The sequence below is a fragment of the Crotalus tigris genome, unplaced genomic scaffold, assembly GCF_016545835.1.
Source record: "Crotalus tigris isolate CLP2741 ecotype Arizona unplaced genomic scaffold, ASM1654583v1 scf7180000024460.1087499, whole genome shotgun sequence".
NCBI lineage: Eukaryota > Metazoa > Chordata > Lepidosauria > Squamata > Viperidae > Crotalus > Crotalus tigris.
In genome coordinates, this window is record NW_024100630.1 from 834439 (window position 1) to 1087499 (window position 253061).

The 253061-nt window shown below is 44.9% G+C and overlaps 8 protein-coding genes and 2 pseudogenes across 14 annotated transcripts; 9 read left to right on the plus strand and 1 right to left on the minus strand.

Annotated features, from left to right (window-relative positions):
• Positions 1–2728: 2728 nt before the first annotated feature.
• LOC120303087 lies at positions 2729–16389 on the minus strand (annotated as a pseudogene).
• Positions 16390–21795: 5406 nt separating this feature from the next.
• LOC120303101 (zinc finger protein 845-like) lies at positions 21796–66436 on the plus strand. The gene is made up of 11 exons (XM_039332271.1): positions 21796–21824; positions 34532–34994; positions 39439–39556; positions 39642–39697; positions 41038–41140; positions 43269–43352; positions 43959–45053; positions 53958–54406; positions 57327–57453; positions 59176–59283; positions 61621–66436. The coding sequence occupies exons 2-11, from the start codon at positions 34593–34595 to the stop codon at positions 64263–64265; spliced, it is 5187 nt and encodes a 1728-aa protein (XP_039188205.1). The 5' UTR covers positions 21796–21824; positions 34532–34592; the 3' UTR covers positions 64266–66436.
• Positions 66437–70063: 3627 nt separating this feature from the next.
• LOC120303109 (zinc finger protein 271-like) lies at positions 70064–78195 on the plus strand. 3 transcript variants are annotated; one of them, XM_039332285.1, is made up of 6 exons: positions 70064–71154; positions 71589–72164; positions 72331–72451; positions 73122–73204; positions 73670–73796; positions 75860–78195. In XM_039332285.1, the coding sequence occupies exons 2-6, from the start codon at positions 71748–71750 to the stop codon at positions 77821–77823; spliced, it is 2712 nt and encodes a 903-aa protein (XP_039188219.1). In that variant the 5' UTR covers positions 70064–71154; positions 71589–71747; the 3' UTR covers positions 77824–78195. The 3 variants fall into 3 exon arrangements, with proteins under 3 accessions (XP_039188219.1, XP_039188220.1, XP_039188221.1); XM_039332286.1 differs by having other exon boundaries at positions 70064–70766; XM_039332287.1 differs by having other exon boundaries at positions 70064–70673.
• Positions 78196–87257: 9062 nt separating this feature from the next.
• LOC120303104 (zinc finger protein 345-like) lies at positions 87258–105560 on the plus strand. The gene is made up of 3 exons (XM_039332280.1): positions 87258–87269; positions 91618–91737; positions 103252–105560. Exons 2-3 carry the CDS (start codon positions 91650–91652, stop codon positions 105210–105212), a joined length of 2049 nt encoding a protein of 682 aa, XP_039188214.1. The 5' UTR covers positions 87258–87269; positions 91618–91649; the 3' UTR covers positions 105213–105560.
• Positions 105561–113851: 8291 nt separating this feature from the next.
• LOC120303105 lies at positions 113852–116391 on the plus strand (annotated as a pseudogene).
• A 5786-nt stretch (positions 116392–122177) lies between these two features.
• LOC120303108 (zinc finger protein 721-like) lies at positions 122178–157923 on the plus strand. Its single transcript, XM_039332283.1, has 4 exons — positions 122178–122289; positions 128924–129043; positions 135359–137284; positions 156521–157923. Exons 2-4 carry the CDS (start codon positions 128956–128958, stop codon positions 157816–157818), a joined length of 3312 nt encoding a protein of 1103 aa, XP_039188217.1. The 5' UTR covers positions 122178–122289; positions 128924–128955; the 3' UTR covers positions 157819–157923.
• On the plus strand, positions 142639–165776 carry LOC120303107 (gastrula zinc finger protein XlCGF57.1-like). Its single transcript, XM_039332282.1, has 2 exons — positions 142639–143095; positions 163697–165776. Exon 2 carries the CDS (start codon positions 163732–163734, stop codon positions 165658–165660), a length of 1929 nt encoding a protein of 642 aa, XP_039188216.1. The 5' UTR covers positions 142639–143095; positions 163697–163731; the 3' UTR covers positions 165661–165776.
• A 5812-nt stretch (positions 165777–171588) lies between these two features.
• LOC120303106 (zinc finger protein 345-like) lies at positions 171589–179303 on the plus strand. Its single transcript, XM_039332281.1, has 2 exons — positions 171589–172269; positions 176953–179303. Exon 2 carries the CDS (start codon positions 176988–176990, stop codon positions 178914–178916), a length of 1929 nt encoding a protein of 642 aa, XP_039188215.1. The 5' UTR covers positions 171589–172269; positions 176953–176987; the 3' UTR covers positions 178917–179303.
• A 6471-nt stretch (positions 179304–185774) lies between these two features.
• LOC120303103 (zinc finger protein 420-like) lies at positions 185775–213677 on the plus strand. 2 transcript variants are annotated; one of them, XM_039332279.1, is made up of 6 exons: positions 185775–186588; positions 190306–190426; positions 192399–192481; positions 193322–193449; positions 195811–197592; positions 210813–213602. In XM_039332279.1, the coding sequence occupies exons 4-6, from the start codon at positions 193416–193418 to the stop codon at positions 212642–212644; spliced, it is 3648 nt and encodes a 1215-aa protein (XP_039188213.1). In that variant the 5' UTR covers positions 185775–186588; positions 190306–190426; positions 192399–192481; positions 193322–193415; the 3' UTR covers positions 212645–213602. The 2 variants fall into 2 exon arrangements, with proteins under 2 accessions (XP_039188213.1, XP_039188212.1); XM_039332278.1 differs by lacking the exons at positions 185775–186588; positions 190306–190426; positions 192399–192481; positions 193322–193449; positions 195811–197592 and adding exons at positions 203422–204138; positions 204828–204910; positions 205651–205777 and having other exon boundaries at positions 210474–213677.
• Positions 213678–213690: 13 nt separating this feature from the next.
• LOC120303102 (zinc finger protein 678-like) lies at positions 213691–243374 on the plus strand. 4 transcript variants are annotated; one of them, XM_039332272.1, is made up of 6 exons: positions 213691–214087; positions 215004–215173; positions 217635–217765; positions 221658–221740; positions 238996–239122; positions 240974–243374. In XM_039332272.1, exons 1-6 carry the CDS (start codon positions 213986–213988, stop codon positions 243103–243105), a joined length of 2745 nt encoding a protein of 914 aa, XP_039188206.1. In that variant the 5' UTR covers positions 213691–213985; the 3' UTR covers positions 243106–243374. The 4 variants fall into 4 exon arrangements, with proteins under 4 accessions (XP_039188206.1, XP_039188207.1, XP_039188209.1 ...); XM_039332273.1 differs by having other exon boundaries at positions 217644–217765; XM_039332275.1 differs by lacking the exons at positions 238996–239122; positions 240974–243374 and adding exons at positions 223927–224053; positions 225167–227640.
• Positions 243375–253061: the final 9687 nt, after the last annotated feature.

Consider the following 253061-nt stretch of genomic DNA (forward strand, 5'->3'; position numbering starts at 1 on the left):
ATGTTGTGGTGACCCCCAAGTGGGTGTGGCCACCAATAAGAGGGAGTAGGACAGCTAGGGAAAAGGGAAAAAAATGGCAGACAGCGTGGTTTGGTGACCCCCGTGAAATGGTCGTTTGACCCCAAATGGGGTCCCGACCCACAGGTTGAGAACCACTGAGCTAAACTATCCATCTCTTGATATGTTTTTTAGCATTCTAATTATGAATTTTTTTACCATTGGACCTTTGCCTGGACTTTTTTTTTTCTTTTTTCTCTTTTCTTTCACTTTTTCTCTTATTTTTTTCTTTCATTCCTTTTCTTTCTTTCCTTCCTCCTTTCTTTCCTGTTTGCTTGCTTTCTTGCTTGCTTCATCTCTTCCTCCTTTTCTCCCTCCCACCCTAACTTTGAGCAGGCAGGGGAAATGGGAGACCAGCCAGGGACCTCTGCAGACACAAGCCTTAGGTCAAATAAAGGGAATAAGCAAATGATCCTTATCGGAGAAATTAGATGAAAAAAAAATTGACATTGCCTGGTTGATCAGCGTCTCCCAACCAGGATGGAGTTTTCTCCATTACTGGAGAATGGCGAGGAAAAAAACTTAACTGCAAGAGAACCGGTAGTGCTGGCGACCCTCAATATTTGTTTAATAAACAGGAAGTGGTATAGCATATATATATATATATATATATATATATATATATATATATATATATATATATATTGTCCAAATAATAACGATCACCAAGAGAATATCTATAAAAATAGAAATTTAATCCACCAAGCTTTCGTCAAATACACTTGACATCGTCAGGGTTAAAAGGCAAACTACGGTGGAGTCTTATATACCGTTGTTTAATGCCTGTTTCCGGCTCCTGGAGCGCGTCATAGGCCCCAGCTGATCGGGCTGAGTCCTAAGCATACGCCCCACGTCAGCATCTATCTCCGTTCCATGGTTAGTTTGAGTTCGATCATATGTTGCTTCGTTAGTTGTTAACGGGTTGGAAGCCCAAGTCCTTTTTCCTTCCCTATTCGTAACCCCTCCACCATCCCAGACATCACTTCCCTTTGTGAGCGGGGGTAGGCAATTATCCACACTGCCTCCAATATCACTACATGCCCCAAGGCTGCTTTGATCCTGTTTTCCTATCTCCCGGGATTGTAACACAAGCTCATAGTCCCCCCCCATGCTATTCCTCCTCCCCTCCTTTTTCCCATAGGTTCTCCTGAGCGGTTTGCTGTTCATTTCCACGCTCTCTCTCTTGCGCGCAGTCGCGATGTTTCTTGCCGTTGTTCCGTTATCAGTGCTTCGTTGTTCCGTCCATTGTTGGAGAGCACTACTGCCGTTCATCCCCAATTCTCCGTTCCCACTCCATATAGTGCTCCTCCCCTTTAACTGCAATCGCTGTTTTGTCTCGCAACTTGGTGTTGGGAGTATCCGAGGGGGATGCATTCTTCTACTCGACTGTGACCGGGGTGTCATGGTGTGTGTGGTGCGTGTGGTAATATCCTCAACGGGGGGTTCGTCCTCGGTCTCGTCATCTTGATTGAGCTTGGTTATATTCCGTTTTTCTTTCAGTTCATCGGGCTCTACTCCATCTCCATTCCGTCCCACCAATGGTCCGTTCTCTATGGGTCGTGGCGCACTCAGCCGCAGTTGCTTGCTGGAATCAGTCTGTTGTTGATCCGTGAGAGGGGAGCTGTCAGTGGAAACTCCATTGCTGTAATTACGTAGGGAGGAGGTCAGGGCGGCTTTTTGATTGGGTCCCCTCCCCATATATATATATTTGCAACCGGAGGTTGTAAGTAAATTATAAACAGGAGACCCAATACATGGATAAATGCAAAATTAAGTAATCCTCTTACTGGACAGAGACAAGGTGACCCAGAAAGAATCAATGAAGGAGAAAGAATTGAGAATTGGAAGTCTCCCGTTTGAGCAGGAGGTTGGACTTCAGACCTCTAAGATCCCTTCCAACTCGTGTTACTCTGTAAGTCAAGTCAGAATTAAGAAAATCAGACCTGGTATGTGGCCATGCACATTGAGTATTCCCATGCAAGGAGAGATTGAAGTGCCAGTCCTTCTACTAATTGTCCCCACTGCCTCTACTGATCAACAGGTTTATAGGTATTTTTCTCCAATACTAAGCTGTAGCTCTTCGAAGAGCTTTTGGTAATTTTAATCCTGCCCATCATGTTATTCCCTGTATCTACTTCCTGTACTGATTAGCAGGTTTATAGGTATTTGTCTACAATAATGAGTGAGAATGCAAAAGGATAGGACGGGGGGATAGGCATGGGATGGGATGGAAATAGAAATAATAGTACTAGTACTAGTACTAGTAGTAGTACTGGACTGGACTAGACTAGACTAGACTAGACTAGAACAGAACATTAAAACAGAAAATTAGAACAGAATAGAAAATCAGAATAGAGAAGAATAGAAAATAAGAATAGAATAGAAAATTAGAATAAAACATTGGAATGGAATGGAATGGAATGGAACAGAATAGAACATTAAAATAGAAAATTAGAATAGAAAATCAGAATAGAGTAGAATAGAAAATAAGAATAGAGCATTGGAATGGAATGGAATAGAATAGAATAGAACATTAAAATAGAAAATTAGAATAGAAAATCAGAATAGAGTAGAATAGAAAATAAGAATAGAATAGAAAATTAGAATAGAACATTGGAATGGAATGGAATGGAATAGAATAGAATAGAATAGAATAGAATAGAATAGAATAGAATAGAATAGAATAGAATAGAATTAGGAATAGGAATAGGAATAGGAATAGGAATAGAATTAGATTCTTTATTGGCCAAGTGTGATCAGACACACAAGGAATTTGTCTCTGGTGCATAAGCTCACAGTATTCCTACAAACAGCAATTAATAAGTCATAAGAGTATAAATCATAGTTGCAATCATTAATCATCAGTTATAAACAACAATTGATAAATCTTAAGGAACCAATAGGAGAAAACAGTAGGAGATGAGAAAAGATAAGAAATGAGACGATGCTCTGGGAATTGTCTAGCAGAGTGATGGCATGGGAGGGGGGGAAATCTGTCATGTCTGATTGTTTTGGTGTGCAGTGCCCTGTAGTGTCATCTTGAAGGAAGGAGTTGAAATAACATCATGTCCAGGATGTGAGCAGTCTGTAGGTATTTTCTCAGTCCTTCTGGTTCATGCAGTATACAGATCCTCAATGGAAGGCAGGCTGGTTGTAATTGTTTTTTTCTGCAGTCCTAACTATCCGTGGAAGTTTGTGTCTGTCTTGTCTGGTTGCAGTGCCAAACCAGACAGTTATAGAGGTGCAAATGACAGACTCAAATCGTTGTAGCTGTTCCAAGAGCTTTCAGTAATGTTGATCCTGTCCACCATCTTATCATCTTAAATCTTATCTGATACCTTTTCATTTCATTTCATTTTATATCTGTCTGTCTATCATATAACAAATTTTGTAACCTCCCATCTGGGCGATGATTCGTTTTCCTTCCTTCAGCTTTGCCAGTTCATTTCCATCCATGATCCACTTCCATCGACATTTCTGCACAAGGATCATAACCTCTGATACGGTTTCTTTCCATAGTCAGCGCACTCATATGGTGTCTCCCGTGTGGATCCTTCTGTGGGAAGTAACAGAACTGCTCTTTCTAAAGCTCTTTCCACATTCCGTGCATTTGTACGGTTTCTCCCCTGTGTGGATCCTTTTATGAGAACTAAGGGAACTGCTTGCAGTGAAGCTCTTTCCACATTCCGTACATTTGTACGGCTTCTCCCCTGTGTGGGTCCTTTTATGGGATGCAAGGGAACTGCTTACACTAAAACTCTTCCCACACTCCATACATTGGTACGGTTTCTCTCCCGTGTGGGTCCTTTTATGGGAAGTGAGATGACTTGCATCACTGAAGCGCTTTCCGCACTCCGGGCACTGATACGGTTTCTCCCCGGTGTGGATCCTCTTATGGGAGGTAAGGCGGCTTTTCTGACAGAAGCGCTTCCCACAATCCGCACACTGATAGGGTTTCTCCCCTCTGTGGATTCTCGTGTGGGAAGTCAGGTAACTTCTCTTAATGAAGCTCTTTCCACACTCCGTGCATGGATAGGGTTTTTCTCCTCGGTGGATCCTCATATGGGATGTAAGGGAGCAGTTCACGCTAAAACTCCTCCCACACTCCATACATTTATATGGCTTCTCTCCGGTGTGGATCCTTTTATGGGAAGTGAGGTGACTTGCATCACTGAAACGCTTCCCGCACTCCAGACACTGATACGGTTTCTCCCCGGTGTGGATCCTCTTATGGGAAGCAAGGTGGCTTCTCTGAGTGAAGCACTTCCCACACTCCACACATTGATAGGGTTTCTCCCCTCTGTGGATTCTCGTGTGGGAAGTTAGGTAACTTCTCTTAATGAAGCTCTTTCCACACTCCGTGCATGGATAGGGTTTTTCTCCTCGGTGGATCCTTTCATGAGTCACACGTTGACTTTTCTGTGGGAAGCTCTTCCCGCAGTCCATGCATTGATACGGCTTCTCCCGGACATGACACTTTTGATGATTATTGAGATGGCTACTCTGGCGGAAGCTCTCTCCGCATTCCACACATTTAAATAATTTTCCTCCAAGCGATATATTTTGGTTTAACGTAAGAGGAAAGGCCCAAGAAGAATGTTCCCTACTTTCACGTTGTGCCTCCGCAAGGTGCTTTCTGCAATATCGACACAATCCTGATTCCTCTTTCAATACTTTTCCACACCCTGGACACATTCTGCTTTCTTGGTGATATCTTTTGGCCAGGAACACACTGTTATCTGCACAATGGAAAGCGGGAGCTTTCTCTGGCTCTCTGTTTAGCTGGTTTTCCTCAGGTCTTCGCACTTCCTGTTTATCTCTGAACATCCTTTCTCTGATTTCATTTTTGACTGTTGGTGAGTGCTTTGTCATCTCCTTCGCAGAGTCCTCGTTCTCCCACTTTTTGCCTGATTGCAACAAAAAGAAAAAACAAAGAGGTGAGTTTCACGAGATGTTCAAGGCACAAGCTGAAGCACCATCAGGGATCAAGCTCTATTGCTACATCCTGTATTTGAACATTACAGGTAGTTCTTGACTTATGAGCCGTTGGTGGCGCAGTGGTTAGAATACATTATTGCAGATGGACTCTGCTGACTGCCAGTAGTTCGATCCTGACTGGCTCAAGATTGACTCAGCCTTCCATCCTTCTGAGGTCAGCAAAATGAGCACCCAGATAGTTGGAGGCAATATTTTATTTATTTATTTATGAGACTTATATACCGCTTTAAGTGCAAGGACTCTCTAAGCGGTGTATACCAGTAAGCAATGTATATATGTATTTACATTGCCCCCAACAATCTGGGTCCTCATTTTACCTACCTCAGAAGGATGGAAGGCTGAGTCAACCTTGAGCAGGTGAGATTTGAACTGCTGACCTGCTGAACACAGTCAGCTAAAGTGGCCTCCAGTACTGCACTCTAACTGCTGCGCCACTGACTCTGTGAAAAAAGAGTAGAGAAGAGGAAAGAGAAATCTTACCCACGCAAGCCATGTTCCTTGCATTTTCCAACATGACCTCTCTGTACAGCAATTTTTCGTCAGGATTCAGCAGGGGCCACTCCTCTTCAGAAAAAAACACAGCTACATCTTCAAATGAGATACGATTCTGAAACTTAAAAAAAAAAAGAAATCCCTCTTAATATACAATCGAGGACATAAATCAAGGACTACCTGTACTATATGAAAATTGCTCAGGGGTCACTCTGAGATTGAGATGGGTGGTATCTAAGCTTTATCAATAATCAAAGCACTACATGGCCAATACATGAAAAAAATAGCTGGGAAAGCAGATAATAATAAAACCTGGCAATGGCTAAGAGCAGGAAAATTGAAGAAAGAGACCGAGGGACTAATTCTGGCTGCACAAGACAAAGCCTTAAGGACAAACGCATACAAAGTCAAAATTGAGAAGACAGCAACAGACAGTAAGTGCCGCCTATGCAAAGAAGCTGAAGAAACAGTGGACCACCTGGTAAGCTGTTGCAAGAAGATTGCACAGACTGACTACAAGCAGCGGCATGACAAACTAGCAACAATGGTGCATTGGAAGATCTGCAAAAAATATCATTTGCCTGTAAGCAAAAACTGGTGGGATCATAAAATAGAGAAAGTCATAGAAAATGATAAAATTAAACTGCTCTGGGACTCCAGAATTCAAACAGACAAGCACTTGCAACATAACACCCCAGACTTAACAATTGTCGATAAGAAAGACAAAAAAGTCTGGATAGTGGACGTGGCAGTGCCTGGAGATAGCAGAATAGAAGAGAAAGAACTGGAGAAGATAACAAAATACCAAGACCTACAAATAGAAATAGAAAGACTGTGGCAAAAGCAAGCAAGGGTAGTATCAATAGTCATAGGCTCCTTGGGTGCAATCCCAAAACAACTGGAGCACCACTTAAACACCATTGGCATTGACAAATTCGCTATTAGTCAATTGCAAAAGGCGGCCTTATTAGGAACTGCTTTCATCCTGCGACGATATCTGTAATACCATCAAACATCCACATCTGCCTATCCCAGGTCCTGGGTAGGGACTCGATAGGTAGACAAAATGCCAAATCCAGTCTGAACATCTGGCTGACTGTGCGATGATCAATAATAATAAAGTTGGAAGGGACCTTGGAGGTCATCTAGTCCAACCCCCTGCTCAGGCAGGAAACCCTATACCATTTCGGACAAATGGCTGCCCAGTTTCTTCTTAAAAGCCTCCAGTGATAGAACACTCACAACTTCTGGAGGCAAGCCGTGCCACTAGTTTACTGTTCTCACTGTCACGAAATTTCTCCTCAGTTCTAGGTTGCTTCTCTCCTTGATTAGTTTCCATCCATTGCTTCCTGTCCTACCTTCAGGTGCTTTGGAGAACAGGTTGACTTCCTCTTCTTTGTGGCAGCCCCTGAGATATTGGAAGACTGCTATCATGTCACTCCTAGTTCTTCTTTTCACTAGGCTAGACATACCCAATTCCTCCAACAGTTCTTTGTATGTTTTAGCCTCCAGTCCCCTGATCATCTTTCTTGCCCTTCTCTACGCTGTTTCCAGAGTCTCAACATCTTTTTTTATATTGTGGTGATCAAAACTGGATGCAATATTCCAAGTGAGGTCTTAAACCAAGGCATTGTAAAGTGGTACTAACACTTTACGCGAGCTTGATCCCTCCTACCTGAGTTGGAATGATAATTGCAGTTTCAGTTCCACCACAAAGGAAAGGCATTTCTGCATGAAATCTCAGGATTGCTCCATTCCCTGATAAAGACAAAAATGGAGGAAGACACTTTGAAAACATTCCTACGGCACTCTGGAGCAAAATTATGGAAAACAAGGGCCATTCTTTCACCCAAGTGAGACTGCAAGTAAACAGTAGCAATAGCACTCAGACTTATGTACCACTTCAAAGGCCTTTACAGCATTCTCTAAATCAGTGGAACTACATTAACTCTTTTTCAGTCCTCTGATAGTTTGCCAGTTCTCCGGGATCTTTGAAAGATAAAGTTCAGTGGTTCAGAGATGATGTCTGCCAGTTCCTTCAGAACTTTGGGGTGTAATCCATCTGGTCCTGGTGATTTGATCTCCATCTGGTCCTGGTGATTTGAATTATAGAGGATAGGATACTAGCTTCATCTAGAACAGTGGTTCTCAACCTGTGGGTCGGGACCCCATTTGGGGTCAAACGACCATTTCATGGGGGTCGCCAAACAAGGCTGTCCGCCATTTTTTCCCCCTTTTCTTTGGCCACGCCCCTGGCACCCGGTGATATATAAGTGGTTGGGGGTCACCACAACATGGGGAACTGTATTATGGGGTCGCGGCATTAGAAAGGTTGAGAATCACTGCTCTAAATGGTTTATGAGGTCAGTGTTTTACCCCCAACAATCTGAGTCCTCATTTTACCGATCACGGAAAGATGGAAGAGCTGAAGACACTTCTTGGATGAGAAGCGAAACGTCTTCAAAGAAAAACAAGAAAGTCCAGTTGCCTCTTGAAAAAGCACCTGTGGGACAACCATGACCAGGGTGTCAGAGAATCTCCATAGACAGATGGAAGGCTGAGTCAACCTTGAGCCGATCAGGATCAAACTACTGGCAGTCAGCAGAATTAACCTGCAATGCTACATTCTAACCCAGCGGTTCTCAACCTTTTTAATGCCGCGACCCCCAACCGGTCGTACATCGAGGACTACTCAACCGGTCGTAAGTCGAGGACTACTCAACTGGTGCAGCACCGTTTGCAGAATGGGACTTTTGGCGGGCTCAGCAGGGCAGAGACAGCCTGGACAATTCCTATTGGCTTTTGAAAGCCAATAGAATTAGTCTCTATTCAAGAGAGTCTATCTATTGGCTTTCAAAAGCCAATAGAATAAAAGGGAGTAGCACAGCTAAGGAAAAGGGGGAAAAAAATGGCGGACTGCGTTGTTTGGCGACCCCTGTGAAATGATCGTTCGACCCCAAATGGGGTCCCGACCCACAGGTTGAGAACCACTGTTCTAACCCCTGCGCCACCATCACAATGAGAAGGAAGGACTCACTGGAGAAGAGCCTAATGCTGGGAAAGATTGAGGGCAATAGAAGCAGGGGATGACGGAGAATGAGATGGCTGGATGGAGTCACTGAAGCAGGAGGTGTGAACTGAAATGGACTCCAGAAGATGGCAGAGGACAGGAAGGCCTGGAGGAACGTTGTCCATGGGATCGCAATGGGTCGGACACGACTTTGCATCTAACAACAACAACACTTATCTGGGGAAGAGACTGTGGCCAGCAGTCCAACCTCTTTGATTAACTGAGCAGGTGGCGAGGAATGAAATAAAGAAGTCTAAAGGGTTAGGCTTGGAGGCAGCTCTATTGCTCATGAGAGAAAAGGTCTCTTGTCAATCATGGAAAGGCCGAGTGGAAGTATGAAAAAAGGCCTTTGTTGGTTAAACATTTGCTTATCGGGACATTGGAGAAACACTGGAGTAAGCGTCCAAGCTGAACCAACATGTTTAATGAATGAATTACATTCTGCAATATGTTTCTTTTCAACTTCAGACAGGAAGGCGGTGCAGAGAGTGGTGAGAATGGCAGAAAAAAATTACTGGCAGTTCACTTCCTTTTAATCAAGGACATAGCACATAAGTGATGCTTGAGCAGGGTCCACAGGATTGTCTGGGACAATCCTGTGGACACTTCACGGCTTGTTTTCCATGTTACCTTCTGGGAGGGTGGTATCCAAAGTAGAACATCCAGATTCGGCCACAGTTTTGTTCCATACAGCATCAACCTTGTGAACTCTCAAGTTTCCCCTTTCTGCTATGTGTTCAAAATGAACAGTGATTTTGTGTGTATGTGTGTGTGTGTGCGCGCACACACACACATATATACATGTGTATACATACAAATATATACATGTACACACACACACATATACATATGTATATTGTTGTGGTTCCGGCTAATGAAACATTCCAAAGAACTTCCAGGCATTTATTTTCCTAAAAGTCTTTTATTGTTACAAAATGTCGGCACAGGCACGGAGGGATGCTAGGATCTAAGTTCTCTTCCTCTGAGCAGTTAAATTATCAGCATGTTCCCTCCCTAAATTAGCTGTCATATCTCACATTATCCAATTAGCGTGAAGGTCAAATGTTTTCTTTCTTTCCCAGGCTTTACCCCCAACCTCCCTTCTGCTCTGTATTAACCCCATAATTACCAGACAATTCTAAATATTGTCAAAAGCAAGAATATACAATATTTGCAGCGTTGAGATATATAGCATGAGTATATGTGTGTGATGCATGGCTATGGGTAGATATATACTTTCTTTTGAGAGCAGGCAACAGAATTTAACTTTTAATGTGGGCCAGTAAAAAAAATGACAATATCCATCTTAACTGCACCCTGCTATGATTCCTCGTGGAGTGCAATAATATGAAGAACCATTTTTTTTTTTTTACCTGCTGATGTGATCTGAGCTGGATCCTGTTGGGTGATCCCCCCAAAGGCTGGTTCCTGAGAGAGAGATGACACATCTTGGGGTTCTTGAGCACCCTGTTCCATGAAAGGATCCTGAACCTGTCGGAAAAAAAAAAAGGGAAAGATGATTTTATGGACCACAGCGACCAAGTTCATTCTAAAAAGAGAAAGCTACATAACAGGTAGTCCTTGACGTACGACCAACAATTAAGCCCAAAATTTCCATTACCAAGCAAGACAGCTGCTAAGTGAGTTTTGTTCCATTTTACAACTATCCTTGCCACAGTTGTTAAGTCAATTGCTGCCGTTGATAAGTTAGTAATACGGTTGTTAAGTGACTCTGGCTTCCCCATTGACTTTGCTTGTCAGAAGATCGCAAAAGGGGATCACATGATCCCGGGACACTACAACGGTCATAAATATGAGCCAGTTGCCCAGCATCAGAGTTTTGATCACGTGACCAGGGGGCTGCTGCAACCATGAAAGAAAAATGGTCATAGGTCACTTCTTAAAATACTGTTGTAACTTTGAATGGTCACTAAATGAACTGTTGTTAAGTCAAGGATTACCTATCTGACTAGCAAGATTCTCAGTCATCCAGGTCATGGTTGCCTCAAAGGTGCTTTTGTGGGTGACCCTGAGGACACAGATAAACCCCCAAGTGGCCTTAATGACTCTCTAAAAGAATGCAAATGACCAGCTGTCTGCAAGGAATATAAATTCTTCCATTCCCTACCATCCAGTCCAGTGGTTCTCCACCTGTGGGTCGGGACCCCATTTGGGGTCGAACGACCATTTCACGGGGGTCGCCAAACAACGCAGTCTGCCATTTTTTTTCCCCTTTTCCTTCGCTGTGCTACTCCCTTTTATTCTATTGGCTTTTGAAAGCCAATAGAATAGACTGTCAGAGGTTCCGACTAATGAAGCACTTCAAAGAACTTTTAGGCATGTTTCCTAAAGTCTTTATTACAGAGCTACAAATTGCCGGTCACCACCATGGACGTTTTGATGCCAGAATCTGACTTCCTCTTGCTGGCATCAAACTTTTCTTGCTAAACCCCTCCCTTATCTTGCAGTCACAAGTCACATTATCCAATTAGTGTGAAGGTCAAAAGTTTACTTCCTCTTTCTTTCCCGGGGTTCCCCCCCCCCACTCTAAGCTATGTATTAACCCAGTAAATACCAGACACTTTTGCATATTGTCAAAGCAAGAATATACAGTATTTGCAGCATTGACATAGATTCTCTTGAATAGAGTCTAATTCTATTGGCTTTCAAAAGCCAATAGGAATTGTCCAGGCTGTCTCTGCCCTGCTGAGCCCGCCAAAAGTCCCATTCTGCAAACGGTGCTGCACCAGTTGAGTAGTCCTCGACTTACGACTGGTTGGGGGGTCACGGCATTAAAAAGGTTGAGAAACACTGATCCAGTCAGATTTGAAGAAGCTTCTTGGATGAGAAGCAAAACGTCTTCAAAGAAAGAAAACAAAAAAATACCTTTGGGTCAAGGATTACCTGTACAATGATTTTTGTCTCACCTGCCTTTCTGCCAGCTTCTTCTCTTCTACCTGGCTCAGGAGAAAACCTTCTGCGAGGGCTACCGCCTGGGAGCTGGTCTCCGCTCCACACTCCCTCACCCAGCGCTCCATCTCTGGAGGCAGGATGGCCAGGAACTGCTCCAGGACCACCAGGTCCAACATCTGAGCTTTTGTGTGCTTCTCTGGCTTCAACCATTGACGGTAAAGACAGTGTAGATGACTGCAAAGCTCTCGAGGTGTCTCTGCTTCTTTCTGGCCGAACGTCTGGCCAGGGTGATGTTCTCCAGGCCGTCTGGTGGTTTCTCCTTCCAGGTTGTTCTTCCTAGTTCGTTTCCGGAACTTCTCAGTAGACCCAACCAAGCCAATCTGAGGCTCTTCGCCTTCTGGATCTTGTGAGCCGACTTTTCTGGTGTACTGAAGTGCTGGGCCACACCCACCCAAAGTCTGCCCTGGGTTTGCAAAAGGACTTTCGGTCCTAGGAGCAGAACGGCAAGAGGTGACCCCCTGAGCCATCTCAGGGGGAAGTGGGACTTCGATCCTCAACCAATAAAAATCTTCCCACGGAGCAAAAGATGCTTCACATTTTTAAGCTAAGGAAAAGGAAGAAAAAGAAAGATAGGTGAGAAAAAGAGAGTTGCGTTCCTAGACATTGATAGGATGTTCTTGTCCAAAATTATTTAAGGGAAGAGAGAGAAGACACTGCTCTGGTGCTCTTTCAGGAGGCAACTGAACTTTCTTGTTTTTCTTTGAAGAGGTTTTGCTTCTCAGCCAGATGGTCATTTGCATTCTTTTAGAGCAGTGGTTCTCAACCTTTCTAATGCCGCGACCCCATAATACAGTTCCCCATGTTGTGGTGACCCCCAACCACTTATACATCACCGGGTGCCAGGGGTGTGGCCAAAGAAAAGGGGGAAAAAATGGCGGACAGCCTTGTTTGGCGACCCCCGTGAAATGGTTGTTGTTTGACCCCAAATGGGGTCCTGACCCACAGGTTGAGAACCACTGTTTTAGAGAGTCGTTGAGGCCACTTGGAGGTTTATCTGTGTTGTCAGGGTCACCTGAGTGGTGCCAATGGGTGTGGAGCCCTCTTGGAACTGCTGAAAGGACTGTACTGTAGACTGGAGATAGATGATGCCGTATCCCTACCACTTTGTTTAAGGAGCGCTGTTCAGTTTTGACCTAGATGGCCTCTTTGACTCCTCTTTCAAACCAGCAGTCCTCTCTGTCCAAAATGTGGACTTTGCTGTCTTGAAAAGTGTGGCCTTTGTCTTTTAAATGCAGATGAATTGCTGAATCTTGTCCTGATGGGTTTGTTCTCCTATGTTGTGCCATGCATTTATGAAGTGGTTGTTTTGTTTTCCCAATGCAAATGCAAATGACCGGCTGTCTGCAAGGAATATAAATCCTTCCACCCGCTCCCCCACCATCCAGTCAGAGCTGAAGAAACTTCTTGGATGAGAAGCGAAACGTCTTCAAAGGAAAATAAGAAAGTCCAGTTGCCTCACAAAAAAGCATCCTTGGGATAACTATGACCTGGATGACTGAGAATCTCCATAGACCAGGGGTAGGCCACCTTGGCTCTTTTATGACTTGTGGACTTCAACTCCCATAATTCATGAGCCAGCATGAATTATGGGAGTTGAAGTCCACAAGTCATAAAAGAGCCAAGGTTGCCTACCCCTGCCATAGATTCTGTAATGTATTGAGTTAAAGTACTTGGAATTGTTGAGAAAAAAAAAAAAAACCGGTCATAAGACTCTGTCAATTAAGAGCCAGACTTGCTGTCTACATGCTAATTATCTTGTGTTTAAGCGGGAACTAATACTTGAATCTTATTGGCTGCCACCTACTTGTTGAGTGTATAAATAAGGGTGGAGCTGCAGTTATCCAGACTTCTGTTTAAACCTTTAATAAAGAGTTGTTTGTTTACCTGCTGCCTCGTAGATGCCTCACTGAGCACCAAACATAACAGACACTGCTATGAAATGCACGCCCACACACAGACACAATCACTTTTCCAAAAAGGAAGTACAGGTATATCTACAATCACGATTGAGCCCAAAACTTCAGCTGCTAAGCAAGGCAGTTAAAGAAAGTTTTGCCCCACATTTTTGCCATGGTGGTTAAGTGAAAGAGCTTGCGCAGAGTGGATGTCTGGCCTTTCTTCCACACACACACACACACACACACACACACACAAAATGCTCTGGCCTTTCCTCCACTGCTCCCCACTCCTAAAATGCTCTGGGCTCTCCTCCAGCCCCCCCACCCCAAAAATCCTGTGGCCTTTTCTTCAGCCTCCCGGACCCCCACAAGGCTCCAGCCTCTCCTCCAGCACCCCCAACCCCCCCCCCCAGAAGCTCCGGACTTTCCTCCAGCACCCTCACCCCCCCCAAAAAATGCCAGCTCCTCACCCTAAAGTGCTCTGGCCTTGCCTCTAGCACCCACACCCCCAAAATGCCAACCACCCCACCCCAAAAATCCTCTCGCCTTCTCTCCAGCCTCCCCCACCCCCACAAGGCTCCAGCCTCTCCTGCAGCACCCCCACCCCCCAAGAAGCTCTGGCCTTTCCTCCACGCCCTCACCCCCCAAAAATGCCAGCCCCTCACCCTAAAGTGCTCTGGCCTTCCCTCTAGCACCCGCACCCCCAAAATGCCAACCACCCCACCCCAAAAATCCTCTGGCCTTTTCTCCAGCATCCCTCACCCCCACAAGGCTCCAGACTCTCCTGCAGCATCCCCCCCCCCCAGAAGCTCCGGACTTTCCTCCAGCACCCTCACCCCCCCCCCCAAAAAAATGCCAGCTCCTCACCCTAAAGTGCTCTGGCCTTCCCTCTAGCACCCGCACCCCCAAAATGCCAGCCACCTCACCCCCAAAATCCTCTAGCCTTTTCTCCAGCCTCCCCCACCCCCACAAGGCTCCAGCCTCTCCTGCAGCACCCCCATCCCCCCGGCCTTTCCTCCAGCACCCTCCCCCCCAAAAAAATGCCAGCCCCTCACCCTAAAGTGCTCTGGCCTTCCTCTAGCACCCGCACCCCCAAAATGCCAGCCATCTCACCCCCAAACTCCTCTAGCCTTTCCTCCAGCCTCCCCCACCCCCACCAGGCTCCAGCCTCTCCTGCAGCACCCCCACCCCCCCAGAAGCTCCGGCCTTTCCTCCAGCACCCTCACACCCTCCCAAAATGCCAGCCCCTCACCCTAAAGTGCTCTGGCCTTCCCTCTAGCACCCGCACCCCCAAAATGCCAGCCACCTCACCCCCAAAATCCTCTAGCCTTTTCTCCAGCCTCCCCCACCCCCACAAGGCTCCAGCCTCTCCTGCAGCACCCCCATCCCCCTGCCTTTCCTCCAGCACCCTCCCCCCCAAAAAAATGCCAGCCCCTCACCCTAAAGTGCTCTGGCCTTCCCTCTAGCACCTGCACCCCCAAAATGCCAACCACCCCACCCCAAAAATCCTCTGGCCTTTTCTCCAGCCTCCCCCACCCCCACAAGGCTCCAGCCTCTCCTGCAGCACCCCCATCCCCCCGCCTTTCCTCCAGTACCCTCACCCCCCCAAAAAATGCCAGCCCCTCACCCTAAAGTGCTCTGGCCTTGCCTCTAGCACCCGCATCCCCAAAATGCCAACCATCCACCCCAAAAATCCTCTGGCCTTCTCTCCAGCCTCCCCCACCCCCACAAGGCTCCAGCCTCTCCTGCAGCACCCCCACCCCCCCAGAAGCTCCGGCCTTTCCTCCAGCACCCTCACACCCTCCCAAAATGCCAGCCCCTCACCCTAAAGTGCTCTGGCCTTCCCTCTAGCACCCGCACCCCCAAAATGCCAACCACCCCACCCCAAAAATCCTCTGGCCTTTTCTCCAGCCCTCCCACCCCCAAAAATGCTCCGGCCTTTCCTCCAGCACCACCATTCCCCCCAATTTTTGCTTTGGATAGGAAAAACCATCGCCGGACAGGGTCCCCACCAGGACCCCCCACCCCGTGTGGGAAAGGTGGGGGAAATAGGGCTGGAGCAGTCCCAGGCTGGCACGGCGGGGGGGGGGGTTGAATGCTTCCCTCTAGCTAGCACCTGCACCCCCAAAATGCCAACCACCTCACCCCAAAAATCCTCTGGCCTTTTCTCCAGCCTCCCCCACCCCCACAAGGCTCCAGCCTCTCCTGCAGCACCCCATCCCATCCTTCCAGAGAGGCCAGGGCTTTGCAAGCCTGGCGGGGCTGTCTGCCTGGGAATTGCAAGGAAAGAGCGACGCTGAGCTGAACCGGACGGAGTTCTGCCTGTCTCTCTTCGCTCGCTCGCTCGCTCACACACACACACACACACACACACACCTCTCACAACTGCTTTTAGGAGGGGCATAAAAGCATTCCAACCTAAGACTGCAAGGGACGCCCCAAGCTTGAAAAGAGCAAGATCCAAAGAAAGCGGAGAGTACCGTCATCCGGATCCGTCGATGGTTCGAGTCCGGGCTCCAGGCTCCTCCCACCCACGCCCGGACTCCAAGCTCCACCCACCGACCTGGAGAAGGACCTCCCTTCCTCGCCGCTCCGCCCTCCCTATTAGGAGTGGAGAGCAGGTTCGCGCCTGCGCACTCTTCTACGGGCAATCCGAAGGGTTCGAGTCCCAGAAATTCCGAGCTCCACCCCATCGACGTGGAGAAGGACGCGCGTTCCGCCCCCCTGGCAAGCTCCTCAGCGCCGCCTTCCTCGCAGCTCCGCCCTCGCCACGAGGGTTGGAGAGCAGGTTCGCGCCTGCGCACTCTTCTGCAGGCAATCTTAAAGGTTAACCGTAAAGCATCCCAGCTCCAAGCTCCTCCCATCCATCCGGAATTCCGAGTTCCACCCAGCGACCTGGGAAAGGACGCCGGCTCCGCCTTCCGCGCAGCTCCGCCCTCCCTTGGAGGGCAGGTTTGCGCCTGCGCATTCTTCTGCGGGAAATCTAAGGGTTAAAGAGGAAAAGGCGTTGCTCCTAGAGAGGCCTCTCTACTGATGGCCCCTTCTCTCTCCTGCGAAGACTCGGTGCTCTTCCTTCCCCCGCTCGCCAGGGACGGGAAGCCCAAGCGCTGGCTCCCCGGGCAGCGCCCCCTGGTGGATCCCGCCCGCTAGCAGTGCGAAAACGAGCGACTCCCCGCCCGGTTTTGCACTCCATTCGCGATCCGCTGAGTTTAATAATAATAATACGGTTGTTAAGTGAATCTGGCTTCCCTATTGACTTTGCCTGTCCGAAGGTCCCCAAAGGAGATCACATGACCTTGGGACACAGCAACCGTCAAAAGTACATGACAGTTGCCAAGCCTGTGAATTTTGATCATGTGACCAAACCTGTGACTTTTGATCATGTGACTATGGGGATGCTGCAAAGATCGTAAGGGTGAAAAATGGCCACGAGTCACTTTTTTCCCAGTGCTGTTGTTAACTCTGAATGGTCACTAAATGAACTGCTGTAAGTCTGTTCCTAAAACTCAGTGCTCTCCCGCATAGCGTGATATTTTTTTTGATCGGTTTTTCTTTTCTTTGAATGTTTTGCATTGTTTTTGGTTGTGGGTTTGGGCTGCGGGTCCTGTTTTTCAAGGTTGACAAAAGTGCCAAGTCCTAATTGAGTTTAGACAGGCAGGTAATCCTTATGACCGCAACAGAGCCTAAAATTTCTGTTGCTATTCTATTCTATTCTATTCCTATTCCATTCTATTCCATTCCATTCGTTTTGGTTTCTGTTTGTTCCTATTCTATTCTATTCCATTCCATTCCATTCGTTTTGGTTTCTGTTTGTTCCTATTCTATTCTATTCTATTCCATTCCATTCGTTTTGGTTTCTGTTTGTTCCTATTCTATTCTATTCTATTCCATTCCATTCGTTTTGGTTTCTGTTTGTTCCTATTCTATTCTATTCTATTCCATTCCATTCCATTCGTTTTGGTTTCTGTTTGTTTCTATTCTATTCTATTCTATTCTATTCTATTCTTATTCCTATTCCATTCTATTCCATTCCATTCGTTTTGGTTTCTGTTTGTTTCTATTCTATTCTATTCTATTCTATTCATTCTTCCATCTTCTATTCCAGTGGTTCTCAACCTGTGGGTCGGGACCCCATTTGGGGTCGAACGACCATTTCACGGGGGTCGCCAAACAACGCAGTCCGCCATTTTCCCCCCCCTTTTCCTTAGCTGTGCTACTCCCTTTTATTCTATTGGCTTTTGAAAGCCAATAGAATAGACTCTCTTGAATAGAGTCTAATTCTATTGGCTTTCAAAAGCCAATAGGAATTGTCCAGGCTGTCTCTGCCCTGCTGAGCCCGCCAAAAGTCCCATTCTGCAAACGGTGCTGCACCAGTTGAGTAGTCCTCGACTTACGACCGGTTGAGTAGTCCTCGACTTACCACCGGTTGGGGGTCGCAGCATTAAAAAGGTTGAGAACCACTGTTCTATTCCATCTTTTATTCCAGGGGTGTCAAACTGCCGGCCCACAGGCCGGATGTGCCACACAGAAGCTGCGCACACCAGCAAGGGGGGAAAAGTTGTGATACGGCACATGTCACATAACATGGCAAGTTTGACACCCTTGTTTTATTCCATATTCTATTCTGTTCTGCATTCCATTCTATTCTATTCCATCTTCTATTCTATTCCATCTTCCATCTTCTACTCCAACTTTTATTCCAGGGGTGTCAAACTGCCAGCCCGCAGGCCAGATGCACCACGCAGAAGCTGCACACACCAGCAAGGGGAAAAAAGTTGTGGTACGTCACAACACATCATATGACACAGCGAGTTTGACACCCCGGTTTTATTCCATATTCTATTCTATTCTATTCTATTCTAGTCCATTCCAGCATGCCTGGCTGAGGAATTCTGGGAAATGAAGTCCACAAGTCATAAAAGGGCCAAGTTTGAAGACCCCTGATATACATAAACATAAAGCTTGGGATGCAGGGAGGGTGAACGAAGGCTTTGCATACCCGGCGTCCACCAGGGGGCAGCCAAGCCACCCATTTCATTCTTGCCCCTGGGTTTCACGGCTGGGATTCCCTGCGGAGAGGCAATTGCAGCCAGCCCTCCAAAGCCTCGCTTGCGATGCCCTCTGGTGGCCATCCGGCATAGAATCAAAAATCACGTGAAGTATCAGTACCGCTTTATAAAGCCTTAGTAAGGCCACATCTGGAATACTGCATCCAGTTTTGGTCACAGTATTACAAAAAAAGATCTTGAAACTTGGGGGAAAAGTGCAAAGAGCAATTAAGATGATTAAGGGCCCAGAGACTAAAACATATGAAGAACAGTTGCAGGATTTGGGTTTAGCCAGTCTAGAGAAAAGAAGAACCACAGAGGACATGATAGCAGTATTCCAGTATTTGAGAGGCTGCCACAAGAAGAGGGGGGTCAACTTGTTTTCCAAAGCACCAGAGGGCAGGACAAGAAACAGTGGATGGAAACTAATCAAGGAGAAACTTCCTAACAGCAAGGACAATTAACCAGGGGAACAGCTTGCCTTCAAACATTGTGGGTGCTTCATCACTTGAGATTTTTAAGAAGAGACTGGACAGTCACTTGTTTGAAATTGTATAGGATCTCCAGTTTGAGCAGAGGGCTGGACTAGAAGCCCTCAAGGTCCCTTCCAGCTTTATTCTATTCTATTCTGTTCTATTTCTATTTCTATTCTATTCTATTCTATTCTATTCTATTTCTATTCTCATGCTGACCACTTCATCAGGCAAAGGAGGAGCAGAAGAGAAGAACCAATGTCTCGTTTCCTTCCAAAATCCTGCTCTGCGCAGGACGTCAAGAAAAGCGGAGGCTTCTAAAGTTTAAGATATTTTTTAGATATTTTTTTTTTCCTTTTTCTAATTTCTTTTTTTCCTTCTTCTTGTTTCTTTTCTTTTTCTCTTTCTGTTTTTTCAAATATTGGTGTTAAAGTATTTTATAATTTGTTTAATTATTGTAACCAAATTTGTATATGGTTTATCTGTGTTTAAAAATTTTTTCTTTTAAATCTTAATTAAGCCTGTATTCAGCTCTGGGAAGGTTGGGGGAGGGTTGGGGTGGGTTTGGGGAAGGGAACTTTTTTGTAAAATTTTAAAAATTTTCAATTAAAAAAAAAAAAAAGAAAAGTGGAGGCTTCTTCTTCGTAATCAAGAAAAACAGAAGATCACTACTGATGAGAAATTCAAATCAAGCTCATCAGCCACAGGGTGGAAAAATGGATCCTCAAGGACAAAATAATTTCCAAAGCCCCAGAAGGCAAGACAAGAACCAATGAATGGAAATGAATCAAGGAGAGAAGCAATTTTAGAAGTAAGAAGAAATGTCTTAACAGTGAGAACAATTAACAGCTTGTCTTCAGAAGTTGGAGGTGCTCCATCACCGGAGGTTGTTAAGAAGAGACTGGACAGCCACTTGTCTGAAATGGTATAAGGTCTCCTGCTTGAGCAGGGAGGGGGCTGGACTAGAAGACCTCCAAGCTCCCTTCCAGCTCTGCTTTTCTAATCCTATCCTACCCTACCCTACCCTATCCCATTCTATTGTCATTCTTCTTCTTGTGCCATATCTGTTATCAGATGTTGGTGATCATGTTGACGATCCTGTTTTTATCAGCAGCCGCACGAAAAAGTGCTGCTGGATTTTGTCCAAACCAGTCCCTTAGATTTTGAAGCCACAATGTTCTTCTTCTGCCTGGACCTCATTTGCCTTCAATCTTTCCCTGGAGGGTTAAAGGAGTAGGCCGTATTTTTCTGGGTGTATCATCACCTGTCTGAAATATTCTAATTTTCATTTTTTTAATTGTTTTGACGATGTCCCTTGGCTTTCCCAGGCAGCTTATCACCTCCTAATTTCTGATTATCAACTCAGTTTATACGTAACAGCCGCCTGCAAATCCACATTTCAAATGCTTCTAGTATCTAGTCCAGGGGTAGGCAACCTTGGCTCTTTTATGACCCGTGGACTTCAACACCCAGAATTCCTGAGCCAGCTGATGGCTCAGGAATTCTGGGAGCTAAAGTCCACGAGTCATAAAAGAGCCAAGGTTGCCTATCCCTGATCTAGTCTCTTCAGGTGGCCTTCTGTCAGAGACCAACTCTACTCTGTAGAGCAGAATAGAAAAAATATAGCATCAGACATGCCTGATTTTCAGTCTTAGGCTACTATTATGTTAGTTCTATTATTAATAATAATAATTAATTAGTTAACTATTATATTATTATTAGTTCTGTTATCATGTTGACCACTTTAGAGATGAGACTGGACAGTGACTTATCTAGAATGGTAGAGGGTCTCCTGCTTGAGCAGGGAGCTGGACTAGACGACCTCTAAGGTCCCTTTCCAGCTCTGTGCTGATTCTGATGTTGCTCCCAGACTCGCATCCTTGCACGGCCCCACCCGCTCAACCATTACCAACCACCCGTCAAGGTCAGGGGTAGGCAACCTTGGCTCTCTTATGACTCGTGGACTTCAACTCCCAGAATTCCTGAGCCAGCATGGCTCAGCTTGGAAACCTCTCCCTTTCCCCTCAGCATGGCTGGCTGAGGAATTCTGGGAGTTGAAGTCCACAAATCATAAAAGACCCAAGTTTGCCTACCTCTGGCCTAGGCCTAGGCCGCTTTATGACTCGTGGACTTCAACTCCCAGAATTCCTGAGCCAACATGGCTCAGCTTGGAAATCTCTCCCTTTCCCCTGAGCGTGGCTGGCTCAGGAATTCTGGGAGTTGAAGTCCACCAGTCATAAAAGACCCAAGTTTGCCTACCTCTGGCCTAGGCCTAGGCCGCTTTATGACTCGTGGACTTCAACTCCCAGAATTCCTGAGCCAACATGGCTCAGCTTGGAAATCTCTCCCTTTCCCTTCAGCATGGCTGGCTCAGGAATTCTGGGAGTTGAAGTCCACCAGTCATAAAAGAGCCAAGGTTGCCTACCTCTGGCCTAGGCCTAGGCCGCTTTATGACTGGTGAACTTCAACTCCCAGAATTCCTGAGCCAGCCTGGCTCAGCTTGGAAACCTCTCCCTTTCCCCCTCAGCGTGGCTGGCGCAGGAATTCTGGGAGTTGAAGTCCACCAGTCATAAAAGAGCCAGGGTTGCCTACCCCTGGCCTAGGTAGTTCTCTCATTGGCCGAGCCACTCCCCTTCCCTTTTTGTCGCCCCGCCCCCCTGGATGGCTCCTCCTCCTTTTCCTGGGAAAGGCAGGCGGGGAGGTAAGCACAAAGGGAAGCCTCCGTCGCTCTTTGCCTCGCCTCCCCCACCCACTCCATATTTCCCCCTCCCTCCCTCCGCCCGCCCGCCCGCCCGCGAGGAGATCCGTGGCTCCGGTGAGTCTTTTGCACGCTCAGCTCCTTCCTCGCCTTTGCAAGATTTAAAAAAAAAAAAAAACGGGGTGCAATGATCAGCCCGATCCGACATTTCCCCTCCCGCCCCCCCCCCCGTTGTGGCCACCCACTCCTTCCTTGGGGCCCTCCCCATGCATTGCACTACAACTCCCATTGTCCCCAGAGCGCTTGCCGCAGCTTCCCACCTGTAGCTGGCTTCTCTTGCCCTCGCCCCCCCCCCACACACGCTTTTCCTTCTCTGCTGCCATTGATCTCAGCCCCACCCCACCGCCCCCCACCCCACTTTCCAGTGGGGCTCGTGTCCTTTGCTTTCGGCCGCCTCCATTTCAAAGCGCCTCCCGTTTTTTTATTTTTTCTTCCCTTCCCCCCCCCCCTCCGCCTCATTCCTCAAACCTCCCCCCACCCCGCCAGGCAAATCCTAGCCAGAGGCTTAAGTGGCTTCTTGATTTCTAATTTATTTTTTTATTTTTGGGGGAAAGGAGGAGGCGAGAGATGGGGCAGAGAGAGAGAAGCCCTTTTTAATATATATATATATGTGTGTGTGTGTGTATATATATATATATATATACACACATACATACATACATACACACTCATATATATATATATATATATATATACACACACACACACATATATACACACACACACATATATATACACACACACATATATATATACACACACATATATATATACACACACACACATATATACACACATATATATACACACACAGATATACACACACACGCATATATATATACACATATATATATATACACACACATATATATATACACACACATACACACACACACACACACACACACATATATATAGGGGGGCATCCAGCTTTGGATTCGTGGAGCTTTTGAAGGAAGATCCCTCCGTCCTTGCAAAATGATTTCCCCCCCCCTTTTTTTTTTTTTTTAGAAGGAAGGATTGAGACAATGGCATCGAATTTAGGACTGGGAGGTTTTGCAATGCAAAAATCTGCCATGTTTTTTTTTTTTAAAAAATCCCTTTCTTGCTGGGGGGGTGGGGGCGCTCAGAAAAAAAAAAAAACCAAGCACAGGCAGAGAGAATTGTGCTTCCTCCCAAAAAAAAAAAAAAAAGGCAAAACTGGGCCCCGAGCTGAAATGGTATATATAAGCAGGGGGCTGGCCTAGGACCTCCAATTGGGCAGAGGGGGAGAGAAATCCTTCCCGTTTGTCCTTCTCTCTTTCCCCCCTCTCCCCACCATTTCCAGGGTTTTCATTTTTCTTGTTCCCCCGCCCTGGATGTGGAAGAAGGGCTTAAAAAAAAAAAAAGGGTGAAACTCTTTGGGAAGAAAGCAAATGGCAAAAATTTGCAGCGGAAGATGGATGGGGAAAACCTGAAAGGCTGGGCCACCAGGGTGGGTGGGTGGGGGTATGGGTATGTGGGTATATGCATATTTTATTTATTTATTTTTACCATGTTTATGCAGTGTATATTGGAGGCGGTTACCCTCCTGAGAGCTGTATGCAACGGAATCTCATTTTCATGGGTGCCGATTGGCCTACGTCATTACGTTCAAAGTGACAATAAAGTTATTATTCTATTCCAGTGATGGCGAACCTTTTAGGGACCCGAGTGCCCAAAAACTGACCCCACTCGCTCTGCCCCACCCTGCCTGCCTGCAGGGCCACTCACCACCTCCAGGGCCCGCCGCAGATCGCCCAGACAGCCCATTGAGGCCACGTCCTCTGCCCGCACCCCGCAGCATCAACTGTGCATGATGGGGCGTGAGGGCAGAGTCTTGTCTACACTGCCTGGCTGCCATGTTCTTGGCTGCAATGCTCCGTGTGGGCCACGCTCGGGGGGGTGACTCTCCTCCAGGGGGGTTGCTGGTGAGGGGGTCACAGGAAGAGGCAAGGCTGGGGCAACGGCACGTGTGCCCACAGAGAGGGCTCCGAGTGCCGCCTCTGGCACGCGTGCCGTAGGTCCGCCGCCGCTGTTCTATTCTATTTGGCTGGAACTCTGGGTGGAAGAACGTGGAAAAGAAAGGCCATAGGGGGGAGGGAGTTGGAGACCCCGAGAGGATGCTCCTTTGGTTGCCTGCCCCGTGGTCGAAAGACTGGAACGCACCCCGGTTTGCAGGGTCTCCTGCTTGGGTGGTGGGGGGGGTTGGACTAGTTCAATGGTTCTCAACCTGTGGGTCAGGACCCCATTTGGGGTCGAACGACCATTTCACGGGGGTCGCCAAACAACACAGTCCGCCATTTTTTTCTCCTTTTCCTTAGCTGTGCTACTCCCTTTTATTCTATTGGCTTTTGAAAGCCAATAGAATAGACTTTCTTGAATAGAGTCTAATTCTATTGGCTTTCAAAAGCCAATAGGAATTGTCCAGGCTGTCTCTGCCCTGCTGAGCCCGCCAAAAGTCCCATTCTGCAAACGGCGCTGCACCAGTTGAGTAGTCCTCGACTTACGACCGGTGGAGTAGTCCTCGACTTACGACTGGTTGGGGGTCGCAGCATTAAAAAGGTTGAGAGCCACTGGACTAGATGATCTGCAAGGTCCCTTCCAGCTCTTGTTATTCTATTCTACCGGTAACATGTCCTCGCTGCTGGCCTTCTTCACTTATTCTTCCATAGTTGGTGGCAAGTTTCCAAGCTAAATAGCTGGATGTAAGCTGGCCATGTGGTCCAGGAATAATGGGAACAAGGGAAACCTGCACAGGTAGTCCTTGATTTACAGCCATCCGTTTAGTGACTTTTGAATAGATTGGAAATAGAATAGAATAGAGCTGGAAGGGACCTTGGAGGTCATCTAGTCCAGCCCCCTGCCCAAGCAGAAGAACATATACCATTTTAGACAAGCGACTGTCTAATCTCTTCTTTAAAGTCTCCAGTGATGGAGCGCCCACGGTTTCTGGTGACCAGCTCTTCCACTGGTTAATTGTCCTCACTGTCAGAAAGTTCCTCCTTAATTCCAGGTTGCTTCTCTCTTTGATCAGTTTCCAACCATCGTTTCTCGTCCTGCCCTCTTCTGCTTTGGAGAATAGTTTGACCTCCTCTTCTTTGTGGCAGCCCCTCCCATACTGGAATACTGCTATCGTGTCACCCAAGTTACAGTGGCACTGGAAAAATGTGACTTAACGCCTGTTTTTTATGCTTACGAGCGTAGGCGGCATCCGCATAATCACGTGATCAAAATTCAGACGCTTGGCAACTGACTCGTACTGATGACGGTTTAAGTGTCCCTGGCGATTCACGTGATCCCCTTCTGCGACCTTGTGACAAGCAAAGTCAATGGGGAAGCCAGATTCACTTAACCAGGATGCTAACTTAATAATAATATTATAATAATAATAATAAAGTTGGAAGGGACCTTGGAGGTCATCTAGTCCAACGCCCTGCTCAGGCAGGAAACCCTATACCATTTCAGACAAATGGCTGTCCAGTCTCTTCTTAAAAACTTCCAGTGTTGGAGCATTCACCGCTTCTGGAGGCAGGTTGTTCCACTGGTTAATTGTTCTCACTGTCAGGAAGTTTCTCCTTAGTTCTAGGTTGCTTCTCTCCTTGATTAGTTTCCATCCGTTGCTTTTTGTCCTGCCTTCAGGCACTTTGGAGAATAGCTGGGGTGATTCAGTTGACAACTGTGTCAAGCATGGTTGTAAAATGGGGGGCAAAACCGCTGTGTCGCTTAGAAATTTTGGGCTCAATTGTGGTCTTAGCAGTAGCACTTAGATTTATATATCGCTTTGCAGTGCTTTACAGCCCTCTCTAAGCAGTTTACAGAGTCGGCATCTTGCCCCCAACAATCTGGGTCTTCATTTTACTGACCCCAGAAGGATGGAATAGGTTGAAAAAAAAAAAAGGAGTGGAAGGGAGATCTGACTTGGCTAGCTATAAGTAGTCTGAGGGGATTGCACTTTTGCTATCCCCCCATACGTGGGGCAGATCCCACGAACTGACACTAAAGAAGACTCCTGACACAGAGGCTTTCTTGGGGTGGGACTGCCCCGAACCGAAGTCCGGGAACTACTTTATTGATTACAGTATGCAAATAAGCATTGATTACATGTGATACATTTGTGCCATACATATAATTTCTTGCTGCGCCATAAGCTTAAAACCACTCCCATTACTTAGTCTCAGAGCATGTCAAGAGTACATGTCATGTTTGACCTATATTGCCCACCTGGCTACACAAAACAAAACCATGTGGTTAGTGCCTTCTCGAGCTTAGTTCTGCATAACATCCTGTTTAACTGTCATGCGGTTTGCCATTTGTGTTACGAGCTAGCGAGCTTTGCCGCAGACGTTTCCTCTAGAAAGGGCAAAGAAAGGACAAGGAGGGGGCGAAGAGGGGGCTACAACTCCAACATCTCCCCTGTCTTTTTCTAATTAAAGGAAAAATCATCTTCTTCACTGCTAAGGGTTATGGCTAAAGGGTCCGGTATGTCCATGGTTGGCAGTTTCTTGTACCTAACCAGGTGTATGGTCCTTTTGAGGAAAATATATTTTTCTGCTCCTTTTTAATATTTCCTTCTGGGGGGGCTAACTTCCATCAATATCCCCACTTTGTGCCTTAAGTGTGTAAATGTATAACATTAAAATTGATCTGGTCAGAGAGACTTGGTAGGCAAGCTTTTAAACTGTTAAGCAAAAAAAGGAAAAGAAAATTAAAACATTAATGGAGGCAGCAGAAAAAGATCCCTTTAGTGGCACCCATAAAGTTCTAAAAGTCAGGACAAAATTTTGTTAGGTGGAAAAGAAATTTATAGTATCCAATATTCTGTGCCAATCATTTTCAAATGTTGGATGTCACCTTTAGCTTCCAGTCAGGTTTGCATACCTCCCAAAATTCTCCACAGCCATGGTTTTCCTTAATACATGACCACTGGCTGCCCAATTTCAAGGGTTGTTTCCTGCCTTAGCTCTTAATTCAGTGCATCCAGGTTTGTAATGTCCAATATGCCAGTCTATTAAATTTTCTTTAAATTGCACATAATGAGTTCTAGGAATCCCAATCTGAGCTCACCAGTGTAAAATATTCAGGGCTGAAGTTTGGGATTTTTCCTGTTGCCTCCTTAGTCAGGGCATATGAATTGCAAATCACCTGAGGGGGCCTAGTTCCCTCCCCCTTGTTATCTGTTGAAAGTTGGTCCCACAAAGCTTTGGTGCAATAGAGCAAAAATCAGCCTGAGGAACTTTACTAAAGGTAGGTGGAGGAGATAAACTCAAGTGTAATTCTGAATGGTGTGTGTGTGTGCATGTATGTGCAGCTACTTTTACAAAATAGTCAATACAAACATTCTGGATCAATTTTCCCTCCCACCAGATAGAAGTTCAAGGTGTTCAGTACTTGTTCTGCCACATATTCCCAAGTGCCATCTCTCTATTAATACATTCAACTGGCTTGTTACAATACAAATGGGGCAAGAAAAAAAAGTTTACAATGAGTTTCCACCCTCCCCCCACAGTCTTAATTTTCTCTTTTGAGGCTTTACATGGCACCACCTTCCTTCTGCAGCTCTCACAGGCATCTGGGGAAATGGTAGGACTTGGGAAAATGTTCCACTCAGATTGCATGGTGGCTTTTTAGTGGATGGCTGGATTCAAAATTCAATTCCATGGCTCAAATGGATGGAGGCAGCATCTGGGTCTGTGTGTTCTGCTTCCAAAGGCTTGGGAGAGGGTTTCAGGGCTGAAAGATACAAGAACAGGGTCTCCCCCCCCCTTTCTGGGTGGACTCTACCAGGAGAGGCAGACAAAAGGTATGGAGAACAGAGATTAGAAAATGCTTATTTGTTTCAGAAAAGTTTCATAGTAGTTTCACCAGTAAGTTTTAGGATATGAAAAGTAACTTAGGAAAATTATTTCCCCACACAAGCAGACTTGAGCTTCAAAAGGCTCTTGTAGATAGACACACATTTTTCAGAAAAAGGATAGATGAAATACATACAGTAAATGCAAGTGAAACTTTTCCAACAGATAAACTTAAAACAATCCCTCCTGATAACTTAAGGCTGTTCTTGAGCGTACACAGAGAGAAAAAAAAACAAACAAACAAACAAACACAATTCTTTTTCTTCACTCTGTTTGTTGGCTAGACAAACAGAATGAGGTATTTCCTTTTTGTGGCTTATTTTAAGCAGAATTTCTAGCAAACTTTAAAATTCTTTTTCCTTTAGATTTGAAACAATTAACAGTCACAGTTTTACACATCCTGATCATTCATGAAAATACTTTCCTAATTTAACCCACACAGATTGTTTGAGTGACCCCTCTTCAGGGTAGGTTGGGCATTGTTGATAAATATATTTTAGCAGACTGATCAGGTCTGACTTGGTGGGACCGGCCAGATTTTTCCATTATTAAGTCGGGTCTTGGTCAATTCCCTAAGTTCGTGGAGGTGCGCAACCTGAGGCTTAGAGAATTCTGCCCCCATACTCACAAATTAGGAGGGTACTTCGTTCCACGACGACCGGCCCTGAATTGCAGTAGGCGTCCTGCCGAGTGAAGTATGAGGGTACCCAGAGATGTCTAGGAGGGTACTTCGTTCTGCGACGACCGGCCCTGAGAGTTGCAACAGGACATACACGTCTAGGAGGGTGCTTCGTTCTGCGACGACCGGCCCTGAGAGTTGCAACAGGACATACACTCGACTTGCGGGTCGAATCACGTCGGGGTCACCACCTGAGGGGATTGCACTTTTGCTATCCCCCCATACGTGGGGCAGATCCCACGAACTGACACTAAAGAAGACTCCTGACACAGAGGCTTTCTTGGGGTGGGACTGCCCCGAACCGAAGTCCGGGAACTACTTTATTGATTACAGTATGCAAATAAGCATTGATTACATGTGATACATTTGTGCCATACATATAATTTCTTGCTGCGCCATAAGCTTAAAACCACTCCCATTACTTAGTCTCAGAGCATGTCAAGAGTACATGTCATGTTTGACCTATATTGCCCACCTGGCTACACAAAACAAAACCCTGTGGTTAGTGCCTTCTCGAGCTTAGTTCTGCATAACATCCTGTTTAACTGTCATGCGGTTTGCCATTTGTGTTACGAGCTAGCGAGCTTTGCCGCAGACGTTTCCTCTAGAAAGGGCAAAGAAAGGACAAGGAGGGGGCGAAGAGGGGGCTACAACTCCAACAGTAGTCCTTGAGTTACAGCCATTCAGTGATTAAATTTACCACGGCCCTGAAAAAGGGCCGTTATAAGGATCGTTTTTCAGACTTCACGACCGTTGCAGCCTCCCCGTGGTCGCGTGATCAAAATTCGGACGCTTGGCAACTGGTTCACATTTGTGATGGTTGTGGCAGAGTCCCTGGGGCCGTGTGATCCACTTTACATGACCACCTGACAAGCAACGTCAGTGGGGAAGCCAGGTTCACTGACACTGTCGTATTACCGACTGAAGAACCGCAGCAGTTCGCGGAACAACGGTGTCACGAAAAGTCGTAAAACGGGGCGACATTTATTTAACAACTGGCTCGCTTTGCAACAGCAATTGTGGGCTCAGTTGTGGTTATAGGTTTGAGGACTACCTACGCTGTGGGGAAATAGAGTCTCGGAGAGGAGGGTGGCTAAACCAAGAGACTCTTTGAAGCTGAATTTTTGGATTCATTCTCTTTTACGCTGAAGGATTTGTTTTCCTCTGCCATTTTTCATCCAAAGGAAGATGTCGAGCTGTGCTCCTGATATTTTGGTTGATTGATTGATCAGGGTTTTTTTATTTATTTATAACTTTCATAGACTACCTCAGTTTCCAGTCCATGTAGCCAGGGTTTGTGGAAACTGTACAGGTGTCCCAAAGCTGCTTTAGTATCCATAAAGGAACTGGATTTTCTTTTCTTTTCTTTTTTTTTTTTCTTGAAAACATTTTGCTTCTTGTCCAAGAAGAGCTGAAGAAGCTTCTTGGAGAAGCAAAATGTTTTCAAAGAAAAAAATAAGAATGTCCAGTTGCCTTTTTTTGGGGGGGGGAGGAAACTCCTTTGGGATAACCATGACTTGGATGATTGAGAACTTCCATAGAAATTGTAACACAAGGGTCCCCAACCTATGGGCCGTGGCCTGGTACCGGGCTCTTGGCCAGCAGCCGTAGAAATAGCTAGCTGGTGCACGCACACGTGGACGCACATTCCCCCCACTTGCACTAGTGCCTGCAGCCCCATTTGCGCACGCATGTGGGTGCAAACAGGAACGCTAGTGCAAGGCAGGTGTCCGTGGCCCGTTTGCTAATGTGCAAATGGGGCCACTAGCCACCGCGTGGGTGTGCAGCCATTCACACATGCGCAAACGGGGCTGCGACTTAAAACCACTCATTTAGCAACCATTCGACGTGACAACAGCACTGAAAAAAGTGACTTATGACTGGTTTTCTCGCATTTACAACCCTCACGGCATCCGCACGACCCCATGTTTGAAATTTGAATGCTTGGGGTATATTCATGACAGTTGCCGTGTTCTGGGGTCATGTGATCGCCGCTGTAATCTTCCTAGCCCGCTTCCAGCAGAGTCCGTGGGGAAAACCAGATTCACTTAATGCAGTGGTTCTCAACCTTTTTAATGCTGCGACCCCCCAACCGGTCGTAAGTCGAGGACTACTCAACCGGTCGTAAGTCGAGGACTACTCAACCGGTCGTAAGTCGAGGACTACTCAACCGGTCGTAAGTCGAGGACTACTCAACTGGTGCAGCACCGTTTGCAGAATGGGAATTTTGGCGGGCTCAGCAGGGCAGAGACAGCCTGGACAATTCCTATTGGCTTTCCAAAAGCCAATAGAATAAAAGGGAGTAGCACAGCTAAGGAAAAGGGGGGAAAAATGGTGGACTGCGTTGTTTGGCGACCCCCGTGAAATGGTCGTTCGACCCCAAATGGGGTCCTGACCCACAGGTTGAGAACCACTGACTTAATGCCTGCTTGGTTCATTTAACAGCTGGAATGATGCCCTTAACAGCTGCAGCAAAAATGAGGTGGTTAAAATTGGGCCCAGCTCACTTGATGACCTCTTTGCTTAGCAGTGGAAATTTTGGTCCCAGGTGTGATCGTAAGTTGAGGACTACCTGTAATTTCAAGCAGTTCCAAACCTAAAGCTGACTTCATCCGTGGCATTCCTCCATAGAAAGCTGGGTTTGCATCATGTGGTTAAGATTTGAGCTGTCCTCTAACATGAGGGGTCCTTGGTGCTCTCTGAGCTTGCTTGTTTTCTTGCAGATATTTCATTGCCCAAACTAGGTAACATCATCAGTGCAAGTAAGGAGTGCTGTTTGCTGCCAGTTTATATTCCTGTGTCTTTCCTGCCTGGGTGGGTGGGAGCAGTCTTAGGGATTCTTTGGTTGGGCTGTTTACTCATGTCTCTGGCAGTTTCTTGATTGGGCTGTTGCTTACTTGATTGTTGGTGTGATGTTAACTTTGGAGTTAATCTATGCTGATCTGGGTGCTGATTCCTGGTGGAGAGGTGCTGGAGTCTTTTTGGGGCTGGTTGTCCCAAAGGTGCTTTTACAGGAGGCAACTGGACTTTCTTATTTTTCTTTCAAGACATTTCGCTTCTCATCCAAGAAGCTTCTTCAGCTCTGACTGAATAGTGGGGAATGGAGGGATTTATACTCCTTGCAGACAGCTGGTCATTTGCATCACTTTAAAACAGTGGTTCCCAACCTTCCTAATGCCTCGACCCTTTAATACAGTTCCTCATGTTGTGGTGACCCCCAACCCCCCATCCAGCTGGCCGGGGAGTGGGGCAGGAAGGTCGTTCCACCAGCTCCACCCAGCCTGGTTGGAGAAGCACCATTCCTCTCCCATTCCTCTCTTTCTTTCCCCTCTCTTTCTCTCTTTCTTTCCTCTCTTTCTCTTTTCTCTCTCTCTTTTCCTGTGTTTCTCTTTCCTCTTTCTCTTTCCTCTCTCTCTTCTCTCTCTCCCTCTTTCCTCTCTTTCCCTCTTTCCTCTTTTTCTTTCCTCTCCCCGTTGCTTTCTCTCTCTTTCCTCTCTTTTTCTCTCTTTCCTCTCTTTCTCTTTCTTTCTCTCTCTCTTTCTCTGTTTCCTCCCTTTCTCTCTTTTCCTCTGTTTCTCTCTTTCTTCTCTCTCTCTTACGGCAGCATCGTCGGGGGTCCCCGCTGCCCCCGGCCTGGCCTCCACAGCATCCTCAGCTGAACGGGCAGGGAGGGGGAGCAGGACAGGAGGCAGCAGCCGCTGCTGCATCATCAGGGGTCCCTGCCGTGCCGCACTGCCCGGCCTCATCCTCCATTGATGGAGCCGCGGTGGGGGCTGGTGCCGCGCGGCTCGCCAGCCCCTCCACCAGCCCGGCTGCTCCCCCCAGGCACCCCTCTTCCTCCCGGCGCCCACCCGAGCCGCTTTGGGGGCAGCAGGAGGAAGAGGAGGAGAAGGGCGAGAAAACCGCTGCCACTGTCCTAGCCGGGACTCTGTGCTGCCCAGCCTTGCCCTCCGCCCATCCAATGGAGGCTGGTGCCACATGGCCCGCCAGCCCCTCCGCCAGCCTGGCTGCTGCCCCCCAGGCACCCCTCTTCCTCCCGACACCCGCCCGAGCCACTTTGGGGGCAGTAAGAGGAAGAAGGAGGAAGAGGATGGCAAGAAAGCTGCCGCCAGCACTGGGCCCCAGGAGGCGACTCTCCTCTCCTATCTTTGCTGAATCTCCTTCTTCCTTCCCGGCAGCCTGGACTCCAGCGCTCCTTCCTGGCCAGCGGGTCCAATGGTCGGGCTGGCTAGGGATTGCAGCAGCTGGTCTCCCTTGGGCCGCGGCTTGCGGGAGGGCTGGCCCATTCAGCGGAGCCTCCAGTGGGCTGCTCCCAAGAGGGATCCTGGGGCTTCCCCAGGAGGCTCCAAGGCCCTGGCCACGCTTCTCCCAGGGGTGGGGCACCCGGGCGCAGGGCCAATCAAGAGCCCTGCAGGAGATAAGTCCGCCTGAGAGAGAGAGAGAGAGAGAGAGAAGGGAAGCGAAAGTGCCTCTCTGTCTCTCTCTCTGCAAATGGCGGAGGAGGCTGTGAGGAAACGGATGTGGAGCGGTGTCTCGGTTCCTAAGACCATTGGAAATATGTGTTTTCCGATGGTCTCAGGCGACCCCTGTGAAAGGGTCATTCGACCCCGAAAAGGGCTGCGACCCACAGGTTGAGAACCGCTGCTTTAGAGAGTCCTTAAGGCCACTTGGGGTGATCCTGAGGACACAGATAAACCTCCAAGTGCATCAGTAACTCTCCAAAAGAATGCAAATGACCAGCGATCTGCAAGGAGTATAAATCCTTCCATTTCCCCACCATCCAGTCAGAGCTGAAGAAGCTTCGTGGATGAGAAGTGAAACATCTTCAAAGAAAAAATAAGAAAAATCCAGTTGCCTCCTGAAAAAGCATCTTTGAGACAACCATAACCTGGATGACTGAGAATCTCCATAGATATTTTGGGCTGGTTGATTGTCTCTTTTGCATAGTCTATAGATGTTGTTAACATCTATGTGTCTCTTGATGGCTGATTTGTCAAGAGTGCCAGGCTTCTAAAAGTTCCCTAGCATTTTTCGATTTGGCCTGCTCTAGGATTGTCACATTTTCTAAATTGAAACTATGGTTAAATTTGTCTATACGTTGTGAAATTAAAGAATTTTCATCATGCCTTTTGACTGCCAGTTGCCATTCGTGGATGCGTTCTGCCAGTCTCTTTTGCCCGTTTGTCCTACATAGTGGCTGTTGCAGTTCTTACATTGTATGTGGTAGATGACTCCTGTTTTTTTTCTTCTGGGGTTGCTGGGTCTTTGGCTTTGCTTTGTTTGGAAGAGCTTTCGTTGGCTTGTGTGCTACATTGATTCCATGTGGTTGTAGCAGTCTATTTACTGTTTCTGAGATATTCTTGATGTATGGCAGTGTAATTCTTTTTAGGGTGTGTGTTGCGTGTCCTGTATTGGGTTGACTGGTCAAGGACTTTTTGCCTTAAGATAGTTTACAAAATAAATTGCAGCTGGCTAGGTTCACACGACACGCATTATTTATAACAGACATGTCAAACACAAGGCCCAGGGGCCGGATATGGCCCACAAAGTGGTTTCATGTGGCCCGCGAAGCCATCCTGGAAACAGTGAGGAAATGGCCCCCACTGCCATGGCCCTGGCCCAGGCCGGCTGGGAGCCAATCTACAATTTTGTGGTGTCCAAATGCATTCAGTCTTAGCTCCACAAGGCCGTCTGGAAACAGCAAGGAACCGGCCACTGCTGTGTCGGCCCCGCCCCCTGGGTGCATGCTGGGGAGGTGTCACCCTTTGTGAGGAATGAAGAAATGCACCATCACCTGGAAGTGGCCAGCAAATGGCCCTCACCTACCTCACATATCCAGCTTGATAGGCTCCAGGGGAGGGGTTTCAGCAGGCAGTGAGGCTCCTCTAGTGGACCATGCCTTGGCACTTGCCACGGTCCCCTCCCCTTCTGCCAGAGACCCTCAGATTTGTCCCACTCCTGCCCAAGCCCCCACAGGCACCCTTGACACGAAGGATGTAGAACTGGCCATGCCCACCCAATAGACCACACCCACCATGCCCCCCCCCCGAGGGCAGCCGCAATGCTGATGCGGCCCTCAATGAAATTGAGTTTGACACCCCTGGTTTATAACATTACGGTCTTCAGATCCCCAGGGAAAAAACTAATCTGGCTGCCTAATATGCAAAATACCACTTTAATTTCAGCAGTGTAATTTGTCTTGCAAATCCCAGAGCTGAAGAGTTTCCACCATCTGAGCCTCTGGAAGATCTCAGCAGCGTGGATCTTCTGACCATGATGGAAGAGCAAGATTTGGCTAGCCTTGAAGCTGGAAGAAGCCTCGACGTCCTGGAGGTTGGAAATGGGGCAGAATTCTGGGGGAAGAAGGTGCAGAAGATCCTGCGTGGGGTGCACGGCTGCTGGGCCGAGCAGCACAAACGGTTCAGAGAGTTTTGCTACCAAGAAGCGGAAGGTCCTCGGGAGGTCTGGAGCCGAATTCATGACCTTTGCCACAAGTGGCTGAAGCCCAAAAGGCACACGAAAGCTCAGATCTTAGACCTGGTGATCCTGGAGCAGTTCCTGAAAATCCTGCCCCCAGAGATGGGGAACTGGGTTCGAGAGTGTGGGCCAGAGACCAGCTCCGAGGCTGTGGCCTTGGCGGAAGGGTTCCTTCTAAGCGAGATCGAGGGAGCACAAGTAAGTGCATTTTCATTGGCTCTGTTGTGGAGTGGAGTGTGGGGAATGGTATGGTATGGTAAGGAAAGGAAATGAATGGAATGGAATGGAATGGACCTTGGAGATCTTCTAGTCCAACCCCCTGCTCAGGTAGGAAACCCTATACCATTTCAAACAAATGGTTGTCCAGTCTCTTTTTAAAAACTTCCAGTGTTCGAGCATTCACCACTTCTGGAGGCAGGTTGTTCCACTGTTAATTGTTCTAACTGTTAGGAAGTTTCTCCTTAGTTCTAGGTTGCTTCTCTTCTTGATTAGCTTCCGTCCGTTGCTTCTGGTCCTGCCTTCAGGCGCTTTGGAGAATAAGTTGACCCCTTCTTCTTTGTGGCAGCCCCTGAGATATTGAAACACTGCCATTATGTCACTCCTAGTCCCTTTCTTCATTAAACTGGACATATCCAATTCCAGCAACTGTTGGAAAGCAATCTGAAAAATCATCCTTTTCTGGATTTTAGCCAAGTCTAGTACAGCAGAGGTCTTGGGCAAGGGGACACTCTCTATTCACACATTATTAAACTAAATCAGGGTTTGCTTAACCAAAGTTTATCGAATAAAGTGAGATTGTGCTTGGATCAGAGTTCCCCAACCTTTCGGGGTTGGGTGCCCGGAGCAGAGGGAGGGGGGCAAAGAAGGGATGGTTTCGTGGGAGGGGTAAATGCATGGGCTTGCATGAACACTCATTGCTCACACAAGTGGGGCTGTGAGCGCACAAGTGGGGCTTGCGTGAGTAAGGCCACAAATGCCCGCAATGCTTATGTGAGAGTGGCAACAGCAAAACCCGCTATGACACTCACGCAAATGGGGGTGTGCACACCAGCCTGCCACTTACGCGGTCTGGTGACCAATAGGCAGTGGACCGCAGCCACAGGTTGGGGACCTCTGGCTTCAATCATCTCACCCGCTGAGCTATCAAGCGTACAGTTCATAAAAATCATTATTAGAAGGTCTTCCCAGTCTCTAAAAGAGTCCAGGCAGTTGCCAGCGAGAAGAGAAATACAGCTACAACTGGTCATTTAGAGCAGTGATTCTCAACCTTTCTAATGCCGTGACCCCATAATACAGTTCCCCATATTGTGGTGACCCCCAAGTGGGTGTGGCCACCAATAAGAGGGAGTAGGACAGCTAGGGAAAAGGGGAAAAAATGGCGGACAGCATAGTTTGGTGACCCCCGTGAAATGGTCATTTGACCCCAAATGGGGTCCCGACCCACAGGTTGAGAACCACTGATTTAGAGACTGTTCAAAGTCACAATGGCACTGAAATAAGTAACCTATGATCATTTTTGCACACTTAAACGACCATTGCAGCATCCCCCTGGTCCCCGTGATCCAAATTCAGACTCTTGGTAACCGACTCTTATTTATGATGGCTGCAGTGTACTGGGGCCATAAGATGTGATTCGCCTTTTGCCGTGCTTCTGACAAGCAAAGTCAGTGGGGAAGCCAGATTCACTTATCAACCTCGTTATTAATTTAACAACTGCACTGATTCTCTTAACGGGCAGGAAAGGTTGCAAAATGGAGCCAAACTCACTTAATGTCTTGCTTAGCAACAGAAACGTTGGGCTCACGTTGTAAGTTGAGGACTACCTGTCATTTATAGGTGGCCTCCCTCCCACTGACTTTGGGTAGCTTACGATTCGAAGTAAAAAAAAAATCAAAACCTACAAAAGAATCATGGATGACCTCCAAAATGCCATATAGCCAAAAATATCCACCATCCAATATGGGTACAACATTCACTTTTGCCCAGAACCTTGCAGAACAGCCAGGTCATTACTAGATTCGTGAGTAGCATCAAGATGGGAGCTTCGGAATCTCCTGAGAATGGCCAGCTTCCTAGATCCCACTAAAGCAGACATGTCAAACACAAGGCCCGGGGGCTGGATGTGGCCCGCAAAGTGGTTTTATGTGGCCCGCAAAGCCATCCTGGAAATAGTGAGGGAACGGCCCCCTCTGCCTTGGCCCTGGTCCAGGCCAGCCGGGAGCCAATGTACAATTTTGTGGTGGCCATCTATGCTGAAACGTATTCAGTCTTAGTTCCATAATCTCTCCCCCCCCCCCCCCCGCATGGCCTGAGAGGAATGGTGAGGCTCCTCCAGTGGACCATGCCTGGGCACTTGCCCTGGTCCCATTCCCTTCTGCCAGAGACCCTCAGATCTATCCCACTACTGCCCAGGCCCCCAAAGGCACCCTTGACGTGAACGATGTAGAGCTGGCCATGCCCACCCAGTAGGCCACACCCACTCCATGCTCACCAAGTACGCCGCACCCATCCTGGCCACACCCACCCGGCCCCCTGAGGGCAAATGCAATGCTGATGTGGCCTTCAATGAAATTGAGTTTGACACCCCTGCACTAAAGCAAGGGTCTCCCAACTTGGCAACTTTAAGAATTGTGGGCTTAACTCCCAGAATTCCTCAGCCAGCCACAAGTCTTTAAATTTACCAAGTTGGGAGACCCTTGAACTAGAGCAGAGTTCCCTCAACTTTTCGGGGTTGGCGGTCCATAACAGGGAAGAGGGGGAAAGAAGGGATGGTTTTATGAGAGAGGTAAATGTGTGCACGTGCACAAACACCAATTGCTCACACGAGTAGAGCCACGAATGCCCGTGACACTCACAAGTGGGGCCGCAAGCACCCACAACGTCCGTGGTGATGCAAGCGCTTGCATGCCGGGCCACTAGCACTCGCATGAGTAGGGTTGCACAAACACCTGCGACAACACTCGCGCTGTTGAGGCCACGAATGCCTGCAATGCAGTGATGCTCACAGCAGGGGGGCTGTGCACGCATATGCAGATGTACACATCGGCCAGCCACTCACACGGCCACAGGTTGGGGACTCTTGTACTAGAGAGCACTACTTGATCAGCAGGACTCAAGAGCTTGTCCACTCTGCCTGATCATCCTGGAGATATAACCATACATGGTTGTTGTTAGCTGTGAAGTCGTGTCCAACCCATCGCGACCCCATGGACAACATTCTTCCAGGCCTTCCTGTCCTCTACTATCTTCTGGAGTCCATTTAAGCTCATGCCTATTGCTTTAGTGAGTCCATCCAGCCACCTCATTCTCTGTCGCCCCCTTCTTCTACTGCCCTCCATCTTTCTCAGCATCAGGCTCTTCTCCAGTGAGTCCTTCCTTCTCATTAGGTGGCCAAAGTATTTGAGTTTCAACTTAAGGATCTGGCCTTCTAAAGAGCAGTCGGGGTTGATCTCTTCTAGGACTGACCGGTTTGATCGCCTTGCAGTCCAGGGGACTCGCAGGAGTCTTCTCCAGCGCCAGAGTTCAAAGGCCTTAATTCTTTGGCGCTCAGCCTTTCTTATGGTCCAACTTTCACAGCCATACATTGCAACTGGGAAAACCATAGCCTTGACTATACACACTATAAATGGAAGCTAATCATAAAAATTGCCTGGCTGCAAGTTAATAAAGAATTAACTTTATTAATTTACGAGAAAAGGATGCACGCCATTTTGAAAGGAATAAAACAATCCTTGAATAAATCATATTTTGGACAATGGAGATCTGGGGTGGAATCCCCCATCCCTAGTTCTCTAGGAACTAGCTAGAACATCCTGCACAATTCTTTTCTTTTATCTAGAGGCAGAAGGTGGTCGTAGTGGATAAGGGATGAGTAGTAAGAGGCAAGCCACTAATCTGGACATTCTACCCCCTTTCTCTCTTCAAACTAGCAGCTGAAGGTCCCTTCATAATTGTTCTTATTAGTTGCGAAGTCATGTCCAACCCATCGCGACCCCATGGACAACGTTCCTCCAGGCCCTCCTGTCTTCTGCCATCTTCTGGAGTCCATTTAAGCTCACGCCTGCTGCTTCAGTGACTCCATCCAACCACTTCATTCTCCATCGTCCCTTTCTTCTCTTGCCCTCCATCTTTCCCAGCATCAGGTCCTTCTCCAGTGAGTCCTTCCTTCTCATTAGGTGACCAAAATAACCAGCCCCTATGTCACAAAGGGCTTCATAATGATAACCAGCATCTTGAAGTGCCAACTGATAACCAGTGTTCAACTCAGGCCCAACTCTTACTTTGCTTACCTTTCATTTTAATGGAAACAAGTGAATCCCAAGAGATTTATGGGCAGGTAATAGAAAAGCTAAAATTCTCCCGCAAAGAAGATAGTTTTCCTCTTTTTTTTTTTTTTTTTTTTTTTTTTGCAGGATGTAACCAAATTGGAACGTGAACATTAAGTACATGGTTAAATTAGGTTTGAAAGGGGACAAGTCACAATCATAGCGATTTTGAAATCAAGACTCCTCATCTTGAGGATTTTTTCATCCCTGTTGGTTCTTTGAGCAGACTTCCATACAGCCGATAATTTTCTGGCAACGTGAAGGATTGAACCCACATTTGCGAAAATGGTGACTAATTTTCTTTGTGTGGGTTCCAGGCACAAGGGATGCTGGCCAGACCTGCCTCTGAGTTTCCCGACACGGAGAATTTATCAGCCGACATAAATCCGAGGCCACGGTTTGAGAAAATTGTGGATGATAAGGCCGCCTCTCTGGGTAAAGTAATTTCATTGAGTCACCTTCTCTCACAGTCCTGTGTGAAAGATACAAAGTGTGAAATATGCCTTTGCTTTACCTACAGAAAATGAAATGGCCGTGGATGGTGGGATGGGAACTGCTTCTCTGCAGTCAGATCAGGTAAGGATTATGTAGGGAAGCTTAGGAGTAAAAGCGTCTGCAGAATGGGTGGCTTTCATCACAATAACAGAAACAAGGCTGTCCCTTGGGAGTTGGAAGTCCACGAGTCATAAAAGAACCAAGGTTTCCCAGCCCTGATCTAGACCTACAAGGTCCCTTCCAACTCTGTTATTCTATTTTATTAGTGATTTTGCTCCTTTGACTTGAGTTGCAGGTTCAACCACTGTTTCAGCTGCAGCATACAGAGCAGACAACTCCACTGTAGTCTTCCCTGTGAGGAAAAACACAAATTTAAAAAGCATAATTAATAACACAGGAAGAGAGATTTTACAGAAGAGGAGAGAGTTTGGGACTTTCTGGAGAATTGAGGACCTTTGTTTACCTCCCAAGGTGTCCAGACTTGGATCTTCCAGAGAAATGCTCCTCAAAAACAACTCCTGAGGAGAATTTGATGGATTCCTGCTTCCCTCAGAAACTCTGATGTCCTTTGTGAAGAACTTGAAATAGGAGACAGGAGAAAAGAAGAATTAGTGGACATTACACAATACAAATTGGATTCTTGAAAGCCTCCAATGTTCATCAGTGAGGCTGGAAAATAAGAAAGGGATGTCTGTCATCATTTTTTTTTATAACAGATAATGAAACAATATCCTACAAAAATTAGTGAAACATCTCCACATATTACGAATTCCAGAAACCTGGTAGGGAGATGTCTATGGAGATTCTCAGTTATCCACGTAATGGTTGTCCCAAAGATGCTTTTTCAGGAGGCAACTGGACTTTCTTGTTTCTTCTTTGAAGACGTTTCGCTTCTCATCCAAGAAGCTTCTTCAGCTCTGACTGAATGGTGGGGAATGGAAGGATTTATACTCCTTGCAGACAGCTGGTCATTTGCATTCTTTTAGAGAGTCGTTGAGGCCACCTGGAAGTTTATCTGTGTCATCAGGATCACCTGAGTAGTGCAAATGGGTGTGGAGCCTTCTTGGAACTGCTGAAAGGACTGTGTTACAGACTGGAGATAGATGATTCCATATCCCCTTCCCCCCCATATTGAGAGAGGTTTGTTCAAAATAGAGGGGGAGGGATATGACATCATCTATCTCCAGTCTACAACACAGCCCTTTCAGCAGTCCCAAGAAGGCTCCATACCTATTTGCACCACTCAGGTGACCCTGACGACACACATTAACCTCCAGGTGGCTTTGCGATACATTAAACCAAAGAATCATGTTTTGGCTTTGCATGATGTATCGGTCCTGTCACTTTCTCTCTGTTAAGAAGTTTGAAGACAACTGCAAAAATGTTCGGTTGTAGAATAACATGTTTTCATCTTTTTTCAGGGCTTGGGGCCCGTTAACAAAGTGGCTACAGAGGAAAGGACTCCATTAGATCCAAACCAGATGGACACAACAGAAGAGAATTATGGGACCTTGCCATCTCTGGGTAAGTTTCCTTCTTGGCTACAAGAGCCAAAAATCAGAAATGACTGCCATCAATTGTGCTAAACCGTGCTCTGTGGGTGAGTTCTAGAGCAGGGGTCCCCAACCTGTGGGCTGTGGCCCACTACAGGGCCGTGGCCTCCTGGCCACAGGGCCACGGGACAGGCTGGCCAGTGCGCGCACATGTGCATGCCCACACCCCCCACTGAGGCTAAAACATACAAGGAACGGTTGCTGGAATTTGGTATGTCTAGTTTAATGAAGAGAAGGACGAGGGGGGACATGATAGCAGTGTTCCAATATCTCAGGGGCTGCCCCAAAGAAAAGAGGAAGTCAAGCTATTCGCCAAAGTGCCAAAGGTAGGACAAGAAGCGACAGATGGAAACTAATCAAGGAGAGAAGCAATCTAGAACTAAAGAGAAATTTCCTGACAGTTAGAACAAATAACCAGTGGAACAACCTGCCTCCAGAAATGGCGTAGGGTTTCCTGCCTGAGCAGAGGGGTTGGACTAGAAGACCTCCAAGGTCCCTTCCAACTTTATTACTATTGTTATTATGGATCATCGCACAGTCAGCCAGATGTTCAGACTGGATTTGGCATCTTGTCTACCTGTCGAGTCCTTACCCAGGACCTGGGATAGGCAGATATCGTCGCAGGATGGAAGCAGTTCCTAGTAAGGCCGCCTTTTTCAATTGACTAATAGCGAATTTGTCAATGCCAATGGTGTTCAAGTGGTGCTCCAGTTGTTTTGGGATTATTATTATTATTATTATTATTATTATTATATGAGGGGATAGAAGGGGAACTCATCAAATTTGCAAATGATACTAAACTTGCAGGAATAGCCAACACCCCAGAAGACAAGAACGGGGCAGTGCTAATATCACGGCACTAGCGCCGCCCCATTTGCGCCACACACATACTTGCAGCCCCGTTTCGTACGTGTGCCCATGCGCACTCATAAAATGCTGCCCCCTCCCTTTCCCTCCGGTCCGCCAACTGAGAAAGGTTGGTGACCTCTGTCCTAGAGAAGAGCAGTAGCTGATCCATGTGCATTGTGGAAGGCAGTGAGAATAGAGAGCCAGTTTGGTCTAGTGCAGGGATCCCCAAACTGTAGGCCGCAGTTCACTATCGGGCCATGGCCAATTGGCCACCGGGCTGAATGAGTAGCTGGCTGTTGCACTAGTGTGCGTGCATGCACTTACAGCCCCACTCGCACAAGTGCTGCCGCATGTGTCCTGGCGTTCATGGCCCTGCTTGCTTAAGTGTTGTCATGGGTGTTCACAGCCCCACTCACGTGAGCGTCGCCAGCATTCATGGTGCCACTTGCATGAACATCGCCGGCACTTGCGGTCCCACTTGTGTGAGCATCACAGGCATTCGCAGCCCCACTCACACAAGCAAAGGCTATTCATGCACATGCCTATGTTCACACACACACACACACACACACACATCTCTTCTTTCTCCCCTCCTGCCACTCTGGGCCACCAACCCCAAAAGGTTGGGAAATTCTGGTTTAATGGCTAAGGTATCAGGCTAGAAACCAGGAAACCGTGAGTTCTAGTCCTGCCAAAGGCATGAAAACCAGCTGGGTGACCTTGGGCCAGTAATTCCCTCTCAGCCCAAATGACCTCACATGATTGTTGTTATGGGGAAAATAGGAGGAGGAAAGAGTATGGTGTATGTTTTATTATTTATAAAAATAATAAAGGCAGCAAATAAATCAATTAAAAAAATTAAATTGGCCTGTGCTACAGTAACACCATAAGATCTAGTGAGTGTGAGGCTTGTTCCCTGTTTGTTTACTGTAGCACCCCCCATCCTACACCAAATAGGAAAAGTGGGGTATGTTGGATATGTTTGTCACACTGAGTTATTTGCAAAAATACAAATAAATAAACACCAATACTGGCTTAATTCATGCGATTGTGTGTTATCCATAGGAACCTTCAAACTGTCTAGCTAACCTTATTGCTCTCAATGTGTGTAAGAACTACAAATACTTGCCATTAGTGTCTAAGCTTTAATTAAGCAATGGGCCAAATTTAAATCAATAATGGTTTGATATCATAAAATGCACCAGACGTATATTTCATTTTTTTTCCCTTTTCTTGCTACTTGGTTTCAGTGCCCCAAACTAAATTCACCTCATGGCAGGAAGTAACTGAGGACCCATCTGTCAAGGATTCTCAAGGAGAAGAAAGACCAGCAGGTAAGCATTCGGTTCACACACTGCATTAAGCCATGGCTTGCTTAGCGGTGTTTACTGAATAAATTATAACCATCAAATTCACCAAGCAGAATGGAATAGGGTAGGATAAGGGATGGGGTTAGAGAATAGAATTAGAATTGGAATTAGGAATAGAATCGAATAGAATCGAACCTTTATTAGCCAAGTGTGATTGGACTCACAAGGAATTTGTCTCCGGTCCATAGGTTCTCTATGTACATAGAAACAACAAAGTGATAAGTCATAGTGCCCACGTGATAAGTCATTATGTCCAAACTAAACAAATTAACTTTTCGATTTGCATATGTAGCATCATCTCAGTGATTGTGCTGTGTCGTGCTTTGCATTTCTTTAATAATGATTTAAGGAATAAGCCCCAGTTGGCCTGGATCTTGCAAAGTGCGTCAGCATAAATAATGATTTATAAGCCACACTTTCTGAGCAAATATAAAATGCAGTCGTAATGTGATTAGTATCATTTTGGTGGAAGGTATTGTCCAGACACCGCCTCTTCTTTGAATCTAGGAGCTCTTCCAGAATTGGAGGTAAGGTTTTGTTTGATCAGGTTCCTCTTATTGATTCACTCAGATGACGACAAAAGCAGTAAACAGGATAAACAGAAATTTGAAGAAAAGCAGATATGGGGAGAGAAACCTGTCCATTTTGAAGAGGCTGACTTCTCTCAGATTCCAAAATTAGAAGAATATAATGCAGAAATGAAAAATACGAGTAATAGTAGAGAAAAGCCACTGAAATCCCTTGAGTCTGGAGGTGGCTTAAGTGAGCAGGTAAGACTTACTAAGCCGCAGAGAACAGGAGATAAAACCTATAAATGCTTAGAGTGCGGAAAGAACTTCACAAACCTTAAGTCACATCAAAAGATGCACACGGATGAGAAGCCATACAACTGTTCAGAGTGTGGGAAGAATTTCCGGTACAGCATGAATCTGAAAACACATCAGCGAATTCACACGGGGGAGAAACCGTATAAATGTTCTGAATGTGGAATGACTTTCAGCTACAGCATGAATCTGAAAACACATCAGCGAATTCACACGGGGGAGAAACCATATAAATGTTCTGAATGTGGAATGACTTTCAGCTACAGCATGAATCTTAAATCGCATCAAAAAAGCCACACTGGGGAGAAGCTGTACAAATGTTTGGAATGCGGGAAGAGTTTCACTCACAGCATGAACCTGAAGACGCATCAGAAAATCCACACGGGAGAGAAACCCTATAAGTGTTCAGAGTGTGGGAAGAATTTTACTCACAGCATGAATCTGAAGACCCATCAAAGAATTCATACCGGGGAGAAACCATATAAATGTTCTGTCTGTGGAAGGACGTTCAGCTACAGCATGAATCTGAAAACACATCAGCGAATTCACACGGGAGAGAAACCATATAAATGTTCTGAATGTGGAATGACTTTCAGCTACAGCATGAATCTCAAATCACATCAAAAAAGCCACGCTGAGGAGAAATCATACCACTGTTCGGACTGCGGCAAGAATTTCAGTGACAGTGCAAACCTGAAGTCGCATCAAAAAATCCACATGGGAGAGAAACCGTATAAATGTTCCGAGTGTGCAAAACAGTTCAGTAGCAGTTCAGACCTTAAACTGCATCAGAGAGTTCATGTAGGGAAAGAACTCTCTAATGCTCCCAAGGAACGAGTTTAAAATCACTGTGCAATCTGCAAGAAGATTGTACTGAAAGGATATTGTTGGATGCGGGATCCTACTTTTCACATCTTCTATCCTATCCAGGGAGGTCTACAAGGTGGGGTTAGAAAAAAGTCAAAGTTGAGGGCCCTGTGGCCCTGTGATTGAATCCCTGTCCCTTTTAATCTGTGTTGAACAGGAATCGCATAAAAAAAGAGCAGAGCTTAGATCACGTGGCCATGATTACCATCTAGATATTTTCAATACTCCGTAGAGTTATTCCTGCTTGCCTCAAAATATGGAATGAACTGAGCCTTCTAAAATGCTTAGTGTTTGAGGTTAATTTCATTGATAGTCTTACAAACGCTGAATTCCAGCAGAGGACAACTGCGTGTTTTATGTGCAGAAGTATCCCACCTTAAAATTGCATCAAGCAATTTCTCATGGAAGTAGAGAAGTGATAGTCCCATGTATCAAACAATCTTCAGTCCTAGCAAAAGTCTTGCATCCGGTCAGGGAATGTAGAGAGGGGAGAATCGTATTAAATTGTAGAAGATAGAAAGGGAAGAATCATATTAAATTGTAATATGGACTAAAGGGGGGGGGATTTCCCATGATCGCATAATGCTTCGTTTTAAAAGAGATTCCATGAACTCAGTGGAAAGATATGTAAATAATTAAGGATCAGTTTTTATCTGGCCGATCTGTAGCCAAGAAGGATTCAGCATGGTAGACCAAGATTCCTTTGCTCAAAATGTGGCAGAAAATTCCTTCTAGTCCATGTATGTGTGTTTTTAATTGGGCTCCTAACTAGTGACCTCAATTAACTTTGACAAAAAAAAAAAAACCCTATCATTATAGTTAATACTATAGTTGACTTGTTGGGTGGTGGTGTTTTGTTTTTTTTTAATATCTCCATACTGTCACTTTATGCCAACGGTCCCCAACCCTTTCTGGCTTGGCGACCCAGTGCTGGGAAGAGTGGACGGTTCCATGCAAGTGGCAGGCAAGTGCGCAAAGCTCCATTATGTGAGTGGAGCTTCACGCAGAAGCACAAGTGCCTGCCCTTCACAAGCTTTGCATGTGAGTGCAAACATCCGCAACTCACATAAGTGGAGCTCCACACGCATGTTCACCCGCCGCTTGTGCAGCTCAGTTCCAAATGGGTCACAGCCCAGGGGTTCGGGACCTCTGCTTTACACAGTCATTTTTAACCAATCCAGTGTTGTACTTCCTGCTTACCTTTGTCCAGGACTTGCCTTTAATTCAAGGTTCCCAAAGCTCTGGATGAGAAGTACGGGAGTATCTTCTTTTTTTTTTTTTTTTTAAGAAAACCTGAATTCTCCTTGTGGGGCAAGTTTTTCAAATGCAGCTTTCCCCATATAAGTCTTTGTAAATTTTACTACTATTGATAAGGAACTCTGGGTAGTGTACATAATTTAAATGCTGTGGAGGATGGGAGAGTTGATCAGGAAAAATTAAAATTGTCAAACTGCAATGCTCTTATTCTTTCTGTTGCAATGACTGAGGCAAATGGAACGTCATAGGTGCTTTCAAGTGAAATTTGAAGGAGGAATTCCTTTGCACCTCAACATTTGGCTTATAGGCTTTAAAAAGTCACTGAATTAAGGAAAATCTTACTGACAAACTGATCACATACTCCAGCTTAAAATTTAATCTGCATTCCTTTTTCTCTGTTTTTTTCTTGCTTGCATCATGTCACTTTCAGTTTTCTTGAGTCAATTTGTCCTCGTTCTCCACCCCATTGCACAATCTTCTGTAAAATAAGATCTGGAGTACCGAATCATCTTTATTTCCAAGAATGTGTTTGGTTTCCACATAGGCCCAGGAAAATGATCAAAGTTTTTAAAACAACATGGCTGTAGCACAGTCCGATGTATCATTCTACTTTTCCAGAAAAAAAATGTCATTTCAGCTAGATATTGATGGTAAATATTGTGGTGAGCCAGAAAATGTTTTGGTGAATAATGTAAGCACCTGTTTCATGATTATTATTTTTTCTTTGAATTTGATTATACCTGCATTGCCATCATTTTGTGAAAGGGCAACTCCCATCAACCATTTTCTTTGGGTATCAATGATCTTGTGCACTCTGAATTTGTAAAGTAAAAGATTGAGGGCCTCATAATTCTCATAATAAAGATTTCATAATAAAATGTTAGGGGTTTCATAACTAATAGTATTTTCTGCAATTCTCTTACTTCTCATGAAGAATTCCCATAGGAGGGAGGCTCATAAAGAGTATGAAAAGAGCAATACTCAAAATGATCAGCTTACCATAAAGGGATCCACATTATTAAGAAACCCTACAAATGCATACAGTGTGAAAAGAGCTTCAGGTAAAACTATTACCTTACTGGTCTGAAGGATATGGATCAGAAAGAGAGATAATACTGGATACAAACAGCAGACTACGTGGTCAGAAATGATTGACTTCGCTTACTGTTACTTACGTGATTGAGATGGTAACCCAAGTTGATAAATGTACAATATAGTTTGGAGTCTTCAGTTGCGAGATACAAGCAATAATATCCTACCTTGGTGCTCCCTGAGTTTGGTTGTTTCCTCGCAGACAGTTAATAATAATGATAAAGTTGGAAGGGACCTTGGAGGTCATCTAGTCCAACCCCCTTCTCAGGCAGGAAACCCTATACCATTTCTGACAAATGGCTGTCCAATTTCTTCTTAAAAACTTCCAATGTTGGTGCATTTACCGCTTCTGGAGGCAGGTTGTTCCACTGGTTAATTGTTCTCACTGTCAGGAAGTTTCTCCTTAATTCTAGGTTGCTTCTCTCCTTGATGAGTTTCCATCCGTTGCTTCTTCTCCTGCCCTTCAGGCATTGTGGAGAATAGCTTGACTCCCTCTTCTTTGGGGCAGCCCCTGAGATACTGGAAGGCTGCTATCATGTCCCCCCTCATCCTTCTCTTCGTTAAACTAGACATACCCAATTCCAGCAGCCGTTCCTTATATGCTTTAGCCTCCAGTCCCCTAATCATCTTTGTTGCTCTTCTCTGCACTCTTTCTAGAGTCTCAACATCTTTTTTACATCGTGGTAAAAGTTCACTAGCACAGATGATGTTACCTAGTTCAGGTAATGAACCATTTGCAAGAAAACAACCAAGCTCAAAGAGCACGAAGGACCCCTCATTTCAACCCAGAGCTACAAGTATTCTTGTTTATCGGTAATGATATGCTACATCTCCCAAGAATTAGGATGAATATTTGAAAGGTGCTGTGAAAGCCTGATCTGAGGAGCTTTTAAATGAATAGGGGGGAAGGCACACACACACACACATACATCCCAAATAACAATGTCAAGTAAATGGTGGGGCAGGTAAAAGGTATGAGATATCTAATGTAAATACGGGGATAAATGTTATGATCAATTTCAGGGTCTCTACAAATACACAAAATATACAGTGAATAGGAAGAACACGACATTTCAATGCATGGAGGGGACTATGATCTAATAACGACACGGTGGGATGAAACTCCTATGTGGAATACGAAAAGTGAAGGATGTAATAAAATGGGGGGGAAAGGAAGAGTACTGTAAATAAGGGAAGCACAGATGTTTTTCGAGATTTAGGAAATTAAACACAAGGGCCCAGTCAAAAGCATTGTTGGAATGATGAATCTTGAACCTGTCCTTATGGGTAAAATGTTTGAGAATGTTAAGGAATAATTAGAAAAAGGCGGCAGGATTGAGGTATATAAAATGTCTGAAAAAAGAGGCGACATGAAAAAAAGGCTCGAAATGTTAGGGTCCGAGGATCCAATGAAGGAGATTTGAGAACAGAACAAAGGAAGTCGTTCTGACAGCAAAGCGCTTCATAACATTTGTAAGAAAATGCTGTGATTGTCATCAACCTCTGGTCATCATTCAATACAGTGGCATTTTTTGGTCTTCCATTGAGATTTACACCGATTCTGTCTGTCTTCAAAGATATCCATTTAGTTTTGCTTGCATAGTAAACTTTCTGGAAACTAAGAAAAGTATATTTCAGTTCTCAGCGATGGAAATCAAATTTGCCATGCCCCAATTTGTGGTTATTTCAAAGAAAACATGAATTCATTTTGTATAGAGGGTCTAGGATTCTAAGCTCTTTAGGTTTAATCTTGTCTTAATTTCATACTTGATGAAGATCATTTTTAATTCTGTATTTTAATTCCTCCTCCTATAATGGATGTTTCGCCTCAAATTCCTTTATTAAACTGCTCCTATATTTAGCTGTTTTCTCTCCCTTATTAAATGAATTCTACTTTGCTTGCTGAGAGGAATGTGCCATCTCAGTTTCCTCACACTTCTGTTCCCTGAGGTAATTTTGTTGTTGTAAAACTTGGTTATTTGGCAATTTTTTTCCATTTAGCAACATGATTTCCTTCAGTATTTTTTTCCCCTTCAGCATCTCCATTTTGCTCTTCCACATATATACCAGATGCCACGATGCTCTTCCACTTCATATACCAGATGCCACAGCTACCATCTTTTATCCCCTCAGATCAGGGACTGTTCTTCAATAAAAGTGTTTCTTAGTACAGTACAAAAGCTGGAAAGTCCTCCCTTTGAGAGAGACGTTGGGGCAAAATCACTCAGAATTACTGTACTGTTTTACTAAAAGTATAGCATTGCATTTCTACATTAAATGTTCCCCACAAGCAGGGAGTAACTGTTAACTGTTTTACACGGTGCACAGGGCATCTTTTTTCTGCAAGGCAAGCCCCTTCTGGGTGAAAATTGAGTTTTTGCACAAACTCAGCTTCTGAGGAACCTGGCAAGATCAGGGCTAGGTGTCTGCATCTGGAGCATCTGCAAGTCACAGGGTCAGGGTTTCCTGGCCTGGAAGGTACCCTCTTTCCTGGACTGGAGGCAAGGAAATATTTTCTTCTGCAGAAGTCCAAGGATCCAAGCTGATTGACACCCCTTATCAATATTCCTCCGATATCTGAGTCCTTATAGAGTGGCAGCCTGAGTAGATATTTGGGGAAGGGGGGGGGGGAGAAAACTTTGAAGAGAGACAATGGGTGGAAACTAATTAAGGAGAGAAGCCACCTGGAATTAAGGAGAAACTTCCTAACAGTGAGGACAATTAACCAGTGGAACAGCTGGCCTTCAGATGTTGTGGGTGCTTCATCACTGAAGGTTTTTAAGAAGAGACTGGACAGCCCCTTGTCTGAAATGGTATAGGGTCTGGACTAGAAGACTTCCAAAGTCCCAGCTATTCTGATTCTGATGTGAAGTGGTATGCATTGTGTTAACGACTAAGGATTTTTGTCACCCCTTTGCAACTATCTTTCATTAGCGTTGTGCTGTTTATGCTATAAATCCTTGCTACAAATGTAAATTGCAAACATATTGAATAATGAAAGAAGCGGTATATAAGTCTAAGTCAGTGATTCTCAACCTTTTTAATGCTGCGACCCCCAATCGGTCGTAAGTTGAGGACTACTCAGCCGGTCGTAAGTCGAGGACTACTCAACTGGAGCAGCACCGTTTGCAGAATGGGACTTTTGGCGGGCTCAGCAGGGCAGAGACAGCCTGGACAATTCCTATTGGCTTTTGAAAGCCAATAGAATTAGACTCTATTCAAGAAAGCCTATTCTATTGGCTTTCAAAAGCCAATAGAATAAAAGGGAGTAGCACAGCTAAGGAAAAGGGGAAAAAAATGGTAGACTGCATTGTTTGGCGACCCCTGTGAAATGGTCATTCGACCCCAAATGGGGTCCCAACCCACAGATTTGAGAACCACTGGTCTAAGTGCTATTGCTAAAATGGGCTTTCCTTATTTTAGCTGATCATCAGGAAATTATATGTAGCTCAGGGTTGAAATGTAGGGTCATTGGTGCTCTCTGAGCTTGGTGGTTTTCTTGCAGACATTTTATTACCCATAACTAGCATTGATGATGTTACCTAGTTTGGCTAATGAAACGTCTGCAAGAAAACCACTAAGCCCAGAGAACACCAAGGACCCTTCATTTCAACCCCGAGCTACATACAATTCTCTTTTATTCGCATTGGCCGCTTTTAACGGGTCCTCACCACAGACAGGCGGGAACTCTTAGCCCCGCCCCTTCCAGCGGGTCTTTTCCGAAGGTTCTCAAGAGGGGAATTCGGGGGGGGGGGGCAGCGCCAGGACAGCGAAACAGAGGGCCGGAAAGGCCACTCCTCAGTACGGCCTTTCTAGGCAAAAGCACTCGCTCCCGTTAACCCTTGGAGAGCACGAGGATACCTGGAATGCATTGGATATCCGTGTGCGCGGCTGCATCTGCGGGGCAGGGATGGAGGGGGTAGGTCCTTCTGCAGCCTCGCTTGGGATCGGGGTTCCAGGCGAGGGGGACCCTTCGGCAGATCCATGTCTTCCCCGCGGGCTCCAAGCAAAGAAGCCGTTTCTCTGTGCCAAGTTTTGTCTCCGACGTTTCCCGAAAGGGTCGAAGCCGCTGCCCTGCATCCCCGGGAGGACAAAAGGAGCGAGTTGGGATGCTTTTATCCTGGAAGCCTCAGTTGCAGATGGCAGGAGTGAGGAGAGGCCCGGGTTTCTGGTCGTACAGCTTTATGACAATACGTCGTACTGACTTCCATGTCTATGGAGATTCTCAGTAGTCATCTTCATTAAACTAGCCATCCCCAATTCCAGCAACCGTTCCTTATGTGCTTTAGCCTCCAGACCCCTGATCACCTTTGTCACTCATAAACATTTATGAAGTGGTTGTTTTCTTTCCCCAAGGTACAGATCTGCACATGGTTCACTGCATTGTACTGCATGTACCACATTGCTTAATGTGTGTCCGGGTGTTTCATCCTTGGGGTGGACAAGCTTCTTCCTTAGTATATTCTTGGGTGCATGTGTATAATAATAAAGCTGGAAGGGACCTTGGAGGTCATCTAGTCCAACCCCCTGCTCAGGCAGGAAACCCTATACCATTTCGGACAAATGACTGTCCAGTCTCTTCTTAAAAACTTCCACTATTGGAGCATTCACCACTTCTGGAGGCAGGTTGTTCCACTGTTTAATTGTTCTAACTGCCAGGAAGTTTCTCCTTAGTTCTAAGTTGCTTCTCTCCTTGATTAGTTCCCATCTGTTGCTTCTTGTCCTGCCTTTGAGCGCTTTGGAGAACAGCTTGACTCCTTCTTCTTTGTGGCAGCCCCTGGGATATTGGAACACTGCTATCATGTCCCCCCTTGTCCTTCTCTTCGTTAAACTAGACCAGGGGTAGGCAACCTTGGCTCTTTTATGACTCGTGGACTTCAACTCCCAGAATTCCTGAGACCGCCACGCTGAGGGGAAAGGGAGGTTTCCAAACTGAGCCATGCTGGCTCAGGAATTCTGGGAGTTGAAGTCCACGAGTCCTAAAAGCCAAGGTTGCCTACCCCTGAACTAGACATACCCAATTCCAGCAGCCTTTCCTTATATGTTTCAGCCTCCAGTCCCCTAATCATCTTTGTTGCTCTTCTCTGCACTCTTTCCAGAGTCTCAACATCTTTTTTACATCGTGGTGACAAAAAGTGGATGCAGTATTCCAAGTGTGGCCTTACTAAGGCATTGTAAAGTGATAGAGAAAAGCTACATGGCGAGTACGCTTTGCCAGGCTTTAGCGCATCTCTCTCTCCGGCAATCCTGGGCTGGAAACCTCACTTCCCCTCCCATCGCCCCGCGGGCTTGGCACGCAGGACCCGCCAGAGGGCGCCCGTCGCAAACAACCGCCGGCTTCAGACGAATTGCTTTTGCTCGCTCAGAGAAAAAGCATCTCGCCCGATGCTTACAAGGGAGGGCAGGAAGTGACCGTTCCAACGCCGAGGGCGCGCTTTGCAGGAAGCGGACTGAGTCTGCAAACGGAGCCTTCCTTCGCTGGCCCTTTCTTTCCCGCAGCTGCCCGGCTTGGGAAGCGCCTCCTTCGTCGTGGTGAAGTGAGCCAGGCCGGGAGATCTTCTCAGACTCCAGATCTGAAGGGGGGGGTGTCTTATGGGGCTAAGCTGGAAAACGCCCCCCCCCCAATATTCCCACCTTCTGCACTTCCCATTCACCTGCTCCATTTTTACAGAGCGCCCCGGACTCTTATTTCTGCCAAGAAAAGAGCTTCTTGGTTAAAAGGTTGAATTCTGCAGTTGTCTTAAAGACTCCAGCAAGTTTAGGGCTGGGTTTTCGCTAAGAGCATCTGGAATATCTGCAGTTCAGAAGATCTGGGTTTCCTGGCTTGAGAAGATGTCTCCTTTCCGGGACTTGGAGGCAAGGAAATATTCCTTTCAGCAGAAATTCAAGAGGCCAGGCTGATCTGCGTCCCATGTCAATATCCTCCTGGATATGAGTCCTTCCAAAGTAGCATCTTGGGTAGATATTTGTAAAAAAAATTAAAACTCACAAACTTCAAGATTTCTAACCCGCACACTGTTTGTGATGCCTATGTCTGGTGGAAGTTGTTTGTGTTGTGTTAATGACTAAGACATTCCCCCCCTCTTTTGCAACTATTGATGGGAGGGAAATAGTCCTCTTTGCAACACTCAAAGGATCCAGTGTCAACATTCCCAATAGATCTGAGTCTTTGCAAAGTGGCACCCTGGGTAGATAACAAAAAAAATAAACTAAATTCCCACAAACGTCAAGGTTTCTTAAGTTTCAAGAGAGATTTGCACATCCTTTGTAATATGTAGCCGGGCTGGAAGTGGTATATGTGTTAATGACCAAGATTCTTTTCTTTTCAACACCCATTGTAATTTTCATTAGTGTTTGTGACCTACCGTTTTTTGCTTTTAATCCTTGCAAGACACTCTCGTGTGTATTTTTAGGGAGGCAAATTATAAACCTATATATAATGAAAGGTTTTTTTCAGTGCTTTGGACTATAGTTTTCAACACTTTTTCATCTAAGCCTGCAAGCTGAACATAATTCCCAAAGAATTGAGTCATGGAGGGGAGAAATGCCTCATTCTTCAAGATGGCTGAAGGAGTCTCTCTCTGCGATTCTCTTCCCATGAATGAAAGTTACTTTGCAGATTCAGAAGAGCTTTTTGATTTAGTTGGACAAACAGCAAGAACTCAGCAGGGCGTTCTGAAAGAAGAAACCACACATTGTGTCCTCCATCGTTGCCCTTTCAGGGAACTCTGCTGCCAGGAGGCTAAAGGACTCCGAGACGTGTGCAGCCAACTCCACCATCTTTATGATCGGTGGCTGAGCCAAGAAGACCACGTGAAAGCTCAGATAATGGATCTGGTGGCTCTGCCCCTGGGCACTCTGTCCCAGATGGAGAACTGTGTCTGGATATGTGGAGCAGAGACCAGCTCCCAGGAAATCGGTCTGGCTGAAAGCTTCCTCTTGAGCCAACTGGAACAGAAAATGCAGCAAAAACGGCAGGTGAGATCAATATAAATGATTTTTACATGTTTCCATTCCAATATATAGTTAGGATGGTCTTAATAGAGTTCTGCCCTGGTTAGGTAAAGTACAGAGAAGAGCAACAAAGATGATGAGGGGACTGGAGGCTAAAACATACAAGGAATGGTTGCTAGAATTGGGTATGTCTAGTTCAGCGGTTCTCAACCTATGGGTCGCGACCTCATTTGGGGTCGATCGACCATTTCTCGGGGGTTGCCAAAGAAGGCGATCCGCCATTTTCTCCCCTCGGGGCGGCGCCGCGCATGCGCGCCGTGCCGCACATGCGCAGAACATTTGTGTGACGGGAGTCACCATCACACAAACGTTGAGAACCACTGGTCTAGTTTAACGAAGAGAAGGACAAGGGGGGACATGATAGCCATGTTCCAATATCTCAGGGGCTGCCACAAAGAAGAGGGAGTCAAGCTATTTTCCAAAGCACCTGAAGGCAGGACAAGAAGCAACGGATGGAAACTAATCAAGGAGAGAAGCAACCTAGAACTAAGGAGAAACTTCCTGACAGTTAGAACAATTAACCAATGGAACAACCTGCCTCCAGAAGCAGTAAATGCTCCAACACTGGAAGTTTTTAAGAAGAGACTGGACAGCCATTTGTCCGAAATGGTGTAGGGTTTCCTGCTTGAGCAGGGGGTTGGACTAGATGACCTCCAAGGTCCCTTCCAACTTTACTACTATTACTATTACCTCCTCTCCGATTTAGTGAAGAGAAGGACCAGGGGAAACATGATAGCAGTGTTCCAATATTTGAGGTGCTGTCACAGAGAGGGGGTCAAGCTATTTTCCAAAGCACCCGAAGGCCAGACAAGGAATAATGGATGGAAACTGATCAAGGAGAGATTCAATCTAGAAATAAGGAGACGTTTTCTGAAAATGAGAACAATCAATCAATGGAACAGAAGTTGCCTTCAGAAGTTGTGGGAGCTTCTTCACTGAAAACAATTAAGAAGAGACTCTGTCAGAAATGGTGTAGGATCTCCTGCTAGGGTGGGGGCTAGACTAGATAATCTACAAGGTCCTTTCCAATTCTGTTATTCTATTCTATTTCCAAGGACATATAACAAGTTGGGACAGGGGCAGTAATATTTTGTTTGCCTGCTATTATAGGCTCGTGTGCTCTTCATGGAGGTGGCCACCCATGGTTCTAAAGCAGACATGTCAAACACAAGGCCCAAGGCGAAGTGGTTTCATGTGGCCCGCGAAGCCATCCTGGAAACTGTGAGGAGACGGCCCCCTCTGCCTTCGCCCTGGCCCAGGCCAGCCAGGAGCCAATGTACAATTTTGTGGTGGCCATCTATGCTGAAACGCATTCAGTCTTAGCTCCATAAGCCCCTCCCTCCCCTGCATGGTCTGAGAGGAACAGTGAGGCTTCTCCAGTGGACCATGCCTTGGCGCTTGCCCTGGTCCCATCCCCTTCTGCCAGAGACCCTCAGATCTATCCCGCTCCTGTCCCCCACAGGCACCCTTGACACGAACGATGTAGAGCAGGCCACACCCACCCAATAGGCCACACCCATTCCATCCACATCCACCCAGTAGGCTGCACCCACCCTGGCCACACCCACCCAGTCCCGAGGCCAATCACAATGCTGATGCGGCCCTCAATGAAATTGAGTTTGACACCCCTGTTCTAAAGCATCAGGAAATATGTCACACCTCCCTCAAGAAATTGTCCTGGGGAAGATTTCCCAGGAGGACCCATCTCAGGAGACCTCATCAGGTAAAAGACGGTTCTTTTTCATGTATTGGAGTCCTCGGAAGTCTTTATTTTCCTGAGTTCCTGTTACAATAATACCTTAGTCCTGTGTGCAAAGGTTTTCTCCAACTGTTTTTAAAACATTGACATAGTAGTAGTAGTAGTAGTAGTAGTAGTAGTAAAGTTGGAAGGGACCTTGGAGGTCATCTAGTCCAACCCCCTGCTCAGGCAGGAAACCCTATACCATTTCGGACAAATGGCTCTCCAGTCTCTTCTTGAAAACTTCCAGTGTTGGAGCATTCACCGCTTCTGGAGGCAGGTTGTTCCACTGGTGAATTCCTCTGCTTTTATCTCATTCTCAGAAAATGGAGCAATAATGATTGTACCAGTGGAAAGGTCTCCTCTTTGTGATGGTGCAGAAACAAAGGTTATATTTCCAAGCCAGGTAGGAGGATCCCACCTCCCAAAGTGCAACATGATTCATTCAAGGAACATGCAACTCTCTCCACAGTGGTCTGAATCCCTTTTTCGGAGCCAATTTAATATCTCCCAGCTAATAGTTTATCCGAGCATAAGCATCTTTCACAGTGATCTAGTAATAGTAACAGTAGTAAAGTTGGAAGGGACCTTGGAGGTCATCTAGTCCAACCCCCTGCTCAGGCAGGAAACCCTACACCATTTCGGACAAATGGCTGTCCAGTCTCTTCTTAAAAACTTCCAGTGTTGGAGCATTTACCGCTTCTGGGGTCAGGTTGTTCCACTGGTTAATTGTTCTCAGGAAGTTTCTCCGTAGTTCTAGGTTGCTTCTCTCCTTGATTAGTTTCCACCCGTTGCTTCTTGTCCTGCCTTCAGGTGCTTTGGAAAATAGCTTGACTCCCTCTTCTTTATGGCAGCCCCTGATCTGATACCATCCCTCCATTCATAGCATCTCAAGCTTCTTGAGGACATCTCCCAACATGTTCATCTTGTTGTTCAGTGAAGATTGTGTATCTCCCACTGGGCAACGTAAGACATTAAAGTGTCATATAGGAATATCCCAATACTTGTTTAATGAACGTGCCTCAGGACTTGATCAAAATGAATATAAGAGATGTTCCCAACAAGTGGAATATTTGCCATTAGAATAAGGAATTTGTGAATATTTTCTACAACTGTACGTTAACAAGGAGTGTTTTTGTACTTCAGATCGCCGTGTCCTTTGAAGATGTAACTGTGTTTTTCTCTGAGGAGGAGTGGGCTCTGCTGGATTTTGACCAAAAATCCCTATACAGAGAGGTCATGCTGGAAAATGCTAAGAATGTGGAGTCCTTGAGTAAGTGATTTATTTTGCTCCAGGTTGAAATTGGTGAGGAAGATATATTCTGATAATAGCTAAGCAGCTTATCAATTACTTGGAAGAGATTCAGGTTTATACTTTTCCTGGAGATAACTGATATAACCTTATGTGCATTGCACCTAAAATCATAGATGTGAGATGGGTAGCTATATGAATCAAAATAATCTCAGCATTAGTCACCAGGATGTAAAAAAGATGTTGAGACTCTAGAAATACAGAGAAGAGCAACAAAGATGATTAGGGGACCGGAGGCTAAAACATATAAAGAACGGTTGCTGGAATTGGGTATGTCTAGTTTAACGAAGAGAAAGACAAGGGGGAACATGATAGCAGTATTCCAATATCTCAGGGGCTGCCATAAAGAAGAGGGAATCAAGCTATTTTCCAAAGCATCTGAAGGCAGGACAAGAAGCAACAGGTGGAAACTAATCAAGAGAAGCAACCTAGAACTAAGGAGAAACTTCCTGACAGTGAGAACAATTAACCAGTGGAACAGCCTGCCTCCAGAAGCAGTAAATGCTCCAACACTGGAAGTTTTTAAGAAGAGATTGGACAGCCATTTGTCCGAAATGGTGTAGGGTTTCCTGCCTGAGCAGGGGGTTGGACTAGATGACCTCCAAGGTCCCTTCCAACTTTACTACTATTATATTATATATTGTTAAGGACTGTGTTAAATAAATAAGATAATACAAAACCTAATACAAAACTACATAAAAGAAGGTTAGAAAGTGCAACCCCCCCCACTAAGTGTCTTCCCTTTTCATCTCCAATTAATATTAATCAAGATTAACAATAGATCATTGACTCTTAAAATACAGCCCCAATACCTTTTCATTCCATATCTTACCCTATTTTCTACAAAGTCTTCTCTAAATCTTCAGCTAGCCTTATTAATCAACAAAGATGTAGTAAAAATTAACAACAAAACACCTAATAATATAAATATGTAATCCCCATTCCATTTAGTCTAGGTTCCCCTCATCCCCCTTATCAACTATTAAACATTACCTGAAATATTAACTCCTTATTTTGATATGCCATTATATATTTCTAAAAGAAAAACGATCCAGTCCGGATAATCATTAAACATCACAAAGAATAACCTACTATTTAACCGTACACAAGTAAACCAGTCTTACATATTTTTTCCTTCTCCCTCCCAGCCATCTTTAAATCCTATTAATACTCCAAAATTATTAAAAAGAAGAGGTTTGAGTAAACCTTGAATCCTGAAAAGCTGCATTTACTACTCAGAGATGGTGGAATCCACAACTTCTAGCTCAGTGGTTCTCAACCTGTGGGTCGGGACCTCATTTGGGGTCGCACGACCATTTCACGGGGGTCGCCAAACAACGCAGTCCGGCATTTTTCCCCCTTTTCCTTAGCTGTTCTACTCCCTTCTATTCTATTGGCTTTTGAGTCTAATTCTATTGGCTTTCAAAAGCCAATAGGAATTGTCCAGGCTGTCTCTGCCCTGCTGAGCCTGCCAAAAGTCCCATTCTGCAAACGGTGCTGCACCAGTTGAGTAGTCCTCGACTTATGACCGGTTGGGGGTCGCGGCATTAAAAAGGTTGAGAACCACTGTTCTAGCTGATCACAAACAGGTGCAGAAAACAATAGTTTCTACTGTCTGCTCACAAAAATCAACTGTCCAAAATACATGTAGGAAATTTCCAGATCTCTCTTTTTTTTTTCCAGAGACAATTTCAGTAGTCCACATCTCACATCCAGCTGCCAATTTCAAACATGAAAAATGCAGGCTTTGGTTCTCCTCGCCTGACTGGAAGTCATCATCCACAAATCCAAGTAATATTAATATTAAAATAATAATTGCCTCTCACACTTGTTCTGGTAGGAGCTATCTCAAGAAAGGAACAAGCACCTTCTGTGACGGTTTCCAACGTTGCTTACGTGGGTTTGCAAGTCCCCTTAGAACAGTGTTTCTCAACCTCGACCATTTTAAGGCATGTGGACTTCAACTCCCAGAATTCCACAGCCAGCAATGCTGGCTGTGGAATTCTGGGAGTTGAAGTCCACATGCCTTAAAATGGTCAAGGTTGAGAAACACTGCCTTAGAACTGTCTTTTACATTTCTTTTTTTTTTCTGTCTACAATAGCATTTGAAAATCCTGTGTTGCTTCTGATTTGTGCATCAACCCTTAAATTGGGGTTTGCAGGACAGATACCAAAGAACCACAGTGCAAGAGAGATGACAGCGCTGAAAATAACCCCTTAGGGAAACTTTATTAAAAATTGTCCCTGAATATATACCGGGAGATTCCACCCCCCCCCCAAATAGCTTGGGGGGGGGAGGGCAAACAGCAAGTAATTCTCCTTTGGGTTGCTTACCCTGTAGTTGGATAATTATTAAGAAGGAAGTTAATATTTGCATTTACATTGATTTGGAAAGAAGATATTATGAATAAACAGGCAAAAATTGAAAATAAACATTGCGAGGAATGTGCTTAGTGGGTTTCTTTGCCTTGTTCGCTTTTGGACACACAATCCTCAGTATGAAACTGATTAAGGCAGTGTTTCTCAACCTTGACAATTTTAAGGCATGTGGACTTCAACTCCCAGAATTCCACAGCCAGCTGGCTGTGGAATTCTGGGAGTTGAAGTCCACATGCCTTAAAATTGTCAAGGTTGAGAAACACTGGATTAAGGTCTGGTCAGTTTCAGGCAGCAGCACAAGTGGGAAAGTTCTAATTAACTAATTGTCACAGAGCAGAGTTTGTTAACTTGTGGTTAGCCCTTATTAAAGAACCATTGGGCCGGGCAGAAAAACTTTTCAAGTACAATAGATGTAGCTCATTTAAGCAATCTCACCACTTGGAGGAGAAAAAAAAGGATAAAGGTCATATTTGAGGTGGCGCAGCAGTTAGAGTGCAGTACTGCAGGCCACTTTAGCTGACTGTGTTCAGCAGGTCAGCAGTTCAAATCTCACTGGCTCAAGGTTGACTCAGCCTTCCATCCTTCCGGGGTAGGTAAAATGAGGACCCAGATTGTTGGGGGCAATGTAAATATATATATATATACATTGCTTACTGGTGTACACTGCTCAGAGAGTGCTCGCACTTAAAGCGGTATATAAGTCTCATAAATAAATAAATATTATCCTGATTGTCTCACACTGTTTATCTCAAAGTTGTTACTGTGGGTAAACGCAGATCTCTATATGACTGCCAACAAATGCAAGGACAGATGAGGATGAAGGAACACTCCTGAAGTGCACATCTGGATTTTTTTTTCCCAAGGGAGGATGACTTTTATTTATCAATCACAATATAGCTGGAGGGGACCTTTGAGGTGTTCTAGTCCAGCCCCGCACTCAAGCAGGAGACCCGATACCAGTGGTTCTCAACCTGTGAGTCGGGACCCCATTTGGGGTCGAACGACCATTTCACGGGGGTCGCCAAACAACGCAGTCCGCCATTTTTTTCCCCTTTTATTCTATTGGCTTTTGAAAGCCAATAGAATAGACTCTCTTGAATAGAGTCTAATTCTATTGGCTTTCAAAAGCCAATAGGAATTGTCCAGGCGGTCTCTGCCCTGATGACCCCGCCAAAAGTCCCATTCTGCAAACGGTGCTGCACCAGTTGAGTAGTCCTCGACTTACGACCGGTTGAGTAGTCCTCGACTTACGACCGGTTGGGGTCGCAGCATTAAAAAGGTTGAGAACTACTGCCCTATACCATTTCAGACGTGGCCGTCCAGTCTCTTCTTAAAAACTTCCAAAGAATCCCAGTATCTAAATCCAGTTTCCTTGTAGCAACAGCATCTCCATTTTCTTTAGATTTAATTTCAACTTGCTTTCTTCCACATTGAAACTGATTATTAAGCAACAAAGCCCACTTCACTCCAGAACTCAAGATGCTACTCTCTACAGGTTTCGTCTTGACACTAAATTATTTTCTCCAATGGGTGAATTATTTTCTCCATACTTCAGGTGCCTCCAAGCAGTCTGACATTCTGGAAATAACCGAAAAGATCCGCAATACAGTAAAGAAAACCCCCAGTCATATACTCAGCACATGATACAATAGTATTGAAATAAACATGTAGCTAATATGTTGGTATTTTTACTTTGTACCTTAAACATCCGATGAATTTTCTTTTTTTCTCTCTTTTTCTTCCAAACAGTTGACAGGCAGCAACCAGAGGATTATAAAGAATCAGGAGTGAATTCTTTGAAACAAACTGAAACTGGAGAAGGGCTATTGCAGAATCAGGAGAAGCCAAACATGACTGAAAACCAGCTGAATAATAGGATCAAGAAATTCTCTAATTTTCAGTATGGAGAAAATCGCACCTTCCATACACAATATCACAAAGAAAGAGGGAACTGTTTAAAGCCTGAAAAAATGTTCATCCCTAAATCAGATGTCCATGAATATAGCAGTATCTGCACTAAAGAGAAGCAGCTTGAGTGCAAGGAACATGGAAAAAATAATAATTTAAATATCAATCTTACTTTGCATGAAAGCATTGAGATACCAGAATCACATAAATGTTCAGACAGTAGGAAAAGCTTTAATGGGAGCACTACTTTTAACACCCAGAAAACAATTCATAGAGTGGAGAAGTCATATAAAAGCAGAGAACGCAGAACAAGTTTCTATGCAACCAATGATCATATATTACACAAAAAGTCCTACCCAGGAAAGAAAATTTATAAATGCGTGTATTGTGGAAAGCGGTTCTGTACAAGTATTGATCTTACTTCCCATAAAAGTATCCACACAGAGGATAAGCCACTTAGATGCACAGGCTGTGGAAAGAACCTCACCAGAAGTAGCTCCCTTACTGCACATACAAGGATCCACATACGGGATAAGCAACAAAAGTGCATGGAATGCGGAAAGAATTTCAGCCAGAGTGCTTCGCCTAATTCCCATGAACTGATCCATACACGGATGAAACCGTATCAATGCTTGACATGTAGAAAGCGATTTTGTACAAGCAGGGATCTCGTTTCTCATAAGAGGATCCACACAAGGGAGAAACCATTTAAATGCAAGAAGTGTGGGAAACACTTTACAATGAGGCGTGGTCTGATTTCCCATGAAAGGATTCACACAAGGGAGAAAGCATATAAATGCGTGGACTGTGGAAAAACCTGTGTGAGTAGAAGTGATCTTACTTCCCATAGGAGGATCCACACGGGGGAAAAACCGTATCAATGCACAGAGTGTGGAAAAAGCTTCAGTTGGAGCAGTAACCTTACCTCCCATAAAAGAATCCACACAGGGGAAAAGCCGTATCAATGCATGGAGTGCACAAAGAGCTTCAGAGACATGAGTTCCTTTACGTCCCATAAAAGGTTCCATACAGGGGAGAAGCCCTACAAGTGTACGGAGTGTGGAAAGAGCTTTACTCAAAACAGTCAACTTACTTCCCATAAAAGGGTCCACACAGGGGAGAAACCGTATAAATGTACAGACTGTGGAAAGAGCTTCACCACAAGTGGTTCTCTTACTGCCCATAAACGGAATCACACAGGAGAGAAACCGTTCAAGTGCATGGAATGCGGGAAGAGTTTCAGCCAAAGTACTTCCCTTACTTCTCATGAAAAGATCCATACAGGGATGAAACCATTCCAATGCTTGCAGTGTGAAAAGAGATTCGGTACAAGCAGCGATCTCGTTTCCCATAAAAGGATCCACACAGGGGAGAAACCGTTTAAATGTATGGACTGTGGGAAAAGCTTTACAATGAGACGTGGTCTTACTTCCCACGAGAGGATCCATACAGGGGAGAAACCATACCAATGCCCAGAGTGTGAAAAGTGCTTTATAAGTAGGAGTGATCTTACTTCCCATAAAAGGATCCACACGGGGGAGAAGCCGTATCAATGCCTGGAGTGTGGAAAAAGCTTCAGTTGGAGCAGCAACCTTACTTCACACAAAAGGATTCACACAGGGGAGAAACCATATAAGTGCATGCAGTGTGGAAAGAGTTTCAGTCAGAGCACGTCCCTTACTTCCCATGAAAGGGTCCATACAGGAATGAAACCATTTCAATGCATGGAGTGTGGAAAGGGATTCAGTACAAGCAGTGAACTCATTTCCCATAAAAGGATTCACACAGGAGAAAAGCCTTACCAGTGTGTGGACTGTGGAAGGAGCTTTAGAGACTTGAGTTCTTTTACTTCTCATAAAAGGTTTCACACTGGAGAGAAGCCCTATAAATGCATGGAATGTGGAAAGAGCTTTACTCAAAGCAGTCAGTTTACCTGCCATAAAAGGATCCACACAGGGGAGAAGCCGTACAAATGCACAGACTGTGGAAAGAGCTTCACCACCAGCGGTTCCCTCACTGCCCATAAAAGGATCCACACGGGGGAGAAACCATATAAGTGCACGGAATGCGGGAAGAGTTTCAGCCAAAGTGCTTCCCTTAGTTCCCATGAAAGGATCCATACTGGGATGAAACCGTATCAGTGCATGGATTGTGGAAAGACCTTCAGTCAAAGCAGTCACCTTAGTTCTCATAAGAAGATCCACTCGGGGGAGAAGCTGTATAAGTGCACAGAGTGTGAAAAGTGCTTTCATACAAGCAGTTCCCTGATATCACATAAAAGGATCCATTCTGGCGAGAAACCGTATCATTGCATGGACTGTGGAAAAAGTTTCATTACAAGCAGTTCCCTTAATTCACATAGGAGGATCCACACGGGAGAGAAACCATATCAATGTCAGGAGTGTGGAAAGAGTTTCAGTCACAATACTTCCCTCTCTTTTCATAAAAGGATCCACACAAGAGAGACCCCACCTGTCAGCATATAATATGGAAGAAGCTGCATTGAGAAGAGTGAACTTCTGATAAAAGAAGCCACAAAGAGGAGTGGCCATACAGATGTACGCAGTGTGGAAAGGACGTAATGTTCCATTTCTGATCACAGTGTCAAAATAGAAATGGAATGGATTATGCTTAAATGTTAGTAAAGGAAGGAGAAGAGAAAGGGTAACACATAGATGAGACAATTATAGGAAAATTTTTGAAGAGCTTCAATTTACTACAATGAGACCAAGATTATGTGATAGGTACATTTATAGATGAATTTATGGGGTCTCACTAAACAAATTCCTGAAATATAATCCCATTGCATCAAGATACTCAGTATGCCCAATTTTTTATTAAACAGATTTTTATTAGGAGAGTTGTTTATCTGAAATTTAACTGTTTCTCTAAGGCCTACAGTAGAGATCTCTCTCTTTTCTTCTTCTATCCAGGTGGATAAATATCCACTTATCTCTTCTTCAGATACCTCCAGTCCTATTAGTTTCTATATTCCCCGCTCCTCCTTTTCCAGTAAAACTACTTGTCAACAATTTCTCATATTTTTGTTGTTCCCTTTCGAAACTGGAAAGAGCATGTTTGAGTGTGAGAGATAATGGTTGGTGCTTGTAAACAAGAGCCAGTCTGCTTCCTTATTTTAATGGCAATGACATTTTATTAAATCTGATTTACATTATTTTATTCTTGACCTGTTTCTTTTTGAAGCATGATTTTGGCAGTCATGCTGATATGTGGCTGATATGACATTTATTGACAGGGCAGAAATAACTCATAATTGGATAACTAAGAGACTTTACTTCAGTTAACTACTTAATATCCCAAAACCATTGGGAAAAAAATGCCATACTTTGGCCAAGCTTGTAGATGATACTGAAATATTGAAAATAGGGAAAAGTATAAAGTGTGAAGAATTTGAGAGGAATCTCTTTAAATAGACAGAACAGCCAATTCAGTGGACAATGTAGTTCTCTTGCAGAACGTTGAATGTGATGTGTATTTGGGCATAATTTCTTAATTTGACATAGATGTTGTTGAATATTGCGCTGTAATTAAACAAGGATTAGGTTACAACGGAGACCCCAGTGAAGCTATTGACTCAGTATGTGGCAGATAAGAAAACAAACAAACCTCCCATTAGGGATCTGTAGGAAAAGAACGGAAGTAAAACAGCTGCAACTGTTATTCCCTTCTACAGTATATGAATATTGTGTATAGTTCTGATTGCCCCATTTGAAAAATGATATAAAGGAGATGGAGAAAGTTCAAAAGCAGCCATCCAAATGATTAGTGACTTGATTATGTTTGTGTTTGGCGCCCTCAAGCAAAACCTAACAAAATTAAGCACCCAGGTACTGTAGAGAAGGTGTGGCAGAACTCGTGGATGGAGTTAAAAGAGGACTACCATACTTTCCGGCGTATAAGACGACTTTCAAAAGCGTTGAAATTGGCGCCGAAGTCAGGAGTCGTCTTATATGCTGGAAATAACAGTAGTTTCTGGCGTATAAGACGACTTTCTAGGCATGCAACTCGGCGCCGAAGGGGGGTCATCTTATACGCCGGGTCGCCTTATACACTGGAAAATACAGTAAGCCTAGAATTCCTATGTAGCCCCAAGTGGACTAAGTCCAGCCCTTGAATTCTACTGCCCATTATCTAACTACAAACAGGTACTAAGCGCTAGTTGGCTATTAATCTTCTCAGTTAACAGTTAGCATCAACTTGTAGTTAGATAAGGGACAAGCAAATTCAAGGGATTTGGACTTAGTCCCCTTGTGGCTATCTAGGAATTCTAGGCTGATTCCTCTTTTAACTCCACTCCCATATTCTGCCACTCCTTGTACAGGTGCAAAACTTTAGGTTCCAGGGATCATCCAATTAAAGTTTAATAGGAGGAGATTTAGAATAGACAGAAAAATGTTTTTTTCACCTTGTCCATTATTAACCGTAACTCTGCTAAGAAAACTGCATGTATTCAGTCTCCAAGATTTAAATTCCACTCAATAGTATTTATCTCTAGCAATGGTTTGGATTTGCCTATATTCATATGTATATGTGTATTATTTTATATATATTATTTTTCACAATGTTAGCTATGCAGAGTCACGCATGTAAGATAGATGGCCATAGAACTCCATTAAAGAAAAATAAATGTACTGATTTTTATGTAGTTATGTATTTTTTAATTATTATTTAAAATGTAGTCCTCCAAGCCCTATGAATCCACTTTTGACTCCTAGTTGTATCTGGTTTCCATTACAATCTTTTTCTTCTATTATCATTACATTTGCTTTTTCAAAAGTTCCCCCAAGCTTCCTGCACACCTATACATGTAGTCCTCAACTTATAACAGTTCTTTTAGTGACCATTCAACTAATGGCACTGAAAACAGTGACTTAACCATTTTTCACGCTTACGGCCTTTCTAGCATCACCATGATCATGTGATCAAAACTCAGATGCTTGGCAACTGCTTCATACTTACAACCGTTGCTGTGTCCCAGGGTCATGTGATCCCCTTTTGCAACCTTTTGACAAGCAAAATCAATGGGGAAGCCAGATTCACTTAATAACCATGTTGCTAATTTATCAACTGCCGTGATTCACTTAACTACTATGGCAAGAAATCTTGGCACAAGAGAAGCAAGCACTCCGCAAAGCCAGAGCTGTAAATGCTGAAGTAACAGTGTCTACAGTTCTTTGTTCAGTATGTGGTAAAACATTCCGTGCTAACATCGGTCTTATCAGCCACCTATGGACACATCGTTGATGGCCCATAATCTACAAGATGTCAAGGTCCTCATCGAAATTGATGGATGAACAACACATGGCAAGAAAGGTCGTAAAATGGGGCAAAAGTCACTTAACAAATGTCTCGCTTAACAACATAAATTTAGGGCTCAATTGTCATAAGTTGAGGATTACCTGTATTTCCCCTCACTTCTGCAATTCTTGAGGTAATTTTTTTAAGAACTGGATGTCTTTTGAGAAATACTCCCATTGGGGAATTCGATTCTTTTCAATATTCTGGATTTTTCTTTCCTTCAGGACTCCCACAGCTTCTCCTCATAGATGTCATAGCCACCATCTTTCCTCACTTCAGATCAGGGGCTGTTCCTCAAGGACAAAGTTTGCTAATAGTGTATCTTCAATAGAGTAGAAGGCAAGTCCTACCCTGGAAAAGGACTTTAGGGCAGAATCTCTCAGCACTACTATTATTATTTTTATTATATTACTATTATAATGTTGAAAGAAAAGTCTTCATCCTGGTTCATCCAAGCCGGGAATAAACAAACAACATGGTGATTGCTTTAGAAAGGTTGCAGTTTATTGAAGAACCAGACCGAAAAATGGTTCTGGCAGGAAAGAGGAGAGAAAAGCACATGTGGGTAGTAGGTTTTTATACCCTTTGAAGCCTTTTATTTGAAATAGTTTCCTGTTCCTGTTTTAGGTTTTGTATTTCCTGTATCACGTATCCTGACCTGAGTCTGGGTGTGCCCTTTGGCCTTTGTGAGTTAATCCTACCATGTCCTGTCTCAGGCGGGGTATGCAGATTTTAGGTCTTTGTCTTTGTCTTGATCTCCTAGCTGGGGCCTTTCTGATGGTTTATATCTGCATTCGTACAGAGCTGGCTTCTGCTTGGGACAGAGAGATTTGGGGGCAGGGTTGGTTTCTGCTTTTAAAATCCTTTTGAGGAAATATATTTTTCTGCCCTTTTAATAATATTTCCTTCTCAGGGGGGAGGGCTGACTTCCCACAATAATATTACTAATGTTGTTTTACCAGGAGAAGAGGACATCTTTGTCACTCGGTTCTTCCTCACAAACAGGCGGGAACTCTTAACCCCACCCCTTCCAACGGTTCTTTTCTGATTAGCCCCGCCCCTTCCAACTGTTCCTTTCTGAAGGTTCTCAAGAATCTCAAAGGGCCCTTTCCCTGAGGGGAATCTGCCAGGATAGCAAAGGAAAGGGCCAGAAGGGCCATTCACTCCTCATAAGCCCTTTCGAGGGAGAAGCACTCACTCCCTTTAACCCTTGGACAGCCTGGAGAAACCAATGGCTTTGACTGTACAAATAGTCCTCGATTTACAACCACAGTTGAGCCCAAAATTTCTGTTGCTAAGTGAAACATAAGTCACCTGTAATGGAGGACAGTTCAGTTATTGGCCCCTTTTTAAAGGATTCCACCTCCCTCGTAGAGGATTAAATTAAATTAATTCCATACAGAAATTTTCCACATTGCTTTTTCTGCCAGCTCATTGCCATTTCCCATTTCAGAAATTCCTTTCCTGAGATATTTGTGCGCTTTTGCTCAAAGGTACATTTTGATTGCAAATACTCACAACTGAGCCCAAAATTTCTGTTAAGTAAAACATTTGTTAAGCAGGTTTTGCCCCATTTTATAACCTTTCTTGACACCAGGTGTTAAATGAACCACTGCGGTTGATAAGTTAGTAACCCAGTTGTTAAGTGAAACTGGCTTCCCCCTTGACTTTACTTGTCAGAAGATCGCAAAAGGTGGTCACATGACCTTGGTAATAAATATGAACTAGCTACCAAGCATCTGAATTTTGATCACATGATCATGGGGATGCTGCAAAGAACATAGCTGCGAAAAATGGTTGTAAGTCACATTTTTCAGTGCTGTAGTAACTTTGAGCAGTCACTAAACAAACTGTTGAAAGTCAAGGACTAGCTATAATTGTTTTTATGGGCCATTCTCTGACTTCCATGTGGGCTCCAGACCTAAGTTGTCTAAGAATCAGAGAGGTGTCAGCTGATGGTTTCCTGGATAGAAATTTTCTGGACAGAAGCTGGAATGGAATGAAATAACAGCATAGGAAGGGACCTTGGAGGTCATCTAATCCAACCCCCTGCCCAGGCAGGAAACCCCATACCATTTCAGACAAATGGTTGTCCAATCTCTTCTTAAAAACTTCCAGCGTTGGAGCATTCACAGCTTCTGGAGGCAAGTTGTTCCACTGATCAATTATTCTGTCAGGAAATTTCTTCTTAGTTCTACCTTGCTTCTCTCCTTGATTAGTTTCCACCCGTTGCTTCTTGTCCTGCCTTCAGGTGCTTAATAATAATAATAATAATAATAATAATAATAATAATAATAATAATAATAATAAAGTTGGAAGGGACCTTGGAGGTCATCTAGTCCAATCCCCTGCTCAGGCAGGAATCCCTATACCATTTCAGACAAATGGCTGTCCAGTCTCTTCTTTAAAACTTCCAGCGTTGGAGCATTCACAGCTTCTGGAGGCAAGTTGTTCCACTGATTAATTGTTCTCACTGTCAGAAAATTCCTCCTTAGTTCTAGGTTGCTTCTCTCCTTGATTAGTTTCCATCCGTTGTTTCTCGTCCTGCTTTCAGGCGCTTTGGAGAAGAACTTGACTCCCTCTTCTTAGACCATGAGCTCTAATCCTCTTTTATGCACAGAAGCTGGTTAGATGACTTTGAACTCTCAGTCTGACCCACCTCGCAGGGCTGACATTCTTTGGAAAACAAGAGTACAAAGGGAGAGACGATGAGCTCTAATCCCCATTTATCCCCATCCCTTGCTTCTTGTCCTGCCTTCAGGCGCTTTGGAGAATAGCTTGACTCCCTCTTCTTTGGGGCAGCCCCTGAGATATTGGAACACTGCTATCATGTCCCCCCTCATCCTTCTCTTCATTAAACTAGACATATCCAATTCCAGCAGCCGTTCCTTATATGTTTTACCCTCCAGTCCCCTAATCATCTTTGTTGCTCTTCTCTGCACTCTTTCTAGTCTCAACAACTTTTTTACATCGTGGTGACCAAAACTGGATGCAGAATTCCAAGTGTGGCCTTACCAAGGTGTTTTAAAATGGTAGAAAGGAGTAGAAGAGCTACAAAGCGAGTCTTCCTTGCCAGGGCTCTAGTCTAGCGGCATCTCCCTCTCCACCAATCCTGGGCTGGAAACCTCATCTCCCCGTCCATCGCCCAGCAGGCTTGGCACGCAAGACCCGCCAGAGGGCGCCCGTCGCAAACAACCGCCGGGTTCAGACGAATTGCTTTTGCTCGCTCCGGGGAGAAGCGTCTCGCCCGATGCTTACAAGAGAGGGCAGGAAGTGACCGTTCCAACGCCGAGGGCGCGCTTTGCAGGAAGCGGACCGAGTCTGCAAACGGAGCCTTCCTTTCTTTGCTGGCCCTTTCTTTCCCGCAGCTGCCGAGCTTGCGAAGCGCCTCCTTCCCTCCTCACCGGGAAGCAGCGGATTCTGGTGAACTGCCGAGCCAGACTCGGGTGATTTCAGTCTCCGGATCTGGAGAGAAGCTCTTCTGGAAACCACCCCCCCAAGATCCCCGCTACTCATTTGCCCCCTTTTTAAGGGGTGCCGAGGACGCTTATTTCTGCAAGGAGAGCCCCTTCTGGGTAAAAGGTTGAGTTCTGCAGAAGCTGAGAACCCCTCCCACGTCTTCCGTATGATTGTCAAAAGCGCTAGTTGTCTGCTGGGTGCATCTGCAGGTTAGAGGATCTGGGTGTCCTGATCTTGAATGTTGTTCTCTCCAGGACTGGAAGCCAAGAAATATTCCATTCTGCAGAAGCCCAAAGAGCTAGGCTTATCTGCATCCCATGTCAATATTCTCCTGATGCCTGAGACACTTATTTCTGCAAGGAGAACCTCTTCTAGGTTAAAATTCAGTTCTGCACAAGCTCCCTCCGGAGGACTTTGTTGTCTGCTGAGGGTTTGTTGTCTGCTGAGAGCATCTCAGGATCTTCCTGGCTTGGGATCTTTCCAGGACTTGGAGACAAGGAAATATTCCTTTCAGCAGAAGTTCAAGGGGCCAGACTGATCTGCATCCCATGTTGATAGTGCCCTGGATATCTGAGTCCTTCCAAAATAGCACCTTGGGTAGATATTTGCACAAAAAAAAAAAATTAAAACCCACAAACTTGGAGATTTCTAACCTGCACACTGTTTGTGATGTCTGTCTCTGGTGGAAGTTGTTTATGTTGTATTAATGACTAAGATTTTTTTCCCTTCCTTTGCAATTATTTTCATTAGCAGTTGTAATCTGCTGTGTTTGAATAATAGAATGACAGAATAACAGAGATGGAAGGTCCTCTTGTCCAAACTCCTGCTCTGGTAGGACCTCCTATAAGTACCATTTCAGACAAATGGTTGTCCAATCTCTTTTAAAAATCTCCAGTGTTAGAGCAGTCACAACTTCTGGAGGCAAGTTGTTCTAACTGTCAGGAAATTTCTCCTTAGTTCTAGGCTGCTTCTCTCCTTGATTAGTTTCCATCCGTTGCTTCTTGTTTTACCTTGTTTTTTATTCTTTGCAGGCCACTCAGGAACATAAATTACAAATTGAATAACGAAAGAAAGTTCTTCTCAGCATGTTGGATTATAGGTCTCTACTCATTTTCATCTTATCCTGGAAGCTGAATTTTACTTCCCATAGAACCTAAATCATTCAAGCGAGAAAGACCTCGTTCTCCAAGATGGCAGAAGGAGGATCTCCTTCCCATTCTGCTCCCGTGAATGGAAGTTGCTTTGTAGATTCAGAAGAGCCTTTGGATTTGTTTGGACAAGCAGCAAGGACCAAGCAGAACATTCTGGAAGAAGTAGTCATACATTGTGTTGTCCAGTGTTGCCCTTTCAGGGAGCTCTGTTGCCAGGAAGCTGAGGGACTCCAAGTCATATGCAGCCAACTCCATCATCTTTACGAACGGTGGCTGAAACAAGAGAGCCGCGTGAAAGCTCAGATGATAATCCTGCAACAGTCCTTGGCCACCCCACCCACTGAGCTGGAGAGCTGTGTCTGGATGCATGGAGCAGAGATCAGCTCCCAGGAAGTGACCTTAGCCAAAGGTTTCCTCCTGAGCCATGTGGAGCAGAAAACACAGCGAAAGCAGCAGGTGAGATCATCAAAACGATATGAATGAAGTCTTAAATATAATAACGGCTTTAATAAAATGTATCCTTGATAGATAAATGATTCCATCCTCCTTCATCCCTTATTTCCAAGGTCATATTAACAAGCTGGCGCAGGGGGCAGTAATGTTCTCTTCACTGCTATTTCAGATTCATGGCCATTTGATGGAGGTGGCAACCCATGGTTCTAAAGCATCAGGAGATGTGTCACATCTCTCTCAGGAAATTGTCTTGAGACAAGAGGACCCATCATCTCAGGAGACACCATCAGGTAAAAAAAGGGCTCTTTTTGATGTATTGGGACTCCTCAGGAGTATGCACTGCCCAAAGTCTTTATATTCATGAGTTTTGTTTATTGTATTAGCCCTGTGTACAAAATTTTAATAATACTAATACTAATAATACGAAGAAGAAGAAGAAGAAGAAGAAGAAGAAGAAGAAGAAGAAGAAGAAGAAGAAGAAGAAGAAGAAGAAGAAGAAGAAGAAGAAGAAGAAGAAGAAGAAGAAGAAGAAGAAGAAGAAGAAGAAGAAGAAGTAGTAGTAGTAGTAGTAGTAGTAGTAGTTGGAAGGGACCTTGGAGGTCATTTAGTCCAACCCCTGCTCAGGCAGGAAACCCTATACCATTTCGGACAAATGGCTGTCCAGTCTCTTCTTAAAAACTTCCAGCGTTGGAGCATTCACCACTTCTGGAAGCAAGTTGTTCCACTGGTTAATTGTTCTAACTGTCAGGAAATTCCTCCTTAGTTCTAGGTTGCTTCTCTCCTTGATTAGTTTCCATCTGTTGCTTCTTGTCCTGCCTTCAGATGCTTTGGAGAATAGCTTGACTCCCTCTTCTTTGGGGCAGTTCCTGAGATATTGGAACACTGCTATCATGTCCCCCCTCGGTTTTCTCCAACTGTTTTTTAAAATATGTCTTTCCTCTGCTTTTATCTCATTCTTAGAAAGCACAACAATGGTGATTAAAGCAATGGAAAGGTCTCCTCGTTGTGGTGGAGCAGAAACAGTGGCTGTACTTCCAACTCAGGTAGGAGGGTCCCATCTCTCAAAGTGCAACATGATTTATTCAAGGAACATGTAATTCCAAAGCAGTTTGAGTCTTTTCCAGCATCAATTTAATAGCTCACATCTAACCAATTATTCAGAGCATTTTCCCAGTGTTCTGATAACATCCATACATTCATAGCATTTCAAGTTTCTTTTTGAGGACATCTCCCAACTTTTTCTAGTTGTTCAGTATAAGACTGTGTATGTCCTATTGGACAATATAAAACATTAATTAAAATATCATATAGTAATATCCCAATATTTGCTTGATAAGCAACCTTGCAGGAAGTATTGGAATCCATTTTGCACCCTCATCTTGTCTCAGGAGTAGATCAAGAAGAATTTAAGAGTTGCTCCCAATGAGTGGAATATTTACCATTAGAATAAAGAATTTGCAAGTATTTTCTGGAAGTGTACGTTAACAAGGAGTGTTTTTGTACTTCAGATCCCTGTGTCCTTTGAAGATGTAACTGTGTTTTTCTCTGAGGAGGAGTGGGCTCTGCTGGATTTTGACCAAAAATCCCTGTACAGAGAGGTCATGCTGGAAAATGCTAAGAATGTGGAGTCCATGGGTAAGGGATCCATTTTGTTCTGGGTTGAAGTTGGTGGAGAAGGTATATTCCAATGAGAGCTAAGCAGCTTATTGATTTCTTGGGGGGGGGGGAAATGCTAAGATTGTGAATTTCATGGGTAAGCAATCCATTTTGCTCTGAATTGAAATATGTGGAGAAAGTATATTTTTACTAGTTTCTCAGAGGTGATTAGGGTTTATACTTTTCCTAGAGAGAATGGAAATGACCGTATGCGCATCATGGTCAGAGTCACATACATAATACAGACAGCTATGTAAATCAAAATAAATAAATAATTTCAATAGAAAGTTTGGATTGGTTACAAGAAGGCATTTGATTCCCTGCCACATATTTGGATAATCAAATGTCTGGAAATAAGAGAAGTTTGTAGAAACATCTGAAGCTTTGTGAAATGATCAATAGCTCAATAGAAAACATAGTTGCTAGTCAATGGTGTTAGACTGGGAGGGGAATCTTCTAAGGCAGTGGTTCTCAACCTTTTTAATGCCGTGACCCCCCAACCGGTCGTAAGTCAAGGACTACTCAACTGGTCATAAGTCGAGGACTACTCAACTGGTGCAGCACCGTTTGCAGAATGGGACTTTTGGCGGGCTCAGCAGGGCAGAGACAGCCTGGACAATTCCTATTGGCTTTTGAAAGCCAATAGAATTAGACTCTATTCAAGAGAGTCTATTCTATTGGCTTTCAAAAGCCAATAGAATAAAAGGGAGTAGCACAGCTAAGGAAAAGGGGGGAAAAATGGCGGACTGCATTGTTTGGCGACCCCCGTGAAATGGTTGTTTGACCCCAAATGGGGTCCCGACCCACAGGTTGAGAACCACTGTTCTAAGGAGGCTCACTAACACTTTTGTCAATGCATTGATTCCTCTCTTAATACTCTCTGAACAAATCAAGCCATAGCTAACAAGAACATGTGCCAGGTTACTTGATCTTATTTCTATTGGGCATCTTAATTCATTTTTACCATTTTTCTTCTGTGGTTAATAAGAGTGGCACATTTGCTCAGCGCAAAGTAGTGCAATATTTGGCTGTACATTCAAATTGTATTGAGCAGCAATTTCATTTCAAATGATGTTTTTGCACACAATTGTAGAATGTGCATGTAGTTGAAGAAAGAAACAGAGGGACTAATTCTGGCTGCACAAGACCAAGCTTTCAGAACAAATGCATAGAAAAGCAGAATTGAGAAAACAACAACACAGCAAATGCCACATCTACAAAAAAAAACTAGCTGCTACAATAAGATTGTACAGACTGACCGCAAACAATGCCATGTTAATGTAGCAACCATGGTGCATTGGTACTGTATATCTGCAAAATTGCCATTTTCCTGCAAGGAAGAACAGGTGAGACCACAAAATAGACAAAGTCATAAAAAAATGAAGTGCTTAAGTAGAGATAAAAACAATCTCTCCGCTCTTGGGGCATAGGGGAGATAAGGCACAAGATATCCTGACAGTCTAACTCTGTTTTTTTCACAGATGTAACTTTGAATAAGCAAGTTGCTGAGAAGTGTAAAGAAAGCTGAGGGTGAAGGAACATTCCTGGAGTCCAGACCTATTTTTTCAAGGGAGGGCAACTCATCTCAAACCCACTCAATCCTAGCATTTAAATACAGTTTGCTTATAACAACAGCACCTCCATTTTCTCTTGATTTAATTTCAACTTGTCTCCTTCCCCACTTGAAATTAAATGTTAAGCAATAAAGTTATGATAGTCCACTCCAGAACTCTAGATGCTACTCTCCAGACGTTTCCTCTTGACACCAAATTATTTTCCCCAATAGGTAAAAATAATGGAGCTTTGTGGGACCTCATACCTCAGATGCCTCCTAGTACTCCAACTTTCTGGAGATAATTTAACAAGAAGGATCAGAGATGCAATAAAGAAAGCCCCGGAAATATTCCCATCACCATGTAGCTTAGAAGAGAAAATCTTGATACAGTAGTATTGAAATAAAAAAGGAGCAGAATATGATGTGATAGCATTTCACTTTAGGTCTTAAACATCTCATGTTTAATTTTAGTCTCTCTTCCAAACAGATGAAAGGGGGAAGCCTGAAGACTATAAAGGACCAGGTGTAAATTCATTGGAAAGGACTGAGAGTGGAAAAGGGATATTGCAAAATCGGAGGAAACTAAAGGTGACTGCAGAAAACTGGCTGAATAATTGGAAGGAAAAATCATCTATTTTTCAGTACAGAGAAAATTGCAGCTTCAATATCCAGCCTCACAAAGAAAAAAGAAGCTGTTTAAAGAGTGGGAAAGCATTCAGCAATAAATCACTCATCTATGAATGTAGCAGGACCCACTCTAAAGAGAATCAGGTTGAATGCAGGGAACATGGAAAAAAAGACTTGAGTCTATGTCTTACTTTACATCAAAGGATTGAGACACCAAAATCACATAAATATTCAGACAGTGGGAAAAGCTTTAACGACAGCAGTACTTTTAACACCCAGAAAACAACTCAGAGAGTGGAGAAGTCATATAAATGTACAGAGTGCAGAAAGAGTTTCTCTACAAGCAATGATCTTACTTTGCATAAAAAGTCCCACGCAGGAAAGAAATATAAAAGGATGGAATGTGGAAGGAGGTTCAGTATTGGTTTTACTTCTCATAAAAGGATCCACAAAGGGGAGAAGCCATATAGATGTATAGACTGTGGAAAGAGCTTCACCACAAGTGGTTCCCTTACCGCCCATAAAAGGATCCACATGGGGGAAAAACCACATAAGTGCATGCAATGCGGGAAGAGTTTCAGCCAAAGTACTTCCCTTACTTCCCATGAAAGGATGCATACAGGAATAAAACCGTATCAATGCATGGATTGTGGAAAAAAATTCAGTCAAAGCAGTGATCTCATTTCTCATAAAAGGATCCATACAGGGGAAAAACCGTTTAAATGTATGGAGTGTGGAAAAAGCTTTACAATGAGACGTGGTCTTACTTCCCATGAAAGGATCCACACAGGGGAGAAACCATATCAATGCCCAGATTGTGAAAAGTGCTTTATAAGTAGGAGTGATCTTACTTCCCATAAAAGGATCCACACAGGCGAGAAGCCGTATCAATGCACGGAGTGTGGAAAAAGCTTCAGTTGGAGCAATAACCTTACTAGTCATCAAAGGATCCATACAGGTGAAAAACCATATAAATGCATGGAATGTGGGAAGAGTTTCAGCCAGAGCACGTCCCTTACTTCCCATGAAAGGATCCATACAGGGATGAAACCATATCAGTGCATGGATTGTGGAAAGAGCTTCAGTACAAGCAGTGAACTCATTTCCCATAAAAGGATCCACACAGGGGAGAAACCGTATAAATGCACAGCATGTGGAAAGAGCTTCCGCAAGAGTACTGATCTTATTTCTCATGAAAGGATCCACACAGGAGAGAAGCCATATAGATGTACAGAGTGTGGAAAGTGCTTCAGCCAACACAGAAATCTTTCCTGCCATAAAAGGATCCACACAGGGGAGAAGCCATACAAATGCACAGACTGTGGAAAGAGCTTCACCACCAGCGGTTCCCTTACTGCCCATAAAAGGATCCACACGGGGGAAAAACCATATAAATGCACGGAATGCGGCAAGAGTTTCAGCCAAAGTGCTTCCCTTAGTTCCCATGAAAGGATCCATACTGGGATGAAACCGTATCAGTGCATGGATTGTGGAAAGAAATTTAGTAAAAGCAGTCATCTTAGCTCTCATAAGAAGATCCACTCAGGAGAGAAGCTGTATAAGTGCACAGAGTGTGAAAAGAGCTTTTATACAAGCAGTTCCCTGATATCACATAAGAGGATTCACTCTGGTGAGAAGCCATATCATTGCACGGACTGTGGAAAGAGTTTCAATACAAGCAGTTCCCTTAGTTCACATAGGAGGATCCACACGGGAGAGAAACCATATGAGTGCCAGGAGTGTGGAAAGAGTTTCAGTCACAATAGTTCCCTCTCTTTTCATAAAAGGATCCATACAAAGAAGAACCCACCTGCCTGTATATAATATGGGAGGAACTTCTTTCAGAGTAGTGAAGTTCTGATAAAAGGAGCTACATGGAGAAAAGGCTGTGTACATGCATGGAATATGGAAAAAACTTAAGTGATTCCATTTCTGATCAGCATGCCATAATTAAAAGAGAATGGATTATTTAATTAGAAAAAAATGAGTTAGAGTGAAAGAAGGAGAAGAGAAGAAGTAGAATGGATGGACCAGTTAAAAAAGATTATAGGAAACTTTGGAAGAGCTCCACGTTATTAAAAGGGGAAAGCCAACATCTAATCTGTGTAGTAGGTACAATATAAATCAACTATATACAGCCAAATCTGCAGTTAGATATTAGGAATACCTAGATTTTTATTAAATCGCTTGACAATCCATTCCTCGTTGGGACATCATTTGAGAATGTGGTGACGCAGTGGTTAGAATGTAGCATTACAGTTCGATTCTAACCACCTCAAGAATGTCTGAGCCTTCCTTTCTTCCTTCCAAGGTCAGTAAAATGAGGATCCAGATTGTTGGGGGCAATATGCTGACTCTAAACTACTTAGAGAGTGCTGTAAAGCATGGTGAAGTGGCATATAAGTCTAAGTGCTATTGCTAAAGCTATTGCCTTACCTAGTGCTTTTTTTCTTAAAAAAAAAAAAAGGTGCTGGAACTCACACACGTCATACAATCCGCCTTGCCTACCCTACAAGGTTCCATCCCAAAAAGGTGCCGGAACTCCGTTCTGGGCGTTCTATGAGAAAAAAAGCCTTACCTAAAGTGGTAAGCCTGGCCTTACCTAAGCAGGGAAACTGAATGACTAGTGATGAGCAAAAAAGCTGTGGGAACAGGAGTGAACTCCAACTTTCTCCTGGCCTCCCCATTGAGTTTCCTTGTGGTAATCTGGTAAGGAGCATTGAAAATCTCCCCTTTCCCTTCTCTTCCCAACAGGCAGGTAAGTGGCTGCTGCTGAGTGTGGGAGAGTGCAAGGGATTGTGAGAGTAGGTGGGAAACTGTCCCAGCAGTACACCAGCAGTCAGTAGCAATGAGGCAGTTATAATTTCCCCAAATTTCATTCCCTCAGGAGTCACTTGTCCCAGAATGGATACATTCTGTAAATTAGGCCATAAACTGCCTTGAGGTAAGGTGGGCAGCCTATAAATTTTATAAACAAATAAATTTTAGGTGCCATCGGTTCAACTGAGTATCCCTGTTTACCCAGGTATGGTGGTGGTAATAATAATAATAATAATAATAATAATAATAATAATAATAATAATAATAATAATAATACAAAGACCTACAAATAGAAATAGAAAGACTGTGGCAAAAGCAAGCAAGGGTAGTACCAATCGTAATAGGCTCCTTGGGTGCAATCCCAAAACAACTGGAGCACCACTTGAACACCATTGGCATTGACAAATTCGCTATTAGTCAATTGCAAAAGACGGCCTTACTAGGAACTGCTTCCATCCTGCGACGATATCTGTAATACCATCAAACATCCACATCTGCCTATCCCAGGTCCTGGGTAAGGACTCGATAGGTAGACAAAATGCCAAATCCAGTCTGATTAATCATCGCACAGTCTGGCTGACTGTGCGATGATTAATAATAATAATAATAATAATAATAATAATAATAATAATAATAATAATAATAAAGTTGGAAAGGACCTTGGAGGTCATCTAGTCCAACCCCCTGCTCAGGCAGGAAACCCTATACCATTTCAGACAAATGGCTGTCCAGTCTCTTCTTAAAAACTTCCAGTGTTGGAGCATTCACCACTTCTGGAGGCAGGTTGTTCCACTGGTTAATTGTTCTGTCAGGAAGTTTTCCTTAGTTTCCCATTGATTAGTTTCCATCCGTTGCTTCTTGTCCTGCCTTCAGGTGCCTTGGAAAATAGCTTGACTCCCTCTTCTTTGTGGCAGCCCCTGAGATATTGGAATACTGCTATCATGTCCCCCCTCGTCCTTCTCTTCATTAAACCAAACATACCCAATTCCAGCAGCCTTTCCTTATATGCTTTGGCCTCCAGTCCCTTAATCATCTTTGTTGCTCTTCTCTGTACTCTTTCTAGAGTCTCAACATCTTTTTTATATTGTGGTGACCAAAACTGGATGCAGTATTCCAAGTGTGGCCTTACCAAGGCATTGTAAAGTGGTATTAATACTTCACGTGATCTTGATTCTATCCCTCTATTAATGCAGCTCAGCACTGTGTTGGCCTTTTTGGCAGCTGCAGCACACTGCTGGCTCATATTTAAGTGATTGTCCACTAGGACTCTGAGGTCCGTCTCACAGTTACTACCTGTAAGGACCCACCCCACTTTGCATCTTAAGAAGACAGAACTCAATGAAACCTCTCTCTAGGTTTTTTTTATAAATCTTTCCATTTCCTCCTTCTCCTTTGGGCTCATGGAGTATAATCTGGGCTTCGGGAGTTTTGCCCCAGGCTTGAATTCAATGGTACAGTCTGTGGGTCGGTGGGGGGGGGGAGCTCATTCGCCCTTTCCTCACTGAAGACTTCAGCAAGGTCTCTATATTCCTCTGGTATTTCTGTTAGTCCTTTTTCCTCTCCTATGGATGCTTTTTCTATTCTTGATTCTGGTAGCCTCCCTTGGGGTTTTAAGTCCATAGGGTCCCCCTTCGGAAATTTGATTTCTGTCGTCCTCCAATTTACCCAGGGGTTCCATTTTTTTCAACCATTCCATCCCTAGAATCATTGGGCATAACATGCCTGGGGTCACCACAAACATTATGTCCTCTTCATGTTTGCCCAGGGAGAGGTGTATTGGTAGAGTGGCTAGGGTAGCTGGCACCCCCCCTGCTATGGATCCATCTAACTGGCCAAATGAGATTGGTTGTTCCAGTCTCCTGGATGGGATGCCCAGGTTCCCCATTAGTGTTGGGCTAATGAGGCAGCGGGTGCAGCCAGAGTCTATTAAGGCTTTCACCTTCACAGCTTCGGGCATGGGGGGGATTAATATAATCACTGTTTTGAAGATGGGTGTGATGCATCCACTTACCAGGGGTTCGCCCTCCGAGCTGTCATCTGAGGCATCCACCGGCCCTGTGGTGTAGGCTGGAGTTCTTTCCCTTTGGTGAGCAGAAGTGGGGGTTTCTGCAATTTCCATCATTCTCATGGCCATTTCTTTTGGCTTAGCTGAAGACTTTCCGGATTTGTTGATTGGGGATCTGTCTGGGTTGTGCTGGGGGGCCTTTGAGCGGCATTCTACAGCTCGATGCCCTTCTCTTCCGCACTTGAAACACCCCATTTGCTTCTTGGCTGTAGCTGATGATTTCACCGGCTCGTGTGTCAGCTCAGGCAGGGGGCGGCTCCATTGTTTTCCTCGGCGGTGCCTCTTCAATATGTCGATCTCTGCTTCCTCTGCCAAGACGTACCATTCCTCAAGTCGGTGTGGGTCCCCTTGGGGCAGGCAAGCGTCATATAGATCATAGTTTAGTCCATCTTTGAAATGGCTAAGGAGGATGTCTTCTGGCCAATTCAGTTTGCTGGCAATGGCCCGGAATTCTTGTGTATATTCAGCCACCAGGCGTTTGCCTTGCCTCATCGTTTTTATCCTTTCATGGGCTATGCGATCAGCCAGGGGGTCTTCAAATCGTCTTCTCAGAGAGGACATGAAACGGTTGAAGTTACTGAGTTCTGGGGCATTGGAGTCATTCAAGTTCACCACCCAATCTGCAGCCGGTCCATCCAGGGCAGATTGCACAATCCGGATGCGGGCTTTGTCACTGGGAATGTCCTGCCCGTATTCCTCCATGTAGTTGAGGACTTGGGTTAGGAAAAACCCCAAGCATGTTGGCTCCCCTTTGAATTTCACCTCCAACGGTGGACGTCTTGGAATGGATCGGTGCCTCCGTTGTTGGTGGTAGTGTCTTCCATCCAGATTGCCATCTGTGGTCCGGTAGGGGGTGGGGGCTACTGGATCAGTAGATGTCCCCGGGGTTGCAGGTTCCACGTCCCCCTCGGTGTCTCTCCCTTTGCGGCTCCAGGAGCTGGGGCGGCCATAGGGCTCAGGATTCTCCCCTCCTAGGGAGCTAAGAGTTCTCTTCATCAGGTCAATAGCTTTCTCTAGGATCCAGTCTGAGTACGGTGCCCAGCTTCCGCCCTCTTCACTTGCGTGCAGGGATTTCTCCATCTCCTGCTTCCATTCTGGTTGCTTGGTCCCCCGTCTCAGGGTCACCTTTCTTGATTCCTTTCCCCACTCACTTTTCTTTCCAACGCCCATCGACCAGCGAGGCTTGTGGTCCTGTGTCTCCACCACTTCTTCTCCTGAGGAATCTGGCCTCTCGGATCCCAACCTCTGGCAAGGTTCCAACTGGGTCAGCGGCTCTCTTTCCAGGGAGTTTTCCCCCTCTCTTGCTCCATTTTCTGACATGGTCAATTTTTGCAAAATCCCCTGGCAAGGGTCTCCCTTCCAGGTGGATTAATTTTGCAAGTCCTGTCTAATGTAAGGACCCACCCCACTTTGCATCTTAAGAAGACAGAACTCTTGAAATAATTCTTTCAACAGGAATCCTTTATTAAGAAGAAGTGGTTGCAGGCGTGCTAGACAGGACTTGGGGTCCAAGCTCTCCCATTCAAGGTTTTTAAGGGGTTCCCCAGCAGTCCCACCCAATCACCCCCCCTTCCAGTGATAGTTTCAGGCATCACAATTCCACCCCTTTGTTCCTTTCTTCCGTCTGGATGGAGACTTCAGATAAACTACATGAAAGGTAAATAGCTCTCTTTGTTATGGTAAGGTTCTTTGGTGCTAGTTACATTCAAACTCTTTGAGGTTGCAATAAACACATTCAATTCCTTAGAAGTATACTGAAGGAAGTGAGGGCCATAAAGCCCCTTTGTTCTCCCCCTTCTCTCCCTCTTATGGCAGAATCCAGAGAAGGCAGAATTGGGGTTTTCTATATTTGATGATTAAAGATGAAATATAATTGGATTCTGACATCACCTTTGAGCAAGGTACCCCCCCTATACTATACCTGTACATCTCATGATGAGATCTAATAGTATATAGATTATCCAAGTGGAAAGTGACTTTTTTTCCTTCATTATCTGTGAGTTGAGTTGGGGATGCTGACTTTCAGTGTATTTGGGAGCAGACATCTATGTTGAATATAACTGGGCTATAAGCATAAATGACTATATAGCTGTGAATGAGTATTAGCCAGCCCTTAATCCTGATCCTAAATCTGGGTTTGGAGGATTGTGGTTTATCCTTGCTTGCCTGTAGAAATTTTAACTGTTTTTCTAAGGGCTAAAGTGGGCCTTTTCTCCCTTCAATTCACTTTCCCCTCCTCAATTCATTTTTCCTTCCTCAATTCACTCTTCTTCTGGATCATACACCTTTGGTTCTTTTCTCTCTCTATTTCCAGCAAAATTACCCCTTCCCCAATCTCTCATGTCTCTGTTGTTTCAGCTGAAGATGTAAAGGGCATGTTTGGATGTGAGATATAATGGTGCATGTAAATAAAAATTAATTTGCTTCCTTATTTTAATGGCAATGACATTTTATTATATTAAATTTTATTTACCTTTTTTGCTCTGGGCCTATCTTATTTGGAGTATGGTTTTTGACAATGGTACATATGCACACATACAGATTTGAACACATAGAGATGCTTGATCTGGTTCCTGGGCATCTGCTTTCTGGCCAGAAATAAATATTTTGTTATATCCATCCTTGATATTTTTTTTTAATGAACACTGCATAATCAGGCATGATTCTCAGGCTTTTTTGGACAACAAAATCTCTTCCCCTTATTTCCTGATCAGGGTCGAACCATTTGCTAAATGTTCAACTATTCTCAGGCATGGTTTACTTCCATCATATATTGGGCCTTCCCTGATCAGCATAAAGCTGGTTTTCCAAATTGTGTTTATTGTTGCCTCTCGTCTTTCAATTATAGTGCAGCATTCCTGAGGATGCTTAATAATCTAAACCACTTGTAATTTTTGCACTCACTATTGCTGTCTCTTCCTTTGTATAGAACAGTAATCACATTGTTGGGGACAAACGCGTTGTAAAGATCACCACTGGAACTGGAATCTCCTAAAAATATTGGAAAACATGCATTGTTATAAAACTTTACAACATAGGTCTCCGTCCAATATACGTGTCACAATTATGATGTTCTGACCATTTCACCAGGAACAGATCCTTACTAATTCCTTTGCCCTACAGTCATGGACCAAAGTTTTTTTTAAGTAGCATAGATTTGCCAGAGTAGTCCGGCAGCAAGATAGGCAGCAAATTTAATGAATAAATTTGCAGCTATCAAAATTAAAATGGCCATTGTCTCTTTGTTTACCTCCAGATGATCAAAATCCAAAGTCCTAAGAGCTGAAGGCTATACCTGTGACTTAATAGATGTGGATGAGATATTAATAAATGAATAAAATATATATAAAATGTATCCATAGATGGAGTGTCAAAAATACTTGTGTCACCTTGCGATAGGTATAGCTAGTCCTCGACTTATGACAATTGAGCCCAGAATTTGTTGTTAAGTGAGACATTTGTTCAGTGAGTTTTGGCCCATCTTATGATCTTTCTTGCCACAGTTGTTAAATGAATCACTGCAGTTGATAAGTTACTAACCCAGTTGTTAAGCAAATCTGGTTACCACATTGACTTTGCTTGTCAGAAGGTCGCAAAAAGTGATCACATGACCCTGGGACACAGCAACAGTCATAAATATGAACCAGTTGTCAAGCATCTGAACTTTGATCACATGATTGTGGGGATGCTGCAAAGGTCATAACTCTGAAAAATGGTTATGTCACTTTTTTCAGTGCCATTGTAACTTTGAACAGTCACTAAATGAACTGTTGTAAGTCGAGGACTACCTGTATTTCACATAAAGGAGAAACTTTGGAAATGGTGGAATGAAATCTAAGGATTCTTAAACATGCATTCTGAGTACAGAAAGAACTTTAAGCTTTACGTCTCACAAAATTGGTACTGCTTGTGCCTTTTTTTAAAGCAAAGGTTCCATTTGTAAATATTTTTTCTTCAATCAGTTCTGTCCCTTTATTTCCTCAAGTACTTCTTACTACCTCAGGAGACCCTTTAATCTTTCATTTTTTGTATTTTGTTTCTTAACTCTTCAAGAACCACCTATTTCTCATCCCATTTATTTATATAAAAATAGCTTCATATTTTTCCTTTAATACGTAGTTGCCATCTCCCTTGCACACTTGGCCTTTTTGAAAGGTTCCCCTCAGCCTTCTAAATTCCCACATACTTCTGCCATTTCTGAGGTAATATTTTTCTAGAACTGAATGTCTTTTGATCAGTATTCCCGCTTGGAATATGAATATTTTTTCTTCAATCGGTTCTGTCCCTTTTATTTCCTCAGGTACTTCTTACTATCTCAGGAGATCCTTTAGCTTTCATTATTTGTAATTTTGTATTTTTCAGAATTATTTGTTTCCTGTGAGGAATAAAAATTCAACTCCAAAGGTGTTGGAAAACAAAACAAGTTTTATTAAAGCTTTTGCAAAATCTGGTGGATCTCTTGGTAATTACAAATCTCAGAGATCACACTTGAATCAATTTTAGGATAGATTTTTAAACCCTATCCTGTGCATTACACTACATCCTTCCTCTTCAAACCCAGTTGATAGGTCTGAATTAGTCACAGGACCAAACCCAATTATTAGATCAAAAGCCCCTTTGTTCCTGTCTTATCTCCCCTTCCTTGTCTGTAGTATGATTTGTAACATTCTAAGGGTGTAATTTTCCTACAAGGTGAGCCTGTCAACCTAGATAATTGCAAGTAAAAAAGATTTATATCTTCACTTGTTTATCTATAAGAATGCCTGCTTTTCATCTAGAAGCTGTGTGTGTAAGAGTTCTCAGTTCGTGCTTCAGTTAAACATGGCTACACTTTGGCTATAGGATTATACTTTAAAATACTAACTCTAGGCAGTTTTATAAAGAATAAACCTTATATAAATTGAATATGTTATTCATAAACTATATGCTATTCTACAATAGTGTGCACTATTCTAAAACTATGCTTTGAGTCATTGTACATAGTTCCTCTCTATTCCTCCAGCTTATTATATCTTTCCTAAAGCACCTTAGCTAAGTGCCTCTATATACCTATTCCTTTAAGCAGAAGTGGAAAATTACATGTACTTTTATTGTATACCTCACATTTCCTAACTCTTCAAGAACTGTTTTCTCTTCCCATTTATTCATATTAAAATAGCTTCATATTTCTCCTTTAACATGTAGCTGCCATCTCCCTCACGCACTTTACCTTTTTAAAAGGTTCCCCTCGGCCTTCTACGTTTCCACATACTTCTGCCATTTCTGAGGTAATTTTTTTTCTAGAACTTGGAATACTAGTATTTTCAATATTAACTTTTTTTTTCCCCCTTCAGGATCTCCATTTTTGCTCTTCCACAGCTTCTCCCCATGCGCCACTTTTACCACCCCAAATCAGGGGCTGTTTCTCAAAAAAAAAAGGTATCTTCCAGCTGGAGAGTCCTCCCTTGAAAAAGGACATTGGGGCAGGATCCCCCACCACTACCCTCACTACTTCTTAGAGAATTTACAGAATAACTTGAGTTGGAAGGGACTCTGGAGATCATCTAATTCAGCCCCCTGCTCGAGCAAATGGCTGCCCAGTCTATTCTAGAAAGCTTCCAGTCGCTCCTCGGTCTCTTCTTTCTCCCTCAGTTGCTCCTCAGACAGGCGGGAACTCCTAGCCACGCCCCTTCCAACGGGTCTTCCTCGCGGACAGGCGGCAACTCCTAGCCACGCCCCTTCCAACGGGTCTTCTTCGCGGACAGGCGGCAACTCGTAGCCACGCCCCTTCCAACGGGTCTTCCTCGCGGACAGGGGGGGAGCTCTTAGCCCCGCCCCTTCCAACGGGTGTTCCTCGCGGACAGGCGGGAGCTCTTAGCCCCGCCCCTTCCAACGGGTTTTTCCCAAGGTTCTCAAGAGGGGAATTCCCTGGGGGGAATCCGCCAGGACAGTGAAGGAGAGGCCGGAAGGGCCACCCTCTCCTCAATATGGCCTTTCTGGGGCGAAGCACCCGCTCCCTTTAATCCTTGGAGAGAACGGGAGTGAACGAGGACGCCTAGAATGCCTTGGATGTCCGCGCGCGTGCGGCGCTGCGAAGAAGGCGGAGCTTGGCTCGTCCACCTGCATCCTCCAATATATGCTAATCTGCCAATGGATAATGTCTCCAAAGACTGTGAAATCTTGAGTTTTGATCGGGACCACTGAAATTTTGCAACTGTGTCCTCTCCCATACTGTCAGAATAAGGACAAACGGAGAGGCGGAATAACAGAATAAGTTGGGAGGGACCTTGGAGGTCATCTAGTCCAACCCCCTGCTCAGGCAGGAAACCCTATGCCATTTCAGACAAATGGCTGTCCAGTCTCTTCTTAAAAACTTCCAGCGTTGGAGCACTCACAGCTTCTGGAGGTAGGTTGTTCCACTAGTTGTTCTAAGTGTCAGGAAGTTTCTCCTTAGTTCTAGGTTGCTTCTCTCCTTCATTAGTTTCCATCCGTTGCTTCTTGTCCTGCTTTCAAGTGCTTTGGAGAAGAGCTTGACTCCCTCTTCTTAGACCATGAGCTCTAATCCCTTTTTATGCACAGAAGCTGGTTAGATGACTTTGAACTCTCAGTCTGACCCACCTCGCAGGGCTGACATTCTTTGGAAAGCAAGAGTACAAAGGGAGAGACGATGAGCTCTAATCCCCATTTATGCACAGGAGCTGGTTAGATGGCTTTGAGCCAGTTATTCTGCTCAGTCTGACCCACCTTGCAGGGCTAATGTTCTCTGGAAAACGAGGGACCCACCTTGCAGGGCTGGTGTTCTTTGGAAAACGGGGGACCCACCTTGCAGGGCTGGTGTTCTTTGGACTTTTGGATTCAAACAGGAGATTAGCCATAAAAAGGGAAAGTGGGAGGTTTTTTAAAAACAACAGGCTTTCTTTGCAAAAAAAAAAAAGGTTTCCGTTGGGAAAGTGATTATTTTCTCAACTGTGGCTTGGGAAATCGGAACAATCTCAACATAGTTTAGAAGATTATTGTTGTTGAGTTGGAAAGGATCTTGGAGATCTTCTAGTCCAAAGATGATCACTTTCCCAACGGAAACCTCTTTTTTGCAAAGAAAACCTGTTTATTATTTTTAAAAAATCCCTCGCTTTCCCTTTTTTATGGCTGCCTCCTGTTTGAATCCCAAAGTCCAAAGTTTGCCCCTTCAAACCCCTTAACTCCCCCACACACACACTTTGCTTCCTAGGATTAAAACAGGATCCTCCAGGGGGCGCTCTCTTGCCAAAAGCTTTTAGGCCAGTGGGAAGGAATCCATAGGATCTGGGAGGATCTGGAAGAGGAGGAGGAGGGAAGAGGGAGGGACCTAAATAGGGAAAAGCAATCTCTGCTTCCACTTTAAATCCCTGACCGCGGTCTTTCCGTGGAAGGAGGGAGGTGCAGCTTGCTGGGAAGGCAACTGGCGTTGGAGCAGCTGTGAGGAAGGCGTTGCACGAATCCTGCCCTGCGCGCCTCTTCTTGGAGGACGGAGTCCCAGGCCCAGGGGCAGAGTAGGGTAAGAAGCTTCCACTCTCCTCTCCCTTCAGACACTTCTGGTAACGAGATGGGGAAAGTGCTTGGAAATTATGACTTTTAAATGCTGCTTTTAGGCATCCCTCCTAAGATTGTTCCTGTAGGCACCACTCTTTCTCCCTGGAGTTGTGGAGTTCCCCACACACACACCGCCAACCACTGGAAGTTTTTCCAAAAGAGACCGGACAACCATTTTGACCAGGATAGTATAAAGCAGTGTTTCTCAACCTTGACAATTTTAAGGCATGTGGACTTCAACTCCCAGAATTCCACAGCCAGCAGCCTTGAGCAGAGGGGGTTGGACTAGAAGACCTTAGGGGTTCCCTAGGATTCTGTGTTCTGTGATAGTTTCCCATGGGATTTTTTTCCCAGTGCTGTGTCAGGTAGCCCTTGATTGAAATGGCCGCTGGCCACTTTCTCCTACAACACAGCTTGCCTCCCGGACTTGTAGCTGCCCCAGGTACTGGAAGTTTTTCAGAAATAGACCCGGATCACCATTTGACCTATAAGGCCTTCTGCCTTGCGCAGAGTTGGGGTTGGGCTAGAAGACCTTGGAGGTCCCTCCCAGCCTTAGGATTCTATGTTCTAGGATCTTTTCCCATGGGTTTTATATTAATGATGATGATGATGAGAATAATAATAATAATAACAATAGTAATAAAGTTGGAAGAGGTCTTGGAGATCATCTAGTCCAACCCCCTGCTCAGACAGGAAATCCTATACCATTTCGGACAAATGGCTGTCCCTGGTGCTTTAGTCAGGTCCAGAAGCCTTTGATTGAAATGGCTGCTGAATACCCTGGAGGAATTCCTGCTTTGCCCCTTTATTTCTTTGCTCATGCCAGACTGCCATTAACCCTGGGGGAAAGGGGGCGGGGAGGGAGCCATCAAGGTTGAGAGAGCCCAGGCCACAAGCAAGGAAATGGAATGTGGACCCATGGCCAAGCCAGCCAATCCAATTGGACATCAGGGAGATAATTGGGGGGGGAGGGCTTGAGAGAGGGGAAAGTAAGTGGGCAATCTTAGCCTGCAAACCTCATATCTGTTTTTTTTCTCCTTTCTCGTAACCACTCGTCTTTAGTAAAAGTAAAAGGTCCAATCAGTCAATTTCAACTTCTTGCGGAGGTGGGGGGGGGGAAGTTCTTGCAAAGTTGGAATTGATTGATTGAACTTTTTAGTCCCACCCAGTCTGCCATTACCACTGCAGCTACACCCACCCAATGGGCCACACCCATCCTGCCCTCGACAATGCGTAAGTGGGTTTTGGGTTGCAGTTTGGGTACTCAGTCTTTAAACGCTTCGCCATCACTGGTCTAGGCTCTTCTTAAAAATCTCCAGTGGTGGAGCACCCAAAATTTCTGGGAACAAGTTGTTCCACTGATTAATTGTCCTCCCTGTCAGGAAGTTTCTCCTTAATTCCAGGTTGCTTCTCTCTTTGATCAGTTTCCAACCACTGTTTCTTCTCCTGCCCTACTGATAACAAAACAAAATGGGTTTTGTTATCAGTAAAAAGAGCAGCAGGTCCATTTTGTACAGAGGTGGTTCAGGAAAGTTGCCCCATTCATGCATCTCGCTCAAGGCTCCATTTCAGCTGACGACGCCCCCCCCCCGTCCCGATTGAATTTGCCCGCATTTCTTCATGGGTTCCTTTTTGTTTTTCCATGTCCTTGTTTTTTATATCGCCACTCAAGAAAGATTCATTCATCAAGGAGAGAAGCAAGCTGGAATTAAGAAGAAATCTCCTAACGGGGAGGACAGTTAACCAGTGGAACATCTTTGCCTTCAGACGTTGTGGTGCTTCATCACCGGAGCTTTTAAGGAAAAAAAACTGGACGGCCCCCTTGTCTGAAATGGCACTATAGGGTCTCCTGCTTGAGCTGGGGGTTGGACTGGAAGACCTCCAGAGGTCTCTTCCAGCTCTCTAGTCTGACTCCAAAGTGCTGGGGGCAGTGTGTATTTGAAAAGAAATCATCCATTTCCTATAAGCCAGTGGTTCTCAACCTGTGGGTCGGGACCCCATTTGGGGTCGAACGACCGTTTCACAGGGGTCTCCAAACAACGCACTCCGCCATTTTTCTCCCCCTTTTCCTTAGCTGTGCTACTCCCTTTTATTCTATTGACTTTTGAAAGCCAATAGAAGAGACTCTCTTGAATAGAGTCTAATTCTATTGGCTTTCAAAAGCCAATAGGAATTGTCCAGGCTGTCTCTGCCCTGCTGAGCCCGCCAAAAGTCCCCTTCTGCAAGCGGTGCTGCACCAGTTGAGTAGTCCTCGACTTACGACCGGTTGAGTAGTCCTCAACTTACGAGCAGTTGGGGGTCGCGGCATTAAAAAGATTGAGAACCACTGCTGTAGGCTATTCCAAAGGGCAAGTGCCACCTGTGGAAAAAAAAGAGTTTTTCTTCCCTGATTATCTGACAGGGAGGGTGAACACTCAATAGAACTCCCTGAGATGGGATCTGCTTGAGGCCTCCAGGTCAAGCTCTGTGATGCTTCAGTGCATACATTCATGGCTGTGAGGCCTGCCTTTGAATCCAATCCCTGGTCCTTCCACACCTTTCAGTTTTCTCCTCACCCAGAGTCAGCTTCTGTGTGTTGTTGCTGTGGCTGCAAAGCACTCAGATAAACTGATTCTCTACTTAGCACAGAAATAGGTAAAAATCGCCCTTCCGCACTGCAGGTTCAAGAATGTCGCTAGGATGTTTGATCGCAAATTATTGCTGTTTCCCCCCCCCCACTGGTAAATAGTCCTCGACTTACGGCCACAATTGGGCCCAACATTTCTGTTGCTAGGGGAGACATTTGTTAAGTGAGGTTTGCCCCGTTTTTATGACCTTTCTTGCCACCGTTCTTAAATGAATCGCTGCAGTTAATACGTTAACTGCACTTAACGGTGGTTAAGTGATTGTCATAAGTTCACGGAAAGGGGATCACATGACCCTTTCAGGGTCATCAATATGAACCAGTTTGCCAAGCATTTGAATTTGGATCACACGCACTCGTCGTCTTAAAAGGTTCGCCATCACTGACCTAGAGGCTTTGCACTTTGTTTATTCCTTTGGAAAGATTCTCCAAAGAAGATGTTTATTTGCCCTGCTTGGAAATTTTTGCTGATGGCTTTGTTCATTATGAACAAAACTTGCATATAATTTACTGAATTTTTCATTAATAGGAATGTTCATAGAATGTTCTCTTTCTGTTTTAGGAGTTGCCACGGATATAGCTGTGTTTTTCTCCATGGAGGAAGGGGCCCTGGTGGATGCTGAGGAAAAAGCCCTGCACCAAGAGGTCATGCTGGAAAACGCAAAGAATATGGCCTCCTTAGGTAAGAGATTCTGTTAAGATGTTTATATTTATATTTGTAAAATTATTAAGATGTTTATATTTATAATAATAATAATAAAGTTGGAATGGACCTTGGAGGTCATCTAGTCCAACCCCCTGCTCAGGATGGAAACCCTACACCATTTCAGACAAATGGCTGTCCAGTCTCTTCTTAAAAAACTTCCAGTGTTGGAGCATTCACTGCTTCTGGAGGCAAGTTGTTCCACTGGTTAATTGTTCTGTCAGGAAATTGTAAATATATATATATACATTGCTTACTGGTGTACACCGCTTAGAGAGTGCTTGCACTTAAAGCGGTATATAAGTCTCATAAATAAAATAAATTTCTCCTTAGTTCTAGGTTGCTTCTCTCCTTGATGAGTTTCCATCCATTGCTTCTTGTCCTGCCTTCAGGTACTTTGGAGAATAGCTTGACTCGCTCTTCTTTGTGGCAGTTCCTGAGATATTGGAACACTGCTATCATGTCCCCCCTCGTCCTTCTCTTCATTAAATTAGATATACCCAATTCCAGCAACCGTTCCTTATATGTTTTAGCCTCCAGTCCCCTAATCATCCTTGTTGCTCTTCTCTGTACTCTTTCTAGAATCTCAATATCTGTTTTACATTGTGGTGACCAAAACTGGATGCAGTATTCCAAGTGTGGCCTTACCAAGGCATTGTAAAGTGGCATTAACACTTTACGTGATCTTGATTCTATCCCTCTGTTAATGCAGCCTAGCACTGTGTTGGCCTTTTTGGCAGCTGCAGCCCACTGCTGGCTCATATTTAAGTGATTGTCCACTAGGAGTCCAAGATCCCTCTGACAGTTACTACTATTGAGCAAGGTACCCCCTATACTATAACTGTACATTTGGTTTTTCTTGCCTAAGTGTAGAACCTTATTTTTTTCATCATTGAATATCATTTTGTTAGATAGCGCCCAGTGTTCAAGTCTGTCCAGATCCTCCTGTATCTTCTGGAGTGTTGGCTATTCCTGCCAGCTTGGTGTCGTCTGTAAATTTGATGAGTTCCCTACCTATCCCCTCGTCCAAATCGTTGATGAAGATGTTAAAGAGCACTGGGCCCAGAACAGAGCCATGGGGCACCCCACTACACACTTCCCTCCATGTAGATGCAGTTCCATTGAGGACCACACGCTGAGTATGGCGGTCAACCAGCTACGAATCCATCTGGTAGTGATGCTGTCTTACCCACATTTTTCTATCTTATCAAGTAGTAGGTTGTGATCTACTTTATCAAATGTCTTACTGAAGTCCAAGTAAATTATATCCACAGCATTCCTCTGATCCACTAATTTTGTCAGTTGGTCAAAGAATGCAATAAGATTTCTCTGGCATGATCTGTTTTTGACAAACCCATGTTGGCTTTTAGTAATGACTTTGTTTGCCTCTACATGTTCGCTGATCCGTTGTTTGATTATCTTTTCCAGAATCTTCCCTAGGTATTGAGGTCAGGCTGATAGGTCTAGGTCTATAGTTTCCTGAATTTATTTTTTTCCCATTTTTGAAGATGGGAACTACGTCAGCTCTTTCCCAGTCCTCTGCTAGTTCCCCAGTGCTCCAGGATCTTTCAAAAATATAGTTCAGTGGTTCTGAGATCATATCTGCCAGTTCCTTGAGAGCCTTGGGGTGTGATCCATCTGTTCCTGGTGATTTGAACCTGTCTAGGCTGGACAGGTGTTCACTTACCATTTTCTTGCCTATCTTAACTTGTGTTTCTAATCTGTTTTTTTTTTAATGGTACTGTTTTTGATAGGTTGGACTGTTTTTTTCCCTTTGTGTAAAGACAGATGCAAAGAATGAGTTAAATAGTTCTGCTTGCTCCCTGTTTCTTGTTACCTTCTTGCCACTTTCCCCCAATGGACCAATCATTTCCTTCACTTTTTTCTTGTTTTTTACATGTTGAAAGAAGCTTTTTTTATTATTTTTGACTTTGGTTGCAAGCCTTAGTTCATTTTGAGCCTTAGCTTTCCTCACTTCATCTTGCAAGCACGTGCTATTTGCTGATATTCTGCCTTAGTTATGTGCCCCTCTTTCCACTTTTTATACTTGTCCTTTTTATCTTTCAATTTATCAGAGTTCTTTATACAGCCATGCTGGTTTCTGTTGAGAGCTGTTATTTTTCTTCTTTGTTGGTATTGTGCTAGACTGGGCTTTTAGGTTGAAAGGATCACACACCTTGGTTCCATTTTACATGAAAGCTGGGACATGACCGTTGAAGTAAAGACAGGGATAGAAAAAGCTCGAATGGCATTCTTCAAAATGAAAAAGGTCTTCTGCAGTCATGACATAAGCCTAAGATTGAAAATCAGGCTTCTCATATGCTATATTTTTTCTATCTTGCTCTATGGAGTAGAGAGCTGGTCTCTGACAGAAGGCCACCTGAAGAGAGTAGAAGCATTTGAAATGTGGATTTACGCATAAGCTGGGTTGACAAGATCAGAAATGAGGTGATAAGCCAGCTGGGAAAGCCAAGGGAAATCCTCAAAACAATTAAAAAACGAAAATTAGAATATTTTGGACATGTGATGCGACACTCAGAAAAATACGGTATATTCCATTTAATCCTCCAGGGAAAGATTGAAGGCAAACTGTCAGAATCCAATTATATTTCATCTTTAATTATCAAACATAGAAACTCCCAATTCTGCCTTCTCTGGATTCTGCCATAAGAGGGAGAAAAGGGGGAGAGCAAAGGGGTTTTATGGCCCTCACTTCCTTCAGCACACTTCAAAGGACTGAATGTGTGTTTATTGTGGCCTCTAAGCTTTAACATATCAAAGAAGAGTAATTGCCTTTCATGTAGTTATCTGAAGTCTCCATCCAGACGGAAGAAGAAAGGGGATGGAATTGTGATACTTGAAACTATCACTGGAAGGGGGGTTGATTGGGTGGGACTACTGGGGAACCCCTTAAAACCTTGAATGGGAGAGCTTGAACCCCAAGTCCTGTCTAGCATGCCTGCAACCATTTTCTCTTAATAAAGGATTCCTGTTGGAAGAATTATTCCAAGAGTTCTGTCTTCTTAAGATGCAAAGTGGGGTGGGTCCTCACATTAGACAGGACTTGCAAAATTAATCCACCTGGAAGGAAGACCCTTGCCGGGGGATTTTGCAAAAATTTACCATGTCAGACAATGGAGCAAGAGAGGGGGAAAACTCCCTGGAAAGAGAGCCGCTGACCCAGTTGGAACCTTGCCAGATGTTGGGATCCGAGAGGCCAGATTCCTCAGGAGAAGAAGTGGTGGAGACACAGGACCACAAGCCTCGCTGGTCGATGGGCGTTGGAAAGAAAAGTGAGTGGGGAAAGGAATCAAGAAAGGTGACCCTGAGACGGGGGACCAAGCAACCAGAATGGAAGCAGGAGATGGAGAAATCCCTGCACGCAAGTGAAGAGGGAGGAAAGCTGGGCACCGTACTCAGACTGGATCCTAGAGAAAGCTATTGACCTGATGAAGAGAACTCTCAGCTCCCTAGGAGAGGAGAATACTGAACCCTACGGCTGCCCCAGTTCCTGGAGCCGCAAAGGGAGAGACACCGAGGGGAACGTGGAACCTGCAACCCCAGGGACATCTACTGATCCAGGAGCTCCCACCCCCTACCGGACCACAGATGGCAATCTGGACGGAAGGCACTACCACCCACAACAGAGGCACCGATCCATTCCAAGACGTCCACCGTTGGAAGTGAAATTCAAAGGGGAGCCAACACGCTTGGGATTTTTCCTAACCCAAGTCCTCAGCTACATGGAGGAATATGGGCAGGACATTCCCAGCGACAAAGCCCGCATCCGGATCGTGCAATCTGCCCTGGATGGACCAGCTGCGGATTGGGTAGTGAACTTGCATGACTCCAATGCCCCAGAACTCAGTAACTTCAACCGTTTCATGTCCTCTTTGAGAAGACGATTTGAAGACCCCCTGGCTGATCGCAAAGCCCGTGAAAAAATAACAACGATGAGGCAGGGCAAACGCCCAGTGGCTGAGTATACACAAGAATTCCGGGCCATTGCCAGCAAACTGAATTGGCCAGAAGACATCCTCCTTGGCCATTTCAAAGACGGACTAAACTATGATCTATATGATGCTTGCCTGCCCCGAGGGGACCCACATCGACTTGAGGAATGGTACGTCTTGGCAGAGGAAGCAGAGATCGACATATTGAAGAGGCACCGCCGAGGAAAACAATGGAGCCGCCCCCCGCCTGAGCTGACACACCAACCGGTGAAATCATCGGATACAGCCAAGAAGCAAATGAGATGTTTCAAGTGCGGAAGAGAAGGGCATCGAGCTGTAGAATGCCGCTCAAAGGCCCCCCAGCACAACCCAGACAGATCCCCAATCAACAAACCCGGAAAGTATTCAGCTAAGCCAAAAGAAACGGCCATGAGAATGATGGAAATTGCAGAAACCCCCACCTCTGCTCACCAAAGGGAAAGGACTCCAGCCTACACCACAGGGCCGGTGGATGCCTCAGATGACAGCTCGGAGGGCGAACCCCTGGTAAGTGGATGCATCACACCCATCTTCAAAACAGTGACTATATTAATCCCCCCATGCCCGAAGCTGTGAAGGTGAAAGCCTTAATAGACTCTGGCTGTACCGCTGCCTGCCCAACACTAGTGGGGAATCTGGGCATCCCATCCAGGAGACTGGAACACCAATCTCATTTGGCCAGCTAGATGGATCCATCGCAGGGGGGGTGCCAGCTACCCTAGCCACTTTGCCAATACATCTCTCCCTGGGCAACCATGAAGAGGACTTAACGTTTGTGGTGACCCAGGTATGGAATTCTAGGGATGGAATGGTTGAAAAAATGGAACCCCTGGGTAAATTGGAGGACGACAGAAATCAAATTCCCGAAGGGGGACCCTATGGACTTAAAACCCCAAGGGAGGCTACCAGAATCAAGAATAGAAAAAGCATCCATAGGAGAGGAAAAAAGATTAACAGAAATACCAGAGGAATATAGGGACCTTGCTGAAGTCTTCAGTGAGGAGAGGGCGAATGAGCTTCCCCCCCACCGACCCACAGACTGTACCATTGAATTCAAGCCTGGGGCAAAACTCCCGAAGCCCAGATTATACTCCATGAGCCCAAAGGAGAAGGAGGAAATGGAAAGATTTATAAAAAAAAACCTGGAGAGAGGTTTCATTGAGCCAGCCAAGCCTAAAGTGGCTGCCCCGGTCCTTTTTAGAGAGAAGAAGGATGGCTCTTTACGTTTATGCGTGGATTATAGGGCCCTGAATACAATCAGTGAAAGCAACCTATACCCGCTGCCCCTCATGAAAGACATGCTGTCACACCTATCGAAAGGGAAAATTTTTTCTAAACTAGACTTAAGGGAAGCTTACTATCGAGTAAGAATCAAGGAAGGGGACGAATGGAAGACTGCATTTAACTGCCCCATGGGGTGCTATCAATTCAAAGTCTTGCCATTTGGATTACAAGGGGGCCCTGCAGTCTTTATGCAATTAATCAATGACGTTCTAAGGGAGCACCTGTTTAAGGGGGTCCTTGTTTACTTGGACGACATTCTTATCTTTACCGAAACAAAAGAAGAACACGTCAAACTTGTCAGAGCGGTTTTAAAGAAGCTGCGAGCCGCTCACCTATATGCCAAACTCTCAAAATGCGAATTCCACCAGGAAAGGATAGACTACCTAGGCTATCGCATATCCCCACAGGGCATTGAAATGGACCCAGAGAAGGTCAGAGCAGTATTAGAATGGGCACCACCCCGCACAAGAAAGCAACTACAAAGTTTCCTGGGCTTTGCAAATTTTTACCGCCAATTCATCCCCTCATTTGCACAGATAGCCTTGCCCCTCACTAACTTACTAAAAACGAAGGGAACATCCTCAGTAAAACCTAGCCAGCCACTAAAATGGACAATGGAGTGCCAAGCAGCGTTTGAGAGACTAAAGAGACTTTTTTCTGCCGAACCAGTACTAAGGCACCCAGACATGGACAAACCCTTCATAATACAGGCAGATGCAAGTGATGTGGCAGTGGGGGCTGTGCTATTACAAGAAAATGATGATGCAGTATTGCAACCCTGTGCATATACATCCAAGAAACTCACGGAAACAGAACAGCGCTGGCCCGTATGGGAGAAGGAGGCTTATGGGATACGTTGGGCATTACTCACGTGGCGACAGTTCCTGGAAGGCAACAAAATCCCCTTCCAGGTATGGACTGATCACAAAAATTTAGAAGCCCTGAAAACTCCCAGGAAACTCAATCCCAAACAAGCCCGCTGGTCCCAGCATTTTCACCAATTCCAATTTAAGCTCAAACATTTACCAGGAAGAAAGAACTTCCTGGCAGATGCACTATCTCGCATGCCCCAATATAACAGCGCACGAACCACAGACTCTAGACCAATAATGGCAGAGTCACAACTGGCAGCGCCAGTAACCACAAGAACCCAAGCCAAAATAAAACCACAACTGGACAGCCAAACTGGGATTGAATTCAGAAAAAGTTTGGAAACAGATGATTGGTTCCAGAAAAACAAACATGTGTGCACAATGAGAGACGGATTGCCTTGGGTAGGGGAAAAGTTATATATACCAACAACTCAAAGACTAACTTTCATGCAACTTTGCCATGACACAAAATCAGCAGGGCATTTTGGATTTGTAAAAACTTTACACTTAATTAAACGGCAATTTTGGTGGCCATCAATAAAAAAGGACATAGAAAGTTATGTTGCCAGCTGCCCAACCTGTGCATCAGCAAAGAGGTTGCAAGGGAAATCGCCAGGGCTGTTACAACCAGTGGCAAGTCCCTCAGCCCCCTGGAGGGAAATAGCCATGGATTTTATAGTGGAATTGCCTGAAAGCAATGGGAATACTGTTATCTGGACAGTCACGGACCTATTTTCCAAACAGGTGCACTTTATCCCTTGCCAAAAAATTCCCACTGCAAAGGCCTTAGCAAAACTTTTTATCCAGCACATTTACAGATTGCACGGGGCACCCCAACGCATCATCTCTGATAGGGGAGTGCAATTTACGTCTACATTTTGGAAGGAATTTTTATCCCTCTTAGGGACCACTCAGGGACTGACATCTAGCCATCACCCTCAGACAGATGGACAAGCGGAACGCTGCCAGTCGGTACTTGAGCAATATTTGAGATGTTTTTTAAATTTCCAACAGAGTGATTGGACGGACTTACTTCCTTTTGCAGAAGTTGCCTACAATAATGCAGTCCACTCCAGCACAGGCTACACTCCTTTTCAAATAGCCAACGGCCAAAGTTTCAACCCTATGCCAGAGTTAACCCCAAAAGAACCAACGATCCCTTCACTGAAAGAATGGATGGAAAACCTACAAAACACCTGGCCAATAGTCAGAAAATCACTAGATGAAGCTAGGCGGGCATACAAAGCACAAGCCGATAAAAAAAGGGTTGAGCCTACACCATTCATTATAGGAGAAATGGTGTACTTATCTACAAAATACCTAAAGTCCCTACAGCCCTGTAAAAAACTTGGACCAAAATATATAGGACCTTTTCCAATTAAAAGGATCATAAATCCAGTAACAGTAGAATTAGAATTACCCAAAAACCTCAGGCAAATACACCCAATTTTTCATTGCAGCTTGCTGAAAAGAGAGCATCAGTCACCTCTACGGCCAAAAATCCCCCCCCCACCACCTCCAATCATGGTGGAGGGGGAACAACACTTCGAAATAAAAGAGATCCAGAAGAAGAACATTGTGGCTTCAAAATCTAAAGGACTAATTTGGACAAAACTCAGCAGCACTTTTTCATGCGGCTGCTGATAAGAACAGGATTGCCAACATGATCGCCAACGTCTGATAACGAATATGGCACAAGAAAAAGAAGGGCTTTTATTATCTCTCTTTTCAAAATTTCCCAAGCTTCTTAAGTTGTTTTCCCCTTGAGGATTCTCATCCATGGAATCCTTCCCAAGCTCTCTCTAAGTTTATTGAAATTAGCTTTCTTAAAGTCCAAGACTCTAGTTTGACTGTGTCCTATTGCTTTAGTAGCTGGAACAGTGGGGTTGTAAAATGAGTCAGAAGTTACAGTTATAGCTGATTGGTTGGAGAGAGCTGTTTCTTGTCTGAGGCATTCTATGCTGTGATTGGTTACTGTGAGTGTAAAGGAGGACTTTCCTTCTTTCCCGCCTTTTTTCCTCTGTATGCTCTGTAATTTTACCTCAGGATGACCCTGTTAGCCTGACTATCTTGTTTACTGTAAATATTGATATAAAATATATTAATTTAAACAAAAACTACAAGTTCGTGTCAGCGTCTCTGCCCTCATTTAGACACCTGCTGCGCAATTTCCTGACAGATTCTCTTTCCTCTGGATTGAAAGTGTAGTGGACGTGAGCAGCTGATCTGTTTCTCAGATGAACTCCTAGTTTCTTCCTGTATGCAGTAAACAGCAGTGTCCTTATCTGCGTTTCTACTCCTACTTAGTCTGAGAAAATGACCTCCACATTGTCTCCATGACTTTTCCATCCTAGCCAGTTTCTGATTCTGTCTATCCCACTTTATAGAGAGCTTTTTAGAAGCTGCTTTCATTTTGCTGTTTTTTGGTCTATAATGATGGGTCCACAGCTTGATCGCAAGGATGTACGGTAACTTCTAGCAAAGTTGTTTGTCTGATTGGCCAGGTCCTCAGCAGATGGGATCTGTAAACCCTAATCCATCCCATTTTTTCTCTTTTTTAGTGCTACCTACAAATGCAAGAAAAACTAGAGATACTGTAAATCTCTATGGAGATTCTCAGTCATTCAAGTCATAGTTGTCCCAAAGCTGCTTTTTCAAAAGGCAACTGAACTTTATTGGTTTTTAAGGGATTTCATTTCCTCTGGACTGAAAGGGTGGTGGAAGTGAGCAGCTGATCTATTTCTAAATTGAAATGCTATTCATTGTGTATGGTTAACTGCATTTTTACTTCTAGATGGTTTGTTAAGATGAATTAAACCCTCCACACTGTCTCCAGGAGGAGGAGAGAGAGGTGTTCTCCCATGCAGTTTCTCATCCTGTCTGTTTCACTTTGTAGTCTTAGGAATGGCTTTCATTTTGCTGATGTCAGACTTGCCCCAGTCCGATCTCTTAGGAAAGAAAGCATCTCAACTCCATTTAATTGAAATGATCGGTTCTTTTACTAAAGAAATGTTGGTTGCAGTAGAGTCAGACTACAACTAAATTTATGGAATGGAATGGAATAAGAATTAAGAGTAGAAAATAGAATAGAATAAGAATTAAGAGTAGAACAGGACAGAAACGAACAGAATAGAATAGAATAACAGAGTTGGAAGGGACCTTGAAGGTCTTCTAATCCAACCCCCTGATCAGGCAGGAAACCCTATACCAGGGGTAGGCAACCTCGGCTCTTTTATGACTCATACGGGAATTCTGGGAGTTGAAGTCCATGAATCATAAAAGAGCTGAGGTTTATTTATTTATTATTTATTTATGAGACTTATATACTGCTTTTAAGTGCAAGCACTCTCTAAGGGGTGTACACCAATAAGCAATGTATGTATATATATATATATATTTACATTGCCCCCAACAATCTGGGTCCTCATTTTACCTACCTCGGAAGGATGGAAGGCTGAGTCAACCTTGAGCCGGTGAGATTTGAACCGCTGATCTGCTGAACACAGTCAGCTAAAGTGGCCTGCAGTACTGCACTCTAAATGCTGCGCCACCTCGGCTCCTAGGTTGCCTACCCCTGCCCTATACCATTTCAGACAAATGGTTGTCCGATCTCTAGAGCAGTCACAATTTCTGGAGGCAAGTTTTCCCACTGATTAATTGTTCCAACTGTCAGGAATATTTTTTCTTAGTTCTAGGTTGCTTCTCCCCTTGATTAGGAGATACAAATGGTTTTCCCTCCTCCCAGCCCTCCTCCCATGACCAGTCCATCTTCAAGCAATAAGGATCCACCTAGGTATTTTGAGAACACTGAGATGTTTGGGGAAATCCACATTCTTTCTCAGGGTACATGGCTTCAGGTGCTGGTACAAACTGTTTCAGAGCTTCTTTGTACTTCCATTTCCCCTCCTCCCTGTTTCCCATCATGTACACACACAGGTTAATTGCCCATTTGTCCCCCATGTCCTCCCTTCTCCTAGCCATGGGTGGCAGGATGCCAGCAAGCGCCCCCCCCCCCATTTTCATGGAGATCTTCCTTAGGGACAACTAGGGGAGAATGAACATGTCCAAACTGAAAACCGGTATTTTCAAGGGAAAACTTCCTCAAGCAGAGTTAGGACATCCATCCACCCATCAATCAGAATAAACCTGAAAGGGACCTTGGAGGTCTTCTGTTCCAACCCCCTGCTCAAGCAGGAGACATCAGTCGATGCTTCCCCTTTCTCCAATGTAAATTTGGTGAACCTGTTCTCTCTCATCATCCAATTTTTGAACAAAGTCAGCTTTCAAAAGTCCCTCCTGTATCCTTTGAACTGAACCTGAAGGAGAAGCAGAGTTGATGAGGACCCACCCTGAGACTCAAAAATGATTTTCCCCAAAGCATTAGGGATTTGTATTCTGCAGTACAGGCGGCAAGAGGGAAGCCTGTGACTACTGTAGATATGAACCTAATACCATGTTTTGAACACGGCCTGCTAGAAGCAGGGAGAAGAATCACAAAAAGAGCTGTGGGAAGTCAACTCCCCAGAGAAGGAAATATTAAAAGGGCAGAAAAATATATTTCCTTCAAGGATCTTAAAGAGACAGAAAAGCATGCCCAGTTTTTCTTGATAGCCCCAGGTCTCCCTTCCCCAAGCAGAAGCCAGCTCTGTACAAATGCAGGTGTAAACCATCAGGAAAGTTTGAGCCAGAAGCTCAAGAAGACAAAGACCTAAAATCTGCATACCTCACCTGTGAGAGGACATGGTAGAATTAACTCACAAATACCAGAAAGGCACACCTAGGTCAGATTACATGACACAGGAAATACAAAGCCTGAAACAGGAACAGGAACCACTTCAAACAAAAGGCTAGATAGGGTACAAAAACCTACCGTATATGTCGACGTATAAGGCGACTTCCGCAAGCGTTAAAATCGGCGCCAAAGACGGGGGTCGTCTTATACGCCAAGTCGTCCTATACACCGGAAATACTGGTAGTTTCCGGCGGATAAGACGACGTTCTAGGAATGCGACTCGGCGTCAAAGACGGGGGTTGTCTTGTACGCCGGCATATACAGTACTACCCATGTGCTCAGGCCCTTCTTTTCTCTGGTCTTTCCTGCAAGAACCATCTTTCTGGCTTTTCAATAAACTGCTACCTTCTTTCTAAAGCAGTTGCCATATTCTTTATTTATCCCCAACTTGGATGAACCAGGATAAAGACTTTTCTTTCAACAGAGCTAAGAGAAAAATAGAAATGGTGGTGGGAGTTTCAGGAATGTTCAAATAAGGGATGCAACAAATGATGCTTAATTCCTTTTACACCACCATTTGTGTCATGTATCCTTTTTGTTCTCCCCCAAATAGGTGGTGATGTGAAGATAGAGGGTTCTAGCCAAGCAGTGGCAACACCTTTTCTAACAGTCAAAAAGGAAGATGCGGAAAAGATGAGTGAAAAGGAAAGGCTTGTGGAAAAGGAGGAGCTGAAGAAATACTCTAGTTTCCAGTGTGCAGATATCGGCTCTCTCTTGCACAGTGATGATCCCCAAGAAAAAGGAGCATGTCCAGGGTGCGGAAAAATACCCAGAGATGAATTGGGATTATGTGATTGTGTAGAGAAACAAAGTGAAAGCGGGGAATGCTCGAGAAGGACCCTTCCTCTTACTTTTCATCAGAAAATACAAGAAGGAGATAAACTGTACAAATGCACGGAGTATGTGGAAAACTTCGGTACAAGCCATTCCCTCACATCCCATAAAAACATTCCCAAAACAGGGGCTCCATACAAATGCCTGGAATTTGGAGAAAACATCAGTCAGAAAAGTCACCTGAATTCCCATCAGAGGATCCACAAAGGGAGGAAGCGGCATCAATGCATCACCTGCGGAAAGAGCTTCGGAAGGAGCACCTCTCTAACTTCCCATCAATGCATCCACAGCAAGGAGAAGTATCAATTCAGGGAGGGTAGAATGAAGCTTACCCAGAGCCAGGAACAGAATTCCTGGAAAAAAAAACCCACTGGGAATGATTCATGTAAATGCCTGGAATGTGGGAAGAGCTTCCGTTCTGCAACTCACCTCACTTATCATAATAGGATCCATTCTGGGGAAAAACCATATCATTGCACAGTGTGTGGAAAGAGCTTCACCCAAAATGGCAATTTCAATTTACATAAGAGGATCCATACCGGAGAGAAGCCGTATAAATGCACAGAGTGTGGAAAATGCTTCAAGACCCCCGGTGCCCTTACTTCTCATAAGACAATTCACATGGGGGAGAAACCCTATGAATGCCTGGAGTGTGGGAAAAGCTTTGCCAGAAGCGGTACTCTAATCTTACATAACAGGTTCCATAAAGGGGAGAAACCTTATAAATGCCTGCACTGTGGAAACAACTTTAGTCAAAAAGTGCATCTTCAGTCACACGAGAGGATCCACACAGGGGAAAAACCATTTCAATGCATGGAGTGTGGAAAGAGCTTCCGTGCCTCAGAAAAACTTACTGCCCATCGCAGAAGCCACACGGGGGAAAAGCCCTTTCAATGCCTGCAATGTGGAAAGCGCTTTGCCAGTTCTGGTGGCTTTTATGCCCACGAACGGATCCACACAGGGGAGAAACCGTACAAATGCCTGGAGTGTGGAAAGAGCTTCCGCAAATCCAGCCACCTAACTTCCCATAACAATATCCACACTGGAGAGAAACCATATCAATGTTCCGAATGTGGAAAGTGCTTTAATCAAACAAGTAACCTTAATAAACATAAAAGGATCCACACAGGGGAAAAGCCTTATAAGTGCACCGAATGTGACAAATGCTTCACCGGCTCGGGGGGCCTTGTTTGCCACAAAAGGACCCACACCGGAGAGAAACCATACGAATGCAAGGAATGTGGAAAAGGCTTTGGTCAAAAAAGAACTTTAATAATACATTACAGAATCCACACAGGGGAGAAACCATACAAATGCACAGCGTGTGGAAAGAGCTTCAGTGATCCTCAAGAACTTGTTTCCCATGAAAGGATCCACACTGGGGAAAAACCCTATAAGTGTGTAGTGTGTGGAAGGGGCTTTAGGACTTCCCGTGACCGTGGTTCCCACAAGCGGACCCACACAGGTGAAAAGCCATACCAATGTGGGGAGTGTGGAAAATGCTTTAGTCAAAATACTTCCCTTCACATGCATAGAAGAATTCACTCAGGAGAGAAACCATATAAGTGTATGGAGTGTGGAAAATGCTACAGTCGTAGTGGTGCTTTTAACTACCATAGGAGGACACATACTGGTGAGAAACCAGATAAAAGAGTTGAACGTAGAAAAGTAATTAGTTAGAATCAGTCACATAAAATCGGTAGAAAGATTCATTCACCGAAGATGCCATTAAATGTATCAAGCGTGGAAAGAGTTTTTTTTTTAAAAAAAAATAAAACTTTATTTTTCTTGTTAAAGGATTTGCTCATTGGAGAAACTACTATGAATATCTCAAGGTGATAAAGTGCTTCGGTGCCTCTTGTTTGCTTATTCCCATAAATTGATTTAGCTGGAAGAAACCGTAGAAATACATTGAATGTTGAAAGTGTTTCTGAAGCACCAGAAACCTTACTTTCCATACGTCTATGGAGATTCTCAGTCATCCAGATCATGGTTGTCCCAAAGGTGCTTTTTCAGGAGGCAATTGGACTTTCTTGTTTTTCTTCGAAGACGTTTCGTTTCTCCTCCGAGAAGCTTCTTCAGCTCTGACTGGATGGTGGGGAATGGAAGGATTTATACTCCTTGCAGAAAGCTGGTCATTTGCATTCTTTTACAAACATCTTTGAAGACATTTTCTTTTCTTTGAAGACATTTAGCTATGCACTTTGGGATGAACACCCTTCGATTGGACCTGTGCTTGTCTTCAACAGCGAAGGACAGAAAACATCCTACAGCCAAGAAGACTCCACCCCCATTTGCACCACTCAGGCCATCCTGAGGACGCAGATAAATCTCCAAATGGCCTCAAGGACTCTCTAAAAGAATGCAAATGACCAGCTGTCTGCAAGGAATATAAATGCTTCTTGATTCCCACCACCCAGTCAGAGCTGAGGAAGCTTCTTGCGTGAGAAGTGAAATGTCTTCAAAGAGAAACAAAAAAGTGCAGTTGTCTTCTGAACAAGCAGCTTTGGGGCTTACTTTCCATAAAAAGACAGGTAAATGAAGGGGGTCTTAATGGAGCTTTGACCTGAAAAGTATCTCATTTAAGCAGTGGTTCTCAACCTGTGGGTCGGGACCCCATTTGGGGTCGAACGACCATTTCATGGGGGTCGCCAAACAACGCAGTCCGCCATTTTTTTCCCCTTTTCCTTAGCTGTGCTACTCCCTTTTATTCTATTGGCTTTTGAAAGCCAATAGAATAGACTCTCTTGAATAGAGTCTAATTCTATTGGCTTTCAAAAGCCAATAGGAATTGTCAGGCTGTCTCTGCCCTGCTGAGCCCGCCAAAAGTCCCATTCTGCAAACGGTGCTGCACCAGTTGAGTAGTCCTCGACTTACGACCGGTTGAGTAGTCCTCAACTTACGACCAGTTGGGGGTCGCGGCATTAAAAAGGTTGAGAACCACTGCATTAAAGGATCCACATAGAAGGGAACTCATATCCTTCATGACATACTGGAAGCGATTCAGAACCGAAACAACCTTAATTCCTATGGAAGAACACATATTGGGGAGAAACAACGCGTCACAAGCGCAGAAGCGATTTTTATGCACAATTCTTCATTTTCTACCCCATAGGAAGATGAAACTTTAAAAATGAAGGCTCTTAAACAGGCAAATAGTTTATCTGAACTCCAAACTTCGCCCCAGTTCTGTTTCTGACTTTTCTGCTGATACTTAACATTTAAGGCAGGGATCCCCAACCTGTGGGGCCTGAGGGCTTTGCAACTGAGCCATGGACGAGTGCACGCACATCCTTACTCGTTCAACCGGGGTGTGAGTGAGCACACGTGGCTGTGCTCCATTTCTGCATAACTCTCTAGCAATTGAGAGGGAGATTGGATCTTGAAAACAAACGTCAAGATTGTTATACCCTTCCACACTCATAACACACACTCGTGCACTCGTGGCCGGCACGAGTGCACCCACATCCTTTCTCACTCAAGCGGTGTGTAAGCGAGCGCACGTTCCTGTGCTCCAGGTGCGCGAGGCGCAGGTGTGCGTGCACGTTGCTCGTGTAAATGGAGCTGTGCACGCACTTGCCAGCTGCTTATGCAAACCAAACCCTCTCTCCCCTGCCGGTCTGCAAAACATTGGAGAACTCTTGATTTAAGATGTAAGAGGATTCAAAACATGGTTCTACTTAAAGTGGGAAATTGTGTATGTTGTAGCACCTCTTTCATCTATTTTTTTTTATTTGTATAGCTGCCCATCTTATACATGGTTCCTGCTGGCTTACTATTGACATAAGAGCAAAGTAAAAGAGTTGAACGTAGAAAAGTAATTAGTTAGAATCAGTCACGTAAAATCGGTGGAAAGACTCATTCACCGAAGAAGCCATTAAATGTATCAAGCGTGGAAAGAGCTTTTTTAAAAAATAAAAAAATAAAATAAAACTTTATTTTTCTTGTTAAAAGATTTGCTCATTGGAGAAACTACTATGAATATCTCAAGGTGATAAAGTGCTTCGGTGCCTCTTGTTTGTTTATTCCCATAAATTGATTTAGCTGGAAGAAACTGTAGAAATACACTGAATGTGGAAAGTGTTTCTGAAGCACCAGAAACCTTACTTTCCATACATCTATGGAGATTCTCAGTCATCCAGATCATGGTTGTCCCAAAGGTGCTTTTTCAGGAGGCAACTGGACTTTCTTGTTTTTCTTCAAAGACGTTTCGTTTCTCCTCCGAGAAGCTTCTTCAGCTCTGACTGGATGGTGGGGAATGGAAGGATTTATACTCCTTGCAGAAAGCTTGTCATTTGCCTTCTTTTACAAACATCTTTGAAGACATTTTCTTTTCTTTGAAGACATTTAGCTATGTACTTTGAGATAAACACCCTTTGATTGGACCTGTGCTTGTCTTCAACAGCGAAGGACAGAAAACATCCTACAGCCAAGAAGACTCCACACCCATTTGCACCACTCAGGCCATCCTGAGGATGCAGATAAACCTCCAAATGGCCTCAAGGACTCTCTAAAAGAATGCAAATGACCAGCTGTCTGCAAGGAATATAAATCCTTCTTAATTCCCCACCACCCAGTCAGAGCTGAGGAAGCTTCTTGCGTGAGAAGTGAAATGTCTTCAAAGAGAAACAAAAAGGTGGCGCAGCAGTTAGAGTGCAGTACTGCAGGCCACTTTAGCTGACTGTGTTCAGCAGGTCAGCGGTTCAAATCTCACCGGCTCAAGGTTGACTCAGCCTTCAATCCTTCCGGGGTAGGTAAAATGAGGACCCAGAATATATTTCAGTAAAAAAGAAAGCGATCACCAGGAAGTAAAACACCCAGGTTTTAATAAATAAAATCAAGCTTTCGATGGCTAACATCTGCCATCATCGTCAGGATACAAGCCAGTTAGTGAGGAAACCTGCTTATAAGCATAGCCACACCTAAATTCTACGCATGGACCTTGTAACAGGTCCAAGGTCCATGTGTAGAGTTTAGGTGTGGCTATGCTTATAAGCAGGTTTCCTCACTAACTGGCTTGTATCCTGACGATGATGGCAGATGTTAGCCATCGAAAGCTTGATTTTATTTATTAAAACCTTGGTGTTTTACTTCCTGGTGATCGCTTCCTTTTTTACTGAAATGTATGTACCCAGGAATAGCTATTCTATATATGAATAGCTATTTTTATATATATATATATATATATATATATATATATATATTATATATATATATTATTGCACGTAAAATTGGAAGTGTCTTGGCGACGTTTCGACGAAGTCCCATTCGTCATCTTAAGGCTGGTGCTTTCAGCTTCGAGGCACGAAGCTGAAAGCACCAGCCTGAAGATGACGAATGGGACTTCGTCGAAACGTCGCCAGGACACTTCCAATTTTACGTGGGAGAAAACCCGAACAACCAAAGACCTACATATACACACACACACACACACACACACACACACACACACACACACACATTGCTTACTGGTGTACACCGCTTAGAGAGTGCTTGCACTTAAAGCGGTATATAAGTCTCATAAATAAATAAATAAATAAAAGTGCAGTTGTCTCCTGAACAAGCAGCTTTGGGGCTTACTTTCCATAAAAAGACATGTAAATGAAGGGAGTCTTAATGGAGCTTTGATGTGAAAAGTATCTCATTAAAGGATCCACATAGAAGGGAACTCATATCCTTCATGACATGCTGGAAGCGCTTCAGACCCGAAGCATCCTTAATTCCTATGGAAGAACACATATTGGGGAGAAACAAGCGCAGAAGCGATTTTTATGCACAATTCTTCATTTTCTACCCCATAGGAAGATGAAACTTTAAAAAGGAAGGCTCTTAAACAGAGGCAAATAGTTGATCTGAACTCCAAACTTCGCCCCAATTCTGTTTCTGACTTTTCTGCTGATACTTAACATTTAAGGCAGGGATCCCCAACCTGTGGGGCCTGAGGGCTTTGCAACTGAGCCATGGACGAGTGCACGCACATCCTTACTCTTTCAACCGGGGTGTGAGCGAGCACACGTGGCTGTGCTCCATTTCTGCATAACTCTCTAGCAATTGAGAGGGAGATTGGATCTTGAAAACAAACAACTGTCAAGATTGTTATACCCTTCCACACTCACACCTGACCCGCTGATGTCTTATACCACGGGTGCCAAACTCGCCGCGCGACGGGACATATCATGACTTTTTTTGCATTGCCGGAGCTCAAATGGGCGCAGCGTCCGCATGATGCAAACGGCCCGTGGGCCGGCAGTTTGACACCCGCCTTTTACCCTCCAATGACCCTCATCTGAAGTAACCTCCCCATCACAAGACTCATCACAAGCCTCTCTGATGACTCACACCTGACCCATCACCAGATCCTCACTTGACATACCGTATTTACCGACGTATAAGGTGACCCGGCGTATAAGGCGACCCCCGACTTCAGCGCCGATTTCCATGCCTAGAAAGTCTTATCTGCCGGAAACTACCATAATTTCCAGCGTATAAGACGACTCGGAGTATAAAACGACCCCCGACTTCAGCGCCAATTTCTGCGCTTTAGAAAGTCGTCTTATACGCTGGAAAATACGGTACCCAAACCTTATAAACAGAAGAGCGCAGATGCTGACATCCGCTAAATTCCACTGAATATGTTACCTAGCCTCGTAATGAAACATTCAGAAACCAACCCACAAGCTTGGAGGGCGCACTTTCACCCTCATTCTACAAGCTGAATTCCAGATATTCCTCACTATTGCAAACTTGTGTTGCTTTCTAGTGCTTTGGAAAATAAATTGACCCCCTCTTCTTTATGGCCACCTCTCAAACACTGGAATACTGCTATCGTGTCCCCCCCCCCAGTCCTTCTTTTGTCTAGACTAGCCAAACCCAAATCCTGCAACTGCTCTTCATGCGTTTTAGTCTCCAGGCCTTTAATCATCTTAGTTGCTCTTCTTTGCACTTTTTCCAAAATCTCAACATCATTTTTGTAATATGGTGAGCAAAACTGGCCAATTAACCAGTGCAACAACTTGCCTCCAGAGGTTGTGGGTGCTCCATCACTGGGGGTTTTTAAGAAGAGACTGGACAACCACTTGTCTGAAATGGTATATAGGGTCTCCTGCTTGAGCAGGGGGTTGGACTAGAAGGCCCCCAAAGTCTCTTCCAGCTCTATTCTGATTAAGATGAAGATTAATCTTTGTGATTCAAACCAGAATCAGCCACAGAAAGGTGAGGCAAGAGGTTTTCATCAGCTTTTCTACTCCTACTTAGTCTGAGAAAATGGCCTAAAACCTCCACATTGTCTCCATGACGTTTTCCATCCTAGCCAGTTTCTCATTCTGTCTATCCCACTTTATAGAGAGCTTTTTAGAAGCTGCTTTCATTTTGCTGTTTTTTGCTCTATAATGATGGGTCCACGGGGTTTCTCACAAGGATATAACTACTAGCAAAGTTGTTTGTCTGATTGGCCAGGTCCTCAGCAGATGGGATCTTCAAACCCTAATCCATCCCATTTTTTCCCTTTTTTAGTGCTACTTGCAAATGCAGGAACAACTAGAGATACTGTAAATCTCCATGGAGATTCTCAATCATCCAAGTCATAGTTGTCCCAAAGGTGCTTTTTCAAAAGGCAACTGAACTTTATTGGTTTTTAAGGGATTTCATTTCCTCTGGACTGAAAGGGTGGTGGAAGTGAGCAGCTGATCTATTTCTAAGTTGAAATGCTATTCATTGTGTATGGTTAACTGCATTTTTACTTCTAGATCAGCATTTCTCAACCTTGACAATTTTAAGGCATGTGGACTTCAACTCCCAGAATTCCACAGCCAGCAAACGCTGTTCTAGATGGTTTGTTAAGATGAATTAAACCCTCCACATTCTCTCCAGGAGGAGGAGAGAGAGATGTTCTCCCATGCATTTTCTCATCCTAGGCAGGTTCTGATCCTGTCTGTTTCACTGTGTAGTCTTAGGAATGGCTTTCATTTTGCTGATGTCAGACTTGCCCCAGTCCGATCTCTTAGGAAAGAAAGCATCTCAACTCCATTTAATTCAGTGGTTCTCAACCTGTGGGTCGGGACCCCATTTGGGGTCGAACGACCATTTCACGGGGGTCGCCAAACAACGCAGTCCGCCATTTTTTTCCCCCTTTTCCTTAGCTGTGCTACTCCCTTTTATTCTATTGGCTTTTGAAAGCCAATAGAATAGACTCTCTTGAATAGAGTCTAATTCTATTGGCTTTCAAAAGCCAATAGGAATTGTCCAGGCTGTCTCTGCCCTGCTGAGCCCGCCAAAAGTCCCATTCTGCAAACGGTGCTGCCCCAGTTGAGTAGTCCTCGACTTACGACCGGTTGAGTAGTCCTCGACTTATGACCGGTTGGGGGTCGCGGCATTAAAAAGGTTGAGAACCACTGATTTAATTGAAATGATCGGTTCTTTTACTAAAGAAATGTTGGTTGCAGTAGAGTCAGACCACAACTAAATTTATGGAATGGAATGGAATAAGAATTAAGAGTAGAAAATAGAATAGAATAAGAATTAAGAGTAGAACAGGAAAGAAACGAACAGAATAGAATAGAATAACAGAGTTGGAAGGGACCTTGAAGGTCTTCTAATCCAATCCCCTGGTCAGGCAGGAAACCCTATACCAGGGGTAGGCAACCTCGGTTCTTTTATGACTCACGGACGTCAACTCCTGATCAGGCAGGAAACCCTATACCAGGGGTAGACTGACTCGGGAATTCTGGGAGTTGAAGTCCATGAATCATAAAAGAGCTGAGGTTGCCTACCCCTGCCCTATACCATTTCAGACAAATGGGTGTCCGATCTCTAGAGCAGTCACAATTTCTGGAGGCAAGTTGTTCCCCTGATTAATTGTTCCAACTGTCAGGAATATTTTTTCTTAGTTCTAGGTTGCTTCTCCCCTTGATTAGGAGATACAAATGGTTTTCCCTCCTCCCAGCCCTCCTCCCTTGACCAGTCCATCTTCAACCAATAAGGATCCACCTAGGTATTTTGAGAACACTGAGATGTTTGGGGAAATCCACATTCTTTCTCAGGGTACATGACTTCAGGTGCTGGTACAAACTGTTTCAGAGCTTCTTTGTACTTCCATTTCCCCTCCTCCCTGTTTCCCATCATGTACACACACAGGTTAATTGCCCATTTGTCCCCCATGTCCTCCCTTCTCCTAGCCTTTGCCAGCAAGCGCCCCCCCCCCATTTTCATGGAGATCTTCCTTAGGGACAACTAGGGGAGAATGAACATGTCCAAACTGAAAACCGGTATTTTCAAGGGAAAACTTCCTCAAGCAGAGTTAGGACATCCATCCACCCATCAATCAGAATAAACCTGAAAGAGACATTGGAGGTCTTCTGTTCCAACCCCCTGCTCAAGCAGGACACATCAGTCGATGCTTCCCCTTTCTCCGATGTAAATTTGGTGAACCTGTTCTCTCTCATCATCCAATTTTTGAACAAAGTCAGCTTTCAAGAGTCCCTCCTGTATCTCTTGAACTGAACCTGAAGGAGAAGCAGAGTTGATGGGGACCCACCCTGAGACTCAAAAATGATTTTCCCCAAAGCATTAGGGATTTGTATTCTGCAGTACAGGCGGCAAGAGGGAAGCCTGTGACTACTGTAGATATGAACCTAATACCATGTTTTGAACACGGCCTGCTAGAAGCAGGGAGAAGAATCACAAAAAGAGCTGTGGGAAGTCAGCTCCCCAGAGAAGGAAATATTAAAAGGGCAGAAAAATATATTTCCTTCAAGGATCTTAAAGAGACAGAAAAGCATGCCCAGTTTTTCTTGATAGCCCCAGGTCTCCCTCCCCCAAGCAGAAGCCAGCTCTGTACAAATGCAGGTGTAAACCATCAGGAAAGTTTGAGCCAGAAGCTCAAGAAGACAAAGACCTAAAATCTGCATACCTCACCTGTGAGAGGACATGGTAGGATTAACTCACAAATACCAGAAAGGCACACCCAGGTCAGATTACGTGACACAGGAATACAAAGCCTGAAACAGGAACAGGAACCACTTCAAACAAAAGGCTAGATAGGGTACAAAAACCTACCGTATATGCCGGCATATAAGGCAACTTCCGCAAGCGTTAAAATCGGCGCCAAAGACGGGGGTCATCTTATACGCCAAGTCGTCCTATACACCGGAAATACTGGTAGTTTCCAGCGTATAAGATGATGTTCTAGGAATGCGACTCGGCGTCAAAGACGGGGGTCGTCTTATACGCCGGATCGCCTTGTACGCCGGGATATACGGTACTACCCATGTGCTCAGGCCCTTCTTTTCTCTGGTCTTTCCTGCAAGAACCATCTTTCTGGCTTTTCAATAAACTGCAACCTTCTTTCTAAAGCAGTTGCCATGTTCTTTATTTATCCCCAACTTGGATGAACCAGGATAAAGACTTTTCTTTCAACAGAGCTAAGAGAAAAATAGAAATGGTGGTGGGAGTTTCAGGAATGTTCAAATAAGGGATGCAACAAATGATGCTTAATTCCTTTCACACCACCATTTGTGTCATGTATCCTTTTTTTTCTCTCCCCCAAATAGGTGGTGATGTGAAGATAGAGGGTTCTAGCCAAGCAGTGGCAACACCTTTTCTAACAGCCAAAAAGGAAGATGCGGAAAAGATGAGTGAAAAGGAAAGGCTTGGGGGAAAGGAGGAGCTGAAGAAATACTCTAGTTTCCAGTGTGCAGATATCGGCTCTTTCTTGCACAGTGATGATCCCCAAGAAAAAGGAGCATGTCCAGGGTGCGGAAAAATACCCAGAGATGAATTGGGATTATGTGATTGTGTAGAGAAACAAAGTGAAAGCGGGGAATGCTCGAGAAGGACCCTTCCTCTTACTTTTCATCAGAAAATACAAGAGGGAGAGAAACTGTACAAATGCACGGAGTATGTGGAAAACTTTGGTACAAGCCATTCCTTCACATCCCATAAAAACATTCCCAAAACAGGGGCTCCATACAAATGCCTGGAATTTGGAGAAAACATCAGTCAGAAAAGTCACCTGAATTCCCATCAGAGCATCCACAAAGGGAGGAAGCGGCATCAATGCATCACCTGCGGAAAGAGCTTCAGAATGAGCAGCTCTCTAACTTCCCATGAATGCATCCACAGCGAGGAAAAGTTGTATCAATTCAGGGAGAATAGAACGAAGCTTACCCAGAGCCAGGAACCAAATTCCTGGGAAAAAAAACCCACTGGGAATGATTCATGTAAATGCCTGGAATGTGGGAAGAGCTTCCGTTCTGCAACTCACCTCACTTATCATAACAGGATCCATTCTGGGGAAAAACCATATCATTGCACAGTGTGTGGAAAGAGCTTCACCCAAAATGGCTATTTCAATTTACATAAGAGGATCCACACCGGAGAGAAGCCGTATAAATGCACAGTGTGTGGAAAATGCTTCACGGCCCGTGGTGCCCTTAATTCTCATAAGACGATTCACACGGGGGAGAAACCCTATGAATGCCTGGAATGTGGGAAAAGCTTTGCCAGAAGCGATACTCTAACCTTACATAACAGGATCCATAAAGGGGAGAAACCTTATAAATGTCTGCACTGTGGAAACAGCTTTAGTCAAAAAGTGCATCTTCAGTCACACGAGAGGATCCACACAGGGGAAAAACCATTTCAATGCATGGAGTGTGGAAAGAGCTTTTGTGCCTCAGAAAAACTTACTGCCCATCGCAGAAGCCACACGGGGGAAAAGCCCTTTCAATGCCTGCAATGTGGAAAGAGCTTTGCCAATTCTGGTACCTTTCATGCCCACAAACGGATCCACACGGGAGAAACCGTACAAATGCCTGGAGTGTGGGAAGAGCTTCTACAAATCCAGCCACCTAACTTCCCATAACAATATCCATACTGGAAAGAAACCATATCAATGCACCGAATGTGGGAAGTGCTTCAATCAAACAAGTCACCTTAATAAACATAAAAGGATCCACACAGGGGAAAAGCCTTATAAGTGCACCGAATGTGACAAATGCTTCACCGGCTCGGGGGCCCTTGTTTGCCACAAAAGGACCCACACCGGAGAGAAACCATACGAATGCAAGGAATGTGGAAAAGGCTTTGGTCAAAAAAGAACTTTAATAATACATTACAGAATCCACACAGGGGAGAAACCATACAAATGCACAGCGTGTGGAAAGAGCTTTAGTGATCCTCAAGAACTTGTTTCCCATGAAAGGATCCACACTGGGGAAAAACCCTATAAGTGTGTAGTGTGTGGAAGGGGCTTTAGGACCTCCCGTGACTGTGGTTCCCACAAGCGGACCCACACAGGTGAAAAGCCATACCAATGTGGGGAGTGTGGAAAATGCTTTAGTCAAAATTCCTCCCTTCATATGCATAGAAGAATTCACTCAGGAGAGAAACCATATAAGTGTATGGAGTGTGGAAAATGCTACAGTCGTAGTGGTGCTTTTAATTACCATAGGAGGACACATACTGGTGAGAAACCAGATAAAAGAGTTGAACGTAGAAAAGTAATTAGTTAGAATCAGTCACGTAAAATCGGTAGAAAGATTCATTCACCGAAGACGCCATTAAATGTATCAAGCGTGGAAAGAGCTTTTTTTAAAATAAAATAAAATAAAATAAAACTTTATTTTTCTTGTTAAAAGATTTGCTCATTGGAGAAACTACTATGAATATCTCAAGGTGATAAAGTGCTTCGGTGCCTCTTGTTTGCTTATTCCCATATATTGATTTAGCTGGAAGAAACTGTAGAAATACACTGAATGTGGAAAGTGTTTCTGAAGCACCAGAAACCTTACTTTCCATACGTCTATGGAGATTCTCAGTCATCCAGATCATGGTTGTCCCAAAGGTGCTTTTTCAGGAGGCAATTGGACTTTCTTGTTTTTCTTCGAAGACGTTTCGTTTCTCCTCCGAGAAGCTTCTTCAGCTCTGACTGGATGGTGGGGAATGGAAGGATTTATACTCCTTGCAGAAAGCTGGTCATTTGCCTTCTTTTACAAATGTCTTTGAAGACATTTTCTTTTCTTTGAAGACATTTAGCTATGCACTTTGGGATGAACACCCTTCGATTGGACCTGTGCTTGTCTTCAACAGCGAAGGACAGAAAACATCCTACAGCCAAGAAGACTCCACCCCCATTTGCACCACTCAGGCCATCCTGAGGACGCAGATAAACCTCCAAATGGCCTCAAGGACTCTCTAAAAGAATGCAAATGACCAGCTGTCTGCAAGGAATATAAATCCTTCTTGATTCCCCACCACCCAGTCAGAGCTGAGGAAGCTTCTTGCATGAGAAGTGAAATGTCTTCAAAGAGAAACAAAAAAGTGCAGTTGCCTCCTGAACAAGCAACTTTGGGGCTTACTTTCCATTAAAAGACATGTAAATGAAGGGGGTCTTAATGGAGCTTTGACGTGAAAAGTATCTCATTAAAGCAGTGGTTCTCAACCTGTGGGTCGGGACCCCATTTGGGGTCGAACGACCATTTCACGGGGGTCGCCAAACAACGCAGTCTGCCATTTTTTTCCCCTTTTCCTTAGCTGTGCTACTCCCTTTTAATCTATTGGCTTTTGAAAGCCAATAGAATAGACTCTCTTGAATAGAGTCTAATTCTATTGGCTTTCAAAAGCCAATAGGAATTGTCCAGGCTGTCTCTGCCCTGCTGAGCCCGCCAAAAGTCCCATTCTGCAAACGGTGCTGCACCAGTTGAGTAGTCCTCGACTTACGACCGGTTGAGTAGTCCTCGACTTACGACCGGTTGGGGGTCACGGCATTAAAAAGGTTGAGAACCACTGCATTAAAGGATCCACATAGAAGGGAACTCATATCCTTCATGACATGCTGGAAGCGATTCAGAACCGAAGCAACCTTAATTCCTATGCAAGAACACATATTGGGGAGAAACAACGCGGCAGAAGCGATTTTTATGCACAATTCTTCATTTTCTACCCCATAGGAAGATGAAACTTTAAAAAGGAAGGCTCTTAAACAGAGGCAAATAGTTGATCTGAACTCCAAACTTCGCCCCAATTCTGTTTCTGACTTTTCTGCTGATACTTAACATTTAAGGCAGGGATCCCCAACCTGTGGGGCCTGAGGGCTTTGCAACTGAGCCATGGACGAGTGCACGCACATCCTTACTCTTTCAACCGGGGTGTGAGCGAGCACATGTGGCTGTGCTCCATTTCTGCATAACTCTCTAGCAATTGAGAGGGAGATTGGATCTTGAAAACAAACAACTGTCAAGATTGTTATACCCTTCCACACTCATAACACACACTCGTGCACTCGTGGCTGGCACGAGAGCGCCCACATCCTTTCTCACTCAAGCGGTGTGTAAGCGAGCGCACGTTCCTGTGCTCCAGGTGCGCAAGGGGCAGGTGTGCGTGCACGTTCCTCGTGTAAAGGGAGCTGTGCACGCACTTGCCAGCTGCTTATGCAAACCATCCCCTCTCTCCCCTGCCAGTCTGCAAAACATTGGAGAACTCTTGATTTAAGGTGTAAGAGGATTCAAAACATGGTTCTACTTAAAGTGGGAAATTGTGTATATTGTAGCACCTCTTTCATCTATTTTTTTTTATTTGTTTAGCTGCCCATCTTATACATGGTTCCAGCTGGCTTACTATTGACATAAGAGCAAAGTAAAAGCACAACCAATAATTAAAAGCAACAAAATAGCAGTGAGAATAATCAAACACCACACAATACAATCAGACAACGGGCTCATCCAGACTATCAGGGCCCCAGGCTTGATGACAAAGCCAAGGTATTAATGCTTTAAAAAAGGCCAGCAAGGTTGAACTAAGCCGGATCTGGATGGTGGGGAGATGATATTGCCATGGCCCAAAAAACCAACCTCCTAAGTAGCACTAGATGCCACTCTTGGGGATGGAACCCAGAACAAGCTCTCTTGGGCACAAAGCCAGACCTAACAGGGTGGATAGACACTACAGGTAGTCCTCGACATACGACCACAATTGAGCCCAAAATTTCTCTTGTTAAGGGAGACATTTGTTAAAGTCAGTTTTGCCCCATTTTTCAACCTTTCTTGCCTCAGTCGTTAAGTGAATTACCACAGTTGATAAGTTAAGTCACATGGTTGTTAAGTGAATCTGGCTTCCTCATTGACTTTGCTTGTCAGAAGGTCACAAAAGGTGATTGCGTGAACCCCCAGGACACTGCAACCGTCATAAATAGGATTCAGCTGCCAAGCATCTGAATTTTGATCACAGGACCATGGGGATGCTGCAGTTATGACCGTAATTTTGAAAAGTGGTCATAAATCCCTTTTTTCAGCGCCGTTGTAACTTCAAACGGTCACTACATGAACTGTTGTAAGTCGAGGACTACCTGTACTGGAGACTGTGGGGGGGGGGTTCCATAAGTAACCCAGCCACAAGGCATGAAGGGATTGGAGTGGTTTACCTCACGAGGGGGAAGATCCTGGTGTAGAGTCAAACAAGAGCATAACTCTCTAGCAATTGAGAGGGAGATTGGATTTGGAAAACAAACAAGTGTCAAGATTGTTATACCCTTCCACGCTCACACCTGACCCGCTGTCTTTTACCATGGGTGCCAAACTCGCTGGGTGATGTGATGTGTCCTGTCAGAATCCGATTATATTTCATCTCTCGTTATCGACTATGGAAAACCCCATTTCTGCCCTCTCTGGATTCTGTCATACGATGGAGGGGAAGGGGTGGTGGTGAACAAAGGGGTTTTATGGCCCTCACTTCCTTCGGTAAGGACTTCACTTGAATGTGGATACCACCCAAAAGGACTAAAGCATAAGAATGGGGCCATCCGCTTTGATCTGCTCCTCTCTGAAGTCTCCCTTCCACCGGCAGTGAGGAAAAAGGGGTTGGAAATGTAGTGCCTGGGATTGTGGCTGGAAAGATGGTGGGGTGGGGCTGCTGGGCACCCCTTAAAATCTTGAACCGCAGGGCTTGGGCCCCAGGTCCTGTCTAGAACGCCTGCAACCATTTTCTCTTAATAAAGGATGCCTGTTGGAAGGAATATTCCAAGAGTTCTGTCTTCTTAAGATGCCAAGAATTTTTTTGCATTGGCGGAGCTCAGGTGGGCGCAGCCTCCGCACGATGCAAACGGCCCGTGGACCGGCAGTTTGACACCCGTCTTTCACCCTCCAATGAGCCTCACCTGAAGTAACCTCCCCATCACAAGACTCATCACAAGCCTCTGATGACACCCCTGACCCATCACCAGATCCTCACTTGACATACCCACACCTTATAAACAGAAGAGCGCAGATACATCCCCTAAATTCCACTGAATATGTTACCTAGCCTCTCGTAATGAAACATTCAGAAACCAACCACAAGGTTGGAGGACGAACGTATCACCCTCATTCTACAAACCTGAATTGCAGATATTCCTCACTATTGCAAACTTGTGTGGCTTTCTGGTGCTTTGGAAAATAAATTGACCCCCTCTTCTTTATGGCCACCTCTCAAATACTGGAATACTGTTATCGTGTGTCCCCCCCCCCAGTCTTTTCTCTAGACTAGCCAAACCCCAATCCTACAACTGCTCTTCATGCATTTTAGTCTCCAGGCCTTTAATCGTAATAATAATAATAGTAGTACTAGTAGTAGTAGTAGTAGTAGTAGTAGTAGTAGTAAAGTTAGAAGGGACCTTGGAGGTCATCTAGTCCAACCCCCTGCTCAGGCAGGAAACCCTACACCATTTCGGACAAATGGCTGTCCAGTCTCTTCTTAAAAACTTCCAGTGTTGGAGCATTTCCTGCTTCTGGAGGCAGGTTGTTCCACTGATTAATTGTTCTCACTGTCAGGAAGTTTCTCATCAGTTCTAGGTTGCTTCTCTCTTTGGTTAGTTTCCATCCGTTGCTTCTTTCCTGCCTTCAGGTGCTTTGGAGAACTGCTTGACTCCCTCTTCTTTGGGGCAGCCCCTGAGATATTGGAAGACTGCTATCATGTCCCCCCTCGTCCTTCTCTTCGTTAAACTAGACATACCCAATTCCAGCAACCGTTCCTTATATGTTTTAGCCTCCAGTCCCATGATCATCTTTGTTGCTCTTCTCTATACTCTTTCTAGTTGCTCTTCTTTGCCCTTTGTCCAAAGTCTCAACATCTTTTTTGTAATATTCTGACCAAAACTGGCCAATTAACCAGTGCAACAACTTGCCTCCAGAGGTTGTGGGTGCTCCATCACTGGGGGTTTTTAAGAAGAGACTGGACAGCCACTTGTCTGAAATGGTATATAGCAGTGGTTCTCAACTTGTGGGTCGAGACCCCATTTGGGGTCGAACGACCATTTCACAGGGGTCGCCAAACAACACAGTCCGCCATTTTTTCCCCTTTTCCTTAGCTGTGCTACTCCCTTTTATTCTATTGGCTTTTGAAAGCCAATAGAATAGACTCTCTTGAATAGAGTCTAATTCTATTGGCTTTCAAAAGCCAATAGGAATTGTCCAGGCTGTCTCTGCCCTGCTGAGCCCACCAAAAGTCCTCATTCTGCAAACGGTGCTGCACCAGTTGAGTAGTCCTCGACTTACGACCGGTTGGGTAGTCCTTGACTTACGACTGGTTGGGGTCGCGGCATTAAAAAGGTTGAGAACCACTGGTTTGTAGGGTCTCCTGCTTGAGCAGGGGGTTGCACTAGAAGACCCCCAAGGTGTCTTCCAGCTCTATTCTGATTAAGATGAAGATTAATCTTTGTGATTCAAACCAGAATCAGCGACAGAAAGGTGAGGCAAGAGGTTTTCATCAGCATAATAATAATAATAATAATAGTAGTAGTAGTAGTAGTAGTAGTAGTAGTAGTAGTAGTAGTAGTAATAAAGTTGGAAGGGACCTTGGAGGTCATCTAGTCCAACCCCCTGTTCAGGCAGGAAACCTAATACCATTTCAGACAAATGGCTGTCCAGTCTCTTCTTAAAAACCCCCAGTGATGGAGCAAGCACAACCTCTGGAGGCAAGTTGTTGCACTGGTTAATTGTTCTGTCAGGAAGTTTCTCGTCAGTTCTAGGTTGCTTCTTGTCCTGCCTTCAGGGGCTTTGGAGAATAGCTTGACTCCCTCTTCTCTGGGGCAGCTCTGAGATATTGGAAGACTGCTATCATGTGCCCCTCGTCCTTCTCTTCATTAAAGTAGACATACCCAATTCCAGCAACCGTTCTTCATATGTTTTAGCCTCCAGACAAATATCTTTCTTTGCAAGGTACTTTTTTTCCCTGTTAGGAAAATGGTTATATTCACAGCTGTGGTGTAGGACGATCAGTTTCGGGACAAAGTCCAAACTTTACCCCCTCAAACTCTTATCCCAACCATCACCCCTTTGGCTTCCCAGGATTAAAAGCCGGGGGCGCCCGGGGGCGCCCTCTTGCAAGAGCCTCCTGTTTGCCCAGCTCAGCAGGAAGCAGCCCTCAGGATGGCGGAGGAGCCGAGCGGAGTTGGGCGAGAAGAGTCCCAGGAGGGAGAACGGCTCCGTTCCCTGCAGGCCCCAAAATCTGGCGGAAACCCTTCCGGGGAGGGAGGCGCGTCTGCCCGGCTGCAGCTGCGCGGCTGGCCTGGGAAGGCGGAGCGCGGATCCTCGTCCTGCGCGCCTCTCTTTTGGGGATCGCGGGCTCGGTCCTCAAGGGCCGGCGCGGGGGAAACTCCGCCCTGGCAAGGATCCGACCGCCCCTGCGACTCATCCTTGCCCCTTGATGAGAGGCTTCCAAAAGGGCCAGGACTTTTGAAGAAGCGTCTTTGGGGGGAAAAAACAACCCCTCTGGAATACAAGGTGGAGAGGTATGTTGTGTGCGTGCTTGTGCGTTTGTGCGCGCTGTGGAATACAAGGCGGAGGGGAATTTTGCGTGTTTGTGCGCACTCTGAATTAACATGGCGGAAGGGTATTTTGGATCTGTGCTCTGGTGTAGAAAGTGGAGGGGTATTTTGTGTATGTGTGTGTTTGTGTGTGCTCTGGTGTACAAAGTGGAAGGATACTTTTGTGTGTGTGCGTGCGTGCTCTGGGATACTTGGTGGAGGGGCGTTTTGCGGCTGGGTCTGTGTCTCTGATTGTTTTACGTATTTCCCCCTTTTTCTGTGTTAAATTGAAATAGTTGGTCGCAAAAGCGACTGCCTGTGAATGCTCCTGGATTGGAGTTGAAAGGCAAAGGCAGAAGCAGTAGACTCTGTCCCATATAGTAATAGTAATAGGAGTAAAGTTGGAAGGGACCTTAGAGGTCATCTAGTCCAATCCCCTGCTCAGGCAGGAAACCCTACACCATTTCGGACAAATGGCTGTCCAGTCTCTTCTTAAAAACTTCCAGTGTTGGAGCATTTACTGCTTCTGGAGGCAGCTGTTCCACTGATTAATTGTTCTCACTGTCAGGAAGTTTCTCCTTAGTTCTAGGTTGCTTCTCTCCTTGATTAGTTTCCACCCGTTGCTTCTTGTCCTGCCTTCAGGTGCTTTGGAAAATAGCTTAATTCCCTCTTCTTTATGGCAGCCCCTTTATTTGGGTACATCAGGTTGCTCTGATAGACAGATGTAAAAGAGATGTTGAGAGTCTAGAAAGTGTGCAGAGAAGAGCAACAAAGATGATCAGGGGACTGGAGGCTAAAACATGCAAAGAACAGTTGTTGGAATTGGGTATGTCTAGTTTAATGAAAAGAAGGACTAGGGTGAAAGGAGAAAGTTCCTGGCAGTTGGAACAATTAATCAGTGGAACAACTTGCCTCCAGAAGTTGTGAATGCTCCAACACTGGAAATTTTTAAGAAGAGATTGGACAACCATTTGTCTGAAATGGTATAGAGCAGGGGTTCTCAACTTTGGCAACTTTAAGACTTGTGGACTTCAACTCCCAGAATTCCTCAGCCAGCTTTGCTGGCTGAAGAATTCTGGGAGTTGAAGTCTACAAGTCTTAAAGTTGCCAAAGTTGAGAACCCCTGGTATAGAGTTTCCTGCCTGAGCAGGGGGTTGAACTAGATGACCTTGTAAGGACCCACCCCACTTTGCATCTTAAGAAGACAGAACTCTTGGAATAATTCTTCCAACAGGAATCCTTTATTAAGAAGAAGTGGTTGCAGGCATGCTAGACAGGACTTGGGGTCCAAGCTCTCCCATTCAAGGTTTTAAGGGGTTCCCCAGCAGTCCCACCCAATCATCCCCCCTTCCAGTGATAGTTTCAGGCATCACAATTCCACCCCCTTGCTCCTTTCTTTCGGCTGTATGGAGACTTCAAATAAACTACATGAAAGGTAAATAGCTCTCTTTTGTCATGGTAAGGTTCTTTGATGCTAGTTACATTCAAAGTCTCTGTTTGATGTTGCAATAGACACATTCAATTCCTTAGAAGTATACTGAAGGAAGTGAGGGCCATAAAGCCCCTTTGTTCTCCCCCTTCTCTTCCTCTTATGGCAGAATCCAGAGAAGGCAGAATTGGGGTTTTCTATATTTGATGATTAAAGATGAAATATAATTGGATTCTGACAGACCTCCAAGGTCCCTTCCAACTCTGTTATTCTGCTATTCTTCTTAGCATGGGAAGCAGAAGCGTTATTAGGAACAATAATCATTCATTCCCTTTAAATGCTGCAGAATTCACAGAGGCTGTCAGCAGTTTGCAAAGTGTTGGCAAGGTTTAAAAACAAGGAAACCACAAAAGAATTAGAAGGGGGGAGAAGCTTTAAGAAATCTGAATGGAAACAAACAAAAAGAAAAGGGCTTCAGGAATTTCACGGCCCTTCAAAATCCAATAGGATAGGTCACATTTGAATGGGGGGGGGGAGAGGACTCTTAATCTCATTCTACAGTTTTGAATAAGGTTGCTTTTTTTTTCAATCAAGGAAAATCTTTGCATTTCTTTTGCAACAGGGAGAGAATAAATGAACTCCCAACAGGCAGAAGGAGTAGTCCTGGCTGTGACTCATAGGATAATTCTTCAAAATTTGATTAGAATAGAATAGAATAACAGAGTCGGAAGGGATCTTGGAGGTCATCTAGTCCAATCCCCTGCTCAGGCAGGAAACCCTACCATTTCAGACAAATGGTTGTCCAATCAAGGAGAGAAACAATCTGCAACTAAGGAGAGAGTTCCTGACAGTTGGAACAATTAATCAGTGGAAAAACAATACTCCAACACTGGAAGTTTTTAAGAAGAGATTGGACAACCAGTTGTCTGAAATGGTATAGAGCAGTGGTGGCGAACCTATGGCATGGGTGCCAGAGGCGGCACTCGGAGCCCTCTCTGTGGGCGCACATGCCGTTGCCCCAGCCTTGCCTCCGCCCGTGACCCCCTCCACAGCAGCAGCCTCCCTGGAGGAGAGTCCAAAGATGATCACTTTCCCAACGGAAACCTCTTTTTTTGCAAAGAAAACCTGTTTATTATTTTTAAAAAATCCCTCGCTTTCCCTTTTTTATGGCTGTCTCCTGTTTGAATCCCAAAGTCCAAAGTTTGCCCCTTTAAACCCCTTAACTCCCCCCCCCCTTTGCTTCCTAGGATTAAAACAGGATCCGCCCGGGGGCGCCCTCTTCCCAAAAGCTTTTAGGTCAGTGGGAAGGAATCCATAGGATCTGGGAGGATCTGGAAGAGGAGGAGGAGGGAAGAGGGAGGGACCTAAATAGGGAAAAGCAATCTCTGCTTCCACTTTAAATCGCTGACCGCGGTCTTTCCGTGGAAGGAGGGAGGTGCAGCTTGCTGGGAAGGCAACTGGCGTTGGAGCAGCTGTGAGGAAGGCGTTGCACGAATCCTGCCCTGCGCGCCTCTTCTTGGAGGACGGAGTCCCAGGCCCAGGGGCAGAGTAGGGTAAGAAGCTTCCACTCTCCTCTCCCTTCAGACACTTCTGGTAACGAGATGGGGAAAGTGCTTGGAAATTATGACTTTTAAATGCTGCTTTTAGGCATCCCTCCTAAGATTGTTCCTGTAGGCACCACTCTTTCTCCCTGGAGTTGTGGAGTTCCCCCCACACACACACCGCCAACCACTGGAAGTTTTTCCAAAAGAGACCGGACAACCATTTTGACCAGGATAGTATAAAGCAGTGTTTCTCAACCTTGACAATTTTAAGGCATGTGGACTTCAACTCCCAGAATTCCACAGCCAGCAGCCTTGAGCAGAGGGGGTTGGACTAGAAGACCTTAGGGGTTCCCTAGGATTCTGTGTTCTGTGATAGTTTCCCATGGGATTTTTTTCCCAGTGCTGTGTCAGGTAGCCCTTGATTGAAATGGCCGCTGGCCACTTTCTCCTACAACACAGCTTGCCTCCCGGACTTGTAGCTGCCCCAGGTACTGGAAGTTTTTCAGAAATAGACCCGGATCACCATTTGACCTATAAGGCCTTCTGCCTTGCGCAGAGTTGGGGTTGGGCTAGAAGACCTTGGAGGTCCCTCCCAGCCTTAGGATTCTATGTTCTAGGATCTTTTCCCATGGGTTTTATATTAATGATGATGATGATGATAATAATAATAATAATAACAATAGTAATAAAGTTGGAAGAGGTCTTGGAGATCATCTAGTCCAACCCCCTGCTCAGACAGGAAATCCTATACCATTTCGGACAAATGGCTGTCCCTGGTGCTTTAGTCAGGTCCAGAAGCCTTTGATTGAAATGGCTGCTGAATACCCTGGAGGAATTCCTGCTTTGCCCCTTTATTTCTTTGCTCATGCCAGACTGCCATTAACCCTGGGGGAAAGGGGGGGGGGAGGGAGCCATCAAGGTTGAGAGAGCCCAGGCCACAAGCAAGGAAATGGAATGTGGACCCATGGCCAAGCCAGCCAATCCAATTGGACATCAGGGAGATAATTGGGGGGGGAGGGCTTGAGAGAGGGGAAAGTAAGTGGGCAATCTTAGCCTGCAAACCTCATATCTGTTTTTTTTTTCTCCTCTCTCGTAACCACTCGTCTTTAGTAAAAGTAAATCCTTTTACTACGAATGCAGTTGAAGGCTCTTCCTTCCTAAATGACCGAGTCAGGACAAGTCCCACTGAAAGGAGGAATGGTCCTTGGAGCCATTGTTTGGGGGAGTCGCTCGGGAGGGACCTACCTCAAAAGAGGTAAAAGGTCCTTCTAAGGCAGAAAGGAATAGAATAGAGCTGGAAGGGACCTTGGAGGTTTTCTAGTCCAGCCCCGCATTCAAGCAGGAGTCCCTATATCATTTCAGACAAGTGACTGTCTAGGCCAGTGGTGGCGAACCTATGGCACGGGTGCCAGAGGCGGCACTCAGAGCCCTCTCTGTGGGCACGCGCGCCCTCGCCCCAGGCCTAGGCCTTCAGCTGGGTTTTATAAAACCTTTTCGCTTTTGCCTTGTGCAAAAGAAAAAGGTCCAATCAGTCAATTTCAACTTCTTGCGGGGGTGGGGGGGGGAAAGTTCTTGCAAAGTTGGAATTGATTGATTGAACTTTTTAGTCCCACCCAGTCTGCCATTACCACTGCAGCTACACCCACCCAATGGGCCACACCCATCCGGCCCTCGACAATGCATAAGTGGGTTTTGGGTTGCAGTTTGGGTACTCAGTCTCTAAACGTTTCGCCATTCACTGGTCTAGGCTCTTCTTAAAAATCTCCAGTGGTGGAGCACCCAAAATTTCTGGGAACAAGTTGTTCCACTGATTAATTGTCCTCCCTGTCAGGAGGTTTCTCCTTAATTCCAGGTTGCTTCTCTCTTTGATCAGTTTCCAACCACTGTTTCTTCTCCTGCCCTACTGATAACAAAACAAAATGGGTTTTGTTATCAGTAAAAAGAGCAGCAGGTCCATTTTGTACAGAGGTGGTTCAGGAAAGTTGCCCCATTCATGCATCTCGCTCAAGGCTCCGTTTCAGCTGACGATGCCCCCCCCCCGTCCCGATTGAATTTGCCCGCATTTCTTTTCTTCATGGGTTCCTTTTTGTTTTTCCATGTCCTTGTTTTTTATATCGCCACTCAAGAAAGATTCATTCATCAAGGAGAGAAGCAAGCTGGAATTAAGAAGAAATCTCCTAACGGGGAGGACAGTTAACCAGTGGAACATCTTTGCCTTCAGACGTTGTGGGTGCTTCATCACCAGAGCTTTTAGGGAAAAAAAACTGGAGGGGCCTCTTGTCTGAAATGGCACTATAGAGTCTCCTGCTTGAGCTGGGGGTTGGACTGGAAGACCTCCAGAGGTCTCTTCCAGCTCTCTAGTCTGACTCCAAAGGGCTGGGGGCAGTGTGCATTTGAAAAGAAATCATCCATTTCCTGTAGGCCAGTGGTTCTCAACCTGTGGGTCGGGACCCCATCTGGGGTCGAACGACCATTTCACGGGGGTCGCTAAACAACGTAGTCCGCCATTTTTTTCCCCCTTTTCCTTAGCTGTGCTACTCCCTTTTATTCTATTGGCTTTTGAAAGCCAATAGAAGAGACTCTCTTGAATAGAGTCTAATTCTATTGGCTTTCAAAAGCCAATAGGAATTGTCCAGGCTGTCTCTGCCCTGCTGAACCTGCCAAAAGTCCCATTCTGCAAACGGTGCTGCACCAGTTGAGTAGTCCTCGACTTACGACCGGTTGAGTAGTCCTCGACTTACGATCAGTTGGGGGTCGCGGCATTAAAAAGGTTGAGAACCACTGCTATAGGCTATTCCAAAGGGCAAGTGCCACCTGTGGAAAAAAAAGAGTTTTTCTTGTCTTCCCTGATTATCTGACAGGGAGGGTGAACACTCAATAGAACTCCCTGAGATGGGATCTGCTTGAGGCCTCCAGGTCAAGCTCTGTGATGCTTCAGTGCATACATTCATGGCTGTGAGGCCTGCCTTTGAATCCAATCCCTGGTCCTTCCACACCTTTCAGTTTTCTCCTCACCCAGTGTCAGCTTCTGTGTGTTGTTGCTGTGGCTGCAAAGCACTCAGATAAACTGATTCTCTACTTAGCACAGAAATAGGTAAAAATCGCCCTTCCGCACTGCAGGTTCAAGAATGTCGCTAGGATGTTTGATCGCAAATTATTGCTGTTTCCCCCCCCACCACTGGTAAATAGTCCTCGACTTACGGCCACAATTGGGCCCAACATTTCTGTTGCTAGGGGAGACATTTGTTAAGTGAGGTTTGCCCCGTTTTTATGACCTTTCTTGCCACCGTTCTTAAATGAATCGCTGCAGTTAATACGTTAACTGCACTTAACGGTGGTTAAGTGATTGTCATAAGTTCACGGAAAGGGGATCACATGACCCTTTCAGGGTCATCAATATGAACCAGTTTGCCAAGCATTTGAATTTGGATCACACGCACTCGTCGTCTTAAAAGGTTCGCCATCACTGACCTAGAGGCTTTGCATTTTGTTTATTCCTTTGGAAAGATTCTCCAAAGAAGATGTTTATTTGCCCTGCTTGGAAATTTTTGCTGATGGCTTTGTTCATTATGAACAAAACTTGCATATAATTTACTGAATTTTTCATTAATAGGAATGTTCATAGAATGTTCTCTTTCTGTTTTAGGAGTTGCCACGGATATAGCTGTGTTTTTCTCCATGGAGGAAGGGGCCCTGGTGGATGCTGAGGAAAAAGCCCTGCACCGAGAGGTCATGCTGGAAAACACAAAGAATATGGCCTCCTTAGGTAAGAGATTCTGTTAAGATGTTTATATTTATAAGATTATTAAGATGTTTATATTTATAATAATAATAAAGTTGGAATGGACCTTGGAGGTCATCTAGTCCAACCCCTTGCTCAGGATGGAAACCCTATGCCATTTCAGACAAATGGCTGCCCAGTCTCTTCTTAAAAAACTTCCAGTGTTGGAGCATTTACTGCTTCTGGAGGCAAGTTGTTCCACTGATTAATTGTTCTGTCAGGAAATTTCTCCTTAGTTCTAGGTTGCTTCTCTCCTTGATGAGTTTCCATCCATTGCTTCTTGTCCTGCCTTCAGGCAATTTGGAGAATAGCTTGACTCCCTCTTCTTTGTGGCAGCCCCTGAGATATTGGAACACTGCTATCATGTCCCCCCTCATCCTTCTCTTCATTAAATTAGATATACCCAATTCCAGCAACCGTTCCTTATATGTTTTAACCTCCAGTCCCCTAATCATCTTTGTTGCTCTTCTCTGTACTCTTTCTAGAATCTCAATATCTTTTTTACATTGTGGTGACCAAAACTGGATGCAGTGTTCCAAGTGTGGTCTTACCAAGGCATTGTAAAGTGGTATTAACACTTTATGTGATCTTGATTCTATCCCTCTGTTAATGCAGCCTAGCACTGTGTTGGCCTTTTTGTCAACTGCAGCCCACTGCTGGCTCATATTTAAGTGATTGTCCACTAGGAGTCCAAGATCCCTCTGACAGTTACTACTATTGAGCAAGGTACTCCCTATACTATAACTGTACATTTGGTTTTTCTTGCCTAAGTGTAGAACCTTATTTTTTTCATCATTGAATATCATTTTGTTAGATAGCGCCCAGTGTTCAAGTCTGTCCAGATCCTCCTGTATCTTCTGGAGTGTTGGCTATTCCTGCCAGGTTGGTGTCGTCTGTAAATTTGATGAGTTCCCCATCTATCCCCTCGTCCAAATCGTTGATGAAGATGTTAAAGAGCACTGGGCCCAGAACAGAGCCATGGGGCACCCCACTACACACTTCCCTCCATGTAGATGCAGTTCCATTGAGGACCACACGCTGAGTATGGCGGTCAACCAGCTACGAATCCATCTGGTGGTGATGCTGTCTTACCCACATTTTTCTATCTTATCAAGTAGTAGGTTGTAATCTACTTTGTCAAATGTCTTACTGAAGTCCAAGTAAATTATATCCACAGCATTCCTCTGATCCACTAATTTTGTCAGTTGGTCAAAGAATGCAATAAGATTTCTCTGGCATGATCTGTTTTTGACAAACCCATGTTGGCTTTTAGTAATGACTTTGTTTGCCTCTACATGTTCGCTGATCCGTTGTTTGATTATCTTTTCCAGAATCTTCCCAGGTATTGAGGTCAGGCTGATAGGTCTAGGTCTATAGTTTCCTGAATCTATTTTTTTCCCTTTTTTGAAGATGGGAACTACGTCAGCTCTTTCCCAGTCCTCTGGTAGTTCCCCAGTGCTCCAGGATCTTTCAAAAATATAGTTCAGTGGTTCTGAGATCATATCTGCCAGTTCCTTGAGAACCTTGGGGTGTGATCCATCTGGTCCTGCTGATTTGAACCTGTCTAGGCTGGACAGGTGTTCACTTACCATTTTCTTGCCTATCTTAACTTGTGTTTCTAATCTGTTTTTTTTTTAATGGTACTGTTTTTGATAGGTTGGACTGTTTTTTTCCCTTTGTGTAAAGACAGATGCAAAGAATGAGTTAAATAGTTCTGCTTGCTCCCTGTTTCTTGTTACCTTCTTGCCACTTTCCCCCAATGGACCAATCATTTCCTTCACTTTTTTCTTGTTTTTTACATGTTGAAAGAAGCTTTTTTTATTATTTTTGACTTTGGTTGCAAGCCTTAGTTCATTTTGAGCCTTAGCTTTCCTCACTTCATCTTGCAAGCACGTGCTATTTGCTGATATTCTGCCTTAGTTATGTGCCCCTCTTTCCACTTTTTATACTTGTCCTTTTTATCTTTCAATTTATCAGAGTTCTTTATGCATCCATGCTGGTTTCTGTTGAGAGCTGTTATTTTTCTTCTTTGTTGGTATTGTGCTAGACTGGGCTTTTAGGTTGAAAGGATCACACACCTTGGTTCCATTTTACATGAAAGCTGGGACATGACCGTTGAAGTAAAGACAGGGATAGAAAAAGCTCGAACGGCATTCTTCAAAATGAAAAAGGTCTTCTGCAGTCATGACATAAGCCTAAGATTGAAAATCAGGCTTCTCATATGCTATATTTTTTCTATCTTGCTATATGGAGTAGAGAGCTGGTCTCTGACAGAAGGCCACCTGAAGAGAGTAGAAGCATTTGAAATGTGGATTTACGCATAAGCTGGGTTGACAAGATCAGAAATGAGGTGATAAGCCAGCTGGGAAAGCCAAGGGAAATCATCAAAACAATTAAAAAACGAAAATTAGAATATTTTGGACATGTGATGCGACACTCAGAAAAATACGGTATATTCCATTTAATCCTCCAGGGAAAGATTGAAGGCAAACAAGGTTCAGGCAGAAGAAGAACATTGTGGCTTCAAAATCTAAAGGACTAATTTGGACAAAACTCAGCAGCACTTTTTCATGCGGCTGCTGATAAGAACAGGATTGCCAACATGATCGCCAACGTCTGATAACGAATATGGCACAAGAAAAAGAAGGGCTTTTATTATCTCTCTTTTCAAAATTTCCCAAGCTTCTTAAGTTGTTTTCCCCTTGAGGATTCTCATCCATGGAATCCTTCCCAAGCTCTCTCTTAAGTTTATTGAAATTAGCTTTCTTAAAGTCCAAGACTCTAGTTTGACTGTGTCCTATTGCTTTAGTAGCTAGAACAGTGGGGTTGTAAAATGAGTCAGAAGTTACAGTTATAGCTGATTGGTTGGAGAGAGCTGTTTCTTGTCTGAGGCAATCTATGCTGTGATTGGTTACTGTGAGTGTAAAGGAGGACTTTCCTTGTTTCCCGCCTTTTTTCCTCTGTATGCTCTGTAATTTTACCTCAGGATGACTCTGTTAGCCTGACTATCTTGTTTACTGTAAATATTGATATAAAATATATTAATTTAAACAAAAACTACAAGTTCGTGTCAGCGTCTCTGCCCTCATTTAGACACCTGCTGCGCAATTTCCTGACAGATTCTCTTTCCTCTGGATTGAAAGTGTAGTGGACGTGAGCAGCTGATCTGTTTCTCAGATGAACTCCTAGTTTCTTCCTGTATGCAGTAAACAGCAGTGTCCTTATCTGCGTTTCTACTCCTACTTAGTCTGAGAAAATGACCTCCACATTGTCTCCCTGACGTTTTCCATCCTAGCCAGTTTCTGATTCTGTCTATCCCACTTTATAGAGAGCTTTTTAGAAGCTGCTTTCATTTTGCTGTTTTTTGGTCTATAATGATGGGTCCACAGCTTGATCGCAAGGATGTACGGTAACTTCTAGCAAAGTTGTTTGTCTGATTGGCCAGGTCCTCAGCAGATGGGATCTGTAAACCCTAATCCATCCCATTTTTTCTCTTTTTTAGTGCTACCTACAAATGCAAGAAAAACTAGAGATACTGTAAATCTCTATGGAGATTCTCAGTCATCCAAGTCATAGTTGTCCCAAAGGTGCTTTTTCAAAAGGCAACTGAACTTTATTGGTTTTTAAGGGATTTCATTTCCTCTGGACTGAAAGGGTGGTGGAAGTGAGCAGCTGATCTATTTCTAAGTTGAAATGCTATTCATTGTGTATGGTTAACTGTATTTTTACTTCTAGATGGTTTGTTAAGATGAACTAAACCCTCCACACTGTCTCCAGGAGGAGGAGAGAGAGGTGTTCTCCCATGCAGTTTCTCATCCTGTCTGTTTCACTTTGTAGTCTTAGGAATGGCTTTCATTTTGCTAATGTCAGACTTGCCCCAATCCGATCTCTTAGGAAAGAAAGCATCTCAACTCCATTTAATTGAAATGATCGGTTCTTTTACTAAAGAAATGTTGGTTGCAGTAGAGTCAGACTACAACTAAATTTATGGAATGGAATGGAATAAGAATTAAGAGTAGAAAATAGAATAAGAATTAAGAGTAGAACAGGACAGAAACAAACAGAATAGAATAGAATAACAGAGTTGGAAGGGGCCTTGAAGGTCTTCTAATCCAACCCCCTGATCAGGCAGGAAACCCTATACCAGGGGTAGGCAACCTCGGCTCTTTTATGACTCATATGGGAATTCTGGGAGTTGAAGTCCATGAATCATAAAAGAGCTGAGGTTTATTTATTTATTATTTATTTATGAGACTTATATACTGCTTTTAAGTGCAAGCACTCTCTAAGCGGTGTACACCAGTAAGCAATGTATGTATATATATATATATATTTACATTGCCCCCAACAATCTGGGTCCTCATTTTACCTACCTCGGAAGGATGGAAGGCTGAGTCAACCTTGAGCCGGTGAGATTTGAACCGCTGATCTGCTGAACACAGTCAGCTAAAGTGGCCTGCAGTACTGCACTCTAAATGCTGCGCCACCTCAGCTCCTAGGTTGCCTACCCCTGCCCTATACCATTTCAGACAAATGGTTGTCCGATCTCTAGAGCAGTCACAATTTCTGGAGGCAAGTTTTCCCACTGATTAATTGTTCCAACTGTCAGGAATATTTTTTCTTAGTTCTAGGTTGCTTCTCCCCTTGATTAGGAGATACAAATGGTTTTCCCTCCTCCCAGCCCTCCTCCCATGACCAGTCCATCTTCAAGCAATAAGGATCCACCTAGGTATTTTGAGAACACTGAGATGTTTGGGGAAATCCACATTCTTTCTCAGGGTACATGGCTTCAGGTGCTGGTACAAACTGTTTCAGAGCTTCTTTGTACTTCCATTTCCCCTCCTCCCTGTTTCCCATCATGTACACACACAGGTTAATTGCCCATTTGTCCCCCATGTCCTCCCTTCTCCTAGCCTTTGATGGCAGGATGCCAGCAAGCGCCCCCCCCCGCCCATTTTCATGGAGATCTTCCTTAGGGACAACTAGGGGAGAATGAACATGTCCAAACTGAAAACCGGTATTTTCAAGGGAAAACTTCCTCAAGCAGAGTTAGGACATCCATCCACCCATCAATCAGAATAAACCTGAAAGGGACCTTGGAGGTCTTCTGTTCCAACCCCCTGCTCAAGCAGGAGACATCAGTCGATGCTTCCCCTTTCTCCAATGTAAATTTGGTGAACCTGTTCTCTCTCATCATCCAATTTTTGAACAAAGTCAGCTTTCAAAAGTCCCTCCTGTATCCTTTGAACTGAACCTGAAGGAGAAGCAGAGTTGATGGGGACCCACCCTGAGACTCAAAAATGATTTTCCCCAAAGCATCAGGGGTTTGTATTCTGCAGCACAGACAGCAAGAGGGAAGCCTGTGGCAGATTATTATATCGACTACTGAAGATATGAACATAATACCATGTTTTGAACACGGCCTGCTAGAAGCAGGGAGAAGAATCACAAAAAGAGCTGTGGGAAGTCAACTCCCCAGAGAAGGAAATATTAAAAGGGCAGAAAAATATATTTCCTTCAAGGATCTTAAAGAGACAGAAAAGCATGCCCAGTTTTTCTTGATATCCCCAGGTCTCCCTCCCCCAAGCAGAAGCCAGCTCTGTACAAATGCAGGTGTAAGCCATCAGGAAAGTTTGAGCCAGAAGCTCAAGAAGACAAAGACCTAAAATCTGCATACCTCACCTGTGAGAGGACATGGTAGGATTAACTCACAAATACCAGAAAGGCACACCCAGGTCAGATTACATGACACAGGAATACAAAGCCTGAAACAGGAACAGGAACCACTTCAAACAAAAGGCTAGATAGGGTACAAAAACCTACCGTATATGCCGGCGTATAAGGCGACTTCCGCAAGCGTTAAAATCGGCGCCAAAGACGGGGGTCGTCTTATACGCCAAGTCGTCTTATACAGCGGAAATACTGGTAGTTTCCAGCGTATAAGATGATGTTCTAGGAATGCGACTCGGCGCCAAAGACGGGGGTTGTCTTGTACACCGGGATATACAGTACTACCCATGTGCTCAGGCCCTTCTTTTCTCTGGTCTTTCCTGCAAGAACCATCTTTCTGGCTTTTCAATAAACTGCTACCTTCTTTCTAAAGCAATTGCCATATTCTTTATTTATCCCTAACTTGGATGAACCAGGATAAAGACTTTTCTTTCAACAGAGCTAAGAGAAAAATAGAAATGGTGGTGGGAGTTTCAGGAATGTTCAAATAAGGGATGCAACAAATGATGCTTAATTCCTTTCACACCACCATTTGTGTCATGTATCCTTTTTTTTCTCTCCCCCAAATAGGTGGTGATGTGAAGATAGAGGGTTCTAGCCAAGCAGTGGCAACACCTTTTCTAACAGCCAAAAAGGAAGATGCGGAAAAGATGAGTGAAAAGGAAAGGCTTGGGGGAAAGGAGGAGCTGAAGAAATACTCTAGTTTCCAGTGTGCAGATATCGGCTCTTTCTTGCACAGTGATGATCCCCAAGAAAAAGGAGCATGTCCAGGGTGCGGGAAAATACCCAGAGATGAATTGGGATTATGTGATTGTGTAGAGAAACAAAGTGAAAGCGGGGAATGCTCGAGAAGGACCCTTCCTCTTACTTTTCATCAGAAAATACAAGAGGGAGAGAAACTGTACAAATGCACGGAGTATGTGGAAAACTTCGGTACAAGCCATTCCCTCACATCCCATAAAAACATTCCCAAAACAGGGGCTCCATACAAATGCCTGGAATTTGGAGAAAACATCAGTCAGAAAAGTCACCTGAATTCCCATCAGAGCATCCACAAAGGGAGGAAGCGGCATCAATGCATCACCTGCGGAAAGAGCTTCAGAATGAGCAGCTCTCTAACTTCCCATGAATGCATCCACAGCGAGGAAAAGTTGTATCAATTCAGGGAGAATAGAACGAAGCTTACCCAGAGCCAGGAACCAAATTCCTGGGGAAAAAAACCCACTGGGAATGATTCATGTAAATGCCTGGAATGTGGGAAGAGCTTCCGTTCTGCAACTCACCTCACTTATCATAACAGGATCCATTCTGGGGAAAAATCATATCATTGCACAGTGTGTGGAAAGAGCTTCACCCAAAATGGCTATTTCAATTTACATAAGAGGATCCACACCGGAGAGAAGCCGTATAAATGCACAGTGTGTGGAAAATGCTTCACGGCCCGTGGTGCCCTTAATTCTCATAAGACGATTCACACGGGGGAGAAACCCTATGAATGCCTGGAATGTGGGAAAAGCTTTGCCAGAAGCGGTACTCTAACCTTACATAACAGGATCCATAAAGGGGAGAAACCTTATAAATGTCTGCACTGTGGAAACAGCTTTAGTCAAAAAGTTCATCTTCAGTCACACGAGAGGATCCACACGGGGGAAAAACCATTTCAATGCATGGAGTGTGGAAAGAGCTTTTGTGCCTCAGAAAACCTTACTGCCCATCGCAGAAGCCACACGGGGGAAAAGCCCTTTCAATGCCTGCAATGTGGAAAGCGCTTTGCCAATTCTGGTACCTTTCATGCCCACAAACGGATCCACACAGGGGAGAAACCGTACAAATGCCTGGAGTGTGGGAAGAGCTTCTACAAATCCAGCCACCTAACTTCCCATAACAATATCCATACTGGAAAGAAACCATATCAATGCACCGAATGTGGGAAGTGCTTCAATCAAACAAGTCACCTTAATAAACATAAAAGGATCCACACAGGGGAAAAGCCTTATAAGTGCACCGAATGTGACAAATGTTTCATCGACTCGGGGGCCCTTGTTCGCCACAAAAGAACCCACACCGGAGAGAAACCATACGAATGCAAGGAATGTGGAAAAGGCTTTGGTCAAAAAAGAACTTTAATAATACATTACAGAATCCACACTGGGGAGAAACCATACAAATGCACAGCGTGTGGAAAGAGCTTTAGTGATCCTCAAGAACTTGTTTCCCATGAAAGGATCCACACTGGGGAAAAACCCTATAAGTGTGTAGTGTGTGGAAGGGGCTTTAGGACCTCCCGTGACTGTGGTTCCCACAAGCGGACCCACACAGGTGAAAAGCCATACCAATGTGGGGAGTGTGGAAAATGCTTTAGTCAAAATTCCTCCCTTCATATGCATAGAAGAATTCACTCAGGAGAGAAACCATATAAGTGTATGGAGTGTGGAAAATGCTACAGTCGTAGTGGTGCTTTTAATTACCATAGGAGGACACATACTGGTGAGAAACCAGATAAAAGAGTTGAACGTAGAAAAGTAATTAGTTAGAATCAGTCACGTAAAATCGGATTTGCTCATTGGAGAAACTACTATGAATATCTCAAGGTGATAAAGTGCTTCGGTGCTTCTTGTTTGCTTATTCCCATAAATTGATTTAGCTGGAAGAAACTGTAGAAATACATTGAATGTTGAAAGTGTTTCTGAAGCACCAGAAACCTTACTTTCCATATGTCTATGGAAATTCTCAGTCATCCAGATCATGGTTGTCCCCAAAGGTGCTTTTTCAGGAGGCAACTGGACTTTCTTGCTTTTCTTAGAAGACGTTTCGCTTCTCATTCAAGAAGCTTCTTCAGCTCTGACTGGATGGTGGGGAATGGAAGGATTTATACTCCTTGCAGAAAGCTGGTCATTTGCATTCTTTTACAAATGTCTTTGAAGACATTTTCTTTTCTTCGAAGACATTTAGCTATGCACTTTGGGATGAACACCCTTCGATTGGACCTGTGCTTGTCTTAAACAGCGAAGGACAGAAAACATCCTACAGCCAAGAAGACTCCACCCCCATTTGCACCACTCAGGCCATCCTGAGGACGCAGATAAACCTCCAAATGGCCTCAAGGACTCTCTAAAAGAATGCAAATGACCAGCTGTCTGCAAGGAATATAAATCCTTCTTGATTCCCCACCACCCAGTCAGAGCTGAGGAAGCTTCTTGCATGAGAAGTGAAATATCTTCAAAGAGAAACAAAAAAGTGCAGTTGCCTCCTGAACAAGCAGCTTTGGGGCTTACTTTCCATTAAAAGACATGTAAATGAAGGGGGTCTTAATGGAGCTTTGACGTGAAAAGTATCTCATTAAAGCAGTGGTTCTCAACCTGTGGGTCGAGACCCCATTTGGGGTCGAACGACCATTTCACGGGGGTCTCCAAACAACGCAGTCCGCCATTTTTTTCCCCTTTTTCTTAGCTGTGCTACTCCCTTTTAATCTATTGGCTTTTGAAAGCCAATAGAATAGACTCTCTTGAATAGAGTCTAATTCTATTGGCTTTCAAAAGCCAATAGGAATTGTCCAGGCTGTCTCTGCCCTGCTGAGCCCGCCAAAAGTCCCATTCTGCAAACGGTGCTGCACCAGTTGAGTAGTCCTCGACTTACGACCGGTTGAGTAGTCCTCGACTTATGACCGGTTGGGGGTCACGGCATTAAAAAGGTTGAGAACCACTGCATTAAAGGATCCACATAGAAGGGAACTCATATCCTTCATGACATGCTGGAAGCGATTCAGAACCGAAGCAACCTTAATTCCTATGGAAGAACACATATTGGGGAGAAACAACGCATCACAAGCGCAGAAGCGATTTTTATGCACAATTCTTCATTTTCTACCCCATAGGAAGATGAAACTTTAAAAAGGAAGGCTCTTAAACAGAGGCAAATAGTTTATCTGAACTCCATACTTCGCCCCAATTCTGTTTCTGACTTTTCTGCTGATACTTAACATTTAAGGCAGGGATCCCCAACCTGTGGGGCCTGAGGGTTTTGCAACTGAGCCATGGATGAGTGCACGCACATCCTTACTCGTTCAACCGGGGTGTGAGCGAGCACACGTGGCTGTGCTCCATTTCTGCATAACTCTCTAGCAATTGAGAGGGAGATTGGATCTTGAAAACAAACAACTGTCAAGATTATTATACCCTTCCACACACACACACACACACACACTCTCGTGCACTCATGGCCGGCACGAGCGCACCCACATCCTTTCTCACTCAAGCGGTGTGTAAGCGAGCGCACGTTCCTGTGCTCCAGGTGCGCAAGGGGCAGGTGTGCGTGCACGTTCCTCGTGTAAAGGGAGCTGTGCATGCACTTGCCAGCTGCTTATGCAAACCATCCCCTCTCTCCCCTGCCGGTCTGCAAAACATTGGAGAACTGTTGATTTAAGGTGTAAGAGGATTCAAAACATGGTTCTAAGTAAAGTGGGAAATTGTGTATGTTGTAGCACCTCTTTCATCTATTTTTTTTTATTTGTATAGCTGCCCATCTTATACATGGTTCCAGCTGGCTTACTATTGACATAAGAGCAAAGTAAAAGCACAACCAATAATTAAAAGCAACAAAATAGCAGTGAGAATAATCAAACACCACACAATACAATCAGACAACGGGCTCATCCAGACTATCAGGGCCCCAGGCTTGATGACAAAGCCAAGGTATTAATGCTTTAAAAAAGGCCAGCGAGGTTGAACTAAGCCGGATCTGGATGGTGGGGAGATGATATTGCCATGGCCCAAAAAACCCACCTCCTATGTAGCACTAGATGCCACTCTTGGGGATGGAACCCAGAACAAGCTCTCTTGGGCACAAAGCCAGACCTAACAGGGTGGATAGACACTACAGGTAGTCCTCGACATACGACCACAATTGAGCCCAAAATTTCTCTTGGTAAGGGAGACATTTGTTAAAGTCAGTTTTGCCCCATTTTTCAACCTTTCTTGCCTCAGTCGTTAAGTGAATTACCGCAGTTGATAAGTTAAGTCACGTGGTTGTTAAGTGCATCTGGCTTCCTTGTTGACTTTTGCTTGTCAGAAGGTCACAAAAGGTGATCGCGTGAGCCCCCAGGACACTGCAACCGTCATAAATAGGAGTCAGCTGCCAAGCGTCTGAATTTTTATCGCAGGACCATGGGGATGCTGCAGTTATGACCGTAATTTTGAAAAGTGGTCATAAATCCCTTTCTTCAGCGCCGTTGTAACTTCAAATGGTCACTAAACAAACTGTTGTAACTCGAGGACTACCTGTACTGGAGACTTGGGGGGGGGTTCCATAAGTAACCCAGCCACAAGGCATGAAGGGATTGGAGTGGTTTACCTCACCAAGGGGAAGATCCTGGTGTAGAGTCAAACGAGCATAACTCTCTAGCAATTGAGAGGGAGATTGGATCTCGAAAACAAACAAGCGTCAAGATTGTTATACCCTTCCACACTCACACCTGACCCGCTGTCTTTTACCATGGGTGCCAAACTCGCTGCGTGACGTGACGTGTCCTGTCAGAACGTTATCGACTATGGAAAACCCCATTTCTGCCCTCTCTGGATTCTGTCATACGATGGAGGGGAAGGGGGTGGTGGTGAACAAAGGGGTTTTATGGCCCTCACTGTAAGGGCTTCAAAGGACTTGAATGTGGATACCACCCAAAAGGACTAAAGCATAAGAATGGGGCCATCAGCTTTGATCTGCTCTCTGAAGTCTCCCTTCCACCGGCAGTGAGGAAAAAGGGGCTGGAAATGTAGCGCCTGAGATTGTGGCTGGAAAGATGGTGGGGTGGGGTGGGGTGGGGCTGCTGGGGACCCCTTAAAATCTTGAACCGCAGGGCTTGGGCCCCAGGTCCTGTCTAGAACGCCTGCAACCATTTTCTCTTAATAAAGGATGCCTGTTGGAAGGAATATTCCAAGAGTTCTGTCTTCTTAAGATGCCAAGAATTTTTTTGCATTGGCGGAGCTCAGGTGGGCGCAGCCTCCGCACGATGCAAACGGCCTGTGGACTGGCAGTTTGACACCCGTCTTTCACCCTCCAATGACCCTCACCTGAAGTAACCTCCCCATCACAAGACTCATCACAAGCCTCTGATGACACCCCTGACCCATCACCAGATCCTCACTTGACATACCCACACCTTATAAACAGAAGAGCGCAGATACACCCCCTAAATTCCACTGAATATGTTACCCAGCCTCTCGTAATGAAACATTCAGGTACCAAGCACAAGCTTGGAGGACGAACGTATCACCCTCATTCTACAAACCTGAATTGCAGATATTCCTCACTATTGCAAACTTGTGTGGCTTTCTGGTGCTTTGGAAAATAAATTGACCCCCTCTTCTTTATGGCCACCTCTCAAATACTGGAATACTGCTATCGTGTCCCCCCCCCCCAGTCTTTTCTCTAGACTAGCCAAACCCCAATCCTACAACTGCTCTTCATGTGTTTTAGTCTCCAAGCCTTTAATCGTAATAATAATAAGTAGTAGTAGTAGTAGTAAAGTTAGAAGGGACCTTGGAGGTCATCTAGTCCAACCCCCTGCTCAGGCAGGAAACCGTATACCATTTCGGACAAATGGCTGTCCAGTCTCTTCTTAAAAACATCCAGTGTTGGAGCATTTCCTGCTTCTGGAGGCAGGTTGTTCCACTGATTAATTGTTCTCACTGTCAGGAAGTTTCTCCTCAGTTCTAGGTTGCTTCTCTCTTTGGTTAGTTTCCACCCGTTGCTTCTTTCCTGCCTTCAGGTGTTTTGGAGGGTAGCTTGACTCCCTCTTCTTTGTGGCAGCCCCTGAGATATTGAAACACTGCTATCATGTTCCCCCTCATCCTTCTCTTCATTAAACTAGACACCCCCAATTCCAGCAACCGTTCCTTATATGCTTTAGCCTCCAGTCTCCTGATCATCTTTGTTGCTCTGTACTCTTTCTAGTTGCTCTTCTTTGCACTTTTTCCAAAGTCTCAACACCTTTTTTGTAATATGGTGACTAAAACTGGCCAATTAACCAGTGCAACAACTTGCCTCCAGAGGTTGTGGGTGCTCCATCACTGGGGGTTTTTAAGAAGAGACTGGACAGCCACTTGTCTGAAATGGTATATAGAGTCGCCTGCTTGAGCAGGGGGTTGGACTAGATGACCCCCAAAGTCTCTTCCAGCTCTATTCTGATTAAGATGAAGATTAATCTTTATGATTCAAACCAGAATCAGCAACAGAAAGGTGAGCCAAGAGGTTTTCATCAGAATAATAATAATAATAATAATAATAATAATAATAATAATAATAATAATAATGTTGGAAGGGACCTTGGAGGTCATGTAGTCCAACCCCGTTCAGGCAGGAAACCTAATACCATTTCAGACAAATGGCTGTGCAGTCTCTTCTTAAAAACCCCCAGTGATGGAGCACCCACAACCTCTGGAAGCAAGTTGTTGCACTGGTTAATTGTTCTAACTGCCAGGAAGTTTCTTCTCAATTCTAGGTTGCTTCTCTCCTTGGTTAGTTTTCACCCGTTGCTTCTTGTCCTGCCTTCAGGGGCTTTGGAGAAGAGCTTGACTCCCTCTTCTCTGGGGCAGCCCCTGAGATATTGGAACACTGCAATCATGTCACCCCTCGTCCTTCTCTTCGTTAAACTAGACATACCCAATTCCAGCAACCGTTCCTTATATGTTTTAGCCTCCAGACAAAAATATCTTTCTTTGCAAGATATTTTTTTCCCTGTTAGGAAAATGGTTATATTCTCAGCTGTGGTGCAGGACGGTCAGTTTCGGGACAAAGTCCAAACCTTACCCCCTCAAACTCTTAACCCACCCAGTTCCTCTCCCAACGATCACCCCTTTGGCGTCCCAGGATTAAAAGCCGGGGGCGCCCGGGGGCGCCCTCTTGCAAGAGCCTCCTGTTTGCCCAGCTCAGCAGGAAGCAGCCCTCAGGATGGCGGAGGAGCCGAGCGGAGTTGGGCGAGAAGAGTCCCAGGAGGGAGAACGGCTCCGTTCCCTGCAGTCCCCAAAATCTGGCGGAAACCCTTCCGGGGAGGGAGGCGCGTCTGCCCGGCTGCAGCTGCGCGGCTGGCCTGGGAAGGCGGAGCGCGGATCCTCCTCCTGCGCGCCTCTCTTTTGGGGATCGCGGGCTCGGTCCTCAAGGGCCGGCGCGGGGGAAACTCCGCCCTGGCAAGGATCCGACCTGCCCCTGCGACTCATCCTTGCCCCTTGATGAGAGGCTTCCAAAAGGGCCAGGACTTTTGAAGAAGCGTCTTTGGGGGGAAAAAACAACCCCTCTGGAATACAAGGTGGAGAGGTATGTTGTGTGCGTGCTTGTGCGTTTGTGCGCGCTGTGGAATACAAGGCGGAGGGGGATTTTGCGTGTTTGTGCGCACTCTGAATTAACATGGCGGAAGGGTATTTTGGATCTGTGCTCTTGGTGTAGAAAGTGGAGGGGTATTTTGTGCATGTGTGTGTTTGTGTGTGCTCTGGTGTACAAAGTGGAAGGATACTTTTGTGTGTGTGCGTGCGTGCTCTGGGATACTTGGTGGAGGGGCGTTTTGCGGCTGGGTCTGTGTCTCTGATTGTTTTACGTATTTCCCCCTTTTTCTGTGTTAAAATTGAAATAGTTGGTCGCAAAAGCGACTGCCTGTGAAGGCTCCTAGATGGGAGTTGAAAGGCAAAGGCAGAAGCAGTAGACTCTGTCCCATATAGTAATAGTAATAGGAGTAAAGTTGGAAGGGACCTTAGAGGTCATCTAGTCCAATCCCCTGCTCAGGCAGGAAACCCTACACCATTTCGGACAAATGGCTGTCCAGTCTCTTCTTAAAAACTTCCAGTGTTGGAGCATTTACTGCTTCTGGAGGCAGGCTGTTCCACTGATTAATTGTTCTCACTGTCAGGAAGTTTCTCCTTAGTTCTAGGTTGCTTCTCTCCTTGATTAGTTTCCACCCGTTGCTTCTTGTCCTGCCTTCAGGTGCTTTGGAAAATAGCTTTATTCCCTCTTCTTTATGGCAGCCCCTTTATTTGGGTACATCAGGTTGCTCTGATAGACAGATGTAAAAGAGATGTTGAGAGTCTAGAAAGTGTGCAGAGAAGAGCAACAAAGATGATCAGGGGACTGGAGGCTAAAACATGCAAAGAACAGTTGTTGGAATTGGGTATGTCTAGTTTAATGAAAAGAAGGACTAGGGTGAAAGGAGAAAGTTCCTGGCAGTTGGAACAATTAATCAGTGGAACAACTGATTAATTGTGAATGTGAATGCTCCAACACTGGAAATTTTTAAGAAGAGATTGGACAACCATTTGTCTGAAATGGTATAGAGCAGGGGTTCTCAACTTTGGCAACTTTAAGACTTGTGGACTTCAACTCCCAGAATTCCTCAGCCAGCTTTGCTGGCTGAAGAATTCTGGGAGTTGAAGTCTACAAGTCTTAAAGTTGCCAAAGTTGAGAACCCCTGGTATAGAGTTTCCTGCCTGAGCAGGGGGTTGAACTAGATGACCTTGTAAGGACCCACCCCACTTTGCATCTTAAGAAGACAGAACTCTTGGAATAATTCTTCCAACAGGAATCCTTTATTAAGAAGAAGTGGTTGCAGGCATGCTAGACAGGACTTGGGGTCCAAGCTCTCCCATTCAAGGTTTTAAGGGGTTCCCCAGCAGTCCCACCCAATCATCCCCCCTTCCAGTGATAGTTTCAGGCATCACAATTCCACCCCCTTGCTCCTTTCTTTCGTCTGTATGGAGACTTCAAATAAACTACATGAAAGGTAAATAGCTCTCTTTTGTCATGGTAAGGTTCTTTGATGCTAGTTACATTCAAAGTCTCTGTTTGATGTTGCAATAGACACATTCAATTCCTTAGAAGTATACTGAAGGAAGTGAGGGCCATAAAGCCCCTTTGTTCTCCCCCTTCTCTTCCTCTTATGGCAGAATCCAGAGAAGGCAGAATTGGGGTTTTCTATATTTGATGATTAAAGATGAAATATAATTGGATTCTGACAGACCTCCAAGGTCCCTTCCAACTCTGTTATTCTGCTATTCTTCTTAGCATGGGAAGCAGAAGCGTTATTAGGAACAATAATCATTCATTCCCTTTAAATGCTGCAGAATTCACAGAGGCTGTCAGCAGTTTGCAAAGTGTTGGCAAGGTTTAAAAACAAGGAAACCACAAAAGAATTAGAAGGGGGGAGAAGCTTTAAGAAATCTGAATGGAAACAAACAAAAAGAAAAGGGCTTCAGGAATTTCACGGCCCTTCAAAATCCAATAGGATAGGTCACATTTGAATGGGGGGGGGAGAGGACTCTTAATCTCATTCTACAGTTTTGAATAAGGTTGCTTTTTTTTTCAATCAAGGAAAATCTTTGCATTTCTTTTGCAACAGGGAGAGAATAAATGAACTCCCAACAGGCAGAAGGAGTAGTCCTGGCTGTGACTCATAGGATAATTCTTCAAAATTTGATTAGAATAGAATAGAATAACAGAGTCGGAAGGGATCTTGGAGGTCATCTAGTCCAATCCCCTGCTCAGGCAGGAAACCCTACCATTTCAGACAAATGGTTGTCCAATCAAGGAGAGAAACAATCTGCAACTAAGGAGAGAGTTCCTGACAGTTGGAACAATTAATTAGTGGAAAAACAATACTCCAACACTGGAAGTTTTTAAGAAGAGATTGGACAACCAGTTGTCTGAAATGGTATAGAGCAGTGGTGGCGAACCTATGGCATGGGTGCCAGAGGCGGCACTCGGAGCCCTCTCTGTGGGCGCACATGCCGTTGCCCCAGCCTTGCCTCCGCCCGTGACCCCCTCCACAGCAGCAGCCTCCCTGGAGGAGAGTCCAAAGATGATCACTTTCCCAACGGAAACCTCTTTTTTTGCAAAGAAAACCTGTTTATTATTTTTAAAAAATCCCTCGCTTTCCCTTTTTTATGGCTGTCTCCTGTTTGAATCCCAAAGTCCAAAGTTTGCCCCTTTAAACCCCTTAACTCCCCCCCCCCTTTGCTTCCTAGGATTAAAACAGGATCCGCCCGGGGGCGCCCTCTTCCCAAAAGCTTTTAGGTCAGTGGGAAGGAATCCATAGGATCTGGGAGGATCTGGAAGAGGAGGAGGAGGGAAGAGGGAGGGACCTAAATAGGGAAAAGCAATCTCTGCTTCCACTTTAAATCGCTGACCGCGGTCTTTCCGTGGAAGGAGGGAGGTGCAGCTTGCTGGGAAGGCAACTGGCGTTGGAGCAGCTGTGAGGAAGGCGTTGCACGAATCCTGCCCTGCGCGCCTCTTCTTGGAGGACGGAGTCCCAGGCCAGGGGCAGAGTAGGGTAAGAAGCTTCCACTCTCCTCTCCCTTCAGACACTTCTGGTAACGAGATGGGGAAAGTGCTTGGAAATTATGACTTTTAAATGCTGCTTTTAGGCATCCCTCCTAAGATTGTTCCTGTAGGCACCACTCTTTCTCCCTGGAGTTGTGGAGTTCCCCCCACACACACACCGCCAACCACTGGAAGTTTTTCCAAAAGAGACCGGACAACCATTTTGACCAGGATAGTATAAAGCAGTGTTTCTCAACCTTGACAATTTTAAGGCATGTGGACTTCAACTCCCAGAATTCCACAGCCAGCAGCCTTGAGCAGAGGGGGTTGGACTAGAAGACCTTAGGGGTTCCCTAGGATTCTGTGTTCTGTGATAGTTTCCCATGGGATTTTTTTCCCAGTGCTGTGTCAGGTAGCCCTTGATTGAAATGGCCGCTGGCCACTTTCTCCTACAACACAGCTTGCCTCCCGGACTTGTAGCTGCCCCAGGTACTGGAAGTTTTTCAGAAATAAACCCGGATCACCATTTGACCTATAAGGCCTTCTGCCTTGCGCAGAGTTGGGGTTGGGCTAGAAGACCTTGGAGGTCCCTCCCAGCCTTAGGATTCTATGTTCTAGGATCTTTTCCCATGGGTTTTATATTAATGATGATGATGATGATAATAATAATAATAATAACAATAGTAATAAAGTTGGAAGAGGTCTTGGAGATCATCTAGTCCAACCCCCTGCTCAGACAGGAAATCCTATACCATTTCGGACAAATGGCTGCCCCTGGTGCTTTAGTCAGGTCCAGAAGCCTTTGATTGAAATGGCTGCTGAATACCCTGGAGGAATTCCTGCTTTGCCCCTTTATTTCTTTGCTCATGCCAGACTGCCATTAACCCTGGGGGAAAGGGGGGGGGAGGGAGCCATCAAGGTTGAGAGAGCCCAGGCCACAAGCAAGGAAATGGAATGTGGACCCATGGCCAAGCCAGCCAATCCAATTGGACATCAGGGAGATAATTGGGGGGGGAGGGCTTGAGAGAGGGGAAAGTAAGTGGGCAATCTTAGCCTGCAAACCTCATATCTGTTTTTTTTCTCCTTTCTCGTAACCACTCGTCTTTAGTAAAAGTAAAAGGTCCAATCAGTCAATTTCAACTTCTTGCGGAGGTGGGGGGGGGGAAGTTCTTGCAAAGTTGGAATTGATTGATTGAACTTTTTAGTCCCACCCAGTCTGCCATTACCACTGCAGCTACACCCACCCAATGGGCCACACCCATCCTGCCCTCGACAATGCGTAAGTGGGTTTTGGGTTGCAGTTTGGGTACTCAGTCTTTAAACGCTTCGCCATCACTGGTCTAGGCTCTTCTTAAAAATCTCCAGTGGTGGAGCACCCAAAATTTCTGGGAACAAGTTGTTCCACTGATTAATTGTCCTCCCTGTCAGGAAGTTTCTCCTTAATTCCAGGTTGCTTCTCTCTTTGATCAGTTTCCAACCACTGTTTCTTCTCCTGCCCTACTGATAACAAAACAAAATGGGTTTTGTTATCAGTAAAAAGAGCAGCAGGTCCATTTTGTACAGAGGTGGTTCAGGAAAGTTGCCCCATTCATGCATCTCGCTCAAGGCTCCGTTTCAGCTGACGACGCCCCCCCCCCCGTCCCGATTGAATTTGCCCGCATTTCTTCATGGGTTCCTTTTTGTTTTTCCATGTCCTTGTTTTTTATATCGCCACTCAAGAAAGATTCATTCATCAAGGAGAGAAGCAAGCTGGAATTAAGAAGAAATCTCCTAACGGGGAGGACAGTTAACCAGTGGAACATCTTTGCCTTCAGACGTTGTGGTGCTTCATCACCGGAGCTTTTAAGGAAAAAAAACTGGACGGCCCCCTTGTCTGAAATGGCACTATAGGGTCTCCTGCTTGAGCTGGGGGTTGGACTGGAAGACCTCCAGAGGTCTCTTCCAGCTCTCTAGTCTGACTCCAAAGTGCTGGGGGCAGTGTGTATTTGAAAAGAAATCATCCATTTCCTATAAGCCAGTGGTTCTCAACCTGTGGGTCGGGACCCCATTTGGGGTCGAACGACCGTTTCACAGGGGTCTCCAAACAACGCACTCCGCCATTTTTTTCCCCCTTTTCCTTAGCTGTGCTACTCCCTTTTATTCTATTGACTTTTGAAAGCCAATAGAAGAGATTCTCTTGAATAGAGTCTAATTCTATTGGCTTTCAAAAGCCAATAGGAATTGTCCAGGCTGTCTCTGCCCTGCTGAGCCCGCCAAAAGTCCCCTTCTGCAAGCGGTGCTGCACCAGTTGAGTAGTCCTCGACTTACGACCGGTTGAGTAGTCCTCAACTTACGAGCAGTTGGGGGTCGCGGCATTAAAAAGATTGAGAACCACTGCTGTAGGCTATTCCAAAGGGCAAGTGCCACCTGTGGAAAAAAAAGAGTTTTTCTTCCCTGATTATCTGACAGGGAGGGTGAACACTCACTAGAACTCCCTGAGATGGGATCTGCTTGAGGCCTCCAGGTCAAGCTCTGTGATGCTTCAGTGCATACATTCATGGCTGTGAGGCCTGCCTTTGAATCCAATCCCTGGTCCTTCCACACCTTTCAGTTTTCTCCTCACCCAGAGTCAGCTTCTGTGTGTTGTTGCTGTGGCTGCAAAGCACTCAGATAAACTGATTCTCTACTTAGCACAGAAATAGGTAAAAATCGCCCTTCCGCACTGCAGGTTCAAGAATGTCGCTAGGATGTTTGATCGCAAATTATTGCTGTTTCCCCCCCCCCCCCACTGGTAAATAGTCCTCGACTTACGGCCACAATTGGGCCCAACATTTCTGTTGCTAGGGGAGACATTTGTTAAGTGAGGTTTGCCCCGTTTTTATGACCTTTCTTGCCACCGTTCTTAAATGAATCGCTGCAGTTAATACGTTAACTGCACTTAACGGTGGTTAAGTGATTGTCATAAGTTCACGGAAAGGGGATCACATGACCCTTTCAGGGTCATCAATATGAACCAGTTTGCCAAGCATTTGAATTTGGATCACACGCACTCGTCGTCTTAAAAGGTTCGCCATCACTGACCTAGAGGCTTTGCACTTTGTTTATTCCTTTGGAAAGATTCTCCAAAGAAGATGTTTATTTGCCCTGCTTGGAAATTTTTGCTGATGGCTTTGTTCATTATGAACAAAACTTGCATATAATTTACTGAATTTTTCATTAATAGGAATGTTCATAGAATGTTCTCTTTCTGTTTTAGGAGTTGCCACGGATATAGCTGTGTTTTTCTCCATGGAGGAAGGGGCCCTGGTGGATGCTGAGGAAAAAGCCCTGCACCGAGAGGTCATGCTGGAAAACACAAAGAATATGGCCTCCTTAGGTAAGAGATTCTGTTAAGATGTTTATATTTATATTTGTAAAATTATTAAGATGTTTATATTTATAATAATAATAATAAAGTTGGAATGGACCTTGGAGGTCATCTAGTCCAACCCCCTGCTCAGGATGGAAACCCTACACCATTTCAGACAAATGGCTGTCCAGTCTCTTCTTAAAAAACTTCCAGTGTTGGAGCATTCACTGCTTCTGGAGGCAAGTTGTTCCACTGGTTAATTGTTCTGTCAGGAAATTGTAAATATATATATATACATTGCTTACTGGTGTACACCGCTTAGAGAGTGCTTGCACTTAAAGCGGTATATAAGTCTCATAAATAAAATAAATTTCTCCTTAGTTCTAGGTTGCTTCTCTCCTTGATGAGTTTCCATCCATTGCTTCTTGTCCTGCCTTCAGGTACTTTGGAGAATAGCTTGACTCGCTCTTCTTTGTGGCAGTTCCTGAGATATTGGAACACTGCTATCATGTCCCCCCTCGTCCTTCTCTTCATTAAATTAGATATACCCAATTCCAGCAACCGTTCCTTATATGTTTTAGCCTCCAGTCCCCTAATCATCCTTGTTGCTCTTCTCTGTACTCTTTCTAGAATCTCAATATCTGTTTTACATTGTGGTGACCAAAACTGGATGCAGTATTCCAAGTGTGGCCTTACCAAGGCATTGTAAAGTGGCATTAACACTTTACGTGATCTTGATTCTATCCCTCTGTTAATGCAGCCTAGCACTGTGTTGGCCTTTTTGGCAGCTGCAGCCCACTGCTGGCTCATATTTAAGTGATTGTCCACTAGGAGTCCAAGATCCCTCTGACAGTTACTACTATTGAGCAAGGTACCCCCTATACTATAACTGTACATTTGGTTTTTCTTGCCTAAGTGTAGAACCTTATTTTTTTCATCATTGAATATCATTTTGTTAGATAGCGCCCAGTGTTCAAGTCTGTCCAGATCCTCCTGTATCTTCTGGAGTGTTGGCTATTCCTGCCAGCTTGGTGTCGTCTGTAAATTTGATGAGTTCCCTACCTATCCCCTCGTCCAAATCGTTGATGAAGATGTTAAAGAGCACTGGGCCCAGAACAGAGCCATGGGGCACCCCACTACACACGTCCCTCCATGTAGATGCAGTTCCATTGAGGACCACACGCTGAGTATGGCGGTCAACCAGCTACGAATCCATCTGGTAGTGATGCTGTCTTACCCACATTTTTCTATCTTATCAAGTAGTAGGTTGTGATCTACTTTATCAAATGTCTTACTGAAGTCCAAGTAAATTATATCCACAGCATTCCTCTGATCCACTAATTTTGTCACTTGGTCAAAGAATGCAATAAGATTTCTCTGGCATGATCTGTTTTTGACAAACCCATGTTGGCTTTTAGTAATGACTTTGTTTGCCTCTACATGTTCGCTGATCCGTTGTTTGATTATCTTTTCCAGAATCTTCCCTAGGTATTGAGGTCAGGCTGATAGGTCTAGGTCTATAGTTTCCTGAATTTATTTTTTTCCCATTTTTGAAGATGGGAACTACGTCAGCTCTTTCCCAGTCCTCTGCTAGTTCCCCAGTGCTCCAGGATCTTTCAAAAATATAGTTCAGTGGTTCTGAGATCATATCTGCCAGTTCCTTGAGAGCCTTGGGGTGTGATCCATCTGTTCCTGGTGATTTGAACCTGTCTAGGCTGGACAGGTGTTCACTTACCATTTTCTTGCCTATCTTAACTTGTGTTTCTAATCTGTTTTTTTTTTAATGGTACTGTTTTTGATAGGTTGGACTGTTTTTTCCCTTTGTGTAAAGACAGATGCAAAGAACGAGTTAAATAGTTCTGCTTGCTCCCTGTTTCTTGTTACCTTCTTGCCACTTTCCCCCAATGGACCAATCATTTCCTTCACTTTTTTCTTGTTTTTTACATGTTGAAAGAAGCTTTTTTTATTATTTTTGACTTTGGTTGCAAGCCTTAGTTCATTTTGAGCCTTAGCTTTCCTCACTTCATCTTGCAAGCACGTGCTATTTGCTGATATTCTGCCTTAGTTATGTGCCCCTCTTTCCACTTTTTATACTTGTCCTTTTTATCTTTCAATTTATCAGAGTTCTTTATACAGCCATGCTGGTTTCTGTTGAGAGCTGTTATTTTTCTTCTTTGTTGGTATTGTGCTAGACTGGGCTTTTAGGTTGAAAGGATCACACACCTTGGTTCCATTTTACATGAAAGCTGGGACATGACCGTTGAAGTAAAGACAGGGATAGAAAAAGCTCGAATGGCATTCTTCAAAATGAAAAAGGTCTTCTGCAGTCATGACATAAGCCTAAGATTGAAAATCAGGCTTCTCATATGCTATATTTTTTCTATCTTGCTCTATGGAGTAGAGAGCTGGTCTCTGACAGAAGGCCACCTGAAGAGAGTAGAAGCATTTGAAATGTGGATTTACGCATAAGCTGGGTTGACAAGATCAGAAATGAGGTGATAAGCCAGCTGGGAAAGCCAAGGGAAATCCTCAAAACAATTAAAAAACGAAAATTAGAATATTTTGGACATGTGATGCGACACTCAGAAAAATACGGTATATTCCATTTAATCCTCCAGGGAAAGATTGAAGGCAAACAAGGTTCAGGCAGAAGAAGAACATTGTGGCTTCAAAATCTAAAGGACTAATTTGGACAAAACTCAGCAGCACTTTTTCATGCGGCTGCTGATAAGAACAGGATTGCCAACATGATCGCCAACGTCTGATAACGAATATGGCACAAGAAAAAGAAGGGCTTTTATTATCTCTCTTTTCAAAATTTCCCAAGCTTCTTAAGTTGTTTTCCCCTTGAGGATTCTCATCCATGGAATCCTTCCCAAGCTCTCTCTAAGTTTATTGAAATTAGCTTTCTTAAAGTCCAAGACTCTAGTTTGACTGTGTCCTATTGCTTTAGTAGCTGGAACAGTGGGGTTGTAAAATGAGTCAGAAGTTACAGTTATAGCTGATTGGTTGGAGAGAGCTGTTTCTTGTCTGAGGCATTCTATGCTGTGATTGGTTACTGTGAGTGTAAAGGAGGACTTTCCTTCTTTCCCGCCTTTTTTCCTCTGTATGCTCTGTAATTTTACCTCAGGATGACCCTGTTAGCCTGACTATCTTGTTTACTGTAAATATTGATATAAAATATATTAATTTAAACAAAAACTACAAGTTCGTGTCAGCGTCTCTGCCCTCATTTAGACACCTGCTGCGCAATTTCCTGACAGATTCTCTTTCCTCTGGATTGAAAGTGTAGTGGACGTGAGCAGCTGATCTGTTTCTCAGATGAACTCCTAGTTTCTTCCTGTATGCAGTAAACAGCAGTGTCCTTATCTGCGTTTCTACTCCTACTTAGTCTGAGAAAATGACCTCCACATTGTCTCCATGACTTTTCCATCCTAGCCAGTTTCTGATTCTGTCTATCCCACTTTATAGAGAGCTTTTTAGAAGCTGCTTTCATTTTGCTGTTTTTTGGTCTATAATGATGGGTCCACAGCTTGATCGCAAGGATGTACGGTAACTTCTAGCAAAGTTGTTTGTCTGATTGGCCAGGTCCTCAGCAGATGGGATCTTCAAACCCTAATCCATCCCATTTTTTCTCTTTTTTAGTGCTACCTGAAAATGCAAGAACAACTAGAGATACTGTAAATCTCTATGGAGATTCTCAGTCATCCAAGTCATAGTTGTCCCAAAGGTGCTTTTTCAAAAGTCAACTGAACTTTATTGGTTTTTAAGGGATTTCATTTCCTCTGGACTGAAAGGGTGGTGGAAGTGAGCAGCTGATCTATTTCTAAGTTGAAATGCTATTCATTGTGTATGGTTAACTGCATTTTTACTTCTAGATGGTTTGTTAAGATGAACTAAACCCTCCACACTGTCTCCAGGAGGAGGAGAGAGAGGTGTTTTCCCATGCAGTTTCTCATCCTGTCTGTTTCACTTTGTAGTCTTAGGAATGGCTTTCATTTTGCTAATGTCAGACTTGCCCCAGTCCGATCTCTTAGGAAAGAAAGCATCTCAACTCCATTTAATTGAAATGATCGGTTCTTTTACTAAAGAAATGTTGGTTGCAGTAGAGTCAGACTACAACTAAATTTATGGAATGGAATGGAATAAGTATTAAGAGTAGAAAATAGAATAGAATAAGAATTAAGAGTAGAACAGGACAGAAACGAACAGAATAGAATAGAATAACAGAGTTGGAAGGGACCTTGAAGGTCTTCTAATCCAACCCCCTGATCAGGCAGGAAACCCTATACCAGGGGTAGGCAACCTCGGCTCTTTTATGACTCATACGGGAATTCTGGGAGTTGAAGTCCATGAATCATAAAAGAGCTGAGGTTTATTTATTTATTATTTATTTATGAGACTTATATACTGCTTTTAAGTGCAAGCACTCTCTAAGGGGTGTACACCAATAAGCAATGTATGTATATATATATATATATTTACATTGCCCCCAACAATCTGGGTCCTCATTTTACCTACCTCGGAAGGATGGAAGGCTGAGTCAACCTTGAGCCGGTGAGATTTGAACCGCTGATCTGCTGAACACAGTCAGCTAAAGTGGCCTGCAGTACTGCACTCTAAATGCTGCGCCACCTCAGCTCCTAGGTTGCCTACCCCTGCCCTATACCATTTCAGACAAATGGTTGTCCGATCTCTAGAGCAGTCACAATTTCTGGAGGCAAGTTTTCCCACTGATTAATTGTTCCAACTGTCAGGAATATTTTTTCTTAGTTCTAGGTTGCTTCTCCCCTTGATTAGGAGATACAAATGGTTTTCCCTCCTCCCAGCCCTCCTCCCATGACCAGTCCATCTTCAAGCAATAAGGATCCACCTAGGTATTTTGAGAACACTGAGATGTTTGGGGAAATCCACATTCTTTCTCAGGGTACATGGCTTCAGGTGCTGGTACAAACTGTTTCAGAGCTTCTTTGTACTTCCATTTCCCCTCCTCCCTGTTTCCCATCATGTACACACACAGGTTAATTGCCCATTTGTCCCCCATGTCCTCCCTTCTCCTAGCCTTTGGTGGCAGGATGCCAGCAAGCGCCCCCCCCCCATTTTCATGGAGATCTTCCTTAGGGACAACTAGGGGAGAATGAACATGTCCAAACTGAAAACCGGTATTTTCAAGGGAAAACTTCCTCAAGCAGAGTTAGGACATCCATCCACCCATCAATCAGAATAAACCTGAAAGGGACCTTGGAGGTCTTCTGTTCCAACCCCCTGCTCAAGCAGGAGACATCAGTCGATGCTTCCCCTTTCTCCAATGTAAATTTGGTGAACCTGTTCTCTCTCATCATCCAATTTTTGAACAAAGTCAGCTTTCAAAAGTCCCTCCTGTATCCTTTGAACTGAACCTGAAGGAGAAGCAGAGTTGATGAGGACCCACCCTGAGACTCAAAAATGATTTTCCCCAAAGCATTAGGGATTTGTATTCTGCAGTACAGGCGGCAAGAGGGAAGCCTGTGGCAGATTATTATATCGACTACTGAAGATATGAACATAATACCATGTTTTGAACACGGCCTGCTAGAAGCAGGGAGAAGAATCACAAAAAGAGCTGTGGGAAGTCAACTCCCCAGAGAAGGAAATATTAAAAGGGCAGAAAAATATATTTCCTTCAAGGATCTTAAAGAGACAGAAAAGCATGCCCAGTTTTTCTTGATAGCCCCAGGTCTCCCTCCCCCAAGCAGAAGCCAGCTCTGTACAAATGCAGGTGTAAACCATCAGGAAAGTTTGAGCCAGAAGCTCAAGAAGACAAAGACCTAAAATCTGCATACCTCACCTGTGAGAGGACATGGTAGGATTAACTCACAAATACCAGAAAGGCACACCCAGGTCAGATTACGTGACACAGGAAATACAAAGCCTGAAACAGGAACAGGAACCACTTCAAACAAAAGGCTAGATAGGGTACAAAAACCTACCGTATATGCCGGCGTATAAGGCAACTTCCGCAAGCATTAAAATCGGCGCCAAAGACGGGGGTCGTCTTATACGCCAAGTCGTCTTATACACCGGAAATACTGGTAGTTTCCAGCGTATAAGATGATGTTCTAGGAATGCGACTCGGCGCCAAAGACAGGGGTTGTCTTGTACACCGGGATATACGGTACTACCCATGTGCTCAGGCCCTTCTTTTCTCTGGTCTTTCCTGCAAGAACCATCTTTCTGGCTTTTCAATAAACTGCTACCTTCTTTCTAAAGCAATTGCCATATTCTTTATTTATCCCTAACTTGGATGAACCAGGATAAAGACTTTTCTTTCAACAGAGCTAAGAGAAAAATAGAAATGGTGGTGGGAGTTTCAGGAATGTTCAAATAAGGGATGCAACAAATGATGCTTAATTCCTTTCACACCACCATTTGTGTCATGTATCCTTTTTTTTCTCTCCCCCAAATAGGTGGTGATGTGAAGATAGAGGGTTCTAGCCAAGCAGTGGCAACACCTTTTCTAACAGTCAAAAAGGAAGATGCGGAAAAGATGAGTGAAAAGGAAAGGCTTGGGGGAAAGGAGGAGCTGAAGAAATACTCTAGTTTCCAGTGTGCAGATATCGGCTCTTTCTTGCACAGTGATGATCCCCAAGAAAAAGGAGCATGTCCAGGGTGCGGGAAAATACCCAGAGATGAATTGGGATTATGTGATTGTGTAGAGAAACAAAGTGAAAGCGGGGAATGCTCGAGAAGGACCCTTCCTCTTACTTTTCATCAGAAAATACAAGAGGGAGAGAAACTGTACAAATGCACGGAGTATGTGGAAAACTTTGGTACAAGCCATTCCTTCACATCCCATAAAAACATTCCCAAAACAGGGGCTCCATACAAATGCCTGGAATTTGGAGAAAACATCAGTCAGAAAAGTCACCTGAATTCCCATCAGAGGATCCACAAAGGGAGGAAGCGGCATCAATGCATCACCTGCGGAAAGAGCTTCGGAAGGAGCACCTCTCTAACTTCCCATCAATGCATCCACAGCAAGGAGAAGTATCAATTCAGGGAGGGTAGAATGAAGCTTACCCAGAGCCAGGAACAGAATTCCTGGAAAAAAAAACCCACTGGGAATGATTCATGTAAATGCCTGGAATGTGGGAAGAGCTTCCGTTCTGCAACTCACCTCACTTATCATAATAGGATCCATTCTGGGGAAAAACCATATCATTGCACAGTGTGTGGAAAGAGCTTCACCCAAAATGGCAATTTCAATTTACATAAGAGGATCCATACCGGAGAGAAGCCGTATAAATGCACAGAGTGTGGAAAATGCTTCACGGCCCGTGGTGCCCTTAATTCTCATAAGACGATTCACACGGGGGAGAAACCCTATGAATGCCTGGAATGTGGGAAAAGCTTTGCCAGAAGCGGTACTCTAACCTTACATAACAGGATCCATAAAGGGGAGAAACCTTATAAATGTCTGCACTGTGGAAACAGCTTTAGTCAAAAAGTGCATCTTCAGTCACACGAGAGGATCCACACAGGGGAAAAACCATTTCAATGCATGGAGTGTGGAAAGAGCTTCCGTGCCTCAGAAAAACTTACTGCCCATCGCAGAAGCCACACGGGGGAAAAGCCCTTTCAATGCCTGCAATGTGGAAAGCGCTTTGCCAGTTCCGGAGGCTTTTATGCCCACGAACGGATCCACACAGGGGAGAAACCGTACAAATGCCTGGAGTGTGGAAAGAGCTTCCGCAAATCCAGCCACCTAACTTCCCATAACAATATCCACACTGGAGAGAAACCATATCAATGTTCCGAATGTGGAAAGTGCTTTAATCAAACAAGTAACCTTAATAAACATAAAAGGATCCACACAGGGGAAAAGCCTTATAAGTGCACCGAATGTGACAAATGCTTCACTGGCTCGGGGGCCCTTGTTTGCCACAAAATGACCCACACCGGAGAGAAACCATACGAATGCAAGGAATGTGGAAAAAGCTTCGGTCTAAAAAGAACTTTAATAATACATTACAGAATCCACACTGGGGAGAAACCATACAAATGCACAGCGTGTGGAAAGAGCTTCAGTGATCCCCAAGAACTTGTTTCCCATGAAAGGATCCACACTGGGGAAAAACCCTATAAGTGTGTGGTGTGTGGAAGGGGCTTTAGGACCTCCCGTGACTGTGGTTCCCACAAGCGGACCCACACAGGTGAAAAGCCATACCAATGTGGGGAGTGTGGAAAATGCTTTAGTCAAAATTCCTCCCTTCATATCCATAGAAGAATTCACTCAGGAGAGAAACCATATAAGTGTATGGAGTGTGGAAAATGCTACAGTCGTAGTGGTGCTTTTAATTACCATAGGAGGACACATACTGGTGAGAAACCAGATAAAAGAGTTGAACGTAGAAAAATAATTAGTTAGAATCAGTCACGTAAAATCGGTAGAAAGATTCATTCACCGAAGACGCCATTAAATGTATCAAGCGTGGAAAGAGCTTTTTTAAAAATAAAATAAAACAAAACTTTATTTTTCTTGTTAAAAGATTTGCTCATTGGAGAAACTACTATGAATATCTCAAGGTAATAAAGTGCTTCAGTGCCTCTTGTTTGCTTATTCCCATAAATTGATTTAGCTGGAAGAAACCATAGAAATACGCTGAATGTGGGAAGTGTTTCTGAAGCACCAGAAACCTTACTTTCCATACATCTATGGAGATTCTCAGTTATCCAGATCATGGTTGTCCCAAAGGTGCTTTTTCAGGAGGCAACTGGACTTTCTTGTTGTTCTTCGAAGACGTTTCGCTTCTCATTCAAGAAGCTTCTTCAGCTCTGACTGGATGGTGGGAAATGGAAGGATTTATACTCCTTGCAGAAAGCTGGTCATTTGCCTTCTTTTACAAATGCCTTTGAAGACATTTTCTTTTCTTTGAAGACATTTAGCTATGCACTTTGGGATGAACACCCTTCCATTGGACCTGTGCTTGTCTTCAACAGCGAAGGACAGAAAACATCTTACAGCCAAGAAGACTCCACACCCATTTGCACCACTCAGGCCATCCTGAGGACGCAGATAAACCTCCAAATGGCCTCAAGGACTCTCTAAAAGAATGCAAATGACCAGCTGTCTGCAAGGAATATAAATCCTTCTTGATTCCCCATCACCCAGTCAGAGCTGAGGAAGCTTCTTGTGTGAGAAGTGAAATGTCTTCAAAGAGACACAAAAAAGTGCAGTTGTCTCCTGAACAAGCAGCTTTGGGGCTTACTTTCCATAAAAAGACATGTAAATGAAGGGGGTCTTAATGGAGCTTTGATGTGAAAAGTATCTCATTAAAGGATCCACATAGAAGGGAAATTATATCCTTCATGACATACTGGAAGCGATTCAGAACCGAAGCAACCTTAATTCCTATGGAAGAATACATATTGGGGAGAAACAACGCATCACAAGCGCAGAAGCGATTTTTATGCACAATTCTTCATTTTCTATCCCATAGGAAGATGAAACTTAAAAAATGAATGCTCTTAAACATAGGCAAATAGTTGATCTGAACTCCAAACTTTGGGGACTGCCACAACTCTGTTTCTGACTTTTCTGCTGATACTTAACATTTAAGGCAGGGATCCCCAACCTGTGGGGCCTGAGGGTTTTGCAACTGAGCCATGGACGAGTGCACACACATCCTTACTCATTCAACCGGGGTGTGAGCGAGCACACGTGGCTGTGCTCCATTTCTGCATAACTCTCTAGCAATTGAGAGGGAGATTGGATCTTGAAAACAAACAACTGTCAAGATTGTTATACCCTTCCACACTCACACCTGACCCGCTGATGTCTTATACCACGGGTGCCAAACTCGCCGCGCGACGGGACATGTCGTGACATATCATGACTTTTTTTGCATTGCCGGAGCTCAGGTGGGCGCAGCCTCCGCATGGTGCAAACGGCCCGTGGGCCGGCAGTTTGACACCCATCTTTCACCCTCCAATGACCCTCATCTGAAGTAACCTCCCCATCACAAGACTCACAAGCCTCTCTGATGACTCACACCTGACCCATCACCAGATCCTCACTTGACATACCGTATTTACCGGCGTATAAGGCGACCCGGCGTATAAGGCGACCCCCGACTTCAGCGCCGATTTCAATGCCTAGAAAGTCTTATCCGCCGGAAACTACCGTAATTTCCAGCGTATAAGACGACTCGGAGTATAAGATGACCCCCGACTTCAGCGCCAATTTCTGCGCTTTAGAAAGTCGTCTTATACGCCGGAAAATACGGTACCCACACTTTATAAACAGAAGAGCGCAGATACTGACATCCCCTAAATTCCACTGAATATGTTACCTAGCCTTGTAATGAAACATTCAGAAACCAACCCACAAGCTTGGAGGGCGAACTTTCATCCTCATTCTACAAACCAGAATTCCAGATATTCCTCACTATTGCAAACTTGTGTTGCTTTCTGGTGCTTTGGAAAATAAATTGACCCCCTCTTCTTTATGGCCACCTCTCAAACACTGGAATACTGCTATCGTGTCCCCCCCCCCAGTCCTTCTTTTCTCTAGACTAGCCAAACCCAAATCCTGCAACTGTTCTTCATGCGTTTTAGTCTCCAGGCCTGTAATCATCTTAATTGTTCTTTGCACTTTTTCCAAAATCTCAACATCGTTTTTGTAATATGGTGAGCAAAACTGGCCAATTAACCAGTGCAACAACTTGCCTCCAGAGGTTGTGGGTGCTCCATCACTGGGGGTTTTTAAGAAGAGACTGGACAGCCACTTGTCTGAAATGGTATATAGGGTCTCCTGCTTGAGCAGGGGGTTGGACTAGAAGGCCCCCAAAGTCTCTTCCAGCTCTATTCTGATTAAAATGAAGAATAACCTTTGGGACTGAAACCAGAATCAGCCACAGAAAGGTGAGGCAAGAGGTTTTCATCAGCTTTTCTACTCCTACTTAGTCTGAGAAAATGGCCTCCACATTGTCTCCATGACGTTTTCCATCCTAGCCAGTTTCTCATTCTGTCTATCTCACTTTATAGAGAGCTTTTTAGAAGCTGCTTTCATTTTGCTGTTTTTTGGTCTGTAATGATGGGTCCACGGGGTTTCTCACAAGGATATAACTTCTAGCAAAGGTGTTTGATTGGCCAGGTCCTCAGCAGATGGGATCTTCCAACCCTAATCCATCCCACTTTTTCCCTTTTTTAGCAATACCTGCAAATGCAGGAAGAACTAGAGATACTGTAAATCTCCATGGAGATTCTCAGTCATCCAAGTCATAGTTGTCCCAAAGGTGCTTTTTCAAAAGGCAACTGAACTTTATTGATTTTTAAGGGATTTTATTTCCTCTGGACTGAAAGGGTGGTGGAAGTGAGCAGCTGATCTATTTCTAAGTTGAAATGCTATTCATTGTGTATGGTTAACTGCATTTTTACTTCTAGATCAGCGTTTCTCAACCTTGACGATTTTAAGGCATGTGGACTTCAACTCCCAGAATTCCACAGCCAGCATTGCTGGCTGTGGAATTCTGGGAGTTGAAGTCCACATGCCTTAAAATGGTCAAGGTTGAGAAACGTTGTTCTAGATGGTTTGTTAAGATGAACTAAACCCTCCACATTCTCTCCAGGAGGAGGAGAGAGAGGTGTTCTCCCATGCATTTTCTCATCCTAGGCAGGTTCTGATCCTGTCTGTTTCACTGTGTAGTCTTAGGAATGGCTTTCATTTTGCTGATGTCAGACTTGCCCCAGTCCGATCTCTTAGGAAAGAAAGCATCTCAACTCCATTTAATTCAGTGGTTCTCAACCTGTGGGTCGGGACCCCATTTGGGGTCGAACGACCATTTCACGGGGGTCGCCAAACAACGCAGTCTGCCATTTTTCCCCCTTTTCCTTAGCTGTGCTACTCCCTTTTATTCTATTGGCTTTTGAAAGCCAATAGAATAGACTCTCTTGAATAGAGTCTAATTCTATTGGCTTTCAAAAGCCAATAGGAATTGTCCAGGCTGTCTCTGCCCTGCTGAGCCTGCCAAAAGTCCCATTCTGCAAACGGTGCTGCCCCAGTTGAGTAGTCCTCGACTTACGACCGGTTGAGTAGTCCTCGACTTATGACCGGTTGGGGGTCGCGGCATTAAAAAGGTTGAGAACCACTGATTTAATTGAAATGATCGGTTCTTTTACTAAAGAAATGTTGGTTGCAGTAGAGTCAGACCACAACTAAATTTATGGAATGGAATGGAATAAGAATTAAGAGTAGAAAATAGAATAGAATAAGAATTAAGAGTAGAACAGGAAAGAAACGAACAGAATAGAATAGAATAACAGAGTTGGAAGGGACCTTGAAGGTCTTCTAATCCAATCCCCTGGTCAGGCAGGAAACCCTATATCAGGGGTAGGCAACCTCGGTTCTTTTATGACTCACGGACGTCAACTCCTGATCAGGCAGGAAACCCTATACCAGGGGTAGACTGACTCGGGAATTCTGGGAGTTGAAGTCCATGAATCATAAAAGAGCTGAGGTTGCCTACCCCTGCCCTATACCATTTCAGACAAATGGGTGTCCGATCTCTAGAGCAGTCACAATTTCTGGAGGCAAGTTGTTCCCCTGATTAATTGTTCCAACTGTCAGGAATATTTTTTCTTAGTTCTAGGTTGCTTCTCCCCTTGATTAGGAGATACAAATGGTTTTCCCTCCTCCCAGCCCTCCTCCCTTGACCAGTCCATCTTCAACCAATAAGGATCCACCTAGGTATTTTGAGAACACTGAGATGTTTGGGGAAATCCACATTCTTTCTCAGGGTACATGACTTCAGGTGCTGGTACAAACTGTTTCAGAGCTTCTTTGTACTTCCATTTCCCCTCCTCCCTGTTTCCCATCATGTACACACACAGGTTAATTGCCCATTTGTCCCCCATGTCCTCCCTTCTCCTAGCCTTTGCCAGCAAGCGCCCCCCCCCCCCATTTTCATGGAGATCTTCCTTAGGGACAACTAGGGGAGAATGAACATGTCCAAACTGAAAACCGGTATTTTCAAGGGAAAACTTCCTCAAGCAGAGTTAGGACATCCATCCACCCATCAATCAGAATAAACCTGAAAGAGACATTGGAGGTCTTCTGTTCCAACCCCCTGCTCAAGCAGGACACATCAGTCGATGCTTCCCCTTTCTCCGATGTAAATTTGGTGAACCTGTTCTCTCTCATCATCCAATTTTTGAACAAAGTCAGCTTTCAAGAGTCCCTCCTGTATCTCTTGAACTGAACCTGAAGGAGAAGCAGAGTTGATGGGGACCCACCCTGAGACTCAAAAATGATTTTCCCCAAAGCATTAGGGATTTGTATTCTGCAGTACAGGCGGCAAGAGGGAAGCCTGTGACTACTGTAGATATGAACCTAATACCATGTTTTGAACACGGCCTGCTAGAAGCAGGGAGAAGAATCACAAAAAGAGCTGTGGGAAGTCAACTCCCCAGAGAAGGAAATATTAAAAGGGCAGAAAAATATATTTCCTTCAAGGATCTTAAAGAGACAGAAAAGCATGCCCAGTTTTTCTTGATAGCCCCAGGTCTCCCTCCCCCAAGCAGAAGCCAGCTCTGTACAAATGCAGGTGTAAACCATCAGGAAAGTTTGAGCCAGAAGCTCAAGAAGACAAAGACCTAAAATCTGCATACCTCACCTGTGAGAGGACATGGTAGGATTAACTCACAAATACCAGAAAGGCACACCCAGGTCAGATTACGTGACACAGGAATACAAAGCCTGAAACAGGAACAGGAACCACTTCAAACAAAAGGCTAGATAGGGTACAAAAACCTACCGTATATGCCAGCATATAAGGCAACTTCCGCAAGCGTTAAAATCGGCGCCAAAGACGGGGGTCATCTTATACGCCAAGTCGTCCTATACACCGGAAATACTGGTAGTTTCCAGCGTATAAGATGATGTTCTAGGAATGCGACTCGGCGTCAAAGACGGGGGTCGTCTTATACGCCGGATCGCCTTGTACGCCGGGATATACGGTACTACCCATGTGCTCAGGCCCTTCTTTTCTCTGGTCTTTCCTGCAAGAACCATCTTTCTGGCTTTTCAATAAACTGCAACCTTCTTTCTAAAGCAGTTGCCATGTTCTTTATTTATCCCCAACTTGGATGAACCAAGATAAAGACTTTTCTTTCAACAGAGCTAAGAGAAAAATAGAAATGGTGGTGGGAGTTTCAGGAATGTTCAAATAAGGGATGCAACAAATGATGCTTAATTCCTTTCACACCACCATTTGTGTCATGTATCCTTTTTTCTCTCCCCCAAATAGGTGGTGATGTGAAGATAGAGGGTTCTAGCCAAGCGATGGCAACACCTTTTCTAACAGCCAAAAAGGAAGATGCGGAAAAGATGAGTGAAAAGGAAAGGCTTGGGGGAAAGGAGGAGCTGAAGAAATACTCTAGTTTCCAGTGTGCAGATATCGGCTCTTTCTTGCACAGTGATGATCCCCAAGAAAAAGGAGCATGTCCAGGGTGCGGAAAAATACCCAGAGATGAATTGGGATTATGTGATTGTGTAGAGAAACAAAGTGAAAGCGGGGAATGCTCGAGAAGGACCCTTCCTCTTACTTTTCATCAGAAAATACAAGAGGGAGAGAAACTGTACAAATGCACGGAGTATGTGGAAAACTTCGGTACAAGCCATTCCCTCACATCCCATAAAAACATTCCCAAAACAGGGGCTCCATACAAATGCCTGGAATTTGGAGAAAACATCAGTCAGAAAAGTCACCTGAATTCCCATCAGAGCATCCACAAAGGGAGGAAGCGGCATCAATGCATCACCTGCGGAAAGAGCTTCAGAATGAGCAGCTCTCTAACTTCCCATGAATGCATCCACAGCGAGGAAAAGTTGTATCAATTCAGGGAGAATAGAACGAAGCTTACCCAGAGCCAGGAACCAAATTCCTGGGGAAAAAAACCCACTGGGAATGATTCATGTAAATGCCTGGAATGTGGGAAGAGCTTCCGTTCTGCAACTCACCTCACTTATCATAACAGGATCCATTCTGGGGAAAAATCATATCATTGCACAGTGTGTGGAAAGAGCTTCACCCAAAATGGCTATTTCAATTTACATAAGAGGATCCACACCGGAGAGAAGCCGTATAAATGCACAGTGTGTGGAAAATGCTTCACGGCCCGTGGTGCCCTTAATTCTCATAAGACGATTCACACGGGGGAGAAACCCTATGAATGCCTGGAATGTGGGAAAAGCTTTGCCAGAAGCGGTACTCTAACCTTACATAACAGGATCCATAAAGGGGAGAAACCTTATAAATGTCTGCACTGTGGAAACAGCTTTAGTCAAAAAGTTCATCTTCAGTCACACGAGAGGATCCACACGGGGGAAAAACCATTTCAATGCATGGAGTGTGGAAAGAGCTTTTGTGCCTCAGAAAACCTTACTGCCCATCGCAGAAGCCACACGGGGGAAAAGCCCTTTCAATGCCTGCAATGTGGAAAGCGCTTTGCCAATTCTGGTACCTTTCATGCCCACAAACGGATCCACACAGGGGAGAAACCGTACAAATGCCTGGAGTGTGGGAAGAGCTTCTACAAATCCAGCCACCTAACTTCCCATAACAATATCCATACTGGAAAGAAACCATATCAATGCACCGAATGTGGGAAGTGCTTCAATCAAACAAGTCACCTTAATAAACATAAAAGGATCCACACAGGGGAAAAGCCTTATAAGTGCACCGAATGTGACAAATGTTTCATCGACTCGGGGGCCCTTGTTCGCCACAAAAGAACCCACACCGGAGAGAAACCATACGAATGCAAGGAATGTGGAAAAGGCTTTGGTCAAAAAAGAACTTTAATAATACATTACAGAATCCACACTGGGGAGAAACCATACAAATGCACAGCGTGTGGAAAGAGCTTTAGTGATCCTCAAGAACTTGTTTCCCATGAAAGGATCCACACTGGGGAAAAACCCTATAAGTGTGTAGTGTGTGGAAGGGGCTTTAGGACCTCCCGTGACTGTGGTTCCCACAAGCGGACCCACACAGGTGAAAAGCCATACCAATGTGGGGAGTGTGGAAAATGCTTTAGTCAAAATTCCTCCCTTCATATGCATAGAAGAATTCACTCAGGAGAGAAACCATATAAGTGTATGGAGTGTGGAAAATGCTACAGTCGTAGTGGTGCTTTTAATTACCATAGGAGGACACATACTGGTGAGAAACCAGATAAAAGAGTTGAACGTAGAAAAGTAATTAGTTAGAATCAGTCACGTAAAATCGGATTTGCTCATTGGAGAAACTACTATGAATATCTCAAGGTGATAAAGTGCTTCGGTGCTTCTTGTTTGCTTATTCCCATAAATTGATTTAGCTGGAAGAAACTGTAGAAATACATTGAATGTTGAAAGTGTTTCTGAAGCACCAGAAACCTTACTTTCCATATGTCTATGGAAATTCTCAGTCATCCAGATCATGGTTGTCCCCAAAGGTGCTTTTTCAGGAGGCAACTGGACTTTCTTGCTTTTCTTAGAAGACGTTTCGCTTCTCATTCAAGAAGCTTCTTCAGCTCTGACTGGATGGTGGGGAATGGAAGGATTTATACTCCTTGCAGAAAGCTGGTCATTTGCATTCTTTTACAAATGTCTTTGAAGACATTTTCTTTTCTTCGAAGACATTTAGCTATGCACTTTGGGATGAACACCCTTCGATTGGACCTGTGCTTGTCTTAAACAGCGAAGGACAGAAAACATCCTACAGCCAAGAAGACTCCACCCCCATTTGCACCACTCAGGCCATCCTGAGGACGCAGATAAACCTCCAAATGGCCTCAAGGACTCTCTAAAAGAATGCAAATGACCAGCTGTCTGCAAGGAATATAAATCCTTCTTGATTCCCCACCACCCAGTCAGAGCTGAGGAAGCTTCTTGCATGAGAAGTGAAATATCTTCAAAGAGAAACAAAAAAGTGCAGTTGCCTCCTGAACAAGCAGCTTTGGGGCTTACTTTCCATTAAAAGACATGTAAATGAAGGGGGTCTTAATGGAGCTTTGACGTGAAAAGTATCTCATTAAAGCAGTGGTTCTCAACCTGTGGGTCGAGACCCCATTTGGGGTCGAACGACCATTTCACGGGGGTCTCCAAACAACGCAGTCCGCCATTTTTTTCCCCTTTTTCTTAGCTGTGCTACTCCCTTTTAATCTATTGGCTTTTGAAAGCCAATAGAATAGACTCTCTTGAATAGAGTCTAATTCTATTGGCTTTCAAAAGCCAATAGGAATTGTCCAGGCTGTCTCTGCCCTGCTGAGCCCGCCAAAAGTCCCATTCTGCAAACGGTGCTGCACCAGTTGAGTAGTCCTCGACTTACGACCGGTTGAGTAGTCCTCGACTTATGACCGGTTGGGGGTCACGGCATTAAAAAGGTTGAGAACCACTGCATTAAAGGATCCACATAGAAGGGAACTCATATCCTTCATGACATGCTGGAAGCGATTCAGAACCGAAGCAACCTTAATTCCTATGGAAGAACACATATTGGGGAGAAACAACGCATCACAAGCGCAGAAGCGATTTTTATGCACAATTCTTCATTTTCTACCCCATAGGAAGATGAAACTTTAAAAAGGAAGGCTCTTAAACAGAGGCAAATAGTTTATCTGAACTCCATACTTCGCCCCAATTCTGTTTCTGACTTTTCTGCTGATACTTAACATTTAAGGCAGGGATCCCCAACCTGTGGGGCCTGAGGGTTTTGCAACTGAGCCATGGATGAGTGCACGCACATCCTTACTCGTTCAACCGGGGTGTGAGCGAGCACACGTGGCTGTGCTCCATTTCTGCATAACTCTCTAGCAATTGAGAGGGAGATTGGATCTTGAAAACAAACAACTGTCAAGATTATTATACCCTTCCACACACACACACACACACACACTCTCGTGCACTCATGGCCGGCACGAGCGCACCCACATCCTTTCTCACTCAAGCGGTGTGTAAGCGAGCGCACGTTCCTGTGCTCCAGGTGCGCAAGGGGCAGGTGTGCGTGCACGTTCCTCGTGTAAAGGGAGCTGTGCATGCACTTGCCAGCTGCTTATGCAAACCATCCCCTCTCTCCCCTGCCGGTCTGCAAAACATTGGAGAACTGTTGATTTAAGGTGTAAGAGGATTCAAAACATGGTTCTAAGTAAAGTGGGAAATTGTGTATGTTGTAGCACCTCTTTCATCTATTTTTTTTTATTTGTATAGCTGCCCATCTTATACATGGTTCCAGCTGGCTTACTATTGACATAAGAGCAAAGTAAAAGCACAACCAATAATTAAAAGCAACAAAATAGCAGTGAGAATAATCAAACACCACACAATACAATCAGACAACGGGCTCATCCAGACTATCAGGGCCCCAGGCTTGATGACAAAGCCAAGGTATTAATGCTTTAAAAAAGGCCAGCGAGGTTGAACTAAGCCGGATCTGGATGGTGGGGAGATGATATTGCCATGGCCCAAAAAACCCACCTCCTATGTAGCACTAGATGCCACTCTTGGGGATGGAACCCAGAACAAGCTCTCTTGGGCACAAAGCCAGACCTAACAGGGTGGATAGACACTACAGGTAGTCCTCGACATACGACCACAATTGAGCCCAAAATTTCTCTTGGTAAGGGAGACATTTGTTAAAGTCAGTTTTGCCCCATTTTTCAACCTTTCTTGCCTCAGTCGTTAAGTGAATTACCGCAGTTGATAAGTTAAGTCACGTGGTTGTTAAGTGCATCTGGCTTCCTTGTTGACTTTTGCTTGTCAGAAGGTCACAAAAGGTGATCGCGTGAGCCCCCAGGACACTGCAACCGTCATAAATAGGAGTCAGCTGCCAAGCGTCTGAATTTTTATCGCAGGACCATGGGGATGCTGCAGTTATGACCGTAATTTTGAAAAGTGGTCATAAATCCCTTTCTTCAGCGCCGTTGTAACTTCAAATGGTCACTAAACAAACTGTTGTAACTCGAGGACTACCTGTACTGGAGACTTGGGGGGGGGTTCCATAAGTAACCCAGCCACAAGGCATGAAGGGATTGGAGTGGTTTACCTCACCAAGGGGAAGATCCTGGTGTAGAGTCAAACGAGCATAACTCTCTAGCAATTGAGAGGGAGATTGGATCTCGAAAACAAACAAGCGTCAAGATTGTTATACCCTTCCACACTCACACCTGACCCGCTGTCTTTTACCATGGGTGCCAAACTCGCTGCGTGACGTGACGTGTCCTGTCAGAACTGACGTGTCCTGTCAGAACGTTATCGACTATGGAAAACCCCATTTCTGCCCTCTCTGGATTCTGTCATACGATGGAGGGGAAGGGGGGGGGGTGAACAAAGGGGTTTTATGGCCCTCACTGTAAGGGCTTCAAAGGACTTGAATGTGGATACCACCCAAAAGGACTAAAGCATAAGAATGGGGCCATCAGCTTTGATCTGCTCTCTGAAGTCTCCCTTCCACCGGCAGTGAGGAAAAAGGGGCTGGAAATGTAGCGCCTGAGATTGTGGCTGGAAAGATGGTGGGGTGGGGTGGGGTGGGGCTGCTGGGGACCCCTTAAAATCTTGAACCGCAGGGCTTGGGCCCCAGGTCCTGTCTAGAACGCCTGCAACCATTTTCTCTTAATAAAGGATGCCTGTTGGAAGGAATATTCCAAGAGTTCTGTCTTCTTAAGATGCCAAGAATTTTTTTGCATTGGCGGAGCTCAGGTGGGCGCAGCCTCCGCACGATGCAAACGGCCTGTGGACTGGCAGTTTGACACCCGTCTTTCACCCTCCAATGACCCTCACCTGAAGTAACCTCCCCATCACAAGACTCATCACAAGCCTCTGATGACACCCCTGACCCATCACCAGATCCTCACTTGACATACCCACACCTTATAAACAGAAGAGCGCAGATACACCCCCTAAATTCCACTGAATATGTTACCCAGCCTCTCGTAATGAAACATTCAGGTACCAAGCACAAGCTTGGAGGACGAACGTATCACCCTCATTCTACAAACCTGAATTGCAGATATTCCTCACTATTGCAAACTTGTGTGGCTTTCTGGTGCTTTGGAAAATAAATTGACCCCCTCTTCTTTATGGCCACCTCTCAAATACTGGAATACTGCTATCGTGTCCCCCCCCCCCAGTCTTTTCTCTAGACTAGCCAAACCCCAATCCTACAACTGCTCTTCATGTGTTTTAGTCTCCAAGCCTTTAATCGTAATAATAATAAGTAGTAGTAGTAGTAGTAAAGTTAGAAGGGACCTTGGAGGTCATCTAGTCCAACCCCCTGCTCAGGCAGGAAACCGTATACCATTTCGGACAAATGGCTGTCCAGTCTCTTCTTAAAAACATCCAGTGTTGGAGCATTTCCTGCTTCTGGAGGCAGGTTGTTCCACTGATTAATTGTTCTCACTGTCAGGAAGTTTCTCCTCAGTTCTAGGTTGCTTCTCTCTTTGGTTAGTTTCCACCCGTTGCTTCTTTCCTGCCTTCAGGTGTTTTGGAGGGTAGCTTGACTCCCTCTTCTTTGTGGCAGCCCCTGAGATATTGAAACACTGCTATCATGTTCCCCCTCATCCTTCTCTTCATTAAACTAGACACCCCCAATTCCAGCAACCGTTCCTTATATGCTTTAGCCTCCAGTCTCCTGATCATCTTTGTTGCTCTGTACTCTTTCTAGTTGCTCTTCTTTGCACTTTTTCCAAAGTCTCAACACCTTTTTTGTAATATGGTGACTAAAACTGGCCAATTAACCAGTGCAACAACTTGCCTCCAGAGGTTGTGGGTGCTCCATCACTGGGGGTTTTTAAGAAGAGACTGGACAGCCACTTGTCTGAAATGGTATATAGAGTCGCCTGCTTGAGCAGGGGGTTGGACTAGATGACCCCCAAAGTCTCTTCCAGCTCTATTCTGATTAAGATGAAGATTAATCTTTATGATTCAAACCAGAATCAGCAACAGAAAGGTGAGCCAAGAGGTTTTCATCAGAATAATAATAATAATAATAATAATAATAATAATAATAATAATAATAATAATAAGCAGGAAAATTGAAGAAAGAGACCGAGGGATTAATTCTGGCTGCACAAGACCAAGCCTTAAGGACAAATGCATACAAAGTCAAAATTGAGAAGACAGCAACAGACAGTAAGTGCCGCCTATGCAAAGAAGCTGAAGAAACAGTGGACCACCTGGTAAGCTGTTGCAAGAAGATTGCACAGACTGACTACAAGCAGCGGCATGACAAAGTAGCACAATGGTGCATTGGAAGATCTGCAAAAAATATCATTTGCCTGTAAGCAAAAACTGGTGGGATCATAAAATAAAGTCATAGAAAATGATAAAATTAAACTGCTCTGGGACTTCAGAATTCAAACAGACAAGCACCTGCAACATAACACCCCAGACTTAAAAATTGTTGATAAGAAAGACAAAAAAGTCTGGATAGTGGATGTGGCAGTGCCTGGAGACAGCAGAATAGAAGAGAAAGAACTGGAGAAGATACAAAATACAAAGACCTACAAATAGAAATAGAAAGACTGTGGCAAAAGCAAGCAAGGGTAGTACCAATAGCGATAGGCTCCTTGGGTGCAATCCTAAAACAACTGGAGCACCACTTGAACACCATTGGCATTGACAAATTTGCTATTAGTCAATTGCAAAAGGCGGCCTTACTAGGAACTGCTTCCATCCTGCGACGATATCTGTAATACCATCAAACATCCACATCTGCTATCCCAGGTCCTGGGTAAGGACTCGATAGGTAGACAAAATGCCAAATCCAGTCTGAACATCTGGCTGACTGTGCGATGATCGATAATAATAATAATAATAATAATAATAATAATAATAATAATGTTGGAAGGGACCTTGGAGGTCATGTAGTCCAACCCCGTTCAGGCAGGAAACCTAATACCATTTCAGACAAATGGCTGTGCAGTCTCTTCTTAAACACCCCCAGTGATGGAGCACCCACAACCTCTGGAAGCAAGTTGTTGCACTGGTTAATTGTTCTAACTGCCAGGAAGTTTCTTCTCAATTCTAGGTTGCTTCTCTCCTTGGTTAGTTTTCACCCGTTGCTTCTTGTCCTGCCTTCAGGGGCTTTGGAGAAGAGCTTGACTCCCTCTTCTCTGGGGCAGCCCCTGAGATATTGGAACACTGCAATCATGTCACCCCTCGTCCTTCTCTTCGTTAAACTAGACATACCCAATTCCAGCAACCGTTCCTTATATGTTTTAGCCTCCAGACAAAAATATCTTTCTTTGCAAGATATTTTTTTCCCTGTTAGGAAAATGGTTATATTCTCAGCTGTGGTGCAGGACGGTCAGTTTCGGGACAAAGTCCAAACCTTACCCCCTCAAACTCTTAACCCACCCAGTTCCTCTCCCAACGATCACCCCTTTGGCGTCCCAGGATTAAAAGCCGGGGGCGCCCGGGGGCGCCCTCTTGCAAGAGCCTCCTGTTTGCCCAGCTCAGCAGGAAGCAGCCCTCAGGATGGCGGAGGAGCCGAGCGGAGTTGGGCGAGAAGAGTCCCAGGAGGGAGAACGGCTCCGTTCCCTGCAGTCCCCAAAATCTGGCGGAAACCCGTCCGGGGAGGGAGGCGCGTCTGCCCGGCTGCAGCTGCGCGGCTGGCCTGGGAAGGCGGAGCGCGGATCCTCGTCCTGCGCGCCTCTCTTTTGGGGATCGCGGGCTCGGTCCTCAAGGGCCGGCGCGGGGGAAACTCCGCCCTGGCAAGGATCCGACCTGCCCCTGGGATTCATCCTTGCCCCTTGATGAGAGGCTTCCAAAAGGGCCAGGACTTCTGAAGAAGCGTCTTTGGGGGGGGAAAACAACCCCTCTGGAATACAAGGTGGAGAGGTATGTTGTGTGCGTGCTTGTGCGTTTGTGCGCGCTGTGGAATACAAGGCGGAGGGGAATTTTGCGTGTTTGTGCGCACTCTGAATTAACATGGCGGAAGGGTATTTTGGATCTGTGCTCTTGGTGTAGAAAGTGGAGGGGTATTTTGTGCATGTGTGTGTTTGTGTGTGCTCTGGTGTACGAAGTGGAGGGATACTTTTGTGTGTGTGTGTGCGTGCGTGCTCTGGGATACTTGGTGGAGGGGCGTTTTACGGCTGGGTCTGTGTCTCTGATTGTTTTACGTATTTCCCCCTTTTTCTGTGTTAAATTGAAATAGTTGGTCGCAAAAGCGACTGCCTGTGAAGGCTCCTAGATGGGAGTTGAAAGGCAAAGGCAGAAGCAGTAGACTCTGTCCCATATAGTAATAGGAGTAAAGTTGGAAGGGACCTTAGAGGTCATCTAATCCAACCCCCTGCTCAGGCAGGAAACCCTACACCATTTCGGACAAATGGCTGTCCTGTCTCTTCTTAAAAACTTCCTGCGTTGGAGCATTTACTGCTTCTGGAGGCAGGCTGTTCCACTGATTAATTGTTCTCACTGTCAGGAAGTTTCTCCTTAGTTCTAGGTTGCTTCTCTCCTTGATTAGTTTCCACCCGTTGCTTCTTGTCCTGCCTTCAGGTGCTTTGGAAAATAGCTTTATTCCCTCTTCTTTATGGCAGCCCCTTTATTTGGGTACATCAGGTTGCTCTGATAGACAGATGTAAAAGAGATGTTGAGAGTCTAGAAAGTGTGCAGAGAAGAGCAGCAAAGATGATCAGGGGACTGGAGGCTAAAACATGCAAAGAAGGGTTGCTGGAATTGGGGATGTCTAGTTTAATGAAAAGAAGGACTAGGGTGAAAGGAGAAAGTTCCTGGCAGTTGGAACAATTAATCAGTGGAACAACCTGCCTCCAGAAGTTGTGAATGCTCCAACACTGGAAGTTTTTAAGAAGAGATTGGACAACCGTTTGTCTGAAATGGTATAGAGTTTCCTGCCTGAGCCGGGGGTTGGACTAGATGACCTCCAAGGTCCCTTCCAACTCTGTTATTCTACTATTCTTCTTAGCATGGGAAGCAGAAGCGTTATTAGGAACAATAATCATTCATTCCGTTTAAATGCTGCAGAATTCACAGAGGCTGTCAGCAGTTTGCAAAGTGTTGGCAAGGTTTAAAAACAAGGAAACCACAAAAGAATTAGAAGGGGGGAGAAGCTTTAAGAAATCTGAATGGAAACAAACAAAAAGAAAAGGGCTTCAGGAATTTCAGGGCCCTTCAAAATCCAATAGGATAGGTCACATTTGAATCTGGGGGGGGGAGAGGACTCTTAATCTCATTCTACAGTTTTGAATAAGGTTGCTTTTTTTTTCAATCAAGGAAAATCTTTGGATTTCTTTTGCAACAGGGAGAGAATAAATGAACTCCCAACAGGCAGAAGGAGTAGTCCTTGCTGTGACTCATAGGATATTCTTCAAAATTTGATTAGAATAGAATAGAATAACAGAGTTGGAAGGGACCATGGAGGTCATCTAGTCCAATCCCCTGCTCAGGCAGGAAACCCTACCATTTCAGACAAATGGTTGTCCAATCAAGGAGAGAAACAATCTGCAACTAAGGAGACAGTTCCTGACAGTTGGAACAATTAATCAGTGGAACAACAATACTCCAACACTGGAAGTTTTTAAGAAGAGATTGGACAACCAGTTGTCTGAAATGGTATAGAGCAGTGGTGGCGAACCTATGGCATGGGTGCCAGAGGCGGCACTCCGAGCCCTCTCTGTGGGCGCACATGCCGTTGCCCCAGCCTTGCCTCCGCCCGTGACCTCCTCCACAGCAGCAGCCTCCCTGAAGGAGAGTTGCCCCTGAGCGTGGCCCATGCGGAGCAGCTCAGCCAGGGACATGACAGCCAGGCAGCGTAGACAAGACTCTGTCCTCATGCCCCAACGCGCACAGTTGATGCTGTGGGGCATGGGCAGAGGGCGTGGTGCTGCTGGGCTGCCTGGGCAATCTGCAGCAGGCCCTGGAGGCGGTGGGGCGGGGCAGGGGCAGGGCAGAGGATGGAGTAGGGGCGGGGCCAGTTTTTGGGCAGTCGGTCTCTAAAAGGTTTGCCATCATTGGTATAGAGTTTCCTGCCTGAGCAGGAGGTTTGACTAGATGACCTCCAAGGTCCCTTCCAAATCTGTTATTCTGATCTGTTATTAATAGTATGAAAAACGGTCAAAAATTACTTGTAGCTGTGTTTTTCACCATGGAGGAAGGGGCCCTGGTGGATGCTGAGGAACAAGCCCTGCACCAAGAGGTCATGTTGGAAAATGCAAGGAATATGGCCTCCTTAGATAAGGGATTCTGTTAAGATGTTTATATTTAGTAGTTGGAACAGTGGAATTGTAGAATGAGTCAGAAGTTACAATTCTAGCTGATTGGTTGGAGAGAGCTGTCTACTGCCTGAGGCAATCTGTGCTGTGATTGGTTACTGTGAGTGTAAAGGTGGCATTTCCTTGTTTCCCGCCTTTTTTCCTCTATCTGCAATTTTACCTCAGGATGATCCTGTGGTTTACCTCAGGATGCTCCTGTTAGCCTGACTGTCTTGTTTACTGTAAATATTGATCTGAAATATATTCATTTAAACTACAAGTTCACGTCAGCGTCTCTGACTTCATTTGGACGCCTGCTGTGCAATTCCCTGATAGACTCTCTTTCCTCTGGACTGAAAGTGTGGTGGACGTGAACAGCTGATCTGTTTCTCAGATGAACTGCTAGTTTCTTTACTGTGTGCAGTAAACAGCAGTGTCCTTATCTATGTTTCTACTCCTACTTAGCCTGAGAAAATGGCCTAAAATCTCCACGCTGTCTCCATGAAGTTTCTCATCCTACGCAGTTTCTAATCCTGCCTATCTCACTTTGTAGAGAGCTTTTTAGAAGCTGCTTTCATTTTGTCGTTTTTTGGTCTATAATGAGGGCACTGAAGAGACCCATAGAGTCCACGGGGTTTCTCACAAGGATGTAACTTCTAGCAAAGTTGTTTGTCTGATTGGCCAGTGCAGATGGGATCTTCCAACCCTAATCCATCTCATTTTCTCCCTTTTTTAGTGCTACCTGCAAATTCAGGAACAACTAGAGATACTGTAAATCTCTATGGAGATTCTCAGTCATCCAGGTCATAGCTGTCCCAAAGGTGCTTTTTCAAAAGGCAACTGGACTTTATTGCTTTTTAAGGGATTTTCTTTCCTTTGGACTGAAAGGGTGGTGGAAGTGAGCAGCTGATCTGTTTCTAAGATGAAATGCTGTTCATTGTGTATGGTTAACGCCCAACCCCCAGCCTGCCCAGTCTCGGCAGGCAGCGGGGCGCTTTCGTCACAGCACCGAGAGGTTGAGCCGGGAGGTGCGAAGCTCACCCGTTTTGCACCTTGCTCCCTGCTGAAACTGGGCAGGCTGGGGTCTAGGCAGCATTGCACTTCTCATCAGATTCGCGCCACCCAGCTCACCCTCTTGGCGCCATGAGGAGAGCGCCTCGCTGCCTGCCGAAACCCCTCCCCTGGAGCCCATCAAGCTGGATATGTGAAGTAGGTGAGGGCCATTTGCTGGCCACTTCCAAGCAATGATGCATTTCTTCATTCTTCGCAAAGGGTGACACGTCCCCAACATGCACCCGGGGGCAGGGCCAACGTAGCAGGGGTTGGTTCCAAGCTGTTTCCAGATGGCCTTGTGGAGCTAAGACTGAATGCGTTTCAGCACTTTTGTGATGGCTACCACAAAATTGTACATTGGCTCCCAGCTGGCCTGGGCCAGGGCCAAGGCAGCGGGGGCCATTCCCTTACTGCAGTGGTTCTCAACCTGTGGGTCGGGACCTCATTTGGGGTCGAACGACCATTTCACGGGGGTCACCAAACAACGCAGTCTGCCATTTTTTCCCCCTTTTCCTTAGCTGTGCTACTCCCTTTTATTCTATTGGCTTTTGAAAGCCAATAGAATAGACTCTCTTGAATAGAGTCTAATTCTATTGGCTTTCAAAACCAATAGGAATTGTCCAGGCTGTCTCTGCCCTGCTGAGCCCGCCAAAAATCCCATTCTGCAAACGGTGCTGCACCAGTTGAGTAGTCCTCGACTTACGACCAGTTGAGTAGTCCTCGACTTACGACCAGTTGGGGGGTCGCACCATTAAAAAGCTTGAGAACCACTGCCTTACTGTTTCCAGGATGGCTTCGCGGGTCACATGAAACCACTTCGGAGGCTGCATCCAGCCTCCGGGCCTTGTGTTTGACATGTCTGACGAACACACACAGGTTAATTGCCCATTTGTCCCCGTGTCCTCCCTTCTCCTAGCCTTTGATGGTAAGATGCCAGCAAGCACCGCCCCCCCCCCCCATTCTCATGGAGATCTTCCTTTGGGCAACTAGGGGAGAATGAACAAGTCCAAATTGAAAACCGGTATTTTCAAGGGAAAACTATCCTCAAGCAGAAGAGGCAAAAACCTCAGTTAAGACATCAATCAATCAATCAATCAGAATAAAGCTGAAAGGGACCTTGGAGGTCTTCTATTCCAACCTCCTGCTCAAGCAGATGGTGATGAGAGGTTCAGGAATGTTCAAATAAGGGATGCAACAAATGATGCTTAATTCCTTTCATACCACAGTTTGTTTCATTTATCCTTTTTTCCCCCCCAAATAGGTGGTGATGTGAAGATAGAGGGTTCTAGCCAAGCGATGGCAACACCTTTTCTAACAGTCAAAAAGGAAGATGTGGAAAAGATGAGTGAAAAGGAAAGGCTTGGGGGAAAGGAGGAGCTGGAGAAATACTCTAGTTTCCAGTGTGCAGATATCGGCTCTTTCTTGCACAGTGATGATCCCCAAGAAAAAGGAGCATGTCCAGGGTGCGGAAAAATACCCAGAGATGAATTGGGATTATGTGATTGTGTAGAGAAACAAAGTGAAAGTAGGGAATGTTCCAGAAGGACCCTTCCTCTTATTTTTCATCAGAAAATACAAGAGGGAGAGAACCTGTACAAATGCACGGAGTATGCGGAAAACTTCAGTACAAGCCAGTCCCTCACATCCCATAAAAACATTCCCAAAACAGGGGATCCATACAAATGCCTGGAATTTGGAGAAAACATCAGTCAGAAAAGTCACCTGAATTCCCATCAGAGCATCCACAAAGGGAGGAAGCGGCATCAATGCATCACCTGCGGAAAGAGCTTCAGAATGAGCAGCTCTCTAACTTCCCATCAATGCATCCACAGCAAGGAAAAGTTGTATCAATTCAGGGAGAATAGAACGAAGCTTACCCAGTGCCAGGAACTGAATTCCTGGAAAAAAAGCCCCACTAAGAATGATTCATGTAAATGCCTGGAATGTGGGAAGAGCTTCCGTTCTGCAAGGAATCTCACTTACCATAATAGGATCCATACAGGGGAAAAGCCGTATCATTGCACAGTGTGTGGAAAGAGCTTCACCCAAAATGGCAATTTAAATTTACATAAAAGGATCCATACCGGAGAGAAGCCGTATAAATGCACAGAGTGTGGAAAGTGCTTCAAGACCCCCGGTGCCCTTACTTCTCATAAGACAATTCACACGGGGGAGAAACCCTATGAATGCCAGGAGTGTGGGAAAAGCTTTGCCAGAAGCGGTACTCTAACCTTACATAACAGGATCCATAAAGGGGAGAAACCTTATAAATGCCTGCACTGTGGAAACAGCTTTAGTCAAAAAGTGCATCTTCAGTCACACGAGAGGATCCATACGGGGGAAAAACCATTTCAATGCATGGAGTGTGGAAAGAGCTTCCGTGCCTCAGAAAACCTTACTGCCCATCGCAGAAGCCACACGGGGGAAAAGCCCTTTCAATGCCTGCAATGTGGAAAGCGCTTTGCCAGTTCTGGTGGCTTTTATGCCCACGAACGGATCCACACAGGGGAGAAACCGTACAAATGCCTGGAGTGTGGAAAGAGCTTCCGCAAATCCAGCCACCTAACTTCCCATAACAATATCCACACTGGAGAGAAACCATATCAATGTTCCGAATGTGGAAAGTGCTTCAATCAAACAAGTAACCTTAATATCCATAAAAGGATCCACACAGGGGAAAAGCCTTATAAGTGCACCGAATGTGATAAATGCTTCATTGACTCGGGAGCCCTCATTTGCCACAAAAGGACCCACACTGGAGAGAAACCATACGAATGCAAGGAATGTGGAAAAGGCTTCGGTCAAAAAAGAACTTTTATAATACATTACAGAATCCACACAGGGGAGAAACCATACAAATGCACGGTATGTGGAAAGAGCTTCAGTGATCCTCAAGAAATTGTTTCCCATGAAAGGATCCACACTGGGGAAAAACCCTATAAGTGTGTGGTGTGTGGAAGGGGCTTTAGGACCTCCCGTGACCGTGGTTCCCACAAGCGGACCCACACAGGTGAAAAGCCATACCAATGTGGGGAGTGTGGAAAATGCTTTAGTCAAAATACTTCCCTTCATATGCATAGAAGAATTCACTCAGGAGAGAAACCATATAAGTGTATGGAGTGTGGAAAATGCTATAGTAGTAGTGGTGCCTTTAATTACCATAGGAGGACACATACTGGTGAGAAACCAGATAAAAGAGTTGAACGTAGAAAAGTAATTAGTTAGAATCAGTCACATAACATCCACAGAAAAATTTACTCACCAAAGAAGCCATTAAATGAATCAAGCGTGAGAAGAGATTTTTTTTTTAAAAAAAACTTATTTTTCTTGTTAAAGGATTTGCTCATTGGAGAAACTACTATAAATATCTCAAGGTGATAAAATGCTTCGGTGCCTCTTGTTTAGTTATTCCCATAAATTGATTTAGCTGGAAGAAACCGTAGAAATACACTGAATGTGGAAAGTGTTTCTGAAGCACCAGAAACCTTACTTTCCATACGTCTATGGAGATTCTCAGTCATCCAGATCATGGTTGTCCCCAAAGGTGCTTTTTCAGGAGGCAACTGGACTTTCTTGTTTTTCTTCGAAGACGTTTCGCTTCTCATCCAAGAAGCTTCTTCAGCTCTGACTGGATGGTGGGGAATGGAAGGATTTATACTCCTTGCAGGAAGCTGGTCATTTGCCTTCTTTTACAAATGTCTTTGAAGACATTTTCTTTTCTTCGAAAACATTTAGCTATGCACTTTGGGATGAACACCCTTCAGTTGGAACTGTGCTTGTCTTCAACCGTGAAGGACAAAAAACATCCTACAGCCAAAAAGACTCCACACTGATTTGCATTACTCATGTGGCCCTGAGGACACAGATAAGATGGAGTCTTTGGCATGAAAAGTATATTTCTCATCAAAGGATCCACATAGAAGAGAAAGCATATCCTTCATGACATGTTGGAAGCGCTTCAGACCAAAGCAACCTTAATTCCTATGGAAGAATACATATTGGGGAGAAACAATGTGTCACGAGCGCAGAAGCGATTTATGCACAATTCTTCATTTTATACCCCATAGGAAGATGAAACCTTAAAAATGAATGCACTTAAACATAGGCAAATAGTTTATCTGAACTCCAAACTTCGGGGACTGTGCCACAATTCTGTTTCTCTCTTTTCTGCTGATACTACTACTACTACTACTACTACTAATAATAATAATAATAATAATAATAATAATAATAATAATAATAATAATAAAGTTGGAAGGGATCTTGGAGGTCATCTAGTCTAACCCCCTGCTCAGGCAGAAAACCCTATACCATTTTGGACAAATGGCTGTCCAGTCTCTTCTTAAAAACTTCCAGTGTTGGAGCATTCACTGCTTCTGGAGGCAGATTTTGTTCCACTGGTTAATTGTTCTCAACTGTCAGGAAGTTTCTCCTTAGTTCTTGGTTGCTTCTCTCCTTGATTAGTTTCTATCCGTTTGCTTCTTGTCCTGCCTTCAGGTGTTTTGGAGGGTAGCTTGACTCCCTCTTCTTTAGGGCAGCCCCTGAGATATTGGAATACTGCTATCATGTCCCCCCTAATCCTTCTCTTCGTTAAACTAGACATACCCAATTCCAGCAACCGTTCCTTATATGTTTTAGCCTCCAGTCCCCTAATCATCTTTGTTGCTCTTCTCTGTACTCTTTCTAGAGCAGGGGTGTCAAACTCAATTTCATTGAGGGCTGCATCAGCATTATCGTTGTCCTGGGGGGGGGGGCAGGTAGGTGTAGCCAGGGTGGGCACGGCCTACTGAGTGGGCTTGGCTGTAGTGGGTGTGGCCTACTGGGTGGGCATGGCCAGCTCTACATCATTTGCATCAAGGGTGCCTGTGGGGGCCTGGGCAGGAGTGGGACAGATCTGAGGGTCTCTGGCAGAAGGGGGTGGGACCGGGGCAAGCAGCAAGGCATGGTCCACTGGAAGAGCCTCACTGTTCCTCTCAGGCCATGCGAGGGGGGGGGCTGGATGGTGCCACAGGCTTCCCGGAGCCCTGGGCAGCAGAGGTGAAATGCCCAGCCTGGCCTCCATGCACCCGCAGCAGCAAGCCCAGCCCCACTACTCCAAGGGGGTGCCCAGCTGCATATACCTCCTCAAGGCTGCTGCTGCTGTTCTTGCTCTCCGTAGCCAGGTTGCTCATGATGGGTACGAGGGCAAAGTCAGAGGGAGGCCCACTCCCTCTCCGTGGGAGGAGACCTGGCTTTGTTATCCAAAGCTTTCTTAGCAATAGGATGGGAGACCCCCAGGATAGGCCAGGAGGAGGGGGGAAGGGGATGGTGAAAGGGCAGCAGGATAGGACTAAGGCAGGAATTCCCTCAGACCCTCCCTCTTTTTACACCTTGCTGCCTGCTGAAATCAGGCAGGCTGGGGGCTGAGCGGAGTCGCCTTTCTTTTTGAATTTGCACCACCTGGCTCAGCCTCTCAGCGCTGTGAGGAGAGTGCCCTATTGCCGGCTGAAACCCCTCCCCCGGAACCCATCAAGCCAGATATGTGAAGTAGGCGAGGGCCATTTGCTGGCCACTTCCAGGAGATGGTGCATTTCTTCATTCCTCCCCAGTGCACGCCCAGGGGGTAGAGCCAGCGCGGCACGGACTGGTCCCTTGCTGTTTCCAGATGGCCTTGTGGAGCTAAGACTGAATGCGTTTCAGCATAGATGGCCACCACAAAATTGTACATTGGCTCCTGGGCAGCTGGGGCCAAGGCAGCGGGGGCCATTCCTTCACTGTTTCCAGGATGGCTTCACAGGCCACATGAAACCACGTTGCAGGCCGCATCCGGCCCCGGGGCCTTGTGTTTGACATGTCTGTTCTAGAGTCTCCGCATTTTTCTTACATTGTGATCAAAACTGGATGCAGTATTCCAAGTGTGACCTTACCACGGCATTGTAAAGTGGTATTAATACTTCACGTGATCTTAATTCTATCCCTCTGTTAATGCAGCCCAGCACTCTGTTGGCTTTTGGGGCAGCTGCAGCACACTGCTGGCTCATATTTAAGTGATTGTCCACTAGGACTCCAAGGTCCCTCTCACAGTTAACTACTATTGAGCAAGGTATCCTCTATACTATAACTGTACATTTGGTTTTTCTTGTCTAAATGTAGAACCTTACTTTTTTCATCATTGAATATCATTTTGTTAGATAGCGCCCAGTGTTCAAGTCTGTCCAGATCCTCCTGTATCTTAAGCCTGTCTTTTGGAGTGTTGGCTATTCCTGCCAGCTTGGTGTCATCTGCAAATTTGATGATTTCCCCATCTATCCCCTCGTCCAAATCATTGATGAAGAGGTTAAAGAGCACTGGGCCCAGAACGGGGACCACACGATGAGTATGACTGGTCAGCCAGCTACGAATCCATCTGGTGGTGATGCTGTCTAACCCACATTTTTCTATGTTATCAAGTAGTAGGCTGTGATCTACTTTATCAAATGCCTTATATCCACAGCATTCCTCTGATCCACTAATTTTGTCACTTCGTCAAAGAATGCAATAAGATTTGTCTGGCATGATCTGTTTTGACAAACCCATGTTGGCTTTTAGTAATTACTTTTTTTGCCTCTAGGTGTTCGCTGATTCGTTGTTTGATTATTTTTTCCAGAATCTTCCCAGGTATTGAGATCAGGCTGATAGGTCTGTAATTTTCTGGATCTATTTTTTTTTTCCTTTTTTGAAGATGGGAACTACATCAGTTCTTTTCTAGTGGTAGTTCCCCAGTGCTCCAGGATCATTGAAAAATATAGTTAAGTGGTTCTGAGATCACATCTGCCAGTTCCTTGAAAACCTTGATGTCAAGGTTCCGACTAATGAAACACTTCAAAGAACTTCCATGCATTGTTTATCCTAAAAAGTCTTTATTCGTGGAACAAAGTGTCAGCACAGCATGGAGGGATGCCAAGATTTGAAACATTGGATGTGTTTTGCTTTGACACTTGGGGTGTAATCCATCTGGTCCTGGTGATTTGAACTCGTCTAGGCTGGATAGGTGCTCACTTACCATTTTCTTGCCTATCTTGACTTGTGTTTCTATTCTGTTTTTTATGGCACTATTTTTGATATGTTGGTCTGTTTTTTCCCTTTGTGTAAAGACAGATGCAAAAAACGAGTTAAATAGTTCTGCTTTCTCTCTATTGCTTGTCACCTTCTTGCCACTTTCACCCACTAACGGACCAATCATTTCCTTCACTTTTTTCTTGTTTTTTACATGTTGAAAGAAGCTTTTTTTGTTATTTTTATCTTTGGTCGGGGATCCCCAACCTGTGGGCCATGAGGGTTTTGCAACTGAGCTGTGGAAATGGCCGGCACATGTGCACACACATCCTTACTCACGCAAGCAGGGTATGAGCGAGCGCACATGCCTGTGCTCCATTTCTGCAAGTGGCAGGTGCACATGCACATCGCTCGTGTAAATGGAGCTATGCACGGTCTTGATAGGTGCTGACGCGAACCATCCCCTCTCTACCCTGCCGGTCTACAAAGCCAGAAACATTGGAGAACTCTTGATTTAAGATGTAAGAGGATTCAAAACATGGTTCTAATTAAAGTGGAAAATCGTGCATGTTCTGGCAGCTCTTTCATCTATTTTTTTTTATTTGTATAGCTGCCCATCTTATACATGGTTCCAGATGGGTTACTATTGACATAAGAGCAAAGTAAAAGCACAACCAATAATTAAAAGCAACAAAGTAGCAGTGAGAGTAATCAAACACCACACAATACAATCAGACAACGGGCTCATCCACACTATCAGGGCCGCAGGCTTGATGACAAAGCCAAGGTATTAATGCTTTGCAAAAGGCCAGCAAGGTTAAACCAAGCCGGATCTGGATGGTGGGGAGATGATATTGCCATGGCCCAAAAAACCCACCTCCTAGGTAGCACTAGATGCCACTCTTGGGGATGGAACCCAGAACAAGCTCTCTTGGGCACAAAGCCAGACCTAACAGGATAGATAGACACTACAGGTAGTCCTCGACATACGACCACAATTGAGCCCAAAATTTCTCTTGTTAAGGGAGACATTTGTTAAAGCGAGTTTTGCCCCATTTTTCAACCTTTCTTGCCTCAGTTGTTAAGTGAATTACCACAGTTGATAAGTTAGTCATCCCGTTGTTAAATGAATCTGGGTTCCTCATTGACTTTGCTTGTCAGAAAGTCACAAAAGGTGATCACGTGAGCCCCCAGGACACTGCAACCGTCATAAATAGGAGTCAGCTGCCAAGCGTCTGAATTTTGATCACAGGACCATGGGGGGGGGGCATACTGCAAAGGTTGTAAGTGTGAAAAATGCTCGCAAGTCCTTTTTTTTTTTCAGAAGGAGATCATGTGACCCCAGGACACTGCAGTCATAAATATGAGTCAGCTGCCAAGCGTCTGAATTTTTATCACAGGACCATGGGGATGCTGCAGTTATGACCGTAACTGTGAAAAGGGGTTGTAAGTCCCTTTTTTCGGTGCTGTTGTAACTTCAAATGGTCACTAAATGAACTGTTGTAAGCCGAGGACCACCCGTACTGGAGAGAGGGGCAGGGGTTTCCATAAGTAACCCAGCCACAAGGCATGAAGCGTTTGGAGTGGTCTAACTAACCAGGGGGAAAATCCTGGTGTAGAGTCAAATAAGAGCCTAACTCTCTAGCACAGTGGTGGCGAACCTACGGCACGGGTGCCAGAGGTGGCACCCAGAGCCCTCTCTGTGGGCACTCGTGCCGTTGCCCTAGTCCTAGGCCTTCAGCTGAGTTTTATAAAATGTTTTCTCTTTAGGCCTCCGCTGTGTGCAAAAAAAAAAAAAATGCTTCAATCTATCAATTTCAACTTCTCATGGAAAAAAAAAAGATCTTGCAAAGTTGGAATTGATTGATTGAACTTTTTAGTCCCACCCAGTCTGCTGTTACCACCTCACCCATGCCCACCCCACGATGCATAAGTGGGTTTTGGGTTGCAGTTTGGGCACTTGGTCTCTAAAAGGTTCGCCATCACTGCTCTAACCATTCAGAGGCAGATTGTATCTTGAAAACAAAACAAGTGTCAAGATTATTATATCCTTCTACACCAGTGGTTCTCAACCTTTTTAATGCCGCGACCCCCCAACTGATCGTAAGTCAAGGACTACTCAACCGGTCGTAAGTCGAGGACTACTCAACTGGTGCAGCACCGTTTGCAGAATGGGACTTTTGGCAGGCTCAGCAGGGCAGAGACAGCCTGGACAATTCCTATTGGCTTTTGAAAGCCAATAGAATTAGACTCTATTCAAGGAAGTCTATTCTACTGGCTTTCAAAAGCCAATAGAATAAAAGGGAGTAGCACAGCTAAGGAAAAGGGGGAAAAAATGGCGGACTGCGTTGTTTGGCGACCCCCGTGAAATGGTCCTTCGACCCCAAATGGGGTCCTGACCCACAGGTTGAGAACCACTGGTGTAATGAATATGTGTATTTTATTTAAATTGTTATATTTTTGTAACCGGTGCTGTTCTTGAAAATGATTTTTAGCAGAAAATACAACAGCATCCTTAAAGTAAGATTTCAGATCTCATTAAGGTGTCTTTGTGCCGTGATTTTGATTAAAAATTCACAGATGGAGCCTTCTTTTTATTGATTCGTAGTTAAGTAATAATTAATGCACTCTCTTGAGTTGTACAAATAAAGGTGAGTTATAAATCAGGCAGACAAATAAATAAGGCGTACTAGCAGTATTTCTGACTGAGATGGAAATATTTTATATGATAATTTAAAACTTATATTATCAATGTTGCCATGTATGGACTTATGAGCTGTTTGTGTGCAAATTATTACTGCCTCTTGACTCTAGTACAGTGATTCTCAACCTTTTTAATGCTGTGACCCCCAACCGGTCGTTAAGTCGAGGACTACTCAACCGGTCGTAAGTTGAGGACTACTCAACTGGTGCAGCACCATTTGCAGAATGGGACTTTTGGCGGGCTCAGCAGGGCAGAGACAGCCTGGACAATTCCTATTGGCTTTTGAAAGCCAATCGAATTAGACTCTATTCAAGAGAGTCTATTCTATTGGCTTTCAAAAGCCAATAGAATAAAAGGGAGGAGCACAGCTAAGGAAAAGGGGGGAAAAAATGGCGGACTGTTGTTTGGCGACCCCCGTGTTCGACCCCAAATGGGGTCCCGATCCACAGGTTGAGAACCAGTGTTCTACACTCACACCTGACCCACTGATGTCCTACACCCTCCAATGACCCTGAACTGAAGTAACCTTTGTGATTCAAACCAGAGTCAGCCACAGCAAGGTGAGGCGTGAGGTTTTCATCTGCTTTCTTTGCAAGGTATTTTTTTTTCCCCCTATTAGGAAAGTGATTACATTCTCAGCTGTGGTGTAGGACGGTCAGTTTCGGGACAAAGTCCAAACCTTACCCCCTCAAACTCTTAACCCACCCAGTTCCTCTCCCAACCATCACCCCTTTGGCGTCCCAGGATTAAAAGCCGGGGGCGCCCTCTTGCAGGAGCCTCCTGTTTGCCCAGCTCAGCAGGAAGCAGCCCTCAGGATGGCGGAGGAGCCGAGCGGAGTTGGGCGAGAAGAGTCCCAGGAGGGAGAACGGCTCCGTTCCCCGCAGTCCCCAAAATCTGGCGGAAACCCTTCCGGGGAGGGAGGCGCGTCTGCCCGGCTGCAGCTGCGCGGCTGGCCTGGGAAGGCGGAGCGCGGATCCTCCTCCTGCGCGCCTCTCTTTTGGGGATCGCGGGCTCGGTCCTCAAGGGCCGGCGCGGGGGAAACTCCGCCCTGGCAAGGATCCGACCAGCCCCTGCGACTCATCCTTGCCCCTTGATGAGACGCTTCCAAAAGGGCCAGGACTTTTGAAGAAGCGTCTTTGGGGGGGAAAAAACAACCCCTCTGGAATACAAGGTGGAGAGGTATTTTGTGTGCGTGCTTGTGCGTTTGTGCGCGCTGTGGAATACAAGGCGGAGGGGAATTTTGCGTGTTTGTGCTTGTGTGTTTGTGCACGTTCTGGAATACAAGGCGGAAGGGTATTTTGGATGTGTGCTCTGGTATAGAAACTGGAGGGGTATTTTGTATATGTGTTTGTGTATGCTCTGGTATACAAAGTGGAGGCATATTTTTGTGTGCGCGTGTGCGTGCTCTGGAATACAAGGTGGAGAGGTATTTTGTGTGTGTGCTTGTGTGTGCAGGTTCTGGAATACAAGGCGGAGGGGTATTGTGTGTGTGTGTGCTTGTGTGTGCAGGTTCTGGAATACAAGGTGGAGGGGTATTTTGTGTGTGTGCTTGTGTGTGCAGGTTCTGGAATATAAGGCGGAGGGGTATTGTGTGTGTGTGTGTGCTTGTGTACGTTCTGGAATACAAGGCGGAGGGGTATTTTGTGTGTGTGCTTGTGTGTTTGTGCACGTTCTGGAATACAAGGCGGAGGGGTATTTTGTGTGTGTGCTTGTGTGTTTGTGCACGTTCTGGAATACAAGGCGGAGGGGTATTTTGTGTGTGTGCTTGTGCACGTTCTGGAATACAATGTGGAGGAGGGGTATTTTGGGCGTGTGTGCGCTCTGGAATACAAAGTGGAGGAGTATTTGGGTGTTGGTGTGCTGTGGGATACAAGGTGGAGGGGTATTTTGTGCGTGAATGTATATGCTCTGGAATACATACATTGTGTGGGTGTGGGTGCACTCTGGAAAACAAGGTGGAGAGGTATTTTCTGTGTGCGTATGACTGTTTTATGCGTTTCCCCCCTTTTTCCTGCATCCAGTTTTGATCACCACGATGTAAAAATGATTTTGAGATTTGTAGAAAGAGTGCCGAGAAGAGCAACAAAGATGATCAGGAGACTGGTGACTAAAACATAGGAGGAACGGTGGCAGGAATTGGGTATGTCTAATTTAATGATGAGAAGGACTAAGGGTGACACGAGAGCAATCTTCCAATATCTTAGGGGTTGCCCTAAAGAAGAGGGAGTCAAGCTATTCTCCAAAGCACCTGAAGGCAGAACAAGAAGCAATGGATGGAAACCAATCAAGGAGAGAAGCAACCTAGAACTAAGGAGAAATTTCCTGACAGAAAAATTAAACAGTGGAACAACCTGCCTCCAGAAGTGGTGAACATTCCACAACTGGAAGTTTTTATGAAGAGGTTGGACAATCATTTGTCTGAAATTGTATAGGGCAGGGGTCCCCAACCCCCAGTCTGTGGACCAGGACCAGTCCGGGGGATGTCAGCAACTGGGCCACACAAACAAGAAAGGCTCCATCCTCAGGATGCAGGCAGTATTCAAAACCACACCTGCTCTGGTCCACGGAAAAGCCTTTCTCCATGGCACGGGTCCCTGGTGCCCAAAAGGTTGGGGACCTGTCACAGCAGTGTTTCTCAACCTTTCTAATGTCGCGACCCCATAATACAGTTCCCCATGTTGTGGTGACCCCCAACCACTTATATATCACCGGATGCCAGGGGCGTGGCCAAAGAAAAGGGGGGGAAATGGCGGACAGCCTTGTTTGGCGACCCCTGTGAAATGGTCGTTCAACCCCAAATGGGGTCCCGACCCACAGGTTGAGAACCACTGTGTTACAGGGTTTCCTCCCTGAGCAGTGGGTTGGACTAGAAGACCTCCAAGGCCCCTTCCAGTTCTGTTATTCTATTATTCCTCTTAGCATGGGAAGCAGAAGTATTAATTGGAACAGTAATCATTCATTCCCTTTAAATGCCGCGGAATTCACATGAGCGATTTGCAAAGTGTTGTCCAGGTTTAAAAACAAGGAAACCACAAAAGAACGGAGGTGGTGGGGGAGAGGATGGGAGGCAGAGATAAGAAATCAGAAAGAATAGGGCAGGGGTCTTCGAACTTGGCCCTTTTATGACTTGTGGACTTCCAACTCCCAGAATTCCTCAGCCAACATGCCTGGCTGAGGAATTCTGGGAGTTAAAGTCCACAAGTCATAAAAGGGCCAAGTTCGAAGACCTCTGGATTTCAGGAATTTCAAGGCCTTCAAAATCCAACAGGGTGGGTCACATTTGAATCTGGGGGGGAAGGAGGACTCTTAATCTCATTCTACACTTTTGAATAAGGTTGCTTTTTTTCAAGCAAGGAAAATCTTTGGATTTCTTTTTGCATTTCTTTTGCAACGGGGAGAGAATAAATGAACTCCCAACAGGCAGAAGGAGTAGTCCTGGCTGTGACTCATAGGATATTCTTCAAAATTTGATTAGAATAGAATAACAGCGCTGGAAAGGACCTTGGAGGTCTTCCTGCTCAGGCAGGAAACCCTATACCAGGGGTAGGCAACCTTGGCTGTTTTATGACTTTATGAATTCCTGGGAGTTGAAGTCCATGAGTCATAAAAGAGCCAAGGTTGCCTACCCCTGCCCTATACCATTTCAGACAAATGGTTGTCCAATCTCTTTTTTAAAACTTCCAGTGTTGGAGCATGCACCGCTTGCTGATTAATTGTTCTGAGTAAATTTCTCCTTAGTTCTAGGTTGCTGCTCTCCTTGATTAGTTTACATTCATTGCTTCTTGTCCTGCCTTCAGGTGCTTTGGAGAATAGCTTCACTCGCTCTTTCTTGTGGCAACCCCTGAGATATAGGAACACTGCAATCATGTCACCCCTCGTCCTTCATTAAACTAGACCAGGGGTAGGCAACCCAAAACACTCAAAGAGCCACTTGGACCCATTTCCCACCAAAAACAAAACACCAGGAGCCGCAAAACCCTTTTGATATCTAAAATGAAGATAACACTGCATATATCCTTTTTTACCTTTATTATAGGTGTGTGTGTGTGTTTGTATATGTGTTTGTGTGTATGTATACACACACACACACACACACATTAAAAATGAAAGTAAAAATATGACTCTTGGGAATATCCATTAAAACAATGATCACCAAGAGAATGCTTTAAGAGAATAAAATTACATACTCTCTCTCTCTCTCTCTCTCTCTCTCTCTCTCTCCCTCCCTCCCTCTCTCTTTCTCCCTCTCTCTTTCTCCCCCCTCTCCTATCTGCTGCTCACCTGACAAGCTTCAAGCTGTTGTCCAACAAGCTCAGGGGTAGAAAACCTCGTCTCTTTTATGACTCATGGACTTCAACTCCCAGAATTCCTGAGTCAGCCTAGCTGGGCTAGCTAGCTCTCTCCTGCCCTTCCTGCTTCCTGTTTCCTGCAGAGACGCAGCAAAGGGAGGAGCTCCGCCCAGAAAGCTTTTCAGCTCCTCGGAGAACATTGTGAGTGCACTCTCTTTTACACACACACACACACACACACACACAAACACATACACACACACACACACACACACACACACACAGAGAGAGAGAGAGAGAGAGAGAGAAGCGCAATTGCCTCTCTCTGTCTCTCTCTGCAAAGGCAGAGGAGGCTGGGAGCCACATGGGAAGGCTCAAAGAGCCGCATGCGGCTCCGGAGCCGCAGGTTGCCGACCCGTGAACTAGACATACCCAATTCCAGCGACAGTTGCTTATATGTTCTAGCCTCCAGTCCCCTGGTCATCTTTGTTGATTTTGAAGTGCTTCTTCTAGGGTCACTCTTAAGATTGCCCATCGCCTTGTAAAGATGATTCTGCATTGCCCTTCCTGATTATTTCCAGGGGAATGTTCTCTGGTGCTGTTTCAGGTCCGGAAACCTTTGAGTTAAATGGCTGCTGAACTGCCCATGGGAAAGGAGGTTGATTCCTCTCCGGAGCTGCTGTTTGGGGGAGTCACTCAGGAGGATCCACTTCAGAAGAGAATATCAGGTAAAGGCATCCTTCTGATGCTGTTTATGTCAACGCTGCAAATATTGTATATTCTTGCTTTGACAATATGCAGAACTGTCTGTTATTTATGGGGTTAATACAGAGCAGAAGGGGGGTGGGGGTAAAGCCCGGGAAAGAAAGAGGAAGGAAACCTTTGACCTTCACACTAATTTGATAATGTGATGTATGACAGCTAATTTAGGGAGGGAACATGCTGATAATTTAACTACTCAGAGGAACTTAGATCTTAGCATAAACCTTCCGTTATGCCTGTGCCGACATTTTGAAGCAATAAAAGACTTTTAGGGAAATCAATGCCTGGAAGTTTCTTTGAAGTGTTTCGTTAGTCGGAACCATAACAGTTTAATCCTCTGGATTTATTTTGTCTGAGTGTCTTTGGAGATTCTCAGTCATCCAGGTCATAGTTGTCCCAAAGATGCTTTATCACGAGGAAACTGGACTTCCTTGTTTTTCCTTTGAAGACGTTTCGCTTCTCATCCAAGAAGTCTGACTGGAGGGTGGGGAATGGAAGGCTTTATATTTCTTACAGACAGCTGGTCATTTGCATTCTTGCGTGGGGAAACAAAACAACCATTTCATAAACACATGGCACAACATAGGAGAACAAACCCATCAGGACAAGATTCGGCAGTCCATCTGCATTTAAAAAAACAAAGGGCACTCTTTTGAAGACAGCAAAGCCCTCATTTTGGACAGAGAGGACCACTGGTTTGAAAAAGGGGTCAAAGAGACCATCTATGTCAAAACTGAACAGCCCCCTCTCAATAGAGGGGGAGGGATACAACGTCATCTATCTCTAATCTACAACACAGTCCTTTCAGCAGTTCCAAGAAAGCTCTACGGCCATTTGCACTATTGAGGTGACCCAGAGGACACAGATAAACCTCCAGGTGGCCTCAAGGACTTTCTAAAATAGTGTCTCTCACCTTTTTAATGCCGTGACCCCCCCCCCAACCGGTTGTAAGTCGAGGACTACTCAACCAGTCGTAAGTCGAGGACTACTCAACTGGTGCAGCACCGTTTGCAGAATGGGACTTTTGGCGGGCTCAGTAGGGCAGAGACAGCCCGGACAATTCCTATTGGCTTTTGAAAGCCAATAGAATTAGACTCTATTCAAGAGGGTCTATTCTATTGGCTTTCAAAAGCCAATAGAATAAAAGGGAGTAGCACAGCGAAGGAAAAGGGGGAAAAAATGGCGGACTGCGTTGTTTGGCGACCCCCGTGAAATGGTCGTTCGACCCCAAATGGGGTCCCGACCCACAGGTGGAGAACCGCTGCTCTAAAAGAATGCAAATGACCAGTGGTCATTCCATCAGAAATGGTGTAGCGCAGGGGTGTCAAACTGCCAGCCTGTGGGCCGGACGCCTCACCGGGAAACCACACCCACCCCATTGCCAGCAATGGAGAAAAAGCTCCGATACATTGCGTGACGTCGCGAGTTTGACATGTCTGTTGTAGAGTCTCCTGCTTGGGTGGAGTTTTGGAATGGATGACCTACAATGGATGACCTACAACTCTGTAATTCTAATTCTAATTTTAATTCTGTTCTGTTCCATATTCTAAAAAAGAAAGAGGTTCTTTTCTGATTACCTCCAAAATGAGCAAAGCTGCTAAGCTCATGCTCTACCCTTATCATTTCCATAGATCTGAGTTGGACTTTTGATAACCAACATCTCTCATCTCTCCACTGGATCTTCCTTGGTCTCCCACGACTGGTAGAAGCACCACTCAGCACAAGCCCCATACCTAGGTTTCCACTGTCTCCCACTTTCACACAACCTCGTCAGTCTGAGTAACCCAGGTGGGCTGCTCTCTGGCCACAAGGCACTCATGCCTGCTAGATCTCCAGTTCACATAAGCAAAAAATGGACTTTCTGAATTTGAGGCTCCAGAATAGAGGAAGGGTGTTTTTATAACAAATAGTTCCTGGTTTTTTTCCCCCCACTCTCAGAGATAAGAGCGCCATCGATGGAATCTTCCGGAATATCTCTTGTCTTTGGTGGAAGAATAGCAACACTTGGGCTTCCAAGGAAGGTAGAAAAATCTTTCCCTCCTTTTCTTGGCAGAGAAGAAATCTGAGGTTTTACTTCTGTAGAATTAGCCAAACCCATGAAAGTTTATACCAGTTGTATTTCTAATCAGAAGCCTGTATTTCTCCAGGGAAGTTGTTAATTGATCCTAGTTGAAAGCAGGAAGTTATAATAATAACAACAACAGAGTTGGAAGGGACCTTGGAGGTCATCTAGTCCAACTCCCTGCTCAGGCAGGAAACCTTATACCATTTCGGACAAATAGCTGCCCAGTCTCTTCTTAAAAACTTCCAGTGTTGGAGCATTCACCGCTTCTGGAGGCAGGTGGTTTTACTGGTTAATTGTTCTCACTGTCAGGAAGTTTCTCCTTAGTTCTAGGTTGCTTCTCTCCTTGATTAGTTTCTTTAAATAGGAATGAGAGTAGAAATAGAAAGTAGAAATAGAAATAGAAGTAGGTATAGAAGGGAATAAGACTAGGAATAGAATACTTTATTTGGCCAAGACTGATTAGACACACAAGGAAATTGTCTCCAGTGCAGAAGCTCTTGGCGTACAAAGCATCATCATCATCATAACTAATGGAGGGGGTAGTAAGGAAGTTAAGAAGGATAACAATAATGCCACAGACATACAATATGGGTAAATAGACATTAGACAGCACTATAAGAATTAGGTGTTCAGCAGAGCGATGGCACAAAGGTAAAAAAAAAATCTGTCCCTATATCTAGTTGTTTTGGCATTCAATGCCCCATGGCGACATTCAGAGGAAAATGTATTTTTCATTTAGGTTGTTCAACTGTTCCTTAGTAAGAAAAGTTTGTACAATATGCTGTTTTTGTTTCAGAATGCCATTTCCTTTGAAGACGTAGCTGTGTTTTTCCTCTGTGGAGGAATGGACCCTGCTGGATTTGGAGCAAAAAACCCTGTATCGAAAGGTCATGCTGGACAACGCAAGGAACGTGGCCTCTTTAAGTAAGAGATTCTATTTTTCTCAGCTTAAACTGTGGTGGGAGGTATTTTTACAGCCAGACATAAGCAGTTAATTTCTTTCTCAGAGGAAATAGTAGAAGAGTGTCCTTCTTTGCCTTTCTACTCCTACTTTGTTAACAGATGGTCTAAAACAGTGGTTCTCAACCTTTTTAATGCTGCGACCCCCAACCGGTCGTAAGTCGAGGACTACTCAACCGGTCGTAAGTTGAGGACTACTCAACTGGTGCAGCACCGTTTGCAGAATGGGACTTTTGGCGGGCTCAGCAGGGCAGAGGCAGCCTGGACAATTCCTATTGGCTTTTGAAAGCCAATAGAATTAGACTCTATTCAAGAGAGTCTATTCTATTGGCTTTCAAAAGCCAGTAGAATAAAAGGGAGTAGCACAGCTAAGGAAAAGGGGGAAAAAATGGCGGACTGCGTTGCTTGGCGACCCCCGTGAAATTGTCGTTCGACCCCAAATGGGGTCCTGATCCATAGGTTGAGAACCACTGGTCTAAAATCTTGTACTCTCTTTAGCAATAGCAATAGCACTTAAGACTTATATACCACTTCACAGTGCTTTACAGTCCTCCCTCTAAGTGGTTTACAGTCAGCATTTTGCCCCCAACAATCTGGGTCCTCATTTTACCCAGGATGGAAGGCTGAGTCAACCTCGAGCTGGTGAGAATCAAACAGCCAAACTGCTGGCAGCTGGCAATCAGCAGAAGTAGCCTGCAATACTGCATTCTAACCACTGCGCCACCATGGCTCACTAGAAAGAGGAAAAGGGGTAATCGTAATAATAATAATAATAATAATAATAATAATAATAAGAAGAAGAAGAAGAAGAAGAAGAAGAAGAAGAAGAAGAAGAAGAAGAAGAAGAAGAAGAAGAAGAAGAAGAAGAAGAAGAAGAAGAAGAAGAAGAAGAAGAAGAAGAAGAAAGAAGAAGAAGAAGAAGAAGTAGTAGTAGTAGGGAAGGGACCTTGGAGGTCATCTAGTCCAACCCCCTGCTCAGGCAGAAAACCCTATACCATTTCGGACAAATGGCTGTCCAGTCTCTTCTTAAAAACTTCCAGTGTTGGAGCATTCACCATTTCTGGAGGCAGGTTGTTCCACTGGTTAATTGTTCTGTCAGGAAGTTTCTCCTTAGTTCCAGGTTGCTTCTCTCCTTGATTAGTTTCCATCCATTGCTTCTTGTCCTGCCTTCAGGAAAATAGCTTGACTCCCTCTTCTTTGTGGCAGCCCCTGAGATATTGGAATACTGCTATCATGTCCCCCCTCGTCCTTCTCTTCATTAAACTAGACATACCCAATTCCAGCAGCCGTTCCTTATATGTTTTAGCCTCCAGTCCCTAATCATCTTTGTTGCTCTTCTCTGTACTCTTTCTAGAGCAGCGGTTCTCAACCTGTGGGTCGGGACCCCATTTGGGGTCGAATGACCATTTCACGGGGGTCACCAAACCATGCTGTCTGCCATTTTTTTCCCTTTTCCCTAGCTGTCCTACTCCCTCTTATTGGTGGCCACACCCACTTGGGGGTCACCACAACATGGGGAACTGTATTATGGGGTCACGGCATTAGAAAGGTTGAGAATCACTGTTCTAGAGTCTCAACATCTAGTTTCCAAACCTGTCTGTCCTACTTTGTAGGTAATGTTAAGCATTCTCTTCCTCTTTTTATGTCATCTGTCTGTAACAATGGCATTTGGGAACCTGATTAATCACACAGGAGCATCACAAGGATGTGACTGATAGAGAACTGGCCTGTCTGATGGGATGGGTATTCAAGACATGGGACATTCCACCCAGATGACTCCTCCTCCCACTTGCTTCCTTTTCTTAAGTTAACTCAGACCAAGAACCATTTTTTTTTCCAAGGGAGATCTTCCTCATGAAAAGAAAGCTGGACCTCAGTTCTCAGGTCCCGACACTTTCCCTTTCTCAGATGAAAATTAAACCAACATGTTCTCCCTTATCAAGTCCATTAGCGAACACAGACTCTGTTCAAGATTCCCTCTTGCTTCCTTGGAATCTGAAGGAACGGTAGAGGTGATGGTGCCCCAAAGTGAGACTCAGAATAATTTTCCTCAAAGAATTTAGGTTTGCCTTTTGTAGAATGCAGGGCAAGAGAGAAGCCTATGGGAGATCTCACATCAACTCAATACAAGTGTAGCCCCATGTTTTCAACACACTCGTGACAGAAGCAGGGAGAAAAAAATCACAAAAAAGAGCTAAAAGGAAGAAGAGATGGTGTTGAATTTTTGGTAACGTTCAAATGAGGAATGCAATATTGATGCTTAATCCCATTCATAATTCAAGTTTGTGCCAACTTTCCTTTTTTTTTTTTTCCTGTTCCAAACAGGTGATGGATGGCAGATACATCATTCTGGCCAAGAGGCAGTAGCACCTTTTCCAAACGTCAGAAAGGAAGTTATAGAAAGAATGTTTGGAAACGAAAATTCTGAGGAAAACCAGTTAAAAGGGAAGCTGGGAAAATGTTCCCCTTCTCATTTTGCAGATGTCAGTGTCTTCTTGGCTGAAGGTGACCACCAAGAAAAAGGAGCGTGTCCACAGTGTGGAAAAGTACTCAGAGATGAGTTGGAATTATGTGACTGTTCCAGAAGCCACACGGTAGAAAAACAAAATAGAAGCAGGAAATGCTTCAGAAGAACCATTCCTCTTACTTTATGTCACAGAATACAAGCTGGAGAAGAATCATATAAATGCCCAGATTGTGGAAAAAGCTTCAGAGACTCAAGTCATCTTACTTCCCATAAAAGGAGCCACACAGGAGAAAAACCATATGAATGCAAGGAATGTGGAAAGAGATTCCAATTTGCCACAAGCCTAATTTCTCATAATAGGACTCACACAGGGGAGAAACCATATGAATGCCAAGATTGTGGAAAATGCTTCACTCTCTCAGGTTCCCTCACTCAGCATAAATGGATCCACACCGGAGAGAAACCATATAAATGCCAGGAGTGTGGAAACAGCTTCACTAGTTCAGGATCCCTCACTCGCCACAAAAAGATCCACACAGGAGAGAAACCGTATCAGTGCAAGAACTGCGGAAAGAGCTTCAGGCAAAAAATTCATTACATTGTACACAACAGAATCCACACTGGGAAGAAACCACATAAATGTCAGGAGTGCGGAAAGCGTTTCAGTTCTTCAAGAAATCTTACTTCGCATAAAAGGATCCACACTGGGGAGAAACCATATAAATGCCAGGAGTGTGGAAAGAGCTTCAACAATTCTCAGATCCTTACTGATCATAACAGGATCCACACAGGAGAAAAACCATATAAGTGTATGGAGTGTGGAAAGAGATTCCGTTCTGCAAAACCCCTTACTTACCATGTAAGGATCCACACAGGGGAGAAACCATATAAATGCCAGGAGTGTGGAAAATGCTTCACTATGTCGGGTTCCCTCACTTCTCATAAAAGGATCCATAGCGGGGGAAAACCATATAAATGCTTAGAGTGTGGAAAGAGCTTCAGAGACTTAAGTTATCTTATTTCCCACAAAAGGATCCATACAGGAGAAAAACCATATGAATGCCAGGAATGTAAAAAGAGTTTCCATTTTGCTAGAAGCCTTATTTCCCATAATAGGATTCACACAGGTGAGAAACCATATAAATGCCAGAATTGTGGAAAGTGTTTCACAGCTTCAAGTTTTCTGGCTTCCCATAAAAGTTTCCACACCGAGGAGAAACCAAAGAAATGTACGGAGTACGGGAAAAGTTTAATAACCAGTAGTGTGCTTTATCAACACAGGTGGATCCACACGGGGGAGATCTATAAATGCAATGAATGTGGGAAATGCTTCTCTAATTCAAGCTCCCTTCTTTCCCATACAAGGATCCACGCGGGGGAAAAACGATACAAATGCACCAAGTGTGAAAAATGCTTCATTAATTCAAGTACCTTGACTTCCCATAAAAGAATCCACACAGGGGAGAAACCATATAAATGCATGGAATGTGAAAAGAGTTTCACAAGCAGCAGTCATCTTAGTCGTCACAAGAGAATCCACACAGGGGAGAAACCACATAAATGCAGTGAATGTGGAAAAAGCTTTATACAAAGTAATGCACTTAATAAACATAGAAAGATTCACTCGGGGGAGAACTCAAGTTAGCTTGTAGACTGGAAAGGGTTTCTGCATTAATAGAGAATTCATATGGTCCTATTTTAAAACCATACAAATGCATGGACTGTGGAAAGGGCTATAGCAGTGGTGGCGAACCTATGGCATGGGTGCCAGAAGCGGCACTCGGAGCCCTCTCTGTGGGCACGCACGCTGTTGCCCCAGCCCCGCCTCCCCCCACGGCCCCTCCTCACCAGCAGCCCCCCTGGAGGAGAGTCGCCCCCGGGCAACAGGGACAAGACTCCGCCCTCGCACCCCATAGCATGCAGATGATGCTGTGGGGTGTGGGCAAAGGGCATGGCTACCATGGTGCTGCAGGGCTGCCTGGCGATCTGCTGCAGCAGGCCATGGAGGTGGTGTGTGGCCCTGAAGGCAAGTGGGGCAGGGGGTGGGTGGAGGCAGGGCGGGAAGTGGAGAGGGGATGGGAGAGTGGGTTTTGGGCACCCAGTCTCTAAAAGGTTCGCCATCACTGGACTATAGTAATAACAACAATCTACTTCCAATATTTCACACAGAGAAAAACCATATAAATGTGTAAATTGTGGATCAAGTTTCCACAATAGTAGAACTGTTCTTTCCCCTAAAGGCATCCATACTGGAGAGAAACCATATAAATGCCTGGAGTATGAGAAAGAGCTTCCCAACCAGGAGTGACCTCGGTTCCCATAAGAAGATCCACACTGGTGAGAAATCATAAATATACTGTGTGTGGAAAGGATTTACTCAACCAGTCAACTTATGGGCATAGGAAAATTAGTTTGTGAGAAACTTACAAACCACAAAAATAATGCAACCCCTAAATGAATTCTATGACGAAAAGACTACAGGTAAGTCTGCCATTATTGAAATTAGGACTGGCAACTCCATCGCTAAATAATATTGTCATTACGTGAAGTAACACAAGGCTGCGTTGGACTGATGTCGGTCATTCCACTGTGGTGGTTCACCAAATAACTGCAAGATAAGCACAACACATGGACATGGCTTTCAATTTCCTACCGGCTTCCCATTGACTTTGCTTCTCAGAAGCTGGCTGTGAAGCTGGCTGCATTTGACCACAGGAATGATGTAACAGACCTAGGTTCAAGAATAGGTTGTAAATGCACTTTTTCAGCATTTTTATTTGAACAGTTGCTGAACCAGGCACTCGGCAGGAGAAGAACGACTTGCATAACACTCATGCTATCCCTATTGTACAGATTGCTCAGTACAAAGGCTATCAACGTATTGACACTTCCTCGGGTTTTGGGGATGAAGAAAACACCATGCTGATTGCAAGTCAATCTTGGCTTTGCTGTCACCACGTAGCTTACTGAATAAAGATGTATCATTTGGTTTTCTTTCTTGCTTTCAAAAACAGAATTATTTTATGTCAGTCTCATAACTTCCGTTCTTTCTAAATGCACTTTTAACACTGAGGGGCAAGAAAGGAATACCGGTGATGTTCCAGAACTACAAAGAAGATAAAAGCTTTTCTTCCCAAATAATATTCTCTACTTAATTAAGGAGCCATGTTTGCATCCCAACTTTTGGTGGAAGTCCAGCCTCATAAGTAGTTAGGGATGCAATCCAAAGCAGGGATTCTCCGATTAAGAAGAATTTGAATCATTATTGATTAGTCCAATGTTAATTTTCCCTAGTTAGAAAAGTAGCTTGTGATGAAAGATGACTGACTGACTGTACTAGCTCAGCAGTTGTTTAATTTCTAATTTTGTTTTACTATTGCTGTTCCCCCCTCCCCCCCATGGAAATCTTTTACTTATAATCTGCAGACAGCAAGGGATTTAATAAGGCATCCAGGAATGGAAACCCTGTTCTTGAAAGATTGGATGGTTGCATGACAAAAAACACATTTCAAGATAAACATAAAACTCATCAAGAATTGAAAATTGTCTAAGTAGTGATGTATTTGATCAAGAGCTTCATGCAGGTGTCTCCTAAACTCCAAGCAGCAGCAAATCTTTGGGTTTGCCTCGCAGAAGGCTCCATCTTGAAGCTCATTGTTAGGTTGAGGTGGATTCATTCTGATGAAGCAGAGTACTCAGAAATTAACACTAATTGTGTCTAAGACAGTGATGGTGAACCTCTGAATGGCTGAACAATCTATATAGCGAGCAAGCCCTTGAATTGGAGGATCCCCATCTCTTTCTCTTAGGACTGAGAGAACGATTTGAAGACCCATCCATCGGCCTCAAAGCAGCAGGACAAATTCACAAAATAACACAAGCAGGGAGGCCTGCCCTGGAGTACGTGCGAGAGTTCCGCAAGATGGCAGGTCGAATAGAGGGGTGGCCTGAGCAGTCCCTCATCCATCAGGGAGCCATCGGCTTGCTCAAATCTCATCGGTTTGGAAAGCTGTTTTGCCCTTATGCCCATTTTCATGGCAAACGCCAGACTAATAATGCAGCGGGTACATCCCGAATCAATTAGTACATTTAAGTCTATTTGTGCCCCAGACTTAGGGATTACAAGTTTGGCGGGCAGTGAGAAAGGCAGGATTTGTTGACTCACCATTGGGTCTTTTTCTCCTTCATCGTCGCTATCAAAGAAGGGAAGAGCAGGGGCAGGTCCACCTGGAGTCTTGGCATCCTCCTGTGTGTGGGGTGTAACCTGGGCAACTGGTTCTTGCGTGAGTCGATTGGATTTTTCTCTTGTTAGCCGCTGAGCAGGTTTCTTTTGCATCGCTGGTCCTGGCTTGCTCTGCAGTCGAGGGTAGGGGACTGGACAGGTGGCCGCTCGGTGTCCTCCTTGTCCACACCGGAAACACTCGAAGGGCGTGCAGGTGGCCTGGGTCTCTCAGCCCTCGCAGTAGTTGAAGGCTTTCGTGGGGGTGATTGCTGTTCAGGTAGCTCTGGTTGAATTCTTTCCCTGTGGCTACTTTGAAAGGCATGTAGCCGGTGCTGCTGTGCACGGAATTATTGTATGCCACCTCCGCGAAAGGGAGGAGATCAGTCCAGTTCGTCTGTTGGTAAGAAACGTACCACCTAAGATATTGCTCCACCATTTTGTTAGCGGCTTCAGCGGCCCCATTGGTGGCTGGATGAAAAGCAGATGATAACCCTTGAGATGATCCAATCAAGGTAAGGAAATTTCTCCAAAGCTTGTGAATTGCACCCCCCTGTCTGAGATTATTCGCTTAGGGGCACCATGCAGCCGGTAGATATGTTTCAGGAACAATTTGGCCAGGCGTTGGGCGGATGGGAGTCCTTTGCAGGCGATGAAATGAGCTTGTTTCGAGAACAGGTCTATCACAGTCCAGATGACAGTATTTCCCTTACTTTCAGGTAGGTCCACTATAAAGTCCATAGCTATTTCTTCCCAGGGTTGAGAAGGGTCTGCCACGGGTTGCAGTAACCCAGGAGTTTTCCCCGGGATTCTTTTCATTGTAGCACATACAGTACAACTTTTTACATAGTTTTCCACATCCTTTTTCAGCCCCGGCCACCAGAATTGTCGGCGGGTGAGGTGTAGGGTTTTCAAATATCCAAAGTGTCCAGCCTGCTTTACATCGTGGCTGTGGTTGAGAGCATTTAGACGGAGCGCTTCTGGCAAATATAGCTTCCCCCCTTTGTAAGCCAAGCCATCCCTGCATGTTAGGGACCAAGTGCCCAAATTGCAACCCAAAACCCACTTATTTGTCACCGGGTGCCAGGTGGGTGCGGCCCACTGGGTGGGTGTGACTGGTGGTCATGGCAGACTGGGTGGGTGTGGCCAAGGTGGACGTGATCACCTCAATGTTGCTTGTGGGGACAGGGTTGGGGAAGATCCAGGGGGGCTCTGGCAGGTGGAGCAGTGGGCAGGAGGCTTGTCCTGCGGGGTGAGGGAGGCAGGGCGGAGGTGCCGTTGTCACAGGGCAAGGTGAGGCAGGGGCCAAGGCGGCTGCTGCCTGACACCATAGGCCCCTGCACACAGAGGCCAATGAGTGCATGGGTGCTGGGATGCATCAGGCCACATGGGACCTCAGCGAGTTAGTGGGTGGCTGGTTGAAGAGGGACAATTGCCATCTCTAGGGCATGGCATGCGTGTCCACAGAGAGGGCTCTGAGTGCCGCCTCTGGCACCCGTGCCATAGGTTCGCCACCACTGGTCTAGGAGCTTTATTATGTTTTTATGTTGCCACGCTCCACAAGCTCTCATTGTAATGTATGATTAAAACCGGGTAAGCATACCTGATACATATACCCCCTTCAAGAGCAATTTGTTCCGGTAGCATTCCAGTTCATGCATAACGGCTGAAACTCTTGTAAAAACTCAGTTCCCTTCCCTTTTATTAGCTAATTTTTTTGGCTGAAGTTGTCAGTCACACAGCCTTGAAGCCAATTCAGCTCCCCCCTCCCCCCATTGACCTTTCTTGTTGGAAACCATTTGGGATGGTCACAAAAGAGATTACATGAACTTGGGAACCAGCAACACTCAAGTGAAATTTTACAAGCCTGCACAGTAGCTGTTGTTTTCATGGGCACTGTCCTGTTTTAAACCAGGCTTTAAATACAAGTTCCTGCAGTTATGCATTTTTAAATAATTGCATATATCATGTTTTCCCTTTTTAACCTCTCCTCTTTGACAACACTTCACTCAAGTCTTGTTATTAAAGGTTGCAGATATGCAATGCTGCAAATGTGTCCTGGCACTTGAGAGCATGTGCGCACAAATACAGGGAAAGCCATAGGAACAGGGACTGAGACTCTATGGCTGCTTAACAAACTCAGGAAGAGAGAGGAGGGGAGAGGGAGGCGGCTACCAAAGGCAAACATCCGGCCAGGAATCCACGCCCTCCACTGGATAGGCCAATGACTTCAATCCGACTGTGACTGGCATTGCAGCCGACCAATGAGGTCCGTAACTTTGGAATTGGGGCTTCGCCTCTAAGTGTCAATAAGTATCCAGCCGACCAATAAACTTCATAGCTTTGGAGGCGGTCAATCAGTATGCAGCCGACCAATAAGTTTCATAGCTTTGGAAGTGGGACTTCGCGACTCAGGACCCCCTCAGTGTCAATCAGTATGCAGCCGACCAATGAGCTTCATGGTTTTGGAGGTGGGGCTTCGCACTAAGGACTCCCTCAGTATCAATCAGTATGCAGCCGACGAATAAGCTTCATAGCTTTGGGGCTGGTCAATCAGTATGCGGCCGACCAATAGGTTCCATGGCTTTGGAGGTGGGGCTTCGCCACTCAGGTCTCCCTCAGTGTCAATCAGTATGCAGCCGATCAATGAGCTTCATGGTTTTGGAGGTGGGGCTTCGCACTAAGGACTCCCTCAGTGTCAATCATGGCTTTGGGTCTGGTCAATCAGTATGCGGGCGACCAATAGGTTCCATGGCTTTGGAGGTGGGGCTTCGCCACTCAGGTCCCCCTCAGTGTCAGTCAGTATGCAGCCGACCAATGAGCTTCATGGTTTTGGAGGTGGGGCTTCGCACTAAGGACCCCCTCAGTAACAATCAGTATGCAGCCGACGAGTAAGCTTCATAGTTTTGGGGGTGGTCAATCAGTATGCGGTCGACCAATAGGTTCCATGGCTTTAGAGGTGGGGCTTCGCCACTCAGGTCTCCCTCAGTGTCAATCAGTATGCAGTCGACCAATGAGTTTCATGGTTTTGGAGGGGGAGCTTCGCACTAAGAACCCCCTCAGTAACAATCAGTATGCAGCCGACGAATAAGCTTCATAGCTTTGGGGCTGGTCAATCAGTATGCGACCGACCAATAAGATCCATGGCTTTGGAGGTGGGGCTTCGCCACTCGGGTCCCCCTCAGTGTCAATCAGTACGCAGCCGATCAATGAGCTTCATGGTTTTGGAGGGGGGGCTTCGCACTAAGGACTCCCTCAGCATCAATCAGTATGCAGCCGACGAATAAGCTTCATGGCTTTGGGGGTGGTCAATCAGTATGCGGCCGACCAATAGGTTCCATGGCTTTGGAGGTGGGACTTCGCCACTCAGGTCCCCCTCAGTGTCAATCAGTATGCAACCGACCAATGAGTTTCATAGTTTTGGAGGCGGGGCTTCGCCACTCAGCTCCCCCTCAGTGTCAAATCAGTTTCAATAGCCCTACAAAATAATATGATATACAGCACAGGAAAACATACATTCCGTTAAATTTAGAAATTACAAAAAAATTATACCACCCCAGAAAGATTTTTTTTTTTAAAGCCAACACTCCCGATATTTTGGGAGGACCAGGACGGGGGGGGAGGGGGGTTCCCGGGGAGGCCTTCTAGGGAGAAGCAGCTCTCTGGTTGCAATTTCCAAAGGCTGCCCCGGGGCAAGAAAATCCCTCCGTCGTTCCCGGTTGCCACTGGTGGGAAAAGCTTGGAAATGTGACCGTTAGACGCTTCTCGTTGTTCATAAGATTGTTTCTCCGCCACCCCTTTCTCCTGGTGGAGATTATTCTGCTGGTGGTTTTCTCCTGGGATTTTCTCCTGGGGGGTCCAGGATCAATGGCAGTTGAGCATCCCTGAGGAAAGGAAGGGGATCCCTCCCTGGATCTGCTGTTTGGGGGGATCCCTCTGGAGGAGCCATTCCAGAAGAGATCATCAGGTAAACCTTTCCTTCTGTTGCCCGTTAATCCTCATGGATAGGCTTTTGCCTGCCTTTCCTTCCTTCGTGAATTTCTTTTATATCTGTCTGTCTATCTTTATATATGTGTGTGTGTGTGTGTGTGTGTGTGTGTGTGTGTGTGTGTGTGTGTGTGTGTGTGTGTGTGTGTGTGTGTAAATTTTTGGATTGCTAACAGAGTTACAGGGAGACTGGTATAGCTATTTCAAGCTAATTAGCTCTCATCAGCCAGCCATACCCTTCTGAGATTTGAACCTGGGTACTTTAGGCAGTTGTGTTGACCCCTAGGCCACAGGCTTTGTGTGTGTGTATGTGTGTGTACGTGTGTGTGTGTGTGTGTATATATATATATATATATATATATATATATATCAATGTGTGTGTATGAGTGTGTGTATATGAGTATATACGTGTATATGTGTGTGCATGAGTATGTGTGTATATGTATATATGTAAATATATATGGGTGATGTGTGTGTATATGAGTATATGTGTGTATACACACATACACATACATACATACATCTCAGTAATCCAGATGGGCTGTTCTCTGCTCTAAGGCATTAGATCCCCCTGTCAGCAAACACAAAGAAAGGACTTTCTGAATTTGAAAGAATAGAGGAAGGGTGTTTTTATAACGAATAGTTCCTCTACTTTTTTCTCATACTCAGAATCCAGAACAACATCGATGGCATCTTCTGGAACATCTGTTGCCTGTGGTGGAGAAACAGCAGCACTGATGGTGCCAAGGAAGGTAGGAAGATATTTCCCTCCTCAAACTGGCAGTTGTCATTCAGCATGATCCAGCACTGTCCAAAAGAGGTGTGTGTATGTGCAGAGGGTGTCTGTTTTCACGAGCAGCTTTCTGGTACAGTACTTGGATAGGAAGTCACTCAGTGCTGTGCATGTGCAGGTAATTATTTCATCTTATAATGCAGCATGTGTTTTTCCAAGGAAGGTAGGAAGATATTTCCTTCCTAAAACTGCAAGTGTCATTCCACATGATCCTGCACTGTCCAAAATGGGAGAGGGAAGGAGAGGGAGGCAGAGCGAGTCTGTTTTCAAGAGCAGCTTCCTAGTATTTTGATTTCAGCATCTCATGATACTTCCTGGACTACCTCTCCCAACATCTTTGTATGTGTTTTCAGCAAATATTGTGTTGAGGGAACAACATAAGGCAGTGTCTGAAATGTCAGGCAAGACTCTCCCAATCCTTGTGGAAACCACCTTCTGGGATGGGGTGGAACCTCCCATCAATGGTATATCCAAGGCCCATCTATCTGTTGACAGAAGGACTTTGGGGTGCTGCTCCTGTAGAATTAGCCAAATTCACAAAAGTCTATCCCAGGGGTATTTCCAGTTGGAGGCCTGTAGCTCTGCCCATTTTCTCCAAGGAGATTGTTTATTGATCCTAATTGAAAGTTTTCTTTAAACAGAAATGTGCATTGTTCCTTAATAAGAGAATTTGTATAATACACTGTATTTTTGTTTCAGAATTCCATTTGTTTTGAAGATGTAGCTGTCTTTTTCTCTGTGGAGGAATGGGACATGCTGGATTTGGGGCAAAAATGCCTGTACCGAGAAGTCATGCTGGAAAACGCAAGGAACGTAGCCTCTCTAAGTAAGGATTTCTGGTTTTTTAGGCTGAAATTGCAGTGGGAGATATTTTCTAATCAGAAATAAACAGCTGATTTATTTCTCAGAGGAAATAGCAATAGCACTTGTACAGTATACCGCTTCACAGTGCTTTACGGCCCTCTAAGTTGCCCACTTCTCTTCCTAGCTTGGAGGAGGGTATCCTTGTCTGCCATTCTTCTTCTGTTTGGTTAACAGAGGATCTAAAACCTTCACAATTAATCACCCAGGGAGCATCACAAGGATATGACTGCTAGAGAACTGGACTCTCTGATGAGACTGAAGACACGGGACATTCCACCCTCCCACTTTCTTCAATGCTTTATTTTCTTAAGTTAACTCAAGTTGAATGAACATACCCCCAAACTGAGAACCATTCTTTAAAAAAAAAAAAATCAAAGGAGAACTTATTCATGGAAAGAAGGCTAAAGCTCTTCTCAGATGAAAATTAAACCAAAATGTTCTTCCATGATGAGGATGATATTATCCACTCAGTCGTGTCTGACTTTTGGTGCTTCTGTGTGCAGGTGTCTTCACACCTTCCAATCTTGTACTACTTCTTTGAGTTGTTCTATGCTCTAGCTCAGAGGTCTCCAACCTTTCTTGGTTGGCGGACCAGAGGGAAAGGGAGGGGGAAGTATTTTACAGACGTGCATGCGCACACAAACAGGCCTGCGAACCCACGTGATGCAAATGGGGCGGTACTAGCGCCCGCATGACACTTGCTAGCACTGCCCTGTGTTTACTACATGGTGCTCCATTTGCGTAGTGGTGGCGGCGCTAGCCCGAGTTGGCCAGCCTGTCCTGTGGCCCAGTGGCCAGCAGGCTATGGCCTGGTAGTGGGCCGTAGCCCACAGGTTGGAGACCCCTGCTCTAGCTAGTGTCGGCCACCGTGTTCTTTGGTGGCCTGATTTTCTTTTACCACTCACTTTTCCAAACATGATTCCTTTCTCCACTGAATTCCCCCACGTGACATGAAAAAATAAGCGAGACACAGTTTGCTGATATTGCCTTCTAGTGACTTGTCTGGTGTTACGTGCTCCAGTACTTGTTTGTTAGTCACCTTTGCTGTCCAAGGAATACACAGGAGACTTCTCCAGCACCACAACTCAAACAAGTCAATTTTCATCTTGTCTTGCTTTTATAAGGTCCAACTTTTACAACCACAGGTAGCTATGGGGAACACAATAGAATGGGCTAACCTACATTTGGTTGCCAGTTAGATGTCCTTGTTTTTCCATATTTGGTTCAATGTTCATCACTGCTGTGCGATCCAGTGCAATCCGACATTTTATTTCTGGGCTGCATTCACCACTTTCCGTGACCTGCAATCCTAAGAAAGTGAATTTTTCCATGCATTCTATCTCTTCACCATCAATTTTGAGATTTTGTTTTGAGATTTCTGTTCCTGGCAGTGGTCATGAGCTTGGTCTCTTTGATGTTCAGAAAGAGACCAACATTTTCACTTTCTTGCTTGGTTTTTTTGATCAGGTGTTCCAGGCCTTCTTTGGTTTCTGAGTTGTATTATCAGCCTGTCAAAGAGTGTCTTCCTCTGATCTTTCCTCTTCTTTTTTTAAATTCTTCAAGATCTAGCTTTATCATGATCATTTTGGCATACAGGTGGAGAGAGGGGAGAGAATGCAATCTCATTGACGGGGAGGGGAATTCAGATTTTGGCTTAATGTCATGATTCCGACAGATGAAACTCTTCAAGGAACTTCGAGGCATTGTTTACCTTAAAGAATCTTTATTCGAGTAGCATAGCATCGGCACATACATAGACGAAGCCAAAATCTGAATCCCCCTCCCCTGAGCACATAGTATCAAAGCACAATTCCCTCCTCTAATTAACAGTCATAAATCATATTCTCCAATTAGTTTGAAATGCAGGTTTTCCCTCCAGTTTGTCAACCCACTATTTCTTATCGTCTTTTCTTTCAAAAAACCTTGGTTCTCACACTAGTTACAATATTGTTATGTCTAACTAAAGTCCTATGCACATTCCTCTTCTCCCCCCCCCCAGTATCATCTAATTCTAACTCTAATTCTAAGAGTAAAACATAAGAAGGAAAATGGCTGCATCTCCATATGTTGTCAAAGCAAGAACATCCGATGTTAGCAGTGGTGACAACAATTTTAAGCAGAATTTTGCGGATGTGAGAGATGAGAGCAATTGTGGGATAATTGGTGCAATCTTTAGAGTCACCCTTTTTTGACATTGGAATGAACACTTGAGTATTTACAGTCCTATGGCCACATGTTGGTTTCCCAATTTTTTTTCTGGCACAAGTCCCTAATGACTGTGAATGATGCGGGTCCCAGTAATTCTGCAAGGATGGTATAAATACTTGGAGTCTTGTTTTTTGGCAGTTGGCTGAGGCTAAGTCCCTTTGCTACCTGCATACAGCTTTTCTGTATATTCTCATCATCTATTCTTGATGCCTTATTGATCAGACAGAATTTCAGAATAGAGTAGAGCTGGAAGGGACCTTGGCGATCTTCTAGTCCAGCCCTCTGCTCAAGCAGGAGATCCTATACCATTTCAGACAGTCTCTTCTTAAAAATCTCCAGTGATGAAGCACCCACAACGTCTGGAGGTAAGCTGTTCCATTGGTGAATTGTCCTCGCTGTTAGGAAGTTTCTCCTTAATTCCAGGTTGCTTCTCTCCTTGATTAGTTTCCATCTGGGGTTTCTTGTCCTGCCCTTTGGTGCTTTGGAGAATAAATTGACCCCCTCCTCTTTGTGGCAGCATCTCAAATACTGGAATACTGTTATCATGTCCCCCCCCCACACAGTCCTTTTCTCTAGACTAGCCAAACCCAAGTCCTGTAACCGTTCTTCATATGTTTTAGATTCTAGGCCTTTAATCATCTTAGTTGCTCTTCTTTGCCCTTTTTCCAAAGTCTCAACATCTTTTTTGTAATGTAGTGTCCAAGACTGAGTTTTGTATTCCAGGTGTGGTCTTACTAAGGTTTTTTAAAGCGATACATATGAAAGCCCAAAGTAAAAAGTGAAGTCCAAGCTTTACTTTTACACCAAAATAAAGTAATAATAATAATAGTATTATTATTATTATTATTATTATTATTATTATTATTATTAGTAGTAGTAGTAGTAGTAGTAGTAGTAGTAGTAAAGTTGGAAGGAACCTTGGAGGTCATCTAGTCCAGGGCTTTTCAACTTTTTTACCGATTGAACTACCTTTAGGATATGGCAATATTTGAGTACCACCTAGCAAGGTGTCAAAAACTTGATGATCAAAAAAAAAACCCTGTTCAAAGTTGCAATTGCACTGAAATGACTTATGACCATGGCAGCATGCCCAGGGTCATGTGATTTATATTTGGATGATTGGCAACTGATTCATATTTATGATGGTCACAGTGTTCCAAGGTCATATGATCCCCTTCTGCAACCTTTTGACAAGCAAAGTCAATGGCAGAGCTGCTGGTGGCCAAGTGCTAAGGCGGGACTTCCTTTCCTCCCTCCCTTCCCTGCCTCCCTTTTTCTCATTCCCATCTCCTTCTGAAGGAAGAATTTGAACCCCCCCCCCATATTTTCCCTCTTCCATATATTGATCAAACAAGGAAAGGCCTCCAGAGACAGAAAAGACAAGCTACTGAGTGAACTAGCTTAAAAAGGCACATTCCCCTTTAAGAATTAGCTACTGGCTAGAAAGGAAAGTAAGTGCAGCTGGCACTTAAGGAAGAAAAAAAAATGTAAGTATTGGCTGCCGGCTAAGACAACCTCCCCAAATGGCTGCATTCATAAGTAAAGGAATGCTACAGGCAAAATCCATTCAGGAGAAAAATACTTCAAAATCCCTTGCAGCAAAACTTACAGCTAACAACAGCAGAGCAATAGAAGCTAACACAAGACATCAGCCATCAGCCAAATAAAAATTGCCAAACACTCCTTAAGAACACAAAGCCCTCATTGCACAAATCCCAGAACTTCAAAGTCACAAAAGCACACAAGAATCCTTCCACTCTCCATCTCCTTTCCTCCTCCGTGCCTCACCTCCAGCCATTGCTGCCTTTTTTCATTCCTCTTGGAGGGTGACTCCTCCCCCGCTTGCATGATACTCGCTAACCCTGCCCCAATCTGCATGACACAATGCCCCATTTCCGTGTCCCGCAGCATGGTGGCACCTATTTTTGCACCCTGCAGCACGGCAGCACCTGTTTTTGTGCCCTGCAGCATGGCAGCAGCCCATTTTCGTGCCCCATGATGCAGTGACATCCTGTTTTCATGCCCTGAGGCGCGGTGATGTCCCGTTTTCACACTCTGGGGCGCAGCACCATCCTGTTTTCGCACCCCAAGGCGTGTCAACATCCCATTTTCACACCCCGAGGTGGGGCAACATCCCGTTTTCACATCCCAAGGCACAGCGATGTCCCATTTTCGCACCCTGAGGTGCGTCGACATCCTATTTTTACACACAGCGATGCAGCGATATCCCATTTTTACATGGCGCAGCGTCCCGTTTTTGTGCCCTATGGCACTAGTGCGAGTGAGGGTGTGTGCATGCACACGTGGATGCACTGGCCAGCCTGTCCCACTTCCACCGCTCAGTTGCAAACCCCTCATGGCCCACTACTGGGCCGCAGCCCACAGGTTGGGGATCCCTGCCTTACATAATTCAGTTTGTGTCAACTTTCCTTTTTTTCTGCTCCAAACAGGTGATGAATGGCAAATGGAGGCTTCCAGAAAAGAGGAAGCAGCATTTTTGCCAAAAGGCAAAAAGGAAGTTGTGAAAAGGAGGTTTGGAAAGGAACGTTCTGAGGAAAACCAGTTAAAAGGGAGGCTGGAGAAATGCTCTCCTTTTCAGTGTATAGATGTCAGTGTCTTGACTGAAGTTGAACACCAAGAAAAAGGAATGTGTCCACAGTGTGGAAAAATGCTCAGAGATGAATCGGAATTATGCGACTGTTCCAGACGCCACGCTGTAGAAAAACAAAATAAAATCAGGAAACGCTTCAGACGGACTATTCCTCTTATCTTAAGTCAGAGCATACAAGCTGGAGAAAAACCATATAAATGCCTGGAGTGTGGAAAGAGCTTCAGAGACTCAAGTTATCTTACTTCCCATAAAAGGATCCACACAGGAGAAAAACCATATGAATGCAAGGAATGTGGAAAGCGATTCCATTTTGCCACAAGCCTAACTTCTCATAATAGGATTCACACAGGTGAGAAACCATACGAATGCCTGGATTGTGGAAAACGCTTCACAATCTCAGGTTCCCTCATTTACCATAAAAGGATCCACACTGGAGAGAAACCGTATAAATGCCAAGAGTGTGGAAAATGCTTTACTATGTCAGGTTCCCTCACTTCTCATAAAAGAATCCATACTGGAGAAAAGCCGTATCGGTGTCAGGAGTGTGGAAAGAGTTTCAGATCTTCAGGTTTCCTTACTTCTCACAAAAGGTTCCACAGCGAGGAGAAACCGTATAAATGTATAGAGTGCGGAAAGTGCTTCACCAATTCAGGTTCCCTCACCTGCCATAAAAGGATCCACACAGGGGAGAAACCATATCATTGCAAGAACTGCGGAAAGAGCTTCAGACAAAAATATCATTATACTGTACATAATAGAATCCACACTGGGGAGAAGCCATATAAATGTCTGGAATGTGAAAAGAGTTTCCGTTCTGCAAAACACCTTATTTCCCATAAAAGAATCCACACGGGGGAGAAGCCATATAAATGCCAAGAGTGTGGAAAGAGCTTCAATGATTCTCAGGACCTTACTGCTCATCACAGGATCCACACAGGAGAGAAACCATATAAGTGTATGGAGTGTGGAAAGAGCTTCCGTTCTGCAAAACATCTAACTTATCATAAAAGGATCCACACAGGAGAGAAACCCCATAAGTGTTTCGAGTGTGGAAAGAGCTTCCGTTCTGCAAAACACCTTACTTACCATACAAGGATCCACACAGGGGAGAAACCGTATAAATGCCAGGAGTGTGGAAAATGCTTCACTATGCCGGGTTCTCTCACTTCCCATAAAAGGATTCATAGCGGGGAAAAACCATACAAATGCCAGGATTGCGGAAAGAGTTTCATAGGTTCAAGTTTTCTGACTTCCCATAAAAGGTTCCACAGCGAGGAGAAGCCATATAAATGCGCTGAGTGTGGAAAGTGCTTCACTTATTCAGGTTCTCTCACGTCCCACAAAAGGATCCACACGGGGGAAAAACCATACGAGTGCAAGGAATGTGGAAAGAACTTCAGTCAAAAATATAATTATACTGTACATAACAGAATTCACACAGGGGAGAAACCGTATCAATGCACCGAGTGTGGAAAGAGCTTCCGCAAGAGTGTCAATCTTGCTTCCCATAAAAGGATACACACCGGGGAGAAACCTTATAAGTGTACGGAGTGTGGAAAAGGTTTCATAAGCAGCAGTACGCTTAGTCACCACAGAAGGATCCACACAGGGCAGAAAGCACACAAATGCAATGAATGTGAAAAATGCTTCTCTAATTCAAGTTCCCTTCTTTCCCATACAAGGATCCACACGGGGGAAAAGCGATACAAATGCACCGAGTGTGAAAAATGCTTCACCAATTCAAGCTCCCTAACTTCCCATAAAAGAATCCACACAGGGGAGAAACCATACAAATGCATGGAATGTGAAAAGAGTTTCACAACCAGCAGTCATCTTAGTCGTCACAGGAGGATCCACACTGGGGAGAAACCGTATAAATGCAGTGAGTGTGGAAAATACTTCAGACAAATTAGTGCACTTAATACACATAGAAAGATACATTCGGGGGAGAGATCAGGTAAGCGTTTAGACTGTGGAAAGACTTTCTGTAATAGCAGAAACTTCATATGATCCTATTTTAAAACCACATCAGTGTATGGAATGTGGAAAAGGCTATAGTTAGCACCAATCTACTTCTGATACAGAGAGAAACTGTATAGGTGTGTTAATTGTGGAGTTTCTGTGATAGCAGAATTGTTCCTTCTCAGAAATGCACCCATACTGGAGAGAATCCATATAAATGCCTGGAGCGCGGAAAGAGGTTCAGAAGGAGCAGTTGCCACAAGAGAATCCACACTGGTGAGAAATCATAAATATATGATGTGTGGAGAGGGATTTGGTCAAAATCAGTTCCCTTACGGGCACAGGAAAATTAATTCACGAAAAACCCATAAACTTAATAATAATAGAACCCCATACATGAATTATTTGACAAAAATTTTGGAGACAATAGGTAGTCTGCAATTAGTGCAATAGGGACTGTCAACTCCATCATTAAACAACATTGTCACCAAGTGAAGGATCATGGGTCTGTGCTGGACTGCTGTCACTCATTCCACTGGTGGTTAAGCAAATAACTGCAGATTAAGCACACATCACAAGACCTTGGCTTTCAATTTCCTGCCAGCGTCCCATTAACTTTGCTTCTCAGAAGCTGGCTGTGAAGCTGGCTGCATTTGACCACAAGAATAGTGTAACTCCTTGTCGATGAACTTTTTCAACATTGTCATTACTTTGAACAGTTGCTGAACAAGGCATTTGGCAAGACAGAACGACTTGCACAACACTCATGCTACCCCTGTTGTTGTACAGGCTGCTCAGTACAAGGGCTGTGGTGTAGTTACTCTTCCTCGCTTTCTTGGGATGAAGAAACCACTATGCTGGTTCCAAGGCAACTTTGGCTTTGCTGTCATCATGTAACTTACCGAATAAAGATGATCTTTTGATTCTTTCTTTCATTCTTTCTTCTTTCTTGGCTTTGCTGTCATCAGCTTACTGAATAAAGATGATCTTTTGATTCTTTCCTGTTTTGGCTTTGCTGTCATCATGTAACTTATTGAATAAAGATGATTTTTTCCCCTTTTTTCCTTCCCTTTCTTTCTTTCTTTCTTTCTTTCTTTCTTTCCTTCCTTTCTTCTCCATAATTGTTTTATAAAGTGTCAGTCTCCCAACTCTCATTTTATCTCTCCAAATTGCACTTTTAACACATGTAGAGAAGCAGGTAAGGAATGCCACAGTTACCAAGAAGAGGAAAGCTTTTCTTCTGTAGGTTCCAAATAAAATTCTCCACATAATTATAGAGCATTCTGAGTTTGGGTTGAACTCCAACTCCATAAGTACTTAGGAATGCCAGCTAAAGCAGAGATTCTCTGATTGAGAAGAGTTTAAACCATCCCCTAAACTCAGCTGAAGATGTTACCTAGCCTGGTAACGAAACGTTCAGAAACCAACCTACAAGCTCGGAGAACGAACCTTTACCCTCAGCTGAAATTATTGCTGATTGGCCGGCCCGATGTAAGTTTTTCCTAATTAAAAAAGTAGCTTGTGGTGAAAGATGACTTGAATGTAGTACCTCAGGAGTTCTAGTTTTAGTTTGTTGCTGCCCCATAAACAAAAATCCTTCTGTTTATAATCTGTAGAGAGCAGGAAATTTAATACAGGTAGTCCTCAAGTTACGAATGGAATGGAGCCTGGAGTGAATCTCGTACCTTGAATGAGATCACTCCCTGCTCGTTAAGACGCACGTGGCTTATTAAGTGAATATGGGGTATCTTAGGTTGAGGAAGGCCGTGGAGAGCCTAATGATGGGATAGGCCCCCAAGGCCTCCCCAACTCATTAAGATACCTCATGCTTCCCCCTCCCTGCTGCGTCAGTCTCATCTTGAAAGGATCCGTCTCATTTCTGCTGCGGTTGTTGCTTCCACCTGGATCAGAGGCTGTGGGATGCTTCCATGTGCTTCCGGAGGCTGGATCCAAGCGCCAGAGGCCTTTTGGAGGGTTCTGGCCAAGAGGAAGCAGCATCTTTCCCAACAGCTAGAAATGAAGTTGCACAAAGGGTGTTTGGAAAACAGCCTTAAGAAAGACCAGTTAAAAGAAGGCCAGAGAAATACTCTCCTTTTCAATGTGCAGATATCAGTGTTGACGAATAGAATAGAATAGAATAGAATAGAATAGAATAATAGTATAGGGAAAGTCAAGATGTCAAGACTTGCGCATGGATTGGATTTAAGTGAGGGAGAGGTGCGCATAGTCAGCCTCACTCTCTCTTCCCAGATTCCATCTTATTCCAATGGCAGGACAAAAGTCGAGACAATTGAAGATGAGCTGGGTGCAGTGCTTGACCAGGGCATCTTTCGTGTCTTGCCGTGCTCTCAGCATACCACGTCGCTTGCAGAAACTGCCTTCATGACCGTTGGTTCTATTTTAATAGGTCTCATCCGCTCACTCCGCCAGAGTCTGTCTTCGCATGCTCGGGATAGACAAATCCCTTGCTCACACAACGAAGACACAACGGCTACTCTCAACCTGGTTTGGCCAGCCTGTCGAAGCTGTTGCCCGGGGTGTGGCCGCTGCGCATGTTACAGCTACTAGGAGCCACAGGTGAGAGCTGAATGTCAGGTGGGGACCAAAGGTATACGAGCTGCCCTAAAAAGGCACGACATGCCCTACACCAGAGGTACTACCCCTCCCTGAACACCCCATACACCCCAATAGTATAGTATAGTATAGTATAGTATAGTATAGTATAGTATAGTATAGTATAGTATAGTATAGAATAGAATAGAATAGAATAGAATGTTGGAGATCTTCTAGTCTAGCCCCTTACCTGAGCAGGAAAGCCTATACCATTTCAGAAAATTGTCTAGTCCAGGGGTAGGCAACCTTGGCTCTTTTATGACTTGTGGACTTCAACTCCCAGAATTCCTGAGTGAGCATGGCTGGTTCAGGACTTCTGGGAGTTGAAGTTCACGAGCCATAAAAGAGCCAAGGTCGCCTATCCCTGGTCTAGTCTTTTCCTAAAGACATCCAGTGATGGAGCGCCCACGATTTATGGAGGCAAGCTGTTCCACTGGTTAATTATCTTCACTGTTAGGAAGTTTCTCCTTAATTCCAGTTTGCTTCTCTCTTTGATCAGTTTCCAACCATTGTTTCTCTTCCTGCCCTCTGGTACTTTGGAGAATAATTTGACCCCTCATTTCTTTGTGGCAGCCCTTCAAATACTAGAATCCTTCTATTATGTCACCCCTATTTCTTTTCTTTAGACAGGCCAAAACCGAGTCCTGCATCTGTTCTTCATATATTCTAGTCTCCAGGCCTTTGATTATTTTAGCTGCTCCTCTCTGAACTTTTTCCAAGGTCTGAACGTCTTTTTTGTAGTACGGTGACCCAAATCTGCTGCAGTATTCCAGGTGTGGTCTCACTAGGGTTTTATACAGCAGTACTAATACTCAGCGTAATCTTGATTCTATGCCTTAGTCTTAGCCCAGTGTTTCTCAACCTTGACAATTTTAAGGCATGTGGACTTCAACTCCCAGAATTCCACAGCCAGCAATGCTGGCTGTGGAATTCTGGGAGTTGAAGTCCACATGCCTTAAAATTGTCAAGGTTGAGAAACACTGTAATAGCCGAAGACGATAACCAAGGAAAAGAAGTTTGTACAGGGTGCGGAAAAATACTCAAGAGATGACCTGGGATTCTGGGATTCATTGCCACAATGAAGAGGGGGGAAAAAAGGAAAGCGGGAAGCACTCCAAAAGGACCTTTCCCTTTTAGTCAACGAGAAGAGAAGCTGGAGAAAAACCCTATTAAACGTCTGGAGCGTGGAAAGAACTTCAGGGATTCGAGTTATCTTACTAGCAGGCTCTTTCTCCGACTGCTGCGGGAGGAGCGGCTCCGCACTGCCGGCCCAGCGGACCATCCCACGGGGGAACCGCTTCCCCAGTGGCAGAAGGGAGGGGGTGGACAGGGGGAACCCCAAGGGGGCGGCGCTCTCCACCCTTTCGAGGAAGGGAGGAGCTGGACGAGGAGGGGAGGAGCTAGGAAAGCTTCCTGCTTGAGCTCTGTGAAGTCCAGGTGGGGTCGGGGAGGGGGGGGGTCTACATGCGTGGCCGGGAAGGGAGGAAGGCAGCATGGCTGGAGGGGATCGCGGTTCCTTTGCTACTCGCATCTCTTGGGGAGCGGAGTCTGGGCGAGGAAGAGAGCCGCCTTTTTCCTTTCCAGTGCCAGGTAAGAAGTTCCTTCCTTCCTTCCTTTCCCTTCCTTCTTTCCTTCCTTCCTTCCCTTCTTTCCTTCCGTCCCCTTCCTTCCTTCCTTCCTTTCTCTTCCTTCCCTCCTTCCCTTCCTTCCTTTCCCTTCCTTCCTTCCTTTCCCTTCCTTCCTTCCTTCCTTTCCCTTCCTTCCTTCCTTCCCCTTCCTTCCTTCCTTCCTTCCTTCCTTTCCCTTCCTTCCTTCCTTCCTTCCCCTTCCTTCCTTCCTTCCTTCCTTCCTTCCTTTCCTTCCTTCCTTCCTTCCTTCTTTCCTTCCTTTCCTTCCTTCCTTCCTTCCTTCCCTTCCTTCCTTTCCCTTCCTTCCTTTTCCCTTCCTTCCTTTCCTTCCTTCCTTCCCTTCCTTCCTTCCTTCTCCTTCCTTCCTTCCCCCTTCCTTCCTTCCTTCCCCTTTTCCCTTCCTTCCTTCCTTCCTTCCTTCTTCCTTCCTTCCTTCCTTCTTTCCTTCCTTTCCCTTCCTTCCTTCCTTTCCCTTCCTTCCTTCCTTCCTTCCCCTTCCTTTCCTTCCTTCCTTTCCCTTCCTTCCTTCTTTCCTTCCTTCTTTCCTTCCTTCTTTCCTTCCTTCCTTCCTTCCTTCCTTCCTTTCCCTTCCTTCCTTCCTTCCTTTTCCTTCCTTCCTTCCTTCCTTCCTTCCTTCCTTCCTTTTCCCCACCTGAAGAAATGCCTGGACAGGTAACCCTCCAACGCAGCGCCCCTATGTTCGCTCTTGCACTCCCCACTTTCTCATTGGGGAGATTTCTTCTGCCGACCCTTCCGGATCGTTTCCCATGACTTTCGTTTTTTTTTCTTTTCTGGAGCTGTTTCAGATCTAGAAACCTCGGAGTTCAGTGGCTGCTAAACCGGCCGGAGGAAAAGGGGGCGATCCCCTCCCAGGAGCCATTGTTTCGGGCAGTGGCTCAAGACGAGCCCCTTCAGGAAAGAGCATCAGGTAAAAGGCTCCTTCTGATGCCCTTGAATCCTCAGGGTTGACTTTGCCCAAGTGTCTTGCGTTTGTGAATTCTTTTTTTTTTTTCATTATTTAATTCAACTGAGTTTTTAAGAGTCTCGTGTGCATTTCAAAAGTTCTGTGCGCATTGAAAAAGGTGTCGCCTTTTTCCTGTAGGCCAGCCTTTCTCCCCCTTGGCAATTTTTAAGATGTGTGGACTTCAACTCCCAGAATTCCCCAATCACCTTACCTCAGGGGTAGGCAACCGTGGCTCTTTTATGACTCGTGGACTTCAACTCCCAGAATTCCCCAATCATGTTACCTCAGGGGTAGGCGACCATGGCTCTTTTATGACTCGTGGATTTCAATGCCCAGAATTCCCCAATCACCTTACCTCAGGGGTAGGCAACCGTGGCTCTTTTATGACTCGTGGACTTCAACTCCCAGAATTCCCCAATCACCTTACCTCAGGAGTAGGCAACCGTGGCTCTTTTATGACTCGTGGACTTCAACGCCCAGAATTTCCCAATCACGTTACCTCAGGGGTAGGCAACCGTGGCTCTTTTATGACTCGTGGACTTCAACTCCCAGAATTCCCCAATCACCTTACCTCAGGTGTAGGCAACCGTGGCTCTTTTATGACTCGTGGACTTCAACGCCCAGAATTTCCCAATCACGTTACCTCAGGGGTAGGCAACCGTGGCTCTTTTATGACTCGTGGACTTCAACTCCCAGAATTCCCCACTCACCTTACCTCAGGGGTAGGCAACCGTGGCTCTTTTATGACTCGTGGACTTCAACTCCCAGAATTCCCCAATCACCTTACCTCAGGAGTAGGCAACCGTGGCTCTTTTATGACTCGTGGACTTCAACGCCCAGAATTTCCCAATCACGTTACCTCAGGGGTAGGCAACCGTGGCTCTTTTATGACTCGTGGACTTCAACTCCCAGAATTCCCCAATCACCTTACCTCAGGGGTAGGCAACCGTGGCTGTTTTATGACTCATGGACTTCAACTCCCAGAATTCCTGAGCCAGCCATGCTGGCTCAGGAATTCTGGGAGTTGAAGTCCACGAGTCATAAAAGAGCCAAGGTTGCCTATCCCTGCCTTACCTGATTTGGGATCCTGGGGAAGGAAAACGGTTCAAATTTTTCTGTTTGTATCATTTGCCTTTGTATTAATCTCCTCGGTCATGCAATGTGTGAAATCTGTTTTCCTAAAATGTTATTTCTCTGTGTTAAATTTGTCTTCCTGAAGTATTGTACCTCCATGCCAACTGGACATCAAACTTGCTGGCGAGAATACATACAAAAACCTGTCATGCTCTGAGGGGGAGATGAGTTGGCCGCAGTTTGTGGCATCTCCTGTTTCACTCCACGCCAAGGGGAAGAATGTGTGAGACTACTAGGCCAAATCCACCATACCGAAAAGTTGCCAAGGCTTATAATAAGCAAGGTGGACAAAAGCCAGGAAAAGCTCCTTCAGGGAAAGGAACCGAGTCATTAAGGGAACAAAAAGTACAAAAGTGGGGACTGAGCACATGGCAAGCCCCTCCCCAAGTCTCACCAACAAAGGAGTTGGGCCTGCATGGGAGGCCCCTCCCCACCAATTCTGTGGGATAAGCAGCTTACCCAGCCTTTTTTTTGAGTCCTTGTTTTTGGATCCCAGACTTTGCAGATTCCATCCCTTTGTCTAGTGCCTGGCACCCTAGTATTGGATGCTTGGTAAGTGTAGGTGTGTGTGTGTGTGTTTGTGTGTGTGTGTGTGAGAGAGAGAGAGAGAGAGAGAGTGCAAATATATATCAGTAAAAGTTTGCTGTTATTTTAAATTCACTGGGTATTTATTTATTTTAAAGAACCGTTAGTGCCTCAGTGTTCAGTTGATTTGGGACGGAGTGTGGCAATTTTCCAGACCTGTGTGTGTGCGTGAGTGACCATAAGCTTTTGTAATACATACCTTTCAGCTTTCCTCTCACCCAATGTCAGCTTCTATATGTTGTTGCTGTGAGTGCAAGGTACGCAAGACAAGAAATGATGGAAAGTAATGAAGGTGAGAAACAACCTGGAATTAAGGAGAAACTTCCTAACAGGACAATTAATAAGTGGAACAGCTTGCCTTCAGAAGTTGTAGGTGCTTCATCACTGGAGATTTTTAAGATAAGATAAGATAGCCTTTATTGTCATTTTTATACTGTGGGCACAATGGCACACATCAAAAATGAAATTTAGTTGCCCGCTCTCAAAGTGAAACACGTACATGACACACACCTAAACATACTATGAACAACGTATGTATAGACTCACATCCCTACATATACGTAGCAATACATATTAAATATTGTCCATCTTGAATATATAACGGAAAGAGGAAGCTTGAGAGTTTGCAAGGTTAATGCTGTATGGAATGAAACTATGGCTGAATCTGGATGTTTTGCTTCGGATACCACGAAGCCCCCTCCCAGAAGGTAGCAAGGAAAACAGGTCATGAAGAGGATGTGTAGTGTCCCAGATGATCTTACGGACCCTGCTCAAGCAGCCCTTCTGTGCTATGTCCTGGATGGGAGGGAGGGAACTGCCAATGAACTTTTCGGCCATTCTCACCACTCTCTGCACCGCCTTCCTGTCTGAAGCAGTGATGCCTCCAAACCAGATTGTGATGCTGTATGACAGGATGCTCTCGATTGTCCCCCTAGTAATAGTAATAGTAGTAAAGTTGGAAGTGACCTTGGAGGTCATCTAGTCTAACCCCCTGCTCAGGCAGGAAACCCTACACCATTTCGGACAAATGGCTGTCCAGTCTCTTCTTAAAAACTTCCAGTGTTGGAGCATTTACTGCTTCTGGATGCAGGCTGTTCCACTGATTAATTGTTCTCACTGTCAGGAAGTTTCTCCTTAGTTCTAGGTTGCTTCTCTCCTTGATTAGTTTCCACCCGTTGCTTCTTGTCCTGCCTTCAGGTGCTTTGGAAAATAGCTTAATTCCCTCTTCTTTATGGCAGCCCCTGAGATATTGGAATACTGCTATCATGTCCCCCCTTGTCCTTCTCTTCGTTAAACTAGACATACCCAATTCTAGCAACCGTTCCTTATATGTTTTAGCCTCCAGTCCCCTAATCATCTTTGTTGCTCTTCTCTGTACTCTTTCTAGAGTCTCAACATCTTTTTTACATCGTGGTGACCAAAACTGGATGCAGTATTCCAAGTGTGGCCTTACCAAGGCATTGTAAAGTGGTATTAATACTTCACGTGATCTTGATTCTATCCCTCTGTTAATGCAGCCTAGCACTATGTTGGCCTTTTTGGCAGCTGCAGCACACTGCTGGCTCATATTTAGGTGATTGTCTACTAGGACTCCGAGGTCCCTCTCACAGTTACTACTATTGAGCATGGTGCCACCTATGCTGTACTTGTGCATTTGGTTTTTCTTGCCTAAATGTAGAACCTTGCTTTTTTCACCATTGAATTTCATTTTGTTAGTTAGTGCCCAGTGTTCAAGTCTGTCCAGATCCTCCTGTATCCTAAGCCTGTCTTCTGGAGTGTTGGCTATTCCTGCCAGCTTGGTGTCGTCTGCAAATTTGATGAATTCCCCATCTATCCCCTCGTCCAAATCGTTGATGAAGATGTTGAAGAGCACTGGGCCCAGAACAGAGCCCTGGGGCACCCTGTAGAAAGTGGTCAGGACATTCTATCTGAAATGGCATAGGGCCCCCTGCTTGAGCATGGGGTTGGATTAGAAGACCTCCAAGGTCCCTTCCAACTCTATTTTGATTGATTGATTGATTCCCTAGTTAGCACAGAAATAGACTAAAATCTCCCCTCCTCATTGTAGGTTCAAGAATATCGTTAGGATGCTTGCTAGCAAATTATTCCTTTGCTGTTTTTTTTTTTCCACTCATAGACACTCTAATGGCATCGTGTTCATCTTCTGGAACCTCTGTTCTTTCTAGTGGAGGATTAACAGCAGTTGAGCTTCCAACTCAGGTAGGAGGATTCCCCCTCCCTTAAAGTGAAGAAGCACCCAATAAGAGAATAATAGAGTTGGAAGGGATCTTGGAAGTCTTCTAGTTCAACCCCCTGCTCAAACCGGAGACCCTATACCAGTGATGGCGAACCTTTTAGAGACGGAGTGCCCAAACTGCAACCCAAAACCCACTTATGCATCGTCGAGTGCTGGGTGGGCGTGGCCCATTGGGTGGGCATGGCTGCGGTGGTAATGGCAGAACTGGGTGGGACTAAAAAGTTCAATCAATCAATTCCAATTTTGCAAGATCTTTTTTTTCCCCGCAAAAAGTTGAAATTGATTGATTGATATATTTTTTTTTTTTTTGCACACGGAGGCGGAGGCCTAGGCCCTAGATTGAAAAGGTTTTATAAAACCCAGCTGAAGGCCTAGGACCGGGGCGACGGCACGTGTACCCACAGAGAGGGCTTTGAGTGCCGCTTCTGGCACACGTGCCATAGGTTCGCCACCACTGCCGTATACCATTTCAGACATGTGGCTGTCCAGTCTCTTAAAAACCCCCAGTGATGAAGTGCCCACAGCTTCTGAAGCCAAGTTGTTCCACTGGTTAATTGTTCTTACTGTCAGGAAGTTTCTCTTTAATTCCAGGTTGCCTTTTCTTCTTGATTAGTTACCATCCATTGTTTCTTGTCTTGCCTTCTGGTGCTTGGAAAATGTTGAAGCCCTCTTCTTTGTGGCAGCCTCTCAAATACGGAAATAGTGCTATCATGTCTCCCATAGTCCTGCTTTTCTCTAGACTAGCCATACTCAGTTCCTGCAATCATTCTTCATATGTTTTATTCTCCAGGCCTTTAATTTTCTTAATTGCTCTTCTCTGCACTTTTTTCAAAGTCTCCACTTCTTTTTTGTAATGTGTTGACCAAAACTGAATTCAATGTTCCAGGTGTGGTTTTTACTAAGGTTTTTTAAAGTGGTACATATGAAAGTCCAAAGTAAAAAAGTAAAGTCCAAGCATGGGTTTTGTGCAGAAATTAAATGTTGAACTCCACTTTCCTTGATTTGGCATGATTTATTGGCTCAGCGCAGTGGGTAAAATTAACCCAGTGTTGGATTTGGAACAACCCGTCCAAGGTCTAGTCCAAGGGTAGGCAACCTTGCTGTCTCAGGAATTCTGGGAGTTGAAGTCCACAAGTCATAAAAGAGCCAAGGTTGCCTACCCCTGGTCTAGTCCATCAGCGGACAGCAAAGGATTATGGGATTGCTGTTCCTGCAGAATCGGCCAAACCAATAAAGCATTAACTAGATCAGTGGTTCTCAACCTTTTTAATGCCGTGACCCCCAACCGGTCATAAGTCGAGGACTACTCAACTGGTGCAGCACCATTTGCAGACTGGGACTTTTGGTGGGCTCAGCAGGGCAGAGACAGCCTGGACAATTCCTATTGGCTTTTGAAAGCCAATAGAATTAGACTCTATTCAAGAGAGTCTATTCTATTGGCTTTCAAAAGCCAATAGAATAAAAGGGAGTAGCACAGCTAAGGAAAAGGGGGAAAAAAATGGCGGACTGCGTTGTTTGGTGACCCCCGTGAAATGGTCGTTCGACCCCAAATGGGGTCCCGACCCACAGGTTGAGAACCACTGAACTAGATGTATCTCTAGCCAGAGGCACTTCATGTTTTTGTAAACGTTCTCCAGAGAATATGTTCTGGTCAGGAATTGTGCAGCAGCTGTCCAGATGAAGCCGGAGACACTGACACAGAGTTGTAGTCTTTTATATAAATATATATTTAATGTACAATTTTACAGCAGTCTTTGTCATCATCCAGAAAAGGAAGAACATAAGATAATCAGGGATATAGGAACATCATGAGGTAAATCTAAAATAGCATACATACAAAACACATAGAAGGAAAAAACGGAGGGAAAAAAGGGAAACTCCTTTATACTCTCAGCAACCAATCATAGCCTAGATTGCCTCATGCAGGAGCCAGCCCACTCCAACCAATCAACTGCAATTGTGTGTTCTGGCCTATTGTATACTTTACTGTTCCAGCTACTAAATTCAATATCTTAACATGCTCATTTGTCCTACTTGGAAACTGCAGTTTGTTCATCAAGAAGAGGACCTGCATGTAATTCATTGAAGTGTTCCTTGTTAGGAATATTCATGGGATACATTGTGTTTTTTTTTCCCCTCCTTATGTCAGGATTTGGTATCACCCGAGGATGTAGCTGTATTTTTTTCCGTGGAAGAGTGGGCTTTGCTGGATTCTGAGCAAAAAGCTTTGTACCGAGAGGTCGTGCTGGAAAACGCAAGGAATATGGCCTCCTTAGGTAAGGGATTCTGTTCAGATAATGTACCGTATATTCCGGCGTATAAGGCGACCCAGCGTATAAGACGACCCCCGACTTCGGCACCGAGTCGCATGCCTAGAAAGTCGTCTTATATGCCGGAAACTACTGTTATTTCCGGCGTATAAGACGACTCGGCGTATAAGACAACCCCCGACTTCGGTGCCGATTTTAACGCTTGTGAAAGTTGTCTTATATGCCGGAAAGTACGGTAGTGCATTTTTTAAAAAAAAAAAATTAATGCACATGAAATCCTCCAACATTGGTTTCCCCCCCCCCCCCGATGCTGTATCTCTTATCTGAACTTCTGATTTTCAAATTTGCAAACTATATATATATGTGTGTGGTTTTTATCTTTTTTATAAAGCCTGGCTTTTCTTCACAAATGGACTCTGTATGAAGAGTCTGGCCTTCACAAGTTGCTCTTTCCTATTTGTTAAGAATCAGATTCAGTCTTGCTGTGCATGAAGGGAACAAAATACTGTAACCAAGTGGAGCAGGTTAAAAACAAAGATGGAATATATATAAACTAATACAGTAGTGTAAATAAAAGACTTTCAAATACTGTGCTGTGTGTTGTTGCTAGCAGTGACCATTCCTATGCTTTTGTCAAGGGAAAGAAATTTCTGACAGAAGGAAAACACATTCTCCCACTACAGTACTGCCTCCCCTCACCCCATAACATTGATCTTACTGTAAACCACTGGTTCTCAACCTTTTTAATGCCGCGACCCCCAATCGGTCGTAAGTCAAGGACTACTCAACTGGTGCAACACCATTTGCAGAATGGGACTTTTGGTGGGCTCAGCAGGGCAGAGACAGCCTGGACAATTCCTATTGGCTTTTGAAAGCCAATAGAATTAGACTCTATTCAAGAGAGTCTATTCTATTGGCTTTCAAAAGCCAATAAAATAAAAGGGAGTAGCACAGCTAAGGAAAAGGGGGGAAAAATGGCGGACTGCATTGTTTGGCGACCCCCGTGAAATGGTTGTTCGACCCCAAACGGGGTCCCGACCCACAGGTTGAGAACCACTGCTGTAAACAGTTCTGAACCAGTCTCTTTCTCTCTCTGTCTATCTATTTAACTCTCTACAGGACAAGATACTGTACTTTTCCATCAACTCTTTCTTAGGCCAAAAATGTCTTCCCAAGGAAAGCGACCAAGCTCTACTTCAGCTCAACATGGACGCAAGAAACAAAGGAAAAGTATCAATTTGGACTTGAAAATGAAAATAATTAAAGCCCACGAGAAGGGGAAGAGGATAAAGACCATAGGAGAAGAAGAAGGACTGGCCGCGTCCACCATCTGCACTATCCTTAAGGATAAAGAAAAGATAAAAGAGGCGATTAAATCAGCTCCAGGAACAGATGCCATAATCACGAGAAATAGGACAGGCCTCATTTCAAAAACAGAACAGCTACTTGTGCTTTGGATTGACGATCGGATCCAGAAAAGAATCCCAATTAGTCTCCATCTGATTCAGGCGAAGGCCCGCAGCATTTTTGAAATGCTAAAGCAAGGAGCAGGTGAGGAGCGCATTGAGACCTTTGGGGCCAGCCGTGGCTGGTTTATGCGATTCCAAAAACGATTCAATTACTATAACATACGAACAATAGGTGAAGCTTTGAGTGCTGATGAAGAAGCTGTCCAACACTTTCCAGACAAACTGGATAAAATTGTAGTAGAGGGCAACTATTCACCACAGCAGATCTTTAATGTGGATGAAACTGGGCTTTATTGGAAGCAAATGCCAGGACGGACTTACATCCACAAAGAGGGCAAAACAATGCCTCGATCTAAAGTATCTGAGGACAGAATAACTTTGTTGTTGGGCGGAAATGTTTCTGGGTTCAAGTTGAAGCCATTGCTGATTCATAGATCAGAGAATCCTCATGTCTTCAAAAACATAAGTAAGCACGCTCTCCCAGTGTATTACAGAGCCAATAAGAAGGCGTGGATGACACAAGTAATCTTTGAGGATTGGTTTGTGTCCTGCTTTGTGCCACAAGTAAGGACCTACTGCTTGGAGAACAAGATCCCTTTCAGAATACTACTACTTCTGGACAATGCCCCTGGACATCCCCCCCATCTGGGCAATCTCCACCCTCGTGTGAAAGTAGTCTATCTCCCCAAAAACACAAGCCCTCTCCTACAACCTATGGATCAGGGAGCAATTGCAACTTTCAAGGCACACTACTTACGTGCCACATTGGCCGAAGCCATAGCTGCAATGGACAGAGAGGAAATAATATTGTGTGACTTTTGGAAAGGTTACAATATCCTTCACTGCATCCAAAACATTGCAGTAGGCTGGCAGGATGTCCCTACAAAATGTATGCAAGGGATTTGGAGAAAATGTTTAAAACGTTTTGCTGTATTTGTAAAAAATTGGGATGGTTTTGACCAAGATGAAAATGTTCAAGTCATCAGTCGGGATATTGTAACACTGGCCAGATCCCTTAATTTAAATATTGATGCTGGGGATGTGGAAAATTTCATTGCATACAACGAGGGGGAACTTTCTAATGAAGAATTAATGCGACTGCAAAATGAATCAAAAAAACAGGGGGATGTGGAGGCAGGAGAAGATGAAGAGGAGGAGAAGAAGGAACAGGAAGATGGAGGAGGAGGAGCTTGCATCTCTAAAAAGTTAACATTAAAAGACTTGGCAGAATTTTTCTCCAAAATGAACCATGTGTTATCTTTTTTGAGTGACATTGATCCCAACGAAGAACGTGTGGGTAGAATCCAAAGAGAAATCAATAACGTTTTGAAATGTTATCGAGAAATATATGAAGATAAACAAACAAACAAAAAAGAGTGCAAATAACTTGCAGGATTTCTCCAGAAAACTACAGGACGCCCATCCGCATCTACCTCAACAGTCCTAGATGAGCCTTGGCCATTGACCAGCTGCTCCATCCTTTCAGACCTCAGCAAAGAGGACACATTTTGATTTTTCACTGCACTAACGTTTTCACTTTTACTGTATTTCAATGTTTTGCACTTCATTTTTCAGTTATTGAAGAGTATTTGTATTTATATATATATATATTAGTTAGTTATTAAAAAGTTTTATACATACAGTAATGTTAGTAATGTTCGTTTCTTTGAAGAGAAACGGAAATTGAGGGGAGAAATGTGTAAGGTGCAGGTAATTTGGTTTAAAGGGGAAGAAGGTTTTTCTTGCCTAACTGTAAAACCTTTTCTCACCAGTGAATTTCATTTTGTTATTTAGGCCCCATGGTTCAAGTCTGCTGAGATCTTTCTGGATCTTGAGCCTATCTTCTGGAGAGTTGGCTATTATTCCACCACTTTGGTGCTGATATGACTCACTCCTGGAAACTTAAAATTTTTACCAGCCCTCTGTCAGTCTGCCCTACCTTACAGGGTTGTTTTGTGGGGGAGGAATAAGAATCAGGAATTAATCTTCAGCTTGTGGGGGAGGCTGGGAGGGGAGAGCCATGGAATTAATGGATCAATCCATCAAAGGATGGGTAGCATGTGGCTGCTGCTGCAGTGGCCTCCTCTCTGTAGCACAGACCCACTGCTTCTGCTAATTCCAGTGTTTCCCAACCTTGACAATTTTAAGGCATGTGGACTTCAACTCCCAGAATTCCATAGCCAGCAATGCTGGCTGTGGAATTCTGGGAGTTGAAGTCCACATGCCTTAAAATTGTCAAGGTTGGGAAACACTGTGCTAATCCCTTGGAAGGAAACCCTCCCCCACCCCATTTTGGATTTTGCCTGGAAAGGCTTGTGCTCTCCATTTTGAAAGGAAATCTTCCTCCATTTTGGATTTTGCCTGGAGAGGCTTGTGCTGATCAGGGGCAGTGTTCTTTTTAAAAGAGGTTTTAAATTTAAATTCCCTCCAGAAGTTGTGGGTGCCCCATCACTGGAGTCTTTTAAGAAGAGACTGGATAGGCATTTGTCAGAAATACTCTCTTGTGAGAGCAGTGGGTTAGACTAGATTAGAATATGACCTCAAGGTCCCTTGTAATCAGAAGCTGACAGTTCTGTAAACCCTTCACCCATCTCTGGGTGTCTGGCTGGAGACTGTTAAGCCAATTAGTGGCAATTTTTTTTAAAAGCAACTTCAATAGGAGAATTCTGTAAATTATTGCCCCCAGCTGTCTGAAGAGGCTTGAGCTGCCTAGCAGTAAGTGGGTTGTTTTTGTTTATTTTTTTAAAAGCAATTGCAATCGGAGAGCTCTGCCAGCTTGCTTGCAAGCAATTCAGTTCCGGAGCTGAAGGCTTCGTTGGAAACAGCTGGTGGCAGTGATCAATTAAAGAATCAGAGGCAATAGTCAGATCTTCCTTCATTTAATGACTGATTTGATTCAATCAACAAAAAATCCATAAAATTGAGTCTGATTCATTTGATGTTTTTTTTGAGCCTGATTAGAGCAGTGGTTCTCAACCTTTTTAATGCCGCGACCCCCATCCGGTCGTAAGTCGAGGACTACTCAGCCGGTCGTAAGTCAAGGACTACTCAACTGGTGCAGCACCGTTTGCAGAATGGGACTTTTGGCAGGCTCATCAGGGCAGAGACAGCCTGGACAATTCCTATTGGCTTTTGAAAGCCAATAGAATTAGACTCTATTCAAGAGAGTCTATTCTATTGGCTTTCAAAGCCAATAGAATAAAAGGGAGTAGCACAGCTAAGGAAAAGGGGGAAAAAATGGCGGACTGCGTTGTTTGGCGACCCCCGTGAAATGGTCGTTCGACCCCAGATGGAGTCCCGACCCACAGGTTGAGAACCACTGGATTAGAGGCATACCCCAAGGACTGTCTATTTAAATTTAGTAGCTGGAACAGTGGAGTGGTACAATGAATCAGAACACACAGTTTTAGCTGATTGGTTGGAGAGAGCTGTCTCCTGCATGAGGCAATCTATGCTCTGGTTGGTTACTGCGAGTGGAAAAGGGGAGTTTCTTTGTTTCCCACCTTTTTTCCTCTGTGCGCTCTGTAATTTTACCTCAGGATGATCCTGTGGTGCTGATTTACCTCATGATGCTCCTGTTGGCCTGATTATCTTGTTTACTGTAAATATTGATGTAAAATGTATTAATTTATGTTAAGGTCATGCAGACCTCTCTGACTTCACTTGGACACTTGTGCAATTCTCTGACAGATTTTCTTGTTAAATTCCGTTAAGCGAAGCTGGTTTTCCCATTGATGTTGCTTATTAGAAGGCTGCAAAAGGTGATCACATGACCCCGGGACACTACAACGGTCATAAACACGAGTCAGTTTCCAAGTGTCTGAATTTTGATCACGTGACCATGGGATGCTGCAAAGGTCCTAAGTGCGAAAAATGGACACAAGTTGACTACCTGTACTATGTACTAGTAGTTTTTCTTCTGAATTTCATATACTTTTAAATATTTCCTAGCTCAGAGCTTTTAAATAGTTCAATATTAAATGTTTCCTATCTAAGAGGATTTCTTCAGCTTCAGAGTGGGATGGTAAATGGGATTCTCTTATGGAGCATCAAGGGGGCCCTTCAGTTCTGAATTTATTGGGGATAATATAAGAAGAAAGCAGTTTCTGTGAGTTCCCCTCCCCTTTTCTCTTTATTCTCCTATTTTGGGGCAAGCAAGCCCTCTCTAAATTGTATTGCTCTCAGACATGCCCCATCAACACTTCAAAAGCAGGTAGTCCTCAACTTACGACCACAATTCAGTCCAAAATTCCTGTTGCTACGTGAGACATTTGTGAAGTGAATTTGGTCCCATTTTACAATATTTCTTGCCGTGGTTGTTCAGTGAATTACCGCAGCGAGTACATTAGTAACACAGTTATTAAGCGAATCTGGCTCCCCCTTGACTTGGCTTGTCAGAAGTTTCACGTGGCACCAGGACACTGCAACAGTCATAAATGTGAATCAGTTGTCAAGAGGTTGAATTTTGATCATGTGACCCTGGGGATGCTGCAACCATCTTTAGTGCGAGAAACCGACATAAGTCCCTTTTTTTCAGTGCTGTTGTAGCTGTCAGAACCCATATCAATAGGTCCCCTAACCTTTTGTTCCCCTCCTCTTTTTCTATCTCTTCCTCTTTCATTTTAGCCTGAATCTCACTCTCCTCTCATCCTGTAAAACAGGCAGGAATTGCCATAAAGGAAGATGAGGAAATACCTTCGTTCTATTGAAATGTTTTATTAATTTTATCAAAATATAAAAGGGGGGAGAAGCATGGAAAACTAAGAGAAAAGGTAGTGGGAAAAGAGGGATAAGTGTAAGGGAAGAAAAAACCAGAAGGCACCGAGTTTCATTATAGAAATGGCTTGTACGTCTTGTGTAAAAGCAAAAAGTTGTGGTTCTAATGTTGTTTCCTTCTACTGTGCTAAAGAGATAATACCTTCTGACTCTGACTCGTAAACTGGGTGGCACTCCATCGGACATAGGTAGGGTACAGGGGGTTGTGTTATTTTTTTTCTGCAGAATAAAGTTTTTACTTGCAATCTTGTCCTCTTGTGTTCAATGTGAGGCATGGTCACACCTGGGAACAGAGTCAGCATTGGGTCAGGAAAAGGTAACGAAAAACCAAAAGTGACTTTTTTGTTCTATCCTTCTTTCCGCCAAGCTGGAAGTGCAAATGGCGACTATACTAGGAAGCCTGTCTCTGGAAACCTGAAGCCTGCTCTCTTAGGCTTGGAACTGTCGAAGTAGGAGTAATTTTTTGTACAGATAATCCTCGACTTAACGACCACAATTCAGTCCACATTTTTCTCGTTGCCCACAGCAGTTGAGTTAGTAACAGTTGTTAAGCGAACCTGGCTCGCCCATTAACTCTGCTTGTCAAAAGGTTCACCTGGTCCTAAGACACTGCAACCCCTCATAAGTAGGAGTCAGTTGTCAAGCGATTGAATTTTGATCCCGTGACCGTGAGGATGCCGCAACGGTCATTAAGTGTGCAAAACAATTCTAAAACACTTTTCAGTGCTGTTGTAGCTTCAAAGTGTTATGTGGCTACTTTCCTTCGTGACCAGAGGCAAGCTCGTCTGACCAATAACCAGCCAAGATACAGTGAAAGCCTTTTGTTTCGTTAATTGCAATAAGCGGGGAGAGAAGCTATCAAAGCTTGGTTCTCTCCAAAGTTCCAACCCAAAATGTTCCCTTCTTTATACAGTCCTATCTCGGCCACCAGATCCCTCTTCTTTCCCCTGGCTGAGGTACTATGACAGTGGTGGCGAACCTATGGCATGGGTGCCAGAGGTGGCACTCAGAGCCCTCACTATGGGCATGTGTGCCGTCACCCCAGTCCTAGGCTTTCAGCTGGGTTTTATAAAATCTTTTCACTTTAGGCCTCTGCCACCATGTGCAAAAAAAAAAAAAGTTCAGTCAATTTCAACTTCTTGCGGGGGGGGGGGGGAGATCTTGCACAGTTGGAATTGATTGAACTTTTGAGTCCCACCCAGTCTGCCATTACCACCGCAGCCACACCCACCCAATAGGCCATGCCCACCCAATTGGCCACACCCACCCGGCACTCGAAGATGAATAAGTGGGTTTTGGGTTGTAGTTTGGGCACAGTCTCTTAAAGGTTCGCCATCATTGTACTATGAGATTACACTCTTTCCGACTGCCTCCTACATATTTCCTGCTACATACTAAATCATACATCACATGTACATTAAAATTAGGAGATAATTTATGCAAGGTGTGTCAGTTAATATTAATCAACTAATTGCACATGCTCAGTTGCTTGAGTTCTGGCCCCCTTTTTTATGACTTCTTAGAAAAATAGGTTATTTCCTGTTTTGCTGGTTATCTTCTCTTACAGATGATTTTATAGCTTGTCTCCTTCCTTTCCCACTCTTAAAACCCAGCTAATTTTTGCCTATGTATTTATGTTACATCCTGTCTTTATGATCTCCTTTCCTATTTCTCCATTCAGTAAATTGCCACTGCAGCAAATTCAATTTTAAATTTCTCTTTCAATATTAAATTTTTGAAGACCTTTCCTTTCCTTCTATCAAAAGGGCCGCTAAACAAATGGTCTCAAGTCTTAGCAATGGAGTATTTGTGATTAAGGCACAATCATGAAGAGTTAGTCATTTACGGGAAGATGTTGTAAGTGGAGGACGACGCTAAGTGGATCAGACAGACTGCCTCCTTTTCCTGCCAGCTCCATTTTCCTTCGGAAAGGGGGGATTCCCTTCTAACTTTGCTGCTCCCGCAGCCCCTTCCCTCCCCTCCTCTCGTCCCTGGGCTTCGTCCCCTCCCTCTCTCCCCTCTGTCTCCGACTGCCGGCCCAGAGGACCATCCCACGCGGGATCGCTCCCCCGTGGCAGAAGGGAGAGGGCGGGCAGGGGGTTCCCCGAAGGGGGTGGAGCTGGACGGGGAGGGGAGGAGCTACAAAGGCTTCCTGCTTGAGCTCTGCAGGCAGTTTAGTGAAGGGGGATCCACGTGCGTGATCGGGAAGGAAGGAAGGAAGGCGGCGGGGCTGGGAGGAAAGCGGATCGCTGGTCTTTTTCTGCGAGCGTCTCTTGGAGAGCGAGGAAGAGAGCCGCCTTTCCTGCGGTCGGCAGGTAAGAAGCTCCCTTCCTTCCTTCCTTTCCTTTCCTTCCTTCCTTCCCTCCTTCCTTCCTTCCTTCCCTCCTTCCTTCCTTCCTTCCTTCCTTGCCTTTCCTTTCCCTTCCTTCCTTCCTTCCTTCCACCTGGGGATCTGCCTGGACAGGTGACCCTTCAGTGCAGCTTCTTAGGGCGCCCCTAAGATCGCTCCTGCAGTCCCCACTTGTTCCTTGGGGAGGTTTATTCCGCCGGTCCTTCCAGATCGTATCCCGTAACTTTCGTTTTTCCTCTGGGGCTGTTTCCGATCCAGAAGCCTTGGAGTTCCGATGGCTGCTGAACCGGCTGGAAGAAAAGGGGGCGATCCCTCGCAGGAGCCGCTGTATCGGGGAGTTGCTGTAGACGACCCACCGCCGGAAAGAGCACCAGGTTAAAAAAAAAAAAAAGCTCTTTCTGATGCCTTTTAATCTTCCGGATTGTCTTCGTTTCTTTCGTTCCTGAATTCCTTTTCATGGTTTCATTGAACTGGGTTTTTTAATGTCTTGCGTGCATTTTAAAAGTCGGGCGTGCATTTAAAACGGTATCAACCTTTTCCCTTAGGTCAGCGTGTCTCCCCCTTGGCCACTTTTAAGATATGTGGACTTCAACTCCCAGAAATCTCCAGCCTGCATTAGGGTGGGGAATTCTGGGGATTGAAGTCCATGTATTTTTAAAGCTGCTGAGGTGGAGAAACATTGCTGTAGTAGGCTATTTCAAAGGGCAAATCCTGAAAAAAAAAGTTTTGTTTCTTCTCTGATTATACTCTTGTGCAGTGTTTCTCAACCTCGACAATTTTAAGGCATGTGGACTTCAACTCCCAGAATTCCACAGCCAGCATTGCTGGCTGTGGAATTCTGGGAGTTGAAGTCCACATGCCTTAAAATTGTCGAGGTTGAGAAACACTGCTCTTGTGGAAAATGAAAGAGACTTTTATGAATTCCAGAGGGTTTAGCAGAGAGATTTATTGCGCAGGTTCAGAAGCAATGAAGACTAGCAATTGTGAACCCCGAGGGCGGGTTCAGACTTCAGTTTTATGCATTCCTTTTCTCAGGAACAAAGAACTACACATTTTCATACATTGTATTACATTAGGTTAGTTTCTCACAGGCACACAATGGAGAGTTTGCTACATACATTGTATCCAAGTGCAATGCGCATTAGGTCAGTCACAGCATTATTCCAGTAATTATGCAGACACATCATTATTCTAGTGATTTTTCATTATTATTATTATTATTCCACATTAATACGATGGGGAGGATGGACCTTATGTTGGTCAGGATTCTGACGATCAAGAGTCCAGAGAAGAACAACAAATATGATTAAGGGACTGGTGGCTAAAACATATAAAGAATGGTTGCTGGAATTGGGTATGTCTAATTTAAGGAAGAGAAGGACAAGGGGTGACATGATAGCAGTCTTTCAATATCTAAGGCACGGGTATCAAACTCGCCGCATCACGTGATGTGTTGCGACGTATTGCAACTTTTTTTGCATTGCCAGAGCTGGGGTGGGCGCCACGCATGATACAACCAGGCCGGCAGTTTGACACTCCTGATCTAAGGGGTTGCCCCAAAGAAGAGGTAGTCCAGCTATTCTCCAAAGCACCTGAAGGCAGGACAAGAAGCAAGGGATGGAAACCGATCAAGGAGAGAAGCAGAACTAAGGAGAAATTTCCTGATAATGAGATCAATTAATCATTGGAACAACTTGCCTCCAGAAGTTGTGAATGCTCCAACACTGGAAGTTTTTAAGAAGAGACTGGACAACTACCATATTTGTCTGAAATGGCATAGGGTTTCCTTCCAACTCTGTTATTCTGTGTTCTGAAATGGCTGAAATAAATAAAGGACATGTGTGAGGAAGGGTCATATGGAAACCACAACAGGCTTGCTATATTGCTACAGGATGTGAGCATGGCTATATTGTGAAACAACCAGCTGTATTTCCTGCTTAGGTAACTAAGTAAAATCTACAAGCAGGCTGAAAAAAAAAATCAGGCTCTTTCCCACCTTTGTCCAAATCTGAATACAGGTAGTCCTTGACTTACAACTGCAACTGAGCCCAAAATTTATGTTTCTAAGTGAGACAGCTGTTAAATGAACCTCTGCAGTTGTTGAGTTAGTGAATCTGTCTTCTCTCATAATAATAATGATGATGATGATGATGATGATAATAATAATAATAAAGTTGGAAGGGACCTTGGAGGTCATCTAGTCCAACTCCCTGCTCAGGCAGGAAACCCTATACCATTTCAGACAAATGGCTGTCCAGTCTCTTCTTAAAAACTTCCAGTGTTGGAGCATTCACCGCTTCTGGGGTCAGGTTGTTCCACTGGTTAATTGTTCTCACTGTCAGGAAATTTCTCCTTAGTTCTAGGTTGCTTCTCTCCTTGATGAGTTTCCATCCGTTGCTTCTTGTCCTGCCTTCAGGCGCTTTGGAAAATAGCTTGACTCCCTCTTCTTTAGGGCAGCCCCTGAGATATTGGAAGACTGCTATCATGTCCCCCCTCGTCCTTCTCTTCATTAAACTAGACATACCCAATTCCAGCAGCCTTTCCTTATATACTTTAGCCTCCAGTCCCCTAATCATCTTTGTTGCTCTTCTCTGTACTCTATTTCTAGAGTCTCAACATCTTTTTTATATCCTGGTGACCAAAACTGGATGCAGTATTCCAAGTGTGGCCTTACCAAGGCATTATAAAGTGGTATTAACACTTCACGTGATCTTGATTCTATCCCTCTGTTAATACAGCCTAGCACTGCGTTGGCCTTTTTGGCAGCTGCAGCACACTGCTGGCTCATATTTAAGTGATTGTCCACTAGGACTCCGAGGTCCCTCTCACAGTTACTATTATTGAGCAAAATACCCCCTATACTATACCTGTACATTTGGTTTTTCTTGCCTAAATGTAGAACCTTACTTTTTTCACCATTGAATTTCATTTCGTTGTTCGTGCCCAGTGTTCAAGTCTGTCCAGATCCTCTGACTTTATTTGTCAGAAGGTTGCCAAAGATGACCACATGACCCTGGGACACTGCAACCATCATAAATAGGAGGCAGTTTCCAAGTGTCCAGATTTTGATCACGTGACCATGGGGATGCTGCAATGGTCCTAAGTGTGAAAAACAGTCATACGTCACTTTTTCAGTGTTGTTGTAACTTTGAATGGTCACTAAATGAATGGCTGTAATTCGAGGACTACCTGCATATACAGGACTCAGGCAGAATTAGACTCTGCCGCTTGGTTTCATGCTAGGCCAGACTTAGTACTCTGGACTAACAACTCGGCACAACTCCCAGGGATATGGGAATTTGCTTGAGGACTCTAGAGCAGTGGTTCTCAACCTTTTTAATGCCACGACCCCGTAAGTCGAGGACTACCCAACCAGTTGTAAGTCGAGGACTTTCCCTGCCCGGGAGCGCCACGCATGCGTGGTGCCGCCCCCTGTGCTGGCCGAGGTGTAGCTGGCAAGTGGCAGAGATGGAGCAGGCCGACCACCGGCTGGGCCACCAGCTGGCCCAGCCCAAGGGAGGTAAGACACCCGCTGGGCCCCACGCACGCCAGCAACCCTCCCTGTGCCCGCCGGCCTCCCACCTCCCACCCCTGGCCCTCTTTTACTTACATTTTTAGTAGTTGCTCAGCAGGGAGGAGTGGAAACTTCCAGACAGCTCGCCTTCGCTGCAGACAACTTGCAGCACCGTTTGCAGACTGGGGCTTTTGGCAGGCTCAGCAGGGCAGAGACAGCCTGGACAATTCCTATTGGCTTTTGAAAGCCAATAGAATTAGACTCTATTCAAGAGAGTCTCTTCTATTGACTTTCAAAAGCCAATAGAATAAAAGGGAGTAGCACAGCTAAGGGAAAGGGGGGAAAAATGGCGGACAGCCTTGTTTGGCGACCCCCGTGAAATGGTCGTTTGACCCCAAATGGGGTCCCGACCCACAGGTGGAGAACCGCTGCTCTAGAGTCAAGCTCTATAGTGCTTTAACACATGAATTCATGGCTGAGAGAGTCTGAGTCTAAGCCTAATCCCTGGTCCTTCCACACCTTTCAGTTTTCTCCTCACCCCGTGTCAGCTTCTATGTGATGTTGCTGTGACAGCAAAATACTCAGATAAACTGATTCCCCACTTAGCACAGAAATAGGCTAAAATTGCCCTTCTGCATTGTAGGTTCAAGAATGTCGTTAGGATGCTTGATAGCAAGTTATTCCTTTGCTTTTTTGTTTTTCACTTGTAGACACTATGATGGCCTTGTCTTCATCTCCTGGAACCTCAGATCTTTGTAGCGGAGGATTAAGGGCGGTTGAGCTTCCAACTCAGGTAGTTGAATTCTCCCCTCCCTTAAAGTGCCAGTCTGATCTATTGAAGAAGCACCGAAAACAGAATAACAGAAGGCAAGATCAAAAACAGTGGATAGAAACTAACCTAGGAGAGAAGCAACCCAGAACTAAGGAGAGGTTTTCTTACAGTGAGAACAATGAACCAGTAGAACAGATTGCCTTCAGAAGTTGTGGGTACTCCATAATTGGAGACTTTTAAGAAGAGACTGGACAGCCACTTGTCTGGAATGGTATCCATTGTTTCTTATCTTGCTTTCTGGTGCTTTGGAGAATAGGTTGACTCCCTTTTCTTTATGGAAACCCTCAAATATTGGAACACTGCTATCATGTCACCCCTAGTACTTCTTTTCTTTAGACTGGCCATATCCTATTCCTGCAACCGTTCTTAATATGTTTTACTCTCCAGGCCTTTAATTATCTTAGTCGCTCTTCTCTGCACTTTTTCCAAAGTCTCCACATCTTTTTTTGCAATATGGTGACCAAAACTGGGTGAAGTATTCCAGGTGGGATCTTACTAAGCTTTTGTAAAGCGATGCTAATACTTCACCTGAAAGCCCAAAGTATAAAGTAAAGCCCAAGCTTTACTTTTGCATAGAAATTAAATGTTGAACCCACCTTCCTTTATTTGCACGATTCATTGGCTCACTACACTGGGTAAAATTAATCCAGTGTTGGATTGGGCCAACATGTCCAAAGTCTAGCCCAGGGGTAGGTGACCTTGGCTCTTTTATGACTCGTGGACTTCAACTCTATGAACTCTATGATTCCTGAGCTATGTTGGCTCAGGAATTCTGGGAATTGAAGTCCATGAGTCATAAAGAGCCAAGGTCGCCTACCCTTGGGTCTAGCCCGTCAGCAGACGGCCCATCCTGCAGAATCAACCAAACCAATAAAGTATTACCTAGGTCACAGGTCGGCAACCTGCGGCTCCGGAGCCGCATGCGGCTCTTTGAGCCTTCCCCTGTGGCTCCCAGCCTCCTCTGCCTTTGCAGAGAGAGACAGAGACAGAGAGAGGCAATGTGTGTGTGTGTGTGTGTGTGTGTGTGTGTGTGTGGTGTGTGTGTGTGTGTGTGTGTGTGTGTGTGTGTGTGTGTGTGTGTGTGTGTAAAAGAGAGTGCACTCACAGGTTCTCCGAGGAGCTGAAAAGCTTTCGGGCGGAGGAGCTCCTCCTTTGCTTGGTTCTCTGAAGGAAGCAGGAAGCAGGAAAAAAAAAAGCCAGAAGGGGCAGGAGAAAAACTAGCTAGCCCAGAGGCTGACTCAGAATTCTGGGAGTGAAGTACCATGAGTCATAAAGAGATGAGGTGGAGTTACCCGGAGGTTGTTGGACAACAGCTGAAGCTTGCCAGGTTGAGCAGCAGCCTAGGAGGGGGGGGGGAGAGAAAGAGAAGAGAAAGAGAGAGAGAGGGATGAGAGAGAGTGGGGGAAGAGGAGGGCAGACCAAGGGCAGAGAGAGAGGGAGGAGAGAGAGACCTTTTTCGACATCTAAAATGAGATAACATGCATATATCTTTTTTTACCTGTGTGTGTATGTAATTTATTCTCTTAAATCTATCATTGGGATCATTGTTTTAATAGTATGGATATTCCCAAAGTCATATTTGTACTTTTATTTTTGAGGTGTATATGTGGTGTGTGTGGGTGTGTGTGTGTGTGTGTGTATACACACCACATATACACATACACATACACAACACAAACATACCAACACATCTATAATAAAGGTAAAAAAGGATATATGCAGTGTTATCGTCATTTTAGATATCAAAAGGGTTTTGCGGCTCCAGTGTTTGGTTTTTGTGGGGGTTGGGGGAAACGGGTCCACTCCTTAGGTGTATCTCTAGCCAGAGGCTCTTTGCAGTTTATGTTTTTGGAAAGATTTTCCAGAGAAGATGCTCATTTGCCTTACTTGGAAACTCAGAAGGTGGAGTTCGTTCATCAAGAAGAGGACTTGTGTGTAATTGATCGAAGTGTTCATTGTTAGGAGCGTTCATGGGATACGTTGTGTTTTTTCCCCTCCCTGTGTCAGGATTTGATATCGCCTGAGGATGTAACTGTGTTTTTCTCCATGGAGGAGTGGGCCTTGCTGGATTCAGAGCAAAAAGCCCTGTACCAAGAGGTCATGCTGGAAAACGCAAGGAATGTGGCCTCCTTAGGTAAGGGATTCTGTTCAGATATTTATACTTAGTAACTGGAACCGTGGAGTTGTTGTTGTTAATTGCGAAGTCATGTCTGACCCATCGCAACCCCATGGACAACGTTCCTCCAGGCCTTCCTGTCCTCTACCATCTTCTGGAGTCCATTTAAGTTCACGCCTATTGCTTTAGTGACTCCATCCAGCCACCTCATTCTCTGTCGTCCCTTTCTTCTCTTGCCCTCCATCTTTCCCAGCATTCGGCTCTTCTCTTGTGAGTCCTTCCTTCTCATTAGGTGGCCAAAGTACTTGAGTTTCAACTTCAGGATCTGGCCTTCTAAAGAGCAGTCAGGGTTGATCTCCTTTAGGACTGACTGGTTTGATCACCTTGCAATTCAGGGGACTTGCAGGAGTCTTCTCCAGCACATATATCTGTTTCTCAGATAAAGTGCTAATACAGTAGATTAGAGTATCCTTATCTATACAGTAGATAAGAGTGTCTTTATGTTTCTACCCCTACTTAGTCTGATAAAATGACCTAAAACCTCCACACTGTCTCCATGCAGTTTCCCATCCTAGTCAGTTTCTAATCCTGCCTGTCCCCCTTTGTAGAGAGCTTTTTATAAGTTCCTTTCATTTTTTTTTTGTTTTTTGGTCTATCATTATGGTACTTAAAAGCCCCATAGAGTCCACAGGTTTATCACAGGGTTTATACTCACTGGCTGTGTAAAGAGTGCTAACAACCAGATGACTGCCAGGAATATCAGTCCTTCCATCTTCCACCATTCAGTTAGAACTGAAGAAGCTTCTGGGATGATAAGTGAAATGTCTTCCAAGAAAAAAGAAAGTCCAGTTGCCTTTAGAACAGTGGTTCTCAACCTTTTTAATGCCGCGACCCCCCAACCGGTCGTAAGTCGAGGACTACTCAACTGGTGCAGCACCGTTTGCAGAATGGGACTTTTGGCGGGCTCAGAGGGCAGAGACAGCCTGGACAATTCCTATTGGCTTTTGAAAGCCAATAGAATTAGACTCTATTCAAGAGAGTCTATTCTATTGGCTTTCAAAAGGCAATAGAATAAAAGGGAGTAGCACAGCTAAGGAAAATGAGAAAAAAAATTGGCGGACTGCGTTGTTTGGCGATCCCCGTGAAATGGTCGTTCGACCCCAAATGGGGTCCCGACCCACAGGTTGAGAACCACTGCTTTAGAAAAAGCACCTTTGGGATAAAGGTGAATGAACACACCCAGAGTGAGAACCAGTTTTTTTTCAAGAGAAAATCTCTTCACGGAAATGATGCTTGATGCTCAGTTCCCAGGCCAAGTCCTTCAACATTTCTATCTTCTCAGATTGAAATTAAACCAATAAATTCTCCATCATCAAGTTTGTTAGTTAGGACTGAGTATTTGTATTTTTATAATATTTTATTTTATTGTTTATATAGTTTTAATCCTTTTAATATTATGAACCACCCACACTTTCCCTAAGGTAAGCTGCGAGTCCAATAAATTGAATGAATGAATGAATGAATGAGTGAATGAATGAATGAATGAAGATTGGCTACTGTTAAGTGTCCCTTCTGCTTCCTTGTAACTAAATCTGAAGCAGTAGAGCTGATGGTTCCTCCTCCTTCCTCACCCCCAGTTTTAAATGATCTTATCCAAAATTTTCAGGTTTTCATTCTGTACCATGGAGGACAAGAGAGACCCAAATGCTGAATATTATATCCACTTAATACCAAGCATAGCACCATGTTTTGAACAAATAGAAGTGTGGAGGAAGTTTGATAGCATTCAAATACAGTAAATGGTGCTTGATCCCTTTTGTGCCTACATTTGTGTTTGCTTCTTCTTCTTTTTTTTCCTGTTGCAAACAGGTGATGGATGGCAGATGGAGTATTCTGGCCAAGAGGCAGCAGCACCACTTTTGCCAAAAGAGAGAAAGGAAGTTGCAGAAAAGATGTACGGAAACCAAAGTTCTGAGAGGAACCACTTAACAGGGGAGCTGGAGAATTGCTCTAGTGTACCAAGTGCAAATATCAATATCTTATTGGGCACAGATGATTGCCACGAAAAAGAAGTATGTTCAAGGTGTGGGAAAACACTTGGAGATGAATCGGGATTATGTGACTGTTGCCGAAGCCCTGCTGGAAGAGAGAAACAAGATGAAAGCAAGCGACGTTCCAGAAGGACCCTTCCTCTTTCTTTACATCAAAGAACACAAGAAAGAGGGAAACCGTACAAATGCACGGAGTGTACAGAAAGCTTTAGTACAAGCCGCTCCCTTGCATCTCATAAAAAGATTCATAGAGCAGAGGATCCACACAGATGCCTGGATTGTGGAAAGACCTTCAGTCAGAAAAGTCACCTGAAGTCACATCAGAAGGTCCACAAAGGGAGGAAGCAGCATCGATGCATCAAGTGCGGAAAGAGCTTCGGAAGCAGAGTCTCCCTTACTTCCCATCAAAGCATCCACGGAGAGGAGACGTTGTATCGACGCAGGGAGAGTAGAACAAGGGTTACCCGGAGCAAGGAACTGAGTTCCCGGAAAAAAAGCCCCACTGGGAATGAGTCATGTAAATGCCTGGAATGTGGGAAGAGCTTCCGTTTTGCAAGTGACCTCACTTACCATAATAGGATCCATACAGGGGAAAAGCCGTACCATTGCACGGTGTGTGGAAAGAGTTTCACCCAAAAAGGTAATTTCAATTTACATAAGAGGATCCACACGGGAGAGAAGCCGTATAAATGCCCAGAGTGTGAAAAATGCTTCCGTACCCCCGGTGCCCTTACTTGCCATAAGAGGACTCACACAGGGGAGAAACCCTACGCATGCTTGGAGTGTGGAAAAAGCTTCAATAGACGTGATACACTAATTAAACATAATAGGATGCATAAAGGAGAGAAACCTTATAAATGCCTCCACTGTGGAAAAAGCTTCAGTCAAAAAGTTCATCTTCAGTCACACGAGAGGATCCACACGGGGGAAAAACCATTTCAATGCATGGAGTGTGGAAAGAGCTTCCATTTCTCAACAAACCTTATTGCCCATCACAGAATCCACACTGGGGAGAAACCATTTCAGTGCCTGCAATGTGGAAAGCGCTTTACCCGTTCTGATGGCTTTTATGCCCACAAACGGATCCACACAGGGGAGAAACCATACAAATGCCTGGAGTGTGGAAAGAGCTTCCGCAAATCCAGCCACCTAACTTCCCATAACAATATCCACACTGGAGAGAAATCGTATCAATGTACTGAGTGTGGAAAATGCTTCAATTATCTACGTAATCTTGCTTTCCATAAAAGGACCCACACGGGTGAGAAGCCTTATAAGTGCCATGAATGTGGCAAATGCTTCACCAGCTCGTCACAACTTACTTGCCACAAAAGGCTCCACACCGGGGAGAAACCATACGAATGCCGCACATGTGGAAAGAGCTTCAGTGAAAAACATCGCTATATCGTACATAGCAGAACCCACACTGGGGAGAAACCATATCAGTGTCCGGAGTGTGGAAAACGCTACAATGAGTCTCAAGAACTGACGATCCATAAAAGGATTCACACAGGAGAGAAACCGTATAAGTGCATGGAGTGCGGCATGAGTTTTAGAAGAAGTGGTTACCTTTGTATCCACAAGAGGATCCACACAGGGGAGAAACCATACGCATGTAACGAGTGTGGAAAATGTTTTAGTGTACATCATTCACTCAGTGTCCATAGAAGGATTCACTCAGGTAAGAAACCCTATAAATGCCTGGAGTGTGGAAAATGTTATATTGAGAGTCACAGGCTTACCTGCCATATGAGGATCCACACAGGAGAGAAACCATTTAAATGCATCGACTGTGGAAAGAGTTTCCGAGAAAACAGGAATCTTACGATCCATAAAAGAATCCACACAGGGGAGAAGCCATATCAGTGTGAGGAATGTGGAAAGAACTTCAGAACCGGAAGTGACCTTAATAGTCATAAGAAGACACACAGCAGGAAAAGATCACATTAATTAGTTCATGTTGATTCTCAAAATTCAAAAGCCCATAGAATCTGTAGAAATGCATGGAATATGGGAAGGGCTTCCAAAGTAGCAGAAGCTTTTTGATCCATTAAAATGAGTTGTGTTGTATAACTAGGAATTAACTTTTGGATAGGATAGGGCAGTGGTTCTCAACCTTTTTATATGGCGACCCCGCTCATAAGGACGCGCCGCGCATGCACGGTGCCGCCCCCATGCACACGCGCATGCGCGGTGGCGCGCATGCGTGGTGCCGCCCCCATGCACGGGGCGCATGCGCGGTGCCGCCAGCTGAGGAGCAAAAATGGCGGATCGCGTTGTTTGGCGACCCCCGTAAAATGGTCGTTCGACCCCAAATGGGGTCGCGACCCACAGGTTGAGAACCGCTGGGATAGGGGAAGGGAGAGGAGGGGAGTATAGGATGGGAAGGGATGGGATGGGATGGTGTGGGAAGTCAGCCCCAGAGAAGGAAATATTAAAAGGGCAGAAAAATATATTTCCTCAAAAGGATTTTTAAAAGCAGAAACCAACCCTGCTCCCAAGTCTCTCTGCCCCAAGCAAATGTAAAAATACAAATGCAAATGTAAACCATCAGGAAAGTTGGAGCCAGAAGCTCAAGAAGACAAAAGACCTAAAATCTGCATACCCCACCTGTGACAGGACATGGCAGGATTAACTGACAAAGGCCAAAAGGCACACCTAAACTCAGGTCAGAATACGTGACACAGGAAATAGCCTCAAAGTTCATGCCACGGGAACAGGAATCTATTCCAAACAAAAGGCTAGAGAGGGTATAAAAACCTACTACCCATGTGCTCAGCCCTTCTTTTCTCCAGTCTTTCCTGCAAGAACCATCTTTCTGCCTCTTCAATAAACTGCAACCTTTCTGATTGCTTTATTTAGAGCAGTGGTTCTCAACCTTTTTAATGCCGCGACCCCCAACCGGTCATAAGTCGAGGACTACTCAACTGGTGCAGCACCGTTTGCAGAATGGGACTTTTGGCGGGCTCAGCAGGGCAGAGACAGCCTGGACAATTCCTATTGGCTTTTGAAAGCCAATAGAATTAGACTCTATTCAAGAGAGTCTATTCTATTGGCTTTCAAAAGCCAATAGAATAAAAGGGAGTAGCACAGCTAAGGAAAAGGGGGAAAAAATGGCAGACTGTGTTGTTTGGCGACCCTTGTGAAATGGTCGTTTGACCTCAAATGGAGTCCCAACCCACAGATTGAGAACCACTGATTTAGAGGGACAAGACCTTCAGCTAGGTTGGCGTGCTTTTATATGGTACGAGAAGTCTAAAGCACATAAGTACTTTCAAAATCATGCGATAAGAAACGTACTACTTTCAGAATGGGAGAAAATTAAACATAAAGTATACATGAAAATACCTGAGTGGCTTTCAACAATGGAAGCATTTGCTTATCCAAATCTGATTAATTATGACAAACTGGGTAGTTATAAAGACATTTTAGACAAAGAGGGAAAACTTAAGGACAGGCAAACTTTACAACTACAAGGTACTTGACATGGTGGTCCTACTTGCAAATTCAAACAAGATACGAAAAAGATATAAAATTGACAGGTTTCTACAAAGAACAGACCCCATTGGATAAAATTTTGTTAAAAACAGATGAGAATTTGATTAGAAAACTCTATAAATTCCTTTTAAACTGGAAGATAGAAGAAGAACAAGTAAAAGAAACAATGATAGTATGGGCAAAGAACTTTGGATATTCTATAGATTTGGAAGACTGGCAAAAACTTTGGGATAAAAATATTCAGCTTACAAAAGCGGACACCAGTTCGCTTAGCGAAAATGTTTAAAAATGTCTCGAATATTTGCTGGAAATGTAAACAACAGCCAGGCACTTATTATCATGCCTGGTGGACATGCCCTATCGCTAAGAAATATTGGTCTAAGATCCATAGATGGTTGGAAAAGATGATGAAACTACAAATAGAATTTAAACCAGAATTGTTTTTGTTAGTAATATTAAGACCTAATTATGGCAAAGAGAATGACTACTTGATATTGCATGTTTAAACTGCTGCAAGGATAGTATTTGCCCAATTTTGGAAAAATGAGAATCTACCATCTGACCAGATTATTATTACCAAAATTTTAGAGTGTGCAGAAATGGATAGACTAACATTAGAAATGAAAGAAAAAGATGACTCAATTTATTTTATTTTATTTTAGAACTTGGGAAAAATTTTATCAATGGTTAGAGACACATTAGAATTTGAAGGATTCAATATTTTAGAATAGTTGACTGATTTTTAATCGAGTTCTAACTAACATTTTGATAATACGATTACTTTTCCTGATTTACTGATTTTCATTTGTTACTTTTGATTGTTAGGATTTATTTTTTTTGAGATTTTATTAGTAGTGTTTACTTAATAGATCAATGTATTTGTTTACTAATTGTTTTTAATATGTTACAGTTTAAGCTTTGTTAAAAATGGTTGAATATGATATTTACTTATGATCTGGATGGTTGCTTGTTTGTTGAAATATGTGATTGTACCTTCCTTATTTTACCCTAATTCCTTATTTCCTCCCCCTCCCCCTTTCCTTTTCCCCCTCCCTTTACCATACCTGTTTTGTTCCTATTTTTCCTCACCTATATAAATTTAATAAAATTTTGTTAAAAAAAAATAAACTGCAACCTTTCTAAAGCAGCCACCATGTTTATTTATCCCTGGCTTGGATGAACCAGGATGAAGACTTTTCTTTCAACAATGGGATGGGATGGGATGGGATGGAAGAGAACAACCAAATGTGATTGGACGCACAAGGAATTTATCTCTGGCACATAAGCTCTAAGAAGCTCATGCATACAAGTGATCAACTTTTGTCAAAGTGAACACCAAAAGTATGTAGGGATTTGGAAACTAACATCCAGGTGGTAGTTGTCCCAAAGGGGCTTTTTTCAAAAGGCAACTGGACTTTCTTGATTTTCCTTGAAGATGTTTTGCTTCTCCTCCAGGAAGGAGGAGAACTGAGGAAGCTTCTTGGAGGAGAAATGAAATGTCTTCAATGAAAAACAAGAAAGTCCAGTTGCCTTTTGAAAACACCTTTGGGATAACACATGCAGACAACATTGGGGTGCAGAAAGCTGGTTTAGATATCGTATAGGGAAGATGCTGAAATATAGTAATAATAATATAATAATAATAAGAAGTTGTTGTTGTTGTTGTTGAATGGGACCTTGGAGGTCATCTCATCCAACCCCCCACTCAGGCAGCTTTCCAAAATACAGGTAGCCCCTGACTTACAAACCACAATTAAGCCCAAAATTTCCATTTCTAAGCAAGACAGTGGTTAAATGAGTTTTGTGCCACTTTACAACTTGCCTTGCCAGTTGGAGAAGGGTCAGGCTTCCCAGGAAACAAGGCCAATGCATAAAATGGCCTCTGACAATTGGAAGGGCAAGGATCAAAGGAGATTCAATTAACAGGTTAAGTAGAAGGATCACAGGAGATTCAATTAACAGGTTAAAAATTAGAATAACCGCATAAGTGCTGCAGCTTGCTAAACCAGAACCCCAAATATACTACGGGAGAAGGAAAAAGCATAAATAGGAAAGATTTGCACCCGCACACCTCTAAAAAGAAGAAGTATGATGTTAGAAGAACAAGTATCACGGAAAGCTTGCTATAGCACTGCTGAAGCAACAGTTACGAAAGTGTTGTGGTTACACACTAGGATAACTTTAAACAGCCTTGCTTTGCTTCATATTACATAGATGCAGAAAGGCTAAGACAGTTGTTATGTCCCGAGCCTTTGCAAACGGCTCGGGCGTTTGCAGGCAGTCCCGGGCAGGTGCAAAGCTGCCCGGGACCAGACAGGCTGTCGCCAGCGCCGTGCGCATGCGCGGGTGCTGGCGCGGGAAAAGTAACCCATTTACCCGGGAGTTGCCTATATAAGAGGCTGCGAGGCGTTTGGGCGAGGCTGAAGCCATCTTCCTGTAAGCTGAACGCTGAATAAAAGAAACTGAGAACTCAGCTGCTTCTCGTGTCTGTTTTCCCGCCACGGACTCAACACTGGCGACGAAGGTGGATGCCTTGCACTACCTGGAAAGGAAGAAGTGTAAGCTTACCCAAGGAGTCCTGAGCGGCGGAAGAGGAACGGGCGTCGACATTCGGGGGTAGGCTGGCTGATAGACCCGTCTCCTGAAGATCCGAAGATGGCGAAAATCGGAGGCTTTCAGAATTCGACGTCTCACATCCAGAGCGGTGGGAGTCCTACGTATCCAGAATGGAGAATACTTCAAGGCAAACCAATGAATGGGAAGATAGCTTGAAGGCTGCCCCCCTGCTTTGCGTTTGCGGCCAAGACGCCTTCGAAATCGCAGAAAACCTTGCAAGCACCTGTTCCAGTAGAGTCTGTAAGCTACGGCAGACTGAAGAAGCGCTGAAGGAGCACTTCCACCCCAGGTGCCGTTAATTCTCATGCGCCCACATCTTCGAACAGAGGGATCAAACGGTCCGGGTGAGTCAGCCAAGCGAATAAATCGCCGACAGTTACGGAGGCCGCACAAGCCCTGCGAGTCAAGGACCTCGAGGAACGACTGAGGGACCGATTCGTGTGCGGGTTAAGGCATCGAGAGCTACAACAGAGACTTTTCGCTAAGGAAGAATTATCATTCCAAGACGCCTTAAGGGAAGTCACCGCAGAAGAAGCAGCAGGCGGCGCCGTCAAGAACATGCGGCCGATCAGAAGCAGTGCAGAGGGTGCGTCCGTGCACCAGGAAGACGTCCGACGAAACTCCGAGGAGGATCCGGACGAAGAAGTCGACCGTCTACACCCCGCGAAGGAAAAGAACCAGAAGGGAAGCTCTTCGGCTCCGCTCAAGTGCATCGGCTGTGGAGGTCGCCACAGGAGAACCGACTGCAAGTTCCGCTCCGCTACCTGCAGGGCATGCGGCAAACAAGGGCACATTGCAGCTGTGTGTCTGGGCCGACGAAAGGCACAACCCCAAGAAGAACGCCTGAAGGGTACCAGATTCCCAGCCAGAATAGGGTAGGTTTTTGCGCTTCGCGAAGAAGCATCTGTAGAACAGGCACACACAAGCCCATGAAGAAAAAGCTGTCACTCAACGTGAAGCTACAAGGGGTTCCATTATCTATGGAACTAGACACAGGGTCTGCCCTTTCCATCATTTCATTGCATACATTTAGGAAGATTTGTTCCAGTAGGGGGACTAAGGCCAAGTTAAGGCCTTCTGATATTGGTATAACAGATTTTCAGAACTCAAGAGTGTGTGTAAGGGGTTGGTTCTCTTCACCGTTCCTATATGTCCCCCCGAGGCCACCCTCAAACGTGCAATACAAGCGTTTTGAAGGTCCACTAAGAGCTTATTAGTAGTAGGGTAACGTGAACGCAACGAGTCTCATAGGACTCGATTAGTTGAGGCCTGGGGCATACACGTCACAGGATTCAATCAGCTTACAAACACTCGACCTACAGGAAGTCTGCAATGAATTTGCAGATGTTTTCAGCCCCCAGCTGGGCACATTCAAAGGACCACCTGTGTCCTTAAAGCTAGACCCCACTGTCACTACCATTAGGATTAAAGCAAGAAGGGTCCCTTTTGCTTTAAAAAGTAAGATTGACACTGAATTAGACAAACTAATCCAACAGGGAATCCTAGAACCTGTTGATTCCAGACCGTGGGAGACCCCCATTGTCACGCCTCTAAAGGCAAATGGGGACATTCGCATTTTGTGCTGATTACAAATGCACACTCAATAAGGCATTGCAGCAACATGCCTATCCTGTTCCTGTGGTCAGTCACATCCGGGCCTCTCTCAAGGGGGGGCGTGTTTTTGCAAAGCTTGACCTAGCTCAAGCATATCAACAGCTGCCTGTTGAGGATGATGCTGCCATAGCTCAGACCATTGTGACCCACAGGGGAGCCTTTAAAGTAAAAAGGCTACAGTTTGGAGTAAATGTCGCTCCTGGGATTTTCCAAAGCGTAATGGAAAACACACTACGAGGTATACCAGGGGTCTGCCCCTATTTTGACGATGTCTTGATTGCAGGAGACTCCACACACATTCTAGCTGAAGGGCTTAGGGCTGTCCTGTTAAGATTCAGGAAATCAGGCCTCAAGCTCAGAAAAGACAAATGCAAGATTGGGGTGCCTTCTACTGAATTTTTGGGATTCAAAATTGATGCTGCTGGGATTCATCCTGCTGAATCCAATCTAACTGCTATTTTAGAAGCACCCAGGCCAAAGTCCAAGGCCGAACTTCAGGCCTTCTTAGGCCTCCTGAATTTCTACAATTCTTTTCTTCCACATAAGGCTAGTGTAGCTGAGCCTCTTCACAGGCGACTAGACAAACATGCTGTGTGGCTGTGGTCACAAGCACATGAGGCTTGCTTTAAAGAAGTCAAGGCCTTGCTCACTTCTAACAGTGTTCTTGCACATTTCAACGAGTCCCTTCCTGGGTGCATCGCTTGTGATGCGTCCCCCTACGGGGTTGGAGCTGTCCTGAGTCACCTCAGGTCTGATGGAACTCAGGTTCCTATTGCATACTACTCCAGAACACTGTCTTATGCCGAGCGCAACTACGCTCAGATAGACAGGGAGGCTCTGGCTGTTGTTGCTGGAATTAAAAAATTCCACGATTTTCTATATGGCAGGCATTTCACGGTCTTCACTGACCATAAGCCTCTGCTGGGACTGTTAACCACACGTAAGCAGACTCCCCACATCATTTCCCCTAGAATGCTTAGGTGGTCTATTTTTTTGTCTGAATATGATTTTTCATTACTCCACAAGCCTGGGAAAGAAATGGGCCATGCTGATGGCCTCAGTAGGTTGCCTCTGCCAGTAGTAGAAGCTGACCCCGCGCCAGCTGTCAACATTCTATCAATCCAAGCCTTGCCCGAGCTCCCTCTGAGTGCCAGGGATGTTGCCGCTGAAACAGGTACAGATCACACACTTTCACGTGTCCGTTCCTGGGTTTTGTCTGGTTGGCCTGAGCACTGCCCTAGTCCTGAGTTTCAGAGTTTCTGGTCCAAAAGGAACAAGCTGTCCCTTTCTCAGGGTTGTCTGCTTGGGGAAACAGAGTTGTCATTCCCACCTCAATGAGGACTAGGGTCTTAGAATCCCTCCACGAGGGTCATCCTGGCATTGTTCGTATGAAGGCTCTTGCGCGCAGCCACTTGTGGTGGCCTGCTTTAGATAAAGATATTGAGGCTAAGGTGCACGCATGCCACCTGTGCCAACGATCTCGCCCAGAGATGCCCCAAGCTCCTGTGCATAGATGGGAGGAAACACAGTCCCCATGGTCTAGGGTGAACATTGACTACGCTGGGCCCTTTCAGGGCCAGGTCTTCTTGGTCCTTGTTGACAGCCATTCAAAATGGCTTGAGGTTGTGCCTGTCTCATCCACCACCACTGCAAAGACTATTCAGGTACTGAGGGGGATTTTTGCTGCACACGGGCTGCCAGATGTCATCGTGTCCGACAACGGCCCTCAATTCACCTTCTCCGAATTCCAAGCTTTCTTACAGGCAAACCTGATTCGTCATGCCACGTCTGCGCCTTTTCACCCGTCCACCAACGGTATGGCGGAACGCATGGTGCGCATCGCAAAGGACGCCTTGAAGAGACTCACCTCCGGGGACTGGCATCACAGGGTGGCTGACTTTCTCCTTTCTTATCGCACCACACCGTCCACTTCTACAGGGAGAAGTCCAGCTGAACTTCGTTGGGGGCGCCCACTTACTACTAGACTTGACCGGTTGCATCCGGACAGACTGCCTTCATCTACCTCACATCCTAGGGCACCTAGACGACTACTTGTGGGTGCCCCGGTTTGGGCTCGCAATTACGGGACTGGTCATACATGGGTCCCCGCTTCTGTGTCCAGGATCACAGGTCCTCTCTCCTACGAGGTTGCCCTGGACAACGGTCGTGTCCTGCGTCGGCACATCGACCAACTTCGCTCTAGGCGAGACTTTTCGGCTGAGACTCCTGGGTCTTTTCCAGGGGGGGAGGGGGACCCTTTGGAGCAAAGGGAAGGGCACGATCTGCTGCCCATCTCCACTGAGGGAGCCACAAACGGCCCATCCCAGGGTTCCGCGAGAGCTCCGAACAAGAATTCCATGAGCTTACCTAACTACCAGGCATCCACGCCTACTCCAGCCAGGGAGTCCCCCCGGGGGCATACTCACTTTCCACACACGTCACACAGCACTCCAGTCACGGAGGATACCCGGGGGCATCCCAACAAATCAGTCCCCGCAAGAGAGCTGGCACACAATCCCCAAAGTTGGCCTGACCTTACCCCAAATCCTACAGGGGGTCAAACATACACAGAGCTAGTCTAGGAACCAAGTCCCGACTACAACAACCCTAGCACAAATCAGGGAACACCTGAGTTTTGGGAAAGTACAGAAACCCACACGAGCCCGAGCACAGCATGGGGTTTAGGAATGTGACAAGCCTCCTGAACAGGTCTTGGACCTGACCTAGAGGTTTCTACAGAGCGCCGGCATTGCTATCAATCAGGGCCCGAGGGTCTACAGCTATGCAGGTCAACCAGGTACCAAGCAACAAAGCCCTGGCCTGACGAGCCCGGTGGGCAAGCAAGCAGGCCAGGCATCGGGGCACAGTCCTTGGAAGACACCAGGGCACAATAGAGAGAACAGGCTCACGCCTCCCTCCAGTCAGGGGACTTAGGCCAGTAACCCAGAGCTAAGAAGGTCACAGAGAGCAAAGAAATCTCCTAAGTACCTAGAAGATTACATAACATTGCTGGCAAGGCAAAAGCCAGTAAACAGTGGGAGCACGGGGGAGCAAATTGTCGTATAAAATAAATGTTGTATGTTGGTAGTAGTTTTAGCCCGGGGGAAAGGGGTGTTATGTCCCGAGCCTTGCAAACGGCTCGGGCGTTTGCAGGCAGTCCCGGGCAGGTGCAAAGCTGCCCGGGACCAGACAGGCTGTCGCCAGCGCCGTGCGCATGCGCGGGTGCTGGCGCGGGAAAAGTAACCCATTTACCCGTGAGTTGCCTATATAAGAGGCTGCGAGGCGTTTGGGCGAGGCTGAAGCCATCTTCCTGTAAGCTGAACGCTGAATAAAAGAAACTGAGAACTCCAGCTGCTTCTCGTGTCTGTTTTCCCGCCAAGGACGCAACAATATTGTTTTACATGGTCTACACATTTGTATCCTTTTAAGGGTGCTGAGAAACTAAAAGAAAGTATCTGAAGACTAAAGAAAAAATGAAAGGCAGTCATTTAGAGATTAAATTACTCCATACTGCTTTATGCCTTCCCTTTAATATGATTCTGACCTGACTTCTTTTATTAAAGCAAAACTAGGTTAGCACTTAAGATTCCAGTTTGCGCCACCTGTAAAAGATACCCTAACTTGATCTTCTGTTCATACTACAATCTCAGATCTTGGGTTTTCTTCTGACCACACTATGGGTTTCCATTAGGGCAAAGCTTCTTAGGGGAAGCCCTGATGGCCATATGTAAACTTGTCAGATGTCAAAATTTAGGCTTATTTTCCATGCCTTCACTAGACAAGATTTTATCTATAGCAGAGGTATAGCAACTATGGCCTCTTTCCAACCTGTGAACTTCAACTCCCAGAATTCCTGAGCCAGTATGGCTCAATTATGTATATACTGACCCAGGACTTCTGGAAGTTGAAGTTCACAGGTTGAAAAGAGGCCATAGCTGCCCACCCCGGGTTAACAGATGTTTTGCAAATTCAGTCACAAGCATAGTATAGTATTTACCAGCTTTTTGTTCTCCTGAGCTTCCATGCTTTCATTTTTATGGCACAAGTCTGGTGTTTCAATGATGCTATCCTTGGGGAACTATTTTCTTTTCCTTTAAAGTATATTGTCTGATTTGGAAAGCAACATTATTTCTTGCCTCTTAAATGATTGTCTGATTTCTGTCAGTCTGTTTGTCTGT

What these genes read in the sequence shown, in the direction of transcription:
- LOC120303101 (XM_039332271.1), top strand. Translation starts at nt 34,593, where the DNA reads ATGATGGAAGAGCAAGATTTGGCTAGCCTTGAAGCTGGAAGAAGCCTC. An exon ending in TGCTCCCAAGGAACGAGTTT is followed by an intron (nt 45,054 to 53,957) that starts AAAATCACTGTG and finishes CAAAGAATTGAG; the next exon opens with TCATGGAGGGGAGAAATGCC. An exon ending in TAAGAATGTGGAGTCCTTGA is followed by an intron (nt 57,454 to 59,175) that starts GTAAGTGATTTA and finishes TTTTTTTTCCAG; the next exon opens with AGACAATTTCAGTAGTCCAC.
- LOC120303109 (XM_039332285.1), top strand. Translation starts at nt 71,748, where the DNA reads ATGGCAGAAGGAGGATCTCCTTCCCATTCTGCTCCCGTGAATGGAAGT. An exon ending in ATCTCAGGAGACACCATCAG is followed by an intron (nt 72,452 to 73,121) that starts GTAAAAAAAGGG and finishes TCTCATTCTTAG; the next exon opens with AAAGCACAACAATGGTGATT. An exon ending in TAAGAATGTGGAGTCCATGG is followed by an intron (nt 73,797 to 75,859) that starts GTAAGGGATCCA and finishes TCTTCCAAACAG; the next exon opens with ATGAAAGGGGGAAGCCTGAA.
- LOC120303104 (XM_039332280.1), top strand. Translation starts at nt 91,650, where the DNA reads ATGGAGGAAGGGGCCCTGGTGGATGCTGAGGAAAAAGCCCTGCACCAA. An exon ending in AAAGAATATGGCCTCCTTAG is followed by an intron (nt 91,738 to 103,251) that starts GTAAGAGATTCT and finishes TCCCCCAAATAG; the next exon opens with GTGGTGATGTGAAGATAGAG.
- LOC120303108 (XM_039332283.1), top strand. Translation starts at nt 128,956, where the DNA reads ATGGAGGAAGGGGCCCTGGTGGATGCTGAGGAAAAAGCCCTGCACCGA. An exon ending in AAAGAATATGGCCTCCTTAG is followed by an intron (nt 129,044 to 135,358) that starts GTAAGAGATTCT and finishes TCCCCCAAATAG; the next exon opens with GTGGTGATGTGAAGATAGAG. An exon ending in GACACATACTGGTGAGAAAC is followed by an intron (nt 137,285 to 156,520) that starts CAGATAAAAGAG and finishes CTGGGAATGATT; the next exon opens with CATGTAAATGCCTGGAATGT.
- LOC120303107 (XM_039332282.1), top strand. Translation starts at nt 163,732, where the DNA reads ATGGCAACACCTTTTCTAACAGCCAAAAAGGAAGATGCGGAAAAGATG.
- LOC120303106 (XM_039332281.1), top strand. Translation starts at nt 176,988, where the DNA reads ATGGCAACACCTTTTCTAACAGTCAAAAAGGAAGATGTGGAAAAGATG.
- LOC120303103 (XM_039332279.1), top strand. Translation starts at nt 193,416, where the DNA reads ATGCTGGACAACGCAAGGAACGTGGCCTCTTTAA. An exon ending in AAGGAACGTGGCCTCTTTAA is followed by an intron (nt 193,450 to 195,810) that starts GTAAGAGATTCT and finishes TGTTCCAAACAG; the next exon opens with GTGATGGATGGCAGATACAT. An exon ending in TCACTCGGGGGAGAACTCAA is followed by an intron (nt 197,593 to 210,812) that starts GTTAGCTTGTAG and finishes AGAGCATACAAG; the next exon opens with CTGGAGAAAAACCATATAAA.
- LOC120303102 (XM_039332272.1), top strand. Translation starts at nt 213,986, where the DNA reads ATGTTACCTAGCCTGGTAACGAAACGTTCAGAAACCAACCTACAAGCT. An exon ending in CCTTCAGGAAAGAGCATCAG is followed by an intron (nt 217,766 to 221,657) that starts GTAAAAGGCTCC and finishes TTCCACTCATAG; the next exon opens with ACACTCTAATGGCATCGTGT. An exon ending in AAGGAATGTGGCCTCCTTAG is followed by an intron (nt 239,123 to 240,973) that starts GTAAGGGATTCT and finishes TGTTGCAAACAG; the next exon opens with GTGATGGATGGCAGATGGAG.